The sequence below is a fragment of the Anomaloglossus baeobatrachus genome, chromosome 4, assembly GCF_048569485.1.
Source record: "Anomaloglossus baeobatrachus isolate aAnoBae1 chromosome 4, aAnoBae1.hap1, whole genome shotgun sequence".
Lineage (NCBI taxonomy): Eukaryota > Metazoa > Chordata > Amphibia > Anura > Aromobatidae > Anomaloglossus > Anomaloglossus baeobatrachus.
The window spans coordinates 330,485,384-330,773,741 of record NC_134356.1 but is presented as its reverse complement, the minus strand read 5'-3'; the positions used below and the strand labels follow the sequence as shown (position 1 = coordinate 330,773,741).

The 288,358-nt window shown below is 44.4% G+C and overlaps 1 protein-coding gene across 1 annotated transcript; it reads left to right on the top strand.

Moving 5' to 3' along the window:
- Positions 1-58,495: 58,495 nt before the first annotated feature.
- Positions 58,496-285,950, top strand: WNT2 (Wnt family member 2). The gene is made up of 5 exons (XM_075342519.1): positions 58,496-58,906; positions 124,107-124,342; positions 146,763-147,040; positions 148,980-149,244; positions 285,308-285,950. Exons 1-5 carry the CDS (start codon positions 58,824-58,826, stop codon positions 285,535-285,537), a joined length of 1,092 nt encoding a protein of 363 aa, XP_075198634.1. The 5' UTR covers positions 58,496-58,823; the 3' UTR covers positions 285,538-285,950.
- The last annotated feature ends 2,408 nt before the right edge of the window (positions 285,951-288,358 follow it).

The following is a 288,358-nucleotide window of genomic DNA, read 5'->3' as shown; positions in this document are numbered from 1 at the left end:
CGATTTGAACAGCACACGTGCGCTTCAAATCGCTGCAGAAACAGTCCGTAATGGAAAAAAAAAAGCCGATTCCATGCGCTCTGCCTGCAGCCCCTCCCATAGACGGCGCGGGACCTGCAGGCAGAGCGCACGAAAGAAGTGACATGTCACTTCTTAGAACGCGCGCTTCGGGCAGCAGCCGAAGCGCTGCGCTCTAATACGCCACGTGCGCACGGCTCCTGCACAATCTCCATAGATTATGCAGGGGACGCAGGACACATGCAGTTACGCTGCAGTGCAGATCGCAGTGTAGCTGCATGCAAATACGCAACATGCGCACATAGCCTTACATGTATTCCCCTTGCATAGTCACTGGTGTGCATACCTTCTCTCTAAACAGCCGCTATTCAAAGGCAGCGCGCTGGCCAATCAGAGGTAAGCGGCTCCTGCCTTTGATGTCAGCGCTCTGGCAGCGGAATCTTCGGCATCGGTTACGATGGTTACCCGATACACATCCTGTACCGGTGAACTACACGAACCAGGAGTCTGGTGATGGAATGGAAGGTAAGATGAGCATAATGTGTTTGTGCGTGTTTGTGCATGTGTGGAATGGCACAATAGGGGACCAGGATGGGACATTTAACAAGTTGTGGAACGAATTGTCTGAGCTTGCATTATTTTCTATGGGAAATTTTGCTTTTCTAGACAAGTAACTTGGTTTACAAGCACACTCCCAGAACGGATTGTTTTCGTAAACCAAGGTTCCACTGTATATATTAGAGGTTATCGCTTCAAAGTTTATTACCCTGATTTTCGACTTTAAAAAGTTTAGTCAAACATTTCTCATTTGTAAAAAAATTTGACTTATTCCATATTTTTTTGGCTTCATATCTGCTATTGGCACATTTTCATTTGGGTAAAATCAGCAAAAACACTTAAATGGGCTGAATTTTTTTTCCTCAAATTAGACCAGTGTTCTGTATTGGGTGACAAAATTTGATTTTATTAATAAATATAGCTGGACAACCAAAGATGACAAAACAACACCAAAGAACAAGTATAATTAAAAACAATGATGGTGGAAGAACACATGTATGTGATTTAATATATATCGGATAGAAAGTACATGCAAATATTAACATAATACTCATGAGTAGCATTGTAACTGATGAAAGAAAAAAAAAGTATAAAAACATGGGACACGGCAGACACAATAAGTGCAAAATGAAACAAAAGTGTCCTCTGTTCAAGAAATATAAAAAATGCACACCATACAAGTGTAAAGAGATCATAGCTGAGGATCTAGGTGGGATTAGATAGAGATAATAAGTAGCAGGGGCACTTTGTGGGGGATTTGAGGGGGACAGGACCCAGGAATGAAGGATCATCATGAGGTCAATCACTTCACTGTAATGCTACTAAGCAAACACTACAACTGACCTGTGATTTTAGCTCAGTCCCGCAGAGGAAGTAAGGGTAGTGGCCTGAGGGAAGGAGGACTGCTTCACACGTCTCTCCTCCTCCCTCAGCAGCGCTGACTAATTCCACTACTGGCCTCAACCTGTGTTATAACACCAGTAGGAGCAACAAAGTGATGCTTCCACCTATTGGACACAATTATCTCCTGTCAAATATGCAGATGATGCCTGAGCCCAAGCCCCCACTTCTTTACTTGCTGCTAGGAGCCAGCTAAAGTCCAAACATCCTCCTGACCTCCCCAAATATGGGACTGTCCTCCTGGATCCAGGGCGAATGTGTGATATTAATAAATACTGTATTTTTCGGTATATAAGACGCACCCTGGTTTTAGAGAAGGAAAATAGGAAAATAAAACTTTAAGCAAAAAAATGTGGTCATGACACACTGTTATGGGGAGAGGATCTGCTGCTGACACTGTTATGGGGGTAATGTCCCCAAATTCTCTACTAAGGTACCCCATCCTGGTAATGGTCCTCCTGCCTTGTATATGATCCTGCTATAAACCCCCATCCTGCTCATATACCAGCATCCTGCTCATATTCCCTCATCCTGTTCATATACCCCCATCTTATTGATATACCCCCCATCCATCCTATTGATATTTCCCCCATCCATCCTGCTCATATACTCCAATCCTGCTCATATACTCCCATCCTGCTCATATACTCCCATCCTGCTCATATACTCCCATCCTGCTCATGTACTCCCATCCTGCTCATGTACTCCCATCCTGCTCATATACTCCCATCCTGCTCATATACCCCCATCCTGCTCATATACCCCCATCCTGCTCATATACCCCCATCCTGTTCATATACCCCCATCCTGTTCATATACCCCCCATCCATCCTGCTCATATACTCCCATCCTGCTATATGCCCCCATCGTGCTCATATACCATCCTGGTATATGGCCTGTATCCTATAGCACAGAGAAAAAAAATAAACGTTTATACTCACCTTTTCCTCACTCCCTCCAGCACCGATCATATCTTCCTCTCTGCGCCGCTGATCTGTGTGTGGAGCCGTTCCCCTGCAGCACGCGATGTCTTCCTGTCTGTGCCGGTCAGCTGATCAGCACAGATCAGCTGACCGGCACAGACAGGAAGACATCGCGTGCTGCAGGGGAACGGCTCCACACACGGGGACGGGTGAGTACACTGATTCACTGCAGCCCGCGCTGATGATGACGTGCGGGGGGCAGTGAATACAGCCGCACATGATCACTCCAGGCTGTAATTGCCAGGGGTGATCATGCGGACCGGCTCTTTACTATGCGCGCGTCCCTGCTCGTCCTCCCGCCCACCTGTCAGTACCGGCTTCAGCTCTGAGAGATGGGCGGGAGGATTGGCGTGCATATGTAATGAGCGGGCCCACGTGGTCACGGCATGCGCTTCTGCTGCCTGCTCGTGCCCCCGATGACCCGCTCCACCGCAGCACCCTCGTTCCCGGCCGCAGCCCTATAGTCAGACCATAAGACGCACCCCGAATTTTCACCCAACATTTGGGGGGAAAAAGTGCGTCTTATGGTCCGAAAAATACGGTATATCACATATAAAAAAAGTTTGTTTAAAAGAACGGAGAGTCCTCAGTAGTTGATACCTTTTAATGGCTAACTGAAAAGATGGTAGTAATAGCAAGTCTCTTCATCAGGCATAGTTTTACGTATATCACATATAGTCAGCCCCACTGGTAAGTAATTGTACAAGAAGAAATAGGGATATAGAGGGGAAGAAAGACAAGAAAATGTGAATATAAGTTAAATTATAACTTTTATTTCCTCCTCATTAAAATGTCCTGATTAAATAATTTTTCGTGTCTGTTGTGTTTTATTTCACATTTATTAATTATACACTTAATCCTTACCATTTAGCTGAGTCAGTAAAAAATTTGGCTGTTATAAGGAATGAGACATTTAGCTGACATCCCCGATTAATATTTAACTCTGCTAAATACAGTTCTGCAGAACATTTTTTTCACTTTAGGAATAGAAGTAGTGTAAGGTAGGAAAGATGATATCTTATTGATGAAACTGTTGTATATATTCACTATATAACACTGAATGTGTTCATCTATCTGAAGCCGAGCTGGCGCGTATGCACTACTATGTTCACGTCAGCATAGCACTGCGCACGCGCCGGCCGCCTACTCTAGCCTCATGGTGAGGGAGAAGAAACGCGAGGAACCATCCACCCACACCACACACATCATGGTGAGTAAGGTCAGCAGCTTGTGGAGATCACATGCTGTGAAGATGGATATGCCAATACAGAGGCTGCTGACCAGTGTGCTATGGTGCAGGGCAGCGTCTATTCGAGCCGGGGTTGCTGGATGCAATGGTTTGACTTCTGCACCAGGGAGCGCTAGGTCTCCGTGGAGGCTGCACAGTGCTGTGTTTAAAAAGGCCAGCAGTGGTGGCTCAGATCAGGACGCCCATGCAGCAGGAAGTGGAGGATCTGTTGAAGCAGGTACAGCAGTGCGGGGGCCAGCCAAGGTCACTGTACTAGCCACAAGGGTGCTTGCTGCTGCTCTCTTATCTGCCAATACACACACATATGCAGCCAATTCACTGACGTCACCTGTGCCGACCATGGCATGTTGCTCATTCATTCACGATATAATATACGCATCCTTCTGTCCCAAGCTGGAATCCATCTGTTTGGCAGGTGTTTGTGCAGTGCTATGTTCACATTGTAGTTGAATTCTTCAATAAAATGGCATCGGAGACCGTGCATGTGTAGCACCCAGGGGGCAGGGGGGATCAGGCACGGGGTCCCGTACCCGAGTTACTCGTCACCGGGCCGGTGTGGTGGTCTAGGATGGCGAGGTGGCCTGCAAGGCTTCATGCCCCGAGGTGTGCACCAATAAGGAGTGAGGATGATGGGGGTTGTAGTAGGAAGATTGTCGTGATGCCATCTGTGGTACACGGCCCGGGATTAGCTGTCGCAATGGTCTACCGGGGTGGATAGTAATAGCAACAGAGATGGTGTCGCTCCCCACAGGTAGAGCGGGCCCCGGGGAGCATGATGAGTGAAGTAATGATGGCAATGGCCTTTGGAGCCTAGGTGCGAGGCAGCGGCACAGGTAATTAGAGTCCGAGTCAGTTGCTGCGGTTCCAGCTGGCTTTACTCATTCTCTGTTTGTGCCGCTCGCCCGGGTAGTACCGGTCACCCGCTGTGATGAGCCCCGTCAAACCCAAATTCAGTCCGGTGATGCTCGGTGGGCCCCTTCCTCATAGCACCTTGTCTGTTGGATCCCCATGCTTAAAACTACTTGGGGACCCCAGTCCGTCTCGAGTAGAACTCTTGTCCCTATCTGCAGGTGCTGCGGCTCCGCAATGGGGCCTGGCTGTGTCCAAGGCCCTAGATGCTATCTGGCACTGTGCTTTCGGGCTCTGTGTGGCCAGGGAAGTTTGCAACCTCCCTGTCCCGGCAGATTCTGGAAAACCAACTTGGAGAATGATCTTCCCTAGGGTCCTGCACTCTGTGTGGCGCCGGTTCCGAGGGAGCAATCAAGCTCTTCCCTTGGCACCCACATGAACTTCTCTGTCCCACCAGAGAACCGGTAAGACATGTCTGGTACTGTCCTCACCTGCCGGAGAACCCCCTGTAAACTGTTGTGTTGGCTCCTAACTCCCCCTAAGTGGCTGCTCCTACCCCGGGTTCCTGTCACTAGTTGGTGGTGCCCCCCATGTTTGAAGGTAACCTTAAGACCCTACCCTAGCCCGGTCCCCATTGGAGAGAGCAACCTGGTTGTGTGTTTTGAGTATGTAAGTGGTGAAACCGGTACCAACCTCCTTCGGATCCGGGTTAAGCACTACACCTTAAATGAGGTGCAGTACTCTGTGGTGATTGAAGCCTCGGGGTCGCCACACATGCGTATACCACCAACTCTGGCACCATTTTATTGAAGACATTGTCTCTGTGAATATCACCAGTTTGTTTCAGATGATATTCACAGACACGTTGTCTTCAATAAAATAGCTCCAAAATTGGCAGTATGCACACGTGCATACAGGTCCCATTTTAGTGAAGAATATAATTACGTCGTCAAAATAGCATATAGGGATGATGGCCGTGGTGCAAAATTTAAATAAAGAGGAGGACAACAGCCATGGGAGGGATAAAGAGACCTCACCCACAAAGTACCCCACCTCCCAGAATAATAAATCATCGAGACTCGGGCGTAGAACGGGTTCAGTAGCTAGATGGTTTATACTGTTCATGGCTTAGATATTAATACATGGCAAAATAGCACCTGCTCAAATTGGTATAGTGAGAACGCTACAGAGGCTAATTATTTCTCCCTGCTTCATTCTCTATCTCCACATATGATTGTGCATGTTTTACCAGCATTAGCTATGCAATAAAAATGGCACTTTTACACAGTTTGCTAATTCAGCTACAGCAATGACAAATATGTAGCATTTTTTATGTTTTCAGTATTTGACAATAAATTTGGTTTCCCTTGTTATTATTTATGTAAATGTATTATTCCATTCATTGAATAGGGCCAATTTTGTGTAATTTTGTGTAATTTTGTGAAAAGGGCCATTTTTGTGTACTGATTGTAGATTTGTCTTGATACCATTTAGGGGAATTTATGACTTCTTGATTGTCTCACTTCCAGAAAACCTGAATACTATGTGATGAAAATCTGCAATATTATTTTTTTAAATCAATCACCAAGCATAATAAAAAAAAATTGACAGATTTTTGTAATTTACACTTTTACTAAAAGAGCAATATTATTTTTTTTTTTTCTCTAATGGAAACAATGGGATGATTTAATTTTTATATCCAAAAAAATGTTCTGGTGTTGTAGTAGTGATTTGAGTTTGGTTCTGGTGGCAGCTATCTCCCTGACTCGCCCATACACAGGAGCGCTCACTTTGTTGCCTGCTCTTGTGTTCTCTATGAGACAGACGCTTCCAGACATCTCTGGCAGTGGCTCACCTCTTATAGAAAAAAGGATCCACAGTCCAAAATTGGACCTGCTGGGTCCTCACTCCTCTGACAATCAGACTGTTGGCCGAGCCGGTCTATCTCTGGGTTCTGCCAACTGTAGTCTGTGTACAATCACAGTAACTACTATCTGAAGGGAATGTGAACGGTTAGGCTATGTGCACATCTGAACCACTGACAAATATTGTATAGAGTAGTAATTATCCAAAACACCACTATTAAATCTACTCTTATAAAATCGTTTATTATAATATTTTAAAACAGAACAAACATATTGTTCTTCTTATAAATAGGCATAGAAACATAAACATGCAGATCAAGTGCAGGTGCAAGTGTCAGACAAACAGTGCCCTCGCCTAGGGACAGCCCCAGACAATGTAGCTGAATAAGTGAGGTAGGGGTATAAATTCGTCACTGTCAGAATGATACTGCTTGGTATGTGCTGTGACTCTCCCTCACAAGTTAGCTTACTTCACTTGGATTGAGCCTAAGTTGGCATAGTAGATGTATGTCAGACTCACCGTCCTAGCTCATCTCTTAGCGGGGGTTACCACCACCAAGTAATCGTGATTAACATATAGTACAGATATAACAAACCATAGACAACAGAGACAATAAGCGTTAGGTGTCCAGGGTTCTACTGTAACATAGATTTCCCTAATATAACAATACTGGATGGTTAGATTAGAGTCTAGGATGCCACTTAGCTTGTGGATCTCCTAGCTCTCCCGACGCGTTTCACCCCCCTAACGCAGTATAGGGGATCATCAGGGGATATATGTGCACACCATGGCTTTTACACATTTGTGAATCTATTGAGTTTTTCAGGCGGAGGACAGGTTAGGAAACACTGGCATCTTTTTTAACTTGAAATTGTATTAAGTGCTAGTCAGCAACTTTCTGGTGGCAACAGCATGAAAAGTTACACCACTTAGTGTCTTTGAAAACCTGAAGCTGTTAAAATAAGCTAAATAAAACTGAACGTCTGTGCAACAAGTGCAGATCTTCATTCTTATAGTGTGTAGGACTTTTTCAAGTGTGTTACAGAGTAGATCGGCCTTAAGTAGATGTCGTGCACAAAATCCTAGTTTTACGTTGTCAGTAAGCGGCGCAACCACTTAACGTGCCTAGGGTAGCACGAAGGCCAAATACAGCCCTGCCTCTACAGGCTGTATCTCTCTGAGCTAGGTACAGGAGACAGGCTGCAATGATCTCCAGTACACACCATGGCAAAGAGAAATGAATTCCTTCTTATAATTTTTTATTACGCAAATGGAGAAAAGCAGCCATAGTATGGATGACATTACACTGCAATATTGAGCTGTCTGAAGGTGAAGCAAGCTTTGGTGTAAGGGGAAACACTTTTTCAAAAGTTGAAGAGGTTTCCAAGTTTTGGAAAATCACTGTCACCTGACTGCTGTTTTTTTTTTTTTTTTAGTAAACTGTGCTTTACGTGCCCTACTCGGGTCCAGTGATGAGTTTCCATTTCTGTTCCTAGTGTATGTTATTATTTGCTGCGCTACAGTCACGTCGACAGTGCTGAATACTATAACTCAGATTAGCGTCTCTACACAAATTAATGGCATGAGCCGCTCGGGTGTTGGCTGCAGTGTGGTCGATGTGACATCAGTTCTGCTGAGTGCACACATTGCATTTTTTGCAGCGTTTTTTTATATTTTTGAATGCAGGTTTGACCAAAAACCTGAAGGGAATCTTGATGCCTGCAACGTCCATGAAAATCCTTAAGTGTCATGCACATGTTGAGTATTTTCTCCTTGCAGATTTGGGGGAGAAACAAAGCTGCAGCATGTCAATTCTTTCAGCGTTTTTCCTGCATATTTCATCCATTCTAAAGAATGGGAAAAATCTGCACCAAAAACGTGGCATAAACGCGCATCTTTGCAGTGCATTTTTCGTGTCCTCAGATACAGAAATGGTGCAGAAATTTCTAAATCTTAATATTGGTGCACATACCCTAAGGCTATGTGCCCACAGGACAACGTACCCGCGGATTCTGCCGTGGAAAACCTGCGGATGTATCTGGATTTTCCAGATAAATCCGCAGGTTTGCACAAGTATAGACACTCCCCATGTTATCCTATGGGACATGGGGAGTGTTGTGTCTATGGTGCGGTGTGTGCGGCTGCGGATGTCCCGGAGCCGCACGTAACTGCATGTCAATTATTCATGCGGAAATATCTGCGGAATTCCCGCTCCTCCACTATGGAGATACAGGGCGGGAATGTCGCACGTAAACAGCATGAATGTCTGCAGGTTTACTGCAGATATTTCGCTGGAATACTGCAGCAAAGTATAGCTGTTGATTCCGGGGAGCTGCTGCTGGAAACCTGCGGTAATATATGCAGGTGCGATCTCCCGTGGGCACATAGACTTAAGGTACACCAGAACCAGTGTTGGGCTCCAGGAGAGTGACTAAAGTACACTTTGTTTAAAAAGACAAGCCAGTAAAACTTCAACCAGGGAACAGAGGTTTGCAGAAACGGGAAAACCCCTTTGGTCAAGATCTTTGTATGCATGTATATCTATGTACGTAAAGCACTGTGGAATTAATAGCCCTATATAAATTCATAAATATTATCTTTCTGTGTTTTCTCTGTTTCCTCTCCCTGCTCTTCACTCCTCTGTCCTACGTCACAGACCATAATGTGTAATTTGACACCACAATGAGCTTATAAGACACCTTCAATATGTGGATGATAAATGAAGGGGCAGAGGCAGAATTGGTTGAAAAGTGGGGAAGGAAGCAGATTTGTCTGATGAGATATATTACAAAGTTTTCTGTTTTCACCTGTACTATTCATTTATGCAAAATTTGTTGAAAGTAAAGTACCCATTTATTTTACCTCTAACATTTAATTTTTTTAGTCCCCAGCATCTCCTCTCCACCTGTTGACAGTGACTGATTCATATAGGCATGGACATGTCAGTCACTGTTAGTGGGCGGGGAGAAGCCACCGTGGACCCACCTGTCTGACTTGTCTGCCAAGTGTCTTGGACCCTGGTGGCTATTAAAGTATATTTTTCTCTGAAACACCGCAACGTTTCAGAGTCAAACATGGCTAGTATAATACTGTACAGCCAGTGGCTGGTGCATGCAGCTGTCAGGTTCCCTTTAAGGGCTTAATTATCACAATTAAAGAGAACTTGTCACCTGATTTATGCTGACAAAACTACAGGCAGCATGAATCAACCTTGCTGCTTAATTGCAGCCTGGTATATTTTTCTTTACTAAAATATACTTTAAAGATCCGTCCAGGAAGCATAGTTTGATACTAGACTGGTTTGGCTCTCCCTGCTGGCTTCTCCTAGAGCTGCAGCAGGTGATTCACAGGTCTCTCACTATTGGAGAGACATGTCAATCATCATTAACAATGCTGGGAAAAGCCAGATTGGGCAGAGCCAGATTAGTATTGTCTGATGAATCTTTAAAGTATGTTTTCTCTGAAATGACAGTGTTTCAGAGACAAATAAACTTGGCCACAATTGAGCAGCCAGGCAATATGAAACAGGTGACAGGTTCCTTTTAACTTCTAAGCCAGCAAAGTTGTGACTGTAACCCTGAAATAAAACCTGTTAGGTTACGTGCCCACGATCAGTGTTTGCAGCGTTTTGGACGCAGCATGCTTCAGCTGCGTCCAAAATGCTGCCGTGTACAGTACAAGTATAGTGGATGGGATATCTAGAAATCCCAAGCCCAGTGTGTGCTTGTTTTTTCTGCAGCAAACACTGACTTGCGGTGCATCCTGCGGAGGAGACGAACGGCCCCGCAGGTCAGGACCTGCTGCTTTCAGGATGCTGTGAGTCCTGATCGTGGGCACATACCCTTACTCTTAATTTGTATGAGTGGTACAACATCTTTATAAAGAAAGATGCCTAATATTTTCTCTGAAGTTATTGTAAACTGTAGTTAAAAAAAGCACACTAGCAAATGTTTTGCCCATAACCGTATAATTCTAACTCACTAGCAATATTTTAGCTGTATACTTTTTCATCATAGCTTGATTACATGCATACAGTTCCCCCCTTCATTACCTGGGAAGAATTTAGGCTATGACCGCACTCTGCGTTCTGTTTTGACTACAAAAATGCACCCTCTGGCAGACTCTTTACAAATGTTAACACTGCGTTTGACAAAAAAAGCAGTAAAAATGCATACTTTTTTGATGGGTTTTCACTTTGTTTTCCCTGCGTTTGGGCTGCGTTTTGGACAGTGTTTTTTAAAGGAGAAATAAAATATGATAGGATAGGATAGGATTTGATGGCCAGAATACATAGAGGGATAGGAAAAAATAGCATGACTGCCCGCTGAAAGCAGACAGAGACAGCCATGCGATGAGAATGAACTCCGCTGAGCCTCTGAGGTCAGTGTGGCGACACAGGCAGTAGTGCGGGGCCCCACAGCTGTGACATCAGAGTTTCACCCGAGTTTATTGTCCTTGTGCGTCTCTGTCTCTGTGTCACGGCCTGATTTGCGGTCACAGTTGAAGGACTCACCTGAGACCACAAATTTACTGAGTGACATCCCGCTGATTGTGTGGCTCACTTCAGTCACTCGGGCGACTTGCTGCCACAGGTGGAGGACTCCAGCTGTGGCCGCGGGTAACCTCAGTGACGTTACCGCTGATAGCGCGACTCACTTCAGTTGCTGCTTGGAGCTCACAGCGAGTGGTCATGCTCTATGGCTGCTCGCTATGAGCTTCTGATGTAGCAGACCTGGAAGCGTTGTGGGACCTCGTGTGGATTATGTCGTACCTGGAAGGGTGTTTGGGGGTTAATAAAGTGGTGAAAGAGGGTGTTTTTGTCATTTATTTCAAATAAAGAATTTTTTGGGTGTATGTGTTTATTTATTTTTCACTTACAGATTAATCATGGGGGTGTCTCATAGATGACTTCTATGGGCTGATTAACCTAGGACAGCTATGGTCTTCTATTAACTTATTACCCTGACTGCCACCACACCAGGGTAATCGGGATGAGCTGGGTAAGGTCCCGGGACTGTTGCAACTAATGGATGCGGCAATTTCGGGTGGCAGCTGGGTGATGTTTGTAGGCTGGGGGGCGGCCTAAGAACGATAGGCCTCCCAAGTCTGAGATTACCAGACAGAAGCTGTGAGGCTATATCCTGTCTGGGTATCAATTGGAGGGGATCAGTACGTTGTTTTGTTGTTTTTTTAATTTATTTTACTGCACGATATAGACCCGTCCACTGGCGGCTGTGATTGGTTGCAGTGAGGCTGCTGTCATTCAGCATGGGGGCGTGTCTGACTGCAACCAATCATAGGTGCCGGTGGGCGGGGGAAGCAGTGAATATGAGATGAGCCTAATGAGCGGCCGGCACTTTCACAAGAAGGAGAAGCCACGGGAGCAGTGTGACAGCCGCGTCGGTAATCAGTAAGTATGCAGGAGGGAGAGAGAGAGACCTGCATTTTTGTTGAAAAGAATGGATGCAAAATGAAACCAAAATGCAGTGCAAACACACAGCTAAACATTTTGGTTACGTTTTGACACACCTCATTCATTTCAATGGGTGGAAAATGTTCACAAAACGCAATGAAGTGACATGCTGCTTTTATTTACACAACGATTTTGACAAATATTTGTCAAACAAAACACTGCCTAAAAAAAGCAACGTGCAGATGGAAATTCTGGTTTCTCATAGACTTTGCTGGGGAAGCAAAACGCATGCATTTTGTCATTGACACGGTGCAGTTGAAACTCAACCAAAACGCAAGAAAAACGCAACATGCGCACATAGTCTTAAAGCTCCCTTTGAAAATAGGCCCTACATTGGCTTTGTACTCGTCACGAGAGAGTCTCAAAAACTTATGGAACTAACTGAACTGAGTTCCTTAAGAACTTCTGGATGTCATTCATGTGGGCCTTGTTCACATTGATTTTATCTAACCTAGCTTGGAACATAGCTAGTACCGTATATTATTTGATGTGTTAAGAGCACTGGGATCAACTACTTCAACCACTCTTATTTTCTTACAGTAGGTTGTTTAGATCTGTATATACCAATCTGGTAATTCTACCTTTTATTTATCCCCAGTAACCTTCTCCTTATTACCACTATTTAGGAGACCGACTGTGGAAATGTTGATATATATTAATATTACCTGGAATTATAGAAATAATTACCTGGAATTTGTCTTGCTCTCCTTGGCTACCTCACATTCATTTAGTTATTTTCTAATTTGATTACTTGTTTTATATAGATTCGATTGAAATTTAAGATTTAAAATTTAAAAAAAAAAAAAACTTTATTTGGTTTTCATAGTTTTAATGTAATATACAAAAAAATGTAAAAAAAGTAAAATGCTTATTACAGGTTACATAATATTGGAATAGTCAAGAAAATTGCACTTTCCACAAATTACAGTGGCGGAAGCTCAGATTATGTAACCTTGTCAGCATATCACATTAAATACATGTGGATTAATGAGGATTGCTGGAATATATCAACCAGATGATAAAGTATAGTAGGAGCACCTGTCTCACACACTGAATTCTTGTCGGGGAATTATCAAACATATCTCCCAATGCCTCCCATCATGAAATCTATATCGCATTTCTTTGTCGCACTCCTGTTCAGTTCTCTAGCTTCAAGATACCCAAAGACTACATCAAGTCTGCATGGTATTAAACTATGGTGGACTAAATCTTCTCTCTCTCTCCTAGGATAATGAATTTTAATAAGCTTTTTTCACTTTTTATTTTAAATAAAGAATTTTCTTGCCTCTTGTTCTTTATCTCTAAGGCTATGTGTCCACGGGAGAATGTAGCTGCGGATTTTTCTGCATCAAAATCCGCAGCTTTCCCGCAAAATCCACACCTTTTCAAAGGTGCGGATTTGCCGCGGATTTACCGCGGAATTGCCGCGGATTTGATGCAGATTTTGGTGCGGATTTTTTTTTTTCTTTCTCAATTTTAAAGCCAAAATCCGGATGAAAATCCGCAACAATAATTGACATGTTGCAGATTTTTCCGGATCAAAATCCGCACGAAATCCGCTGCGGAAAAATCCGCAGCGTGGGCACAGCATTTCCAAAATGCCTTAGAAATGGCTGGGAAGTGCCTGAGCTGCAGATTTTCGGGAAATCCGCGGCTTTTCCGCGAGAAATCCGCAGCAAAATCCGCGCATTTTCCGCAGCGTGGGCACATAGCCTAACAGGTTGGTCTAAACCGAACAATAGTTTCAAATGTAATATGATAGCTGCTATATCTGGAAACTTTAGCCCTAACCACCAATGTAAGAAACACCGTAACGATTATATAACCCATTTTGGGCACTGTGGCACTGCCTGTTGTGACCTACGCTGGTGAAATAATATTGTCTGTGCTGTTAGGGGTAAATCTAGCCTCCAATATTTGTGTATATATTCTGATACCTCCTTTTAGCACTCGTGTGAACTTAGCTAGCAATGAAGTATGAGAGTCTATTTTAATTCCAATGTGTGGTTTCCAGTTTTAAATTTAGCCCATATCTCACCATACTGATTTCAAGCTCCAGAATCTCACTTGTCCATTTTCAACATATATCTTGAAAACTGTCCAAACTCCTCCAGGAGTTTGAAGATATTTCATAGATGATGTTATGGGTTAGCTACAAAAGATATCACATCATCTACAAAAACTGCAATATGGCTTCATCCTGGGGAAAACTGGTCTTTTCGAAATTAATGGGGGGAAGGGGCAAGCAAAATTAAATTATATTAGGCCAGAACTATAGAAAAGGACAAGGACTGCACATCCAAAAACCATCTGTGATCTAATTCCGCTACGCAAAAATTTATATACATGAGGTTCTTGGTTTAACATGCTGATTAGACTATGTGAAACCTTTGCCACGTCACGGTGAACCTCTGAGTGGGTCCCAAACTTATTTGGCGCCTCAACGGTGCAGCGCCGCACGCCAACCACTGCCGTAACGACAGTGCACCAGTAGGGCAGGTGACATGGTGCCTGACCAGGCCACAGCACTCCACGGGGACAAAACCACCTCAAAAATGATCATCACACAAGAAAAACACTATGTGAAAGGAGCTGGAGAACTCCCTTTCCACAAAGAAATGATTTGGGGGGTCACCAAGATTTTTATGAATACTGACATATCCAACAAGCTCTGCATTGTTGGAAATTAACAGATCTAGTAGATCGCTTGTTGGGTCTTCCATAAACTGGCCCATAAAATTATTTTGCAACAAGCTGATGAATTTTCTATCCTCGGCAGTTAAAGAAGAACCATGACCCTAGTCAATATTTTGGTATTTAAAAGCTCTCATAATCATTAGTGTACCAGCATCTGCAACCTAGACCATCTGATTATATAGCTTACCTTACAACTCATCACTAGTGATGAGCGAGTATGCTTGTTACTACTCGGTACTCGCACGAGTATCACTGTACTCGGGCTACTCGGCGGGGACCGAGTAATCTCGCGATACTCGTGCTATACTCGTGGTCTTCATGTTGGCGCTCTTTTTACAGCCATCCCTTATGCAGGGATTGGCTGGCAGACCACTGCAATGCCACAGCCCTGTTGTGGAATTGCAGTGATTGGCCAGCCCGCACAGCGTGACTGTGCCTTTAGCCCGACACTTCCCCGCTCGGCTACGGCCCCTCCCGCACTCCACTCCGCGTGTATATATATATATATGCACGCTTACACACACACGCACGTTTTTTTTTTTAATTTACAGTTTTATGGTTTCTACATGCTGCCGGGGGTCATTTCATAAAAATACTCGGGTCTCCCATAGGATAACATTGGGCTCGGTGCTCGGGCCGAGTACACGAGTATTTTGAGATGCTCGGCCCGAGCCTCGAGCTCCCGAGCATTTTAGTACTCGCTCATCACTACTCATCACCGATATTGGGGAATTTACAGATTTCACCAAAAATTATTTTTTTTAGTATTTACTTCTGTAATTCCAAACAGCAAAGAAAACACATGATTGTGCACATACAGTAGTAAATAAACTGTCAACCATACAAGCAATATATATATATATATATATATATATATACATACACATACAGTACAGACCAAACGTTTGGACACACCTTCTCATTCAAAGAGTTTTCTTTAATTTCATGACACTGAAAATTGTAGATTCACATTGAAGGCATCAAAACTATGAATTAACACATGTGGAATGAAATACTTAACAAAAAAGTGTGAAACAATTGAAAATATGTCTTATATTCTAGGTTCTTCAAAGTAGCCACCTTTTGCTTTCATTACTGCTTTGCACACTCTTGGCATTCTCTTGATGAGCTTAAAGAGGTAATCACCGGAAATGGTTTTCACTTCACAGGAGTGTCCTGTCAGGTTTAATAAGTTGGATTTCTTGCCTTATAAATGGGTTTGGGACCATCAGTTGTGTTTGTGCAGAAGTCTGGTGGATACACAGCTGATGGTCCTACTGAATAGACTGTTAGCTTTTTCTTGCCATAATCCAAATTCTAAGTAAAGAAAAATGAGTGGATATCATTACTTTAAGAAATGAAGGTCAGTCAGTCCGAAAAATTGAGAATACTTTGATGGTTTTTGCCACTGCACTTGGGGACACTTTCAAACGCTACAAAGAAACTGGCTCACATGAGGACCGCCCCAGGAAAGGAAGACCAAGAGTCACCTCTAGTGCGGAGGATACGTTTATTCCAGTCACCAGCCTCAGAAATCGCAGGTTAACAGCAGCTCAGAATAGAGATCAGGTCAATGCTGCACAGAGTTCTAGCAGCAGACACATCTCTAGAACAACTGTTAAGAGGAGACTTTGTGCAGCAGGCCTTCATGGTAAAATAGCTGCTAGGAAACCACTGCTAAGGACAGGGAAGAAGCAGAAGGGACTTGTTTGGGCTAAAGAACACAAGGAATGGACATTAGACCAGTGAAAATCTGTGCTTTGGTCTGATGAGTCCAAATTTAAGATCTTTGGATCTAACCACCGTGTCTTTGTGCGACGCAGAAAAGGTGAACGGATGGACTCTACATGCCTGGTTCCCACCGTGAAGCATGGAGGAGGAGGTGTGATGGTGTGGGGGGTGCTTTTCTGGTGACACTGTTGGGTATTTATTCAAAATTGAAGGCATAGAAAACCAGCATGGCTACCATAGCATCTTGCAGCTGCATGCTATTCCATCCGGTTTGTGTTTAGTTGGACCATCGTTTATTTTTCAACAGGACAATGGCCCCAAACACACCTCCAGGCTGTGTAAGGGCTATTTTACTAAGAAGGAGAGTGATGGGGTGCTACGCCAGATCACCTGGCCTCCACAGTCACCAGACCTGAACCCAATCGAGATGGTTTGGAGTGCGCTAGACCGCAGAGTGCAGGCAAAATGGCCAACAAGTGCTAAGCATCTCTGGGAACTCCTTCAAGACTGTTGGAAGACCATTTCCGGTGACTACCTCTTGAAGCTCATCAAGAGAATGCCAAGAGTGTGCAAAGCAGTAATCAAAGCAAAAGGTGGCTACTTTGAAGAACCTAGAATATAAGACATATTTTCAGTTGTTTCACACTTTTTTTTAAGTATTTCATTCCACATGTGTTCATTCATAGTTTTGATGCCTTCAATGTGAATCTACAATTTTCAGAGTCATGAAAATAAAGAAAACTCTTTGAAGGAGAAGGTGTGTCCAAACTTTTGGTCTGTACTGTAATATTTATACATATATATGTATATACATAAATATATAATATAGATATATATATATATATATCTAATATATAAAGCTGAATGTGTGTGTGTGTGTGTGTGTGTGTGTGTATGTATGTCCGGGGTTGGCATCTGCACCGTCGCAGCTACAGCCACAACATTTTGCACACTCACACTTCTGGACCCCGAGAGTGTCATAGGCTATGTTTTGAGGGGAAATTTTAACCTCGCGCTTTACAGTTATTCACCAAAAAACCTGCCTCCATTAAAGCGAATGGAGCTGGGAGCCACAGTGCAGCCAGAACTTCAGAAGAATGCGCAGCCACGCCCTTAAATGGAATGTTGGCGTCTCACAATGCAGCCAGGGAAAGAGGCAGACACAGATAGGGTAAGAAACAGACATAGACAGGGTAAGAGACCGACAAAGAGACAGACTGACAGGGAAAGAGACAGACAAAGATAGGTAAAGAAACAGACACAGGGAAACAGACAGGGAAAGACACAGACAGGGAAAGAGACAGACAGGGAAAGTGACAGAAATAGATAGACAGACAGGGAAAGAGATTGAGACAGACGGAGAAAGAGACAGAGACAGTCAGAGACATACAGGGAAAGAGACAGACAGACAAAAATAGAGAGAGACAGATATATACAGAGGGGGAGACATTAGAATTACATGTATATCTATTTGTTTTTTTGGTGTTTGTGTGCAGAATACATTTTTGTTAACACATTCTATTTTGTTAACAGCAGTTATTAACCTGGGCGAAGCCGGGTAGTACAGCTAGTATATATCTATATGTATATATATATATATATATATATATATATATATATATATATATATTGTGAGGTAGCGACCACCAATGTGGTAAATGGTCGCCATATGTCGCAGTGGAGAAGGTCGCTGCGATATTAAACTGAAGAGGTTGCTATGGGACTTGTAGTTCCACAAAGGCTTGTTTCTGCATATAAGGGTCAGGTTCCCTTTAATAATGCCTGTGTGCTGTGCAGGTCTGGAGAATCCACATACCCTTGCCTATGGGTGTGTCTGACACAGGTCTTAATTAGCTTGTTTGGCACATGGAGTGGGTGTGTGTTTTGGAGCAGTGTATTAGAAGCACTGCATGAGGAGCAGCCTCAGGCAGGAAAAGAGGGTGCTATTCTCAGAGAGGTTGGAGCCTCTGGAAGGAACCTGCCTAAGGAAGCGTGGGTTTCCTTCAACCTTCTGGAACTGAGTGTATGGAGGCTGAGGGAGCTCCACTCTGACACTCGTAGTGTCCAAACCTGAGCGGGCGGTCCGCTACAAAGACTGACCAGAAATCCGTGTCTCCTGGGGAGACAGCCATACCTTCACTATAGACATTTAAATGGACTTGAAGCCCACGGTATGTGAAGGTGTTTAGTTTACCTTTTCCTTTAAGCCAGGAGAGGCTTCATTGTGTTTTGGAAGGGCAGTTTATGTTGGTTACTAATAAACTGCTGCATTTTGAGAAAGACTGTGTTGCCTGTGTATGCCTAAGCTACCCTGCATCGCTGCAAGCGAGTAAAACCCCCCAGGTTGCGAGGTGCAACGTTACATATGGTGGGGAATGCGGGCAGCAATCCAGGCAGCACGTCTAGCAACTGCAGAGGTGTTGTTCCTGTGGATCAGCCGGGTCCACGAAGGGTTTTTTTTTTTTCTGCTGTCTACACACTGCAAGGAAGTGTTGCCTGTGGATCGGCGGGTCTACGAAAACAATTTTCGAAGCTGTCTGCAGTGGATCGGCGGGTCCACGAAAATCGTGTCGGCGCACTCAATCAGCTGGCGGTGGATCGGCGGGTCCACGAACAGGAACAGCGTACTCCAGCTGCTGGCGGTGAATCAGCGGGTCTGCGGGGTTCCGTGCTGCAGTGGCGAGAGACCAGTGACTGGAGGTTCCAGGCCAACCTGGAATTGCGGGGCCCTGTTTCGTGAGCAGTGATACACCACAGGCTGGAGATTCTGGTTGTACGGGCAGTACAACCTGGAAAGGTTAGTGGTTCTCTAACCCCCCCCCCCTCTTTAGACCACCGGGTATTACCCATTGGAGCGCCCCTCCTGTTTGTTTTCTTGTTTCAGCATGGAGGGTGCACATATGGACGCTATGGAGGAGCTGTACCAGTTCCTTGTGCGTGGACAGCAGGAGCCGTCAGTGCACACCGATGTGGCAGCAGTGGACCAGTTGATGAACTCCCTTCTGGGGCCAGTACGAACACAGGGTGCCCAGCGAGATAAAGGGGAACTGTGTGAACTGGGGTCTAAAGACACTGCAAGGAAGCTACAGAAACCCCAAAAGGGGGCGGAGTCCCAGAAAGGGGTGGTTAGACAAAAGTCGACAGAAGCCCGGAAAGGGGTAGTCGCCCAAAAGGGGGCGGAGTCCCGGAAAGGGGCGGTTTCCCAAACGGGGACAGAGGCCCGGAAAGGGGTGGTTACCCAAAAGGGGGCGGGGTCCCAGAAAACGGTGGTGACACAAAAAGGGGCGGAGCATCCCAAATACGAAGGTGTAGTGGCACCAATGGACAGTAGCCAAGGACAATGGTGTTCATGCTATGCGTGTCCGGTCTGCGGTACAGACTGCCCGGCTGACGAGAAGTCACGTCTGTGTTCTGTGGAAGTTGATGGCAAATGTGTGACTGGGCTGGTAGACTCGGTGAGCTTGGTGTCCCTGGTGAGGGCCACGCTCGATAACTACCCGATTCTTGGAAGGATGGAAGCCAGCTGCAGACATGAAAACATTGGAGAGTATCCACGGTCCCGAGTGGTTGTTGAGATGGATGGGTTGTTAGGACCCGTTAATGTTGGGGTAGTGCCTGACTTACCGCATCCCATTATAATAGGCCGGGACTTTAATTTTTTTGAGGACTTGTGGTCGATGGCGGAAATGGCCAGCTGCTTGTGTAAAAGCCGGAAAGGCTCAAAGGAAGCCCTATCACAGCGGGAGGCTGAAAGTGTTTCTAGTAGTATGATATTATGTAATAAGGGGAAGACCGTGCCTACTAGAGGTGACAGTACTAAGTTAGGGGTGACCAAAGAAAGAAATGGACGTGCCCCGCTTAGGCTACTTTCACACATCCGGTATTTGCTCTGCGGCACAATACGGCACTCTGCAGAAGAACCGCAACCGTTTTTTTGCCGCTGGTTGCGGTTTTTTTTCGCATGGGCTTGCGGTCGGTCCGTTTTTTGCCGCATGCGGCAGATTTAGCCGATGCCGTGGCCGGATGAAACGTTGCCTGCAACGTTTTTTGCTCCGGCAAAAAAAAACGCATCGCGCCGCATCCGGCCGCTGCGCCGCATTTTTCAATGCATGCCTATGGACGCCAGATGCGGCGCGATGCGGAAAAAACGCATCCGGCCGCCGCATGCGGTTTCTTCCACTGTGCATGCTCAGTAGCATGCCGCAACCGGAAAAAAACGGACGGGCCGCATGAAAAAACGTATGCAAAGGATGCGGTGTTTTCGCCGCATCCGTTGCATAGCTTGCACAGCCGGATTGAGCCGCAGTGCTCAAACCGGATGTGTGAAAGTAGCCTTAGGGATATGACGTTTATAGTAACAAAGGATAGTGTGACCGTTAAAAACGGGAGAGCTCCAGACAGGGGGTTCAACACTTGGTTAAGTGGGGGCTTGTTAGTGCAGGACACCAGGGGGACTGACGATGACTCCAGTAAAGACACTGACTTTACTAAAGTGATAAAATGAGTACAGTGACATACTGATGAGCAAAGAGGGGAAAACCTCCCGTCACCGAAGGCTCAAGAGGCGCAGAGGGGCGGAGCAAGCTACAACCTCTGACAATATGGTCCAGATAGAGACAGTGTCGTGTATTTCTGCCCAAAGTGTGGATTCCCTTCCAGAATCTGAGTGTGCAGAGAAGGTTGAGAAAGGCATGTTGCCGATAGCAACCGCTAATGTAGAGTCGGAGAGCAAAATCATGCCAAAGAAAGATGAGTCTGAGCTGGAACTGACACATTGTAACAACAGAAATCAGCAGGGTGAAAACGCAGAAAAGGAGCCATCCAATAAAGTACTGGTGGTGTCCCCTATGATTTCACAGTGTGAAGCTGATGGTCTGTTGAGTGTAAGCACTATAGGATATCAAATCCTGGAAAGTACTGTAAGAGATGACATCCTAGAGAGTGTTGGTGGAAGAAAAATCCACCAAGGTCATGGTGAGCAGACCGGTGAACTATCTAGTGCTAGGGTGGATAACAGTGAATACAGCCCCAAAGCTCTAAGAGGAACAGAGTACTGTGGTGAAGGGTGTGACACCCTGGTAGAAGGCGATGTTGTGAACTCCCAAGCGAGGGCAGAGGGTGACACTGCAGAGACCCAAGAGGAAGTTGAAGGGAATGCAGTGAAGTCCCAAGGCACAGCTGGTGCTGTAAAAGTGGAATGAGCCTCTGAAGAAGAGGTGAGGTCTGGACGTGAGGTCTCATCAGAAGCTGAGAGCCTGACTGACTTGGTGGGTAAGACCAAGACCGCAGACAAGAAGATTGACTCAGCTAAGAGCCTGAAACCCAAAGGCTCTGAGGCTGGGGCTGAGCCCGAGGAGGGTATAACTCAAAAGGTGAAGCCTTTGGTGGAGAATAAAGATCTATGCAAGAGACCAAAGGGACAGTTTAATGTCACTGAAGGTAAAGAAACCCATTTAGTCCTTAAGTGCATGGTAGATGTGCCAGAAGACTTGAGAGATGCCTGTGCCAGTGAGGCGGTACATGAAAACTTCAAGACGGCCGTAGGAGCCTATAAAGTGTACTTTGCCCCAGAGACTTGTCAGTTGGTGGTGTGCTCTGTAAGTGATGTCACAAAGAAGCGGGTGGCTATCCTGAGTGGCATGCACCTACAGTGTCTTCGCACGAAGTGGATCATCTCTACAAAGATGGTAGAAGACACCAGACGATTGGAGCATATGAAGCAGCTCACCGCAGCGTTTCAGGAAGTGGTGGTTGTGAAGAAACCATTAATTGGGCTTGCTATAAGAGCGCTGAGAAGAAACATTTGGCAAGCTAGGAAGGTTCCAGGTATTACAGCTGTTGAAGTAGAAGAACACTGTGGAACATTCCGAATCTATGGTAAAACTGCAGAAGCAGTGAAGACAGCTAGAAGGCTGTTGGAGTTTGTGGAAGAAGTTACACAAGTGCCCAGAGAACTTGTCAAGAAGCTGATTGGCAGAAATGGATGAGTCATGCAGGAGATGGTTGATACGTCCGGTGTGACGAGTAAGACTTGATATTTATAATGAAGGCAGAATACTCTGTGAAGTCGGTATGGTTCTCTGTGTCATTGTGGGAACAAAGGAGTGTGTTGAAAATGTACGAGTTCTCCTAGAATACTGACGGGGATACCTGGAAGAACTAAAGCAATTGAGTCTTGAAAGACAGAAGATTGCAGAGAAACTTTGTCAAGTTAGTGTGAGGTCGCGACCGCTTTCGGGCCAGGGCCCAAAGAAGTGCGGTCCACCTGGTGACTGTGTTGCTTCAGATGGCAAGGGAAGCAGGTCCTGTAGTAAAAGGAGCCAAGGTTATAGAGGACCTAATTATACATCGGGCTATAGCACAGACTCTGAAGACTCTAAGCCCTCTAAGACAATGTCCGAAGGAAAGAGTGGTGCTTGGGACATGTCTCTAGCCAAAGATGGCATTGAGAAAGTGAACAATCAGAGCAATGGACGAAGATGTCCTAGAAGAAGAGCCCAATATTGATCTGGACACAGAGAATTCATAGGATCTAGTTATGGCAGAACCTCAGAGCTGATGTACCCAAACAGTAGCCCCTCTTGTGGACTGAATAGCGTAGGGTCGAGCCGCACAGTAGTTACGATTAAGAGAGTGTCTCACTACCACACTGACCGTTTGAGACAGTCATGGAGAGATAGGTCTGACCAGGGACCGTGTCTGAGAAGTGGGTTTCCTGTGAAGGGTTTGGTGACAGACGGTATGTCGAGAACTGGAGCTCAAGGTTTTCAAAGTGGGCCCTCTCAACTGGTAGGGCAAAGTGACCCTGATGCCCCGTCTCGAGGCCCTTGTAGGGTATCGAGTGTTCAACCCTACAAGTTTGAACAGAGGGGGGGGATATGTTAGGTAGCGACCACCAATGTGGTAAATGGTCGCTATATGTCGCAGTGGAGAAGGTCGCTGCGATATTAAACTGAAGAGGTTGCTATGGGACTTGTAGTTCCACAAAGGCTTGTTTCTGCATATAAGGGTTAGGTTCCCTTTAATAATGCCTGTGTGCTGTGCAGGTCTGGAGAATCCACATACCCTTGCCTATGGGTGTGTCTGACACAGGTCTTAATTAGCTTGTTTGGCACATGGAGTGGGTGTGTGTTTTAGAGCAGTGTATTAGAAGCACTGCATGAGGAGCAGCCTCAGGCAGGAAAAGAGGGTGCTATTCTCAGAGAGGTTGGAGCCTCTGGAAGGAACCTGCCTAAGGAGGCGTGGGTTTCCTTCAACCTTCTGGAACTGAGTGTATGGAGGCTGAGGGAGCTCCACTCTGACACTCGTAGTGTCCAAACCTGAGCGGGTGGTCCGCTACAAAGACTGACCAGAAATCCGTGTCTCCTGGAGACAGCCATACCTTCACTATGGACATTTAAATGGACTTGAAGCCCACGGTATGTGAAGGTGTTTAGTTTACCTTTTCCCTTAAGCCAAGAGAGGCTTCATTGTGTTTTGGAAGGGCAGTTTATGTTGGTTACTAATAAACTGCTGCATTTTGAAAAATACTTTGTTGCCTGTGTATGCCTAAGCTACCCTGCATCGCTGCAAGCGAGTAAAACCCCCCAGGTTGCGAGGTGCAACGTTACTATATATATATATATATATATATATATATATATATATATAAAAGCAGATCCATTAAAAACGTTAACACCACATTGAGAAACTGGAGCACATGGTGATGATACACTATGGCCACCTATCCAACACACATTTAAAATAAAAGTGGCGCTCGCTCAAAATTTCTAGGGAAACTTTCTATTATTATTATCAGCAGATATAAGCAAAAGTGATGAGTGAGCACTACCATGGTTGGAAGTGCAGTACTACTAATAAGCAGTTGGATGCTCAGACAGGCTCAACTCATGTACCGAGTATAATTCAAGTCATTAGGGAAGTTGAGCATTTTTCTGGAAGATCTTCCTGAAAAATTCTCACATTCCCCTTTGAGTTCAATTATTCTCGATACACAAATCAAGCTCGTCCAACTGCCCTTTATGAGTACTGAGTTTCCAAGCATGGTTGTGCTTGCTCATCATTAATAAGCAATCAGTATGCTGATATGTTATACTCAGAATACCGTGTTTGAGTCTTGGAATTGGAAGTAATTCTGATCTTTATTCAGAAATAGCAGCGGTTATCAAAAAAGAACACATGCGCAGTGTATGTAATGTCGCATGCACATTACGATGGAACAAGCATGAAGCCACCATGTTTAGAGTCAGGTACACAGTATCTGGACCAAAAGAGAGGAAGTGTGTGGGCATTACAGACATCAACTGGAACTAAATTACATTGTGAACTTGAATGGGTTATGCCAGCATGGAAACTAGACCAATATACGACAACAAATTTTTTTTTCAGTGTTCACGTTTGTATTTCCACCAACAGCATGTCTACTTCTTTACATCCTCTCCACCTCTTAAATTTTCTTTCATACCATTCCTAATATACATGCTTGTGTTTTTCCAATTTTCCATGTTGATCCGAAGGAGCATAACACTTGGAAGATTTAAAACACAGCCATGTGTAAGTTTAACCATGTCATAACAACACTAGCTACATCAATGTGTTCCTCCAGTACCAAGTACTCAAGCTCTCCAATTTTGCTTGCTACACTACTGGAATATGTGAAAATTAACTTAAATTATCCATCCATTTTTCCACATTAACTTTCAGGAATGCTTTCCTGAAATGTGAGCAAATTTGTCTTCACTGTTTGTACACATGAATCTCCCTATCTTCAGACCAAATCCTCTCTCACAGAGTCCAGTTCTTCGCCCTCCAATATAGTCTGAATTTTCTCTATCCAATATCTACCCTTTTATTTGCTTCTTTGTCCTCCCCCTTCATCCCTAATTAAAATTCTCCACCACACCTGCTAAAATTATCTTTCTCCATCCTAGCAGTCCCCCTTCCACTCAGGTGCAATTTATCTGCAAAATACAGATTGTACCCCTATGAATAGTCAGTCCTGTGCTTAAGGAACCAACATTTTTGGCTCTACAACTTAAAGGAATTAAGACTTAAAGGGAATCTGTCAGCTGACTTCTGCTACCTCATCTGAAGTAGCATGATGTAGGGAAAGAGTTCCTGAATCTACGGCCTCGGTCCCATTTGCGCATAGCTTCCATTTCGAGATCATCGGAAGCGATCTGCTAATGACCCTCTGCTGCGAGTGTGACCCCAGGGTCATGCAACTGTGGTCCGATTTTGCGATCGGATCACAGCTGTGGAAAAGAGGGAGGGAGCACTTTCTCCCTCTCCTCTGCTGCCTTTCTCGCTGTATATAGCACTGCACTGACATCCAAGTGCAGTGTGATGTTTCACACTCTCCCATAGACAAAGACATGTATAGGTGCATGTGAGCCAAGACTCGCTGTCAAACGCAGCATACTGCAATTCTTGTCTCATGCCAATATGACGTGAGAAATCAAATCGCAGATGGTTATTGCGTCACAGTTTTGCACTGGTGTGAGTGCAATCCGATGTTTTATATGATTGTACTCGTCTGTGCAAAACGCAAGGTGAACCGAGGCCTAGTGATGTATCACTTAGATTACTGGGTTGGAGTAGTTGTGACAGAGTTTTTAGATTTAGCAATGCAGCAGCGCTCAGAAAGTTAACCCACCCTCACCAGCCTCTCTATATATAATGTCTATAATCAGTGAGGTGCTAATCAGAGGGGGTGGGGTCGTGGTCTGCTAGTGCAGCCCAGGCAATGATATAATCCCAGCTGATGGCATCCCCTCGTAGTGAAGGTGTTAAGTCTTTGGCTTTACCCAGAAAGAAACAAGATGATGAAACTTTACATTTATTCCACATACTCTCCACCAACGTCAAAATAGTTCTTACATCGGTATTCCAAGTTCTGTAAGCCTAGCAAAAATAAAGATTTCGGTTGTGCCTGAAACCATACAGCCATAGCAACAGAAATTGTGTGAAATTTGGTACCCTTGGTGTGTTTATTCAGGTCTGGAAACAGATACTAGATATGCCCTCCTTATCCAAGAACACAGACGCCATCACCTAAGTGGCTGATTTTTGCACCCTGAACTTCTTTGGATAAGGAGAACTACTGTGCCTCCACTCTTTTTGACTTCTTTTTGTTTTCAGGGTAATACAAATAAATCCAGGTCTCATCCATAGCGACCAGCCGATCCAGGAAGTTCTTATCAGTCTGCAAACGCTGACAAAAGGAGCGGAAAGTTTTCACTCGCATGCTTCTCTGATCCGTTGTCAAACATTTGGGGACCCACTTTGCAGATAGCTTCATCATGTCCAAATGTTCATCGATAATGACACGGGAAATCTCCATGATGTCTGCTATTGCTTTAGCTGAAATTCGTCAATTTTTCAGTATGGGGGTGTGCACAGCATTGACGATCTCTGGAACAACAACCACTCTCGGTCGTCCAGGACATTCCTCATCATTGGTGCTGAAGTGGCCCGTTTTGAATTTGGCAACCCACATATCCTTTGCGGACTTTCCTTACAAAAAACAAGAATTTTATCACTCCTCTGATGTCAGTTGCTGTGAATATCGCATTAGACATTTTTGTTTCCCATGTGCGTAGAACACTGTTGCCATAAATTTTGAAAACAAATATTTGACATATAAAGCTTTCATGTGATGTAACATTCATTACCATAGAAAAAAAAAAGATCAAAAAGCCAAAGACTTAGGCCACATTCACACGACCATTCTGTTTTTGCAGTCTGCAAAAAAACAGTCCTGTTTTTCCACGGATGTATCCGTGTGGCATCCGTGTGACAACTGCATCCACGCCGTTCCGCCTACGGTCCATGTATCATCCGTGTAACTTCCGTTTTTTTGAGGACCGCAAGAAAACTGAAGGAGTGTTACATACAGTCCAGGGTATCTGGCCAGATGCTGGTCTCCATATAAGGTCTATAGGTAACAGAATCCGGCGTAAAGGGGTAGGAGCAAGCGCTACATACTCTCGCCGATCACCGGCACGGCTGTAACTGCTCCCGCTGCAGCTCTTTGTTCTTCCGAAGCCAGTCGCTCATTAGGCTCAATTCATATTCACTGCTTTCCTGCTCACCGGCGTCTGTGATTGGTTGCAAAAAAAGACAGTTTGCACTCTGATAATGCTAAAGTATGGAAACCATGAATGTGTGAACATGGACCTGCATTACTGCTAAGGAAAATCTTAAGAAAAATGAGATATTTAGCATATATAAATGGCCATTTGTATATCTGCCCAGTTGCCCCTTCACGGCATATCTCGAAACTGGGTACCTACACTATGCTGAAGCCTCTCTCTAGGTTAAAAACCTCCTGTGTATGGGCAAGTAGGAACCTGCTATATAGAATGAGATTACCTGTGGCAAGTGGGGGAGGGGTGCACGGTCAGAAGGTATGACCCTCTTAATATAGACAAAAAGACTTACTGCACTCACCTAACGGAGGTGTGAACAGGTGCATAACTGAACATAAACTACAAAAAAGACAGTTTGCACTCTGATAATGCTAAAGTATGGAAACCATGAATGTGTGAACATGGACCTGCATGTCTATATTGTGATTGGTTGCAGTCAGACACGCCTCCATGCTGAGTGACAGATGTCTGACTGCAACCAATCACAGCCACCGGTGGGCAGTTCTATATCGTACAGTACAATAAATAAATAATTTAAAAAACGGCTTGCGGTCCCCCCAATTTTGATACCAGCCAAGATAAAGCCTCACAGCTGCTGGCTGGTATTCTCAGGTTGGGGAGACCCACGTTACTGGGAGCTCCCCCAGCCTAAAAAAAATATCAGCCAGCAGCCGGCCGAAATTGCCACATCCATTTGATGCTACAGTCCTGGGACTTTACCCAGCTGTTCCCAAATGCCCTGGTGTGGTTGCAAATGGGGTAATATATGGGGTTGTTACCAGCTGTGAAATGTCACCTGGCATCAAGCCCTGGGGTTAGTGATGTCACGGCGTCTATCAGATAACCGACATCGTGACCCAGTCAGTAAAAAAAAAAAATATAGACGACAAATTTTTATTTGAAAAAACACTCCCCGAAACATTCCCTCTGTCACCAATTTATTGGAAAGAAAATCCGAGTCTGGTGTAATCCAATAAGGGGGTCCTATGACGGTCCATACCATACTCACTGTCCCAGTCAATGAAGAACAGAATGTTCCCCATTGGCTGGGAGAGCAGTGCAGTGACCTGAGCTAACATCATTAGGTCAGGCCAGGTCACCACAGGGGATGACTAGCACCGACATCATTAGGTTAGATTGGTACATGTCCTGCGGTGATGAAGTGTGCTGCACTCCTGACGTCAGTACTCATCACTGACATTCATTGTCTGCCATGTTCACAAGCGAAGTATCGCGTGAGCCCGTGACGTCACCACTAGTCACAGTCTCTGGCTGCTCGTGAGACTAGATGTGAGTACGCAGAGGGCATGGAAGTCAGTGACAAGTGCTGACGTCAAGAGTGCAGCAGACTTCCTCACCGCAGGAAATGAACTTTGCTAACCTTGGTGACGCACCCCAGGGCTTTGGGGTACTCGGTCCCGCAGGCTGTATATTACTGGGAAAGTTCACTGGGTGGCCGTTGCCAGGTTCTGTGACCCTGGGGGTCGCTTAAAAGGGGAACTTGTACAAGGGAAAAATAAAATAAAGAGTTTTTCATGACACCACTTGCGGTATGCAGCTATATGGGGAAAGCTGCCACTGCAAAGTCTCTCACTGCTGGAGCTGGTGATATTGGGCAGCTTAGGTGTGATGGCTCTCCGCAAGTAGAGCTAGGCCCCAGGGGAGGATATTGGTAGTTGTAGTATATAGGTGCAGACGTGTAGGAAGAATTCAGACAACACAGTGGCTGCGGTTTAACTTGTGCTTTACTGACTGCTTTGGGGGTGCTGCCACCCGGTTTGTGCTGGTCTTTACCAATCCGGTATTCCGAAATGCTTCCGTGTGGCTTCCGTGGATTTTGCAAACTCATTGACTTGTATTGAGTCACGGTCTGTTATTACGGAACAGAATTGGACATGTTCCATAATAACGGAGCGGACATATGGCATCCAATGTGTTTTTTTGTAGGAACTGATGGACACGGAAGTGCTTCCGTGTGCCATCCGATCCTACACCAAAGACATTGAAAAGATGATCCTGTCAGTAGGTCCGCAAAAAAACAGGAACTGAACAGGACAGACGGAACGGTAATCTGAATGAGCCCTTATCAGCAGCCCCTCGTATAAGTAAAGAGTAACACAGCAGGGTATTAAAGGTAATCTGTAACCAGGTTTTTGCTACCTCATTTGAGAACAGCATAATATAGAGACACTAGAGACACGGACCCTGATTCCAGCGATATGTCACTTACTGAGCTGTTTGCTGTCATTTTGATAAAATCAATGGTTTCTCTGCTGCAGATCTAGCAGTTATACAGAGCTCATAAATATGTGGACTACCTGGCAGCAGGTCAAGTAGTCCTCTAAGGATAATCTACTGCTGATTAAACAGTGATTTTCTCATATCAAAACTACACTGAGCAGCCCAGTAAGTGACACACCGCTGGAATCAGCATCTCTTTAACCCCTTCACCCCCGGCCACTAAAACACCCTAATGACCGGGCCATTTTTTGCAATTCTGACCAGTGTCACTTTGACAGGTTATAACTCTGGAACGCTTCAACGGATCCTGGCGATTCTGAGATTGTTTTTTCGTAACATATTGTACTTCATGTCAGTGGTAAATTTAGGCCGATATTTTTTGCGTTTATTTGTGAAAATTTAGGAAATTGTCCGAAAATTTGGAAAATTTCGCAATTTTCAAACTTTGAAAATTTATGGCCATAAATCTGAGAGCTATGTCACACAAAATAGTTACTAAATAACATTTCCCACTTGTCAACTTTACACCAGCGCAATTTTCGAAAGAAATTTTTTTTTCGTTAGGAAGTTAGAAGGGGTCAAAGTTCATCAGCAATTTCTAATTTTTCCAACAAAATTTACAAAATATTTTTTTTAGGGACCACATCACATTTGAAGTGCCTTTGAGAGGCCGAGGTGACAGAAAATACCCAAAAGTGACCCCATTCTAAAAACTGCACCCCTCATACTGCTCAAAACCACATCCAAGAAGTTTATTAACCCTTTAGGTGCGTCACAGGAACCAAAGCAATGTGGAAGGAAAAAATGAAAATTTTACTTTTTAACACAAAAATGTTACTTTAGCCATAAAATTTTCATTTTTACAAGGGAGAAAAGAGAAAGTGCACCCTACAATTTATTATGCATTTTCTCCTGAGTACGCTGATACCCCATATGGGGTAAAAATCAATTGTTTGGGTGTACGGCAGGGGTCGAAAGGCAAGGAGCGCCATTTGAATTTTTGAACACAAAATTAGCTGCACTCATTAGCGGACGCCATGTCGGGTTTGAAGACCCCCTGAGGTGCCTAAACAATGGAGCTCCATCCTTGCTCAATTTTTGGCGTGACTTTTTTTTCCGTATCCCCGATGCTTTTTGTCACGCCAAAAATTGAGCAGGGATGCCGATCCGTTATGTGCATCCCTGATCAGCGCTCGGCGGGACGCACGGACAGATGCGATACAAAAAGCGTCGGGAATACGGGAAAAAAAGTCACGCCGAAAACGGACCACGGATGCAGATACGTTATCTGCATCCCTGATCAGCGCTCGGCGGGACGCACGGACGCATGAGGTGTAAGAATTGACAGGGGATAGAGGAAAAAAAGAAAAAAAAAAAAAGTTATACTCACATTACCCAGAGGATTAGCAGGAGGAACAGCTTTGCAGCAGCCAGCAGGCAGGAAGTTGGACAGCTCAGCAGAAGACCCAGGAAGAAGGACCCAGCGATGGAGGCAGATGTGATCGGCCGGTGAAGACAGGTAAGAGGACGTCGGGGGGACAGCAGAGGGGGAGGGGGAGAGCAGAGGGGGAGAGGGACAGCAGAGGGGGACAGCAGAGGGGGAGGGGGAGAGCAGAGGAGGGGGATACCGGAGGAGCTGCAGAATAGAGATCACGGGGGAGGCCGGCAGACTGGGATGTCTGGGGGCAGACCGGGATGTCGGGGGGCAGATCGGGAATGCTGGGGGCAGATCGGGAATGCTGGGGGCAGATCGGGAATGCTGGGGGCAGATCGGGAATGCTGGGGGCAGATCGGAATGTCTGGGGGCAGATCGGGATGTCTGGGGGCAGACCGGGATGTCTGGGGGGGCAGATCGGGATGTCGGAGGACAGATCGGGATGTGGGGGGGCAGATCGGGATGTCGGGGGGGCAGATCGGGATGGCGGGGGGAAGATCGCAGGGGGGCACGGGCAGGGGCCATTACGGGAGCGCGCAGGAGCAAATCACAAGAGCGTGCAGGGGCTGCAAGAGAGCAGGGGAGGAGGGATACCGGAGGAGCTGCAGAATAGAGATGGAGGGGGGCAGATCGGGATGTCGGGGGGCAGATCGGGATGTCGGGGGGGCAGATCGGGATGTCAGGGGGGCAGATCGGGATGTCAGGGGGGCAGATCGGGATGTCGGGGGGGGCAGATCGCAGGGGGGCACGCGCAGGGGCTGCAAGGTGAGCACAATACTCACCGCTCCTGCAACCTGACAGCAGCGGCAGCAGCAGCAGTGGCGTGGTACCACTAGTACCAGCCAGTGCTGCACGCTGCAGACATGTTGGGGGAGGGTCCCCAGACCAGCACAGGCCTGGGGAGGGCGGCCACCGGCAGATCAGACCGCCCCACTGCACACTGATTGGAGCGATTGCACGTCATTGCACGATCGCTCCAATCAGTGCTGCAGGGGGGGGCCACGGTGTCTGCTTGCTTCCAGCCAATGATCGGAGCTGCTGCAGCTCCGGTCCTAGCTGGATTTTACAAGATCATGCTATTTTTGGCATTTTTTTTGCCGAAAATAGCGTGATCAATGTGATTGGCGGTTCCGATTTGAACAGCCAATCACATCGATCGCCTATGGGGGGTGGCGATGCCACCCCCCCTGGGGTCAAGCAAAGGTCCCCTGCTGTAAGAAACAGCAGGGGACATCATTTGAAAGCCGTTGCTATGGCCACGGCAATCAAATGAAGTTTAGGCCGTAAAATTACGTCCCTGGTCGTTAAGTCACGTTAAAATAGGACGTAATTTTACGGCCCGCGGTCGTGAAGGGGTTAAATGACACATCATTAACTTTGTGTGTCAGCCTCTATCTCTTGCTGTCTTCATATTACATAGCAAAAACCTGCTGACAGATTCCATTTAAGCCATGCACTTGAATCCCTATATGCCCGCTGTCTTTCCTGTATTGAGCATTCCAAACACAGTATTCCAAAACAATACCAATTTGGATTTTTTTTCCCTTTAACTTGTAGACTAATTCTCAAAATTTAGCATCCTCCACCAACCACCTGACCTGCCGCACATCCAACAGGTGTGAACAGCTAGATGAAAACACAATATGACTACAAAACACATACAGATGCACTCTGAAATGGTAACAATGAAAAAGGAAACTCTGTAATTGCATTACTGCTGTAGGAATATTTGAATAAAGAGATATTTAGCTTATGTATTGGCCAATGCATGTGAGCCCAGTAACCAGCCAAGGGTATATCTCAATATACCAGGACTAGAGTTGATCGAACCCACCAAAATCCGGGACCGGTGGTTCACTGGCGGATTGAAAAAAAATCTGGATCCGCTCCAGATTCCGGTGCCCATATAAGTCTGGGGGGACCAGAATCCGGAGATTAAAAATGTTTGTGGAGGTGATAGTGGGGTAGGAGCACGCGCGGTGTACTCACCCAAGGCTGTGTCATGGCAGCAAACTCCTTCCGGGTCACGCTTTTCCCTTCCAGAACCGACAATTCAATATTTATTGTTTTGCCCGCCATTCGGTGCGTGTAATTGGTTGCAGTTAGACGCGCCCCCGCCCTAAATGGCAGCGTGTCAGCTGACTGCAACCAATCAAGGTGGCAGGACAGCCGGTGGGCGGGGAAAGCAGTGCAAGTGTCTGCGGGTCAGTATGGTGAACATGCATGTCTTTCAGAAACACATGCATGTTCCTGTCAGAAATGTGCGCGGCTGTGCCAGTGATGCAACTTTTTTTTATTATTTAAATATATTTTAAAAAAAAAACAATGTGCGGTCTCCCCTAATTTTCATTCACAGCCAAGATTAAGCCAGCCGGGGGCTGGTATTCTCAGCCCGCAGGCGCCCGGTATTGCCACATCTATTAGATGTGACAATCCCAGTGCTTTACCAGCTCTTCCCAGTGGCCTGGAGCAGTGCCAATCAGTGTAATAAGGGGTTAATAGCAGCTCACAGCTGCTACTAAACCCAAGGTTAGTAATAGCACAGGTGTCTATGAATACCTCCATCACACTTACCTGTAAATGAAAGTAAATAAATACAGACACAGAAAAAAAATCCTTTATTTGGAATAAAGTACAAAACACACCCTCCTTCACCTCTTTATTAACCCGCAACACCCTGCAGGTCCGGCGTAATCCACATGAGCTCTCACGTCACTTCAGCTCTGCTACATAACACAGCCAGCGGCCATGGAGCACGACCACTGGCTGTGCAGACAATGACTGAGCCGCGATGACTGCACGGCAGGCAGATACTGTCAGAGGCTGGGGGCACGTCTGCCTGCAACCAATAACTGACGAGAGGACGGCCGGTGGGTGAGGAAAAGACTGAAAGCTGTGTGTATATGATGCACAGTACAGAAAGTGAATGCGCGACCCGGAAGCAGTTTTCCACCATGACATCAAGTCTCGGTAAATATGAAATGCTGTTTTATTTCTGTTTTTCTTTATTTTTCAATTCTTTTCCCCAGTGCCGGATCTGGATCGTGCACCCGGAATTCCGGATCCAGGTTCGGCACCCGGGCATCTTTAAAACCGCGTGGATCCGGACTTTTACATTTCGGATCCGCTCAGCCCTAACCAGGAACCTAACTCAAATGCCTCTATCTGGGTTAAAAATCTATATGTCCCCTGATAAAAAGGGGAATGAACACAGCCTTGTTAGGGCGGAGTGCGCAATCAAAAAGAAATGCACTACAAATATATCAAAAAGACTGACCCGCACATCCAACAAATGTGAACAAATGCTAGGTGAAAACACAATATAACTATAAAACACATACAGCTGCACTCTCTAATGGTAACAATGAATAAGGAAACTCTGTTATTACATAATTGCTATAGGAATTTTTGAAAAAGAGATATTTATCTTATGTATTGGCCAATGCAATTGCCCGGTAACCAGCGACAAGGTATATGACAATATACCAAGACCCTAACTCAAATGCCTCTATCTGGGTTAAAAACCTACATGTCTAGGCATCTAGTATATAATAATAATCATTATAATAATTTTATTAATTTATATAGCGCTGTTAATTCCACAGCGCTTTACATACATTGGCAACACTGTCCCCATTGGGGCTCACAATCTAAAGTCCCTATCAGTATGTTTTTGGAGAGTGTGGGAGGAAACCGGAGTACCCGGAGGAAACCAACGCAAACACGGAGAGAACATACAAACTCCTTGCAGATGGTGTCCTTGGTGGGATTTGAACCCAGGACCCCAGCGCTGCAAGATTGCAGTGCTAACTAGAGTTGAGCGCGGTTCGTGGTTCTCCAGTTCGCGGTTCGAGTGATTTTGGGGGCTGTTCTAGATCGAACTAGAACTCGAGCTTTTTGCTAAAGATTGATAGTTCTAGTTACGTTCGAGAACGGTTCTAGCAGCAAAAAGCCAAGCTAATTACTAGCTGGCTTTCCGCTGTAATAGTGTAAGTCACTCTGTGACTCACACTATTATGAAATTTCAGAGTATAGTGTGCGGGAACAGCGCATTCAGATCACTGCTGCTGGGATAATGGCCATTTTTCATTTTTTTTCCTTGTCTTCCTTCCCTAAGCGCGCGCGTGTAGTGGGGCGGGCCAGCATGTCAGCCATTTCCAGACACACACACAGCTAAGTGGACTTTTAGCCAGAGAAGCAACGGCATGTGTGATAGGATGTCCATGTCACATGTCCCTGCAATTATAAAAACGGGTATCTGCCCGTCAGGACACCATTATCTGCCTTCTGCGTCTGGGTGTCAGTCACCGCTGGTGTAGCTCCTGTCTCCGATACTGCTGTGTACGCTCTACACACAGCGCTATACAGAATAGGGATAGAAGTTTCTTTTAACCCTTGTAAGGGCTAATAACAGCAGGCTCAGAGCCATAGATGACAGTCAGGTCCGTGGAAAGAGATTTTAACAGCTACAGATAAGAGCGTCTGTGTAGCTAAGGTCAGGGACTTCCTCGCTGCATTTCACCATTAGGAGGGATATAAAGTGAGGCTTCCTTTCCTCTACACAGACCCACAACCCTGCCACTGTACCCTTCAGCCCTTTGCACACTCAAGCTCATTGTTACTAAGCCATTATACTAGCAAACACTGAGGAAACTTAGTGGCATCCTAAAAGTGGCTGTTGGACTTCATTATTGTCCCACTGGTGCAAAGCTATTTGCAGCACCACTGCATTGCACAATCAAGCTCATTTTTACAAGCTATTATACTAGCAAACACTGAGGAAACTTAGTGGCATCCTAAAAGTGGCTGTTGGACTTCATTATTGTCCCACTGGTGCAAAGCGATTTGCGGCACCACTGCATTGCACACTCAAACTCATTGTTACTAAGCCATTCTAATAGCAAACTATGCTGCCAGTTTAAGGGCCGTAGTTGCATTGTCAGGGATAGTTATTGTTGTTTATTCTGCTGTTAATAAAGCTAGACCACCGCTGCAATCTACACCACCTCTCAATTTTTACTACCACATTTTAAGTGCACAATCTTGTCGCAATCAAAATGGACAGATGCTGGTGGAAAGGGGAAGAGGCGTGTTGGAAAAAGGAAAAAAAGGGTTTGTCTGTGGGGAAGGTGGCAAAGCTCCATTAACATCTGCTGAAGATAGACCATCTTCCAGCAAAAGTAAGATGTCTACTACTTACCGTGGACAATCTGATGTGCTCCCTTTTTTACGGACACGAACAACTGGAACAAAGGTAGATGATGGCCAAAAAAAGAAAATGCTTGAATGGATCTCAAGTGGTCCAACAAGTGCCCTCTCTGCCACCTCAACTACCGCATGCAAAAAACACTAGTCCTCTGAGTTGTCATCCCAATCACACTTGCTTTCTCCCAGCTCTGAAGTCTCCATCCGCCCTGCACAGTATGGTGGAACTGAGATGGCTGAGTCTGCAGAGCTGTTCAGTCACACTATAGCCTGGGAATCAGAGGTCTGCTCCCAAGCTACAGTGAGTACAGACCAGGAAATGGTCTGCAGTGATGCCCAGAACCTTTGTGACTCTGATTCAGGCCGTGAGGACCAAGTTTCTGAGCATAATGTTGACCCTTATTCACAAACTGTAACACCTGTTGTTATAGACAATGAGGAACATAATGATGACGATGAGACGCAGATACCAGATTGGGATGACAACTTAAATATTGGTTCACGTCAGGAAGAGGCTCGGTCTGAGGGTGAGGGGAGTGCAAACACAACGCTTGATGAGGAAGTTCTAGATCCCACCTACTGTCAACCCACAGTTAGGCACTCGAGGAGGTCAACAGATGCGGTGGAGGAGGATGCTACTGACGACGAAGTTACCTTGCGCCTTCCTGGACAGAGGAGTAGTACTGGTAGCACGTCTACAACTGCATCCTCAGCCACCACTCTGCCTCTGAGCACTAGTCGGGGGGGCTCAGCAGGTCGCATGCCCTCTAAGCCTTGCCTAGCCTGGACCTTTTTTGACATAGAAAAAGATCGCCCAAATCATGTGATATGTAAAATTTGTCGTGATTTTGTTAGTAGAGGGCAAAACCTCAGGAGTTTGACAACTTCTTCCATGAATCGTCACATGAATAAATATCATATGTCCCAGTGGGAAGCTCACCGTGCTGCAATGCGGTCTAGCGGAGCGAACCATCCACCGCCTGCCCCTTCAAGTGCATCCGTGCGCTCTTCATCTTCTAGGACTGTGGGGACAGCTGTCACACCTGGTTTTCCACGCACAACTTCCCCCACTGTAACCGCAACAGGCAGTTTGCTTGATAGGTCGTCATTTGGTTTGGAAGGGGAAACAAGTGTGTGTGTACAGCTCTCTCAGACATCGATAGCATCAACATTGGATGAAGGCAACATCATGTCTATGCCTGCACTTTCCTCACAAACCTGCATTTTTTCAGGGACACACTACTCACCACCGTCACCACCACCACCGCTCAATCATAAAGAAATGCACTACAAATATATCAAAATAACTGACAAGCACATCCAATAGGTGTGAACAGGTGGTAGCTGAAAACACAATTTAACTACAAAGCACATACAGCTGTACTCTAAAATGCTAACAATGAATAAGAGAACTCTAGTATCCAGATTGTGTTCATTCCCCTTTATAGCTGGATATGGGCGGCACGGTGAGTCAGTGGTTAGCACTAGAGATGAGCGAACTGGCCGTGGTTCGGCTCGAGTTCGGTTCGCCGAACGGAGGTCGCGTTCGAGTTCGGTTCGGCGAACCACTCGAACCGCATAGGAAACAATGGCATACAATCACAAACACATAAAAACACCTAGAAAACACCCTCAAAGGTGTCCAAAAGGTGACAAACAACTCACAACACAACACAAACACATGGGAAAGTGACAAGAACAAATTCTCATGCGAAAACAAAACAGTGTTACAAGGAAAAAAGGATGAGACACAGATATAGGCATGGCATGGCCTTCTAAAATCATGTAAAACACCGCAAGGTTACTCCACGCAGAGTCTCCCTTTTTTCCAAAAATTGGGCCACACACACACACACCTCTTCAGTGGCAGCACTTGTGCCCCAGTTGAACACTTCACAGTTAGATTTGCATCAAGCACATTCAAAAATACGCCATACTTAACCGTCCCCAGGATGACACCGGGGTAGGTAGCAAAGTCTTTGCTGAACCATGACTTGTTCATCTTGGCTCCTTTTAAAAAACACAGCAAGCAAGGGTTAATCCAGGCGGAGTCTCCTTTTTCCCAAAATTGGGCCCCACACACACCCACCCCTTCAGTGGCAGCACTTGTGCCCCAGTTGTACACTTCACAGTTAAATTTGCATCAAGCACATTCAAAAATACGCCATACTTAATCGTCCCCATGATGACACCGGGATAGGTAGCTAAGTCTTTCCTGATCCCAGCTCTGTTCATCTTGGATCATTTTTAAAAACAATGTAAGCAAGGGTTACTCCAAGCGGAGTCTCCCTTTTTTCCAAAAATTGGGCCACACACACACCCACCCCTTCAGTGGCAGCACTTGTGCCCCAGTTGTACACTTCACAGGTAGATTTGCATCAAGCACATTCAAAAATACGCCATACTTAACCGTCCCCAGGATGACCCCGAGGTAGGTAGCAAAGTATTTGCTGAACCATTTCTTGTTCATCTTGGCTCCTTTTAAAAAACACAGCAAGCAAGGGTTACTCCAAGCGGAGTCTCCCTTTTTTCCAAAAATTGGGCCACACACCCACCCCTTCAGTGGCAGCACTTGTGCCCCAGTTGTACACTTTACAGGTAGATTTGCATCAAGAACATTCCAAATCCACAAGCATTTACTCTCCCCAGGATGACACAGGGGTAGTAAATTCCTTGTGGATCCATGACTTGTTCATTTTGATGAACGTCAGTCTGTCCACATTGTCACTGGACAGACGCGTGCGCTTATCTGTCAGCACACACCCAGCAGCACTGAAGACACGTTCAGAGACAACGCTGGCAGCTGGACACGACAAAATCTCCAAGGCGTAAGTGGAGAGCTCTAGCCATTTTTCAAGATTTGAAGCCCAAAATGAGCAAGGCTCCATTTGCAAAGTCATGGCATCGATGTTCATTTGGAGATACTCCTGTATCATTCTCTCCAGCCGTTGACTATGTGTCAGACTTGTTGTCTCTGGTGGACTTGCAAAGGATGGTCTAAAAAAAATTCTGAAAAGATTCAATAAATATGCTGTTACCAGCACCAGATACGGTGCTGCTGGTACGGGTAGACTGTTGAAGATGACGAGACCGTCCCATGTTTGTCAAGTTATAACTGGGAGATTCACTCCCTGCACCACGGTTGTTTGGTGGAAAAGCCGAGCTAAGATCGAGTAACAGCTTCTGCTGATACTCCTGCATACGTGCGTCCCTTTCTATGGAAGGAATTATGTCACAAAATTTGGACTTGTACCGGGGATCTAATAGTGTGGCAAGCCAGTAGTCATCATCACTTCTAATTTTGACAATACGAGGGTCATGTTGGAGGTAGTGCAGCAAGAAGGCGCTCATGTGTTTGGCGCAGCCATGCGGACCAAGTCCATGCTGTGTTTGTGGCATAGAGGTGCTACCCGTTCTTTCTTCCTCTGACATCTCCACCCAACCTTTTTCAACTGAAATTTGACCAAGGTCTCCCTCATCCGCTGAGTCTTCCATGTCCATGGACAGTTCGTCTTCCATTTCTTCATGTTCTCCTGCACCTTCCTCAACATTTCGTCTGCTACCATGCGCCCTTGTTGATCCCTGTCCTCCATGGTTCCATGCCTGCCGCGTTGGTGATGATGAACGTCTGGACCTTGGTGATGTTGTTGTGTCTTGCGCATATGAATCCTCCTGTAGTTCCTCCCCTTCCTGTTGTCCCACCCCCTGACTCCGAATAGTGTTTAGCGTGTGCTCCAGCATGTAAATGACTGGAATTGTCATGCTGAAAATGGCATTGTCAGCGCTAAACATATTCGTCGCCATGTCGAAACTGTGAAGAAGGGTGCATAGGTCCTTGATTTGAGACCACTCCATCAGGGTGATCTGCCCCACCTCTGCATCTCGTTGGCCCAGGCTATACGACGTATTGCACCAGGGCTCGGCGGTGCTGCCACAGTCACTGTAACATGTGGAGAGTCGAATTCCAGCGTGTCGGCACATCGCATTTCAGGCGATGAACCGGCAGGCCGAAAGACTTCTGGAGCGATGCAAGTCGCTCAGCAGCGGTGGTTGAACGGCGGAAGTGAGCAGACAGTTTTCGTGCCCTGTTCAGAAGGCCATCTAGGCCGGGATAGTGTGTTAAAAATTGCTGGACAACAAGGTTCAACACGTGAGCCATACAAGGCACGTGTGTCACCTTGCCCAGGCGAAGGGCCGCACCCAGGTTTGCAGCATTGTCGCACACGGCCTTACCAGGCTGCAGGTTGAGTGGAGACAACCATTTATTAAACTCAGTCTCCAGAGCTGCCCACAACTCAGCCGCTGTGTGACTCTTATTTCCAAGACATTTCAAGCTAAAGACCGCCTGATGCCGTTGCGCTCTGCTGCCAGCATAGTAATGAGGGGTGCGTGATTCCTTCTGCGCAATGAGAACGCTGGTGGCCTGACCAGGCAGGCTTCGGGCGGAGGTGGAGATCCCAGATGAGGTGGAGGAGGCAGAAGCAGTGGCAGAACTTGGACAGACAGAGGATTGACACACAAGTCGTGGGGACGGCAAGACTTGTGCAGCAGACCCTTCACCATCTATCGCCATAGTTACCCAGTGCCCAGTCAGCGACATGTAACGTCCCTGTCCATGCTTACTGGTCCAAGTATCGGTGGTGAAATGCACCCGTTCACACACAGAGTTTCTCAAGGAAGCGGTGATGTTGTGTGCGACATGCTGTGATGTGATGTTGTGTGCGACACCTGTTTCTAGAAGCTTCTGGCAGCTTCTGGAAGTCCTGTAGAACTATATAAACCAGCCAGAGCAAGCAAGGTGCTGACCGTGCGAGGTTCTGAAGCAAAGTGTGCAGGGTTTGAAGATAAGTGTGGCATAGTTTCAACACAATTACATAGTTTAACACAAGAACATAGTTTGAATTTATCCTTATACGTTTCCCATTGTTTGTTTTTTTGTTTTTTTTCTTGTTTTTCTACTTTAACGTTTATCCCCATTTAATAGGTGCTCCATGGATAATGCTATCAGGTGTGTATCTTGTCAGATGTATGCATGCCTTGAGCAGCCGTTCGAGGATGAATATGACTGCACTCGATGCAAGCATGTTGCGTATTTGGAAGCCAAGGTAACTGATCTAAATAAGCAGCTTGCAACACTCAGGGGCATTGCAAACCTGGAGAGGAGGTTAGAGCTCACTGAGCTTTCTCTGGCTGGGGCCTGTGATATGGAGGAGGGTGGAGGTGGAGAAGATCAGGACCCAGAGGTAGGTAGTTGGGTAACAGTTAAAAGAAGAGGTAGGGGAAAAAGTGTCAGGGAGCCTAGTCCTGACCTGGCACAACCTAGTAAATATGCCTGTTTGGCTGATATTAGGAATGAAGGGCCAGAACTAGGGTCACTACAGCAGGACGTTGCTCCTAGCAACCAGGAAAACAACTGCTGTAGGAAGGAGGGAAATAGGAGTGCAGCAAAGCCCAGACAGATGTTAGTGGTTGGGGACTCTATAATTAGGCGGACAGACAGGGTCATCTGTCGCCGAGACCGTGAATGCCGAACAGTGTGTTGTCTGCTGGGTGCTCGGGTTCGGCATATTGCGGATCGGATAGACAGATTGCTGGGTGGGGCTGGGGAAAACCCAGCGGTCATGGTGCACATTGGTACTAATGACAAAGTTAGAGGCAGGTGGAAGGTCCTTAAAAATGATTACAGGGAACTAGGAGAGAAGCTGAAGTCCAGAACCTCCAAGGTGGTGTTTTCAGAAATACTATCGGTGCCACGAGCGTCACTAGAAAGGCAACGGGAGCTTAGGGAGATAAATACGTGGCTTAGAAATTGGTGCAGGAAGGAAGGGTTCGGGTTCATGGAGAACTGGGCTGACTTCTCAGTCGGCTTCAGGCTCTACGGTAGGGACGGGTTGCACCTCAATGGGGAAGGTGCAGCTGTGCTGGGGGAGAAAATGGTTAGACGGATGGAGGAGCTTTTAAACTAGGATCTGGGGGGAGGGAGGGTAGTGGAGCAAAAAAGGGGATATATAGAGCAGATAGAGACAGTGAGATGGTAGGGGTCAATGAAAGATTAGGGGGGGATGGGACATGCAAGGAACGTAGGGAGGCTAGGAGTAATAAAGGTGTTAATAGGATTAAATGTCTACTGGCAAATGCAAGAAGTCTTGCAAACAAAATTAATGAATTAGAGACTCTTATGTCAACCATGGATTATGATGTGATGGGCATTACGTAAACCTGGCTGGATGAAAGCCATGACTGGGTGACAAACATACAGGGTTATAGTACATTTAGGAGGGACAGGAAAGACAAAAAAAGGTGGTGGGGTGTGTATATTTATCAAATCTAACCTAAAACCTGTGTTGAATGATGACATTGGGGGGAACTGCAACAATGTAGAGTCAGTATGGGTAAATATACATGGGGAGGGGAATAATGGAAAAATGCTAATTGGAGTTTGCTATAAGCCTCCTAACATACCTGAACAAATAGAGGGTGAAATGCTGGAACAATTTGAAAAGGCAGCTAATAATAATAATCGGGTTCTTATTATGGGGGATTTCAACTATCCAGACATTCAGTGGGACATAGAATCTTCTGGTTGTGCTAAAAGCTGTAAATTCTTATCTACCATTGAAGACCATTTCCTCTCTCAGATGGTAGATGAACCGACGAGGGGAGATAATTTGCTAGATTTGGTCCTGTCAAATAGACCGGATACAATTTCAGATCTACAGGTCCGGGAGCACTTGGGCACCAGCGATCATAATATGGTAAGCTTCAACGTAATATTCAACAGAACATTTCAAAGGGGAAATGCTAAAACCTGGAATTTTAGGAAAGCTGATTTCAACAAATTAAGGGAAGAGCTTAAATGTGTAGATTGGGACAAAGTCATGGTAACTGGGGATACTGAACATAAATGGGGAAAGTTTAAGGATATATTGCTAGAGTCCTGTAAAAAACATATACCCTCTGGTAATAAAACGTCCCGGAATAAAAAGAAACCACTATGGATAAATAAGACTGTACAAAGTATAATAAAACAAAAACAAAGGGCGTTTAAAATCTTGAAGGCTGAGAATACAGAAATAGCATTGCAGGAGTATAAAGATATCAATAGGCAATGCAAAAAAGAAATCAAACAAGCAAAACTAGCTACTGAAACAAAAATCGCCAATGACATTAAAATAAATCCCAAAATCTTTTATAAATACATTAATGCCAAAAGGAAAACAAAGGATAGTATTGGCCCCTTAAAATATAATAACAAGTTAGTTATAGAGGACAAACAAAAGACTGAGATATTAAATAGGCATTTCTCATCTGTGTTCACCAAGGAACTGACTGTACCAGGCATCATTCAACAAGTGAAAAATCAAAGTTCACCACCCGATATAATTAATTTAACCTCATAACGACGGCCGTACGACTTAAAGCGGCGGCAAAACAGGGTACTTATTCTGTTCCGCCGCTTTAAAGCGGCGGCCCGAAAAAACCCTGTAGCGCCCCCCAGCGACCGAAAATCTCGGGGGTTTCAGCTACCGGGGGTAGCTGAGACCCCCCAGATTATGAATCAGGGTGTTTTTTTTGGACCCCGATCATGTGATCGGCGCTATACACTGTATACCGACGAACACATGAAAAAAAAAGAAATGGCCGGTAAAACTGATTTCTTTTTCATCTGACATGATCAAACATGTCAGATGAGAAAGAAATCTAAACCCCTAGTGCCCCCAAAGCCCCCGGTACCGGAGAGTCCCCCCACCACCCCTACCCCCCCTCCGGAGCACTCAAAATGGCGCCGAAGCGCACAGAAAACTGCAGCCGCCGCCGGCTCTGCATTCATTTCCCTCCGATCTGAAATGATCAAACATTTCAGATCGGAGGGAAATGTCCTCCCCCTGACCCCTCCTCCTCTGGTCACCGGAGCCCCCTCCGGGTCTCCAGGGACACCCCCCCTCCCCCCTCCGGAGCGTGGAAGATGGCGGCGCGCGGCCGCATTCATTCTGCTCTTTCTGCCGCATGTGACACGTCACATGCGACAGAAAGGTGTCCCCAGGTCCCGATAGGTCACCCCCCGTCACCCCCCCCCCCCTAGCCCCCGGTCATACGTTACCTGTCTGGTGATCCGTCCCGCGATCACGCCGCCTCCTTCTTGAATGCTGGCGGCGCATGCGCAGACAGCGGCTGTCAGCTGGATCCCTGGGACGCTGACGTCGCTGCTGCACAGGCTGCTCCACTGTGGACCGGGAGAGAGTGAGTGCAGTAATCAGCAGTCTCTCCATGTGAGGAGTGTGGTCCTCACATGGAGAGACTGCTGTTCCAGAAAATGGGGGGTACGTTCTGTGAGCGTGCCCCTCATATTCTGGAATGAGGTTACTGCAGGTCACTCTGCCCTAAGTTGGACCGGGGCAGTGTGAGTGCAGTAATTCTCAGATTACTGCACCTACACTGCTCATGGAGAGCTTGCTCTTCCAGAAAATGGGGGATACGTTTCCTGAACGTGCCCTCCATATTCTAGAAGATCCAGAGTCGGCGTGGGACCTCCAAAATGGATTACAGCGACCGGAATTTCTTTATTTTCAATAAATTGGGGAAAGAGGAATGTTTCGGGGAGTTTTTTTTCAAATACATTTTTTTTTTTCTTTATTTTTTTCTATTACTTACTGGGTTAGTGATGTCGGGTATCTGTTCAGATGCCGTGACATCACTAACCCCAGGGCTTGATGCCAGGTGACATTACAGCTGGTATCAACCCCATATATTACCCCGTCTGCCACCGCACCAGGGCGAGGGATGAGCTGGGGCGAAGCGCCAGGATTGGCGCATCTAATGGATGCGCCACTTCTGGGGCGGCTGCGGCCTGCTATTTTTAGGCTGGGAAGAGTCCAATAACCATGGCTCTTCCCACCCTGAGAATACCAGACCCCAGCTGTCCGCTTCACCTTGGCTGGTGATCTAATTTGGGGGGGACCCCACGTTTTTTGTTTTTTTTTAAAAAAAACGCCTGGGGAGCCCTCCAAATTGATCACCAGACAAGGTGAAGCTGTCAGCTGTGGTTTGCAGGCTACAGCTGTCTGCTTTACCCTAGCTGGCTATCAAAAATAGGGGGGACCCTACGTCGTTTATTTTAATTATTAATTTTTTGGGGGGCTAAATACAAGGCTAGGCACCCTTTAGTGCCACATGAAAGGCACTAAAGGGCGCCAGCTTAGAATATGCAGGGGGTGGGACGTTATATATGTTTGACATCTATCCATTCATCCATTGTAGCATTTTAGGCTATGCGCCCATAATCGGGATTTGCAGCGTTTTGGGCGCAGAGTGTGTCCATAGTGTGTCCCTGTGTCCATAGTGCTGCGTTGTGCAGTAGAAGCACAGTGGAAGGATTTTTAGAAATCCCATGCCCAATGTGCTTGCCCAATGTGCTTCTTTTCGCCACAGCATAAACTGACCTGTGGCGCAGCTTCCCGAGCCTCAGCATGTCAATTTATGCTGCGGAGATGAGTGTTCTCTGCAGGTAGCATAGAGCTCCACAGCGGCCTGAACCCAAATCGTGGGCATGGGTAGCTGCGTTCTCCCGTGGACAACACTCACATCTCTGCAGGAAGGCTGACACTGTGTACTGGACGCCGTGTCGCTGGATCATGGCCACATAGCCTAAAAGTGAGACATTTGTTGCTACAGCAACATTTTTGTGAAGTACCTGTGGATTCAAAATGCTTACTATACTCCTGAATAAAATCCAGTTTCCAAAATGGGGTCACTTGTGGGGGGTTTCAGCTGTATAGGTACCCAAGGGGCCCTGCAAATGTGACATGGTGCCCGCAATTTATTTCAACTTTTCCAGAATTCAAATGGTGCTCCTTCCATTCCAAGCCGTCCCATTTATCCAAACAGAGGTTTTTGGCCACATGTGGGGTATCCCTGTGCTCATAAGACATTGGATAACAACCTGTGGGGTCCACGTTTTGTTGTTGCCTCTTGAAAAAGTGAGAAATTTGATGCTGAAGCAACATTTTTGTGAAAAAAATGAAAATTTTCAATATGGCAACCTAAGCTTATCAAATTCTGTGAAGTATTCGTGGATTCAAACTGCTCACTATACACCTAGATAAAAGCCTTGAGGTGTCTTGTTTCCAGAATGGAGCCACTGTTTAGGCACCTCAGGGGCTCTCCAAATGCAACCTGGCGTCCGCTATTGATTCCAGCCAATTTTGCAGTCAAATGGCGCTCCTTCCCTTCCGAGCCCTGCCATGCGCCCAAACAGTTGATTTCCACCACATATAAGGTGTCGCCAAACTCAGGAGAAATTGCACAATAAATGTTATGCTGAATTTTTTCCTTTTACTCTTGTAAAAAAAAAAGCTACCTGGTTGAAATAACAATTTTGTGGTAAAATTTAATTTTTTTTTTTTCATGGCTCAACGTTATAAAATTCTGTGAAGCACCTGGGGGTTCAGGGTACTCACCAAACATCTAGATAAATTCCTTGAGGGGCCTAGTTTCCAAAATGGGGTCACTTGTGCGGGGTTTCTGCTGTTTAGGTACCTTAGGGGTACTCCAAATGTGACATGGTGCCCGCAATCTTTTTCAGCCAAATTTCCTTTCCAAAATTCAAATATTGCTCCTTTCGTTCCAAGCCCTCCCATTTGTCCAAACAAAGGTTTCAGACCACATGTGAGGTATCACCGCGCTCATAAAAAAGTGGTTAACAAACTTTGAGGTCAAATGTTTGGAATTACCTCTTGAAAAAGTGAGAAAATTGATGCTAAAGCAACATTTTTGAGAAAATTATTAAAATTTTCAATATGACAACGTAACGTTAACAAAATCTGTGAAGTACCTGTGGATCTAAAATGCTCACTATACCCCTAGATAGAAGCCTTGAGGGGTCTAGTTTCCAAAATGGTGCCACTTGTGAGGGGTTTCTTCTGTTTAGGTACCTTAGCGGACCTGTAAATGCAACATGGTGCCCGCAATCTATTTCAGCCAAATTTGCTTTCCAAAATTCAAATATTGCTCCTTCTGTTCCGAGCCCTCCCATTTATCCAAACAGAGGTTTCTGACCACATGTGGGGTATCGGCGCACTCATAAGAAAGTGGGGAACAAGTTTTGGGGTCCATTTTGTTGTGCTATTTCTTCTAAAAGTGAATAAATTTGGGTTAGAGCAACATTTTTAGGTAAAATTTAATTTTTGCTTTTTTTCATTCCACATTGCTTTTGTTCATGTGAAGCACCTGAAGGGTTAATAAACTTCTTGAATGTGGTTTTGAGTACTTTGGGGGGTGCAGTTTTTAGAATGGTGTCACTTTTGGGTATTTTCTGTCATCTAGGCCTATTGAAGTCACTTCAAATGTGATGTGGTCCCTAAAAAAATGGTTTTGTAAATTTTGATGTAAAAATGAGAAATCGCTGATAAACTTTGAACCCCTCTAACTTCCTAACAAAAAAAAATGTTGTTTCCAAAATTGTGCTGATGTAAAGTAGACAAGTGGGAAATGTTATTTATTAACTATTTTGTGTCACAGAAATCTCTGGTTTAACGATATAAAAATTCAAAAGTTGAAAATTGCTAAATTTTCAAAATTTTTGCCAATATTCAATTTTTTTCATAAATAAACGCAAAAAATATTGTCCTAAATTTGGTACTAACATGAAGTCCAATATGTGACGAAAAAACAATCTCAGAATCACCGGGATCCGTTGAAGCGTTCCAGAGTTATAACCTCATGAAGTGACACTGGTCAGAATTGCAAAATTTGGTCTGGTCATTAAGGTGAAAATTAGCTCCGTCACTAAAGGGTTAACACAAGAAGAAGTACGCCTACGTCTGAGTAAATTAAACATTGACAAATCCCCAGGGCCAGATGGCATTCATCCACGAATATTGAGGGAATTGAGCTTCGTAATTGACAGACCGCTGTATCTCATCTTTTTAGACTCGCTTGTAACAGGGTTGGTGCCTCAGGATTGGAGGATTGCTGATGTGGTACTGATATGTAAGAAAGGTAAGAGGGTAGATCCAGGCAACTACCGTCCAGTAAGCCTGACATCAGTAGTATGCAAAGTTTTTGAGGGCATTTTAAGGGATGACATGCAAAAATATGTTGCAGAAAATAATAACTGACAGCATGGATTCATGAAAGATAAGTCGTGTCTAACCAACCTGTTGGGGTTCTATGAGGGGGTAAGTGCAAACCTGGATATTGGTAATGCAGCTGATGTGATTTATTTGGACTTTGCAAAGGCATTTGATACTGCACCACATAATAGCCTTATACTAAAGCTCCAGAAGCAAGGACTGGGGGAAACTATATGCAACTGGGTAAGGAATTGGCTAAAAGATAGGAAACAAAGAGTAGTCATAAATGGAACATTCTCTAAATGGGCCATAGTCAGCAGTGGGGTGCCGGAGGGATCTGTGCTAGGACCAATTCTTTTTAATCTCTTTATTAATGACCTTATGGATGGGATTGATAGTAAAGTGTCAGTCTTTGCTGATGACACCAAACTATGTAAGATATTAAAAACTGACCTTGATAGTATAATATTACAAAAAGATCTGGATAAGATGTCAGAATGGGCAGATACTTGGCAAATGAGATTTAATGTTGATAAATGTAAAGTAATGCACCTTGGACAGAGTAATCCTATAACTGCGTATACATTAAATGGAAGTAATCTCGGGACTACAGAACAGGAGAAGGACTTGGGTATTCTCATTACAAATAAGCTGAGCAGCAGCACTCAATGTCAAGCAGCAGCTGCAAAAGCAAACAAGATTCTAGGGTGTATAAAAAGAGAGATTAGATCCCGTGATCCCAACGTATTGTTACCCCTCTATAAATCACTTGTAAGGCCACATCTGGAATATGGGATCCAGTTTTGGGCTCCACATTTTAAAAAGGACATTCAGAAGTTAGAGTCAGTTCAAAGGCAGGCAACTAGACTACTACAAGGAATGGAAGGCCTTTCATATGATGACAGGTTGAAAAAGTTAGATATGTTTAGCTTAGAAAAAAGACGTCTCAGAGAAGATCTCATTTATATGTATAAATACATGTGTGGTCAATATAAAGGACTGGTACATGACTTATTTCTTCCGAAGACAATACTAAGGTCCAGGGGGCACTCACTGCGAGTGGAAGAAAAGCGATTCCGACAGCTAAATAGGAAAGGGTTCTTTACAGTTAGAGCAGTCAGACTGTGGAATGCCCTACCACAAGAGGTAGTAATGGCAGATACTATAACAGCTTTCAAAAAAGGGCTGGATGATTTCCTCAGTACACACAACATTGTTGGTTATAAATGACTTTGTGACCAAATGTAGAACTGGTGGAGGAAGGTTGAACTAGATGGACCTAGGTCTTTTTTCAACCTTAGTAACCATGTAACTATGTAACTATACTGGTGTAGCGCGGGCACACCTTTCTTAGAGAAGTAGTGGCGACTGGGCATCTGGTACTGGGGCACAGCGACAGACATAAGGTCTCTAAAATCCTGTGTGTCCACCAGGCGGAAAGGCAGCATTTCCGTAGCCAAGAGCTTACAGAGGGATAAAGTCAACCTCTTAGCTTTGTCATGGGTCGCAGGAAATGGCCTTTTATTTGTCCACATCTGAAGGACAGAGATCTGGCTGCTGTGTGTAGACAGTGTTAAGTAGGGTGTCCCTGGAAAAATGCAGGTTTGTGAGGAAAGTGCAGGTGTAGACATGATGTTGCCTTCATCCATCGTTGGTGCTATCGATGTCTGAAAGAGCTGTACACACGCACTTGTTTCCTCTTCCAAACCAACTGACGACCTACCAAGCAAACTGCTTGTTGCGGTTACAGTGGTGGAAGTTGTGCGTGGAAAACCAGGTGTGACAGCTGTCCCCACAGTCCTAGAAGATGAAGAGCGCGTGGATGCACTGGAAGGGGCAGGCGGTGGATGGTTCTCTCCGCTAGGCCGCATTGCAGCACGGTGAGCTTCCCACTGGGACATATGATATTTATTCATGTGACGATTCATGGAAGAAGTTGTCAAACTGCTGAGGTTTTGCCCTCTACTAACAGAATCACGACAAATTTTACAGATCACATAATTTGGGCGATCCTTTGCTATGTCAAAAAAGGACCAGGCTAGGCAAGGCTTAGAGGGCATGCGACCTGCTGATCCACCCCGATTAGTGCTCAGATGCAGAGTGGTGGCTGAGGATGCAGTTGTAGACGTGCTACCAGTGCTCCGACTCTGTCCAGGAAGGCGCAAGGTAACTTCGTCGTCGGTTGCATCCTCCTCCACCGCCTCTGTTGACCTCCTCGAGTGCCTGACTGTGGGTTGACAGTAGGTGGGATCTAGAACTTCCTCATCAATTGTTGTGTTTGCACTCCCCTCACCCTCAGACCGAGCCTCTTCTTGCCCTGACCGAATATTTAAGTTGTCATCCCAATCTGGTATCTGCGTCTCATCGTCATCAGTATGTTCCTCATTGTCTATAACAACAGGTGTTACAGTTTGTGAAAAAGGGTCAACATTATGCTCAGAAACGTGGTCCTCACGGCCTGAATCAGAGTCACAAAGGTTCTGGACATCACTGCAGACCATTTCCTGGTCTGTACTCACTGTAGCTTGGGAGCAGACTTCTGATTCCCAGGCTATAGCGTGACAGAACAGCTCTGCAGACTCAGCCATCTCAGTTCCACCATACTGTGCAGGGCGGATGGAGACTTCAGAGCTGGGAGAAAACAAGTGTGATTGGGCTGACAACTCAGAGGACTGGTGTTTTTTGGATGCAGTAGTTGAGGTGGCGGAGAGGGCACTTGTTGGACCACTTGAGATCCATTCAAGCATTTTCCTTTTTTGGCCATCATCTACCTTTGTTCCAGTTGTTCGTGTCCGTAAAAAAGGGAGCACATCGGATTGTCCACGGTAAGTAGTAGACATCTTACTTTTGCTGGAAGATGGTCTATCTTCAGCAGATGTTAATGGAGCTTTGCCACCTTCCCCACGGACAAACCCTTTTTTTCCTTTTCCAATACGCCTCTTCCCCTTTCCACCAGCATCTGTCATTTTGCCACTCATTTTGATTGCGACAAGATTGTGCACTTAAAATGTGGTAGTAAAAATTGAGAGGTGGTGTAGATTTCAGCGGTGGTCTAGCTTTATTAAAATCAGAATAAAAAACAATAATTATCCCTGACAATGCAACTACGGCCCTTAAACTGGCAGCATAGTTTGCTAGTATAATGGCTTAGTAACAATGAGTTTGAGTGTCCAATGCAGTGGTGCTGCAAATAGCTTTGCACCAGTGGGACACTAATGGAAGTCCAACAGCCACTTTTAGGATGCCACTAAGTTTCCTCAGTGTTTGCTAGTATAATGGCTTAGTAACAATGAGTTTGAGTGTGCAATGCAAAGGTGCTGCACATAGATTTGCACCAGTGGGACACTAATGGAAGTCCAACAGCCACTTTTAGGATGCCACTAAGTTTCCTCAGTGTTTGCTAGTATAATGGCTTAGTAACAATGAGCTTGAGTGTGCAATGCAGTGGTGCTGCAAATAGCTTTGCACCAGTGGGACAATAATGAAGTCCAACAGCCACTTTTAGGATGCCACTAAGTTTCCTCAGTGTTTGCTAGTATAATGGCTTAGTAACAATGAGTTTGAGTGTGCAATGCAGTGGTGCTGCAAATAGCTTTGCACCAGTGGGACAATAATGAAGTCCAACAGCCACTTTTAGGATGCCACTAAGTTTCCTCAGTGTTTGCTAGTATAATGGCTTAGTAACAATGAGTTTGAGTGTGCAATGCAGAGGTGCTGCAAATAGATTTGCACTAGTGGGACAATAATGAAGTGCAACAGCCACTTTTAGGATGCCACTAAGTTTCCTCAGTGTTTGCTAGTATAATGGCTTAGTAACAATGAGCTTGAGTGTGTAATGCAGTGGTGCTGCAAATAGCTTTGCACCAGTGGGACAATAATGAAGTCCAACAGCCACTTTTAGGATGCCACTAAGTTTCCTCAGTGTTTGCTAGTATAATGGCTTAGTAACAATGAGTTTGAGTGTGCAAAGGGGAGGAGGGTACAGTGGCAGGGTTGTGGGTCTGGGTAGAGGAAAGGAAGCCTCTCTTTCTATCCCTCCTAATGGGGAAATGCAGCGAGGAAATCCCTGACCTTAGCTACACAGACGCTGTCATCTTGTGTAGCTGTTAAAATCTGTTTTCACGGACCTGACTGTCACCTCTGGCTCTGACCCTGCCGGTATTAGCCCTTACAAGGGCTGAAAGAAACTTCTATCCCTATTCTGTATAGCGCTGTGTATAGAGCGTACACAGCAGTATCGGAGACAGGAGCTATGCCAGCGGTGACTGACACCAAGACGCAGAAGGCAGATAATGGCGTGCTGGAGGAAAATGTCAGTTTTTGTAATGCAGGGACATGTGACATGGACATCCTATCACATATGCCGTTGCTTCTCTGGCTAAAAGTCCACTTAGCTGTGTGTGTGTCTGGGATTGGCTGACATGCTGGCCCGCCCCACTACACGCGCGCGCTTAGGGAAGGAAGACAAGGAAAAAAAAAAATGGCGATCGCCATCATCCAAACAGCAGTGATCTGAATGCGCTGTTCCCGCACACTATACGCTATACGCAGAGTGACTTACACTATTACAGCGGAAAGCCAGCTAGTAATTAGCTTGTCTTTTTGCTGCTAGAACCGTTCTCGAACGTATCTAGAACTATCGAGCTTTAGCAAAAAGCTCGAGTTCTAGTTCGATCTAGAACAGCCCCCAAAATCACTCGAGCCGCGAACAGGAGAACCTCGAACCGCGAACCGCGCTCAACTCTATACAGGACCATTCTTGAAGAAAACCTGTTGGAGTCTGCAAAAGACTTGAGACTGGGACGGAGATTTGTCTTCCATCAAGACAATGATCCCAAACATAAAGCAAAATCTACAATGAAATGCTTCACAAATAAACGTATCTAGGTGTTAGAATGGCCATGTCAAAGTCCAGACCTGAATCCAATTGAGATTCTATGGAAAGAGCTGAAAACTGCTGTTCACAAACGCTCTCTATCCAACCTCATCCAGCTATTTGCAAAGGAAGAATGGGCAAGAATTTCAGTCTCTCGATGTGCAAAACTGCTAGAGACATACCCCAAGTGACTTGCAGCTGTAATCGCAGCAAAAGGTGGCGCTACAAAGTATTAACATAAAAGTGGCCGAATAATATTGCACACCCCACTTTTCAGTTTTTTAATTTTAACAAAAGTTTAAAATAAGCAATAAATATTCAACTTCACAATTGTGTCCCACTTGTTGATTCTTCACCATAACATTTACATTTTTTATCTTTATGTTTGAAGCCTGAAATGTGGGAAAATGTTAAAAAATTCAAGGGGGCCGAATACTTTCGCAATGCACTGTATATTTGCCAAATGCTAGAATAGTGATAGAGAATGTTTTAAGGCATTTTTATTACTTTCTGCAAAGTCAAAAGTTTACATACAGCTCATTAGTATTTGCCCTTAAACTGTATGACTTGGGTCAACTATTTTTGATATTCTTCTCACAATAGTTGGTAGGAATTTGAGCCCGTTCCTTCGACAGAACTGGTGTAACTGAGTCATGTTCGCAGGTCGCTTTGCTCGCACCTGCTTTTTCAGCTTTGGCCATAAATGTTCAATAGGATTGAGATCAGGGCTTTTTGGCGGCCACTCCAAAACATTGACTTTGTTATCCTTAAACCACTTTGTAACCAGTTTGGTAGTATGCTTCAGGTCATTGTCCATTTGAAAGACCCATTTCTGCCTAAGCTTTAAGTTCTTGCCTGATATTTTGAGATGCTTCAAGATTACCACATAATCTTCTTTTCTCATGATGCACTAGTACCTTCTGTAGCAAAACAATCCCACAACATGATGCTGCCACCCCTGTGTTTCACAGTTGGGATGGTGTTTTTATATTTCAAAGCTTCTGCCTTTTTTTTCCAAACAGAACGATGGTGACTACGGCCAAACAGCTCAATTTTAGTTTGGTTAGACAACAGGACATGTTTACAAATATTAAGGGTTTTGTTCCTATGTGCATTTAGAAACATTAATCTGGCTTTTTAATATTTCTTTTGGAGTAATGGCTTCTTCCTGGCAGAGTGGTCTTTCAGTCCATGTTGATACAGTACTCGTTTCACTGTAGATAATGACACAATCTTACCAGCTTGTGCCAGAATCTTCACAAGGTCTTTTGCTTTTGATCTTTAGTTGATATGCACAGGTCTGATCAAAGTATATTCATTTCTGGTACAGAACCCGTCTTCTGTCTGTGCGGTATGATGGCTGGACATTCCTATCTTGTTTGTACTTCCATATAATTTATTGTACAGTTGAACGTGTCACCTTCAGGTGTCTGAAAATTGCACCCAAAGAAGGATGAATCAGACTTGTGCAAGTCCACGATTCTCTTCCTGAGGTCTTGGCTAATTTTTTTTTTACTGTCCCATGATGCTACACAAAGAAACAGTGTGTTTCAGGTGTGTATTAAAATAGATCCACAGGTGTGTCTCTAATTAACTCAGATATTGCCAGTAAACCTATCAGAAGCTTCCAAAGGCATGACATCATCATATGGTCTGTCCTAAATTGTTTAAAGGCACAGTGCTCTTACTGTATGTAAACTTTTGACTTTGCAGAAAGTAATAAAAATGCCTTAAAACATTCTCTCTCATTATTCTGGCATTTGGCAAATCTAAATAATTTTGGTAATTGTAATTGACCTAAAACGGGAAAGGTTTATTCTGATTTAATGTCAGGTAGTGAGAAAAACAAGCATATGTTTCTTTTTAGATAGTGTATATAAACTTCTCGTTTCAACTGTAAGGCAATGTGCGCACGTTGCGTACTGGCCCTGCAGAAATTTCTGCAGCGATTTGAACAGCAGATGTGCGTTTCAATTCGCTGCAGAAACAAGCCGATTTCCTGCGCTCTGCATGTAGCTCCTCCCAGCCCCTGCCATAGACAGAGCAGGGACTTCATGCAGAGCGCACGAAAGAAGTGACGTCACTTCTTAGAACGTGCGCTTCGGGCAGCAGCCGAAGCGCTGCGCTTTAATGCGCCACGTGCGCACGTCTCCTGCACAATCTCCATAGATTGTGCTGGGGACGCAGGACGCATGCAGTTACGCTGCGGTGCAGATCGCAGCGTAACTGCATGCAATTACTTAACGTGCGCACATAGCCTAGGTATCCATTTGTGCTGCCATTTCTGAAACTGGCATCCTTGCATCATCAGTCCATCAAAAATTTGGCAAATTTGCTTTGAAGCACAGAAACAGGAGTGGCCTTCCTTATCTTGAAGTTCCTTCCACTCACCCTTATTACATTAGCTTTGCTGCTTGCCTGTTCCTGCTGACCCACTTCACCCTTAATGTCTTCCCGACTACTGCTGCTTGCTCAGTTGTGCATATATGTGGCAGAGTGTACACTGAAGAAAACCTACAATCCTCCTATCCATTATCCAATCAAACAAAAAAAATAAATAGTAAAGAATTATACAGGGTAAAGGAAAATTAGGTACTTACAGGCCTTGAACTCCTCCTTTCAATTTCAGTTTTTTTAACTCCTAGTTTATTTACAAGCCTCTTAGTTTATCAAGCCCAGTGAGCAATCTTTCATTTTTATATTCTGCTCCTGAAAATAAAAACAGCTCTGTGACTAGTTGCTATGGACATAATATACAGATTTTCTTAAGGCAGTATGATAAATCCAAGAGGCATCATGGAGATATAATCTGCATTAGCGAAATGCAAGTGGTACATCAACTAAACAGGTATAAACAAGAAATTCACAAAAGCCTCTATATTATCGTAGTGATAGCAAAGGCTGTATTAGGTACACAATAAAGTGCTACTTTAAGCTTTATGAAACCAGTTTTCTTATTACTTTACTGATGTGCTATCATTAGTAACTTCAGAATTGTATGTTTATAAGTCCAATGGCAAACTGATAGTAGTCCATGTCATGGATCCCATAAAAATCTCTGGAATCATAAAAAATGTGGGATTGATTAACAAATATCTGATTCTGAATAATCCTTTAATAGAGTATGGAGAATTAGTGTTACTTACTGATTTAAGAAGTAAATAAGGAATAAGCTAGTGCTAAGTTCATGTGTACCAAATTAGTTCTCTTTAGGTATCTTTGTATATGCCTCTTTTTCTGTTCCTGTTTTATCTACACAGTACAATGTGCCTATAAAAAAGCAATATCCCCTGTTTAATAAATCCAATCATAAAGCTTTTTTTTTTACATTTTTCTTATTAGACCGCTACATTAATATTTTGAAAAGGCATAAATGTCAAATATTGGGGTAAGAAGTTAAGAACAGGAAGGTAGAGAACATAACAATGGAAAATTTATAGTCCTGTTGCACGTTATAGGAACAAATGAGTTTCTAAAATAATCCTTGTATAAGCCTACTAAGGGATCCTTCATATTTCACAATTTTGGTAAATCCCATGCTAAATCTGCTTTACAAATTTCAGTTCTTGAACCTTGTGCACATAAAAAGGCATTTTCAGACACCCTTATGACGCATCACTCTCATGGCTTTGATGAAACCTATATTACTGAATAAATACAGAAGTGTTTTACATTTTTAGGAATCTTTTAAGAGATCTAGTACATGGTTAGATGAAAAATTAAGCTATGTGTGCCTTTTATAAACAATTATGCATGTATGAATATTAGAAGTGTTATTTCAATTGGGATCATAAGGTAAAGACTTCAAACTAAACCTTGTTTACTACCTTTTGTGATTGCCCTATTTTGCATTTTCAGAAGTATACTGGAACAAAGCACTGAAGCAGGATGGAATTAGGAGATAACAAAGGCCCTAACAATCCCAGCCAGCTTCTGTGCCGCATGTACAAGCTTAACAGTAAAGAGCTTGTAAACGCTGCACAGGTTCAGCTACCACTACTAGACTGCAATGATGGCCAATAACATAGGCATTGATTAGAAAACAATAAAAATACTAACTCAATTATTAAACAGTTTGTTGAAAAGCTTTCTTTCCAATTATACCCATTTTTGAAGATGGGAATAACTTTTAAATGAGAAAAAATAATCTTAGGATCCAGTAAAGAAAGGAAACTTCTATATAACTTAAAATCTATAATCATCATTATTTCTTTAGTGCATTTACAATTGTATGCTCCGTGCATAATAGATGTCCCATTGAAGATCTGTGATAAAATTTATAATGAATCTTGAGCTTTACTTGTCAGAAAACCATATACAGCCTGGAAGTCACCAAATACATGTTTACATTATAAAGATATTTCGGCCAGTGTTTCATGTCTCAAGTTATCACATATTTCTGTAACACCTATTATCTTACTTTGTCGACCATGAAAGAAACATTCCTTTTGACCCATTTTCAAGTAAGTCATTTATTTTTCTTTGTCTTTCTTTTGCGGACTTTTGTAAGACATTACCAATAAACATGTAAACCTTTATATTTGATAGTTAAGTAGAATTTCTCATATTAAATAATGAGGGATATGGGTTTTGGGTTCCGTTTACTAATAGATCTTAGTGGTGTAGCTTTTGTATGTTTTAAAGCATTTCTTGTTAGATGACGGAATGCATCTTCTTTTTATGTGAGCTCGAGAGTACTCTGCATTAATTTGTGACCATGATGAATATCTAAGAGTGTGGCGAATGCACAGCACAAGAAAATGATCTCAAAGTCCTAGCAATGTTACCAACGATCTTGAATTTAATTAGTCGGTACTTGGCTCTGCAGTCACATTTGCAGCATAAAAGGAGTGCACTTTAATTACAATACGGTTTCACAAGTTGTTTCTCTATTTTTCTGTGACTTTGACACAAGGAGGAATGTGAAACAGTGAAAACACAGCTTAGGATACATTGTCAGCTTTCTAGACTACAGTTTAAAGGAGGGGGACACATGGATCATATTAATATAGTATTTTCATACACTCTTGTTTGACCGGATCCTGTTTGGGTTTCAGGTTGCTGAGAGGTGACTTCAGGGTTTTATTGTCAATCAAAGGTGTTCTTTGCAGCCCTCCCTCCTCTAACCTCTCTTGTCTTTTGACATCATTCCATCCATCAGTGTAATACACCCACCCATTCTGCAGGCAACGTCCATCAGCTCCAGAACGGTCCTTCCACTGCTCAGGAGAGATGAAATAAGCTTACCTCTCGTTCTCTTCCCCACTAACCATTTCATTCCGAGACGGAGCTGAAGTCATTTGAGAATGTTCCAAGTCATTTTTTTTTTAAGCGTAGTTTTTTAATTTCATATTACAGTAGTTGATCAGAGCCTGACAAAGAACTCTAGGCTTCAGATACATTACAAGACTTATTTCACATGCTTAATCCTGAAATAGTAACCTTTTGAACCCTTTTTTCTTTTTTTGTCTCTAATGGGATTTTCTGCGCTAATATTGATATGCAGTGAGGGATTTTTAATATGAGCACCTTGTTCCTGGACATCTGGTTTGTTGCTCCTGTCATCTTGCTGTTTGTGACACCTGAGGCAACTACTTCATGGTGGTAAGTCTCTAATTCTGTTTTCACCTGATTCTGTCTATAATACCGTAGTATCATTTGTAAAAAGAATATTCTTCATAGAAATCATTCTATATCATGTACTACCGTAAGAAAGTGTGATCCATTCATTTGTCCACTCTGGGAACATACTAGTTAATTTGGTTTCATAGCAGCTGGATGTCTTAATTTCTACCTTGTGACCATAAAATGTTGTAATCCTATTCATCTTTTGGTCAGGTGTGTGGGGGGATTACTTGTAATATACATTCAAGCTTTATGACATATGTTGTTTTTTTTAATTAAAGTATTTTCTATATTTTCACATACATATTACTTGTGCCTTTAAGCTTGTACTTTCCTTTGGCATGTATACAACCCGAGCAGTATGATTTATCTGGCTCAATAAGGTGAAATCTTGAATATGCAGCAGAGCTCAGCATTTTAATGATGATTTTGTCTTAAGCAGATAGTGCTATAATCATCTCCTACAGCTGCCCAGATATAGTGCCATCTAATTTTTCCAATGCTAATGAAATAAACACATCACAACTTGTCTTACCATTTTGCTGTGGCTGGTCAGCAGATGTTGTCCTAAAAAGGGTTAATAGAATTGCTCTATACACTGAAAGGGTCAAATTACTTTTTACCAGTCATACACACATTATCAAAAAATTATGAATTATTTCCAAATTTACGACCCAACATGAACTGTTACCATTTTTCCACTGCATCAACATCATTATATGCGCTCTGTTATGCATGCCTATTGAATGGTAGGATACATTTAACGATTCAATTAAGGAATAAATGTTTTCTAAATGTTATAATAGTCTAAGGCTGGCAGAAAAAAACATGTTTGCAAGTAATGGAGATGTATTGTTTTTGTGTTTTTCGATATTAATCTCCGCCACACAGATTTTCATGCCTGGTATCACTTATCAATCTACGCCAATCACTAATTAACTGATTGATGTTGAAGATTCTCTGCATACTTTATATGGACTATTTTGACTTGACAAGCTTAATAAAAACTATGAGCAGTTTAATCCTTTGGATACATAATATAACAGTAAAAGATACGTAGGACCCCACACTCAGAAATTCTTCTTTTAGGTGAACTTGGAAGGCAATGTATTTGACATTTAAGGTGCCTTTCTAAACTTTCTTAGCTAATAGGGAACATCTGGGCAGAGATGAGGTAATCTCACTTTTAAGACATGTATATAATGATAGGCTTCGACAGTGTACACGGCATACTGATTTTTATTAATTTAGTTTTTGCTTACTTTTTTTTCTTTTCTAAGTCTATCTGCAGCTTCACTGCTGTCATTGGAAATAACATTACATAATAATCCAGCCAGTGAATTGCTAGTGACCTGAAATGACTTTATAATGTTTCATGTCATACATAATCTTTGTATTAAATATTATTTATATGTGCATTATTAATTATAGCACATACTTTCATTTAGCAAATCTAATATGTTTTTAAATAATAGTTAAAGTGTACATGATAAGAATAAATAGCAAGAATGCTGACCTTATTCTTTACTATTAGCATTAAAATTGCTTAACTTGGAGCTTCACTTTCAGTATGGATATAAAATGGATAAGAATGCTTTTCACACAATTATTTCCATTATTATATTTCTTGGCAGGGGGAGTCTTATAACCTTCCGTAATCTGTTAATACTGTCAATACTTAATTATATTGTTTTTTGGGGGTTGTCAAAGAACTCACAGATAACAAAGTATTAGTATACGGTATACTTTTAGCATTTTTACATGCTTAATTTACTGGAAAACCTAAAGTACAGTAGTTTAGAATGAACTAAAATACATTTAATGCTGATTTATAAAATGCATTGCTCGTCCAGTTCACTGATCTGGTCCGTAGTATATAATTATCTTTATGTAAGAATATATTTTGTGGCTGTTAGTGGAAAATCAGGCCTTTCAGAAGTTGCTTTAATATCTGCTGACTTTTATAATAATCCAATTTTCCAAACTCCGTCAGGCTCTGTGTCTAACACACATAATCAAAATAAAATTAGTTTATTCTAAATACTTTAATCAGTTGTAAAGTTATTATCCCATATTGGTGTTAAAAGGTGCTTAAGCTGCCCATAGACGTGAAGATAACTTGGTTGAAAATCTGGCATCTGTAATGGTTAGCAATTCAATTTGCTTTATGTTTTGCGGCTTTCAAGAAATCAAACTAATTCTGTCCAATTAAAAGCAAATCTGAGAAACTGCGCCTTGGTCAAGTTTTGGTACAGAAGTTGGGAAACATTAGGAAGCAACGATTTCTGTAAATCTATCTTTTTATAAACCACTTATCACAGGTATTTGTTTCCTATGTATAAGTTCAATACATCATTTCTATTAAATGACATCATAATTGTGTGCATATTGCTAAACACAGAGCAAGAACTTCGAAGGGAGTTTTTATTCTCCAGGAGATAAAGTTTAATAGCCACGAATCATAAAGATTAAAACTTGATAATATACATAGTGTTCCAAATCGGTAAATATATAATTTTTTTTCCTAGGGCCTTTTTTATTGTGTTTGTCTTGTAACCAAGTGCCACTGTACTGTATACAGATAGTTTGGGCAGGCTGTAGATTTTGTTTCTAGGACCACATTCTATTGCTGCTGCTGAGTTTATCCTTTTACTGCTCACAGATCACTATGGAATCTACATCTACAACTACATTTAGATGCTCATATATTATACACAAAGAGCAAAAGAGCAATAACCAATTCAGATTTATTTCTAAGATATCGTTCTTCTATTAAGTTATGCTATGCAGACATGATAAAAAGTTTTTTGTAAATAAATTGAGAGACTAACTAAGGGCACCTGTCAGAACATATGTGCCCACTATTACCTGATAATTCTCATCCTGAAATTTCCAAAAGTATACTCCGTAGCATCTGTCATTTTATCATTATGTGCCTTATGCTAATGAAGTCTAACCAGTCAAGGTGTTAAGTCAAGCTATCTACTCCGTATTTCTCTTTATATGGCTTCATTGACGTCTCTAAGGACAAGATATCTGATGATGTTCCGTAACTTCAAAAGATCAATCAAACCATAAAGTATGGAAAACTTGACTTTACTCTATAGTATCTCTTCCTCCTTGACTGTGTCACGGGCGGAGGAGGGGACGCCGCGCTCTCCCACTGCTCGGGTCCGGCTGCCGCGGCTGCTGCGGCCTACTGCTGCTCGGTGGCTCGAGCGATGGGCCGGATCCCGGGGACTCTAGCGGCGCTCCTCGCCCGTGAGTGAAAAGGGGGTTTTGGCTGTGGGGATTGTTTATTGTCCGTGACGCCACCCACGGTTGTGGTGATTGAGTGTACACCACCGCTGCTCTGGCTGGGGATCCCGGGAGTGATGGTGTGGAGCAGCCAGTTGTTGTGTTGCCCCTCCGTGGGTAGGGGTTGGTGATCCCGGGGCCCAGTGATGGGGTTGGGATGGTGGGCAGGCGGGTAGGGGCCTGTGGAGGTGCAGGGGCAGCGCTGTGCCGCACGGCACGGAGGTACTCACTCAGCCAGTAAACACGACACAGTTCTCGGTAAACAAACGGCTGGTTGGACGGGTCCCTCAGACGGTTGCACTGTTGATATCCCCTGCAGGTGACGGTAACGGTCTCTTTCCTGCACCTATGTGTTGTTGTTTGGTTGCGATGGGTTCCCACCGGTAACCCGCTCCCCGGCCTGGAGATGAACCGGAGGAGCTCCACTCTTGTCCGCAGGCGCTGGCCCTGGGAAACTGGTGCCTTGGCGGTGGCGGTGTCTCCCCTCTACGGTCGGACTGTTGCCTTCAAACGGGACTTGGTTGTTGGGAGACAGTCATCCCCTTCACTGACGGATTTGGCAAATTATGGCGACTCCTAGCCTTGCCGGGATCCGAAAGGCCCCTGCCCTGGTGCTGACTAATCTTCGTATACCGCTCCGGTACCGCCGGGTCACCACCCGTCCACGGTCCTTTCGGCAACCTCCAATCAGTCTCGCCTGCAGACGGTCACCGTCGTCTGCCAACCTTGCTGTCTCAGTCCGGGGCACACACCCGGACTCACTTCAGGCTTCTTTCTGTCACTTTCTCTGTTGCTCTTCCTTTAGCTCCTCTACCACTTCCTTTCACTTTCAACTCTAACACTCGTCAGCTTGTTTACTCCTTCACCTCCCTAGCTTAACTGCCTGGTTTTCCCGCCTCCAGAGCTGTGAACTCCTCGGCGGGTGGAGCCAACCACCTTGCCAACTCCCTGGTGTGGACACCAGCCCCTGGAGGAAGGCAACAAGGATTTTCAGTTTGACTTCGGTGTACCTGCAGGGAATGTGGGGTGCGTGTGGTGTTGTGACCTGTGACCCCTGGCTTGCCCAGGGTGTCACAACTGGATATGAAGATATCGGAGTTGCAGTCAGACACGAGCGTTAAGGAGCAGGAGGACAGGCAGCATTTTAAAATTACAAACCTTTTATTTAATTTAAAAACCCTCTAATGGCCACTATGCGTTTCAACAGTTGATTGCTGTCTTCATCAGGTATAGACTGGATATACCTAGTTAACATATAGCAGAAGTATGCGAAAAACGTTTTCTTTTCAGAAAAAATGTAAGTTATTATCAAGAAATACGTTCTAATTACGGTAGAACTTTCTTCCTTAGGCTTTTCAGAAGTGACATATGGACTTCTCTAATAATAAACAATATTCTGCATCTAGATAGTTATTACATTCTCATAGATTATTTAATAGACAAGTTTTGCAGGATGGAGTCATGAACCAATTTTTTACATTTCCCCATAAATTTTCAAGAAGATTGATATTCGGACCGTTTTCTGAACATAATATTTGATTTGTCTTTCCTGAAGCAAAACTTAAATATTCCTAGCTATACGTCTGATGCAAGTGTGGCGCCTCTGAGGCTGCCATCGCCACAGAGGTACTGCACCTCAGCCAGAGATGTGGTGCCCCATCCTGGGTAAGAAAGAGGCCATCTACCGATTCACATTCCAAACACCTGCAGACACCCAATTGTTAGCTCACACATTAGATCAGGGCCGGGGCCGGTCTCATTAATGCTCGTCGACCAGTAGTCTGGTTATGGCACTTAAGCCCCGTGCACTGTCTCTGGAACTAGCCTGGGGGTGGAGCTTGGTGGGTGAGGTGTCTGAGGTGAGTGGGCGGAGTTAAGTTTAAAAGTTGACAGTTGACAGTCAGTTGAGAGCTGGGAGGAGACCGACTAGAGTTGAAGCCCCTGGGGGTCTTGCTCGACCCTGGTGATGCTGAAGAAAGAATCCCATCAACTTAGGGGAAGTGTGCCAGACTCCCCTATAGTCTTGTTCCACAAGCAACATCTCAAAGTGGAGGGATTTGGTCACACACAGGGTCCCGGTCCCTAGGCTAGGAAAAGACTTTAGGACTTTCTAGTAACACTGGAGGCCAGGGTGGCTGTACGCACCTTTGGGCCACAAGTAGCACATGAATCCACTGGAAGGGGTCACAGAGGATCAGGGAGCCAAGCAGGCAGAAGTCTCTTTAAAGGTCCGCGACCCCTGGCTCAGAGCACAGTGTGTGGAGGTGCAGGACTGGCGGGTGAGAGTCAGCGCAGTTGAGACAACCAGGAAAGGCAAATGAAGGGTGTAGAAGGGTGTACCGGTACTGGTCTCGGACTTACTTGGGATCTGCGGATACCCATCACCGGGGATCCCAAATTACCGTGGTGGACTAAGCTGGTACAGTGAGTAAAAGACTATTGTTGCAAAGCCATGGTGTTGTCTCCATTCCTCCTGCATCACAACCTGCCATCATAGATTTTTCATATTTCCAACGGTTGCCCCGGGGTCCTGCTCCACCTGTGGGGAGCAAGAACAGTTCAGCTGCCCCATCACCACCTGCCCCGGGGAACACGCAGCACAGCGGCGGCCCACAAAGCCGGAAACCACAGGTGGCATTACAAACTATTTCATTATAAATACAACTCCCATCATCATCCCCTTTATTAGAAAAGACACCGCCAGGGTCACAGAACCGGGCCCTGCCACCGCTGACATCCCCGGACTAGTCAAGGCCTGGTTCCGAGTATCACCTTTCATTGGTCCACTATAAATAAAGCAAAATTGGAAGGGAATAAATGGGGGATATAGGTAGAAATAAACCCCTTACAAGAGGCTTTCCCAGTAAAGGAACAATAGAGAGCAGGTGACTTACCAGACGGTGACAGCACGCATCATCCAGGCTGCACACCGCTGTACACAGTCACCATGTTTAAATAGTCACCGCTCTTTTGCCAGCGTGGGACGTCACGTCCACACATGCGCTCCCCGCCTCCATGTTATGCGGTGGAACGCAGCAGTGGAATGCAAGGTCCCCCAAGAAGTGACGATCACTCGCCCGCCGCCTCAGTGACGTTCCCATGCTGGGACGTCCGAGTAGAACGCACGTGCATCCACAGCGCCCGCCTCCATAACATACTGAGAGCCGAGACGCCTAAGTGGAACACAGATGCGTCCATAATACCCGCCCTATTCACAGAACAGCAGCATCGCTCTGCTAACACTTTACTACGCATGCGTGAAGTTCATATTTAAATGAACAGTGCTATCCATATGCTGTAAAAGGCCCTATTAATATGCAGTAAACATAGATAAAGAGCAGGGCAAATTTACTACCAGATGACATGTGCAGGTTTATAAAACCCAGGGAATCATTTAATCAACAATTGGATCTTTTTAGGAAGTGATAATCCCAGAGAAAAACGGAAAGGGGTAGGGGGGGTGAGGGAGGGGAGGAGGGGAAAATTTTGAGGACTCGGACTTAGCCTCCACAATTTTATTAGAGGACTGTTTAAAACACATACTGGAGAGACATGGCCTAAATAAATTTAATAGGTTACAACCAAGAGGGAACTCAGAAACTGACATGATGCAGTTGTTTGTACTAATTAGAAAAAGGAAGAACATTCTAGCAACTCCACCACCAACTATTCTGACTAGAAAGGGACTTTCCCTACCTAACTGCGGAGGTTGGCACCCTAAAAGTGCGGTGTTTGGCACCCCCACTCATGCGTTGGCTATCCCTCCTAACTACCGATAAACCTCCACCTACAGAAAGGGTGCATAGGATAAGGTCTCGTTCAGACCAAGAGGATAAACCGTCTTTAACCTAAATATCCATCTCAATTCCTTTTGAAGAATTTTTTTGTCCCAGTCACCCCCTCGTTTCAGTGCAGGGACAATATCAATTCCCTGAAAGGTCACATGACCCTCGGCCCCTCCATGAACAATGTTTACATGATTTGCCAGCGGAGTGTCATTTCTCAGTCTTATATCCCTTAAATGCTCTCCTATTCTCCTTCTGAATTCCCTCTTGGTTTTGCCTATATATTCCTGCCCGCAGGAGCATGTAGCTTTGTAAATAACCCCCTTCGTTCGGCAGTTAACAAAACATCGAATGTCAAATTCTTGACCAGTGTTACTACTCAGGAGCTTTTTCCCTACTTTTATAACACTACACGCCAAACAACCACTACAACGAAAGCACCCTTTCAGGTTACTTTTCAGCCAATCACAGCCCGTACCTCTGTTATCGACAAAGTGGCTGTGTGTCAGTCTATCATGCAGTGATCTTGCTTTCTTGAACGTGATCTGGGGTTTGTTAGGAATAAATTTGCCAATATCCGAATCCATTTTCAAAATAGGCCAATGCCTCTCCAGTATTTCTCTCATGGCCTTCGAGCCATTATTATAGGTTGTGACAAAATGTATTATTTTATCTGTACTCATTTTTGGTGGAGGGAAAAGTAGCTTCGGTCTATCAATTCTACTAATCTCCTCCCGTGCTTTCTTAATGATCTTACTGGGATATCCTCTTTCCCTAAACCTATCTTCAAGGTCATCAAACTGTAGCGCACATTTCTCTGTATTGGAGCAATTTCTCTTGATTCTGGAAAACTGGCCCTTAGGGATACCCTTCTTCAACGTTATTGGATGACCGCTTTCCCACCGTAACAGTGAGTTTGTCGCCATCTCTTTACGATGGGTGCTGGTGACAATATTTCCCTCATTAGTTTTTTCAATAAGGACATCCAAGAAGGGTAATTTAGAGCTATTCACCTCAAATGTAAAAAATAAACCAAGGTTATTCTTATTGAGTTCTTGTACTATTTGAGATAGTTCGACCTCTGAGCCCTTCCATAGGATGAAAATATCATCAATAAACCTGCACCACAGCAGAATCTTATCAGTGGGCAGGGTGGACTCATCGCCAAACACTAACGCCTCCTCCCACCAGCCCAGGAGCAAATTTGCATACGATGGTGCACAAGGGCTGCCCATCGCGGTGCCCCTGAGCTGGTGGTAAAGCTGGTTCCCAAATGTGAAGACGTTACGTGTGAGGCAAAACTCTAAGATTTTCAGTAAGAAGGCATTATGTTCACTAAATTGCCTACCTCTGCTATTCAGGAAGTGCGCCACAGCTTTTAGACCTATTTCATGTCTTATCGAGGAGTACAGAGATTCTACATCAATACTAGCCAGTATTACATCTCTGTCAATGGTGATGCCTTCGAGCTTTTTCAAAAGATCTGAGGTATCTCTAAGATACGAGTTGAGCGAAGCAACGAAGGGCTTTAAAAGTTCATCAAGATAGATACCCAGATTTTGAGTGAGGCTCCCCACCCCTGAAACTATTGGTCTCTCTTTGTTTGAGCGGGCTGGTTCCCTTATGTATCTTTGGGAGACAATAGAAGGTGGAGGTCACTGGGAATCTAGGGAGTAAAAAATCAAACTCACCCTTATCTATCAAGCCCTTTTCTTTTGCTTTCAAAAGAATATCTTTCAACTCGCGATGGAACATCTTAGTTGGATTAACGGCAAGTTTGCCATAACCATTGATATCATTCAGTATATTCAAGCATATATCCTTATAGTTGTCTACATCCATCGGGACAATGTTACCACCCTTATCCGACTTTTTTATTATTAGATCGGAAGAGTGTTCCAGAGATATCAAACTCTCCATTTCGATCTTGGTGAGATTGAAATCCCTGGAGCGAACCCCCTGATTTGAAGATTTTCCAGATCTCGGGTGACCAAATTACAGAAAATTTCTATAGATCCCACATCGCCCATTGATGGTGGCATTTTGTCACTTTTTACTTTCAAACGTGTAAATGGTCCTAGGCCATTAATATTTGGATCAGTCTCTCCAATGCTGTATAGGAGTCTTATGTCCTCAAGGATGTCTTCTGGTATACCCAACTCGGTGCTCCTTTACTGGGAAAGCCTCTTGTAAGGGGTTTATTTCTACCTATATCCCCCATTTATTCCCTTCCAATTTTGCTTTATTTATAGTGAACCAATGAAAGGTTTCATAACAGGAACCTGTATCTCCTCATTCTAACTCCCCTGATGATTATGGGACATATGAAACGCGTCGGGAGAAGGAGAATTTGGGAAAGACAGTGACCCCAATCTAAAGGGATCCCAGATCCAGAGTAAAAGGGACTGTGCAGATGCCTATAATGATGGGAAACTGTCTGTTTGAAAACTGTGGAAACTGAATGCACAATGCTCTGACGAAGTTTGGGTATTTGTGAGCATTGTCATGTTTGTTCTGAACCACTGGTGCTTGTTGGTCAGAAATGTTATATGTGATATTCAATCAACTGGTCACTTATTAATCTGCATTAGTCCCGCACAACTGTCTGAAAGGACTACTGCATAATTGTATAGACAAACTCAATAGTGGGGACATTTACCTAATTTTCCCCTGTGTGTTGTCAATTTATGATTCTGTACCGAATTTTTTGGCCTGGTGGTCAGTTTTGTACATATATTCTGTGACAGAGTGCATTGATCCCTTATTAGAAGAAGTGGGTACAAGAGCACGGCAGTCTGTGACAGATATTGGTTTTAACAGAGGTAAAGTGAACCTCTTTTTTAAGAGACTTATTAAAGGTTATGTTTTAGGTATTTTTTTTGCTGTATACGGACTTTAGAGAAAGCCTGCAAAGTCTATTTGAAGTGTACCCCCTGAGCGAAGGTCAAAAGGTGGGCATAATCATAGGACAGTTAACCGCCACAGCCCAGCGTGAAGTAAAGTCCTGGCCGGACACTGACAAAGGGACAGTAGTACAAATATTGGCCAGGTTAAAAGAAACTTTTGACACCCGGCACAAGGGAGAACGTGGGTGGTACGCCCTGTATGTGACCATCCAGCATAAAGTAAATCCAACGCATGAGGATACAACAGCTGCAGGATCTTGTCATCAGGGAACGCAAACAACCCTGTCAATGGCTTACATGGTACCCTGAGCCGTTCCAGAGCAGGATCCCAGCATCTTAGTGAATTTTTGGAAATGCTAGTGTAAATAGTTATTTAAAATATTTTTCTTTGCCATAGTGCTTTAGATTTAGGTGATTAAGTTCATGGACAACTGGGTCACTGGACTATGGGTGACCAGAACTTTGTTTGTATATAATTAGCACCTGTTGTGCTCCACACCAGAATTAAAACACCACAGAACAAAAACCCATCCAGTTAGCAGAAGACGTGGACAAGTAATTCTCTGACGCCAGCCCAGAACCTACGTAGGGGTTTTTTGGTGGTGGGTCCCCCATGGACTTATCTACACCTGGAGTAGTGTGGTGGATACGCGGTTCAGGGATCACCTGGACTCGCAAGGATGATAAGAATGTTTATTATTTTCGAGTTAAGTAATGCTCAAGTGATGTTGCCTCCCAGAAAGGGAAGATGGTTAATCTGTTTCACAAAGTATTCAAAATTTTTGCATGTCTTTCTCTTATTGTTATTTGTGTTCCAGCCCGTGGAGGTACTGGGATTCGCTGTGGGGGGAGTGTGGTGCCCCATCCTGGGTAAGAAAGAGGCCATCTACCGGTTCACATTCCAAAAACCTGCAGACACCCAATTGTTAACTCACACATTAGATCAGGGCTGGGGCAGGTCCCATTAATGCTCGTCAACCAGTAGTCTGGTTATGGCACTTAAGCCCCGTGCACTGTCTCTGGAACCAGCCTGGGGGTGGAGCTTGGTGGGTGAGGTGTCTGAGGTGAGTGGGCGGAGTTAAGTTTAAAAGTTGACAGTTGACAGAGTCAGTTGAGAGCTGGAAGGAGACCGACTAGAGTTGAAGCCCATGGGGGTCTTGCTCGACCCTGGTGATGCTGAAGAAAGAATCCCAGCAACTTAGGGGAAGTGTGCCAGACTCCCCTATAGTTTTGTTCCACAAGCAACATCTCAAAGTGGAGGGATTTGGTCGCACACAGAGTCCTGGTCCCTAGGCTAAGTAAAGACTTTAGGACTTTCTAGTAACACTGGAGGCCAGGGTGGCTGTACACACCTTTGGGCCACAAGCAGCACACAAATCCACTGGAAGTGGGTCACAGAGGATCAGGGAGCCAAGCAGGCAGAAGTCCCTTTAAAGGTCTGCAACCCCTGGCTCAGGGCACAGTGTGTGGAGGCACAGGGCTGGCGGGTGAGAGTCAGCGCAGTCGAGACGATCAGGAAAAGCAAACAAAGGGTGTACCGGTACTGGCCTCGGACTTACCCGTCATCATCCCCTTTATTAGAAAAGACACCGCCAGGGTCACGGAGGTGGGCCCCGCAACCGCTGACATCCCCGGACTAGTCAAGCCTGGTTCTGAGTATCGCCTAAGGCCCTGGGGCTGGGCGTGTCACATTGCTACCATGAAAAATGAATTTATCACCACAAAAATATTTTCTACAAATATCAAAATATAGAAAAAACAAAAAGCCAGCACCAAATGTGCACTCCAGCACTAAAAATTCCAAACTGTACTTATTATAATATTTTGAGATTTTTGGCAAAAAATTGCAATTTCTTGAGCTACCTCGCCACGTCACGGCAAATCTCATTTGAGGCAGTCCTACACTGAAATATTTTTATAAAATGTGCCATACAGCCTCACATATGAATAGTAGAACTGCTCTTAGCAGCACTCACCTGGTCTATTTCAATCCTGTACCCATGACTGAGTCATGGCTGTGGGCGGGACAGGTCCAAGCAAATGCTGCATGAAGTAAAAAGCCTGTGAACAAGGCCTGATGACTGAATGTGTACAGTCACCAACCGCCAAAATCTAGACAGATGGAATACATCCCAAATTGGGGTGCATAGCATGGTGGGGGGTCAGCCACCGACCAATTCAATGAAGAAAAAACAAAAAGCCAGCACCAAATGTGCACTCCAGCACTAAAAATTCCAAACTGTACTTATTATAATATTTTGAGATTTTTGGCAAAAAATTGCAATTTCTTGAGCTACCTCGCCACGTCACGGCAAATCTCATTTGAGGCAGTCCTACACTAAAATATTTTTATAAAATGTGCCAAATATCAAAATATGTATGGTAACCTCTCCAACCTACTGCACTTTTAAATTTCTTGTGAAAGAACTTGGACAAGAAGTTCCAAACTGCATCCAATGATTTCGAGGTGAACTATCAGATGAAAACATCCAATGCTTAACAGGGTTATCCAGCTTATTTTGCCTTTTTCTTTTCATTACACTATTGAACTACATTGGAGCAGGTAAGTAGATAGTGACAACCTACCTGCCCTACTGTCAGCCCCTCTCCCTCAGCTGAGAGCGGTTATGTGACCGCTCCTGCCATGATTTTGCTGCTTCCTGTGATGTCACGATGACAAGTGTAGGAGCTTATGCTCGCTTTGTAGATGAGCGTCACAGGAGACATCATGTAGCGCCGGAGTCCCCGCCTCCCTTCCCTGCACCCTCACACACTTCCTATAGTGCAGGGGTCTCGCTGCCTATACGCTGCATGCAGCCCCCAATGCTGCCTGCGGCGCACAGTCCCGTGGCCCCCTTGCTGAACGTTGCCTGTGCTGGGTGCCCGTGCAGTCAGCACTGTATATCAGATTACTGACTCACTGGCGCTGTGCAGACGTGAGTGCTGTATACAGCTATGATCAGCTGCCAGCCAATCAGAGGCCAGCAGCGAATTATTTCAGTAGCTGTATACAGAGCTCGGCTCTGCAGAGCGCCCGGGAATCTGTCATCTGATATAAAGCGCTGTCAGCCGCGGCCCCTGGTGCTGCTTGTGGCGAGCAGGCCCCTTGCTGATTGTGGCCTCTGCAGGGAGCTGTGCAGTCAGCGCTTTATAACAGATGACAGATTCCGGGGCGCTCTGCAGAGCCGAGCTCTGTATCCAGCTATGATCAGCTGCCGGCCAATCAGAGGCATGCAGCTGATCACTGGAGAAGATGCATAGAGAGCGCGTACCTGCACAGTGCCTGAAAATCAGTCCTCTGCTATATGTCTGCACAGCCCCCTGCAGAGGCCACGATCAGCAAGGAGGGGTTACAGCCAGGGCCGGATTATAGGCGGGGCAGGAGGGGCTCCAGCCCCGGGGCCCCCACCACAAGAGCTTCTGAGGGGGACCCCACCATCATCTGTGTGGCCGCCATTTTATTAGCGCCACAGTGTTCAGGACCGTACTATACCTTTAAAGATTTTTAATCCCAGTCGTCACTGTGCTGCAGACACGCCCACTGCATGCTGTGTGGGCTGCGTCTGCAAGGATGACGTCACCGCGCGCCTGCTGCTTCTTCGTGTTGTAGAGGAGCTTGTGGGAGGACCAGAGCAGAGGCCTCAGTGGATGCCGGTGAGTGTGACATCATCCATCATGGTGTCGGGCAGGAGGCTGCAGTGAGGAGGTAGCGGGACGGGATTCCATAGTGTCAGCGGCAGCTCTGCCGGCGGGATCAGTGTGAGTTATTGCAGGAGTGTGAACTGCTGCAGATCAGGTCGCGCTGTCAGTGCCGGGTCATCGGCTGCAGCCTCATCCCTCCCCTGCAATAACTCACACTGAGCTCCAGCACAAACACCACTACACAGATCCTGCACTGATCACATCTGAGCCTGCAGCATACATTACACTATATAGCCCATATTACATATAGAATATGTGAGGTCCTGTAGGTCGAGGTGTGATCAGTGCAGGACATTGTATATCTGTGTACATGGTATACCACATCCAGTGTACAGAGCAGTGTGATATACTGTGTACATGGTATACCACATCCAGTGTACATAGCAGTGTGATATACTGTGTACATGGTATACCACATTCAGTGTACAGAGCAGTGTGATATACTGTGTACATGGTATACCACATCCAGTGTACAGAGCAGTGTGATATACTGTGTACATGGTATACCACATCCAGTGTACAGAGCAGTGTGATATACTGTGTACATGGTATACCACATCCAGTGTACAGAGTAGTGTGATATACTGTGAACATGGTATACCACATCCAGTGTACAGAGCAGTGTGATATACTGCATACATGGTATACCACATCCAGTGTACAGAGCAGTGTGATATACTGTGTACACACATCAGATGTTATATAATAATGTGTATATTGTATAACATCTGGTGTCCTTATCACAGTAAACCCGGTACTATGTGAGGATGCCTAACACTATCTGGGTCTGTACTATGCTATATACTGGCTGTATACTACATGAGGATGCCTAATACTATCTGGCTCTGCACTGTGCTATATATGGGCTGTGTACTACGTGAGGATGTGTAACACTCTCTGGATCTGCACTGTGCTATATACTGGCTGTATACTATATGAGGGTGACTAATGCTCTCTCGCTCTGCACTGTGCTATATAGGGGCTGTATACTACATGAGGATGCCTAATACTATCTGTCTCTGCACTGTGCTATATAGGGGCTGTGTACTACGTGAAGGTGCTTAATATTATCTGCTTTGCTCTGTGCTGTATAGGGGCCGTGTACTATGTGAAGATGCCTAATGCTATCTGGCTCTGCACTGTGCTATATAGGGGCTGTGTACTACATGAGGGTGCCTAATGCTATATGGTCGGCATTGTGCTATATGGGGGCTGTATACGACATGAGGGTTCCTATTGCTATATGGGTCTGCATTGTACTATATGGTGGCTGCTTAATGTAATATGGGGGTTGCATAGTGCCATATGGGGGCTGCATAATGCAATATGGGGGCTGCATAATGCTACATGGGGGCTACATAATACTATATGGAGGACTATGGGAGCTTCATAACACTATATGGAAGAATATGGGGGCTGCATACTACTATTCCCCCAGAGTTGTATGTCCCCTCCACCCCAGAGCTGTATACCCCCTGCATGTCACCCCCCCACCTCAGAGCTGTTTGTCCCCCCACTTCAGAGCCACTGCCTCCCTCTAGAGCTGTATGCCCCCCATTGATATATACCCCTTTCCTCAGTAATATGTAGGCCCCCAGTAATGTGTATGTCCCCAGCCTCTCTTGTGATGTATATACAGCCGTGTTAGTGTGCTCTATGTGCGGCCATGTCTATTAGTGACGGCCACCAATCAGTGTGGCTCAGACACATGCCCAGGAGGAGCTGGATGGAGACAAGCAGGGGGGTGAATGAGACTGTTGCCGGCTTCCCAATATTAAAAATATATATAAAAATTTAAAAATGTGTCTGTGTGTGCATGTATGATCTGTATTTATGTATGTCAGTGTATATGACTGTGTCTAGAGTTATGTCTGTTTATATATGTTTTTGTGAATTTCTCTTTAAATATATATGTGTACGTATACCTGTATGTGTATGTATCTGTTCATGTCAATGTGTGGATGGGGCCCACTGAGACTCTTTCGCCCAGGGCCTACAAAAACCTGGAGCCGGCCCTGCATGTACCAGTCATGTATTCTCCTGTACACTGTACAGGGACGTACCTTTGGGGGGCATGCGGCATATTTGCCCCTGCACAGCAATCAGGGGGGCACCGTTGGAAAGTGTGAGGCAGCAGTATGGTGGGAGAAAATTGTAAGTGGATAGTATTGGGAAAGAAAAGTGTGAGGGGCATAGTATAGAGACTGGGTAGTGGGGGGGGGGATAAGCAGTATATAGAAGGGGCAGCATGGCGGTCAGTGTGAGGGCACAGTATGGAGGGCACAGTATGCTGAGGAGGGGGAATGTGAGATGGAGGTATAGTATAGTGACTGGATAGTGAAGGAGGTAGACAGTATAGAGAAGGAGCAGTATGGTGGCCAGTGTAACGGCACAGTATGGAGGACACAGTATGCTGAGGAGGGGGAATGTGAGACTGAGGTGCAGTATAGAGAAGGGGCAGCATGGTGGCCAGTGTAAGGGCACAGTATGGAGGACACAGTATGCTGAGGAGGGGGAATGTGAGACGGAGGTACATTATAGTGACTGGATAGTGAAGGAGATAGTCAGTATAGAGAAGGGGCAGCATGGCGGCCAGTGTAAGGGCACAGTATGGAGGGCACAGTATGCTGAGGAGAGGGAATGTGAGATGGAGGTACAGTATAGTGACTGGATAGTGAAGGAGATAGGCAATATAGAGAAGGGGCAGCATGGTGGCCAGTGTGAGGGCACAGCATGGAGGGACAGTATGCTGAGAATGTGGAATGTGAGACTGAGGTGCAGTATTTATATCTAAATGCTACAGTTCGTGCTCTACTGTTATGGCTAAAATTGTTAACGTTATTGGGCCCCCACTAGATTATCTGCCCAGGGGCTCCCACCAACCTTAATCTGGCCCTGGTTGCAGCCATAAGAGGCAGGACATAGGGCACCGAGGGAACAAGGACAGGTGAGAAGGATTTGTTGTTTTTTTTTGTGTGTAAACAATGGCAGACTAGGGGGCAATTCTACAGGATGGAGCACTGCTACAAGAAGACGAGCCCAAGAAGACAATACTACAGGAATGAGCACAAGGAAAGGGGACATTACTATAGGATGGGCACAAGGAAAGGGGACATTACTATATTATGGGATAGGGATGTGCACATTACTATAGTATAGGGACAGGGATGGGCACATTACTATAGTATGGGGACAGGGATGGGGCACAGTACTACATTATATATACAGTGGATGTGAGGTGATTGTGCTGTCACAGATGAGAGAAGCAGGATCACTGCACTGTACTACCAATGATTGGAAATACAGAGCAGTGATATCTCATCTGTGCAGCACAATCACCTCATATCCACCGCACATATAATGTAGTAATGCTCACATCTTTGCTGGAGCGATGAGAGGATAGTGCAGAGGCAGAATACTGACAGCCAATGAGTGTGCAGAGGGCGGGGCTGGACAGTGAGGCCGGGTGGTGCCAGCTCTGACTTTGAGGTTTGGCACAGGAAGATGTCATGTTTGGTTGAGCTACATGTAAAGAAAGTGTCTGCAGAGAGTAAAGTGAAATAATGTAGGGGTATTTTATATGACAATACAGCACAGATTAGCTTAAAACATTTTTTGGAGTTTATGTCGGACGACTCCTTTAATTGATATTGGGCTTCTCTGTTTAGATCACTTTTATGTTTAGAATCAATGTGTTTCTGGGCCATTTGTTTTGCTTATTCTCTATTAAACAAAAGTGTCCAAAATTTCTGTGTGCTTTGAGTTTTGAGATAATTGCATCTCCCCTAGACCTTTACCTTACATATGTATCATAAATGAGTGTAGAAAATATTTTTTTTGTTCAGGAAGTCATCTTTACCCATTGTTTATTAAAACAATACCAGACAAAAGTTCCAGTACAATCTCCTTGACCAATATTAATTCCATTTCATGTTGAACTGCACTTAAGAAGTAATAGCGGTACAGGGATTTTTTTTATTTTTACATTTTACCACTCTGTCGTGGTTATATTGGCAATCAAAGTATGTGGTACCTTAAGAGATAACCTTTGTTTAAAGCATACCCGTCATTTTAATTTTTATTCCATAAATCTATAGTAGACATGAAAATTAGAAACTTTATAATATATCTTATCAGACAAATCTGCTTATTTTTCTGACAGAAATGATCAGTCATTATCAAAATTCTCAATTCTTAGGTAAAATTTCTATTCAGTGAGGACTCCCTCATTACTGATATAGGATATTAGGAGATTAGTGTTTTCACTTGGGTCGTGTACTTATTCTCCCTGTATGATGCTGACCAATCGTAAGCAGGAAGCAACACTTAGGCTATGTGTGAACACACCTTGTGGCCGAAAAATGCACCAAAAAATGCATGGCTTCACACCGCATCTTTCAACTGAAGCTGCCCTAACTAATTGACAAATGACCTGCTAACTGTCAAAACCAAGCAACACTACTCTGGCCTCCTCCTCATGGGCCTTTCCACTGCCTTCGACACAGTGGACTATTCGCTCCTACTACAGATTCTCTCATCTCTTGGCATCACAGACTTGGCCCTATCTTGGATCTCTTCATACCTAACAGATTGCACATTCAGCATCTGCCACTCATATACCACTTCCTGATCTCAACTCCTAATGTCAGTGTTCATCAAGGTTCAGTTCTAGGATCCCTTCTCTATCTACAACTTTGGCCTGGGACAGCTCATACAGTCCCACGGCTTTTAGTATAATCTCTATGCCGACAACACACAGATATACCTCTCTTGATCTGATATCACCTCCGTACTAACCAGAATCCCACAATGTCTGTTTCTATTTCATCATTTTTCTTTGCTTGATTTCTAAAACTTAACATGAACTAAACAGAATTCATCATCTTTCTCCGATATCGTTCAACCCCTTAACCCACATAACCTATCTATCAAAGTCAATGGCTGCTCACCTCCTCAGTCCCGTAAGCTCACTGCCTCTAGGTAACCCTTAACTCTGCTCTATCTCTTCCGTTAAGCCTGCAGTAACCCTCGTCCCGTTCCACAATACCTCTGCACGACCAGCTCTACCTTCACCTACTTACCTACTGTATCCCTTGTAGACCAGTCTGTGCCTTGTATTGTTCATGATTATTGTACTTGTTTTTATTATGTATAACCCTTTTCACATGTAAAGCGCCATTGAATAAATGTTGCTCTAAATAGTAATAATATAAGGGTTTCTATTATGACACTGCTAATATCTGCTGCAACCCCGCTCCCCTCCAAACTGACTCATGCAGTAAATTAGACCTTGGGATCAATGCTGCATCCTTATACAGTTAGGTCCAGAAATATTTGGACAGTGGCACAAGTTTTGTTATTTTAGCTGTTTACAAAAACATGTTCAGAAATACAATTATATATATAATATGGGCTGAAAGTGCACACTCCCAGCTGCAATATGAGAGTTTTCACATCCAAATCGGAGAAAGGGTTTAGGAATCATAGCTCTGTAATGCATAGCCTCCTCTTTTTCAAGGGACCAAAAGTAATTGGACAAGGGACTCTAAGGGTATGTGCGCACGTTGCTTTTTACCTGCTTTTTACCTGCTTTTTTGCTGCTTTTTCTTCTGCGCTGTTTAATGCCAAAATGGATGTGTTCTTCTATTCAAGCAAAGTCTATGGGAATTTGGGTTTCTTGTTCACACTATGTTATTCAAAATGCTGCCTTTTTGTTGCAGAACTTTGGTCAAAAACTCAGCTTTTCAAAGAAGCAACATGTCAATTGTTTTTGCCATTTGGGTTTTGCACTGCAAAGCTGAGTTTTTGACCAAAGTTCTGCCACAAAAAGGCAGCATTTTGAACAACATAGTGTGAACAAGAAACCCAAATTCCCATAGACTTTTCTTGAATAGAAGAACACATCCATTTTGGCATTAAACAGCGCAGAAGAAAAAGCAGCAAAAAAGCAGGTAAAAAGCAGGTAAAAAGCAACGTGCGCACATACCCTAAGGGCTGCAATTAACTCTGAAGGCGTCTCCCTCGTTAACCTGAAATCAATGAAGTAGTTAAAAGGTCTGGGGTTGATTACAGGTGTGTGGTTTTGCATTTGGAAGCTGTTGCTGTGACCATACTACATGCGGTCTAAGGAACTCTCAATTGCGGTGAAGCAGAACATCCTGAGGCTGAAAAAAAAGAAAAAATCCATCAGAGAGATAGCAGACATGCTTGGAGTAGCAAAATCAACAGTCAGATACATTCTGAGAAAAAAGGAATTGACTGGTGAGCTTGGGAACTCAAAAAGGCCTGGGCGTCCACGGATGACAACAGTGGTGGATGATCGCCGCATACTTTCTGTGGTGAAGAAGAACCCGTTCACAACATCAACTGAAGTCCAGAACACTCTCAGTGAAGTAGGTGTATCTGTCTCTAAGTCAACAGTAAAGAGAAGACTCCATGAAAGTAAATACAAAGGGTTCACATCTAGATGCAAACCATTCATCAATTCCAAAAATAGACAGGCCAGAGTTAAATTTGCTGAAAAACACCTCATGAAGCCAGCTCAGTTCTGGAAAAGTATTCTATGGACAGATGAGACAAAGATCAACCTGTACCAGAATGATGGGAAGAAAAAAGTTTGGAGAAGAAAGGGAACGGCACATGATCCAAGGCACACCACATCCTCTGTAAAACATGGTGGAGGCAACATGATGGCATGGGCATGCATGGCTTTCAATGGCACTGGGTCACTTGTGTTTATTGATGAGATAACAGCAGACAAGAGTAGCCGGATGAATTCTGAAGTGTACAGGGATATACTTTCAGCCCAGATTCAGCCAAATGCCGCAAAGTTGATCGGACGGCGCTTCATAGTACAGATGGACAATGACCCCAAGCATACAGCCAAAGCTTCCCAGGAGTTCATGAGTGCAAAAAAGTGGAACATTCTGCAATGGCCAAGTCAATCACCAGATCTTAACCCAATTGAGCATGCTTTTCACTTGCTCAAATCCAGGCTTAAAACGGAAAGACCCACAAACAAGCAAGACCTGAAGGCTGCGGCTGTAAAGGCCTGGCAAAGCATTAAGAAGGAGGAAACCCAGCGTTTGGTGATGTCCATGGGTTCCAGACTTAAGGCAGTGATTGCCTCCAAAGGATTCGCAACAAAATATTGAAAATAAAAATATTTTGTTTGGGTTTGGTTTATTTGTCCAATTACTTTTGACCTCCTAAAATGTGGAGTGTTTGTAAAGAAATGTGTACAATTCCTACAATTTCTATCAGATATTTTTATTCAAACCTACAAATTAAACGTTACAATCTGCACTTGAATTCTGTTGTAGAGGTTTCATTTCAAATCCAATGTGGTGGCATGCAGAGCCCAACTCGCGAAAATTGTGTCACTGTCCAAATATTTCTGGACCTAACTGTATCTCATACATTTAGAAATCTGCTCTTAAATATGGTGTGGGTGTGCACTTCTCTCCTTGTTGTTGCTTATAATTGGTCAGCATCATACAGGGGGAAAAAGTACACTCCACTTGGTCTTCAAAAATGTTAACTCATTAGATGCCAAATAGTTTGCTTGCTAATATCTTCACAATGAACAGATGGAATTAAAAAGAACAACATTTTGGTCCGTTCTGCATACAGTCCCTGACAAAAGTTCTGTCGCTTATCCATGTTATGTAAATAAAAGCTTATAACCTAACTTTTAAATTCATCTATTGGTTTTATAAATTACTCTTTTGAAAGCTGAAACCCTCCCAAATTTTGTTTAGGTTATGAAAATAAAGTTGCTGCAAAGCTGAAATATTGATTATTTAATGAACACAGAAAGGTCAGATTTTGGCAAGACAAAAGTTTTGTCGCCCACAGAAAGTGATGTGAAATTCAAACAAATAATTAACTTCTAATACAAAGATATGTTGCATAACATTGGTGAATGAAGTTGTGGTGCTAATAGAGCCATATTTAATATTTTGTGTGACTTCCATTAGCTTGAAGGACTGCATCCATGCAGTTCAACAATGAGTCATACAATTTATTGATGAAGTCATCAGGAATAGCAAACAATGCAGTCTTACATGCCTCCCAGAGTTCATCTAGATTCTCTGGTTTTGTCTTCCAAGCTTCATCCTACCTCAAACATGCTCAGTGATGTTCATGTCTGGTGACTGGGCTGGCCAGTCCTTGAGCACCTTGATCTTCTTTGCCAGAAGGAACTTTGTTATAAAGACGGATGTAGGAGATGGAGCACCATCCTGCTGCAGAATTTGACCCCTTTTATGATTGGGAATGTAAGAGGTAGCTAATATATCTTGATATTTTAGGCTATTGGTATTGCCTTCCACCTTCCAAATGTTTTGCACACCCCCATACCGAATGTAACCCCAGACCATGATCTTTCCACCACCAAACTTAACTGTTTTCTGGGTATATTTTGGATCCATACGGGCTCCAGTAGGTCTCCTGCAGTATTTGCGGTGGGTATGGTGTAATTCAACTGAAGATTCATCAAAGAAATCCACCTTCAGCCACTTTTCCAGTATCCATTTGTTTAGCAGGCTGTGGGACTTGGCAAATGCCACACTTTTTTTAATTACCTTTTGTTTAGTGCTGGCTTCTTGGCACTGATTCGACCATGGAGGCCATTTTGAGACAGAATCCTACAAACTGTTCTAGTTGACACAGAGACTTGAGGTGACCAACCCTGTTGGATCTCTGCTGCAGTGGAAGAGGGGCTGGCTTTGGATTTTCTAACCAACAAACGTTCCTCCTGAGCAGTTGTCTTGCGAGGTCTGCCGGACCTGGGCTTGTCAAAACATCTCCAGTCTCTTCAAATCTTTTTCTAATTCTATGTACTTGAAGCTGAGACACATTAAAGGTGCCAACCACCTCTGCAGTGGATCTGGTCTTCAGCCTCTTGATAATCCAGGCTTTTGGTCGCAGGGTGGATTTTTTGGCATGTTGTCAAAGGTCAAGTCGCAGTTCAAGTGAAGGTCTGGGGTGCTGGGTTTCCTTTTTATACACACCTACTAATTAACTGATCATTTAGTGAGCACAGGTTAGGATGTAAACTAGGATTGGGTGCATTATATGGCAAGGCGACAAAACTTTTGTCTTGCTAAAATCTGACCTTTTTGTGTTCATTAAATGATCAATATTTCAGCTTTGCAGCAACTTTATTTTCATAACCTAAACCAAATTTGGGAGGGTTTCAGCTTTCAAGAGTAATTTATAAAGCCAATGGATGAATGTAAAGTCAGGTTTTAAGCTTTTATTTACATAACATGGATAAGCGACAGAACTTCTGTCAGGGAGTGTACAGTATTACATCCTATGTGAAGTTGAACATGAAAAATTTGGTGAAAGGTCCTGGTTTTAATACAGTTCTTTTTTAAAGTCCCCCATACTCATGTGAATAAAAACAGCCAAATCAGCCAGTACTAAAAGGTTTGAACGACAGTCTAACATGTGTGGCATCCTCCTGACAAGTATCTGACAAGTCCAATTCCGGACTGACTATCCTTTTGTTGTTGGCAAAATAAGTCACCAACAGAGGAGTCTACTGGAGGCTTTATTGTAGAGAACAAAGGAATGTTCTACAGAGGGAGGGCATATGTTTATGGAGTAGTCAGGAGAAATGCAGTAGCTGCTGGCCAAACAATCAGCCAAACCATCGTTTGGTCCAAAGGTATCTATTGTTTAAGAGTCCATTTAGTTTACCTGTAAAATTTTCCATTTATATCCTTCCCATTTTTTATTGTTGTACCACATTTTTACACCCAGCTGAATGGAAATAACCACCAATTTTATCTACATTGTTTTCATTGATAACTCTCTTGTTAAAGCACTCCAGCTGTTTTGTTTTTTTATTGCACCCCTAGAGTGATGCTTTAAATCTACTCCCCTGACCCTTTTCTCATACCCTTTTTCCTCCATCTTCACCCACTATCGTCGAAGTTACGGTTGGTGTCAGCGATTTGTGACCTGCCAGCACTCTCCAGTGTTTCATGGAGCACACCAGAGATTACAACTGAATGCATTTCTGTGAAAGTCTCATTCTGGCTCTCATAAAGATGCATTGGGAGCTTGTGACGTAACGTCTGACTTTTGGCTAGTCAGAAGTTACTGCCACAAAAAGATGCCACCACGGGACCAGAGCGGCATCGGTAAAAGGTGAAGATGCCGGAAGGTGAGTGTAATGCCAGGGGCAGGGGACTTAGGGGGGCTTTACACGTTGCAACATCGCTACTGATATATCGTCGGGGTCACGTCGTTAGTTACGCACATCCGGCGCCGGTAGCGACATTGCAACGTGTAAATCCTAGGTGCGACGATGAACGAGCACATAAGCGTACAATATCGCTGATCTGTGTAACATCGTTCATTTCCATAATGTCGGTTCGTCCGCAGGTACGATATTGTTTGTCGTTCCTGCAGCTCCACACATCGCTGTGTGTAAACCCGCAGGAGCGACAAACATCTCCTTACCTTTGTCCCGACGGCAATGCGGAAGGAAGAAGATGGGCGAGATGTTATGTCCCGCTCATCTCCGCCCCTCCGCTTCTATTGGCCGGCCGATTAGTGACATCGCAGTGACGCTAAACGCACCTCTCCCTTGAAGGAGGGATTGTTCGGCGGTCACAGCGACGTCGCCGAGCAGGTATGTGCATGTGAAGCTGCCGTAGCGATAATGTTCGCTACGGCAGCAATCACCACATATCGCATGTGCGACGGGGGCGGGTGCTATCGCGCTGGACATCGCTAGCAATTGCTAGCGATTTCGCAACGTGTAAAGCCCGCCTTACATTTAAAGAGCCAATCCAATCCAGGGTTGAAAAATAAAACACTGGAGTGGTGCTTTAAGGTCATGTTTGCTTTAAATTACCTAGACCATTAGCTTTATAATGACTGAAAGCGCTGCCTTGTGAATATAGACTAATGATTCATTTGAACTGACAGACCGTTAAAAGACCAAGATTGCCTACTGTATATCTAAGCCAATCAGTGTCCATTCAATGGTCTGATCATACAGTTCAAGCAAAATCCCATGTACACGGAACCATTGTTAATATCATCTTTCTGTGCACAGAAAATATCATTGTTATAGTAGGCACATTTCCTGTTTAGTCAAGATGATGTGCTGCCAATGTCGATAATTTTTATGTCAACGTGAATGATCCATTCACCAAATGAATGTGTTTTTTGTCAATTCCTCGGGTGATTATTGGCAAGTTTACACAAGGTGTCAGTGAACAACTGTTCTAACAGAGGAGTGAGTTACAAATATCTGTGCATTGATGGGTGCATCCTTATCATTTTGTCTGTTCAGGTGACAGTTGTACTATACTATATTTAGCTATACCTATTTTTTGTAGCTACATTTGTTTTAATGATATGGTTACTGAATTGTATTAGAGATATATTCTTAGATATCACAAAGGTTTACCAGAGAAATGTTTCAGTGTACTGAAGCATTGCATAGCGTGCTTCTACACCAGGGGTCTCAAACTTGGCTGGGTGTATGGGCCGCACAGAGGAAAAAAATAATTTGGGGGGCCGCATTCTTTGCGGGACAAAGTGACATTTTTATTGGTACCATATATATTTTTTACACACCTTTGGATGACTGATTTGCAACATTTTTCACTTGTTTATTATAACAAATGTGCACATTCTTTGGTTAAATCTAAAAAAAAAATTTGATGTTAAAAAAAAGTCATGCCTTATTTTGTTGTTTTTTTTTACATTTTATCCCTTTCTTGTAACTAATAGTATTACAATTATCACTATATAGACATTTTGGCCAACATCTTTTAGTAATGTTCCCCATCCTATAGTAATGACCACAGCCTTGTCCCTATTCTATAGTCATATCCCCATCCAATAGTATTATGCCCATCCTTGTAATGTCCCCATCTTTTAGCAATGTCCCCATCCTATAGTCATGTGCCCGCAATGTCCCCATCCTATAGTCATGTGCCCACCTTGTCCCCATCCTATAGTCATGTGCCCACCTTGTCCCCATCCTATAGTCATGTGCCCACCTTGTCCCCATCCTATAGTCATGTGCCCACCTTGTCTCCATCCTATAGCCATGTGCCCACCTTGTCCCCATGCTATAGACATGTGCCCACCTTGTCCCCATGCTATAGACATGTGCCCACCTTGTCCCCATGCTTTTGACATGTGCCCACCTTGTCCCCATGCTATAGACATGTGCCCACCTTGTCCCTATTTTATAGTCATGTGCCCACCTTGTCCCCATCCTATAGACATGTGCCCACCTTGTCCCCATCCTATAGACATGTGTCCACCTTGTCCCCATCCTATAGTCATGTGTCCACCTTGTCCCCATCCTATAGACATGTGCCCACCTTGTCCCTATTCTATAGACATGTGCCCACCTTGTCCCTATTCTATAGTCATGTGCCCACCTTGTCCCTATTCTATAGTCATGTGTCCACCTTGTCCCCATCCTATAGTCATGTGCCCACCTTGTCCCTATTCTATAGTCATGTGCCTACCTTGTCCCCATCCTATAGACATGTGCCCACCTTGTCCCTATTCTATAGCATGTGCCCACCTTGTCCCCATCCTATAGTCATGTGCCCACCTTGTCCTCATCCTATAGACATGTGCCCACCTTGTCCCCATCCTATAGACATGTGCCCACCTTGTCCCTATTCTATAGCATGTGCCCACCTTGTCCCCATCCTATAGTCATGTGCCCACCTTGTCCTCATCCTATAGACATGTGCCCACCTTGTCCCCATCCTATAGACATGTGCCCACCTTCTCCCTATCCTATAGACATGTGCCCACCTTGTCCCTATTCTATAGTCATGTGCCCACCTTGTCCCATCCTATAGTCATGTGCCCACCTTGTCCCTATTCTATAGTAATGTCCCCATCCTGTAGTAATGGGTGGTGGGGGCAGTGGCGGCGGCGGGTGAAAGGTGATAATTTACCGATCGCTCTCGGCTTCCACCCACAGATTCCTGAGTGAAGCTGAGGGGGCGGTCTCTGGCGCCAGATCCACAGTGATTGGACAGATCGGTCACAAGGCCGGTCTCTCCAATCAGAGCTGGGGGCGGGTGAAACACGTCACCCAGCTCCAGCCAATGATCGGTGCTACAGCTGCACTGATCAGGGCTGGATTTCAATGTTACAGCCATTTTCAATGGCTGAACATTACTGTGACTGTGATTGGCTGACGAACGCCACACAGCCAATCACAGCCTCCGTAGGTCCGGGGAGGAGACACCACCCCTCCTGAGGTCCCCTCCTCCCCGAATCTAAGGTATTTGCTATTTGCAAATGCAAACAGCGATCGCAGCCACCGGGGCCACAATCTCGCCATGACGTACTGGGTATGTCATGGATCCTTAAGTACCAGGGAGCCATGATGTACCCAGTACGTCATAGGTCGCTAAGGGGTTAATGCATACCTCCCAACATTTAAAGATGAGAAAGAGGGACAAAGTATGCGGCGCGTGCAGCGCGCCGCGGCAATTTTAAGCCACGCCCCCTAACCACACCCATTTTGCAATCTGTCATGCCCACAGCTAATCCTTTTCAGCACTGCTGATCACATTGTTTAAGGCTGCGTGCCCACGATCAGTGTTTGCAGCATTTTGGATGTAGCGTGTTTTTGCTGTATCTAAAACGCTGCATTGTACAGTTCAAGCACTGTGGATTCATTTCTAGAAATCCCGTGCCCACTGTGCTTGTTTTTTCTGCAGCAAACACTGACCTGCGGAGTATCTTTCCAGACTGCAGCATATCAATTGTTTGCTGCAGTTGCATGCGTCCTCCGTAGGGAGAACACAGCAGGAGACCGCAGCGCACTGAACCCTGATCGTGGGCACAGGCAGCTGCGTTCTCCTGCGGAGGAGACGTGCAGCCCCTCAGGTCAGGACCCGCTGCCTCCAGGACACAGTGAGTCCTGATCGTGGGCACAGGCATACGCACATATACGGTACATATTTGAAGACAAATTCCCCAAAATACATATAAAGAGACAAATCTATACAGTCTTCTGCACTGACATACATAGATATATACATCATACATATACACACATTGGAGGTAATAATATGGGGAAGCCGGCAGCAGCCGCACTCACCTACCCCACTTGTCTCTATCCAGCTCCTCCTCGGCATGTGACCACTTGGCATCACTTTAACAGACCTAGCCATGCACAGTGCACACTGACACCGCTGTGTATGTATCACAAGGGAGGATGGTTTTTTTATATATATATATGTATATATATATATATATTATACACACACTGTATATATACAGCACAGGAGGGGCTGGGGGCTACAGTATATACAGCACAGGAGGGGCTGGGGTTATAGTATATACAGCACAGGAGGGGCTGGGGGCATAGACAGTACTTGAGAGGCATACATATTAGGCCTGTTTCAAATGTCAGTGATTCTGGTATGTATGTGCCAGTTTTTATACGTACCAGAATCACTGACCTATGCAGACCCATTATAATCAATGGATCTGCACACGCATCAGTGATTTTTCACTGACTGTGCCTCCGTGCGGCGTACATGCGGCGGCGTATCCATGATTGCCAAACAGAAACATGTCCGTTTTTTTCTGGCATCACTGATGGCCCACGGACCACACTATGGTGTGATCTGTGAAACACGTACCAGAAAAACACGGACATTTAAAATAAAAAGCTTTTTCAACTCACCTTCTCCAGCGATGCTGAGTTCGGCAGCTGCTCTCTGCTTCTTCCTGCCTGGTTCATTATGGCATGCATATTCATTTATGCAGCCAGAGCCGGCCCGGAAGTAGCTGCAGAGGTGAGAGAGCGGTGGCTGGATGCTGAATCGCGGGACTCTTCAGCACCATGGAGAGCAGGAGCGGGGGCAGGTGAGTATATGTCCATGTGCAATCACTGAGTATGGATCACGTATCACGGATTGCACATGGACAACCACTGTGTGCCGTGAATCACGGAGTTTGAAGGGACATATGTGTGTTTAACACGTCAGTGAAGAGCATCTGTGTTTTTCACTGAGGGGCATACACGTTACTAAGGGGTATACACATTACTGGGGGAAATACACTTTACTGTGGGGCATACAAATTACTGGTAGCATAGATATTACTAAGGGGCATATAGCTCTGGTGTTGGGGCTTACACAGCTCTGGGGGCACATACAGCTCCGATGGGGGGATGGGGGCATACAAATCTGGTGTGGGAGCTGGGAGGCACACAGATCTGGTGAGGGGGGGGTGGCTGGAGGCATATAGCTCTGGTGAGGAGAGGGCTGCTGGGGCATACAGATCTGGTGAGGGGGGGCTGGGATACATATCTGGTGGGAGGGGGCTGGAGGCATACAGAGCTGGGGGGTGCTGGGGGGCATATAGATCTTGTGGGGGGGCTGGGGGGCATACAAATCTGGTGTGGGGGCTAAGGGGCATACAAATCTGGTGTGGGGGCTGGGGGGTATACAAATCTGGTGAGGGGGTGGCTGGAGGCATATAGCTCTGGTGAGGAGAGGGTTGCTGGGTATACAGATCTTGTGAGGGGGGGCTGGGATACATATCTGGTTGGAGGGGGCTGGAGGCATACAGAGCTGAGGGGTGCATAGATCTGGTGTGGGGGCTGGGGGGCATACAAATTTGGTGAGGGGACCATACAGATGTGGTGAGGGGGGTTACTGGAGATATATAGCTCTGGTGAGGAGGGGGCTGGGGCATACAGCTTTGGGTAGGTGGGGGGGTCACATATATCGTTCTTTGGTGTTCAGCTCCTCTTCCTCCAGTCTCTTCATCTGTGGACAGAGCTCAGCATGTTGCTCGGTAGCTCCGCCCCCAGATGCACATCCGTACACAAGCAGCCCAATTGAGAGCAGCGAGTGCACGCTGAGCTGCAGATTTAAAGCGCCGGCAGCCAGGAAAATGCTGCTGCCGCCCACCCATATCAGCGGCAGTACAGAGCCAGAGCAGTGAAGCAGCGCTCGGCTCTGCTCATGTGCATTAGGAGGGGGAGAAAGTCAGACGGGGAGAGAGCGGGTGGGCGGATCCATGGGACAAAAGCCTCACGATCGTGACACCGGGACACCCGCTGAAATACGGTACAGTCCCGCTGTATCCGGGACGGTTGGGAGGTATGCGTGCCCGCGCTCTTCCCTCTGCCTCCATTATGTGCAAGCACTGGCCATATGAACGCACGTCACCTATTACTGTAGGCGCAAGATTATGGGCGGCGCTGTGATTGTCATCAGCAGCGTCATCCAAGTACCCGCCCATAATCTCGTGCCCGCGGTAATAGGTAACATGCCTCATATGGTCAGCGCTTGCGCATAACAGTGGAGGTAGAGCGAAAAACGTGGGCACGAGATTATAGGTGGTGTGAGACTGTGACCGGGGTTGTCTGTGACGGCCGGTACGTCTCGCCCCGGTTGTGCTCCCTCCATGTATAGAAAGCAACTCCACTCCAGGGTTAATGCTGTTTCCCTGCAGGCTGAAAGGAGGGTTAAAAGGAAACAGGAACATGGGCGTGAGTCCCTAGTGTGAGGGAGTGAACACAACTCCCTGAGTTTCTGCCAGAGAAAGACATGTGTGCTGTTTTGGACTTTTGTTTGTGCAATAAACCGTGTGATGTGACCATTGGTGCCTGGATCCCGTGTCTTCTGCCGTGCAGCCAACCACGCTACCTCACAGAGGGTACTTGGATGACGCTGCTGATGACAATCACAGCGCCGCCCATAATCTCGTGCCTGCGCAATCACCTCAAAAGCGTTCACACTTGCGCACAGTGCTCAGTCCCGCGAGAGTGTCACTGGGCATGCGCGAGACCTCAGGAGCACACAGTTACATGAGGAAGGAATCCTCATTAGTGATGAGCGAGTATGCTTGTTACTACTCGGTACTCGCACGAGTATCACTGTACTCGGGCTACTCGGCGGGGACCGAGTAATTTCGCGATACTCGTGCTGTACTCGTGGTCTTCATCCCTGCATGTTGGCGCTCTTTTGAGAGCCAGCCCTCATGCAGGGATTGGCTGGCAGACCACTGCAATGCCACAGCCCTGTTAGTTGTGGAATTGCAGTGATTGGCCGGCCTGCACAGCGTGACCGAGCCTTTATACCGGCGGGCGCGCTGTGCTCTGCACACAGCCATCTCATATTCCCTGCTTTCCCATGATTGGTTGCAGTGAGACATGCCCCCACCCTGACAGCTGTCTCACTGCACCCAATCACAGCAGCTGGTGGGCGTGTCTATACTGTGTAGTAAAATAAATAAATAAATAATTAAAAAAACCGGCGTGCGGTCCCCCCAATTTTAATATCAGCCAGATAAAGCCATACAGCTGAAGGCTGAAGCAGCCGCTGACTGATATTGTTAGGCTGGGGGCTCCCCATAACGTGGAGCTCCCCATCCTGAGAATACCAGCCTTCAGCCGTATGGCTTTATCTGGCTGGTATTAAAATTGGGGGGGACCGCACGCCGTTTTTTTAAATTATTTAATTATTTATTTCACTGCACAGTATAGACACGCCCACCGGCTGCTGTGATTGGGTGCAGTGAGACACCTGTCACTCAGCGTGGGGGCGTGTCTCACTGCAACCAATCATAGGCGCCGAAAAGCAGGAAAGCAGGGAATACGAGATTGTTTAATCAGCGGCCAGCTTTTTCAAAAGAGGAAAAGCCGCCGGAGTTTAGCGAACAGCTGTGCAGCGCCGCGGCAGTGATCGGGGAACGGTAAGTAAGAGAGAGGGGGGAGAATGACCGACAGACTGTGAGAGGGACAGATAAGACAGAGAGAGACCGACCGACGGGAGATAGAATGAAAAAAAAAATGACCGACATCGCTAGTAAAAAGCACAAAACGTGCGTTTTGGACATCAGAGTGCCACACAATGTTTTACGTAAAATCTTTCATGTATTAATCTAAAAAAGTAACATACACCAGCTCTATCTCACTATTGGGTATGTGCCCTTGACATTTCCGCCATGAAAATTCATTTTGGTGTCATTTTGGAAGGTTTTCTGGTGAGTCCGTAAAAATGGCGTAAAACTCAGACAAAATTGTTCACAGCTGTGACTTTTGAGTGATAAATGCTTCAAGGGGTCTTCCCCATGCTGTTGCCATGTCATTTGAGCACTCTTCTGAGATTTTTGTGACATTTTTAGGGTTTCTACATGCTACCGGGGGTGATTTCATAAAAATACTCGGGTCTCCCATAGGATAACATTGGGCTCGGTGCTCGGGCCGAGTACACGAGTATCTTGGGATGCTCGGCCCGAGCCTCGAGCACCCGAGCTTTTTGGTACTCGCTCATCACTAATCCTCATGTATGTAAATGAGCAATGGGGGACTGCGTAAAGCGGCAGGAGGGGGAATAACGGACGCAAGGCAGCCCGCCCCCGTGACCATAAAAAAACATTTGCATACAAAAAGGTAAGACTTTATAAAGTATTTTTTTAGGTTTCAAAGGGGGCACAATAACAAGAACCTTTCCAGAATGCAGCCCAGGAGCTGCAGAGGGGAATCTTTTAGTTTTATTGTGAAATTTCTGCTGACAGTTTCCCTTTAACTGGTAGGGGAGCCAGGATAAAGCAGAGATGAACCTGTTGGGCAGCTAGGACCCAGCAGCTCCACAGGCAGGAGACCACTGATCGGTAAGCTAATAGAAGCATGGGCAGATGCCTACTCTGCATAGGTCATTACTGGCCAGTGCTATCTGCAGGAGAGATAAGTGCTGATTGCACGGTCTTCTCCTCAGCTTCCTGATTCCCTGTGTGTCTCCAGCAGTGAGAAGCCACAAACGGGGAATCAGAGAACAGCTGCAGAGAAGCGCAGGCTCCGGGGCTGGGGATGTCCGCTCTGCTGCAGGTAGGGGGGGGGGGCGTTGGGGGGGGTCGGCTCTGCTGCAGGGGGGGTCGGCTCTGCTGCAGGGGGGGGTCGGCTCTGCTGCAGGGGGTGATTCATACCTCAGCGGCAGTCACAGGAGTTTCAAGGTGCGCGCTCGACTCTGTAATGATTAGAAGGGAGAAACAGCGAGGCGTGGCTACAGTGGGTGGGCAGAGCACGGGATAAATAGGCTCATGGGCGGGACTCGGGATCAAAGGCTCAAAAGCGTGAGAGTCCCGCTGTATCCGGGACGGTTGGGAGGTATGGTTAATGTGCCGTCCTTCACATACACAAAAAATAAAAAAACACCATTCTTCTCACCTGTCCCGCGCTCCCTCGGCTCCTCACCTCTGCTTCTTGCTGTCTGCAGGCCCATGCCCCGGTGACTATCGCGGCCGGTGCAGGGACCGCAGCCCCTGGCAGCGATTTATGTCAGATCAGATGGTTGTTTTGCCGGCGCTGCGTGCGCACAGTCCTTGCCTCTGAGAACGCAGCGCCGGCAAAACACTCATCTAACAAAGTGCAGACAGTGGCTGCGGCCCCTGCACCGGCCGCGATAGTGACCGGGGAAACGGGCCTGGGGCCGCACAAAGCAGCCTGACGGGCCGCATGCGGCCCGCGGGCCGCATGTTTGAGACCCCTGTTCTACACCATCGCTCTCAGAGCTGTGACTGTAATTCCTCCGGACATTCGTGCATGACTGATAGTTGGCGGCTTCCGGAGAAAGAAAGGTAATTTCTCCTAGTGCTGCACTTTCAGTACTCTGGCTGGGCACCTTCGCAATGCTATTAACCTGCATATTAGGCCTGCCATCTTTTGCAAACACCCAATATGTTTAATGTTGACTAAAGTCTATGGCCCTAATTCATTCAATTTTTGGTCAATGTGAGGCTACATAACTATTTTGACATTTGGCATTTTCACGCCATTTTCAGTGTGACGGGACATGACGGCCCCGCTTATAAAAATCATGACAAGCAGTGACATTTCTTACTCCAAAAATTTACTCCAGGCCAAGCACACAGAAACTCATGTCATATTGTGCTGACTCATTAAGAAGTGTGTGTCTCTTAATAGATAAGGAACCTCGCACTCCACCCCACTCCTTCATTAAGGGTACCGTCACACTAAACAACGTACCAGCGATTCCGACCACGATATGACCTGGTCAGGATCGCTGCTACGTCGCTACAGGGTTGCTAGTGAGCTGTCAAACAGTCAGATCTCACCAGCGACCGGCCACCAGTGACTTGTGTAACGATGGTGCGCTTGGTAACCAGGGTAAATATCAGGTAACTAAGCAAAGCGCTTTGCTTGGTTACCCGATATTTACCCTGGTTACCAGCTTACACAGCTTACAGGCTACCCGCGCTGGCTCCCTGTATACGTGGCTAGGGTACACATCGGGTTACTAAGCAAAGCGCTTTGCTGAGTTACCCGATATTTACCCTGGCTACGTGTGCAGGGAGCCAGCACTGGCAACCTGTAAGCAGCGTACGCTGGTAACCAGGGTAAATATCGTATAACCAAGCAAATCTCTTTGCTCAGTTACCCGATATTTACCCTGGTTACCAGCGTATGCTGCTTACAAAGAGTCGGTGCTTGTTGGTCTCCCGCCGTCAAACGCGCCGATACGCGTTGCATAGCGGGAGACCAACGAGCAAAAAATGAACCAGAACACTGTGTAACGAACAGCGATTTCACAACAGGGGCCAGGTCGCTGCTTAAGCGGGCTTTACACGCAACGACATCGCTAACGAGATGTCGTTGGGGTCACGGAACTCGTGCCGCACATCCGGCCTCGTTAGCGACGTCGTTGTGTGTGAAACGCACGAACGATCGTTAACGATCAAAATTACTCACCTAATCGTTGATCGTTGACATGTCGTTCTAATCCCAATTATCGTTGCAGTTGCAGGACGCAGGTTGTTCGTCGTTCCTGCAGCAGCACAGATCGCTATGTGTGACACCGCAGGAACGACGAACATCACCGTACTTGTGGCCTCCCGCAATGAAGAAGGAGGTGGGCGGGATGTTCCGCCCGCTCATCTCCGCCCCTCCGCTTCTATTGGGCAGCCGCTTAGTGACGCCGCTGTGACGCCGAACAAACCTCCCCCTTAAAGGAGAGATTGTTCGGCGGCCACAGCGACGTCAGTGAAGAGGTAATTGCGTGTGACGCTGCGTTAGCAATATTGTTCGTTACGGCAGCGATCAGCCCGTGATGCGCCACCGACGTGGGTGGGTGCTATCACTCGCGACATCGCTAGCGATGTCACAGCGTGTAAAGCCTGCTTTAGTGTCACACACAGTGAGATCGCTGAAGAGGTCACTGGTATCTCACAAAACCTGTGACTCAGCAGCGATCTCGCTTTGTGAGAAGTACCCCTTAGAACCGGTGTGGAAAATTCTTGTCTTGATGAATTTAGGCCTATATCCCTGAGAAATAATAAAGAATTTGTTTCTGTATCTAGTTTTCATGTAAGAAAAAAAAAAGCAAGGTAAGCGCTTTTCTTGTTAAAGAAAACGATTCTATTGCGTATGTCCCAGTTTCAGAACTGGGTGCTAGCACAGTTAATGATATGAGCCTCACAGTCTCATTCATACACATAACCTACTCAGGTACAGTGAGCAAGCCCCCTTGCTGTGCTAGTAAAACTGTGCTAGTCAATTTGTTGAAACTAAGTGATTCACATCGCTGGCTTACCTTGAGTAGGCACTGCCTGGAGAGAATTTCAGGCAAGGAAGCAGTGTCAATCATCAGTGATGGAGGTAGACATGCAAAACTAGTAGGCGGAGTAATACACTCTCTTGGCTGCACCTAAGGCGCACTGAGGACGTTAATGACCGATTTATACAGCTGACGAGTGCCTAGAAGGTACAAGTGGAATCGCTATCCACCCGTACCTGTTAACCCCTTAAATGGCGCTGTCTAAGACTTTACTCACCAGCCAATCCCGGAAGTCACGTGACATGATCATGTGGATTTGGTGGTTGTCATGGTAGCACGAGGTCATGTTATGAGTCCTGGAAAAACCGGAGGGAAAGAAGAACAAAAACCAAAGAGAGTTGGAGGTGAAGAATAAATATTTTATTTATTATATTGCAAAAAATTCATGAGACATGAGGAGAGGTTTAAGATCAGATACATAGGGGATGGGGTAACAGTAAAAGGGTAAACTGCACACAATATGACAGAAGATAAAAAGGACCCCAATGAAAGTATTATCCTTAGTTTCATTGTTGATTGATTTCAAAATACAGATCTCATTGTTCATCCTCTCAGTCCTAATATCCCTTTATGCCCCATCAATCCTACACCCTGCGGTGGCTGTGTATCTCCACACATTTAAACATTCTTTTCCACTTCACCTTCTAAATTTCTCAGTGATCATTTTTATACTCCCCAGTGTGTGTCCTAGTGCATGGATCGGGAATTTAACCACGAAATAAGTACATGTATTAATCCATTTATAGTATGATATGACAGTTTCTGATCAGTAGACACCACCATATTCATCATTCCATATATACATTTTCATTTACTGTGACTTTACACTTGAATGGACTGCTGATTTTCCTCTTTTTTCCTACTACTTATCATAGCGGGTCGCATTGCCTGGGGGAGGGGTCCTTTTTATCTTCTGTCATATTGTGTGCAGTTTACCCTTTTACTGTTACCCCATCCCCTTTGTATCTGATCTTAAACCTCTCCTCATGTCTCATGAATTTTTTGCAATATAATAAATAAAATATTTATTCTTCACCTCCAACTCTCTTTGGTTTTTGTTCTTCTTTCCCTCTGGTTTTTCCATGTTTTCTGTAGCATATACCCACCGAGGGGTCACTATTTAGTGACCCCTCGGTGTATATTTAACTTTGATATAGCCAGCTCCTTTCTGTGTCTAATGTTATAAGTCCTGTAGCTCACATGACTAAGATCCTGTAAGAAGCAACCGAGTACAGGAGATGATCATTTTTCCCGATCTGAGCAATGCTGCTCTGATTGTGAGAAAGGAACAAGTGGTCAGATTGCTAATCCTTATAGCCGCCTAGGGGGACTAATAAAGTAAATAAAAAAAAAATAAAAAAAGTTTTGAGAAATTAAAAAACTTAAAAGTTCAAATCACCCATCTTTCATCCCATTGAAATTTAAAGGATTAAAAAAAAAAAAAAATATACACACATTTAGTATCGCCGCGTTCAGAATTGCCCGATCTATCAAAATATAAAATTAATTATTCTGATCAGTAAATGGCGTAGCCGCAAAAAAATTCCAAACGCCAAATTTAAGTTTTTTGGTCGCCGCAGATTTTGCGCAAAATGCAATAACAGGCGATCAAAACGTAGCATCAGCACAAAAATGGTACCGTTAAAAATGTGAGCCCAAGACGAAAAAAATAAGACATCACTGAGCCATAGATCCCAAAAAATGAGAATGCTATGGGTTGCGGAAAATGGCGCAAAACGTACACCACAGTTTTCGGACAAACTTCTGATTTTTTAACCCCTTAGATAAAAGTAAACTTATATGTGTTTGGTGTCTACGAACTCGCACCGACCTCTGGCATCACAACAAGACATCTGTGTTAGCATATAGGGAACATGGTGAAAAAAAATATCACAAAAACAATAGTACAATCGCACTTTTTTGCAATTTTTCCGCATTTGGAATTTATTTGCCGTTTTCCAGTACACTATATGGTGAAACTCATGGTTTCATTTAAAAGTGCCTCTCGTTCCACAAAAAACGAGCCCTCATATGACCAGAGTGACTTAAAAATAAAAAAGTTTCGTCTCTCAGAAAGAGAATGGCAAAAAAAGAATGTAAAGCGCAAAATCGGCCGATCGTGAAGGGGTTAATTAGCTTTTTTTTTTTTTTTTTTTTTTTTTTTTGCAGAATGGAGACAGCATTTAGAGCACTGAATTTTTTGAAGGCTATATCTCCTAGAAGGCTGTCCGCCTAGTTTCTACTGTCAGTTTGGACTGACCAACTGACTTTAACCTCTTAATGACTGCATTACATTTTAAAACGGGGGTAGTTAAGGGTACTTTTTACTTAGGCCCTATGTGCACTGCGTTTTTACCTGTGGTTTTTTTGCGTTTTTGCTGCAGAAATTTCTTGAGAAAATGGTTGTAACCTTTCTGCAGACATTCCCCAGCAAAACCTATGAAAAAAAAATAGCTGTGCGCACACTGCATTTTTTTCTCAAGAACATTCTTTCTGCAGAATTTCATGAGAAAAAGAATGAGCATGTCGCTTCTTTTCTGCAGGTAACTGCGTGTTTTGCCATAGATAATGGTAAAAAAATAATCGCAGGGATTAACCTGCGCAAAAAACACGGTAAAAACGCATGCGTTTTTCGGTGCGTTATTGGTGCATTTTTTTAACGCAAGTGCGCTAATCTTTCAGACTCTCAGGAAATTTCTTGAGAAAAATCGTTTTTCTAGTGCGCACAGGGCCTAATACTGTCATTTTAAAATAGCAGTAAGAAATAAGGGTATAGCGCCCCCCAGCGTAAAAAAAATTGTACAGAGTTTCAGCTACCTGGCTAGCTGAGACCCTTGAGATCAGGATCCAGGCCAGTTTTTCCGGTTCCCGGTCATGTGATCATTGTTATACACAGATTGGAGAGAAATGTGCCACATCACCTCATTGGCACATGTATTGTTGCCTGCCACAAGCATCCTCCTCCACTTGATTTCTCTCTCATCTTACATCATCATACTGTCAGATGGGAGAGAAATGGCCTCCAAAGGTGTCAACAAGTCCCACAAGGGTCACCCCAGGTCCACTAATAATAATAATAATAATAATAATATTGTCTTTATTTCTATAGTGCCAACATATTCCACAGCACTTTACAATTCAGGAGGGTCATATACAAACAAGTAACAGTTATAGAAAATGCAATAATTAGAGCAAAAAAGACAACTCTGCTTGTGAGAGCTTACAATCTACAATGACGTGAGGTGAGGGGACAAGATACAAGTGTTTATTTACAATGACAATCCAGCCATCTCAAAGAAATGGGGGATAGATAAAGGCTGCCTGAACCACTCAGCCAAAACTTTGAAATGCTTTCAGGTGCGGTGGAGTTTGACAGGGAGTTATGTTCTGAAAAGTCGTGGAGGGACTATGTGAATTGAATTCGATTAGGGAGTGTGATAGGCCACCCTAAAAGATGTGTTTTTAGGGAGCGTCTGAAGAGGAGTAAGTGGTTATTCGTCCTAGTTTCTTAGGGTAGAGCATTCCAGAGGATTGATGCAGCTCGGAAGAAGTCTTGGACAGTAGTGGGAGGTTTGGATGAGTGTGGATGTTGATAGAAAGTTCTTTGCGGAGCCTAGAGAACGGGTAGGGTGATAGATAGAAATGAGGTTAGAGATGTAGGGGGGTGCCGTAATGTGGAGAGCATTGTGGGTGAGAACAAGCAATTTGAATTGGATCCTGTGATATACGGGCAGCCAGTACAATGACTGGCACAGAGTGGAAACATTCGAGTAACGGATAGCCAGATAGGACACTTCCCCCGATACAAGAGTGCTGTCCCTTGCGGCCCTCCTTCTCTTCATTGCTGAAAATGGCATGCGCACTGTGCAGAGAGCTGGCTCTCACCCGGCACTCTGCGAGGAGTGTGCCTGCGGTGACTTCAGTGATGTTACAGCAGGTCACACTACCCCCATGTGACCAGGGGAGTGTGACCTTACCTGCAGTAACCTCACTGAGATGTCTGCAGTCACACTACTCAGCAGAGTGCCTGCACCTCCAGCATATGTGGGATGCGTTCTCTAAGCATGCCCCCTATATGCGGGAACACAGAGTCATCATGGGACCTCCTTATTGGATAACGGCGGACCTAAATTAGGGATTTTGCAGGGTAATAAATTGGTGAACGAGGGTATCTTGTTTTTATTTATTTACGAATTCTCTATTTTTATGTCTTGTAGGTTCACTTTTGTGGATGTTGTCGGACTCTGTGTAGTATGTTGGAATCCCTGGTTTGTTTTTTTCTTGGGATTTTTTTAATAATTTGGTGAAAGAGGAACGTGTTAGGGAGTGTCTTCTCAAAATATTTTTTTTCATCTCTATTTTTTTTCTGACTAGGTTACTAATGTCGGGTATGTGATAGATACCTCGACATTACTAACCGTTGGCCTTCATGCCAGCTGACATTACACAGCTGGCATCAACCCCATATATTACCCCGTTTGCCACCGCACGGGCAACGGGATGAGCTGGGATGAAGCGCCAGGATTGGCACATGTAATGGATACACCATTTTTGGGGTGGCTGCGACCTGCTATTTTTAGGCTAGGGGGTGCCCAATAACCATGGGCTTCCCCAATCTGAGAATTCCAGCCTGCAGCTTTACCTTGGCTTGGGATCCAATTTAGAGGGGACCCACGTTTTTTTTATTATTATTCTTCTTCTTCTTCTTATTATTATTATTATTATTATTATTATTATTATTATTTTTATTTATAAATAAATCATTTTAAAAAAATAATGTGGGGTGACCTATGTTTTGCATTACAAGCCAAGGAAAAGCTGCAAACTGCAGGCTGCAGTAGTCTGCTTTACCCTGGTTGGCTACCACATCATTTTTTTAAATTTTTTATTTTTTTTTTCTAAATACAAGGCTGAGCACCTTTTACTGCCACATGAAAGGCACTAAAGGGTGCCAGCTCAGAATATGTAGGGGGTGGAACATTATATACGGTATGTGTTTGACCTCTATCTATCCTAGCTTTTTAGGATGCGTGCCCACGATCAGGGTTTGAGTATTTTGGATGTAGCGTGTTTGCTGCATCCAAAATGCTGTATTGTACAGTACAAGCATAGTGGATGGGATTTTTAGAAATCCCATGCCTTCTTTTCTTCTTTTCTCCACGGTGTAAACTAACAAACAGTGCAGCTTCCTGAGCTGCAGCATGTCAATTTATGCTTTGTAGACGTGAGTGTTCTCTGGGTGGAGAACAGTGCTAAAGTGCTCTGCGGCCTGAACCCTGATGGTAAAGAAGCGAGCAGGAGAGGACCCACTGGACCACAAGGGAACCCTGGCTTACACTTTAGTGGGAGAGGCTTCACTAAGCACCCACTGCAAGGCAGATGCCAAGTGCCACTCACAGGGTGGTGAACGAGACTATGGCAGCTGACCCTGAGGGAAGGGATGGACACAGGGACAAACGGGCACAGTTTATAGTGCAGCTAGGACCACCGGGATGTCTGAGGCAGATGACACAGCCGAAGTGGATTGACACCACCACTAGTAAAGCTGGGACCACCGGGGTAGCTGAGGCAGATGGCACAGTCGAGGTGATGGACACTGTCACTCGTAAAACTGGGACCACCGGGGTAGCTGGGGCAGATAGCACGGCTGGGGTGAACAGACACAGTCACTAGTAAAGCTGAGACCACCAGGGTAGCTGAGGAAGATGGCACAGCTAGGAAGGACGGACACCAGGACACAGATGGGACAAGGAGACAGACAGGGACACTGTACACTGTAATGGGAAGCACAGAAGACAAGTAGACCTGACAACTAGATGGCTAAGCAACAAACCACTTAGTAACTAATCATGTTGATCAGACACCTCCCCTAGTGGGAGAGTGCCTTAAGTGCCCAGGGCCTTTCAGCGATAGGCTGAGAGGTATATCCAGGGAATGACATGCTGGCTGTTTAAGAAAAGGGCAGTGGTGCACAAGCACGCCCTAGAAGCACTCCCGGATGACCTAAGCGGCATGCACAGGCCTCGGGAGAGAGAAGCAGGAAACACCCACATGGAAGACCGTGGGGAATCCAAGCAGCGTGATGTGGGCCTGCCGCAGCAGTGAGTGAGTGTGCGTCCCTGCAAGGAAGAAGGCGAGTGGTGCAGGGACACCGGCGCTACATCTGTGAAGTACCTATAGGTTTAAAATGCTCATTATAACCCTGAATAAAATCCTTAAGGGTTCTAGTTTCCAAAATAATGTCACTTGTGGGGGTTTTCTGCTGTATAGTACCCTGCAAATATGATATGGTGCCAGCAATCTACTGTATTTCAGCCAAATTTGCTTTCCAAAATTCAAATGGTGCTCCTTCCGTTCCAAGCCCTCCCACTTCTCCAAATAAAGGTTTCTGACCACATGTGGGGTATCAGTGCGCACAGAAAAAAATGAGTAACACATTTTGTCATTCTATTCCTTGTAAAAATGAATAAATTGAAGTTAATGCAACATTTTTAGGTAAAATGTAAATTTATTTATTTCAACATTCCACTTTGCATTTATTGCTGTGACGCTCCTGAAGAGTTAACAAACTTCTTGGATGTGGTTTTGAGCACTTTCAGTGGTGCAATTTTTAGAATGGTGCCACTTTTTGGGTATTTTCTGACACATAGGCACCTCAAAGTCACTTCAATTGTGATGTGGTCCCTAAAAAAATGGATTTGTAAATTTTCTTGGAAACATGAGAAATCGCAGATGAACTTTGAATCTTTCTAACTTTCTAACAAAAAAAAAATTATGTTTTAAAAATGCTGATGTAAAGTAGACAAGTGGGTAATGTTATTTATTAACTATTTTATGTGACATAAACTCTCTGGTTTAAGGGAATAAAAATTCAAAGTATGGAAATTGCAAAACTTTCACCAACTTCCAATATTTTCACAGACGCAAGACAAACGCAAAAAATATAGTCCTAAATTCACCACTATCCTGAAGTTTAATAACCAAAAACAAACAACATCACATTCAATGCTAATTTTGGGAACTCTCTTTACAGCTTATTTAATTAGGATACAAAACACAACTTTGGGCCCCCCTTCACATGTACTTGTACGTGTTTCCAGTTCATGTAGCATCTGGTTCTTGGGTCTGTTCGTTTTTTTCACTTTATAACTATGGTAGTGATAAGCGAGCACTACCATACTCTGGTGCTCAGTACTTGTAACGAGCAGTTGATGCTTGGTTGGACTTGACTCGAGTATAATGAAAGTCAATAGAAAACTCAAGCATTTTTCTGGAAGATTTTCCAGAAAAATGCTCATATTCCCCATGGACTTCCATTATACTCAGTAAACAAGTCGCGCTCATCCAAGCATCAACTGCTCATTACGAGTACTAAGCACCCGAGCGTGGTGCTCACTCATCACTACTTATAACCTATCTTGATCCTGATTTCACATGGTAACACAGAGACATGTCCGTTTTTTTACAGCAGCTCGGATGTTAAGGGACAATACAAGTGTAGGAGTCTGTGAAAACAAATGCAGGAGATGGATTGCATCAGTATGCCATCTGTGTGCTGTGCAAAGTATAGGAAAAGCTTTGTAAATTAACTATTTCTTTATCAAACCTGAAAAACATGGATGGCACACTGACGAAAATACTGATAACACCAGTAGCATTTTTTATGTACGTGTTTTATACACGTGTATGAAGGGGGCCTTAAACTGTGAGACATGCCTTTCTTTTAACAACTACTGATATTACATGAAAAACTAAGGGACACAATAGTATATTCAAAGGGAACCTAGAGTCATGCTGCCTTGTTCACTGACAGCATGAACCAGACATTGGCTGCACAATTACAGGTATTTTTCATGCTTAAAAGCTGCAGCATTTTATAGTGACCATGCTTTGAAAAACCAGACAGGGACTATGTCCCAATCCATCATTGCTGTTTCTCCTGTTTTCTGGAGTAATTTGCTCTTCCTTAGTGGCTTTAATATTTCTGTCTTATTCTCTATATGTTTTGGGACACTTTTTAAGTTGTCTCTTTTTTGTCCTTTTTTATTTTTTTCTCAACAACTTTGCTTATTCAGATGTTTTAAACAGATTCATGTAATGCAACTTTAACAAAATGTCACATTTATTGGTGCGACTCACTCCAGGCCGCCTTGGAGTAAGATTTCTGGAGGAGTTTTCAAATTGGTGCTTTAGCCGGTTAAAGATAAAAATAAAGAGTATTTTTTAAATTTTATGCCAAATTCATGGACTACGTGTGCCATTTTGAAGAATTTAGCACACAAAACGTACTGGATACCACAAATCTAAAAAAGCAAAACGGGACTTCAATAAATCACAAATGATAAATTGGGCCCTATCTGTCTCTGCTGACTAGTCCACTGTAGCTGAATTCTCCATGCCCTACGACTCAGTTTAACTAACATGTCTCCACCTCTGTGTGTAGATTGGGAGTAATCTATCAGTTATGAGAAATGGGGCAGGGAGAAGACAGCTGGGAACTACATCTTTCTCTTGGGAGCACAAAACATTCTCTGGAGTTTCTCTCATTCATAAATTACTAGTTTATTTTACTTATAGCCTTCTTTATATATTTTTTTTATTATCATGTAAATGGTTACATATGGCCTTAACTTATGAGTAACATAAACATTTTATTTATGACCCATGCTAATCTTTTCAATAGAATCCACAAGGTGTATATTTTAATATTACTTATAAACAACTCCTACAGTCAAAATTTCCAAATTATTGACAATCAGGCCTGTGCCTATGATAGTGTGTTGTAGCAGGTCTGGTGAAAGGATCAACAAGACTAAAAATAATATAACAAGGAGCAGCTAAGTGCTCCTAGAACTAAAGATACAGGGGCACTTTTACTGTTGATTTTTTGTAAACTTGGGTTAGGGAGCTTATAGAATGAGGGATAGTGCAAGGGAGAAAATGGAAGAGTGACAATGTGGGGTGCTCAATATCGAGTGAGGTGACCATGGAGGACACAATATGGAAAAGGGCAAGGGCAGCATGGAGGGCTCAGTATGGAGAAGGTGCAGTATGGGTGCCACAGTATATAAAGCGGGTTGGAATAAGGGGATCACTATGGAGATTAGGACAGTATAGGTGGCTTAGTGTACAAAGAGGTTTCAGTATGGAGAATGGGTAGCATGAGGCAGACAGTGGAAGATCAGAATGGAGTGGGGGTAGTCTTTGGGGGACAATGTGAAGAGTGTGCCTTTGCCCAGTATGAAGAGGAAGCAATGTGGGTGGCATGGTTTGAAGAGGGGACTCAGTATGAAGAACAAGGAAGCATGAGGGCTCAGTATGGAGAGATAGCAGCATTGGAGGCACAGAATGGGGAGTAGGGGTAGCATGGGAGCTCACTCAGTATGGGAAGTAGGCCATCATGGGGGCTTAGTTTGGAGGCTGGGGCAGCTTAGGATAATGGCAGTGTAAAAAGGGTGCAGAATAAATAGAGGGGTCAGTATGGAAAATGGGCAGAATGAGGAGTTCAGCATGGAGAGGGAGCAGTATGGGGGGCTCAGTATGTATAGATGACCACATTGGAGCGCAGTATGAAGAGTGGGTCAACATAAGTGACTCAGTTTGCATAGAGGATTCTGTTTGGAGAATGGGTAGCATGGGGAGGACAGTGTGAAGAGGGAGTTCAAAAAGATGAATCTGTCAATTATTAGGTTCTTGGATCTAAGAATGAATTTACACTTGAAAGTCATGGTTATTAAATGATAATTGACAGGCTATATGAAGAATATCGGCAGTCATTTATTATCCTGGTTGATAGACCAACCAAGACTAAGGGGTACTTCTCACATAGCGAGATCGCTAGCAAGATCGCTGCTGAGTCACAGGTTTTGTGACGCACCAGTGACCTCATCAGCGATCTCGCTGTGTGTGACACTAACCAGCGACCTGGCTCCTGCTGTGAAATCGCTGATCGTTACACACTGCTCTGGTTCATTTTTTGCTCGTTGCTCTCCCGCTGTGAAGCACACATCGCTGAGTTTGACAGCGAGAGAGCAACAATCTGAATGTGCAGGGATCAGGGAGCCGGCTTCTGATAGCTGCGGATGCTGGTAACCAAGGTAAACATCGGGTAACTAAGCAAAGCGCTTTGCTTGGTTACCCGATATTTACCTTGGTTACTAGCGTACGCCGCTCTCAGGCTGCCAGTGCTGGCTCCCTGCTCCCTGCATGCGTAGCCAGAGTACACATTGGGTAAATAAGCAAAGCGGTTTGCTTATTAACCCGATGTGTACCCTGGCTATGAGTGCAGGGAGCCAGCGCTAAGCGGTGTGCGCTGGTAACCACAGTAAATATTGGGTAACCAAGCAAAGCATTTTGCTTAGTTACCCGATATTTACCTTAGTTACAAAGCGCAGCATCGCTTCCACGCATCGCTGATGGCTGGTCACTGGTCGCTGGTGAGATGTGCCTGATTGACAGCTCACCAGCGACCATGTAGCAACCCACCAGCAATCCTGACCAGGTCATATAGTGGTCGGAATCGCTGGTACGTTGTTTAGTGAGACGGTACCCTAACCAAACTCTCGTGCACATTGTTAACTTGATTGTTCTATGTGCATAGGATAGCATTGTTTTTAGCAGCACATGTTTACACAAGACAATCTGCTGTTGAGATCAATGATATGTAAACAAGCATGACATTCATTTCACCTAATGAACGAACATTTTCCCCATGCTACTGGTGATTGACAGCCTATTTAGTTTAGCCAATATTTGATTCTCAATTCGGCCAGCATAACTGTACACTGGAGAATAACTAAACTTTTAGGAGCTTTCTTCATACGTTTTAGACATTTTAATTTTGAGCAGATTGGTGGGGAGCCTTCTCCTTAGAACCTCAGTAATCACTGAAAATACTTTTTAAATGTGCACATATCCGTAGACAGGAGCACACACAGTGCAAAGTGAATGCAGTAGAAAGTCATAGTCTTCTGTTTCCCGAGCTGCACATTTTTTAGATGTCTTTGGTGTGGGTCTGGGTCCTGAGACATCTACTGATCACTCAAATCTGCTCAGAAATGAATGGCCCAAAACATATAAGATAGCACCCAAAAGTTAAGTTTCTCTTTGAATGTTTATTCATCTGCTTTCTTCTAATCTGTACTGTGGTTCCTTTGTGATGCACAGCTTGATGATGGTTGGTAATAACAAAAACTCTCATCCTCGCCTTACCATTAGTAAGGACATACTGAGAGTTGCAGGTTCAAACGATGCAATTCTATATGCCAGTGTCTGACCTGACATATCAATGATCACTGTGCTAAGCTTGGAGATCCTTTTATGTATTGATGGTGGTTCCAGTGCTAAATTTATGTACTAATGTGGTTCTGATTATGCATTTATGTACTTACTGTATGTTGGTTTTAGTGATGTATTCATGTACTGACGGTGGTTCGGGTGATGCATTCATGTACCGATGAGATTTCTGGTGATACATTCAGGTGCTGATGATGGTTCTGGTAATGCTTACAGGTACTGATGGTGATTCTGGTGATGCATTCATGTACTGATAATAGTTCTTGTGCTGCATTCACATACTGATGATGGTTCTAGTGATGTATACATGTCCAAATGGTAGTTCTGATCCTGTAATAATCTAGATGTAGTAATCTTTAGTTTATTAGACTTGATACTAAAGCAGTATAGGGTCAGTATGCCATCTGTTCCCCACATGGACAGCACAAATGCCTTGATTCAACACAGCAATGTTGGCAGAATTCTAGCATAAATTGCTTTAAAAAGTCATATGTGGGAAAAAACACAACGTCTGAATGAGGCCTTCATTTGAGTTATCAGTAGAAGGCATGACCACATAAACGGCCTAGAACAACATGAATGCCAAATAGGGCCCCGTTGACAATCTTTAAAGGGTTTTTCCCACTAACACAGCATAATTTAATCAATAAATCTTGAAATAAAAATAAGTTTCACAATTGGATGTGTCGCGGGCGGCGGGGCGCTGCGCTCTCTAACGCTCGGGTCCGGCGCTGCTGCTGCTGCTCGGTGGCTCGAGCGGTGGGCCGGAACCGGGGACTTGAGCGGTGCTCCTCGCCCGTGAGTGAAAAGGGGGTGGTTTGTTTGGGGATTTAGTCCGTGACGCCACCCACGGGTTGTGGTGAAGATGGGCACCACCGCTGCTGGTGACGGGGATCCCGGGAGCGATGGTAGGGAGCAGCTGGGTTGTTGTTTTCCCCCTCCGTGGGTAGGGGTTGGTGGTCCCGGGGCCCAGTGGTGTAACGGGGAGGCTGGATGGCTGGGGTGCAGGGTTGCAGGGACAGCGCGGCGCGGTGCCGGATGGCACGGGTGTACTCACTCAGCAAGAGATGCACAAAGTCTCCGGTAAACCAAACGGCTGGATGGATGGGTCCCGCAGCCGGCTGCAGTGTCTCTCCCCGGACAGGTGATGACGGCTGTCTTTCCCTGCACCTTTGTGTACTGTCTTGACTACGATGGGTCCCCAACGGTAGTCCGCTCCCCGGTGTATGGATACCGGAGGAGCCCGTTTGCCCGCAAGCGCTGGCCCTTGGATCTCTATCCTTTGGCGGTAGCTGTATACCCTCACGGTGCGGACGGTTGCCTTCTAACGGGTCTTTGGTTGTTAGGAAACCCCTGGGGTTCCTGTCACACTCGGATTTGACTGTTGACGGCGATTCCAAGCCTAGTCGGGGTCCGATGGCCCTGTGTTATGATCCGGAACCATGGAAGACCACCACAAATCATTGGCAAAAGGTGACAAGAGCATTGGCAACTAATCTGGCCGCTATCCCCTTATTAACCATCACAACTAGAAGTAGCCGAGGGGTGAAGTAACATCCTGTGCACCGTGAACCCAGCCGGAGAACTAACTATCCTAAAGGTAGGAAAGATGAATAACTCTCTGCCTCAGAAAATAGACAAGAATAGCAAGCCCCCCACATTAAAAGACTGCGGTGATATAGGAAAAACACAATATACAGATAGATGATAGGATTAGCAAAAGGTGAGGCCCCCGCTGATTAAAATAGGAAAGGACAGGAAAGGGACTGATGGTGGTCAGAGAAAAACCGTGCAAAATACCAACTTCCTGATAGTACAAAAAGGCCCTCAGATCGCACGATCTGAACTCCGTCCTATACCAGGTGCCCTTGTCATACCAATAAACAGAAAACAAGAATCATAACAAATTCAACAAGCCACAAACACATGGACTTAAAGGAGCTATACTCCACACAGAACTGCAGGGAGTTACCCAACAAACCACTGAGGGGGAAAATCCCTGCATGCAAATAAACTGAAAACAACCACAGCAAATGACAAACCCAGATAAGCAAAATAACCAGACAATAAATAAAGAGCAAGCACTTATCTGGGATAGATGTGGTGTAGAGCAGGATGAAGCAGGCTGGAGATACAAAGAACAACTGACATCCGGCAACAGCCTGCAATCAGACCAGGATTTAAATAAGCAGAGAGTTAGCAAAGGAAACACCCATTGCACAAGACACCTGGTCCAAGTCCAAACCATTCCTGGCCACCAGAGGGAGCCTCCCAGCAGCCAAAACATAACTAACATTCACAACAGTACCCCCTTCCTTGAGGAGGGGTCACCGAACCCTCACCCACGCCACCGGGTCACTCGGGATGAGCATGATGGAAGGCGCGAACCAACCTGTCCGCATAAATGTCAGAAGCCACAACCCAAGAGTTATCCTCCTGCCCATAACTCTTCCATTTCACAAGGTCCTCAAGCTGACGCCTACTGCGACGGGAATCCAGAATTTTTTCAACCTCATACTCCAGATCCCCTTGTACCAAAACAGGGTCAGGAGGCGCTGCTGCAGGAACTGCTGGCTCCACATGTTTCTTCAACAAGGACTTATGGAAGACATTGTGAATCTTAAATGACGCAGGCAGAGTCAAACGGAAAGATACAGGGTTAATAATCTCCGAAATCTTATAAGGTCCAATAACTCTGGGCTTAAATTTAGGAGATGGAACTCTCATAGCAATATTTTTAGAGGACAACCACACCATGTCCCCTACTTTAAACCGGGGACCAACAGTCCGACGCCGGTTGGCAAACTTTTCGGCAGTTTCTTTGGACTGAAACAATTTATCCACCACCTGTCCCCAAATCTGCTGCGTTCTGTTGACCACCGAATCCACTCCCGGACAGTCAGACGCCTCAAGCTGCCCTAAGAGGAACCTAGGGTGATACCCAAAATTGCAGAAAAAGGGGGACACCAATGTGGTAGAGCTAGCTCCATTGTTAAGGGCAAATTCAGCCAAAGGCAAAAACGAAACCCAGTCATCCTGATCCGCAGAAACAAACCACCATAAATAGGTCTCCAGGGTCTGATTAGCCCTTTTAGTCTGACCGTTGGTCTGAGGATGAAACGCCAAGGAGAAAGACAGCTGAACACCCAATTTGGAGCAAAAAATCCTCCAAAACCTGGATACAAACTGCACCCCTCTGTCAGAAACAATGTTTTCGGGAATACCATGCAAACGAACAACATGTTGGAAAAATAAAGGCACCAACTCTGATGAAGACGGCAACTTAGATAGGGGAACCAAGTGGACCATCTTGGAGAATCTGTCACAGATCACCCAAATCACAGTCATTTTCTGAGAGACGGGAAGCTCTGAAATAAAATCCATAGAGATGTGCGTCCAAGGTTTCTTAGGTACAGGCAAAGGCAATAATAGCCCACTAGAACGTGAACAACAGGGTTTGGACCTAGAACAAACTCCACACGACTGCACAAAACGACGGACATCTCGGGACAGGGAAGGCCACCAAAAAGAGCGTCTCACAGATCCTGAGTACCAAAAATGCCAGGATGACCTGCCAAAACAGAGCAATGAACCTCAGAGACAACTCGGTCTCTCCATTGGTCTGGGACAAACAGTTTCCCTGTAGGACATCTCTCAGGTTTATCCCCCTGAAATTCCGCCAGTGCCAACCACAGATCAGGCGAAATAGCCGAGAAAACTACACCATCATTCAGGATAGTAGACGGTTCGACAATCTCCAAAGAGTCAGCGCAGAAACTCCTGGAAAGGGCATTGGCCTTAACATTCTTGGTGCCCGGCAAAAAAGAGACCACAAAATTAAACCGGGTAAAAAACAAAGCCCACCTGGCCTGCCGAGGATTCAACCTCTTGGCCGATTCCAGATAGATGAGATTCTTGTGGTCCGTAAGCACCACAACTTGATGCTTAGCCCCTCCAACTAATGCCTCCACTCTTCAAATGCCCACTTCATAGCCAATAATTGCCGGTTCCCCACATCATAATTCCGTTCAGAAGGAACAAACGTCCGAGAGAAAAAGGCACAGGGCTTAAGTTTACCCGAAGTAGCGTCTCGTTGAGACAGAACAGCACCTGCTCCGATCTCTGAGGCATCGATCTCAACTTGAAATGGGTGAGACACATCAGGTTGCTGCAGAACTGGGGCAGAAGTGAATCGTCTTTTAAGCTCCTGGAAGGCCACAATTGCCTAAGGGGTCCAATGCTCAGCATCAGCTCCCTTCTTTGTCAAATCTGTCAGAGGTTTGACAATGGCAGAAAAATTGGCTATAAATTTACGGTAAAAATTAGCAAACCCCAAAAACCGCTGCAGGGATTTTAGAGAAGTCGGTTACACCCAGTCGTAAATAGCCTGAACCTTAACCGGGTCCATTTCGATAGCGGAGGGAGACAGGATAAAGCCCAAAAAGGAAATCCTTTGCACCCCAAAGAGGCACTTTGACCCCTTAACGTACAGTGTATTATCCTTAAGTATCTGAAAAACATCCCGTACTTGCCCAACATGAGAGTCCCAATCATCAGAAAAAATTAAGATGTCATCCAAATACACAATCAAAAATTTACCAATAAGGTCCCAAAAAATATCATTCATGAAGGCCTGGAAGACGGAGGGTGCATTAAAATGCCCCTCAAGAGTATTAAAAGCCGTCTTCCATTCATCACCCTCCTTAATACGGATGAGATTATACGCACCCTTGAGATCCAGTTTCGTAAACCATTTGGCACTCTTCACTCTAGAGAACATATCAGACATCAGAGGCAAAGGGTACTGATATTTGACTGTAATTTTATTAAGAAGACGGTAATCAATACAAGGCCTCAATGAACCATCTTTCTTAGCAACAAAGAAGAAGCCGGCACCCAAAGGAGAAAATGAGGGCCGAATGTGCCCCTTCTCCAATGATTCCCTGATGTATGACCGCATGGCATCATGTTCGGGCACAGACAAGTTGAAAATCCGCCCCTTGGGAAATTTAAAACCGGGCACCAACTCAATGGCACAGTCACAGTCCCGGTGTGGGGGCAGAGAATCAGATTCCTGGTCATTAAATACATCACAGAAATCAGACAAGAAGGCCGGAACAGCAACTGCCTGAGAAGACGTGGATGACACGGAAAGGTCCTGATGCACACCTTGACAACCCCAACTAGCTACCGACAAGGATCTCCAGTCAAGAACCGGATTATGGGTCTGCAACCATGGAAATCCCAGTACCAAGGTATCCTGTAAATTATGCAATACTAAAAATGTACAAGTTTCCTGATGCGCTGGTGCAACTCTCATAGGCACCTGGGTCCAAAATTGGGGTTTATGTTCTGCCAAAGGGGTAGCATCAATGCCCCTTAAAGGAATAGGAGTTTGCAAAGGAACCATGGGAAAACCACAATCCCTAGCAAACCCAAAATCCATCAAATTGAGCGCTGCCCCTGAGTCCACAAAGGCAAATGCAGAAAAGGAAGACAATGAGCAAATCAATGTGACAGACAAAAGAAACTTTGGTTGCAAAGAACCCACAGTAACAGAAGTAGCCAATCTCCTTTCACGTTTAGGGCAGACAGAGATGTTATGAGAAGCATCTCCACAATAGAAACAGTCTATTCTTTCGTCTGAACCCCTGCCGACTAGCATTAGAAAGGACCCTATCACACTCCATAGGCTCCAAAGGCTGTTCCACAGGCACAAAACCAGCAGGTATCTTCCTGCGCTCACGTAAACACCTATCAATCTGAATGGCCAAGGTCATAGAGGCATCAAGACCAGAAGGGACGGGAAATCCTACCATTACATCCTTCACAGAATCAGCAACACCCTTCCGAAAAAGAGCCGCAAGCGCATCATCATTCCATTTGGTAAGGACCGCCCACTTTCGAAATTTCTGACAAAACGTTTCTGCAGAATCCAAACCCTGAGTTAAGGACAACAAGAATTTTTCTGCTTGGTCCACAATATTGGGTTCGTCATATAATAAACCCAAGGCCTGAAAAAAGGAGTCCACATCACTGAGAATCGGATCATCAGACGCTAAAGAGAAGGCCCAGTCCTGAGGGTCACCACGCAGCAAGGAGATGACAATCTTAACCTGCTGTACGGGATTCCCTGAGGACTTAGGGTGCAGGTCAAAAAATAATTTACAATTATTTTTAAAGCTCAAAAATCTCGACCTATCTCCCGAAAAAAATTCAGGAACAGGAATCTTAGGCTCTGCAAGGGGAGTCTGAGCAAGATAAGACTCTATACGACGAACCTTAGCATCAAGATGAGCAACACGCTCATCTAATTCATCCATGCTAGACAAAAGAATCTTCCACAGAACCCAAAGAAGAAGAGGAAAAACACCAAAAAAAAAAAAAAAAATTTTCTCAGCAGCTTCTTTTTTTTTCCCTTCTTAAGAGTACCCTTTAAATTTGTTGGCCGGATGTACTGTTATGATCTGGAACCATGGAAGACCACCACAAATCATTGGCAAAAGGTGACAAGAGCATTGGCAACTAATCTGGCCGCCATCCCCTTACTAACCATCACAACTAGAAGTAGCCGAGGGGTGAACTAACATCCTGTGCACCGCGAACCCAGCCGGAGAACTAACTATCCTAAAGGTAGGAAAGATGAATAACTCTCTGCCTCAGAAAATAGACAAGAATAGCAAGCCCCCCACATTAAAAGACTGCGGTGATATAGGAAAAACACAATACACAGATAGATGACAGGATTAGCAAAAGGTGAGGCCCCCGCTGACTAAAATAGGAAAGGACAGGAAAGGGACTGATGGTGGCCAGAGAAAAACCGTGCAAAATACCAACTTCCTGATAGTACAAAAAGGCCCTCAGATTGCACGAGCTGAACTCCGTCCTATACCAGGTGCCCTTGTCATACCAATGAACAGAAAACAAGAATCATAACAAATTCAACAAGCCACAATCACATGGACTCAAAGGAGCTATACTCCACACAGAAATGCAGGGAGTTAACCAACAAACCACTGAGGGGGAAAATCCCTGCATGCAAATAAACTGAAAACAACCACAGCACATGACAAACCCAGATAAGCAAAAGAACCAGACAATAAATAAAGAGCAAGCACTTATCTGGGATAGATGTGGTGTAGAGCAGGATGAAGCAGGCTGGAGATACAAAGAACAACTGACATCCGGCAATAGCCTGCAATCAGACCAGGATTTAAATAAGCAGAGAGTTAGCAAAGGAAACACCCATTGCACAACACACCTGGCCCAAGTCCAAACCATTCCTGGCCACCAGAGGGAGCCTCCCAGCAGCCAAAACATAGCTAACATTCACAACAGCCCTGCCTGTGTGTGCTGGCTTCACTTCGCTCCTCAGTCGGTACCGGCGGGTCACCGCCCAACCCCGGTCCTACGGTTCCGCGTCGATCCACTACTCCTGCAGACGGCCACCACCGTCTGCCAACCTTGTTGTCAGTGTCTGGGCCACAAACTCAGACACTCTCCACTTTACTCCTCTCACTTCAACCTCCAGAACAAATCTGTCACTTTTCCCACCTCCAGGCCTGTGAACTCCTCGGTGGGTGGGGCCAACCGCTTGGCTCCGCCCCACCTGGTGTGGACATCAGATACTGGAGGGAGGCAACAAGGATTTTGTGTTTGGCTAATGTTGCTGTCTAGTGGGGGTGGGGGTGTGTGTGTGTTACCTGTGACGACCTGGCTAGTCCAGGGTGCCACAGATGTGTTTTAAAAAAATGTTCCAATGCTGAAATAATCTTATAAATGTGTCCCTGCTATGTACTATGTAATGGCCATGTCTGACCGTACAGGAACTTGGTCTGATCATACCACAGCTCCTGGGCAGGGGAGGAAGTAAACAAGTATACAAACATTACAGCATGGAATCTCAAATAATTATTTAAGGTAAAACATTTAAAAAAAAACAGGCAGGGAAATGTTTTACCTCACAAAAAGAATCAGCTATTATCCCGTGCCGTGCTGTAATGTCTTTATTCTCTTTCGAGTCCTCCCCTATCCAGGAGATATGGTATGATCAGACAATGTCTGTAGTACAGTCAGACAGTGCCATTACACAGTACATAGCAGGGACACCTATAAAACAATATCTCAGCACAGGAACATTTTTTAAATACATCCAGTTGTGAAACGTATTATTGTCCCAAGATATATTGATTAAAATTAACTTTAAAATTATTTTTGTCCATGTGAAAACCCTTTTAATAAACTAGACATAATAATCACAGGATAATATATACAGTGGTGTGAAAAAGTGTTTGTCCCTTCCTGATTTCATTTACTTTTGCATGTTTGCCACACTTAAACTTTTCAAATCACCCAAAAAATTGAAATATTAGACAAAGATGACACAAGTAAACACAAGACGCAGTTTTTAAACGAAGGTCTTTTTTAAGGGAAAAATAAATCCAAACCTACAGGGCCCTGTGTGAAAAAGTGATTTCCCCCTAAACCTAATGGTTGGGTCACTTTTAGAAATAACAACTCCAAACAAGCATTTGTAATAACTGGCAACGAATCATTTTACAACGCTCTTGAGGAATTATGACCCACTCGTTGCAGAATTATTGTAATTCAGTCATATTGGAGGGTTTCCGAGCATGAACCGTCTTTTTAAGGTCATGCTATAGCATCTCAATTTGATTAAGGTCAACATTTTGACTAGGCCACTCAAAATTAAGGCCACTCAAAATTCTTAATTTTGTTTTTCTTAACTCATTCAGAGGTGGACTTGCTGGTGTGTTTTTGATCATTGTCCTGCTGCATAACCCAAGTGTGCTTCAGCTTGAGGTCACAAACAGATGGCTGGACATTCTCCTTCAGGATATTTTGGTAGACAGCAGAATTCATGGTTCAATTTACCAAAGCAAGTCTTCCAGGTTCTGAAGCAGTTCATACCATTTTTGCCCAGCCTCTTTCTTATGGTGCAGTCATGAACACTGACCTTAGCTGAGGCAAGTCAGGCTAGCAGATTTTTGGATGTTGCTCTGGGGTCTTTTGTGATCCCATTGAGGAGTCGTCGCTGTGTTCTTGGAGTAATATTGGTCGACCGACCACTCCTGGGAAGGTTCACCACTGTTCCATGTTTTCGCCATTTGTGGATATTAGCTCTTAATGTGGTTTCCCTTTAGTTCCAAAGCTTTAGAAATGGCTTTATAACCTTTTCCAGACTGATAGATCTCAATTACTTTGTTTCCCATCTGTTCCTGAAGTTCTTTGGATTGTGGCATGATGTCTAGCTTTAGAGGATCTTTTGGTCAATTTCACTTTGTAAGACAGGTCCTATTTAAGTGATTTCTTGATTGAGAATGGGCATGGCAGTAATCAGGCCTGGGTGTGGCTAAGGAAATTGAACTCACTTCCCGAAGATGTGATAAACCACAGTTAATTTATGTTATAAGGAGGGGGACAATCTTTGTTTCACACAGGGCCCTGTAGGTTTGGATTTATTTTTCCAATAATAATAATAATAATAATAATAATGACCTTCATTTATAAAATTCATTTTCTGTTTACTTGTGTTATCTTAGTTTAATATTTAAATTTGTTTGGTGATCTGAAATATTTAAGTGTGACAAACATGCAAAAGAATAAGAAATCAGGGAAATCAGGGAGGGGGAAAACACTTTTTCACACCACTGTATGTCCTTCAGTAATATTGGATATACTGCTACTTATCTTTGTCTACTTACTACTGTATATTTTCATGTAGCAGATGTACTCTTATGCTGACAGAATTAGGAAGATCAGTACTGTACCATTTTGTAAAATACAGGACCAAATCACCATTTGTAATCTTAGGAATATTGGTCTGATAAAAGAAAAATTTCATCACAGAATTGTCCATTTCTTTTTACTGATAACTGAAATGAGACACATTTTCCCTGGACAAAAGTATGCATGCTAAGGAGATTGAAATATACATTAGAATTGACAAAAACAGTTTTTTTATAGTAAGTATTTATCCATCCCTGTACCTTGTTTGATTGTAATTAGTATCTCTGCATAGAGAGTGTCTTAGTTTTTAGAGAGTTGCATTTGATGTTGGCTGAAGAGTCTATACTGCTGTAGAATTGATAATGCAAAAAAGTTGTCAATTACAAGAAAAACAACTGATATACAATCAAAACTAGGTTAACTTTATAAATAAGTAAAAACAAAGATGTTCTTAAACATTCCAAATAGCTGAACATATGTACGAGTTGTGTTTCAACTTATTTATTTCTTTAGTAGTTGTTCTTTAACTTGATCTTCATTTTTTTTCTTATATTGGGGCCATAGTACCAGTTACTAATTTTCCATGCAGTTATGATCTCAAGTTACAATGTTTTTGACTTACAACAGTTATCCTGGAGCCAATTAATATTGTCACTTGAGAGATCAATGTATTAACATGTAGAACTATTGATTCTAACCAAACACATGTACAATTGACAGGTATTGTCAATCCATAAAGAAAAAGGATTAATGGAGCTCACCATGTCTGTAATAAGATGAAATGCACTATAATCTTTAACCCTAGAACGCATGACGTTAAAAATATACATATTAACGTATTGGGGGCCTTTTAGTCCCCCATGCATATAATGTAGAAAAACACACTTAAATAACTTTCACAAGTTTATTTCAAAATTGCTCAATAAAATATGAATAGTGGACAAAATATTAACTATAATTTTTCACAGAAAACACCAAAAAATCTTTTTTTTCCTCAAATTTCACGCAAAGACATGAAAACACACAAAAACGCATAAAAATCTATTGCAAACTAGCTGCAGCTACATTTTTATTTTAACTTTCTTTTCTATTATAGTAGTCTTCCAAACAATTCTGACATGTTATTTTTTCAGAAGTGTGTTCTTTGCAAACAGTTTCCTTACAAGTGGAACAATATCGCTCAGTTTTCCTCTCTATGTTTCTTGGACACATGAAACAACGCTTTCGTTTTCTTTCTCCTGGCTGTGGAATAATCTGAAACTGTACGCCACACCGTTTCATTGCTTCTTTAGTTTGCTTTGGCAAGCATTTCAAGTCGCTTCGCTCTATCATGTGAGGCATTACAAGTTCATGATAAAGGTCCTTCAAGAATATGTACACTCAATTATTCCATGAACCTAATATATAAAAATATATTTTATTGATTAAAAACTATACACATACAATAAAAAAGACAGACATAGACCAGACAAATGAGGGAAAGGCACAAGTAAATGTAAAGGATGGCCAAGGGAGCCAATATCTCAATACTGTTACACTAACAAATCATCAGTTCTTGTATATATAATGTTTACATACATTGCAAAGTCAGAACTAGACAAATAATGAAGTATAACAAACCCTAAAATGGGTATGATATGTACAGTTCAAGGGGATTGAGGTACAAAGTCATAACTGGCAGCATGTACATGTCAGCATTTAATATGTAGAATATTATTCTCATGATTAATATAGAGATTCACTAGACCCATGATAACAAAAATTGAATTATTAAATAGATCTCTGTGTCTAGAACCACATAGAATACATAAACATCATGTGTGAATCATGAGATAGTAGCAATAAGCACCCATTGGTGCAAACTACAAAAAATGGCATGCATCAATCATTAAAACATATATAGAGAACACTCCCTCAGATGATGTATAGCGTTATTGGAATCCAATTGTATCGCCAAATAGGTATAATCTTAAAGGATCTCTATAAGAAATCAAGGAACCGCACTAAAATAAAAGTGCAGAGCCAAAATGCCATACATAATATACTAGAAATCGGCTACCAGCAGCAATTGGACCAGTATAGTAGTATCAATACCAGAGCTCAACCATGGCCAAAAAGTTAATAGCCCACCCTCACCAAACACTCCAACGACCGTTTCGCCACCGCTTCGTCAGGGAGTGAGGTGGGGAGGCTCGTGGATGTCTTAAATACCTGTATGGCAGCTGTGTCTAATGAAAATGCAGGGGACACCATGATTATCGGGCGGCGCGGTTCGCGCATGCGCAGAGCCACAGCTCCGTGCCCGGAAGTCCGCCCACGTCCACCAAGGGCGACGCAGTCGCCGTTGATGACGCAAGCAAGACACCCACACACGGACCGCGGCCCGCGCATGCGCACCACGCCGCACAGTGTCCACCGCCGCCATGTTGGTAAAGGTATAATAGACATATCGTAACAAGACATAAATCAAGAGAAGGGAGAATGAGAGTACAATATATAAGACATTATTTATTCTCAGTATGTCTATCACACACCGATCCCCCTACTCAAATGATTGGTAATATGAGGTGACCATTAAAAGCACATAGATTATAATCGTGCATAGTAAATATTATAGATGGACTCTTGTATAGACACACATTATTAATCATGTCAAATATCAGCATTCATCCCAGATACCAGGGATAAATAATGTCCACACATGAATCCATGACCATATGTATAATGATAAATATATAAACCCAAATTTGTTGGGCATAAAACAGATCAAAACTATCAAGTCACATACATGATGCCGAAATCACTTTTTTGGTCATCTCAAAAGACCAAATATTAGTCAAAAACCCACAAGCCCCACCAACCTACAAGCAGAGAACTCTATGGAAGGTGGAATCAAAGAGGAATGAAACCTATAAAAATAAAATACAACAACGAAAAAATGGTGAAGGAGACGAGACAAAGAGAGACCAAACCTTCTCCAAAGTATGTATATGGATGGAAAGAGCAATATCATAAAAAGCTTGAGAAACCCCACTGGTCATTAAGACCCCTTGGTTTCATGCACTTCAGAAGTGTAATCCACCTACATTCCAACTGACTGAGTTTTTTGGAAAAATCTCCTCTCCTGTTACCTGGATAGATCCGATCTATCCCACTGAACCTCAATAAATGTGACTGTCCTGGGTGGAAATCCCTAAAGTGTCGAGCAAGGGGTTTAAGTTTTGCAATCGCAAAAACCTGGTCTGCTGGAACTTTCTCTGCTGCCCTTATATCTCTAATGTGTTCCTGTATACGAACACGAAGTTCTCTTGTAGTCATACCTACATATTGTAGGTTGCATGGACATTTGGCCACATAAATGACCATTGATGTTCTACAATTAATAAAATGCAAGATTTTATATTCTCGTTCGTTGTTTGAGTCTGAAAATATACTGGTCCTAGAGATATAATAGCAAGCAGTACAGCTCCCACAGGGCCAGCAACCCCATTTAGGGCCTTTAGACCCAAATAAGAAATTGGATGAGGGGGGTGCATGATGGCTATGTACCAACAAATCCCTAAGGGTTTTACCCCGTTTGGCAACAAAATAGGGTTTCTCTGTAACAAAATCAGTTAGCGATGGATCTTCTCTAAGAATAGGCCATGACTTAGTTATCGCGCTAGTGAGTTCTCGCCACCTAGATTGATAATTAGAAATGAAACGAGTAATGTCCTTCGATTCTTTGTGCTTCTTAGAATATAACAACGAATGTCTTCCAATATTTTTTGAGACTTGATAAGCGTTGTTAATGTTATCCATCCGGTAACCACATTGTGAGAATCTCTTTCTAAGCTCTTCTGCTTGGAATTCGAAGTCTTCATCCCTATCACAGATCCGTCTAGCGCGAATAAATTGTCCCTTAGGGATAGCTCGAATAACATGAGAGGGATGGGCAGATCGTGCGTGCAAAAGAGAATTTACACTAGTGTCCTTACGGAACACGGTGGTATGGAGATGACCCTCCGCGTCGGCTGTAATATGTAGGTCTAAAAAATCGATGGCTGTTTGACTGACGTGATGTGATAGCTTGATGTTCCAAGAATTCGTATTTAGATGGAAAAGAAATTGGTCCAGGAGAGATCTCGTACCCTGCCAAATAAATAGCACGTCATCAATATAACGAATCCATAATACAACCGACGCACAAAAATCATCATTTTTTTGGATGAATTCTCTTTCCCATAATCCCAGAAAGAGATTGGCGTAGCATGGGGCGCAAGCCGCCCCCATTGCCACGCCCCTCTTCTGTAGGTAAAATCTATCTTTAAACACAAAATAATTGTGTGATAAAACAAAATTCATCAACGATAAGAGAAATTCCACCATTTTAGAATCCAAATCTCGGCCACAGAGAAAGAATTCCAAAGCTGACAAACCTAAGTTGTGACTAATACATGTATATAAAGATTCTACATCACAAGTGACTAGAAACATGTCAGGGGTCATGTGTATCCCCTCCAATCTTTGGAGAACTTCCGTGGAATCACGTACATACGAAGGCAATTCCATTACGATTGGTTTGAGGAAATGATCTAACAGTCTAGAAATGGGTTCCAAAAGACCCCCATTTCCAGACACAATTGGTCTACCCGGGGGGTTGTGCAGATCTTTATGCACTTTAAGCAGAAGGTATAATGTTGGTACTGAGGGACTCTTGATCTTTAAACCCTCCCATGTTTTTTTGGGCAGAATACCATCTTCATATGCCTCATCTAATATCCTCCCCAGCTCTGTTTGAAATATCAGGGTCGGGTCCTTTTGTAATTTTTGATAACATAGGGGATCTCCCAACTGCCTAAACACTTCCTTCTCGTATAGTTCATCTGGCCACACCACGATATTACCCCCCTTATCTGCTGGCTTGAAGGTGACCCCCTTCATCTTCCTGAGTTCCCCCAGGGCTTGTCTCTGCTCCTTGGTTAGATTATCATATGGCCTATGACCAGGGATTTTGAAAATCTCTCCCACAACCATCTTTACAAAAACCTCAATAGAGGCACTCATGGAGAGAGGTGGAAAAAAATTGCTTTTTTTTTTTAAACATTCCGGGAATTTACCTGGCTGTGTCTCCAGTCTGTTTTTTTATTGTATGTGTATAGTTTTTAATCAATAAAATATATTTTTATATATTAGGTTCATGGAATAATTGAGTGTATAGTATTTGGTTGTATTCCTGAACTTGACCTTGGCAAAGGTACACCTGGGATGAATATACTCCTGATTATAGGTTTTCTTCAAGAATATGTGTCTCCTGTCCTTCCTCTGTGCATGAAATTCCGGATGAGTTTCTGTATAAATAATTAATGAATTTAGGGCTGCTGCATCAAGCATATATGAAAATAGTACTACAGGCTATCGTTTTGTTTGCCTCTAACACGAATATTCTTCCACCATCTCATCCATTTTATCTACACCTCCTGTTGTTGCATTGTAATGCAGGATGATTTCTGGTTTCAATTTTTGGTTATTGCTGTCAACACTGCAATCGTGATGCATGGTACTGAGTAAAATTACAGATTTCTCCTTCTTCGCCTTGTAAGATACCAAAGTTGCTTTGTTATTGAATCCAAAGACACTGTCATAAAGTGCTCGCTGACGATTGTGTTTGAGTGCTGCTGGAATTTCTCGTCTGTTTTGCTTTATAGGACCAACAAGTGTAATAGCTTTTGCAAGCAGAAAATTGCCTAGTTCAACATTGGTGAAATAATTGTCCATGGTGATGTTTCTACCTGAATTGAATATTGGAACACCAAGAGTTTTGACTATTTCAGACCCCAGATCCTTCTGTACTGGTGCACCAACCTCTTTGCCACAGTAGATTACGCCATTTATGCCATAATAATTTGCAGAATCACACATCCAGAAGATTTTTATTCCGTACTTGGCTGGCTTGCTGGGCATGTATTGTATGAATTTGCAGCGTCCTCTGAACGGTACAAGTTGCTCATCTACAGTAACATTAGTACTAGGTTTGTAAAGTTTTGTGCAATTTTTGATAAATATGTTCCAGATATAACTGATAGGGGCTAATTTGTCTGTTTCAAACCTCGCTGCACGAGTTCACTTATCAAACCGAATGATTCTTCTAATTTCCTCATATCTGCCCACTGACATTGTCGCCTTATAGTGTGGATCAGAAAGTGGGTCCAGAAATAATTCTCGTATTGGGACATCATACGATTTTTGACACCCTGCCAGCAGTAAAAGTCCAATATATGCATAAAGTTCCTCTTTTGAGATATTTTTCCAGGACTTATTTTTTGCAGAAGCGATACATCTTCCTTCTAGGTTTGAACATAATAGGACCTCTTCTGCAATATTGTCAGAAAAAATAAGTACAGAATACATCTTTAGGGGTAAAGTAACTGGGACTTCCCACAGCTCCTTGAGCCTGTCTTACAATATTGTGTATTGGAGTACGTCCGACTAATGTAGGATTACTATCCCAAAAAACATTCGTTTTGGATGTTCTACTTATCACTTCTTGAGGATCCACTAGATTCACTTCATCATCAGAAGAATCACTGGATGAGGATGTTTGATTAGCTGGTGGCAGATATTCTTCATCAGACAAAGATAGTTCACTTTCATCATCGCTTTGAAACATAATTGCTTCAATCTCTTGGTCAGTCAGACACTTGGAGGAAGACTGTGCCATTGCTGACTAGATGTTAGCAAACTAAAAGAAAAAACAATGAACACAATCAGAGTTGTCACTTCTTTGCTTGTGTGTGACACACTGTAAGTGTAATGTCCCCCCTTCTTCCTCTCACCCTCAGCAGCTCTTACCTTTTATACTTTTAGGTGGTGTACAATTCTCTGGATTTTTGGGGCTCACAAGCTCTAGCCTTTGCAAGCTTCTTAGAAACAGAAACTGAAAATGAATCAGATTTCCTCTCAACAGCTTATCTTATCACAGGTCCTTCAGCTATTAGCTCACAGTGTATACTGTCCTCAGTACTCTATACACAGCTCATTACTAAAAGGCCCTCAATTCGTACAGATGTAGTTTTCACCAAACAAGCATTGTTACACCATAATGCCTATGAAACAAATTATATGAACAACTGGATATTATCAACAACGACATACTTGAGGAATACCTGGAGTTTCAAAATTCTAACTAAAGTAATTTTGCAGATAATAGCCAAAATGTAAGCATGGGGGCCTAAAAGGCCCCCAATATGCATTCTAGGGTTAAAGGAGGGTTTCTGAATCCAGCTTGTTAAGCACGGTAAAAATATTGAAGAAAAAAAGGAGGCACATAATTCCAATAAATCCTATAATTTGTATTTAGAAATCCATAAAAACAGGAGGAACCACACAGCAGCTATACACCTGATGCATTTCTGGAGCCACAAACTCCCTTCAAGGTAAAGGTTAAAGTAGGGCCATCACTTGTATGCCCTTATATACAGCATTCTAGAATGCTGCATATATGTGCCAAGGCTGATCTGCATAACATAAAAAAGACCTTTCAATATACTCTCCTATGGGGCAGTATGGTCCGATGGACATCGCTGGTCTTGATCTGGCGCCATTCTCCTTCCCTGCTTTGTGTGGATGACTGTCCCACGTCATCCACACAGTGTCTTCAATTGTGCCCCTGTAAGTACGCACTTTTCTTTGTCCTGCAATGGCAGAGCAAAGTATTGAAGCTTGCTTGCATGCATGCTCTGTAACCTTTCCCCACACATGTGCATTACAGTACTTTGCTCTGCTCTCAGCAGGGCAGAGAGAAGTGTGTGTGCGCAGGAGCATAATAGAAGACACTGTGTGCATGACGTAGGACGGGCCATCCACATGAATCGGACAAGGAGTACGGCACCGGATCAAGACCAGCGACATCTATCAGACCAAACCACCCCATACGTGAGTGTATTAAAAGCTTTTGAGTATAATAAAAGGTTTTTTATATATTATGCAAATCAGCTTGAGGACATATGTACAGCATTCTAGAATAATGTATATGTAAGTGATTACTGGTGGTGGCCATACTTTATATGTTGAAAACGTAGTGACAGGTTCACTTAAATCATATGATTTTACATTTATTTTATTTATTTTCATCTGAATTTTATTGGATGAACATGCCGGCTTTTTTTCTTTAATATTGTCCAACTATTCTATTCTTTTTGATAGAAGACATGCACAATACCTGCAGTACAGGTGACCTGACAGGTTTGTGTGGATGTAATGTTATCAGTGCCGATGATGCTGATGTGAGGGGGTGGCCATCACCACCTAACACTTTAAGTTTGTGTGACTTTTCAGCACAAGATTGGTCTTCATACAAGTATGGACATTATAGAAGGACATAGGACATTATAGAAGGCATATTCCCTCATATTCCCTTATATAGTAGATGTCATTAAATGCTGTAACGTATTACTAAATCCACTTCTATTTGTAACTAGCTGGTTGTTAAAGATAGCATAATTACTGGCTGGTTGCTTGTTGTCCCAGACCCAATAATATTGCTACTTCAGTGACCAATGTGTGAACATTTAGAATCAGTGAGTCTAACTAAACTCGTACACAATCGGCAGGTATCTTACAAGCACCCTAGTCGTTATTATAGGACACATGCATGGTATGTGCCGATTGTTCACATGTCCCAATAGGTTTGTGTAGATGCGATGTAATCAGTGTCGCTCACCCCCCATTGTGTATACGTTAATCACCAGACAATACTGTGACTTACTGGCACAAAATTGGTCTTATACATATTTGAATATATTTAAGGTAGCAATTGTTTATATATTTAATACATTTTCTTTTCTTTCTATGACAGGTACATGGGGGCTGTTGGTTCCTCTTCTGCTTCATCTCGAGTAATGTGCAATAATGTACCTGGTTTGGTAACTCGTCAAAGGCAACTGTGTCAGCGGTATCCTGAAATCATGCATGTTATTGGACTAGGGGTGGGTGAATGGACATCAGAGTGTCAGCATCAGTTCCGACATCATCGCTGGAATTGCATATCACATGAACGAGATCAAAGCTTATTTGGAAAATTAATTTTACGCAGTAAGTTGGGTTTTTTTTTTTTATTTCTAGAAAACTGATGTCACTATGTGTTCAAAAATACTGTTGAATTGGCATTGTTTGGTACATTTTTCATTTATAAAAGGTATAAAGGTGAGCCTGAAAAAATACATGTAAAATACAGTTTTGCAATTGTTTCTGCTTGGGAAAAATGTATTAAATATGCACCAAATACCCATAAAAAGGGATAAATCGCACAAAAACACAATACATTGGGGGCTTTAGGGACATCAGCAATTACTTAATGTGCATTATATGGAATCGGTGGCTGATACCATCACAGAGGCATAATTGTGGAGTGGTTCACATTCTCACTCATTGTTCATTGTCTCTTTGTGTACATGTCTTCTTTTCCTTTTTTTTTCATATAGCTTAAATTAAAAAGGTTGTAACTACCACTATAGTAATCTGCAAGGTACACTGCTCGAATGTTGAGCATATCAATGTCATGTACACTGTCTAATTCTTTGAACAAGTTATTGCTTCCCTTTCTGTTATGTTTAAAAGTTTAATAAAAAAAAAAAAAAAGATGTTTAAAAAAAAAAACACAATACAAAACATAAATAAATAGAGTAGATTGCTATTGTGCATTTTTGGTGTACATACAGTACCTGCAGAAAGAAAAACAGAGGTAACATGTTCTCAGTTTAAGATCAGAATTTGCAGAAATTTAATTTTTTCTTCAAAATTAGCAGTGACTTGTGGTAAAATACCAGCGGATAGTATTTGCAAGACTTAAGAGACACATTGTAACAGAGGAGGACTACAGACCAAAGGGGAACAGCGGTATGCACAAGGACGGGAGCCACAGGTCAGGTCGGGTCCAGCGGAAGACAGAGGTCAGATCGGGTCAGGGAGAAGATGGAGGTCAGATCAGGTCAGGGAGGAAACTGAGGTCAGGATGCGACAGGACAGAACACAGGTCACTAACGAGAACGTAATGCAGTTGAGCCGGAAATATCACTGGCGAAGCATAGGAGGTGCAGCGGCCACTAGATCAGAGCGAGGCAGTAAGGAATAACCCCTCACTACCTGAAACCCTGAGAAGGAATAAGAGCAATTACTCAACAATACTGAGTCAGCCATGGGTCATGACAGGACCCCCTTCTCAAGGGGGGCCACCAGATCCCCAGGTTTCCCATGAAACCTTCTGTGTAAGGCTCAAACAAGTTGGTCAGCGTGAACCGACCATGCCGAAGCCCAAGATCAATCCTCTGGGCCATAACACCTCCAATGTAGCAAGTACTGAAGTGAGTTATAGATCCTACAAGAATCGACAATATGCTCAACCTCAAATTCGGCCTGACTATCCACCAAAATGGGAGGAGGAAGAGATGGAGAGTCCGAAACAGCCGGAATAAAGGGCTTGAGCAAAGTGGAACACATTGGGGAGCCGTAAAGACTGCGGTAATCATAAACGAAAAACCACTGGATTGACCACTTCGATGATCTCATACGGAGTGATAAACTTGGGACCTAGCTTAGCGGACGAAATGGGGTCTGAGATCTCTGGGTTGGACCCAATTTACAATAGCCTACACCTTCCCAGGATTAATTTTAAACCCGACCCCAGACAGAATGAAACTCAGGAAGGCGATATCCTGATCCAAAAATGTACATTTTTCAGGCTTGACAAACAAGAACCGTTCTCTCAACCTGCTAAATACCGAACGCACATGATCAATATGGGCGTTTTTATCAGATGAGCACTTGAGGATATCATCCAATAGATGACAACAAAGCGCCCAATATAATCAAAGAAAATATCGTTTATAAAATTCTGTCAACCCAAAGGCCATAACCAAATTTTCAAAAAGAGCCTCGGAGGTGAGGAATGCCATCTTCCACTCATCCCCCTTACGGATCCGTATGAGGTTATAAGCTCCCCTGAGATAGAGTTTGGAAAACCATTTAGCCCCAGACAATTGAATATAGAGATGAGTGGAAGGGGGTAGGTATTCCTTACCATAATTTTATTAAATTCACGGAAATCAAGGCATGGGCGCAGGCTACCATTTTTTTTCTTAACGAAGGAAAAACAGCAGTAACAGCTGAGACAGAAGGACAAATATGTCCCTTACACAAACTTTCCGTGATGTAGTTTTTCATAGAGGCACGTTCCGGACCAGAAAGATTTACAGCTGGGCTTTGAGCAATTTAGCACCCGGAATGAGATTGATGGCACAATCATAGGAATAATGTGGTGGCAAAACCTTAGCTTCTTATTCCAAAAACATGTTTCCAGAATCTTTCAGGTACTCCGAAATACCCTCCATATTAGTGGAGAAAACTTAACAGTTTTAAGACAGCCATTATAACAGTTAGGACCCCATTTTACAATGTCACGAGAACCCCAATCAATCACAGGATTGTGTACTTGTAACCAAGGAAAACCCAAACCCAGCCCCGCAGGGAGGTTATCCATAATATAGCAGTTAATACGTTCAACATGCAGAGATCTCACTCTGAGAGTGAACTCCTCAGAAACAAATTTAACAACATTCTGAGATAACGGCATCTTATCAATGGCGATAATATCAACCGGAGTCTCAAGCCTAACTGTCCCTAACTTAATTTCAGCGACCAAACCAGAGTCAACAAAGTTCATAGAAGATCCACAAACGCAGAGGATGGAACACAGCAATTCTTGAATTGTGTTCCACATTCAAAAGATGTTTACGCTAGGAGGAAAAAACGGTACCTGAAAGTCTGAGTGACCTCCACGATTATCACCCAGACTTAGGTGTTTCCCGACGGCTTGTTGGCAGGAGGGCAAGCTGGACAGTCCTTCCTCCAATGTCCCGGACATTCACAATAGAAGTACAACTTTAACTCCCACCGTTGTCTCCTCTCCTTTTCCCTGTCACTGGTAACACAACCTTCATAGGCTCCGCAAGAGGAACAACCTCGGTCCTGGCTGGGCAAAAAGCAGTCTCTTGCTGGGTCACTCCTCTTTCATGCAGTCTCCGGTCCATCCGCATGGCCTGGGCCATGGCCTCCTCCAAATAACTGGGGGAAAGATGAAAGGCCAGAATGTCCTTGAGGTGGTCAGACAAACTCCTCCTAAATTGGCACCGCAGAGCAGAGTCATTCCAATGTACCTCCGTAGACCATCGTCTAAATTCGGAGCTGTACCATTCAGCAGAGCGTTTACCCTGAGAGAGACCCATGATCGTGTCCTCCGCTACCGTGACCCGGTTTGGTTCATCATAAATAAATCCCAGAGCCTCAAAAAAATCTATGAACAGAATTGCGTTCAGGGGCTGTCGGGGGTAACGAAAAGACCCAAGTCTGAGGTCCCTCTCTAAGCAAAGAGATAATAATCCCCACCCGCTGACTCTCATCCCCAGAGGATTGGGGTCTGAGAGAAAAAAATAACTTGCAACTCTCTTTAAATGTGCAAAATATATCTTTCTTTCCAGAAAACTTGTCTGGGAGCAACACCATGGGTTCAGGATTACCCATCACTACATCCGTGTGGTCAGATGTTCTAACAACAGGTTGGGCCTGAGCACCCTGAAAGGATCTCACTGCAGAAGAAAGCTCCCCCTGGAGCTGATTATGGGAGGAAGCCAGAGTTCGATGCTCTACGGCTAAATCCTGAATCATCTGGGTGAGGTTAGCCATCTGATCTCCCAAAGTAAGTAATGGGTCCATAGAAAAATATTTTTAAGGCCAGTGATAATGTCATGCTGTACTATGGGAAACACTGAAGCAAACAGGGAGTGTTGCTTCAGGTAGTAGTTAGCAGACCAACCACTAGGGGGTGATAGGGTAGTAAACAAGCCAGCACTAATGTAACGTTGCCCCGAAGGGAACCACTGCAGCTCACATAAATGAACAGTAAGCTGGAAAGTCGCTAGAGGGCAGTAGCGTAGTCAGCAAGCCGTGTCTGCAACAGGAGGTCTCCTCAATGGTACAAGAGAAGGCAAAGCGTGGTCAGGTGATAGCCAAAAGGTCAGGAACTTGGAAGTCACTAAAACAGGCGTGGGAAGGACAGGGATGAGGACAGGAATGGGGACAGAGGTTGGGCAAAAGGCAAATGGACGGACAAACAGAGGAGAACTAGAAACCAGAGGGGAATAGAAGTAGAGACAAGGACAAGACGGAAGCCACAGGTCAGGTCAGGTCCAGCGGGAGACAGAGGTCAGATCGGGTCAGGGGGAAGACGGAGGTCAGGTCAGGTCAGGGAGGAAACGAAGGTCAGATCAGGTCAAGGAGGAAACTGAGGTCAGGATGGGACAGGATAGAACACAGGTCACTATTAGGAACGTAACGCAGCTGAGCCGGAAATATGACTAGCGAAGCACAGGAGGTGCAGTGCCAGGATATAGTGGCCAGTAGATCAGAGCAAGGCAGCAAGGATTAACCCCTCACGACCTGGAACCCTGAGAAGAAATACCAGCAATGAGTATGGGTTATGACATCTGCATTGGGAAAAGCCGGCAGTACCAGACTAGTTTGCTCTTTCCCTATGATCCCCAGCTGGATCTTCAGAGCAATATTTTCTAGGAAAATCGTGTAGCCAGGCTTTGATTAATTCTACCCTATGTGAGGTAGCATGAATCGCATGACAGATAGCCTTTAAGGTAATACCTTCTAGTATTTTCTATACTTACATACTTTGGTTAAACCTCCTTCCTATATCTTGACATAATAGCAAGCTAAGGGCCTCAGGTACTATACTATTACATCAAGGTGATTGCCTTGAGTAATACCTCTGTGGCTATGTGTTTGATAATGGGAAGAGAGCTGTAATACATAGCTGCACTACTACTGGGATTGTGCTGCTCGAATCAATTCACTTTTAACATCTAGTGTTCACTGGAGCTAAAACAGGTTATACTAAGAAGAAAAGGTAAATCCAGCAACCACAGAGAATACCACATAAAAAAATGATATATACAGTTAGGTCCAGAAATATTTGGACAGTGACACAATTTTCGCGAGTTGGGCTCTGCATGCCACCACATTGGATTTGAAATTAAACCTCTACAACAGAATTCAAGTGCAGATTGTAACGTTTAATTTGAAGGTTTGAACAAAAATATCTGATAGAAATTGTAGGAATTGTACACATTTCTTTACAAACACTCCACATTTTAGGAGGTCAAAAGTAATTGGACAAATAAACCAAACCCAAACAAAATATTTTTATTTTCAATATTTTGTTGCGAATCCTTTGGAGGCAATCACTGCCTTAAGTCTGGAACCCATGGACATCACCAAACGCTGGGTTTCCTCTTTCTTAATGCTTTGCCAGGCCTTTACAGCCGCAGCCTTCAGGTCTTGCTTGTTTGTGGGTCTTTCCGTCTTAAGTCTGGATTTGAGCAAGTGAAATGCATGCGCAATTGGGTTAAGATCTGGTGATTGACTTGGCCATTGCAGAATGTTCCACTTTTTTGCACTCATGAACTCCTGGGTAGCTTTGGCTGTATGCTTGGGGTCATTGTCCATCTGTACTATGAAGCGCCGTCCGATCAACTTTGCGGCATTTGGCTGAATCTGGGCTGAAAGTATATCCCGGTACACTTCAGAATTCATCCGGCTACTCTTGTCTGCTGTTATGTCATCAATAAAATATGTCATCAATAAACACAAGTGACCCAGTGCCATTGAAAGCCATGCATGCCCATGCCATCACGTTGCCTCCACCATGTTTTACAGAGGATGTGGTGTGCCTTGGATCATGTGCCGTTCCCTTTCTTCTCCAAACTTTTTTCTTCCCATCATTCTGGTACAGGTTGATCTTTGTCTCATCTGTCCATAGAATACTTTTCCAGAACTGAGCTGGCTTCATGAGTTGTTTTTCAGCAAATTTAACTCTGGCCTGTCTATTTTTGGAATTGATGAATGGTTTGCATCTAGATGTGAACCCTTTGTATCTACTTTCATGGAGTCTTCTCTTTACTGTTGACTTAGAGACAGATACACCTACTTCACTGAGAGTGTTCTGGACTTCAGTTGATGTTGTGAACGGGTTCTTCTTCACCAAAGAAAGTATGCGGCGATCATCCACCACTGTTGTCATCCATGGACGCCCAGGCCTTTTTGAGTTCCCAAGCTCACCAGTCAATTCCTTTTTTCTCAGAATGTACCCGACTGTTGATTTTGCTACTCCAAGCATGTCTGCTATCTCTCTGATGGATTTTTTCTTTTTTTTCAGCCTCAGGATGTTCTGCTTCACCTCAATTGAGAGTTCCTTAGACCGCATGTTGTCTGGTCACAGCAACAGCTTCCAAATGCAAAACCACACACCTGTAATCAACCCCAGACCTTTTAACTACTTCATTGATTACAGGTTAATGAGGGAGACGCCTTCAGAGTTAATTGCAGCCCTTAGAGCCCCTTGTCCAATTACTTTTGGTCCCTTGAAAAAGAGGAGGCTATGCATTACAGAGCTATGATTCCTAAACCCTTTCTCCAATTTGGATGTGAAAACTCTCATATTGCAGCTGGCAGTGTGCACTTTCAGCCCATATTATATATATAATTGTATTTCATGTTTTTGTAAACAGCTAAAATAACAAAACTTGTGTCACTGTCCAAATATTTCTGGACCTAACTGTACCTACGGTATATTCTTTTCTTTTTTTTTTTTTTTTTTTTTTAAATTATTTTTTTTCCATTATTATTTCTGATTCACAAAATAAAAATCGGTGTCATGTGTGTGATATGATGCCCATGAATAGGACTATATTTTGTGAGTCCGAAACACGTCAGCGTCATAATGGGTGTTTGTACTGTTTTTGTGTTTAATATAGTAGTTTAAATGGATTAATACATTTTGTTTTTTAAAAAAAAATAAAAATCATGCAGTATTCCTGTGGTTGCTAGTTTTTCTTTGTGCTTTTTTCTTGTTGCTAAAAAGAATAGTTGATAAACTTTAGATCGTGGGGGGTCTGACATTCAGCACCCTCTTTGATCAGCTCTTTTCAGCCCTAGAGGATGCTGAATGTTATAAGAGAACAGAGTCGAGCATCACAGATCGGTTCCATGTGTGATTATCAATATCGTAAGCCTGGACAAGCATTTTTTGACCTCTGTAATTACTGTCAAAACATATTTGAATCTTTTTGCAATATTATTTACACCCAAATTTATATATACAGTTTATATTTATTTGTTCTCAGTGGGCATGGTCCAAGCCTGATAATGTTGTTAGCTTTATTTGTTAACAGAAAGGATTTTCTAAAATTCCACTATTTCACTTAACACATCATTTTTCTTGGTATATTTGTGCTTTGTGCTTTGCTCTTATATTTACTTCATTCGATATTTATTACAGTTTTGGGTAAAAAGTCAAATTGGATAGTTGGATAGTGTTTAGATACAATGGTTTCAACATTTATGCCTGCAAAATGATTTCTATTATTTTCTCCACCCAGTTGTGTTCTGGTCTCACTTTGCATTTTCCTAAGTACTTTTAGAGTTGAGACACTCAAATCCTTGAAAAACATGTTCTTGTTCATAATAGTGTTTCTTTTCAAAGTTTCACATGTCACTAAGAGTCTACAGAAAAATCATGGGGTCCCATGCCCTACTTAGAGTCTGAAAAACGTATTTTTTTTTACTTTAATGTTTAGAGTACATTTATAATGGATCTTTATAGAAGGAGCCCTGCTACTTTGACAATATGTTTGCTCTTCAGTGGGTAACAGATTTGTGGAAAGGTGTAAATGCTGTTGATAAATCTGTCTCAGGCTAAAAATGTCAGGTCCTTTTCCAGTACTTTCATGTTTAATCTCTTTTTATTAAATTGTCAAAACAATAACAAGTGTGACCATACATACAATACATAAGAAAGCATAGACAGCAATGACAATACATCTTTGAAAATGTGAGTGACCAATCAGATAAACGCCGACAATTGGAAACAAAATCAGAAATCTCTACATACAGTAGGTCAGAGGAATGAGTCAATTGTCAATGCATGCAAAATTTGCAGAGGTAAGCAAGATAAGATGAGGAAAGAAAGAATGTAAATGAGGAGATGGAAAGAAAGAAGTGGGAAGGAAGGGGAGCATGGGGAAAAAAAAAGCGGAAAGTAGGGGGAGGGAGGGGGAGCACTCAATAGGGTGCCATCTTTGTAAAGAGATACAATTCCCATCACACAGATAAAATACCTCTCTCTCTCTCCGAACCTTTGACCACCCCTCAGGAAGACACATACAGATGGAGAGGCCTAGGAGGGAGGGCCCATGTGAAGGGGAGCGAGGTTCCTTCAGAAAGTAGGAAATAGGTATCTAAATGTAGGAGAGTCTATGAACAGAACACAAGGACTCCATAATTGTAAGAATTTGTCTGTTGAACCATTCATTTCAAGAGTCAGGTCTTCCATCTTGTGAATGCTGGTCATCTCCCCAAATCACTCCTCAAGGGTCAGGGACTGTGGTGTCCTCCAATGCCTAGGGATTACGGTATGTGCCACCATCAGAGAAAATCTTAATAATCCCTTCTTTTGAGATTTAACTGACCCCGGGAGAATAGATAAAAGAGCCACCTGTGGCATGTTAGATGTGTTGTACCCACTTACTTTGTCGTAAATAGAGAAGGCAGAGTGCCAAAATTATTTTATATCGTCCCAGCTCCACCAAATACACGGCATGGTGCCACACTCCACTCCACAGCGCCAACACCAGTCAGAGATGGAGGGGAACAACGCACAAGGGTATTGGTACTAGTGAGTTAATATCTTATAGTTTTTTTTCCTGTGCTGCACAGGCCATAGAAAATGTATATGTAAATAAAAATGCCCTACCCAACTGATAGAAGCAGACAGGAGTAAAGAATAGTCAGCAGGAAACGTTTTTCTGCTGTGGAAAAAATTCATTGGTTTTCATTATAGTCCTCAGGGAATCCTGAAAATAATTAGCCCTTTCCGCCATACAAAATGGTATTGTCTGGAAGACCTGGGAGGGACGTTGAGGGTTTTGGGACCATCATTAGACACTTAGCATGTACCATATGGAGATGGTAGTCGACACCATAGCAAGAACATAATTGTGGAAGGGTTCACACTCACATTCTTATTCTTTGTTTGTGATACTACCTTTTATTTTTTCTTCCTTTGCAAGGTTTACAGTTGCATTGACGAACAAATCAATCTCGTGTATGCTGATGTTTACTATTTGACCATGGAATTGACTGTTTAATTTTTTTGTTATGTTTAAAAATTTTAATAAAAAAGATGTTTTAAAAAAAAAAATGACCTACCCCACTCAGCCTTCAAGATTTCAGTCTCCAGCTCCTCCCTCCACCACTTCATAAATGTAATATTAGTGTTTTCAATATGTTGGATCAAGAGGGTATAGATGAGGGAGATAGCATGTGCCAGCAGCAGCTCCAATAAAAATATGCTCAAATCGAGTAGCAACAGAAGAGAAAATCCTTTCCCTGCCATCCCAGGAAAGGAAGGAATGGTTTTGGAAGTATTTGAATCAGGGGAGGGGCCTATCCCTATCAGGGTCAACCAGTTCACAATAAAGGGGTAAGCTTTTGCCCCCAATTATATGAAAAAATGTGCATCCTCACTCGAAAATCCTGCCCAAAACTCGATCGGTGTTCAAACCTGGAGGGAAGTCTGAGTTAGAGAAGAAGAGTGAAAGGGGTCCAGGGCCCCAAAAGAGAGAGTCCCTACTGACATTAGCATCCCATAACCTCAGAGGCAGTTTTTAATAGGTGATCATGGGGGGTGAATAAGCCTCTATTTTTTGGGTCAATACAAGGAAGGTTATGCCATAGGATGGCTGAGGACTCCTTCTCCATTCCCACCCATTGTTTGGAGGACCTACCGTGTTGCCAGTCCAGGAGTCTGATCACAACAGCAGCTTTGATGGGCAGTTTAAAATTAGGTAGGCCTGCCTCTCCTGAGCACTTGTGCCTGGATAGCATATTAACACCTATTCGGGGCCTACCCACTCCTCAGACAAATTTACCAGCAGCCAATTGTTATCTGGCAAAAAAGGAGGGCGGGGGAATTAACAGGATGGTCTGGAATAAGTAAAAGAAGTGAGGGAGGATGTCCATTTTGAGTACGTTAATACGACAAAACCATGAAAGATTACGCTTGTCGTATTTATTTAGGTCTTTTAACATCCTCTCTAGAAGGGAAGTATAATTGAGTGGAAATATTTTGGAGCAGTCTGTTGGTATCTTAATCCCCAAGTAATTGAGAGCAGAACTCTGCCACTTAAAGCAGAAATAGTTTGTTAAATGAGCAACCTCTTTACTGGCCAACATGATATTTAAGGCCTCCGATTTGGAGTAACTAACTTTAAGCTTACTAAGGTGGCTGAAAGTCTCGAATTTTTTTAACCAGAGAGGAAAAAGAGACAAGTGGCTGACAAACACAAGTAGGTCATCAGCATAAAGGGCAATTTTGCTTTGTCCGTTTCCTGTGGCTACTGCTAAATGCTCCATTATTAGAGCATATAAGAGGGGGGACAGCCCTGACACGTTCCGTTATGTATATCTATCGGCAAGAACAGCATCCCATTGATTTTGATTCTGGCCGAGGGACCCCTATATAATGAAGACATTTTTCCTATGAATTTGGAGCCCAGCCCTATTTGGCGAAATGATGCCAACATGAAGCTCCAGCCAACTCAGTCAAAGACCTTCTCAGCGTCAACTGAGAGAAAACACATAGGGAGCGCCTTGGCCCTCTTCTACGGCCAGTAGGAGGAACATTTTATTTGTGTTGTCCCTAGAATCCCATGCCATGGTAGGGTCTTTCTCTGGTTTTGGTATGATACTAAAAGTGCCTCAAGAGATTGGGTCATAAAGGGGAAACAGACACGGATCTGTTGATCTGGGACCCAGGGCCCTATGTTCTCTGTCAAGTTCGATCTCATTGTCAGGGGGGGACCCCCAGAATTTTGTTAAACGTACAATGAAGATGACTGAGAGAGCTCTGGAGTCGACCAACCCAGGCAGGCCTCTAATCCTGAGTGTGTTGCACCCTCTGTGCTGGTGAGAGTGGAAATTTAGGGTTTTCTTGTGTGAGAGTTTCTCTGACTCCGGGAACAGGATCCAATTGGTGTTTGTCTGGACCTGCATGTCAACCTTGTAACATCAGAGCACAATTCAGAAAGTTAGTTGTGGAAAGCATTTTCGAGTCTGGCCATGTAGGCCTCCATATCTTCTCTGTAGGAAATCGCATTAATGCGGGAGCAGAGCTCTTCCAATTCAGTCAGGACCCCCGAACCGTGAAAAACAAGAGCTGCAGGGTTTCTAGGAAAGGCTATCAGCTGTGAAAACCCCCTCGCGTGCGCGTCCTCGTCACCAGAGCCCCCAACCACAGATAGGCTGCTTGCCTGTGGTGGATCCAGTGAGAAAAGTATATATATATATATATATATATATATATATATATATATATATATATATATATATATATATATAAAGCTGAATGTGTGTGTGTATGTGTGTGTGTATGTCCGGGATTGGCATCTGCACCGTCGCAGCTACAGCCACAAAATTTTGCACACTCACACGTCTGGACCCCGAGCGCGTCATCGGCTATGTTTTGAGGGGAAATTTTAACCCCGCGCTTTACAGTTATTCACCAAAAAACCTGCTTCCATTAAAGCGAATGGAGCGGGGAGCCACAGTGCAGCCAGAACTTCACAAGAATGCACAGCCACGCCCTTATATGGAATGTCACAATGCAGCCAGGGAAAGAGACACAGACAGGGTAAGAAACAGACATAGACAGGGTAAGAGACAGACACAAAGAGACAGACTGACAGGGAAAGAGACAGACACAGACAAAGAGACAGAGACAGACACAGGGAAACAGACAGACAGGGAAAGAAAGGGAAAGAGACAGACAGGGAAAGAGAGGGAAAGAGACAGACAGGGAAAGAGACAGACAGGGAAAGTGACAGATAGATAGACAGACAGGGAAAGAGATAGATAGACAGACAGGGAAAGAGATTGAGACAGACGGAGAAAGAGACAGAGACAGTCAGAGACAGACAGGGAAAGAGACAGACAGACAAAGAGATAGAGAGAGAGACAGAGAGATATATACAGAGGGGGAGACAGACAGAGAATGGGAGAGAAACAGAGAGACAGTAGGCAGAAAACTAGCCAGGTCTTTCACCGGGAAGGAACAACCACAGGAAGGGCAGTTTCCAGTCAAGGAGACCACCTATGCCAAACATGGTATCCATCCACAGCTAGATAGCTACTAGGCATTGCTCCCACTAGCCAGTTTCATACTCCACACTGATGAGGGGCAAATACCCCAAAACAGCTGTCTGTGGATGGATACCATGTTTGGCATAGGTGGTCTCCTTGACTGGAAACTGCCCTTCCTGTGGTTGTTCCTTCCCGGTGAAAGACCTATATATATATTTATATGTATGTGACTTCTGTTTAACATATTGGCGGACACACTTGTGTCTTTACTTTATGAGAGTTTTTTTTATATTGATGTTAAACATGTGGTTACATGCATTACCACTTATATATATATATAATTTTATTTTATTTTTTTTTGGTCCGATAATAATTATATTATTTAATCATTAACACTGTTAAGGGGGTTTGGCTCTACCCTTTTTTGTGGGGGGGTTCGTTTTCTGAGACATCCTTTGTATATAATTTTTGTTTTAATCTGTTCTCAATGAAGATTTAATATTTTTATGCAGTTGCTATTTATATATATTTATATATACATATATATACATATATATACATATATATACATATATATATATATATATATATATATATATATATATATATATTGTGATGTTGCACTTTGCAACCTGGGGGTACTCACTCAGCATGCGTGCTTCAGGTAGACATGGGAGGTATTTCCTTCATCTCAGGCTGCTTTATTCAACGTGCATAAAGCCGATTGCCAATACTGCATATAACATGCCATTACAAGCAGGAGACAGGCATGTTCTCAAACACCAGGTCTCCAGGGTCAGTCCAGCGATAAAATTCCCAACATAGCCTTCTCAGACAGCAGGTTTCCACACCTCCACCCACAGACAAACCCGGCTACTTCCTCCACCACAGGAAATCCAGAGCAGGGCCATGGGTGTGTCCAGAGGTCTGACTTTTACCCCTGGGACCACACCCCGAGGTGGAGATATGGTGAACAGCCGTCCCACCCATCTCTTTAGCTGGCCATAACAAACCCGGCCCAGGTAACCCACATTAACCCTCTCAGCACAGTACCAGTGATCATATCACATATCATCCCCCTCTGCCCAAAGCCGGGGGGTTTTGGCACCTTGATACAGCGGACAAGAGCACCCGCTCTATCCGCCCCGGACTACAGCCCGTGACTTACCATCCGTCACAGTCACCAGACACCAGACACTTCCCAGCGAACTCCCTCAGACGCCCCCTGGGCGAACCCATCTCTCCAAGGCTGCCGCCCACGGTCGGTATAGGAGGGAGACTCTCCCTTAGTTGGTACTACCGTCCTGTCAGTCCCTGAGCTAACCTGACCACTAGAGGGGTCACTGTCGAGGGGCCTCCGCATGTTCTGTGCACAGATCTCTCGTGGGCTCTTCTTCCCGGGTATCTTCGTTTGTGTCTCAGATAGTGCACTCTCTTGTCAGCGTCTTTGGCTAATGATGCAGTACTCCTTTCATTCAGTCCTCTGGATTGTGTCTCACAGGACGGAGACCCTTCAGAGTCTGTGCTATAGCTGTATGAATACCCGGGTCCTCTATGACCCTGGCTCATTTTACCATCGGACTTGCTTTTGCCCTCTGAGGCAACACGTTCATTGAGCGGGCCACCTTTCTCTTCTGGGCCATAGCCCATATATGGTCGCCATCCCACACCAACTTGGCGGAGTTGATTCGCAATTCTCCGTCTTTCTAGATTCAATTGTTTTAAGTCTTCCAAGTATCCCAGGCGGTATTCTAGGAGGACTCGTATATCTTCAACACACTCCGTTGTTCCCGCAATGGCACAGGGAACCATACCGACTTCACAGGGTATCCTGGCTTCATTATGGATATCAATTCTTACTCTCGTCACATCGGTCTTATCAACCATCTCCTGCATGGCTCTTCCATGTCGTCCAATAAGCCTCATGACCATCTCTCTGGGCACTTGAATGATCTCTTCCACAAACTCCAACAACCGTCGAGCTGTCTTCACCGCTTCTGCAGTTTTCCCATAGATACGAAATGTTCCACTGTCTTTTTCTAAGTGCACAGCTGTAACACCTGGAACCTTCCTGGCTTGCCTAATATGCTTTCTTAGCGCTCTCAATGCCAGCCCAATTAATGTTGTCTTCACAACCACCACTTTTTGAAACCCTGCGGTCAGCTGCGCCAAGCGTCTGGTGTCTTCATCCTTCTTGGCAGTGATGAGCCATTTCGTACGAAGACACCGTAGGTGCATGTCACTCAGGATGGCCACTCGCTTCTTTGCGACGTCACTAAAAGAGCACACCACCAACCGATTAGTCTCTGCGGCAAAGTACACTTTACAGGCTCCTACTGCCTTCAGAAATCTCTCATGCACCTTCTCACTGGCACAGGCTTCTCTTAAGTCTTCCGGCACATCTATCAGGTACTTGAAGACTGGTCTGCTTCCTTTACTTTCAAGGACACTAGACTGTTCCTGAGGTCTCTTGCCTCCTTCCATATTCTTCACCAAAGGCTTCACCTTTTGAGTTACACACTCCTCGGGTTCAGCCCCAGCCTCAGAGCCTTTGGGTTTCAGGCTCTTAGCTGAGTCAATCTTCTCGTCTGCGGTCTTGGTCTTACCCACTGAGTCAGTCAGGCTCTCAGCTTCTGATGAGACCTCACGTCTAGACTTCACCTCTTTCTCAGAGGCTCTTTCCACTTTTACAGCACCAGCTGTGTCTTGGGACTTCACTGCATTCCCTCCAACTTCCTCTTGGGTCTCTGCAGTGTCACCCTCTGCCTTCTCTTGGGAGTTTATAGCATCGCCTTCTACCAGGGTGTCACGCCCTTTAGCACAGTACTCTGTTCTTCTTAGAACCTTGGCACCATTTTCAACATTCATCACTTCAACACTGGGTAGCTTACCGGTCTGCGCACCAGGACCTTTGTGGATTTGTACTCCACCAACACTGTCCAGGATTCCTTCTCCTATATTACTCTGTAGGATGCCATTTACGACAGCGCTTTCATCCGACAGACCACCAGCTTCATGCTTGAAAATTATAGGAGACACCGCCATTACTACTTTGGTCGGTTCCTTCCCTGCAATTTCACCCTGCTGATTTCTGTCGTGACAATGTGTCTGTTCAGTCTTTGATTCCTCTTTCTTTTGCAGGATTTCACTGTCTGACTCTACCGTAGCAGTTGCTACTGGCAACGTGTTTTCATTACTCAGGTATTTCGCTTTCTCTGCACCCTCAGGCGGCATACACTGTGCCACCTCTCGGCGCTTATTACGTCTTCGGCGTCGGGAGGAAGTTTTACCCTTCTCACCCTTCTGTACCTCACTGTACTCGTTTGTCACCTTTCTTGAGTCAGTGTCTTTACTGGAGTCATCGTCACTCCCCCTGGTGTCCTGGACTAATACGTACCCACTTAACGAGGTGTCTGCCCCCCTGTCTGGAGCTCTCCCATTTTTAACGGTCACACTATCATTTGTTACTTTAAAGGCCATGTCACTAAGTTGGGCATGTCCCCCATTATCTTTGGTCACCCCTAACTTAGGACTGTCCTTACATGGAGGTACCTCCTCCTCAGTGTACCTCAATGTCCCACCGGGAACCTGTATAACCTCATGCGGAAAAGAGGCTTCCGTAGGCGGGGGCCGACTCATTCCTGTGCAATTGGTCCCGGCCTGAAAGAACTCAAAGTCCCGTCCTATGATAATCGGATATAGCAGATCTGGAACTACACCCACATTAGGGCGTCCCAACCGTTTGGCCGTCTGAATCATCACCCTGGCCAGAGGATATGCTTTAGTGGTCCCATGCACACAACTTCCTTCTATTGTCCTACCCACCATAAAATGGAGATCGGGCATGGGTCTCACTAAGGTCAACCGGCTCCCCGGGTCTAACAGACCAGACACACTTAGCCCATTCAAGTCCACGGAGCACTTCTGTGGCCTCATACCGGATGGATAGCCTATACCGCAGGTAGGACATATGTAAGGTGAACCCCATTGCCCCTTGCTATAGTCCACCTGTTCGGATTTTGAATGCTCCACCCTCTTATGGGTCACCACCGCTTTCTGGGGCCTCTCCCCGTGTTGGGTAACCACCCCCTTCCGGGACTCCGCCCCCTTTTGGATAACCCCTTCTTTGTGGGACTCCGCCCCTTTTGGGCAACCACCTCTTTGTGGGACTCTGCCCCCTTTTGGGGTTTCTGTGGTTTCCATGCAATGTCTTTATCCCCCAGTTCACCCCGTTCCCCATTATCTTCCTGGACACCCAGTGTCCATACCGGCCCCCGAAGGGAACGCTCAAACTGGTCCATTGGTGCCACATAGCTGCGCACTGACAGCTCCTGCTGTCCCCGCACCAGGAACTGGTACAGCTCCTCCACAACATCCGCATGAATCATTCCCTCTTTTTGGCTTTCAGCCCCCACTGCTGACCCTGGACCTCCTGGCACATGCTGTTGGTGCTGCTGGCTCTGCAGCAGGTGTTTCAGGAGCCCCTCCATGCTGCAACGAAAAGAGGAGCAGGAGGGGCGCTCCAATAGGTAATACCTGGTGGTCAAAGACGGGGGGTTAGAATACCACTGACCTTTCCGGGTTGTACCGCCCGTACAACCAGGATCTCCAGCCTGTGGTGTATCACTGCTCACCCAGCAGGGCCCCGCAATTCTGGGTCGCTGGTCTCTCGCCACTGCAGCACAGAACCCTGCCGACCTGCCGATTCACCGCCAGCTGCTTGAGTGCGCCGTCCCTGTTCGTGGACCCACCGATCCACAGCAGCGAATAACCACCACGTGCTCCTGGGAACGCTGCCCGCATTCTCCACCATATGTGATGTTGCACCTTGCAACCTGGGGGGTACTCACTCAGCATGCGTGCTTCAGGTAGACACGGGAGGCATTTCCTTCATCTCAGGCTGCTTTATTCAACGTGCATAAAGCCGATTGCCAATACTGCCTATAACATGGCATTGCAAGCAGGAGACAGGCATGTTCTCAAACACCAGGTATCCAGGGTCAGTTCAGCGATAAAAGTCCCAACATAGCCTTCTCAGACAGCAGGTTTCCACACCTCCACCCACAGACAAACCCGGCTTCTTCCTCCACCACAGGAAATCCAGAGCAGGGCCATGGGTGTGTCCAGAGGTCTGACTTTTACCCCTGGGACCACACCCCGAGGTGGAGATATGGTGAACAACCGTCCCACCCATCTCTTTAGCTGGCCATAACAAACCGGCCCAGGTAACCCACATTAACCCTCTCAGCACAGTACCAGTGATCATATCACATTATATATATATATATATATATATATATACTGTATATATAAAATATACATATATAATTGTTGTTGGTGTCTATATGCAATGTGGTTTGTTTTCCCACTTTCATGGTTGTGATCAGTGGCGTAATTAGAGTTTGATGGGCCACGGTGCAAAGTTCAGACCTTGGCCCCCCTCCACATACACCGGCACTTGGGGTACGAGATAATGACACTGACACTCGGGGTACTGGATAATGATGCTAACACTTGGCTCTTACATACAGCACCCAGATTTCCCATGATCTGAAATCCCTCTATCAGCACCCAGCTTTCCTATGTTCTGATATCCATCTTGTCCTCGGCATCCAGCTTCCCCATGCTCTGCTATACATCTTTCCCTCAGCACCCAGCTTTCCCATATCAGAGCATGGGAATGCTGGGTGCTGAGAGAAGATGTATAGCAGAGCATGGGAAAGCTGGGTGCTGAGGAAAAGAGCCTTTTTCCCCTCAGCACAAAACGTTCCCATCCCCTGATTGTATCTTTGTCCCCCCTTGTATATAGTTCTTCAAATACAATAATGGCCCCCACATAGCCTTCCAAATAGTATAAAGGGGTCCCACATAAACCTTTATATATTATAATACACTTCCATAGTCCTCCATGTATTATAATGCATTTCCCATAGTTCTCCAAGTATTATAATTCACCCCATAGTACTTCATATATAATACTGCACCACATAGTCCTCCATATATTATAATGCACCCCCATAATCCTCCATGTATAAAGTAGCCCTTCAATTATTACAATGAATTTCTCATAGTTCTCCATGTATTATAATTCACCCCATAGTTCTCCATATATTATACTGCACCACATAGTCCTCCATATATTAAAATGCACCTAGCCCTCCATGCATAATAATGCAGCCATCCTCCCCAGACCTCCATCTATAATAATGCACCCAGCCTCACCAGTCCTCCATGTATAATAATGCATCCAGCCTCCCCAGGCCTCCATGTATAATATAGCAGCCAGCCTCTCCAGGCCCCCATGTATAATGTAACAGCCAGCCTCTCCAGGCCTCCATGTATAATAATGCACCCAGCCTCCCCAGGCCTCCATGTTTAATATAGCACCCAGCCTCTCCAGGCCTCCATGTATAATATAGCAGCCAGCCTCTCCAGGCCTCCATGTATAATATAGCAGCTAGCCTCCCCAGGCCTCCATGTTTAATATAGCAGCCAGCCTCTCCAGGCCTCCATGTGTAATATAGCAGCCAGCCTACCCAGACCTCAATGTTTAATATAGCAGCTAGCCTCTCCAGGCCCCATGTATAATATAGCAGCCAGCCTCCCCAGGCCTCCATGTATAATGCAGCCTCCCCAGGCCTCCATTTTTAAAGCAGCCAGCCTCTCCAGGACTCCATGTATAATATAGCAGCCAGCCTCTCCAGACCTCCATGTATAATATAGCAGCCAGCCTCCCCAGGCCTCCATGTATAATATAGCAGCCAGCCTCCCCAGGCCTTCATGTATAATGCAGCCTCCCCAGGCCTCCATTTTTAATGCAGCCAGCCTCTCCAGGACTCCATGTATAATATAGCAGTCAGCCTCTCCAGACCTCCATGTATAATATAGCAGCTAGCCTCCCCAGGCCTCCATGTATAATATAGCAGCCAGCCTCCCCATGCCTCCATGTACAATGCAGCCTCCCCAGGCCTCCATGTTATTGCAGCCTCTCCAGGCCTCCATGTATAATAATGCAGCCTCCCCAGGCTTCCATGTATAATAATGCAGCCTCCCCAGGCCTCCATGTATAATAATGCAGCCTCCCCAGGCCTCCATGTATAATAATCCAGCCTCTACAGGCCTCCATGTATAATAATGCAGCCTCCCCAGGCCTCCATGTATAATAATGCAGCCTCTCCAGGCCTCCATGTATAATGCAGCCTCTCCAGGCCTCCATGTATAATAATGCAGCCTCTCCAGGCCTTCATGTATAATAATGCAGCCTCTCCAGGCCTCCATGTATAATAATGCAGCCTTCCCATGCCTCTGGCCACCGTGTACTCACTAATTTATATTAAAAAATAAAAACAACAAGTACTCACCCTCTCTCTTCCTTCCACCGCTGTTCTGTCTTCACGTCTCCTCGTTCCACCGCTGCTGTCCTCAGCACTTTCCTCTTCCACCGCTGCTGTCTTCACCGCTTTTCTCTTCCACCACTGCTTGTCCTCACCGCTTTCCTCTTCCACCGCTGCTGTCTTCACCGCTTTCCTCTTCCACCGCTGCTCGTCCTTATTGCTTTCCTCTTCCACCGCTGCTCATCCTTCCCTCTCCTCGTTCTCCCGGTGCTCCGGTCGGTGTCCTCCCGTCCAGTGCTCTGTGCACTCATCGCAGCAGTCGCACGGGAGTGACGTCACCGTGCAGGCACAGGAGGAGAATGATGATGCATAGCACGGCACCGGCCGCGCTTTGCTTCATCATTACTGTGCGCGGTGACGGGGGAGCCGCCGCAGCCGCTGACACCAGGCAGGGGGGCCCGGTGTCGGCACCGGGTCATATAGTGGCCGCGTGGTCTGTGACAAATCAGTGCAGCTCCTCTCTCACTGAAAGGAGCTGGCTGCTGATCTGCCGGGCGGACGCCGGGCCCCTAACCTCCCAGGCCCGGTTGCAATGGCAACTGCTGCGACCACGGTAGTTACGCCCCTGGTTGTGATATAGGTGTTGACTTGAATACCAGAAAAAGTATAGTAGATGTTTCATTAAAGATGACGCTAAACTTGAACACCAAACTCCATATTTTTCAGTGTATTTTTACCAGACAACTGGAATAAATAAATTGATTAATTTCCCCCAAATCACCGCTTCTCTTATACTGTGCATGATAAATCTAGCAACTTCCAGTCACCACTAGTGGTAGCTCATTCATGAATATGTATACATCTCTCATTAAAATGAAAGGGATTCTCCAGTAAAACTAAGTTATCACCTATCCACAGGACACCGCTTTCCTGGGACCTGCATCGATCTTCAGAATGGGAAATTTTTATCCCTGAGGATTAATTTTAACACCATTGAAAAATGGCACTGCAAATTAGATGCCAGACTGCCGCTCTGTGTATTCTCTATGAAGATGACAGAAAAAGCCAAATGCAACGCTCGGCAGCCCCATAGAAAATGATTGGAGAAGGTCTCTTCACATGTATGCTGCCACTTCATTCTACACTGTGTGCAGAATTAGTAGGCAAATGAGTATTTTGATCACATGATAATTTTTATACATGTTGTCCTATTTCAAGCTGTATAGGCTTGAGAGCCAACTATCAATTAAGTAAATCAGGTGATGTGCATCTCTGTAATGAGGAGGGGTGTGGTGTAATGACATAAACTTCCTATATAAGGTGTGCCTAATTATTAGGCAAACTTCCTTTCCTTTGGCAAAATGGGTCAGAAGAGACATTTGACGGGCTCTGAAAAGTCCAAAATCGTGAGATGTCTTGCGAAGGGATGCAGCAGTCTTGAAATTGCCAAACTTTTGAAGCGTGATCACCGAACAATCAAGCGTTTCATGGCAAATAGCCAACAGGGTCACAAGAAGCGTGTTGGGCAAAAAATGCGCAAAATAACTGCCCATAAATTGATGAAAATCAAGCGTAAAGCTGCCAAGATGCCATTTGCCACCAGTTTGGCCATATTTCAGAGCTGCAACGTTACTGGAGTATCAAAAAGCACAAGGTGTGCCATAGTCAGGGACATGGCCAAGGTGAGGAAGGCTGAAAAACGACCACCTTTGAACAAGAAACATAAGATAAAACATCAAGACTGGGCCAAGAAATATCTTAAGACTGATTTTTCAAAGGTTTCCCTCACATGCATCCAACTACTCCACAGCCTGGCTGGCCAGTAAAGGTCTAAAAGATGAAAAAATAATGACATGGCCCCCTTGTTCACTTGATCTGAACCCCATAGAGAACCTGTGGCCCCTCATAAAATGTAAGATCTACAGGGAGGGAAAACAGTACACCTCTTGGAACAGAGTCTGGGAGGCTGTGGTGGCTGCTGCACGCAATGTTGATCGTATACAGATCAAGCAACTGACAGAATCTATGGATGGTAGGCTGTTCAGTGTCATCATAAAGAAAGATGGCTATATTGGTCACTAATTTTTTGGGGGTTTTGTTTTTGCATGTCAGAAATGTTTATTTCGAAATTTTGGGAAGTTATATTAGTTTACCTGGTGAAAATAAACAAGTGAGATGGGAATATATTTGTTTTTTATTAAGTTGCCTAATAATTCTGCACAGTAATAGTTACCTGCACAAACAGATATCCTCCTAAGATAGCTAAATCTAAAAACAAAAAAAACACTCAAACTTCCAAAAATATTAAGCTTTGATATTTCTGAGTCTTTTGGGTTGATTGAGACCATAGTTGTTGATCAATAATAAAACAAAATCCTCTAAAATACAACTTGCCTAATAATTCTGCACCCAGATCATAGTGGTCAGACCCCTACCGATCAAGTTATCACTTATCCTATGGACAGGTGGTCATTTGTTTTCTTCAGGCAACCACTTTAATGGAAATTGTAAAACTCTCTATGCAGTGAGATCCCCCCAGTGGTGGCTGTAGAAAAATGTGAAGGTTGTATATTTAGAAGGAGCAGGAACTCATTTGGTCCTCCATGGAACAAATCGCACAAATAGCAGTGGTGTAGTGTGCCTCTGTGGTGGGCAAACCATTATGTTTCACAGAATAGCCATTCTAATGAAGATAAAGTAACATTTTTCATCTCCGTATATGTGCAAAAGTAATATTAAAGTAAAGCAGTATTTGATATGGTAATATTACTTTTTATACCAATCACTAAAACAGAGATTCTAATTCTGCTGTTCTGCAGTCCTGTGTTACCTCTGCTCCTCTTTATACTCAGCTAGATGATAGATGAAAGAATATAATATATCACTAGAGGATCTGACTACACATTTTTATTTGGTTTTAGGCAGCCGAGAATCAGCCTTTGTATATGCCATCTCTTCTGCTGGAGTAGTGTATGCTATCACAAGGGCCTGCAGTCAAGGAGAACTCAAGTCCTGCTCTTGTGATCCAAAGAAAAAAGGTTCATCTAAGGACAGCAGAGGTAACTTCGACTGGGGTGGCTGCAGTGATAACATAGACTATGGGATAAGATTTGCTAGATCATTTGTGGATGCAAGAGAGAAGAAAGGAAAAGATGCAAGAGCCCTCATGAACCTTCACAACAACAGAGTCGGAAGAAAGGTATTTATTCATTTACCTGACATTTGAAAGTGTTAAATTTAAGACAAAAAGAGGTGTCAAGAGAAAATCTAGAATTGATCATTTTTCATCTATTTCTATAGTGCTTTTGTTTGATGTAGTAAATTTCTCTTAAAGGGAACCTGTCAGGTGCAATATGCTCCCAGAACCAAGAGCAGTTCTGGGTGCATATTAGTAATCCTTGTGCCTAGCACTCCCAGCCGATAGTAGTATAGATAAAGGGATCTTTAGAAAAAGTATTTCTAAGGATCGCATATGATATGCTAATGAGGCCAGTGACTAGTTGCAAGGGTGTTAGTCCCTTGGCATGTCAGCCCCCTTAGCATGTAAGCACGCCCCTGTGGGCGTGCTAATATGCTAATTAATGCACATCGTCAGACGAATGTCGCATTCACCTCTCTGCTGCCATCAAGTCTGACTCCTGGATTTTGGCTCAGTACGCATGATCCCGGACTTTCGGTCATGTGTACTATGAAGCCAAGCGTACACGCCCTGGCTTCAAACTCGTGTAGTTTAGATCTTTAAAGGGAACCAATCACCAGGATTTTCGTATATAAGCTAAAGCCAGTGCTATACTGACACTATCTGGCTGATTCTATACCTATCTTTAGTGGTCAGCTTGGATGTTTAGGTTTTGAAATCCAAAAAAGTAAAGTTTATAAAATTAGCTGCTTGTTGAGTGACAGTTGCAATGGAGCAGATAATATATTTATAGTTATCTCCTCCCCCTGTTAGAATTAGCATAAGTATTATACAAACGATTCACTTTGTTGCAGCACCTGTGTGAGGTCATACCCATGTGACCAGAAGGGGAGGGGCCTCAGCCAACAAAGCTGGATACTAGGTCACATGGGTATGACCTCACACAGGTGCTGCAACAAAGTGAATTGTTTGTATAATTCTTATGCTAAATCTAACAGAGGGAGGGGATAACTATGAATATATTATCTGCCTCATTGCAACTGTCACTCAAGTAGCTGCCGAAATTTTTAAACTTTACTTTTTTGGATTTCAAAACCTAAACATTCAAGCTGACCACTACAGGTATGTAGAGAATCAGCCTGATAGTGCAAGTACAGCACTGAATTTAGTTTATATACGAAAATCCTGGTGATTGGTTCCCTTTAAGTAACTATTAGGGCGGCTTTGCACGTTGCAACATCGCATGTGCGATGTCGGTGGGATCAAATTGAAAGTGACGCACATCCGGCGTCACTTTCGTCATCATTGTGTGTAAATCCTAGATGATACGATTAACGAGCGCAAAAGCGTCGTTATCGTATCATCGGTACAGGCTCCGACTTTTTCATAATTACGCTGCCGCGACAGGTATGATGCTGTTCCTCGTTCCTGCGGCAGCACACATCGCTGTGTGTGAAGCCGCAGGAGCGAGGAACATCTCCTTACCTGCCGCCGGCGGCTATACGGAAGGAAGGGGGTGGGCGGGATGTTTACATCCTGCTCATCTCCGCCCCTCCACCGCTATTGGCCGCCTGCTGTGTGACGTCACTATGACGCTGCCCGACCCGCCCCCTTAGGAAGGAGGCGGGTCGCCGGCCAGAGCGACGGTCGCATGGCAGGTGAGTGCATGTGAAGCTGGCGTAGCGATAATTTTCGCTACGCCAGCTATCACAAGATATCGTACCTGCGACGGGGGCGGGGTCTATCGCGTGAGACATCACAGCATCGGCTTGCGATGTCGCAACGTGCAAAGCCCGCCTTAGAATTCCTTGTTCAATGAGCAGTCATCTTGTATAATTATCAAGCAAGTGTGTTGTTCTAAAGTTATAGGTATAACTGTTGGTAGCAAATGTACTAAATTACAGTATGTAGTATATGTATTAGGTTTCTCACATTGATTCCAAGTATAAAGTAAATCAAGTAGTGAGACATCTCATCACAATCTGCTTACCCACCACAGGCTGTAAAGAGGTTTATGACAAAGGAGTGCAAATGCCATGGAGTGAGTGGGTCTTGTACTTTAAGGACATGCTGGCTGACCATGGGGGATTTTCGAAAATCTGGAGATTTATTGAGAAAAAAATACAATGGAGCTATACAAGTTGTTATGAATCAAGATGGTACAGGATTTACAGTGGCAAATAAAAGGTTTAACAAACCAACATCCAATGACCTTGTATACTTTGAAAATTCACCCGACTACTGTAACAGAGACAGAGATGCTGGTAAGTCCCAAAATGTATAATGGAGAATTTTTAGCCCAAGTTACATTTTATGTTTAATCTCGTTTTATTGAAAATTGAAAATTTTATACAGTAAGCATGGCTGCAAGCCATGGACAGGCCCCCATGTAGAACAAGACCAGGAAAATGTAAAGAAACATTAAAAGCTCAAGTCAAGTCTACTCATAGTCAATACAGTACACAACCTAGTGCAATAAATTAACAAATTTGTCAATTCGGCCTGAATAAAATCAAGAAACGTTAGGCTAACAATCGCCAACAAAGACAACCCAAATTATGTTTTGATAGAACTCTGCTACGTAGAATTGTTATGGAGATAAAACATTCATTTTTAAAATATGAAATAATTTTTTTTTTAAAAAATATTTAAATTGCAATAAATAATATACCTACCCAAGTTATTGGGTAACTGTTGCTTGATGCTGCTGCTTCTGTCCAGACAGCCGATGTCTACAATTTTGGTGCCGCTGCTGTTTGTTCCACAGCCTCCCACACCCTTAACATCAGAAGACATGAGTGTTTCCTTTTCTATTATCTAGTTCATTTGCCACTCTTTTGCAAACCGTTTTTAAAGAGTCACCACTGAGACTGTGCTAGTTATTGAGTGCTGTACCTACATAAATTCTCAGATACTAAACCAGAATAAATGGTGGTTTGAAGTATTTAAACAATAATAGCATAACACTGAAAATATAGCAAACGTACAGCAAACTATAAAAGTGCAAAAATGAATGTTGTGCTGTGCAAATAGAGTAGACCATAGTGTTTCTTTTAATCCATTTAGATCATGGCCAGTTTCCATTTTTGTCTCTTCAGTTTCTTCTCCATCTTTCCAGAGCCATAACTTTTTTTTATTTTTTTTGTCCACTTAGTCGTATGAGGGCTTGTTTTTTGCCAGACGAGTTGTATTTTAGAATAACACCATTCATTTTACCACCTAGTATACTAGATAATGGGATAAAAATTAAAGTTGTGAAAAAAAAATACATAATTCTGGGAATTGTTCTTTTGTGGGAATTGTTTTTACGGTGCCGACTATGTGATAAAAATTACCAGGCAATGTAATTGTGCTCATCATTATGATTACGGAGATATCAAACATGTCCAGTTTTTTATTATTTTAGTGATGATAAAAAATAAGAAGTTTAAAAAAAACATTGGTTGGGTTGGGGTTGTGTCGCGTTTTTCTGAGACCTGTAATGTTTTCAATTTTCGGTGTATGGAGTTATTTTTATTGATATCACTTTTGGATAGATAGGACATTTTGATCGCATTTTGTGGTATTGCAGTGACCAAAGTGTAATTTTGGCGTACTTTAATTTTTTCCATTTATGATGTTTAATTAGGTTAATTATACGTTTCTGAATGCAGCAATCATTTTGTATTACCTTTATTTTTAATGGGGAATGATTTGAACATTTTTTTTTTTTACATATTTTTTAAATTGTCTTTGCTTTTCACTGCATTTATTTCTCCCCTTAGGGCACTGTAACCTGCCTTCCTCTAATCACTTGTGCTATGTACAGAAATGCAATGACATTTCTCTATATAGCAAAAATCAAGGTCTCCTTTGAAGCCTGGGTGAGGTCTTTAGGAGATTATCATGGACTGACTTTCTGGGGCTTGCAGAGAAAGTCAGAGATGAGGGTTAAGAAGTGGCATGCTACAAGGCTACTGTGTACCATTTTCTTTTCCTCACACACCAATTTTCATTATGTGTGCTATGTCTCTGTAACTGAGTTCTCCATCCCTCTCTTCTATATGCTATTACCCACAAAATGGCAGCAGCATCTCTTCCTTGAACTTTTATAGTAGGTATGAGTCATTAGTGACCTCGTACCTCCCTCATGATTGACTGTGCTATAGGTCAGGGTAACTGAAAGACATTACGGGGAGACCTGACACGCTGAGCCCTAGGTCATGCGATCCTCCTCTGTTTTATGTCTGAGGCTTCCAATACTGTCTTACTGAAGCAGAGCATGATCCATTCCCTTCAGAAACTGGGCCGCAGGGTAGCATTCCAACAAGATAATAACCCCAAACACACCTCCTAGACAACCACTGCCTTGCTAAAGAAACTGAGGGTAAATGTGTTGGATTAGCCAAGCATGTCTCCAGACCTAAACCCTATTGATGGTGGGGCATCCTCAAAGGGAAGGTGGAGAAATGCAAATACTCTAATATCCACTAGCTCCACGATATCATCATTGAGGAGTGGAAGAGGATTCCAATAGCAACCTTAGAATAATTATGGCCTCACAAAATATGACATCTTGGGCACAATATGTCAATTTTTTCTTATAAGTGTACTCACTTTTTTGCCAGTGGTTAGACATTAATGGCTGTGTGTTTTGTTATTTAGAGAGCACACCAAATATACACTGTTATACAAGCTGTGCACTGACTACTTTCTGACTACTTTAGAATGTATCAAAGTGTCATATCTTCAGTGTTGTCCCATGAAAAGATATAATAAAATAATTACAAAAATGGGAGGGGTGTACTCACTTTTGTCATGCACAGTATAAAAAAGGCCCCGCCTGACGTGACTGCAGAGAATAAAATTTTAACCCTTATCAATTATGGCCCTACTGCTGCCATTGGCTCAATAAGACACAAGCACACATAAATTGTTTTGACGGACATAGGTCAAAGCCACATCTTTTATTTCAAAATCAACCATTAAACCAGTTAATGTGTTATGTAAATTATCACCATAGCTGAAACAATATGCCAATATGGTGAGCAAACTGCCTTCAACTCCACCACTTCATCTCCATTGTAATAATCAACCACCAAACAGGAGAACATGTACCCTTAGACAGACCTCCGACCTCCACCCAACCAAAAATATCAGCTCTAGAACATCTTCACAGAATCAAAGAAATTGTGGAGGCCAATTTTGCTATAATAACTCCATTGTGCCATTTGAGGCTTCAGTTACCCAAACCAAGGGAAACAAGAATCTAAAAAAATAAAAACAATTAATTAAGAATCTTTTATTTTGTTATACCCCTTGGTTTTCACACAGCTGAAAACCTAAGATTTAGGCCGGACACCTTAGTGACTTCAGAATGCTATTGTCAAACATTACTTGAAGACCACATGAAACTAAAAACAAGTCATTGGCAAAAAAATTGCATTCAATGTGGTAGAAAGCCATTTGCTTCTTAATAATACTGCCTGTATGGACTGTCTTCTTTACACTGTTCAAGGGAATACACATACTTTCACCACAACAGTCTGTCTTAAAACTATAGTTATAAAGACAACCATAATTATTGGCTTCCATTACCTACCTGGTTCTTTTCAAATCCTCTGCTTTGGGTTGATGTGTAGTAAGACGTAGGTAGAAATCGGATATATACCACGCTGATACTCAATGGTATGTTAATATAATTCCTTTATTGTTCGTACAGGTCTATGTGTTTCAGAGACATCTGTCTCCTTCCACAGGACATCAAAGGAACAATACATCAACAACTCAGAAGGAGCTTCTATATATACACATGTATGATGCAACGTTAGCAGATCCGCCCTCCACAATTCAAATCATGGCAGGATGTTCGACTGTTACAATACCGGTCATACAAACACTCACATTATACATAAAAATAACTATAAAAATAAAAAATTGTGGATGTACTAACATGATAAGAGGGCGGCTAGTCAGGGGATATAACACCCTTGGGACTAGTCCCTGCGCTCATCAGCATAAGATAAAAGATCTTTAGAAATACCTTTTCTAAAGATTTCTTTATCTATGCTACAAGATAGAGGGACGGTTAGACAGGGATTAGCAGTATGCACCCAGAACTGCTCGTGGTTCTGGGTGAATATTGCACCTGACAGGTTCCCTTTCAGTTTGACAAAACAGAAGTAGTAGTCATCACTAAGATTTTTGGGTTCTCCTCTCCAAATCATGGGAACAGCAAATGGCATAGCCACATTCCTCATGTTCAACCAGTCACAAAGACCATTTGAACAACTTGAGCATATCACATGGGAGACCTAGCATACATCAAACTCCATAAAACAGATGTATTACCTTTGCTGATGATTTTATTTTTTGATGACCAGTGTTATAAAATACTCCTTCCCAACCATACAGCCTTCTTAACCAGTCTCCACTGGTGACACTATTGTCCCTACTCATTATAGCTCGCCAACCTTCTGCCAAGTGAAAATAGAATGGAAATCAGCAATTACGTGATTTGTTCCAAAGACATGGCAGGAACTAAACCAAATGTTATATTTTAGATACTCCAACACCAACAACCACACTGGTAGGCAGGTGTAATGCTTAATATGTGGCGGACGCGTTCAGTCCAACCAATGTCTGAACGAATGACAAAAAATACAAACAACAGTGCAACAGGTGGGGGGACAAAATAACAACGGTAGGCCCTAGCTCTAGTGAGAGAGTTAGATGGACACCTCCTAATTTCACCTGTGGCTGATCCTACACTCCTAACCAGGCCCTATACAGTCTCTTCAAGTGTTGCCTAACAGAAACCTGAGACCCTAAGAAAAACCCTGTAATGGCCCTGACTAGTGTGTTGGCTGGTGGGAGACACTAGCTCCACCAACTGCACTAATACACACAGGGAAAGGAAAGACAAACAGGGGAAAACAACAAACCATAAAGTCAAAATGTAGGAATAAGCCTTCACATGTCCTTTCACCAATGGAGCCAGAGAACAAATGACTGAATCTTCAGCAAAGATTGCTGGTTAGACACCTTCTATTTAAGCCTGAAGGGCTGTGACTACAAAGCAGCTGCACCAATTACGAAGGAACTGCTGGACAAAAAAAATTGACATTAACTCCTGATGTACTAAAAGAAATGAAACCTCATTTAAATGTAGAATCCCAAATAAGGGATCCCAACCTTGAACTCGTCACTAGTCGCAAAAAATAAAGGGACGACCGTGACAGCAGGCAAAAAGATAATTATACATTAAACCAAACTCAAATTAGCAGTCTCTTAACAAACTCATCTAATGTCAACTGAAACTAGTGAAATACCCCAGTGCACAACCTTAATCCCCAAGATTTACCTCATGAACCCAATAAAACCATATGTATCAGTTAAAAAAGGAATCCTCTGGATTACATAGGTTGAAACAAGTCAAAGGTCTATCAAGTTCAATATTCCTTAACCTTTTATATATGATCTATCACTAAATTACTTATAATCCAAAATGCCATTTGCTATGAGAAACGCATCCAACTCTGTTATAGCGTCATGACCAAAAGTATTGGCACCCTTGAAATTGTTCCAGTTTGCCAAAATGTACATGAATAAGCCAAAATCCTTCTGGGAAAGTGTCTTGTGGACAGATGAGACTTTTTGGTAAAGCACATCAATCTGCTGTTTACGGAAAACGGAATGAGGCCTACAAAGAAAAGAATACAGTACCTACAATCAAATATGATGGAGGTTCAAACATGTTTTGGGATTGTTTTGCTGCCTCTGTCACTGGGTGCCTTGACTGTGTACAAGCCATCATGAAAAGTAAAGATCCCTGTGACCACAGGGAAAACTGACCTAATTGATCTCAGTGACCTCACTTCAAGTGAACCGAGTTCAATGAGACCTGCATCTCCTAGTAGAAAACCGCATTTGTTTTGATGGAGATGCATCAAAATGTATGCATCTCCATCAAAAGATATGCAGATGCAGATATGGTGCAAAAAATTTAAGCTCCAAATTCTTGCACCAATACTGCATCTCCTGGCAAAAAAACACATCAAAATGTGATGCAGTTTTGATGGTATATTTTCCCAGGAAATGCAGATGTTCTACTGAAATCTATACACCAAATTCATGCACCAAATCTGCATCTTCTGGCAAAAAAAACACACCCTATCGCGATGCAGTCTTGATGCGATATTGATGCGGGTTTTTTTGCCAGAAGATGCAGATTTGGTGCAGGAATTTAGTGTACAAATTTCAGCACTAAATCTACGGTGAAGACTATGAGCAGCAGGTTTGCGTGTGCAGATGTGAAAAAAAAGAAGAAAATCTGAGCACGCGCCAATACCGTTAATAGTCTTCTCCACAGTGTCTTCAATACAATGATACTGGAGATGGCGATATGCTCATGCATGGATTCTGGCACCATTTTAATAAAGGCATAATTACTGTGGCAATGCTCATGCGCCGTCATCAGCAGCAATGGCGGTGTGGCATGATATTTAAATAAAGAAAAGGCATGCAATACAAGACGGAGGAGGAATAAACGCCGAGGAGACAACCTACAAAGGCCCGCCCCCGATGCACACATCAAAGTTCAGTGCTTTCCTGCAACTTTGATTAAAGATATTTCAGCAGCTAAGCATCCCATCTTTCAACAAAAGGTATGACTGGATACAGCATCCTAGTGCCAGTAAGGCACTGCCTTTACTTCATATAGCGAAATCCTGGTGGTTGGTTCTTTTTAAGAGCTCAAATAAAGCAGCAATAGGGAAACAGGTAAATAGTAAACACTATTCATACATACACTATGTAACCAATAGGTCATATCGCTAAGGGTACACCAGAAAGGAGTGAGAAACTCACTCAATGTCTATCTTCACTATAAAGGCACCCCTCCACCCTCTTCCAGCTATGTTCTGTCAAAGGGACTGTATGAAAGACAATATGACGTACAGTAGAGAAAATAAGTATTTTATACACTGCTGATTTTGCAAGTTTTTCCACCTACAAAAAATGGAGAGTTCTGTAGTTTTTATTCTAGGTACACTTCAACTGTGACAGACAGAATCCAAATAAAGCATATGGCAACAGGCTGCAGTTCCCAGTCGTGTGCTTATCTTGGCTGTGTATCAAAATAAGAGGAACCCCATGAGGCTTTTCTTTATTATAATTTTAAATAATTAAAAAAAATGGTGTGTGGTCCTCCCAGTTTTGATATCCCGCCATGATAAAGCCAACAGCTGGGGGCTGTATTCTCAGGCTGGGGAGAGCCATAGTTATTGGGGCCCCCAGCCTAAAAATAGCCTGCAGCTGCCCAGAATTGTTGCTCACTGTGACTGCAGTATGTGCCAGAGCCAGAATCGTTGTGGGACCTCATGTAGATTACATCGCACCTCAGTGTTTGGGGTTAATAAAAGGGTGAAAGAAGGTGGGGGTTTTTGTATTTTATTTCAAATAAAGTATTTTTTCAGTGTTTGTGTTTATTTCTTTTCACTTACAGATTAGTAATGGAGAGGTCTCATAGACACCTGCCATTACTAATCTAGGGCTTAGTGCCAGCTGTGAGCTGTCATTAACCCCTTATTAACCCGATTGCCAGCTCACCAAGGCAATTGGGATGAGCCAGGTAAAGTCCCGGGATTGTCACATGTAATGGATGCAACAGTTCTGGGTGGCTGCCGGCTGCTAATTTTAGGCTGGGGGACCCAATAACCATGGGCCTTCCCAGCCTGAGAATACCAACCCCCAGCTGTCGGCTTGATCATGGCTGGGTATCAAAATTGGGGGGACTGCAGGCCGCTTTTATTTCAATTATTTATTTAAATAGTTTAAAAAAAGATGTATGGGGTCCCTCTTATTTTGATGCACAGCCAAGATAAGTACACAGCTGGGGGCTGCAACCTGTTGCCTTATGCTTTATCTGTGTTGGGTATCATAACATGGGGGACCCTACGTCAATGTTTTTATTTATTTATTTTTGCACCACTATACATCCACAGACAGCATGTGAGATTGAAAGCAGTCAGACATGCTGTCACACAGGGTGAGGGCATGAACTAACTGCAATAATTCAAAGACACTGTCACTGCCAGGTGGTGGGGGAAGCAGTGCATATGCATTAGGTTAATAAACGATCCCAGAAGTGGTGTTAACACTGCGTGGGAAACTAGTAAGCTTAAAATTGTCTTTCTTTTTCCTTTTATTTAATTTTTTTAATTACCCAGGTGGCCAGATCTGGATAGTTGCCTGGAGTTCTTTGAGAACTCTGGGCCCGAGATCAGTGCACGGGTACTAAGTTATCCCCTCGGATCTTGACTTTTACAGTCCATGTTCGCACATCACTACCCAGCAGCTCTACAAAGACTAGGTCTGATAGCGCCCTGGAGCAGGTCCCAATAACGGATAGGATCTATCATACAGGAATCTAAATCTGATAAAGATGGGGAAACTCACTTCTTCTAGAACCACTGAATGGTATCAGGAGTGGTGACATTTATGCTCAGTGGCTCTACAATGACTACATCTGCTAGAGCCCTGGAACGGGCCCCCTGAGGTTGTATAGGATCTATCATGCCAAAAGGACCTCTGCAGATTAACTGAGCTTTGTAGGAAATAGAAGCAAGCTGCTGCTCCTAAGGGTGGCCAAGTGAACATAGGAAGAAGGGCCAGGTTTAGAGGCAACAAACAGTGGTGGGGCATGCTGCAGCAAACAGGAGACTGTATCTGCCTCATTAACACCCCTCTCACAGTAGTCAGGTTATTTAAGGGATCCTCTATGGAGAGCTGCCTGCTTGGGGTCCTATGACTGCAGAAGCAGAGAGGCTTGCAGATACAAAGGCACCCAGGGCTTATTAAAGATGGCTGAGGTCTCCCAAATGAAGCTATCTTGTGTTTTTTTTCCACTGAACATTTGCTCAAAGTACCAACAATGGGTGGGGTTTATGAAGTGGACGGGGGTTAAATGGCACTTCTTTTAAAGTAAGCTTGTTAGGTCATGTGCCCACGGGACAATGTATCCCCGGATTTTGCCACGGAAAACCTCCGGATTTATCTGTATTTTCTAGATAAATCCACAGGTTTTAGTAAGTACAGACACTCCCCATGTTATCCTATGGGACATGCGGAGTGCTGTGTCCATGCTGCGGTATGTGCGGCTGCGGAATATGCTGCGGTTGTCTCGCAGCCGCACGTAACTGCATGTCAATTATTCCTGCGGAAATCGCTGCAGAAGTCCCGCCTCTCCACTATGGAGATAGAGGCCTGGACTTCCGCAGGTAAGTCGCACCAATGTCCACAGGTTTACAGAAGATATTTCACTGGAATCCCGCAGCAATGGATAGCTGCGGATTCCGGGGAGCTGCTGCGGGAAACCTGCAGACAAACCTGCGGATGTATCCGCGGGTACTTTGTCCTGTGGGCACATAGCCTTAGGTAGAATAAATGGAGGGCAATGGCTAAGACTAAATAGGATTAGAAAGCAGCAAGCAGGGAGCAGGCCCCTAGATAGCACCAGGGCTTGTGTGCACCGTACAGGAAGGAAGGAGAGTATCTCAGCCTCCAGCTGAAGACTCTTGTCAGCTATACCTGCTGGGAAAAAGGCAGCTCAAGTTATGCATGGGGCATATATATTGGTAAGGGTTGTAAAATCAGATATATGGGGAGGGGTTAAGGAGGTGATTGAAGACAGAGCCCAGACAAGTTGTACTATTATTAACAACAGAAGAACAGGTGGGGGGGTTAAGGAATAAGGAGAGACAAAACAAAAAATAACTCCGGCACACTGTTATTTCCCTAAATGTATAAAAGGACAACAAATAATTATTCCAATATCATAAATTGATCCACATCGCACTAGGATTGTATTACATCTAAGACAATTGGCTTTCCTGTGGGCTATTTTCCTATCACCATATGGGGACACCCTCTTAAATTCCTCCTCTATGAGAATAGAGAATTGTATGACGATTCTACCACATGTATAAGGAGCTGCACTCCATATACCTTGATTCCATGACTACTCCTACTCCATCGGTAGAATAAACATATTTTTGTTTTTTCAACGCTTCATACTGTGTCATGGTGATTCCTGCTCATCTTAGTCTGCCCGACCAGAGGAAGGCCTCTCAGCCGAAACGTTGTCACCCGGCGGACTTTCTGTCTTGTATAGCACTTTTTTCACCTCAATAAAAGAAAAGGAATCAAGAATTGACTATTTGTTGTCCTTTTATACATTTAGGGAAATAACAGTGTGCCGGAGTTATTTTTTTGTTTTGTACTCCCTTTTTCCTGAGCAGCTGTGCTAGGTGATGCTGGGTCTTTTCTTCTAAGGAGAGACACAAACATTATATTCTGCTGCATATTCTTAAGGAGGAATAGAGCCTGTAATACCACAACAGGGCAGCTGCTAGGCACCTTTAATTAAGAGCTGAGACCTGGCTATTGCAGTCAGTGGCGCCATCCCTAAATGGTATGGTGTCATCCAATCTGTTAATATTGCCATATATAACTTCAGCCAAAAGAGCATCATCGATATACCTTTGTTTCAACTATATTGGATAATGCAGTTATCCACTATTTTTAAGTGCATAGTGTATAGTCTGTGACAAATGGATACAACTACCTAGTCATACATCGTGCATATGTCACTGTAGGACACCATATTTTCTGTAATATACTTAGGATATGGCCAAATGTGGACAGAACCCTATTCATAGAGAAGGTACAGTTAAAGTTCATTGCTAAAGTTATATTGCACAATGTTATAAAAATGCAGATTACATCATCGTCCTGAAAACAAAATTGATAGCACCATGAAGTCCAGTACAAAATGAGATTGTACATTCACATTAACGGCACATTATTATGCAGCATGGCACACTGTGACGTAATGCTTGTTTCTCGGTGAATCTAATTTTAATGAACCGTGGTTATACACAAGATCATTCTTTCTGTTCAGACGATGTGACGTATTTATCGGCACTAATGGAGATAGCTGCTTCCATTGTTAGATAACACTGTGGTGACTTCACTCTCAGAGTACACATCTTTCTGTATATCAGGTCTTGAAATGTATTGATCACGATGTCAGATTTACATGGAATGAGCTGATGTAGAGAGTGCACTTAAGGAATGAAATAAGCAAAGATGCACTTAACCTGATTTTATAATGTTCCTCTCAAACTGTGCTATTTTCTCTGAATTTCAATTGTATGTCTGGTAGTAAGTGTTCACTTAAGGTCACACTGAAAGAAATGACGTCTTTCAGATGTTTAAATGAAGTGCTTCATTTTAAATTTGTGGTTTGAATATAGTATAATGTTTCTTTTTGAGCCATTTTACATTAGTGTGCGACATTTGCCATCCTGGTTATCCTTGTCTGAGATCTTTGTCAGTGATAAGCATACTGGTTAACTATGCACATCATGAGTAAAATAAGTTAACTAGTTAAAAGGACCAATTTTCACTGTTTCCAGAGGCGGATTATAATGAGGGCAATCTGGGCTACCACCTGAGGCTCCAGGGGGCCCATGCTCCAAAAAGTAAATTGCCCCATTATAATCCGTATGAAACATGTGGCTACTTTCACACATCCGGTTGGAGCAGTGCCGCTCAATCCGGCTGTGAAACCTATGCAACGGATGCGGTGAAAACACCGCATCCTTTGCATACGTTTTTACATGCGGCCCGTCCGTTTTTTTCCGGTTGCGGCACGCTACTGAGCATGCGCAGTGGAAGAAACTGCTTGCGGCGGCCGGATGCGTTTTTTTCCGCATCGCGACGCATCCGGCGTCCATAGGCATGCATTGAAAAATGCGCCGCAGCGGCTGGATGCGGCGCGATGCGGGTTTTTTTGCCAGAGCAAAAAACGTGCCAGGAAACGTTCGATCCGGCCGCGGGATCGGCTAAATATGCCGCATGCGGCAAAAACCGGACCGAACGCAAGCCCATGCGGCACAATACGGCACTAATGTAAGTCTATGCAAAAAAACCCGCAACCGGCGGCAAAAAAAACGGTTGCGGTTTTTCTGCAGAGCGCCGTATTGTGCCGCAGAGCAAAAACCGGATGTGTGAAAGTAGCCTAAAAGATACTGGGTCCGCCCGGCCTGCCGCCCGCCCTGCAGCACATCAGCAGGACGTACTAGGAACATACAGGGCGCGGGTGCGAGTGCTGTGCGGCTGAAAGAGTCCCGCCCACCTGTCGGCCATAAAGGTGCATCCTCTGTAATGGGGACGGCAGACGGCGATGTTGCAGTCAGTGTGAGCTGAAGACACCGGAGATGAAGAGGAACAATAGTTGGTGAGGGGGAAAGTATATAGGCTAGAAGGAAAAGGGAAAAGATTGTGCCCAAAACGAGGACTCACCATATAAGTAGTGCATATAACACATTTTATTACAACAGTCAAAATATACAAAAACCGTGCCAGAATCAATTTAAAAACATTAAAAAAAAAAACATTTATAGACTGTTAATGATCTGAACGCTAATATATATATATATATGTGTGTGTGTGCATGCGTATATATATATATATATATATATATATATATATATATATATATATATACATATATATATATACCGTATATATATAATGTGTGTGTGTAATATATGCATATACAGTATATATATATAGATATATATATATACATATATACAGTTAGGTCCAGAAATATTTGGACAGTAACACAATTTTCGCGAGTTGGGCTCTGCATGCCACCACATTGGATTTGAAATGAAACCTCTACAACAGAATTCAAGTGCAGATTGTAACATTTAATTTGAAGGTTTGAACAAAAATATCTGATAGAAATTGTAGGAATTGTACACATTTCTTTACAAACACTCCACATTTTAGGAGGTCAAAAGTAATTGGACAAATAAACCAAACCCAAACAAAATATTTTTATTTTCAATATTTTGTTGCGAATCCTTTGGAGGCAATCACTGCCTTAAGTCTGGAACCCATGGACATCACCAAACGCTGGGTTTCCTCCTTCTTAATGCTTTGCCAGGCCTTTACAGCCGCAGCCTTCAGGTCTTGCTTGTTTGTGGGTCTTTCCGTCTTAAGTCTAGATTTGAGCAAGTGAAATGCATGCTCAATTGGGTTAAGATCTGGTGATTGACTTGGCCATTGCAGAATGTTCCACTTTTTTGCACTCATGAACTCCTGGGTAGCTTTGGCTGTATGCTTGGGGTCATTGTCCATCTGTACTATGAAGCGCCGTCCGATCAACTTTGCGGCATTTGGCTGAATCTGGGCTGAAAGTATATCCCTGTACACTTCAGAATTCATCCGGCTACTCTTGTCTGCTGTTATGTCATCAATAAACACAAGTGACCCAGTGCCATTGAAAGCCATGCATGCCCATGCCATCACGTTGCCTCCACCATGTTTTACAGAGGATGTGGTGTGCCTTGGATCATGTGCCGTTCCCTTTCTTGTCCAAACTTTTTTCTTCCCATCATTCTGGTACAGGTTGATCTTTGTCTCATCTGTCCATAGAATACTTTTCCAGAACTGAGCTGGCTTCATGAGGTGTTTTTCAGCAAATTTAACTTTGGCCTGTCTATTTTTGGAATTGATGAATGGTTTGCATCTAGATGTGAACCCTTTGTATTTACTTTCATGGAGTCTTCTCTTTACAGTTGACTTAGAGACAGATACACCTACTTCACTGAGAGTGTTCTGGACTTCAGTTGATGTTGTGAACGGGTTCTTCTTCACCAAAGAAAGTATGCGGCAATCACCCACCACTGTTGTCATCCGTGGACGCCCAGGCCTTTTTGAGTTCCCAAGCTCATCAGTCAATTCCTTTTTTCTCAGAATGTACCCGACTGTTGATTTTGCTACTCCAAGCATGTCTGCTATCTCTCTGATGGATTTTTTCTTTTTTTTCAGCCTCAGGATGTTCAGCTTCACCTCAATTGAGAGTTCCTTAGACCGCATGTTGTCTGGTCACAGCAACAGCTTCCAAATGCAAAACCACACACCTGTAATCAACCCCAGACCTTTTAACTACTTCATTGATTACAGGTTAACGAGGGAGACACCTTCAGAGTTAATTGCAGCCCTTAGAGTCCCTTGTCCACTTACTTTTGGTCCCTTAAAAAAGAGGAGGCTATGCATTACAGAGCTATGATTCCTAAACCCTTTCTCAAATTTGGATGTGAAAACTCTCATATTGCAGCTGGGAGTGTGCACTTTCAGCCCATATTATATTTATAATTGTATTTCTGAACATGTTTTTGTAAACAGCTAAAATAACAAAACTTGTGTCACTGTCCAAATATTTCTGGACCTAACTGTATATATAATTGTCTTATTCTGTCTGTCTGTCTTGCTCCAAAATGATGTCATTACAGTGACAACTGTCGCCACACCGCGAGCGCTAAAGAGCCTGCGACCCACGGCTCAGCTAACTGAACAGCCCGAACTACGGGCCGACAGGACGACACCTGACACTTTTCCCCACACCCACATGGAGTCCCGGTGAGTGCTGCATCCCCGGGAGCCCACACCGGCAACCCACATGAGACATACCCACCGCTCGCCTCCGCCACCGCACACATTATCCCATTCGGCTCCACTCCCCCCGCACTCCGCCCTCCGCATGTATACACTGAACACACACACACACGAATAGTCACCTGTCCCCAGCCATGCAGTCCCCAGCAATGACGTCCTCAGCGCCATGGCCCCGCTTGGCTCCACCCCCCCGCACTCAGCCCCCCGCACACATTACCCCGCTCGGCTCCGCCCCCCCAGCACTCCGCTCTCCGCATTTATACACTGAACACACACACACACATACACGAATAGTCACCAGTCCCCAGCACTGACGTCCTCAGCGCCATGGCCCCGCTCGGCTCCACCCCTCTGCACTCCGCCCCCTGCACACATTAGGCTGCTTTCACACTTGAGTTGTGAGGCATCCGTCATAGTGCGTTGTGTCACGCATGTGACGGATGCGTTGCAAATAGTGTGCTAATAAAGTAACGGATTCCTGTAAAAGAACGTTTTACGTGTTTTTTTTTAATGTTTCGCCGGGAAAAGGAGATTTGCTGTCGGGAGGAGAGAGAGAGAGGTAACCGTAAATCCCCTGAGTGACTGCAGTGAGCCGCGCGATCAGCTGTGCCGTCACTCAGGTGACCCGCAGCCACAGCTGAAGTCCTCCACCTGAGAGCGGTGGCCGCGGGTAACCTGAATGAGGGCACAGCTGATCGCGTGGCTCACTTTGGTTGCTGCATGGAGCTGATAGAGAGCGGTCGTGTTCTACTGCCGCTCCTGTCAGCTTCATGTAGCAGAGCTGAAAGCGTCGTGGGACCTCTGTGGATTACGTCGAACCTGGAGGGGTATTTGGGGGTTTAATAAAGTGATGAAGGGGGGGGGGGTCTTTTATTCCAAATAAAGGATTTTTTTGGATGTATGTGTTTATTTTCTTTAACTTAGAGGTTAATCATGGAAGGTATCTCGGGGAGACGCCTGCCATGATTAACCTAGGACTTAGTGGCAGCTATGAACTGCTGCCATTACATTAACTCCTTATTACTTCGATTGCCACCGCACCAGGGCAAATTCGGGATGAGCCGGGTAGAGTCCCGGGACTGTCGCATCTAATGGATGCGGCAATTCCGGGCGGCTGCTGGCTGAAATTGTTAGGCTGGGGGGCTCCCCATAACGTGGGGCTCCCCATCTTGAGAATACCAGCCTTCAGCCATGTGGCTTTATCTTGGCTGGTATCAAAATTGGGGGGGACCACACATCATTTTTTTTAATTATTTATTTTACTGCACGATATAGACCCGCCCACCAGCGTCTGTGATTGGTTGCAGTGAGACAGCTGTCACTCAGCGTGGGGGCGGGTCTGACTGCAACCAATCATTGGCGCCTGTAGGCGGGGGAAGCAGGGAATACGAGATTGAATAATGAGCGGCCGGCATTTTCAAAGAGGAAAAGCCGCCAGAGCTCTGTGACAGCCGTGCAGCGCCGCACCCATGATTGGTGAGTATGAGAGAGGGGGGGAGAGAGAGACCAGGAATGATTTTAAGGGATTTAGATCATTCTGCTGGACATGCTGAGCATGCTCAGTAGACCGTGACAGAATTTGTCAGTGGATTCCGCCGCTTAGCGCATAGCGGTGGAATCCGCCACCATAGACAATCATTAGAACGGAATCTGTCAAGGTGCGTTATTTTAATGACCCAAAAAACTCTACATGTAGCGTTCCCGCCGCCCGATGCTGCGTTAAAATAACGACTCAGCATCGTCCAGCAGATGCAACGCATGCGTTACAGTGCGTCATCACTACAAGTCTATGGAGAATAGCGCAGTGAGTTAACGGACTGCGCTATTGTCCATAGTGAAGGTTTGCGCTGAACGCAAGTGTGAAAGCGTTCCTTACCCCGCAGGATGGGGGCACATGTCAGGATGGTGGCTGCACCACGATGGGGGCACATACCAGCATCAGCATATTTTTACTTAACTTTACACTGTTCATGGCCTTCTTTCATTACAAGCCATGGACATCATTAAACATTAGACTCATCTATTAAAACTGTTCCTTCTGTTGTTTGTCATTTTAAAACCAATAAACAATTATAAGAATACTAAATTAAACCTAACCCATCCAGTCCATTCATTACCTTATTATTCAATCTGCTAACCTACATACACATTCTAGACTACCCGATACGTTAGAATCGGGCCACCTTCTAGTAATATATAGGTTCATAGAGAAGTTAGTACCTTACAGTGTCTTAGATATAGTGCACTAGTTCCCAAATAATCGTGCCACAGATTAAATATCAAAACCACCATGTAGCTTGGATACCCAACCCCCCAAATCTATCCTAAGGGTACTTGAACTGAGCACAATAGCTCCAATGCTTCTATGTCCAAGCAAAAAAAAAAAAAATGTATGTCAAATCAAGCCAGTAGCCTGAGTGGGGTGAGGTATAGTTACCCGGGGCCCAGTGTAAGGGTCAGGATGGTGTTGAAAAAACCCGACGCGTTGCTCCATTCAGGCTGGCTTTATCAGGAGTCTCCTTATGCAGGGTTATTCAGGATGACAGCTGTTTTGTATTTGTATTTTTAAATGATTTTAAAATGTATGTTTGAATGCCACTTGTAATATGAATAAAATCTTTACATGTTTTTGCACAACATAGATCCATGTCAGGTATCGTCTATTCATTATATATAAGCATGGTGTCTTTTATGTACTTTTTTCTTTGAAAACGCTCCACTCAAATGCAATTTACATATTTAGTCATGTGACAGCTTCTCTTTCTAATTCTCTGTTTTTTTATTGAACATTGAGAGAATTAGGAAGAGCCACCCATCTGTACGTGGCTAATTGTGCAAATCATAAGTGGTCACATAACGACTAAGGCTGCTTTCACACTACGTTTTTGTAACATGCATCCTGAACGTTTTTTAACGCAAAAGCGGATCCAGTGCAAATGCGTTTTCATTTCAATGCATTTGCAATGGACTCGCGTCAACATGCGTTCACCTGCGTTTGCGTGCGTTACAGTGAGGATCCAGCGACTTGCAGTTTTTTAACTTTTTTCAAAAACGCTACTTGTAGCGTTTTTGAGATGCGTCCAAATACTGCAAATTGCTGGATCCTGACTATACTGCACGCAAACGTATGTGAACGCTGGCATGCTGATAGGATCCTGCTTGCTCTACTGAGCATGCCCAGAAACCAGCCTGGTGTGGTCAGTCTCTCTCTCCCCCTCCCTCTCTCCCCCTCCCTCTCCTCTCTCTCTCTTCCCCGCCTGAGAGCTGCGGAGGCTCGTAACCAAGGTAAACATCGGGTAACTTGCTTGTTTACCTTGGTTACGTGTGCAGGGAGCCCGGCTCCTAGCAGCTGCGGACGCTCGTAACCAAGGTAAATATCGGGTATCTAAGCAAGTTACCCGATGTTTACCTTGGTTACGTGTGCAGGAAGCCCAGTTCCTAGCAGCTGCAGATGCTCGTAACCAAGGTAAATATCGGGTATCCAAGCAAGTTACCCGATGTTTACCTTGGTTACGAGCCTCCGCAGCTGTCAGATGCTGGCTCCCAGTCTGTCACATTCAGTTCCCCTCACTCCCGATCACATGACTCCAATGCCCGCCCATAAACTTCAAGTGACAGGATCCTGCAAAATAACACTTGCGTTTGCATGCGTTTTTCTTTGTAAAAATAGGATCCGCTTTTACAGCAAAAAAACGTTCATGACGCATGTTAAAAAAACGTAGTGTGAAAGCAGCCTAACCAAACCGTGTCGGGGGGGGGATGCCAAACATAATTCTTTTCCCAGGTGCCAGGAAGCTTAGATACACGTCTGTGGTGTCCTGTTCTCTGGAGGTGCTTGCCGACCTGTTCACTAGCAGCAGGCAATGGCAGCACACTATGGGACGGGATGGTGGGGGGAATTGTAATTTTCTATAAGGTGGGGACAAGGGTCTCTTCTATCAAAGTGTTCTAGGGCATCTGATCTATGTAGTTTCAGTCCTCCATTCCCAATCCATACACTGTGTATGTATAGATTGGGAATGGAGGATTAAAACTCCATGGGTGAAACGCCACAGCAGTTTTCCACTATATTCTGTGTAGCACTTTCTATATGAAAAACTTGTGAAAATTGATAATAGTGTTGTGTACAGATTAAAATTGGACAGTTCAATACTATGCCTTAGTAGGAGTTTTTTAACCTGAAGGGTATGTTTATTAGATTAGTGGATGTTTTTTTTTTAAATTCTTTATTTATAAACAGATCACAATAAACCAAAGGCTGGCTAACGAATGCCCGATACACATAACAGTGGGTATAAGGGCGAGCCGAGTACAATTACAAGAAATACTCCAATCAGCCTACCCAAACCAGAATGTAGATCTGATAATTTTAATATATACAAAAGAGGGATTTGGACGGACCGCACAGCTCAGCACAGCACAGCAAGGACCGGGCCCCGCTGCCCTTAGGGGGGAGAGACCCCTGAAGAGAATAATAGGCAAGGAAGGAAGGGAAGAAAGAGAGTGAGAGGGAAGGGGGGAAAGGGGGTTAGAGGGAATAGTGGATGTTTTTAGGTTATAGTTTTGGCAACTATTTTTCAGAAATTATCTGTTTCAGGTGTATGATGATGGACCGTCACATGACCCATGTGTAGGGATGGGGGGGGGCCCACAGATCCTGAACAGCCCAGGGCCCTGATTACCCTTAATCCGCTACTGCGTACCTCACGATGCAAAGTATCCAATAGCTTTTGCTTTATCATTTTGGTAAAACATTGTAAAAATATATTTTTACAATCCAAAGTGAAGGAAATGCATCAGGCATCCTGGTGGCATTATATCTATTTTACACAAGTGAAGGATGTAACATTTGGGAGTTGAGTAATTACTGCACTCTATTCTGTATTATGACTTGTAGATTGGTGCTCATACACCTCCAACAGCTGCCAAATGCCTGTTCATCCAACAGCAATTCCTAACTATCCCCTCCTTGTGGGCTTGTGCATGTGGTTTTAACCACGCCAAAGCCTGTTTTCACCTTCCTGACAGGGCCAAATTTTAAAAGTCTGACCAATGTCACTATATGTGGTAATAATTCTGGAACGCTTCAAAGGATGAAGGGATTCTGATACTGTTTTTTCTTTATACATTGTACTTCATGTTAGCGGTAAACTTACGTTGAAATTTATGACGTTTATTTATGAAAAAATGATTTAGCTAAAATTCTGCAATTTTCAAACTTTTAATTTTTATGCCCTTAAACTAGAGAGTTATGTAACACAGAATAGTTAATAAATAACATTTCCCACATGTCTACTTTACATCAGCAACATTTTTTGAAACATACCGTATTTTTCGCTTTATAAGACGCACTTTTGATCCCCCAAATTTTGGGGGAAAGTAGGGGGTGCGTCTTATAAGCCGAATATAGGGGGGTATATATATATATATATATATATATATATATATATATATATATACACTGCAGGGTCCAGGGGAGGTGGGGGCAGCTCTGGAGCGCAGGTGAACGCTGTGGGCGACAGCCTTTGATCTCCTGCTCCCGCTCATATAATATGCACAGCCGCTGTCCATCTCCATGGTGCTGAAACCGCACCGCAGTGACGGGCCGGGGCAGCGGTGCATATTATATGAGCCTGCGCCCCCCTGTGATGGCACATGCCCCCCCCCCTGTGTTGGATATGGCCCCCATACTGCTGCTCATCCTAAAATAAAAAAGCTTTACTTACCTCCTCCAACGTTTCTCCCCGGTGTCCCTGCTTCCACTGTGATCAGGCACGCAGAGATCTCACTCAGCTGTGCCAATCACATGACCGGCAGCAAGAACCAGGAAGTGGAGGAAGAGAAGCACGGAGGGAGACAAGAGGGAGATCAGTGCTGGAGGAGGTAACGAAAGAGTGTTTTATTTTACTATGGGCAGCAGCATGGGGGCGATATCTAACACAGGGGGAGTTGTGCAATCCAAAGGGGGCCATAGGCAGCACAGGGGAACGTGTGCAATTCATAGGGGGCCATAGGCAGCACAGGGGAATGTGTGCAATCCATAGGGGGTCATAGGCAGCACAGGGGAACGTATGCAATCCATAGGGGGCCATAGGCAGCACAGGGGAATGTATGCAATCCATAGGGGGCCATAGGCAGGACAGGAGAACGTATGCAATCCATAGGGGGCCATAGGCAGCACATGGAAGCGTATGCAATCCATAGGGGGCCATAGGCAGCACAGGGGGACGTATGCAATCCATAGGGGGGACATAGGCAGCACAGGGGAACGTATGCAATCCATAGGGGGCCATAGGCAGCACAGGGGAATGTGTGCAATCCATAAGGGGCCATAGGCAGCACAGGGGAACGTGTGCCATCACAAGGGGGCTATATTCAATATAAGGGGGCCATATCCAGATTAAGGGGGCTTATTTTAGGATGGGGGGCTATGAGGGACATGTACCCTATATGATTTGTTAGACGGACACTGGCATTATAAGATGGACCCCATTTAAAATTAAAAAAAAATTCTCTTTTCCTTCACCAAATTTGGGGGTGCGTCTTATAATCAGGTGCGTCTTATAAAGCGAAAAATACGCTATTTTTTAGAAGAAAAAAAAAACTTAGAAGGGTTAAAAAATTATCAGCAATTTATTTTTCCAACTAAATTTACAAAATCAATTTTTTTATGGACCACATCACATTTGAAATGTCTTTTAGGGGCCTATATGACAGAAAATACCAAAAAGTTACACCATTCTAAAAACTGCACCCCTCAAAGTACTTAAAACTGCGTTCAAGAATTTTATTAACCTATTAGGTGTTTCACAGGAATTAAAGCAATGTAAAAGGAAAAATTGAAAATTTTACTTTTTTACACAAAAATATGGCTTTAACCTCAAATTTAGTATTTTCATAATGGGAAAAGGAGAAAATGGACCATATAATTTGTTGTCAAATTTCACTAATACCCCATATGTGGGGGAAATCTTCTGTTTGGTTCCACGGCAGGATTCAGAAGGGAAGGAGCACTATTCTACTTTTGGAGCACAAAATTCACTGAATTAGATATTGGACTTTTTCTTTCGCTTTTGCAGAGCCCTTGATGTGCCGAACCAGTGTAAACTACAACCCACAAGTGACCCCATTTTGGAAACTACACTCCTGCAGAAATTTATTTAGAGGTGTGCTAGGCACGTTGAACGTTTTCACAAGGTTAACAGGGGAAATTAGACCATACAAAGTAACACCATTTGACTTTTGGAATTCAAAATTGGCTGAAATAAATAGTGGACAACATGTCGCATTTGCCAAGCCCCTGACGTGCCTAAACGGTTGAAACCGCTCACAAGTGTCCACATTTTGGAAACTATACCTCTGAAGGAATTTATTTAATGGTGTGGCACCACCTCGAAACCACAAGTGGTTCACACAATTTTATAACATTGAACCTTAAAAATAAAAAACATAAATTTTCCCCACAAACATGTTGCTGTTGCCCCAAATTTTTAATTTTTACAAGAGTAACAAGAGAAAATGGATCATACAGTTTTTTTGTGCAATTTTTCCTGATTATGCCAATATTCCATACGTGGTTGAAAACTATTATTTGAGCGCTCAGCAGGGCTTGGAAGGGAAGAAGCACCATTTGTCTTTTAGAGCACAAAATTGGCTGAAATAGATAACAGACATCACGTTGCATTTGCTGAACCCCTGATGTGCCTAAACAGTGGAAACTCCCCACAAGTGGTCCCAGGAGTGAAGAGCACATTCAACTCACAGGTGCTTCACAGAATTTTTCAACAGGCCATGAAAATGAAAAAATAAATTTTTCCAACAAATGTTGCTTTTGCCCCACATTTTTAATTTTCATACGGTTAATTGAAAAAAATGGAAAGTACAATTTGTTGTGCAATTTCTCCAGCGTACACCAGTAGCCCAAATGGGGTTTAAAACTACTGTTTGGGCGCACAGCAGGGCTTAGAAGGGGTGAAAGAAGTGCCATTTGACTTTTTGAACTAAAAGTTAGCTGTCTCCATCTGCCTCATTATAGTGAATTTTCTGTCTGAGGTTCTGTCTGAATCACGTATTTCAGAGATTTTCATTTAAACCCCGGTTTAAGTTCTCAGCTTAGAGCGCAGGATAAATGTGAGCCTTGCCTTACTGAGATCTTTTGGAGGCAGAATAAACAAATGAATAGCAGGTCAAGAACTTTTTTATTTACCTTGCTGTATAAGTGATAAAATGGTTTTATTCCACGGGAAGTTGAGATTACAGCGATACCAGGTTTATATCGGATTTTTATGTTTTTCTACTGTCACACACTACAACGATGGTTTAAAAAAAGTTTTGCATCACCATATTTTGAGAGGTACAATGTTCTAATTTTTATGCCAACAGAGCAATGCCAGGGCGTGTTTTATGCAGGATGAGTTGACGTTTTTATTGGGGCCATTTTCGGCTATGTAACTTTTTTGATCGCTTTTTATTCCGATTTTGGGGATGTAGAATTATGAAAAAACAGCAATTCATAAATTGTTTTCAGTTTTTTTGCAAATCAAAAAAGTCCATGGCCCTTTTTAGTCTTTGGCCTTGGTATTTTCCTTGTCATATCTTTAAACTCGTCAAGAGTTGGATATTGACTAAAAAGCGCCACTTAATATGGTGGTTATGGTGGTCTCCTAAAAAGAGCCACTTCTTGGCTAGGTCCTTCCCGGAGGGATATCTGGCTATTTTCTGTGTCGAGACTCCTAACAGAGGCTCCATGGACTTTTTTGATTTGCATACTTCCCAGGGGGCAATTCACCTAGGATTTAACTGTGTTGAGCGCCTTTGCTGGCTGCAGGCAGTGTTTTCTCTTTCTGGTCTCCCCGAGATCAGTGATTGTTTTCTTTTCAGTTTTTTTTGTTTTATGTCATTCACTGTTTGATGAAAGTGATAACACAGCTTTATTCCTCGGGCCAGTATAATTCCATCCATACCAAATTTATGTTTTTTCCTCCTTCACGCAACAATAAAAAATAGAAAAAAAAAATTGATTTTGCACCGTAATATTCTGACAGCCATAGCTTTTTTTATTTTTCTGCTGACAGATTGGTGGCTTGGGTTTTTTTTTAGGGAAGAGATTACAGTACTTTTTGAGGGATATCATATTTATTTTTAATGTACTTTTTTCCAGTGGTTTGATGAAAAAGCCTAATTTTTTCCGTGTTTTTTATTTATTTGTATTTTTATTTATTTCTTTTACGTTTTTCAATTAAGGGGTTAACTAGTGTGACAGATTTATAGATTGGGTCATTCAAGATATTGCGTTTATTATTTTTTTTTGTTTTTATATAAATCTATGTATATATTGGTATAATATGTTTGTTGTTTTATATTTATTTGTTGTTATTTTTTAAATATTCTATCAAATTTTTATAACTTTTTTTACCTTTTTTACTTAGTCCTCCTATGGAAGATTAACTTTTATTAGTATGATTGCTGGTATAATGCATTGCCATGTACAAACATGGAATTGCATTACAGCTGTCAGTCTGACACTAACAGAATGCCTGTTTGACCATGCTCTTGGCATGGTTGAACTGGCCACCATAGCCAACAAACCCCGAAGGCAACCATCTTGACCCTCCCCATCCCTCTCTCTGCCATCCTCCTAAATGCTGTGATAGCTATTGATTGTAGCACTGGCTCCTGCACTATCACCAGGATGTACTGGTACGTCCATTTGCGAGAACATTCTGCAAAATATGATTTACTGATACGCCCAAAGTCGGGTCAGGGTTAATAGAAGGGGGAGGGTAAATGATTTCCAAACTCCTCTGGCGGTAGCTTATTTTTCCTGAAAAAAAGGATTAGATATTGAAATTCAACATAGTTACAGTACATGGTTAGATAGGTTTATAAAAGACACAAGTCCATCAAGTTCAACCTTTCTCCACCATTTAGACATTTTCTATCACTAAATTATTTCTATCTTACAGGTAAAGTTATTGTAAGAAAAGCAGCCATCCCTACTATAAATGCTGTTATAGTAATTGCCATTGCTACAGCTTGTGGTGGGGCATTTCAGAGTTTCACTACTACAACCGTAAAGCTCTAGCTCAGTGAGATTAGATGGAGAGCGTCTGTGAACAGCAATTTTTAATCCTCCAGGATTGCCCTTTATTTAGCTCCATAATCTTCCCATCAAACAAACAAACTTCCTAGCTTCCCTGTTCCTGTTGTAGAAAAGCCTCCCCACAGCGTGATGCTGCTACCATCCTGAATGGTGGTGGGGATGTTGTTTTCAGGGTGATGTACAGTATTAGTTCTCTGCCACACATAGCATTTTGCATTTAACCCCAAAAGTTCTACTTTGGCCTCATTTGACCAGAGCACATGGTAGCTTTGTCCCCTACATGTCATTTTGCAAACAGACTGTTATTGCTTTCTTCCTACGACTCCATAATGGCCAGATTTGTGGACCACTCGACTAATAGTTGTCCTGTGGACAGATTCTTCCAATTAATGAGAAAAGCTCTGGCACACTCAATGAAAAATAAGAGAATGGAGATTGTTTTGATGCTTCAAGTGTATATTTATTTGTGCAAGGATCAAAAAAAATTTTTTCATCCAACGTTTCGACCGCGTGTTTTTACGGTCTTTATCAAGGATGTAATTTATCTAAATGCAAGATGAGTAGGATGAATGCTATCTGATAATCGTTCGTCACAATGAATCATTAGGTAGATACGCTTGAGATCCTTATGCATCAGAGATTGGTAGGTAATTGATACTGTAATCCGTTTTCATAAACGGGACACCATGTAAGTCTAAACAAGGACATGCAAGGGATTCTTGTACACTTTGCTTGAAAAGACGCAATAGAAAGATTTGGTAGTTCTATAAAGGATGTTCTCCTTTTGTTGCAATGTCTTTAATCTGGTGTAAATGGGGAACACACCAGAATAATAGGTGATATAAGAGAAGTATGTCTCTCACATGCTATGCAGGGAACCTGCTTGTAGGCTACTCATGTATAAATGAAAGCACAGCCGAGCTGTGGTGAGATAGGTCTTATCTGTGGTGGTTCAGGGTAGGGGCCCTCAGGAGAATGTGCACATCACAATCTCATATTTATATTGTAAAATATTTAGAAAACCATGTATCTTTACACTCAACAAATATTTGCTACATTATATTGTGTAATGTGGCGACCAGCTACATTGTGAATGGCCCCGGTATGTGTCATAGAGGTGGTTGTCCTCCTTGAGGTAAAGCTGGAGGTTTCCCTGGGACCTGTAGTGCCTCAAGATTAATTGAGGCATTCATGGCCAGGGTTACATATAGCTAATGTTATGGGTTTGTCTGTTTTTGCAGATACCTTCACCTGTGGGTGTTTCTGATGTCTTTAACCCCTTAGGCCCTGTGCGCACGCTACAGATTTGCCGCATATTTTGCTGCGGATTTGCAGCGGATTTGCTTCAGAAAATGTGTCTAACATTGCTGCAGTCATTCCCCAGCAAATCCTAGTGGTTTTAAAAAATGCTGTGCGCACACTGCGTTTTTTTTATACCCGCAGATTTACCCACGGATTTTCCGCTGCGGAATTAATGAGCATGTCACTTCTACCTGCGATTTTTGCCATAGAGAATGGTAAAAATCCGCAGGGACCAACTTGTGGAAAATCCGCGATAAATCCGTGGCAAACTGTGGTAAAATCGCGTGCAGATTTCGTTGCGGTTTTGGTGCGTTTTTTTTTTACCGCGAGTGCGGGATTCTTTAATAGAGTCAGTTTTTTTCTTAAGAAAAAGGCACTTTCTAGTGCGCACATAGCCTTAAAGAGGAAGACAATTTTGTACTGAATGATTAGGCCATTTTTTGGAATTCTGACCAGTGTCAATTTCACAGGTTATAACTCTGGAACGCTTTCACAGACTCCGGTGATTCTGACATTCTTTTTTCATTACATTTTGTAGTTCAGGACAGTTAAATTTAGGACGATATTTTTTTATTTTATTTCTGGAAAAAAAAATCAGAAATTTGATGAAAATTTTGAAAATTTTAATTTTTTAGCCCTTAAACCAGAGAGTTATGTCACACACAATAGTTCATAAATAACATTTCCTGCATGTCTACTTTACATCAATTTCTACATTACAGCAATTTTTGAAACAAAATATTTTGGGGTTAGGAAGTTAGAAGGATTCAAAGTTCATCAGCAATTTCCCATTTTTTTTAAACAAAATATACAAAACCATTTTTTTAGCGACCACAGCACATTTGAAGTGATTTTGAGAGGCCTAGGTGACAGAAAATTCCCAAAAGTGACACCATTCTAAAAACTGCACGCCTCAAATTACTCCAAACCACATCTAACAAGCTTATTAACCCTTCCGGTGCTTCACAGTAACTAAAGTGATGTGGAATGATTAAAACAGCAAAATTATCATTTTACCTAAAAATGTTGCTCTAGCCACAATTTATTAACTTTTAGAAGAAATAACACAACAAAACGGAACCCAAAATTTGTTACCCAATTTCTTCTGAGCACGCTGATATCCCACATATGGTCAGAAACCTCTGTTTGGGCAAATGGGAGGGCTAAGAACAGAAAGAGCAATATTTGAATTTTGGAACACAAATTTGGCTGAAATAGATTGCGGGCATCATGTTGCATTTGCCGGGCCGCTAAGATACCTAAACAGCATAAACCTCCCACAAGTGACCCCATTTTGAAAAGTAGACCCCTCAAGGATTTTATCTAGGGATATAGTGAGCATTTTGAACTGACAGGTACTTCACAGACTTTGATAACATTAGACTGTCATATTGAAAATATTCATTTTTTTAGCAAAAATGTTGCTTTAGCACCAAATTTCTCACTTTTTCAAGAGCTAACACCAAAAATAGACCCCACGGTTTGTTACCCACTTTCTTATGAGCACGGTGATACCTCACATGTAGTCAGAAACCTCTGTTTGGACAAATGGGAAGGCTCGGAACAGAAGGAGCAATATTTGAATTTGGAAAGCAAATTTGGCTGCTGAAAAAGGTTGTGGGTACCATGTTGCATTAGTAGGGCCTCTAAGGTACCTAAACAGCAGAAAACCCCACAAGTGATTCCATTTGGAAAACTAGACCCCTCTAGGAATTTATCTAGATGTTTGATGAGCATATTGAACCCCTGGGTGCTTCACAGGATTTTATAACATTGAGCCTTGAAAATAAAAAATACATTTTTACCACAAAATTGTTACTTCAACCAGGTAGCTTTTTTTCCACAAGAGTAACAGGAAAAAATGCAACATACAATTTATTGTGCAATTTCTCTTGAGTTCGCCGGTACCTCATATGTGGTGGAAATCAACTGTTTGGGCGCACGGCAGGGCTCAGAAGGGAAGGAGTGCCATTTGACTGCAAAATTGTCTGGAATCATTAGCAGACGCCATGTCACGTTTGGAGAGCTCCTGAGGTGCCTACACAGTGGAGCTCCCCCACAAATGACCCCTTTCTGGAAACTAGACCCCTCAAGGATTTTATCCAGGGGTATAGTGAGCCTTTTGAATCCACAGATACGTCACAGAATTTGATAACCTTAGGTCGTCATATTTAAAATTTTCATTTTTTTCACAAAAATGTTCCTTTAGCACCCAATTTCTCACTTTTTCAAGAGGGAAGACCAAAAAGTGGACCACACAGTTTTTGTGGCCAAAAACATCTGAATGGAGACCATTGGAGATACCTGAACTTTTTCTTCCTTTTCCCCTGGGCTTCCTGATGATCCGTTGTGGGCGTGGAAAGCGTTGAGGCCATGAATATCTGCACCGACAATTAAGGGAAGTAAATATGTGTCGCAGAATGCATTTGGTAATTGATCATTATCATTATATACAATTTGCTGAATCCTGCATTTGATTTGGAGACTTCAGCATGCATTGTCCCCATTTTTATCTTCAGTCTGTTCAGATACATTATTCCAGAAGGGTTTGTGTATGAGATTTTGCACTTTGTAGCCTACTGTATTATCTAACCATTTGCATGCAGGGTGTAATGATGGAGAGAATCTGATTCTTCCTATTCCCCTTGCCCCTTGTGGGTTTTATGGTTTAGTGCACTTTCTCTTACATTGCATAGGGCTACACCAGGGCAAAGTAGGGTAAGTCGACGCAAAACGGGGGCGCCAGGCTAAGTTAGAGTGTCATACCCTCCGTTGCAAGGTAGGAGCGAGCCCTAGGGTATCACAATGGCTATTTTAGATCACAGCCCCAAACAGGGGTTTGTGTTCTGTATGTTTTGTTTCTCCTACCTCTCACTGACTATTACATATTCAGTCCTGTTTGTACTCCCTGTACTTATTTACCCTATTAGATGAGTTATTGTTCACTATGGTGTTTTTTGACTTGGGTATTTTAATTGATAATAATAAAGTCTGATTTTAAGGAATTTTTCTCAAAAATTGTTTGTTAACCTTGTTTATGCAATCCCCTATTCATTGTACTTGTTAAATTTAAAAACTTCTGATTGGACAAACGATAGGGTTTGGAATGGAAGGAGCACAGTTTGAATTTTGGAAACATTTAAATAAATTGTGGGCACCATGTCTCATTTGCTGGCCCTCTAGGGTACCTATATATAGAAACCACCACAAATGACCCCATTTTGGAAATTAGACCCCTCAAGGACTTTATTCAGTGAGCATTTTGAATCCACGGGAACTTCACTAAAATGTTACTGTTGCACCAAATATCTCACTTTTACACTATTGTCCACGATCCGACGACACTTCGTCTAGGATGCAGTGTCAGTGCTCCTGTGGAGATGCAAGTGATGTCCACAGGAGAACGTAGCTGCCTGTGCCCACCATCCGGGTTCAGGCTGCTGTGGACTTTCGCTCTATTCTCCCTGCGGAGAACACTCTTGTCTCCACAGCATAAATTGACATGCTGAGGCTCAGGAAGCTGTGCCACCAGTCTGTTTATGCTGCAGAGAAAACAAGCACAGTGGGCAGGAGCGTTCTAAAGATCCTTCCCCTCTGCTTGTACTGCACAACAAGTCCTAAATGCTACAAACCCTGATTGTGGGCACATAGCCTAACAAGCTAGGATGGATGGATGGAGACATGACAAACAGATATATAACGTCCCACCTCCTATATATTCTGAGATGGCACCTTTTAGTAACTTTCATGTGGCACTAAATGGTGCTTAGCCTTGTATTTAGCCAAAAATAAATAAATCATTAAAAAAACGACGTGGAGCCCCGCCATTATTAACAGCCAGGTAGCATAAAGCAGGTGACTGCAGCCTGCAGATCACAGCTGGCAGCTTCACCTTGGCTGGTAATCCAAAACAGAGGGCACCCCAGGCTGTTTTTTTTAATTATTTGTGAATAAATAATAAAAAAAAAATATGGGGTCCCCTCAAATTGGATTACCAGCCAAGGTGAAGCTGACAGCTGGGGTCTGGTATTCTCAAGGTGGCAAGAGCCATAGTTATTTGGCCCCTCACAGCCTAAAAATAGCAGGCCACAGCCACCCCAGAAGTGACACATCTATTAGATGTTCCAACCCTGGCGCTTTGCCCCGGCTCATCCCGTTAATCTGGTGCAGTGGAAAACGGGGTCATTTATGGGGTTGATATCAGTTGTAATGTCAGATGTCAACAAACCAATGATTAGTGATGTTCAGTGTCTATCAGATACCTGACATTACTGTTAGTAATAAAAAAAAGACAAAAAAAAGTATTTGAAAAAACACTCCCCAACACATTCTCTTTCACCAATTTATTGAAAAGAAGAAAAAAAAAATCCGGTTTGCCGTAATCCATTTTGTAGGCTCACGACGACTCTGGACCTTTCAGAATATGGGGGGCACGCTCAGAGAACGTATCCCCAATTTTCTGGAAGTGCAGACCCTCCATGTGAGTAGTGTGGCTGCAGTATACTGCACCCATTCTCCCCGGATCCACAACACGGCAGTATCACTTCTAGCAGAGAGCCGGCTGACAGCTGCTCTGCGCATGCGGCCGCCATCTTTTGAGAAGGAGGAGGGATCACTGTGGATCATTGTTGCAACAGGTACCGGGGAATACTGGTGGGGTTATAAGGGGTGACCTAGATTGACTTGGGGAGGGGTTTTCTGTCGCATGTGACATCTCACATGCGAAAGAAATCAGAAGAGGATGAATGCGGCTGGCATGCTAGACCTACGTGCCGCCATCTTAGTGTTCGAGAGGTGGAGGGGGCTCGGGGGCACTTTCCGAGAGCCGTAATTTTTTTATTTTTCCGTCAATCTTGCCATCTGAGGGCTTGTTTTTTGTGGGACAAGTTGTAGTTTTAAATGAAACCATAAGTTGTACCATATAGTGTACTGGGAAACAAAACAACAAAAATTCAAGTGTGGAAACACTGCAAAAAAAAGTGTGATTGCAAAATAGTTTTTGGGATAATATATTCACCATGTTCACTATATGGTACCAAACTTGAATAGGTTTACTTGTATCTAAGGGGTTAAAAAAAAGTTACAAGTTTGTCCAAAAAAAGTGGCTTTTGAGATTTTTCTCGATCTATTGCTCAGTGATGACTTATTTTTTGCATCTCGTGCTGACGTTTTTAACTGTACCATTTTTGCGCAGATGCTACGTTTTGATCTCCTGTTATTGCATTTTGTGCAAAATTTGCGGCGACCAAAAAACGTAATTTTGGCGTTTGGAATTTTTTGCCGCTACGCCACTTACTGATCAGATTAATTGATTTTATATTTTGATAGATCAGGCTTTTCTGAACGTGGCGATAGCAAATATGAATATATATATATTTTTTTTTTAACCCTTTAATTTTCAATGGGGCGAAAGGGGGGTGATTTGAACTTGTAGGGTTTTTTTGTTTTTTTTTTTTTTAATTTTTGAAAACTTTTTTTTAACTTTTTTTTTATTTTACTAGTCCCCCTAGGGGGCTATAGCGATCAGCAGTCTGATCCCTCTTCCATATCTCCAGATCACAGCTACATAGCTGAGATCTGCAGATATGCTTTTTTACTTTCAATGCCGGCACTATTTCGTCATATGACCCTGTGCTACCATGGCAACCACCGGAAGTCACGTGATCACGTCACGTGACCTCCGATGGGGCGGGGTAAGTCATCATAATGGCTGCGCGCATATACATCTCGCTGCCAGATTTTGGCAGCGAGATGTAAGGGATTAATATTCGCGAGTAGAAGCGATTCCACTCGTGACTACCAGGCACACGTCAGCTGTTGAAATCAGCTGACATGTGCGCAGATTGGCCGTGGGGATTAACCTCACACTATCCATGACGTACCTAATGGGTCGCTAAGGGGTTAAATTGAAATGAGTTGCTCTGCTACCTCAAAGACTGTCAAGCGTGTGAGTAACCCCATTATGCAGAGTGTGACCTGCAAGCAATGTCACCATTGGCATATCACATAATATCCCAATATAATACATGTAAGTTTGTCGGTGGGACATGAAAAAATGGGAAATAGTTCATGGTGTATGAATTCTTTTTCATAGCACTGTAAATGAGATCTTCTATGAGGTGTCTTTTTTCCAACCTAAACAAGCCCAACTTTTCTGACCTCTCGTAATTTGAGAGGCCTTTCTTCCCATATAATAATCAAGTTACTCACTCTTGAATAGATTCTGTGTATCCAATATCTCTTTTACAATATAGAACCCAAGACTGGATCCCAAAGCTAAGATGTGGCCTTACAGGTGATTTATACATGGGTAAAAGTAGTGATGAGTGAGCGTGCTCACCACTGTTTGTTAGTCGATTGAGCATCGTCGTTCTCAGGCGCAAATCAAGTACTGAGTATAATGTAAGTCAATAGGAAAAAAGCCTTTTTAAAGGTAACCTGTCAGGTGCAATATGCACCCAGAACCACGAGCAGTTCTTGGTGCATATTGCTAATCCCTGCCTAACTGTCCCTGTATACACTAGCATAGATAAAGGGATTTTTAGAAAAAGCATTTATAAAGATCTTTTATCGTATGCTAATGAGTGAGGGGACTAGTCCCCTGGGCATTAGTTCCTCTGGGGCTAGTAGGCTCCATTAGCATCGTGCTAACATGCTAATGAATGTTCAGCATCAGAGTCAGAGGATGATCTCACTCACCTCTCCGCTGCCATCGCCACCCGACACTGGATTCCGGCTTCATAGTGCGCATGGCCGAAACTCTGGGGTGATGTGCACTGAGCCGAAATCTAGTGTCGGGCGGCAATGGCAGCGGAGAGGTGAGTGAGATCATCCTCTGACACTCGCATTTATTAGCATGTTAGCACACCCACAGGGGCATACTAACATGCTAATGGAGCCGACTAGCCAGGGGAACTAATGCCCAGGGGACTAGTCCCCTTGCTCATTAGCATACGATAATAGATCAATACTTTTTCTAAAGATCTCTTTATCTATGCCAGTGTATACAAGGACAGTTAGGTATGGATTAGCAATATGCACCCAGGACTGCTCGTGTTTCTGGGTGCATATTGGACCTTACAGGTTCACTTTAAGCTCCAATGCTCAATCGAGTACCAATTAGTGGCGAGCACTCTTGCTCTTCACTAGTAATAATACTTCTGGATCACATGTTTTTTTTTCCCTCTCTTTCTTCCGAGAACCGTAACTTTTTAATTGTTCCGTCAATCTTCCCATATAAGGGCTTGTTTTTTGCGGGTCGAGTTGTAGTTTTAAATGAAACCATAAGTTTTACCATATTGTGTACTGGAAAACAGCAAAAAAATGTCAAGTGTGGGAAAACTGGAAAAAAAGTGTGATCTCACAATATTTTTTGGGATATTTTATTCACCATGTTCACTATATGGTAAAACTGATATGTCGCTGTGATGCCTGAAGTCGGTGCGAATTTGTAGACACCAAACATGTATAGATTTACTTGTATCTAAGGGGTTAAAAAAATTCACAAGTTTGTCCAAAAAAGTTGGCGCATGTTATGCGCCACTTTCTGAAACCCGTAGTGTTCTCATTTTTTTGGATCCATGGCTCAGTGATGGCTTATTTTTTGCGTCTTGAGCTGACATTTTTAACGGTACCATTTTTGCACAGATGCTACGTTTTCATCGCTTGTTATTGCATTTTGTGCAAAATTTGCAGTGACCAAAAAACATAATTTTGGCGTTTGGAATTTTTTTGCTGCTACGCCGTTTACCGATCAGAATAATTGATTTTATATTTTGATAGATCGGGCATTTCTGAACGCAGCGATACCAAATACAGTGGATCCTTGGATTAAGAGTAACTAGGTTAGAGAGCGTTTTGGAAGACAAGCAAAGCTTTTTAAAAATTTGTAATTTGGTTTAAGAGTAATGCTTTGCAATAAGAGCAAATAGTCACTTTGCATGCTTCCGGTTCCGTCCTTTCACCAGGCTATGACATACTGTTGCGGTAACTTTCTGTACATATGTACTGTATACAGTATACCATTGTAAAGTACAGTATATACTATATAGCATGTATATTAATTTGCATTTATCAATACATTATTGTACTTTCTTTCTGATAACCAGTACTGCACATTACTTGTACTATACCTCCCACACACCAACAATTCTATTGTAAGCTAAAAAGCAATTTAATCTGTTTTATATGTGTGTTACTGTACTGTACAGTGGTTTGTATTAGTCTGCTGTAATAATTTTATATGAATGCAGTACATTATTTTGTATTACTGTAATAAATTTGTATAAATACAGTAAATAGTTTTGGGTTGTGGAAAGAATTGTCTACATTTCAATTATTTCCTAAGGGGAAAATTTGCTTTGATATAAGAGTAACTTGGTTTAAAAGCACACTCCCATAACCAAATAATCTCGTAATCCACGGTTCCACTGTATGTGTATATTTTTTATTTTTTTAACCCTTTAGTTTTCAATGGGGCAAATGAGGGGTGATTTGAACTTATGTTTTTTTTTTTTTTTTTAATAATACTAGGTCCCTTGGGGGACTATAACGATCAGCAATCTGATCGCTCTTCCATTTCTCCAGATCACAGCTACACAGCTGAGATCTGCAGATAGGCTGCTTTACTCTCACTGCCGGCGCTATGTCAGCATTGAGAGAAAGTGACTCATGATAGCTACAGGCGTCATCACATGACCCTGTGCTACCATGGCAACCACCGGATTTGATCACGTGACTTCTGATGGGGTCGGGTAAGTTATCGTTATGGCTGCGTGTATATACATCTCACTGCCAGATTTTGGCAGCAAGATGTAAGGGGTTAATAGTCGTGGGTGCAACGTGATTCTACTCGCGACTATCAGGCACACATGTCAGCTGTTGAAATCAGCTGAGATGTGTGCGGATCGCCGCGGACTGCCCACAGCAGCCCACGGGGATTAACCTCATACGATCCATGACGTACCCAGTACATCATGGGTCGTAAAGGTTTTTTTTAACAAACTCTAAAATCTTGTTTGCTGTTCCAGCTGCTGCCAATTATGCCAGTACCCAATTCTGTAGCACCAAGTATGTTTTTACTTAAAGGGAACCTGTCAGGTGCAATATGTGTGGCGCCCCTGGCCTACTCAGGCGCCAATGAGTACTGCACCCATGCTGGGTGAGTGCAAACAGGAAATCCTGAAGGCTGGTGGAATAGGGTGTGTACGCACAGACACATAGCAACCAGGTCTCCCACACTCTTGAGGGAACCCCTGGGCAGACCCAGGAGGGGGCGTGCCTCCACATCCAATCAAGGGGTGCGGTAGAGAGGCTGGAAGCTAGGTTGCAGTGGCAGTCTGGAAAAGGAGCTGGAGGTAGCCAGTCTGAAGCGGAGGTGCAGGAGAGCGGACACGCTAGTCAGACCCTGCACGTGTAGTAGCCGTTGGCGGGGGAGAACAGTCACTAGAAGTTGGACAGAAAGACGCTGAGGAAGTCAGCTGATCGTGTACGGAGACTTCTGGTGGCTAGGCATGCACGGGGAACAGGTCCCTAGAGACAGACATCCATTTAGTGGTCTGCTAAACCTGCCGGTGGGGTGGACCACAAGTCCCACGTCAACCAAAACAGAGTACGAGCATCAACAGCAACGAGGGGGCCCATAAGGAGGATAGAGCCTGGAGCCATCTTCCTTGTTCCATGCTGCCTGAAAAATGGCCCGGAAAGGGGAGAAAAGGCAGTTGCAACTTCCCTGGATGAATCCCACGGTACTTTAAGTCAGGGGTTATCAGGTGTTATCCGAAACAAGAAGTGCTAGGAAGGCGAGTTAGCGGTTACCTTAGACCAGCCTGAAGGATACCTGGTTCCACCTGGTGTATCTCAGCATCGCCCGGGTTACCTCACAAAACCAGCTGAACGTGAGTAAACAAGTTGAAAGACACTTTGGACTGCGACTGAGTTATTCTGCGACCTGTTGTTCCACACACCCGAGCCCCTGGGGCCAGCCTCACTCTCGGGAGGCCACACCATCCGACTGCAGATTCCATCAGCCCCAGACACTCGTTAAACTGTAGTGGCGGTCACCTATAACCCTGACCCGAAACCGAGAGTGGCGTCACAAGTAAATAACCTGACATACCTGTTGCCAGAGAAGATTCCAACGAGTAGTCCCTGCGGTGTCCCTGGAGGTGGAGCGGTGTCCCTGGGGCGACCGCCTCTGCGGTGGGCGACTCATCTTTGGCGTCACGAACAGGATAAGGACTAGACCTGTTTGGACAGGTGACTGTGCGCCTTGGCGGTCCGAACAGAAAATTTGAACTGCCGCCATATTGGCACCAGCAAAAGCGTGCAAATTTGAAGACTGCAGCCCGAGCAGAAGAAGAGTACCGCCCACAAAGAGGTGTGGTTGTCACAGGCTCCCTGAAACGGTCTGGCCCCGTGAGAGGAGAAGATGGGGGTGGATCTGTCCCTGGACTGCGGGGACGCCCCAGTCCTGCGGGAGGAAAAGAACGAGAAACGAAACTAAGTAAAAAGGGGCTAGCAGAACCTGTTGAGCAGCGAGCGAGGCAAGATGGCATCAGCGAAAGGCGACCGCGAGAAGCTGGGATGGACTAGGCCCATGACTGCTGCTGAGCTGGAGGCAGAAGTAGGAAGAATTGCCAACAGGAGAGAGGAACGGAGCAGGCGAGAGATAGCCGCTTGGAAAAAGGAGATGATATCAGCAATAAGAAACCTGTAGATGTCGGTGCAGCGAGGCCCGCGTGGAGGTGCCGCCCACGCCCAACGGGAGGCATCGCTGGCGATAGCGACCCTGCTGCGGGATTTCTCCAGCCGGAGCCTTAGTGAATCCAAGACTGCCCCTGTTACACCGGGTATGCCAACCTCACCAGCGTTGTCACCAGAGGCCGGTGCGATGCCTGATGCGATGCCCGATGCGATGTCCGGTGCGATGCCTGATGCGATGTCCGGTGCGATGCCTGATGCGATGTCCGGTGCGATGTCTGATGCGATGTCCGGTGCGACACCCGCGGCCAGACCAGACCAGGCCGCAATGCCTCTTATCCCGGCTAGACCAGACCTGGCCGCAACGCCTCTTGTCCCGGCCAGACCAGACCAGGCCGCAATGCCTCCTGTTCCAGTTGCCCGACCAGGGGTGGTCACAGTGCCCCAGCCGCTGACTGGGGGTCCCGTCCTTGTGTTCCGTCATGAAGCAGACAAGGAAATAGCTCGGATAAGCAGAGGACTAGAGGCTCAGTTCCCAGCACCCCTGGTAGACATGTACCTGGTTCCTAAGCTGCCATCCCGACCTGAAGAGGTCCCAACACCCTCTTCGCTAGAGAGGGATCCATCATCCTGCCCGGCTGCTGGAGGCTCGTCCCCAGAGCTGCTACCAAATCGATCAGAGGAGGACACAGCACCCTTAAGGAGAAAGGGAGCCCTGGAGGTCGCGCTGCCGTTCCCCCGATGACCGGAAGAGGTCGCAGCACCCTCCGCCAGGGAGGGAGACGAGATTCAGCCACTACCGCTGTTATTCCCCAACCGACCGGAGGGGATCACAACACCCCCTGCCGAGGAGGAAAAGCTGGCAGCATATAGTCCCAGCATGTGCGTTACCTCGGTGCCGACTGATGACCTGGTGATGATGATGCAGAGACCAGCGGCAAGTGAGATCCAGACACCCCCTTGAGAATCCCTCCCCAGAGAGAGAGCAAGTAGAGGCCAGAGATTTGCAGGAAAAGCGGTCCCTGCGGCAGACCGGGTTCCAGGCCAGAGATCCCCTCCACCGTGGGGTAGTGGAGGAATTTAACTGCCGCACAGGGTATGGATTCATAGTGGAGTCCGGAGTGAAGGAGGGTATCTTTGTCTCCAGAAGTGATGTGCAGTCCTACCTACAGCGAGGACACCCATGTCGAGACCTCTATGCGGGAGATGTTGTTGAGTTCACCAGGCATATGGGTGAAAGAGGCTGGTTTGCCTTGGACGTGGTACAGTGCCCTAAGGAAACCGTGGCAAGTCCAAGCTCCAACCCCACTGTTCCTACCAGATCCTCAGAGTCATCACCACTAGAGGATACCCATGCTGCTATTTCCCAAAGTCAGAGCACGGAAAGCAAGAGCCCTGATCTTGAGAGAAGCAAGTCTGTGTGGTTAGAAAAGTAAGTTTAAAATGTTTTAAAGTTAAGCAACGTTTAAATGTTTAAGAAAATGTGCCCACAAGAACTAGTCAGGTGCCACTGCGCACTGCACCCTTTCTTGGTGAGTGCAAACAGGTAATCCTGAAGGCTGGAATAGGGTGTGTACGCACAGACACATAGCAACCAGGTCTCCCACACTTTTGAGGGGACCCCTGGGCAGACCCAAGAGGGGGCGTGCCTCCACATCCAACCAAGGGGTGTGGTAGAGAGGCTGGAAGCTAGGTTGCAGTGGCAGTCAGGAAAAGGAGCTGGAGGTAGCCAGTCTAAAGAGGAGGTGCAGGAGAGCGGACATGCTAGTCTGACCCTGCACGTGTAGTAGCCATTGGCGAGGGAGAACGGTCACCAGAAGTTGGACAGAAAGACGCTGAGGAAGTCAGCTGGTCATGTACAGAGACTCTGGTGGCTAGGCATGCACGGGGAACAGGTCCCTAGAGACAGGCATCCATTTAGTGGTCTGCTAAACCTACTGGTGGGGTGGACTACAAGTCCCACACCAACCAAAACAGAGTCTGAGCATCAGCAGCAACGAAGGGGTCCATAAGGAGGATAGAGCCTGGAGCCATCTTCCTTGGTCCACGCTGCCAACAAACGGGCCAGAAACGGGAGAAAAGGCAGTTGCGACTTTCCTGGATGAATCCCACGGTACTTTAAGTCAGGGGTTGTCCGAAACAAGAAGTGCTAGGAAGGCGAGTTAGCGGTTACCCTTAGACCAGCCTGAAGGATACCTGGTTCCACCTGGTGTATCTCAGCATCGCCCGGGTTACCTCACAAAAACCAGCTGAATGTGAGTAAACAAGTTGAAAGACACTTTGGACTGCCACTGAGTTATTCTGCGACCTATTGTTCCACACACCCGAGCCCCTGGGACCAGCCTCACTCTCGGGAGGCCACACCATCCGACTGCATATTCTATCAGCCCCAGACGCTGGTTAAACTGCAGTGGCGGTCACCTATAACCCTGAATGCAAACCGAGAGTGGCATCACGACTAAGAAGTAAATAACCTGACATACCTGTTGCCAGAGAAGATCACAAAGAGTAGTACCTGTGGTGTCCCTGGAGGTGGAGCGATGTCCCTGGGGCGACCGCCGCAGCGGTGGGAGACTCATATGCACTCAGAACCACGAGCAGTCCTGGGTGCATATTGCTAATCCCTGCCTAACCATCACTGTATCTAGTAGCATAGATAAAGAGATCTTTAGAATAGGTATTTCTAAAGATCTTTTACCGTATGCTAATGAGCGAGGGGACTAGTCCCCTGGGCATTAGTTCCCCTTGACAGTAAGCTCCATTAGCATGTTAGCATGGCCCTGTGAGCGTGCTAACATGCTAATGAATACGCAGCAATGAAGACAATGTATGCGTCCTGGCTTCAAACTGAAGTTTTGCGCATGACCCAAACTCTGGGGTCATGCGCACTGAGCTGAAATCCCCAGTCGAACGCGATGGTGGAGATGAGGTGAGTGAGATCAGCCTGTGACACTGCGTATTCAATAGCATGTTAGCACACCCACAGGGGAGTACTAACATGCTAATGTAGCCGACTAGGTAGGGAAAGTAATGGCCTGGGGACTAGACCCCTCACCCATTAGCATACGGTAAAAGATCTTTAGAAATACTTTTTCTAAAGATCTCTTTATCTATGCTAGTGTATACAGGGACGTTTAGGCAGGGATTAGCAATATGCACCCAGAACTGTTCGTGGTTCTGGGTGCATATTGCACCTGACAGGTTCCCTTTAAGTAAAAGCATACTTGGTGCTACAGAATTGAGTATTCTGGTTACAAGTAAGCTGAGTAGCAGTACTCAATGTCAAGCAGCAGCTGGAAAATCAAACAAGATTTTAGAGTTTATTAAATATCCCTTTACAACCTATGACGTACTGGGTACGTCATGGATCGTGTGAGGTTAGCATATGGTAAAAGATCTTTAGAAATACTTTTTTTAAAGATCTCTTTATCTATGCTAGTGTATACAGGGATGGTTAGGCAGGGATTAGCAATATGCACCCAGAACTGCTTGTGGTTCTGGGTGCATATTGGACCTGATGGATTCTTTTTAATGTACATGCAGCAATACGATAATTACATTTATCAACATTATACGTCATCTGTCATTTGTTTGCCCATGTAGACATCTTATCCACATTGTTCTGTAATATTATGCTATCAATCTCAGTTTTTATTATCCTACATAGTTTTGTGTCATCAGCGGAGACAATCCCATCTACAAGGCCATTAATAACGAGATTAAATTAAATTGGTCCTCACTCGAGATGAGCAGATCGATCTGTGGAGTATCAAGTTCAAGTTAAATTTCCTGAAATTTTTCGTTTCAAACATTTTAAGATTTTATTTGCGGATACGAAAAAAAAAAATAGTCTGGTACCATTTCCTACACTGCTGAAGCATCCTCATAATACCCTGCAGCTATGACTTTTTAAAGATTGTCATACCCTGTATAGTGGTGGTCAGTACCTGGGCCATCACAGATCAGCGGCTCCTAGTGGAGCTCAGTGTCATTTTTCATCTCCAGAGTCACTGGAGTATGTTTCTCTCTTTTATAGTGGCTGTCTAAGCTTTTATGGTCAGTGAGGTCTTTTCGCTCCTGTTAAGTGTAGGCTCTGATTATCAGCAGGCTCCTGACCCCTCTCTTGCCTGTAAAGTGTAATCTTTTATGGTCATTGGAGTCCCCTCTCCTCTTATGGTCAGTAGAGTTCTCTCTATCCCACATGTATGTTCTGAGCAATTACAAGCTTTCCATTATTGTGATTTCAACTGAGTCTATTTGACACAAAATTAATTATGGGAAAATTCCGTAGTCAGTGAATTTGAATGTCAAAAGATCTTCTCATCTCTAGTCCTAAGGCCCCCTTCACACGTCAGTGATTCTGGTACGTATGTGGCAGTTTTTACCATATTTTCTGGACTATAAGACGCACTTTTTCCCCCCAAATGTTGGGGGAAAGTGGGGGGTGCGTCTTATAATCTGAATGTAGGCTGTGGGGAATGAGGGTGCTGCGGGTCATGGGGGCACGAGCAGGCTGTAGCAGACTGCCGTGACCACGTGGGCCCGCTCATTTAATAAGCATGCCCATCATCCCGCCCATCATCTCTCAGTGCTGAAGCCGGCACTGACAGACGGGGGTGCGCGCATAGTAAACAGACGGGCCCGCATGATCACCCCAGGCAACTATAGCCTGGAGTGATCATGTGCGGCTGTATTCACTGCTCCCTGCGCATCATCATCAGCGCGGGGTGCAGTGAATCAGTATGTTCACCGGCCACGATCCCTGCAGCCGCGCTCGTCCTCCTGTCTTTGCTGGCTGCGGCTGTGTGTGGAGACTAGCGGTGCGTACAGCGATGACGTTATCGCTGTGCGCACGTGTCCACACGCAGCCGGCACAGACAGGAGGACATCGCGATGCTGCAGGGATCGTGGCCGGCTCCACTCTGCGGCACTGCTGCTGGCACAGACAGGAGGAGGAGCGATGCTGCAGGGAATGAGGAAAGGTGAGTATAAACGTTTATTTTTTTTGTCTGCCACAGGATGCAGGCCATATAGCAGAATGGGGATATATAGCAGGATGGGGGCATATAGCAGGATGGGGGCATATAGCAGGATGGGGGAATATAGCATGATGGGGGTATAAAGCAGGATTGGGGTATATAGCAGGATGGGGGTATATAGCAGGTTGCGGCCATACACCAGGATGGAATATATTATGAGCAAGATGCGGCCATATACCAGTATGGGGGTATATAGTAGGATACGGCCATACGCCAGGAAGTGGTATATAGAAGGATGGGAGCACATACCAGGATGGCAGTATATAGCAGGATGGGGGTATTTATCAGGAAGAGGTACATATATATACAAGGATGGGGATCATATACAAGGCAGGCGCATCATTACCAGGATGGGGTACCTTAGAGAATTTGGGGACATTACCCCCATAACAGTGTCAGCAGCAGATCCTCGCCCCATGAGTGTGTCATGACCACATTTTTTGCTTAAAATTTTATTTTCATATTTTCCTTCTCTAAATCGAGGGTGCGTCTTATGGTCCGGTGCATGTTATAGTCCGCAAAATACAGTATACATACCAGAATCATGGACATACACAGACCAATTAAATCAATGGGTCTACGCACACATCACTGATTTTTCACTGACCGTGATTTTTCACTGACCGTGATTTTTATACTCATCTTCTCCAGTGAAGCTGTCTCCGGTTGCTGCTGGCTGCTGCTTCCAAGTCGGCTAATTATGCTCACGTATATTCACTGCACAACCGACCCAGAAGCAGCAGCATCGGGGAGACTGCACAGTTGGACACAGCAGAGTCGGAGATTCAGCACCACGGACAGCAGGAGCGGTGACTTGTGAGTTTGGAGTACCTGATCTCCTCGTATCATGGATCACTGATCACGGATAGCACATGGAGAACACATGTGTGCTGTGAAATTATGGCACATGGAGGGACATATGTGTTTTTAACACGTCAGTGAAAAATATCTGTGTTTTTCACTGACGTGTGAAAGTGGCCTAATACTGACCCTAGAGATCCATTGAGCTGTTTTTATCCCATTTAGAGAATGCCCAATTTACAATGACTCTGCTCCCTGTTCTTCAATCATTTTTTTTATTTTTTTTATCATCCTTCAGTTTGATACCTAGCGGCTAGACGGATGAATGAACTGTGGGAACATCTTCCTCAAGTTTAGATAGGTCTGCCATACTCTTCTTCAATATTTTTTTATTGTATTAAGCTATTAATTTGCTGATCTTTCGCTACGCCTTGTTGCTTCTATTTGTGACACCCCACGGAGCTCAAGATAGGAGCTTCAGTCCGTACCTTGTATACCCGTCGCTGGGCCAGTGATTTGTAGAAGTCGTGGCCTGACCCGGTTCCGTGCCCCCGTGGTGCACAGTAAAGGGAGGCTAGCAAAGATTTTTCCTGGAGAGGTAGTCACTGCTTACGGTGGTGACTGGGGTCCCGGCCTCCTCCGCTGCGGACCTTTCCTCCGACCTTTCCTCCTCCAGGAGGGGAACGGATGATGTCGACTATGCCATCTGTGGTGTACGGCCAGGGATAACGCCGCTGCTGGAGGGTACCTCGCTGGGGGAGATGTTGGGTTGCAGCCAGGATGATATTGCCCCCCTCACAGGCGGAGCGGCCCCCGGGAAGGAGAATGAGGAACTGGGAATCGCCAGATCACAAGGCGACAACAAACAGAGTCAGAGTCACTGGGTTGTGAGTTTCAGATTTGGTTTAGTCACAGTTCTTTCGTTACTGCAATGACTTGTTCGCAGGCAGGGCAGAGGTCAAAGTCTGGTAGAGCAGCCTGTGAGATTTCTCCTTTTTGTGCGCCCATGTGTTGGTCCCCTCCTGGTTTCTGGAGCTCTTGGGACCCACTACTCTGCCACCCGAAGCTGCGCTGGTTCCAAGGGGGCAACGACATCCTCCCCTCTGTAACCCTCTTTTCCTCCATGCCACATGACTACTGGTCCCAGGCTCTCAACTCCTTCCCGGTTAGCCACCTCTCCCATTCCAAGTCTGCCGGGAAATAGACATGGAGCCTCCTAACTGGCATCTCTCTCAGCTTAAGGGTCCTCAGCCGTCCACTCGCCCGGTCCCAGGTAAGGAAAGGGTGTATAACCAATCTGGACCTGGTGGCTCCTCTGCTCTGCCTCCCTGAGAGAGAGCACTCTCAGGGAGCTGGTCACTGCATCCACTCTCTCTCTCTGGTCTCCAAGCGTTCTGAGGTAAACTGAAACTAAACTGTCTCTTTTGTAACTCCCTCCTGTACGTGCCCCCACCTAAGGAATGTTCCTTCTTTGTGTGTGAGGCTGTGTGAACCAGGAAACAAAATCTACCAGACTTTTAACCCCCTCCTGCTCATGGTGGACGGACATTATAAAATACATAAAATACAATACCCTGTAACATCCAGTCTCAGGGGCGCTACATATTCTTTCGACCATGATGTCCTTCTGCAGTGATTGCTCTCTTTGTTTGATGTATCCAAAATAGGCAAGTCATAGCTTTGTCATCCTTGTTTCGAGTGACATGTCTGACTTGTTCTATTCCAAAATGAAAACAGGTTTTTTTTTTAACCCATGTGCATATAGTGTCCCCTAGTCTTTGCTTCTGAATGTTCATTACAAGGCTGTTGTGTGGTACTGTATCTGATTCCTTTATAAAGTCCAGATATATCACATCATGACCAACATCCAGATTTTCACTTACCTCTTTATAGAGTTACAGCATGTGACTTAAGGGTGCTTTACATGCTGCGACATCATTAACGATATATCGTCGTGGTCACGTTGTTAGTGACGCACATCCGGCGCCGTTAGCGACATCGCAGCGCGTGACACAAAGGAGTGACGATCAACAATCGCAAAAACGTCAAAAATCGTTGACACGTCGCTCCTTATCATAATATCATTGGTGGTGCATGCCGCTGGTTGTTCGTCGTTCCTGCGGCATCACACATCGCTAACACAGTGCAATTCATACTGCCTGACTCACAGTGCAAAAAGTAATTCTGGCACACTGGAACAGATCTGCTGCAACACAACAACTGTTTAACTCAGCAGCAGTAGAACGGGTATGGGGACACCACATATACTGTACATATAGATGCAAAGAAGAGCTCTGGAGGGAGACATATGCAGTCTGCAACTGAATGAACAGAAGCAGTTAGTGAGTTAGTTAAATATTGACAAAGCCCCCTTGCCAGATGGCATTTATCCACGGATATTGAGGGAGTTGAGAAAAGTAATTGGCAGTTCACTGTATCATCTCATCTTCGTAGACTGCCTTGTAACAGGCTTTGTACCACAGGATTGGAGGACGGTGTAGATTTGATACTGATAGGCGGATTCATTTAACTACTTGATTTCAGTGGTGTGAAAATTTTTTGAGGGCATTCTAAGATATGACTTGCAAAAGTATACTACAGAGAATAATATAATAACTGACAACCATAATGGACTCATGGACGATAAGTTGTGTCTAAAGGGCGGTTTACACGCTGCAACATCGCTAGCGATAGCTAGCGATGTCGTGCGCGATTGCACCCGCCCCATTTGGTGATAGCACCCGCCCCTGCGACATTTGGTGATCACTGCCATAGCGAACATCACTCTTCATAGGAGATTCAAATAGGAGAACAACTTGCAAGTGGCCACCTTAAATACCTTTTCTCATGATTGGATACACCTGCCTATGAAGTTCAAAGCTCAATGAGGTTACAAAACCCATTTAGTGCTTTAGTAAGTCCGTACAAAGTAGTTAGGAGTGTTCAAATCAAGAAATTGATAAGGGTGGCTATACTTTTGCACCGCTCAAATTTTGTTTAAATGCGGATTGCACATTTTCTGTTAGTACAATAAACCTCGTTACAATCCAGAAATATTACTCAGTCCATCAGTTATTAGATATATGAAACTGAAATAGCTGTTGCAAAAACCCAATTTGTTATAAAGAAAAAAGGTTAACATTAGTAGGGGTGCCCAAACTTTTTCATATGACTGTATTACACTGTAATGAAACAATATGACTGTATATAAACAAGGCAGTGTTCGCAGATAAATAATATCCCAAAACACCCAATACCTGGCTGTAGAGCCTCTCCTTAAATGTAATGTGGCAGTAAGTCAATAGAGGGTGCGTTTTCAACCTTTGTTTTTGTCAGCCTCATATGTTCTGTATCAATAATAGCCAAATAAATGTGTGTGTGTGTGTGTGTGTTCCTCTCCTGGTATAACCCCCATCCTGGGTGACTCCTGGTATATATGTCCTGCTCCTGTTATGTATGTCCTTTTCTTCCTATATATATATATCCCCATCCTGGGCCTTTCCTGGTATGTATGTCGTCTTCCTGGTATATATGTCCCCCATCCTTATTTATTTGTGCCTTTCCTGATATATATATATATATATATATATATATATATGTCCCCATCCTGGTTTATTTGTCCCCATTCTGGTATATGTCCCATTCTGGGGACCTCATAGTATATATGTTCCCTTCCTGGGCCACTCCTAGTATATATGTCCCCATTTTTTGTTTATTTGTCCATTTCGTGGTATACCGTATACCTGTGTGCCTCCTGGTGTATGTATATATATATTATATATACATACCTCTCCTGGGCACATTCTGATATATTTGTCCCCATCCAGGTTTCTGTCCCCTTCCTAGTGTATATATATATTGTGAGGTAGCAGCGTTGTTTGGGCAAAAACGTGAGGCAGTGAGGCAGCAGCGTGTTCACACCAACAGTCTATTTATTGTTGCAGCATAAATAGATCCAATTTCCCACTGTCAAAGTCTCTTCCGGATCACAGCCGCTGCATATAGACAAATTCTTTGCATCAAAAAGTCTTGTTACCTTAGGACCCCGTTAACCGCAGGGATCTGTGTAAGGTTCTCCTAGGCTCACACTCTTGGCCTGTGTTCACTCCACACAGAGCCAGCCCAGCTCACACAGCATGTGTTAGCTTCACTAAGCCTGGCTCTCAACTGAGACACACCCTGCTGTGCTCTGCATGATTTAAACGAAAATGCCGGACATGAGGATTGCTACAAAACCTGGACTGGGAGGAGGGATCTGTCTCCCTGTTACCCTTTGTGCTATAGTCCCCGTAATAGCTATAGCAACCTCAGAGGGTTTCCAGACACATTCTGGGGGACACATAGCGGTCTTCAAATATTACCCCTGTCACTGCCTCACATATCCCCCCCCTCAGTTCAAACGGGCGGGGTTGAACTTTTGCCAACATACAGGGACCTCTGGACAGGGCATCCGCATTGCCCTGCAACCTACCAGCCCGGTGTTCCACAGAAAAGTGAAAGTTCTGCAAGGAGAGAAACCACCTGGTGACTCTAGCATTTCTCTCCTTAGCATTCCTCATCCAGACCAAAGGGGAGTGGTCTGTCACCAGGCGAAAGTGTCGCCCCAGCAGGTAGTAGCGGAGGGATTCCAGAGCCCATTTTATGGCCAGGCACTCCTTCTCCACTATGCTATAGTTCTTCTCTGCCGGGGTGAGTTTTCTACTCAAATAGGTGACCGGGTGCTCCTCTCCATCTACCTCCTGGGACAGAACTGCACCCAGACCCACCTCAGAGGCATCTGCCTGTACTATAAACTCCTTTTGAAAGTCAGGGTTGACAAGGACAGGCTGACCACATAGGACAACCTTTAGCACCTGAAAGGCTTCCTCTGCTTGTGTATTCCAGTGGACCATGACCGACTTCTTCCCTTTTAAAAGATCGGACAAAGGCGCCGACCTTCCAGCAAAATTGGGTATGAATCGTCGGTAATACCCCATTATACCCAGAAAGGCTCTTACCTGTTTTGTGGTAAGGGGACGAGGCCAGTTTTGAATGGCTTCGATTTTGTTTACTTGTGGCTTGATAACCCATTGGCCTATCACATACCCCAAGTAACGGGCTTCTTTGAGACCCATAGCACATTTGCTTGGATTCGCCGTCAGACCAGCAGCTCTGAGCGAATCCACTACCGCTTGTACCTGAGATAAGTGGGTGCTCCAGTCACTGCTATAGATGATGATGTCATCCAAATATGCGGAGGCATATGGTTGATGGGGTTCTAACACTATGTTCATTAATCTCTGAAACGTGGCCGGAGCCCCATGTAAACCAAATGGCAAGACGACATAGTGATAGAGCCCCCCTGGCGTGACAAAAGCGGTCTTTTCTTTTGCCGCCTCTGTCAGCGGCACCTGCCAGTAACCTTTAGTGAGATCGAGAGTCGTGAAGTACGGGGCCCATCCCAGTCTCTCTATCAGCTCGTCGACCCTGGGCATGGGATACATATCAAATTTCGAAACCTCATTTAACTTTCGGAAGTCATTACAGAATCTTAAAGAACCGTCTGGTTTCGGGATCACTACAATGGGACTGGCCCATTCGCTCGTGGATTTTTCAATAACCCCTAGTTGGAGCATCTTTTTTACCTCCTCCACAATGGCTTGCCTACTAGCTTCTGGTACCCGGTATGGCCTCAGGCGTACCCTTACTTGAGGCTCGGTGACAATATCATGGTGGATTACGGTTGTTCGGCCTGGTAGGCTTTAGAACACATCCGTATTCCGCTGCACTAACCTCCGAGACTCCCGTCTCTGCTGTTTTGAGAGAGAATCCCCTATCCTCACTCCCAATTCATCATCAGGGGACTCCTCCTTTGTTGTTGTCAAGGCACCTGAAAAGGTTAGGTCCAACGTTACGTCAGCCACCATACATTCCCTGTCTTTCCATGCCTTCAGCAGGTTTACATGGTAGATTTGCTCTGTTTTTCTTCTACCTGGCTGATACACCTTATAGTTTACTTCCCCCACTTTCTCCCGGATCTCATAGGGACCTTGCCATTTGGCTAAGAACTTACTTTCTGCAGTAGGTATCAGGACTAAGACACGATCTCCCGGTTTAAAAGACCTGATGGAGGCCTTTCTATTATACTGAGTACTTTGGGCTGCCTGAGCATCCAGCAAATGCTCTTTAACAATGGGCATTATTGCCGTGATACGATCCTGCATACCCATAACGTATTCCACTGTGCTTTTGTGAGGGGTGGGCTCCTGTTCCCAAGTTTCCTTAACTATATCCAGCAGTCCCCGTGGATGTCTGCCATACAGTAACTCAAATGGCGAGAACCCGGTGGAAGATTGTGGGACCTCGCGGATAGCGAACATTAAATAGGGCAATAACATGTCCCAATCTTTCCCCTCTTTGGAGACCACCTTTTTCAACATAGCCTTCAGAGTTTTATTAAAACGTTCCACTAGACCATCAGTCTGGGTATGGTACACTGACGTGCGTAGCTGCTTGATCTGGAGGAGTTTGCACAGTTCCTTTGTAATTTTGGACATAAAGGGAGTGCCCTGAGCGGTCAGGATTTCTTTGGGTAACCCCACGCGACAGAACATAGCAAACAACTCCCGAGCAATAAGCCTCGCCAAGGTGTGACGTAGTGGAATGGCCTCCGGATAACGTGTCGCGTAAACCATCACTACCAGGATGTGCTGGTGACCACGGGCTGATTTTACAATGGGTCCGATCAGATCCATAGCAATCCGCTCAAAAGGCACCTCTACAATGGGTAAAGGTATCAGAGGACTACGGAAACGGTGCGTTGGTGCGGTCAACTGACAAACTGGGCAGGACTCACAGAACCTCTTAATTTCTGCGCCGACCCCTGGCCAGTAAAACCGCTGAAACATGCGTTCCCGCGTTTTCTCTTCACCTAGGAGCCCACTCATTAGGTGGTTATGAGCCAATTCCAAGGTCTGACGGCAGTACGGCTGAGGGACCACCAACTGTTCCACTATTTCCCCCCGGATTGTATCAACCCGATAGAGCAACTCTCGCTTTAGAGCCATGTAGGGAGTTTCCAGCCTGGCACCAGGCCGCTGGGGTACCCCATCAATTACCTGTACATTTCCACGTCCAGGAGCCAATGTGGGGTCCCGGAGCTGCGCTGTTCCGAAATTATCTGGAGACACGTTCAACTCCGGGATTGCCTCGGGTGGCTCAACCTCTCCTGCCATTACCTCTAGGGGAAACCTGGCAGGGTTACACTCTGTCCCTATACTGGTGACCCCTACGGCAGGTATCCCTGAGTCGGGATCGTCCGGCTCAGGGCCTGGTTCAATCATACACCTCGGAGGGCTAGGTCGCCTCCCACATAATGTCCAGAACAGGGGCAAGTCTCTTCCCAAAATAACAGCATATGGAAGTCTTTTCATCACCCCCACTTCATGTTGAACCTCTCCACACGAGGTAGCAATGGTGACCCTTTCCATAGGGTATTCACGTAGGTCTCCATGAATACAAAGTACCCCTACTTTATGTCCCGTAGGGTTTTCCCCGGAGACCAAGGAGGCATGTACAAGAGTCACTACACTTCCTGAGTCCAACAAAGCCTCTGCTGTATAGCCATTAACACGTACTTTGCAGAGATGGGGCTCCTCCCCCATAGTAACAGTGCTTACGGTACAAACAGTATGGGCATACATGGATACCCGGCGAGCGTACCGGCAGTCCATGGGTTCTGATGTGAGTGGGCACTGTGCCATCACATGCCCGAGCTGATGGCACCGCCAGCACATAACAGCAGAGGTGTCCCTGTTTCGGGTGTCTGACTTTGGGGAACCGGGACTCCGGCTGACCTTAGTCTGGGGTTTACTCTCTGCCAGGGCTGAAGACGGGGCAGCACCCGAGGAGGGACGGGAGTCTTTTACCAACTGTGAAGGGGGCGTATCCCTACGGAGTGCCCGCTGTGAAGCAGAGTCCCGGACCAACTCCTGGGTAGCTGTGTAGCGTTCCACCAAATTCACTAGCTGGTCTAGGGTACCGGGGTCCCCCTGTCCCACCCACCGTTGAATGGGGGCTGGCAAAGTCCGCACAAACCGTTCAATCACCACCCGCTCAATCATCTGTCCGGGGTTCAAGGTCTCCGGCTGCAGCCATTTTTTTACAAGGTCCAGTAAGACATGGGCCTGTGAGCGTGCAGGTTTTCCCTCCTCAAAGGACCACTGATTCACTCGTTGGGCCCGGAGATAAGTGTTAACCCCCATTCGTGCAAGGATCTCACCTTTCAGTGTGCCATAGTCCTTGGCATCCTCCGTGCTGAGATCCAGGTAGGCTTTTTGGGGTTCACCTACCAAGAACGGGGCCACGACATCAGTCCAACGGTCGATAGACAATTTCTCTCGCTCAGCGGTCCTCTCAAACACGGAGAGAAAGGCTTCTGGGTCATCCTCTGCACTCATCTTCGTAAGTGCCGCCCTTACTCTGTCCTGGGCCGCAGGAAGGACTGGATGACCTGGAGTTACCGCTGGGAGCGCTTCTTGCACAGCAGAAAGCTGCTTAATCAACAAGCTGTTTGTCTCCTGTTGCTGAGCTAACGCCCGCTGGTGCTGAGCATTAGCCTGTTGCTGTTGTGCACTGGTTTGTGCAAAAACCTGCTGTAGTTGAGCAGTAGACTGGGCCAGCTGCTTTACAAGATCCTCCATAGTGGCTGCTGAGGTAAACTGTAACTTTGCAGGCTTGATCATAAACATGTGAAAACTGGGTTGTTGCCCCTAGCAACCAGGCTGCAATGCCTGTAAGCTTCGTGGACCCGCCGATCCACCGCAAACAGTCAGTAAAAATTTTTTTTTTTTTTTTTCCCGGGTAAGTACCTCTTAGGCCATTGCCCTTAGCAACCAGGCTGCCATGCCCGCATTCTCCACCATAATGTGAGGTAGCAGCGTTGTTTGGGCAAAAACGTGAGGCAGCAGCATGTTCACACCAACAGTCTATTTATTGTTGCAGCATAAATAGATCCAATTTCCCACTGTCAAAGTCTCTTCCGGATCACAGCCGGTGCATATAGACAAATTCTTTGCATCAAAAAGTCTTGTTACCTTAGGACCCCGTTAACCGCAGGGATCTGTGTAAGGTTCTCCTAGGCTCACACTCTTGGCCTGTGTTCACTCCACACAGAGCCAGCCCAGCTCACACAGCATGTGTTAGCTTCACCAAGCCTGGCTCTCAACTGAGACACACCCTGCTGTGCTCTGCATGATTTAAACGAAAATGCCGGACATGAGGATTGCTACAAAACCTGGACTGGGAGGAGGGATCTGTCTCCCTGTTACCCTTTGTGCTATAGTCCCCGTAATAGCTATAGCAACCTCAGAGGGTTTCCAGACACATTCTGGGGGACACATAGCGGTCTTCAAATATTACCCCTGTCACTGCCTCACAATATATATATATCTTTTTCAAGGTATCTGTGTTCTCATCCTGGGCCCCTCCTGGCATATTTGTGTGCTGCAAAAAGGAAATAAAAACAAAAACATTTTACTCACCCTCCCTGACTCCCACATTGCACGGTGTCCTCTCTGAGTTGTGATGCATTTCAGCTGGATGTACACCCTCCAATGTGCATCTAGCTGAAGCAAGGCAGATACTGGGGTCAGCGGGCCCTCACCATTCCTGGCTATCGTTTTGAGCTCACCAAGCACTTAAATGTCCCGGCTGGCTGCAGCCCACGTCCTTACTACCTCCACGGCTGTTACCTGCAGCAGTGTGTGATGAGGTCGCGGCAAGGGCGGACACTGGCAGCAAAGGGCCCCTGTGCAAGAATTGACCATGAGCCCCTTCCTCTGAACCCCTCCCACACCTCCCCCCGCCTGTTGGGGTCTTCCATTATTATTTTAAGTTTTAATTGTGCTCATCATCTTGCGCTGGGAAAAAAAAATAAAAAAAAATACTCATTTTCACCTGGTCAAGTGATGCCTCTCTGCTGCTCCATCTATATTTACAGCCCACAGTGATAATGTCCCACGTGACCACTTTAGCCAATCACAGGGCTCCGCAACTGTTGCCATCTACCTTGGCATGACGGCTGAGCCAAACATAGATCAGAGCAGTAGCAAAGAGGAATTGCTGGGCTTGAGGAGGATAAGTGACCCTGAATTTATTGTTTTTCCCTAGCACAAGACTAAGAGCATTAAAAAAAAAAATACAACATAAAATACAGTATATATATATACAGTGGAACCTTGGATAACAAGCATAATTCGTTCCGGGAGTGTGCTCTTAAATCAAGTTACTCTTAAATCAAAGCGAATTTTCCCATAGGAAATAACTAAAACGCAGACAATTTGTTCCACAACACAAAAATATTTACTGCATTTATACAAATTTATTACAGTAATACAAAATAATGTACTGTATTCATATACAATTATTACAGTACACTAATACAAAATACAGTACAGTAAAAAGCATATAAAACAAATTAAACTGTACTTTAGCTTACAATAAAATTGTTGGTGTGCGGGAGGTATACTATAGAGAAAAAATGATGTATAAATTTGACAATCTTTTATTCTAGTACAGTACACAAAAATACACCCCCCAAATCTATTCTCCCCAAAATAAGGGCAGAACTAAGCCAAATGTGGGTTAGGATTAGGAATACTGCACAGGGAATTACAGTACAAGCAATGTGCTGTACTGGTTAGCAGAAAGAAAGTACAATGCTATATCCACAAATGCAAATTGATAGACATGCTATATAGTATATACTTTACTGTGCAATTGTATGCTGTATACAGTACATATGTACAGAAAGTTACCTCCAGAGCGGGTCATAGCGTGGTGAAAGAACGTAACCGGCAGTGGACACGGTGAGTATTTGCTCTTATTGCAAATCATTGTTCTTAAACCAAGTTACAAATTTGTAAAAAGCTTTGCTTGTCTTAAAAAACGCTCTCAAACCAAGTTACTCTTAATCCAATGTTCCACTGTACATATAGGGGCTTATCAAAGCTAAGTAATTACCCCGGGCCCCCCTCTTCACCGGGCCCCGTACACCAGTCATGGTTGTAATGCCCTGATGGAACTACCCTATTTTTATTAGCACCAGGATGTATGAGAAGCAATGGAATGAAACTAAGAGGAAGGAGATACAGATTTCTGACAGTGAGGGCAGTCAGAAAGTATAACAGACTACCACGGGAGGTAGTGAGCTCTCCATCAATGAAATCTTCAAACGGAAGCTGGATAAACAAATAGCTGGGATGATTTAGGAAAACCTACTCTTTCATGGAGTTGAACCGAGAGCCCTTGATGTCCCTTCCAAATCTACCATTCTATGACTCTTCTGACATATTTATTGGAATTTTTTTTTTTCATTTTTTTGTTTGTTTTCTGATTTTTTTTTAAAGATTTTTTTTTTTATTTAGTCCCTAAATGGGACTAAATACAGACTTTTAACTCCCTCCAAAGGTTTTCAACGGGGTTGAGATCTTGAGACTGGCTTGGCCATTCCATATGCTTCTTACAAAGCCACTCCTTCTTTGCCCTGGCGATGTGCTTGGGATCATTATCATGCTGAAAGACCCAGCCACGTTTCATCTTCAATGCCCTTGCTGATTGAGGCAGGTTTGCAATCAAAATCTCATGATACATGGCCCCATTCATTTTTTCATGTACACGGATCAGTTGTCCTGGTCCCATTGAAGAGAATCAGCCCCAAAGCATGATGTTGCCACCCCCATTCTTCACAGTAGATATGGTGTTCTTTGGATGCAACTCAGTATTCGGTCTCCTCCAAACACGGCACGTTGTATTTCTACCAAACAGTTCTACTTTGGTTGCATCAGACCATATGACATTCTCCCAATACTCTTCTGGATAATCCAAATGCTCTCTAGCGAACTTCAGAAGGGCCTGGATATGTACTGGCTTAAGCAGGGGAACACGTCTGGCACTGCAGGATCTGAGTCCCTGGGGGTGTAAAGTGTTACTGATTGTAGGTAGTCTTTGTTACGGTGGTCCCAGCTCTATGCAGGTCATTCACTAGGTCCCCCCGTGTGGTTCTGGGATTTTTGCTGACCGTTCTTGTGATTATTTTGACCCCACGGGGTGAGATCTGCCCCAGATCGAGGGAGATTATCAGTGGTCTTGTATGTCTTCCATTTTCTTATTATTGCTCCCACAGTTGATTTCATCACACCAAGCTGCTTGCCTATTGCAGATTCAGTCTTTCCAGCCTGGTGCTGGTCTACAATTTTCTTTCTGGTGTTCTTCGACAGCTCTTTGTTCTTCATCATAGTGGAGTTTTGGAGTGTGACTGTTTGAGGTTGTGGACAGCTGTCTTGTATACTGATAACAAGTTCAAACAGGTGCCATTACTACAGGTAATGAGTGGAGGACAGAGTAAGAAGAATTTACAGGTCTGTGAGAGCCAGAAATCTTGCATGTTTTTAGATGACTAAATGTTCATTTTCCACCATATTTTGCAAAAAAAATCTTGCCAAATCAGACAAAGTAATTTTCTCGATTTGTTTTCTCATTTTGTCTCTCATAGTTGTGGTCTACCTATGATGTCAATTATAGGCCTCTCTCATCTTTTTAAGTGGGAGAACTTGCACAATTGGTGGCTGACTAAATACTTTTTTTCCCCACTGTATGTTCATATCATTTTCATTTTAGGTTGTGTTTGTTTAAAGGCCAATGTAAACATTTGCTTATAATTTGCATGTGTAACCAACTCACACTCTGGCTCATTTGTGTGGGTTTACAAATACTGATGTAAAAAACTCACCAAATACTCAATGTGTGCACGAGGCCTTACCAAATACTCAATGTGTGCATGTGGTCTTACAAATACTGAGGTAAAAAAAAAATCATCAAATACTCAGCTTGTGCACATGGCTTTAAACTTAATACTGCCCTATTTAACCATAATAGCTTTTTTTTTTACTTCTGTACATTTTATTATCAGAGAGTAGAGATGAGTGGACTCATTGCAATTCAATTCGACGGGTTCCACCAGAGTTTAGATAAAGTTCGGTTTGGGACCCGAACGTGACGTGAACCCCCAATGGACATCACTAATTGGGCAGTTTGGATCTCCGCCCACATGCAGCCAGCCATAAACTGAACATTTCCAGGGACAGGTGGGCAGAGTTTTTCCTTTTTTTTTTGTACACACTACATCCTATCATGCTGTTGTTACCCCAAGTAAGAACCGTCAAACACTGCAAGTGGCTCGCACTGGGCTGAGCAAAACCGTACCCGAGCACAGTGATGCTCGCTCAAGGAATTTGTATATGTAAAGCATGTAAAGTCATGTTTGGTCCGAACACCAAACCTTGGCTTTGCTCACCTTTACCAGAGAGTATAAACTTTCTAAATAATTCTAGTAATGTATCTTTATATTCATAGTTAAAAGGACATACATGATCCCAGTCTACAATATGAAACTCTTCCCTTAATTGGTACAAGTAAAATATATCTTTGTACCGTGTTAGCCAGTAGAGATAAAAAAAATTGTTTCAGTTAGCCATTAAAAGGTATCAACCACTGAGGACTCTGTTCTTTTAAACAATTTTTTTTATCCCTTAATTGGGTGACTTTTAGCTGTTCTCAGGGTCCAGGTTTTTGTATTTCCCCTTTAGTGATGATCTGTTGAATATCACATTGAAACTTACCATAACATGCCTGACATAACTTTTCCCTGACATAGTCTCTTGGCGGACATTTATGATACCCTCATTCACATTTAAGATATCCTAATTCACATGAGATCAGTTGGGTAAACTATTCTTGTATGTGTTCTGGGGCATTTAGAACTTCATGGCGGAAGAGAGGGTCTGACTGTTGTCAGCACTTTACTTACTTAAAATATATATTTTTACACTAGTTTACCAAAATGATAAAACAAAGGTTATCACATATTATGACGAAGTGACACAATGATGTATTGCCTATCTACAAAGAGAAAACTAATATTTATTCATCTTATAACCCAGATGGTGAAACTTACAAATGTTGACCTTTTGTTTTTATTACCAAAAATTAAAACATTTGTTTTTTTGTTTTTTTTTTTATTTTTCACAATTAGTTTTTTATGCTCTCATTGACTAAGCGAAAACAACATTTTGTTTGTCACTAATTTCATGCTCTGTTATCTGACATAATGTGAGACACATTAAGAAAAAGCATGGATCTGCTCCCCACGAAATGGATTACATTGCTATGTTTGATATCTACTGTATATGGTACTACTGACTATATGATATACATGAACACTGAATGCAATAGTTATTTGTGCACTATATGGCTCTGTGTTGAAGGGTTGAAATGAATGGGAATAACAAAGTATGGTGTAGTTAAATAAACAAATAAATCAATACATGGTAATTAGAGATGAGTGAATCCGAGGTTCGGTGTTCGTACCAAACACAGACTTTACTTAAGAATCAATGTTTGAGTGCATTTTGTACGCAAACTCCTTAAGGCCTGCGACACACATCCGTGCCGCAGGCACGTATTTGTCATTTTTTACACGTACCGGCGGCACGGAGACACGTTAAGCAATGCTACCCTATTGTAGCAGGCACACACACGTAAAACCACACGGAACGTGTGTCCGTGTGCGTTTGTACGTGTGTGCGTTTTTCAAAGCGCTGACATGTCAGTGTTTTCTCTGGCAGCACGGGTGTCACACGGCCCGCACCTGTACCACACGAGTGTAGTGTGGATGCGGTCCCATGTGACATGCGCCGGAGAAAACACACGTGTCAGTGAAAAAAAAACAAAACATTAACTCACCTTCTCCAGCCCTCCTGTCTCTGCCGCTGCTGCCTCTTGCTGCCGATCGCCGCTCATTATTCTCATTTAATTTTCACTTCAGTGCCTGGCAGCAGCAGCAGCGGGGAGACGGGAGGGCTGGAGCCGAAGATCAGTACCACGGATAGCAGCGCGGACAGCAGGAAGGACCAGGTGAGTATGTAAATTACCGGTTCTACGTGTGCTATCGCGGATAGCACACGTAAAACACACGTGGCCCGCACGTACCAGAGACACGTACTTACCTGCACGCAACACGCAGGGGAATGTGGCAGAGGCCTAAGTGAGCATCGCTGTGGTTGGGCACGCTCGGTGCTCAGCTCAGTGTGAGCCACTTGCAGTGTTTGAATGGCTCACACTGAGGGGAACAACAGCATTATCAGATGTAGTGTGCACTTCCACCCCCAAACAAAACAAATGGCAAAACCCCGCCCTGTTTCCCCTGGAAATATTCTGTTTATTGCTGGCTGTATGTGATCGAAGACCCAAACTGCCCAATTAGTGACTTCCATTGGGCTATAGGTCAAGTCCGTGTCCCAAGCCGAACTTTATCTAAATTCCGGATGAACCTGCCAATCCGAATTTCAATGGGTCCACTCATCTCTAATCATGGGAATGTAGCCTAATGGTGTCATCAGAAGATACCACACAGGGCACCAGCCCATCTGGCTGGCCCTGGTTACTATGAAAAAGTTATCGTTTTGACTTGGTCTTCAGGTTCCATAGTTGCAGCCTGACTGTGCAGCTGTTGGATGTACTACAAACAAGTCTGATACTTGGAGGCTCCTCTTGTAAATTACAGTGTGTAGAAGCGATGTACATCTTTGCATATTGTTTTTTACTGTTCATTTGCTCCCTGAATGTAATTTTGATGCTGCAAAAATGTAAGTCCATTATCAAGCTGAGTACTTTGAAGAAATGCTACAAATCTGTCAGAGCTCTCTTTGTTCTCCCTCTGCTCTAAGACTTTCTCCATCTTCTCCACTATATATGTTCTTGTAAATTGAACATCTGAGTGCAGTCTGATTTCCAAATACCCATATACTCGTAAGCATGCATGTCATCTGATTATTGGAGGCATTTGCAGCATGCTATGATTTTGTTTCTCATGCCTAATCAGCATGCATACTGCCTCACAGTATAACATTGGGCAGAGTGTTATCTGACAACACATCCGATAGCACTCGACCAAAGTGTACGCTCGCGCGAGCGAGCTTTATGATGCAATAACATTGAGGGGGAAGCAGTTGTTCACAGATTGGAAACATCTACAGAAAGAGGGCACAGAAAATAGGATGCATTCAAGGATGAAAGACCATAACAAGGAAATAAAGTTTCAGCAATTAACGTAGTATCCTGGATATGCACAGACTAACATCCAGACTACACTGCGTGCAAAATTGTTGGAAAGTGAGTGTTTTGACCGTATAATCTTTCTTATGTCCATTTTCCAACTCCAAGCTCTGTAAACTTGAATGCTTATTGGATGAAGCAAATTCGGTGATGTGTATCTGTTTAATGAGAGAAGGTGAGACCTAAGGATATCAACGCCCTTTATCAGCGTGTGTAGAATTATTATAAAGATTTAACTGACTCTGAAAAGTCTTATACAGAGATGCAGCACTGTTAGAATCACTAAGATATTGGGACGTGATCTCAGATCCATCACAAGGGTTGTAAAAATGCATTGAGGAAACAAATGCACATTAACTGCCAAAGATTTGAGAAGAATCAAACGTGAAGTGACCAGGAGCCCATTATCCTGCAGTGTTGTCATAATCCAGAACTGCATCCTCTCTAGAGGGCCCAGAAGTGCAAGATGTTCAGTGCTCAGAGACATGGCCAAGGTATGGGGATCTGAAACCAGATTACCACTGATCAAGACTAGTGATGAGTGGACTGTAAAATTACAGATCCGCGCTGGTTAAAAAGAATACATAAGCGTACTAACATACGAAGGGGGCCAACTAGCCAGGGGAAGTCACTTGTCGCTGGCCGCATTAGCATATGATAAAAGTGATAAAAGTTTGGCACCCATGCGGTCTGGATGCCACAGCAGTGTTGCTCTCCCCAAAAGGGATAATGCTGAGCCTGGAGGTAGTTGGGGAAGTCCATTGGCCAGTAAGTACCATCATCCAACACAGTTTCTCCCCCGGACAAGCAGAGGGAGATCTAAACCTGGAGTTCCAGGGAGCATCCTTAAGCTGTGACCTGGGGGAGGAGTTAGTCAGTCTGTCAGAGAAGTGTCAGTTGACAGGAGTCTGTGATTAGAGTTCAGTGAGGAAAGAACTCGAGTAGTGTGGTATGTGAGCTGGGAGCTGAGCCTGATCGCTCAGCACAGGAAAACACAGTCCACAGTGAGGCAAAGAGGAGAAGGACACCGGGGAGTGAAGCGAAGCCAGCTCACCCCGACGTCATCGCTGGAAAACCGAATACCGGAGTTCGCGGCCACTCGAGCACTCGAGTACCGGTGGTCGCATCCGGAGGACAAGAGGACTTCAGGTTTCCTAAACCCGGATGCACAGCTGTAAAGCCAGGATTTGTAGCCAGGATTGGGAGAGCGGCACCTGTGACAGTCCACGCAGCCTGCCATACGGGGGAGGTAATAGATTACCTCAGAGAACGACAGAACGGGTCTCAGCATTGCTGAAGCAGCGGGACCCTGCTTACACAGACAGAGCGCAGGGATCAGGCCTCATTACTCACCTGGCCAGTGTGAGTTCCCTGACTTTCCAGGCTACCGGATCGCCACTACCATCTGTAACAAGCTCCTTGGAGGTCACCGGTTGAGGACAAGTAAAGGAAAAGGTAAAAGAAATAATTGTCTGTCTGTTCCTTTCCACTGCCCTGTCAGCCCTGCACCTCATGAACATCCACCATAGACTTTACAAATGGTTGCCTAGGGATACCCGCTCCACCTGTGGAGAGCAAGAAACACCTCAGCTGCCATAACACCATAATAATCGATAATGTTCGCTACGGCAGCTATCACAACAGATCGCATGTGCAACGGGGGCGGGGACTATCGCGCTCGGCATCGCTACAATTGGCTAGCGATCTCGCAGTGTGTAAAGTACTGTCTTATGCTGAGATGGCTCGTCATCACATGGAAATGTAAAACCATTAAAAATGAGAAGTAACCAATACATGTTATTGTAACCCGTGTCGTTTTTAGGGCATTGCTTTCACAAATGTTTTTCTCCGGCCGCAGAATAAGATTTCCTTTTTGTTTTATTTTTTTAGCAATTGTACATTACAATGTTCAAATTTTAACAATGACTGCTTTAATTCTAGTCCATATGAAAAGGCTAAAACATTAATTCTTTGGGCTGTAGGTTTTCCAAAGTCAGTAGAGCATAGAATACTTTGCGTAGGATACATTTATACTTATATTTATACACATATGTCTATTTGTGGGAGACAGGGTGTAGGCTTTTGTGAATAATATGTACATTTTTTATAAACTGTAAAGTATTAGGTGCCAAGTCCTTCTGTTAAATCTTTTAAATAAATTCTGCTGTTTTTCTCCCACAATTTTGGACAGGATTTAGCTGTTAATTGCCTGAGTACGTCACACTGTATGGTGGTCTTGTTTCAGCAGCTAGTTCATTGTGCGAAACAGCTCATGCTACTTAGCAGTTTACACCGCTGGGGCCTCTGCACAAGACCAAATAGATTAGAAAAAAAGCAGTTATTTGTTCGGGATGCTCAATATATCGTTTAAAATACATAAAAACCTTTTGAGGATAAGGCTTGTAGTTAAGGCAGTCCAGTGGGATAATATACCCCATTTGGTAAACCACTTAAGCCACTTCATTATCTTGGAAAAAAGGTTTTATTTAGCTTTTTGTGTCAAGCCAATAAATATAGGTTAGTATCCTATAATTTACAGTATTTATTGAGTTAACGTTTTGGGGTTTTTTTAACTTTTTTTTTATCCTGCTTTATACATTTGGTTCTTCTAAAGCCAGCAGCATTGACAACCTTTGAAAACGTAATAATAAGGCAAATTATTTATCACTACAAATTTCCATGACATTTTGTGAAGAGAACCGTCAGAAATATATAATATCAATACAAATATAATATCATAAGCAATATAAACAAATACTCTGAGAATCTTATCCAGCCCTAATTAATTTGATCATTGTAGTAAATAAGTGACAAACTGATGAACAATGTTATTATTCATGGTTTTCTACAAGTGCCCTTTGATACCACAATGCCGGGAACTGCAGAATTATGTAGCCATGCCTTTTACAGATCTGATTTTATTTATTTTAAATGATCTGGTCTTTTGTTCATCATATCATGGAGAATGTGTATGACCACATAGTGATGGTAAAATATGCTCAAACCATACAATTAACTTGATGATATACCGTATTTTTCGGACTATAAGACGCACCGGACTATAAGACGCACCCTGGTTTTAGAGGAGGAAAATGGGAAAATAAAACTTTAAGCAAAAAATGTGGTCATGACACACTGTTATAGGGCGAGGATCTGCTGCTGACACTGTTATGGGGGTAATGTCCCCAAATTCTCTACTAAGGTACCCCATCCTGGTAATGATCCTCCTGCCTTGTATATGATCCTGCTATAAACCCCCATCCATCCTGTTCACATACCCCCCCCATCCAGCCTGTTCACATACCCCCCCATCCAGCCTGTTCACATGCCCCCCCCCATCCAGCCTGTTCACATGCCCCCCCCATCCAGCCTGTTCACATGCCCCCCCCATCCAGCCTGTTCACATGCCCCCCCCATCCAGCCTGTTCACATGCCCCCCCCATCCAGCCTGTTCACATGCCCCCCCCCATCCAGCCTGTTCACATGCCCCCCCCATCCAGCCTGTTCACATGCCCCCCCCATCCAGCCTGTTCACATGCCCCCCCCATCCAGCCTGTTCACATGCCCCCCCATCCAGCCTGTTCACATGCCCCCCCATCCAGCCTGTTCACATGCCCCCCCATCCAGCCTTTTCACATGCCCCCCCATCCAGCCTGTTCACATGCCCCCCCCCATCCAGCCTGTTCACATGCCCCCCCATCCAGCCTGTTCACATGCCCCCCCATCCAGCCTGTTCACATGCCCCCCCCCATCCAGCCTGTTCACATGCCCCCCCCATCCAGCCTGTTCACATGCCCCCCCATCCAGCCTGTTCACATGCCCCCCCATCCAGCCTGTTCACATGCCCCCCCATCCAGCCTGTTCACATGCCCCCCCATCCAGCCTGTTCACATGCCCCCCCATCCAGCCTGTTCACATGCCCCCCCATCCAGCCTGTTCACATGCCCCCCCATCCAGCCTGTTCACATGCCCCCCCATCCAGCCTGTTCACATGCCCCCCCATCCAGCCTGTTCACATGCCCCCCCATCCAGCCTGTTCACATGCCCCCCCATCCAGCCTGTTCACATGCCCCCCCATCCAGCCTGTTCACATACCCCCCCCATCCAGCCTGCTCATATACTCCCATCGTGCTCATATACCATCCTGGTATATGGCCTGTATCCTATAGCACAGAGAAAAAAATAAACGTTTATACTCACCTTTTCCTCACTCCCTGCAGCACCGATCATCTTCCTCTCTGGCACGCTGATCTGTGTGTGTGGAGCCGTTCCCCTGCTGCATCGCGATGTCTTCCTGTCTGTGCCGATCAGCTGACCAGCTCAGCACAGATCAGCTGACCGGCACAGATCAGCTGACCGGCACAGACAGGAAGTCATCGCGTGCAGCAGGGGGGCGGCTCCACACACGGGGACGGGTGAGTGTACTGATTCACTGCACCCCGCACTGGTAATGACGCGCGGGGGGCAGTGAATACAGCCGCACATTATCACTCCAGGCTGTAATTGCCAGGGGTGATCATGCCGGCTCTTTACTATGCGCGCGTCCCCGCTCATCCTTCCGCCCACCTGTCAGTGCCGGCTTCAGCGCTGAGAGATGGGCGGGAGGATGGGCGTGCATATGTAATGAGCGGGCCCACGTGGTCACGAGCAGGCGCTGCTGCTGCCTGCTCGTGCCCCCGATGACCCGCAGCACCCTCATTCCCAGCCGCAGCCCTATAGTCAGACCATAAGACGCACCCCCAACTTTCGTTATGCGCAAGCGCTGGAGGAATGATGCCCGGATGCTCGGTCCGCTCCTCCCATCTACTTCCTGCTGCTGTGCAGGATGGGAAGGAGGGGACGTCCGGGCATCCTTCCTCCAGCGCTTGCGCATAACGCTGGAGGCATAGGGGAAAGTGCGGTCACGAGGTTATGGGCGGCACTTACTGATGACACTCACAGCGCCGCCCATAACCTCGTGCCCGCGCAAGGCGTCACAGCGGTCGCACGTGCACACAGTGCACGGCACCGCTACAGTGGAACAGCGCTTGCGCTGGACCACGGGCACCCAGGGGCGGTGTCCTGAACTTTCAAATTCAGCGTTCGGGGGCGGCGTAAATATGATGGAGGAACAGCAACGGACCCCAGGCAGCCCGCCCCCATGGAAAATTTAAGAAATTTACATACGAAAAGGTACCAGTTTACAAAGTGTTTATTTTGGGATAAAAGGTGACACAAAAACTATAGGAAGCTTCCTAGAATGCAGCCCAGGAGCTGCAGAGGGGGGAACTTTTACCTTTATAGCTAAATTTCTGATGACAGGTTCCCTTTAAACTAAGGGAAAATAGATAGCAAAAGATTCTGGTGACAATAAGTACTGGTTTATATACCGTAAGTATTTTTTTTAATCTTAAAGGGATTTTCCTGTTTTGTCTTGTATTACTCCATGAGTTCAGATATTGAGAATCAACAAATGACCTTTTGCTCGCTCTTCCTGGGTCCATATTGCCTCTTCACCACCACTTTTCCAGTCTTTGTTCACTGGTGGCAGTGGTAACAACTAGAGATGGGCGAGCACTAAAATGCTTGGGCGCTCATTAGTCGAGTCACGCTGGTCAGACGCCCTGAAAATGGCTCAACTCGAGTAACGAGTATTAGGAAAGTCAATGATTGGGCCGTTTGGCTGTCCGCCCAGATACAGCCAGCCATAAACAGAGCATTTCCGGGGGGTGGGATCAGGGTCAGCGTCAGCACCCAGCGCACCTAGGCAAGTGCCGGGGCCCTGGACCGCCGAGGGGCCCACTCACAGACGGCAGGGTGGCGTACCGCCAATAGCGGCAGGCCACGCGGCCGCTTTGGAGCCCGTGAGTCAGAGAGGCCCGATGCCAGCGCTGCACCGCGGCCCCCCTCCCCCCGCTGAGGATCGCACTTTCAATTGTATCGGCATTACAGATGCTTATACAATTGAAAGCAATGATGATAGAGGGAGCAGAGCACTGCCTCTCTCCACATTCTCTTGCAGCGTTTGTCTGAGCTCTGCTTCTGACAGCTCAGTACAGTGGAGCGTGATGACATCATTACTCTGCGCCTATGTGCTGAGCTGTCAGACCAGCAGAACAGTGGACTCGCTGATGAGACTGGAGCAGCGGGGAGCGAGGAAAAGTGAGTATGTATTAATTACTGTGGCCAGACGGCTATGGGGTGCATTAAACGATATGGGGCTACATAATGCAGCTACATGGGAGCTGCATAATGCTGCTACATGGGATCTGAATAACACTGCTACATGGAGGCTGCATAATGCTACTACATGGGGGGCTGCATTATGCTGCTAGATGGGAGCTACATAATGCTGCTAGATGGGGCTGCATAATGCTGCTACATGGGGATGCATAATGCTGCTATGTGGGGGCTGCATAATGCTGCTGCGTGGGGGCTGCATAATGCTACTGCGTGGGGGCTACATAATGCTGCTTCGTAGAGGCTGCATAATGCTGCATGGGGGCTGCATAATGCTGCTATGTGGGGGCTGCATAATGCTGCTACGTGGGGGCTGCATAATGCTGCTACATGGGGGCTGCATAATGCTGTTACGTGGGGGCTACATAATGCTGCTACAGGGGGCTGCATAACACTATATGGAGGAATATGGGGGCTTCATAACGCTATATGGAGAAATATTTCGTGTATTATTCTATATGGAGAACTATGGGGGCTGCATAACACTATATGGAGGAATATGCGGGTGCATTATATGGAGTAATATGAGGCTGCATTAAATTATGTGGAGCAATATGGGTACATTATGTTATATGGAGGAATGTGGTGGCTGCATACTTCTATAGCCCCCAGAGCTGTATGTCCCTTCCACCCCAAATGCTGTATACCCCCACAGAGGTCTATGTCCCTTCCATCCCAGTGCTGTATACCCCCCAGAGCTCTATGTCCCTTCCACCCCAATGCTGTATACCCCTCAGAGCTCTATGTCCATTCCACCCCAATGCTGTATACCCCCAGAGCTCTATGTCCCTTCCACCCTAGTGATGTATACCCCTCAGAGCTGTACCCCCCCTCTGGAGCTGTATGCCCCCCATTGCTGTATGCCCCCCCTCCTCAGTAATGTGTATGACCTCCAGTAATGTGTATGTCACCAGCCTCTCTTGTGATTTATATACAACAGTGTCAGTGTGCTTTGTGTGCCGCCATGTCTGTTAGTGATGGGCACCAATCAGCGCAGCACAGCTACATGCCCTAGAGGAGCTGGACAGGAGACAAACGGGGGGAGGTGAGTAAGGCTGCTGTCGGATTCCTCATATTAAAAATATCTCTAATGTGTCTGCCTGTGCGTGTATGATGTGTATCTACAGTGCTGGCCAATAGTATTGGCACCCCTGCAATTCTGTCAGATAATACTCAGTTTATTCTTGAAAATGATTGCAATCACAAATTCTTTGGTATTATTATCTTTATTTAATTTGTCTTCAATGAAAAAAAAAAAAATTGTCATAAAGCCAAATTGGATATAATTCCACACCAAACATAAAAAAGGGGGTGGACAAAAGTATTGGCACTGTTTGAAAAATCATGTGATGCTTCTCTAATTTGTGTAATTAACAGCACCTGTAACTTACCTGTGGCACCTAACAGGTGTTGGCAATAACTAAATCACACTTGCAGCCACTTGACATGGATTAAAGTTGACTCAACCTCTGTCCTGTGTCCTTGTGTATACCACATTGAGCATGGAGAAAAGAAAGAAGACCAAAGAACTGTCCAAGGACTTGAGAATCCAAATTCTGAGGAAGCATGAGCAATCTCAAGGCTACAAGTCCATCTCCAAAGACCTGAAAGTTCCTGTGTCCACGGTGCGCAGTGTCATCAAGAAGTTTAAAGCCCATGGCACTGTGGCTAACCTCCCTAGATGTGGAAGGAAAAGAAAAATTGACGAGAAATTTCAACGCAAGATTGTGCGGATGGTGGATAAAGAACCTCGACTAACATCCAAACAAGTTCAAGCTGCCCTGCAGTCCGAGGGTACAACAGTGTCAACCCGTACTATCCGTCGGCATCTGAATGAAAAGGGACTGTATGGTACGATACCCAGGAAGACCCCACTTCTTACCCCAAGACATAAAAAAGCCAGGCTGGAGTTTGCCAAAACTTACCTGAGAAAGCCTAAAACGTTTTGGAAGAATGTTCTCTGGTCAGATGAGACAAAAGTAGAGCTTTTTGGGAAAAGCCATCAACATAGAGTTTACAGGAAAAAAAAAGAGGCATTCAAAGAAAAGAACATGGTCCCTACAGTCAAACATGGCGGAGGTTCACTGATGTTTTGGGGTTGCTTTGCTGCCTCTGGCACTAGACTGCTTGACCGTGTGCATGGCATTATGAAGTCTGAAGACTACCAACAAATTTTGCAGCATAATGTAGGGCCCAGTGTGAGAAGGCTGGGTCTCCCTCAGAGGTCATGGGTCTTCCAGCAGGACAATGACCCAAAACACACTTCAAAAAGCACTAGAAAATGACTTGAGAGAAGGCACTGGAGACTACTAAAGCGGCCACCAATGAGTCCAAACCTGAATCCCATAGAACACCTGTGGAGAGATCTCAAAATGGCGGTTTGGAGAAGGCACCCTTCAAATCTCAGGGACCTGGAGCAGTTTGCCAAAGAAGAATGGTCTAAAATTCCAGGAGAGCATTGTAAGACACTCATTGATGGTTACCGGAAGCGGTTGTTCGCAGTTATTTTGGCTAAAGGTTGTGCAACCAAGTATTAGGCTAAGGGTGCCAATACTTTTGTCTGGCCCATTTTTGGAGTTTTGTGTGAAATGATCAATGATTTGATTTTTGTTTCATTCCCTTTTGTGTTTTTTCATTGCAAGCAAAATAAATGAAGTTAATAATACCAAATAATTTGTGATTGCAATCATTTTCAAGAATATACTGAGTATTATCTGACAGAATTGCAGGGGTGCCAATACTTTTGGCCAGCACTGTATGTATGTCAGTGTATATGACTGTGTGTGGATTTGTCTGTTTATATGTGTTTTTATAAATTTCTCTTCTAATATGTATATGTACGTATTCCTGTATGTGTATCTGTTTATATGCGTGTCTGTTTGTGCATGAGGCCCACTGAGACGCTTTCGCTCGGAGCCCACAAAAACCTGGAGCCGGCCCTGGGAGAGATGGCATGGTTTTTTATTTTTCTTGACATACTACATCTAAAAATTACATCTAAGAGCGATTCAGACATTGGCAATGGCTCACACTGGGGTGCCGACTCCTATCATTCAAGGAGGTAAATAGTGGGACACCGAACAGGTATAGGTAGGTGCACAGTGGTAGAAATAATCCAAATAGTAAGAGACGATACCACGACACTCAGTAAATAAAATGTATTTGTTGAAAATCAATGCAGTATGATATACAGTATCTATTAAAAATTGGCCTTGATATTCTACACGACATTCAGTGAAGGGAGCTGGCTCTTTGTGTTTTTGTTTCATGAACTACACATCCGAGCATCTGCGATACTCGTGCGAGTACACAAGGACCCCGATGCTAGATCGAGTATCTATCAGTTGCGGTCATGCTCACTCATCACTAGGGACAACACATCTACAGTACTGCAGGCAATCACTTAGGCTCAGCGATTCATGCCATCTACATTAGCAGAACCGCTGAGTCCAGTGACAGTAGTTACGAGCACCTTAAACAGGGTATCACCACTGCAACCAATTAACAAAGACCAAAGTAGCAGCAGCAGTGGACCTGGGGAGGGTGAGTAAAAGCTTGGTTTGATATTTTATCAGTCTCTGCGCCCATGTAGTAATAAAAATTGAAAAAAGTACAATCCCCTTAGCACACTTGCTTTTAATATATATATATATATATATATATATATATATATATATATAATATTTTTTTGCATCCTGAACAACCCCTTTAGAGGAGACCTGTCTACTCTAATGAGATATCTGTTTCAATAATGCGTTCACGTCTACTCTGAACTCTCTGTTAGGAGTCTCAGTCGGAGAATGCTTTGTTTGTAACAGAACGTGAACCCCACATGCAGCACTATTTTTCCTGTTCATGGGGTTTGTCAGTCAGTGACAATATCCATCATGCTACTGAAGAGGAGAGGCGGGTGATGGCCGGCAACGCTTCCCCTTGCTTCATTAAATGTATATGTTCATGTGATGCTCCCGTTGGGGCATGAGGCATTTTTGATTACCTCCATCTTAACTTGCTGGGTCCTCGTTGTAGACGGGGATGGCGACACAAAGTAAACACCAGTCCGTTGTAAACAAACAGGAACCATTCTGTTGTAGATCACAGAGCTCTTAATGGAAGAGAAAAATGGAAGAGAAAAAGACCATCATTAGGCTGGAAAAAAAAGAAGAAATCCATCAGAGATAGCAGAAATGTTAGGAGTGACCAAATCAACAGTTTGGTATATTTGACAAAAAAAGAGGGTACTGGTGATCTTGGGAACTCAAAAAGGCATGGACGTCCACGGAAGACATTGGTGGATGATCGCAGAATCCTTTCCATGGTGAAGAAAAACCCCTTCATAATATCTCTCCAGGAAGTAGATGTTTCAGCAATTAAATCTACCATAGAGAGAAGACTTCATGAAAGCAAATGCAGAGAGTTCACCACTAGGTGCAAACCATTAATCAGCCTTAAAAACAGAAAGGCCAGCTTAGACTTTGCCCCAAAAAAAGATAAAACAGCCAGCCTAGTACTAGAAAAGCATTCTTTGGACAGATAAAATTAAGAACAACCTGCACAGGGATAATGGGAAGAAGTAATCGTATGGAGAAGGGATGGAACAGCTCATGATCCGAAGCACACCACATCCTCTGTAAACCATGGGTGGAGGCAGTGTGAAGGCCAGATGCATGCATGGCTTCTAAATGTCACTAATGTTTACTGATGATGTGACAGAAGTAGCCAGATAAATTCTGTAGTGTACAGTGAGATTATTTCTGCTTAGTCTCAACCAAATGCAGCACAGGGCATTGGACAGCATTTCACATTTAGATGGACAATGACCTGAAGCACATTGCGAAAGCAACTCTTTTAATGCAAAGAAGTGGAATATTCTGCAGTGGCCGTGTCAATCACCAGATCTCAGCCCCATCAAGCTGCATTCCTTGTTAATTATAACATTTTCAGCTCTCTTCTTTTATACGCAGTGTGACCTTCATGCTTTCATTATGATTTGTTCTCCTTTTTGTGCATGCCAATTTTTCTTCTATCCGCTTTCAGTTTTCAGTGTTTCCCAATTAACGGTGATAAAAGCCATATGAGAAGATGAAAAGTTGCTATGAAATATTTCCCTTTGCAGAAGTAAACTTGTAGGGCTAAACTTTTGAACGCCCAGTACAAATGAGAAATCGTTATTTTGAAAATTGACTAATATTTTCCCAGTTCCCAATAGCTGAACATTTAGTAAGGGACACTCCCAGCCCTCCAAAGCATTACTATTGCTTTACTATTGTATTTGAATGCAGTATTTCATCCAGACAGGTCTCCTTCTCATTTCCTGTGTATTCAGCAGGGTCAGTTTAAAATAATACGCTCAGTGAAAAATGTATTTTGTATTTAAATGCGTAAGAAGTGTGCTGAGCAGAATCTCCAGCTATTGCATACACTTGTGAGTATCCATGTGTGATCTCACTGAAGTATATAACGGCAGGTTATGTTTGTGTTTCACCTCGGAGGGTCTGAAGCAGCTCTGATTTATTTCATGGAATTTTTATTGATATATACCAAAAAGATTCTGCTTTGTACTTCATTTGTTACAATACTGATTGGTCTTTTTATTTCTTATATTTGAGCATAGAATAAATATTATATTCACAATATATTATCTAAGGCTAGTTTCACATGTCCAACCTTCACATTCTGGATATGGACCACATTGTCCAGACCTGCCGATTCTCCTGACCTAAACCCAACATCCTCATAGGCATATGGAAAGTGGTTGGGTTCAGATCAGGACACCCGCACTCAGCTCAGACTTCATAGTCTGTAGTTGAACCATAAATTCTGTCACTTTATCTATAAGGCAGGGTGTTTTTTTTAATGTTCAATTATGTGTAAATTAGTCTAATGGGTATGTTTATCTTTGTATGAGAGTCAGTGAGGTGGAGCTGATCTAAAACTGTGCATAGATGTCATTCTGCCGATAAATAAGTGTAAGTTAACCCCTTCTCCACACATAGTATATCAAGGGATGGGATGGTTGGGCACTGTTATAATATTACAGTCATCACACAGACTCAGAAGCTGTACCCAGGTGATCACCGATGCCATGTGCCATGATCACTGACAGCCATGCTCCCACTATAAGGCTGGGGCCACACGGGGCACTAGTGCGATGCTCGCATGACACTCAGCTCGCGCCGAGTGTCATGCTAGTATCCATGCGACTGAGGTCCGACTGTGCGAGCGGACCTCAGCTGCGGGGGGCGGGCCGGCACTGAAGAGGGGAGGGCCAGCGCTGCGGAGGGGCGGGCCGGCATGGTGGAGGGGAGGGAGGGATTTCTCTCCCTCTCTCCTGCGTAGCCAGCTATTGCAATTCTCGCTCTGCATGCGTGGTACACCGGTGTACCGCGAGTGCAGTGCGATTTTTTTCTCGCCCCTTTCACTTGAATGGGTGTGAGAGAAAAGAGTCTCGCATTACAATCGCAGCATGCTGCGATTGTTTTCTCGGTCTGATTAGGGCTGAGAAAATAAACGCTCATGTGCGCTGACACGCAGAGTAATATTGGTCCGAGTGGAATGCGATGTATTATCGCACTCCACTCACACCGATTTTCTCGCTGTGTGGCTTAGGCCTAAAGGACAGGATCACAGAAATCCCATTTTTTGAGATATGTGCAGGTTGTACAAGTAGTTATTTATGTAATATTCAATTAATCAAAAATACCCATTTAAACCCCCATTGAACATTTTCCTGCTGTACTACCTTTACTGTATTATATACTGAACTATATACTACATTTCTGGAGTACGTCAGTCAGTCCAATTATATAATGTAGCAGGGTTTTAAGAAGAATTAGCGGAGAAAAACAGAGTTCATATGCTGGAGGTAAGGAATTTGTATTGGATCAGTGGCGTATCTAGTAAAATCAGGTCATGCATGTTTTGTTTACTTCTTTTATGGGGCTAATTTGGGCCCTTTTATGTATTTTTTTTTCCCATTGTTGTAAAGCGTTGCTTTGTTAGTAGGGCGTCACTAATCATATACATTTTTTAAAGAACATATGTTTTAAAGAGATCTGCTTGGGTCCTTGAAAAACTCAGTATAGTGGTCCTGTGTCTTTTTTTTCTCAGCTTCTAGTTTGCCTGTCTAATATTATCTTCATAATTCTTCAACTTATATAGTGTCTGGTAAATTGATATAATCACCTAATTTCATTATGCATTCTGTTGAAACTGCCTCTTAAAAAAGATAAATGTTCCCTGAGAGCATACTGTATATCCATACTCCATCCACCACTGAAATAATAATGAGGCAGGTATGTGCGTTTACCCCTCCCTTTGAGGATTTCCATGGTCCATAAAACACTAAAGCTATTTTTGTCTCAAGATAGTCCGTAATTTTTCATGATAAACACCCCATCAGCTTTTCCTTGTCTAAGAGTGATTTTTTTTTTTTTACTGCTCATTTTACCTTAAAAATAAAAAGATGGTTTTCAGCTAGAACACTAACTTCTAACATGTGTTTCCACAAGTGTATGACTGTTCTTTGGGCATGCGGAATACTATATACATTTAAGGACAAGCTGTTTTGTTAGTCTGTCTTGTGTTGCAGTTGTTTGATACCATATGATGGGAATGGGTAGGGTTTCTTGGGCTGAGCTGTTTGGGTAGATGCATTGGAAATAGGCACTGGGATCAATTGTACCAGTTATGTGTGCATGACGAGCTATCACTTCAGCCACCTCTAAATAGTTTTAGCAACTGGCATTGCTATTAGAGCTAAGCAAAATTTGCTTCAATAATGTATTCAGAGAGTGACTTTTCTACTATGCAGTGTATACCACGTAGAAGACAGCATTCATTTTCACTTGTCAAACACAGGTCTAAAATTTGAACAAATTGAAAATAAAGTACCATATTTTACAGACTACATGATATATTTTCCTATAAGACGCACCCCAATTTCATAACTCCGAAATAGGAAAATATATTTCCTACAAATGAAAAAAAGTGAAGGGTGAAAATCAATAACTGGAGTAAAACGTGGCAACATATACAGCACAAACTAGCTAGGATCTGGGGGTTGAGAGGGTAGTTGAGCAAATAAGGGGATGGAGCAGATAGAGACAGTGAGACGGTAGGGGTAAGTGAAGGATTAGGGGGGCTGGGACATGCAAGGAACGTAGGGAGGATAGGAGTAAGGAATTTGTTAATAGTATTAAATGTCTACTAGCAAATGCAAGAAGTCTTGCAAACAAAATGAATGCATTGGAGACTCATGTCGACCATGGATTATGATGTGGTGGGCATTACAGAAACTTGGCTGGATGAAAGCCATGACTGGGTGACAAACGTAGAGGGTTATACTACATTCAGGAAGGATAGGAAAGACAAAAAAGGTGGTGGGGTGTGTATATTTATCAAATCTAACCTAAAACCTGTGTTGAATGATGACATTGGGGGGGAGCTGCAACAATGTAGAGTCAATATGGGTAAATGTACATGGGGAGGGGAATAATGGAAAAATTCTAATTGGAGTTTGCTATAAGCCTCCTAACATAACTGAACAGGTAGAGGGTGAAATGGTGGAACAAATTGAAAAGGCAGCTAATAATAATACTAATAATCTGGTTCTTATTATGGGGGATTTCAACTATCCAGACATTCAGTGGGACATAGAATCTTCTGGTTGTGCTAAAAGCTGTGAGTGCACTATTCAAGACCATTTCCTCTCTCAGATGGTAGATGAACCAACGAGGAGAGATAATTTGCTATATCTGGTCCTGTCAAATAGACCAGGTACAATTTCAGATCTACAGATCCGGGAGCACTTGGGCACCAGCGATCATAATATGGTAAGCTTCAAAGTAATATTCAATAGAACATTTAAAAGGGAAAAAGCTAACACCTGGAGTTTTAGGAAAGCGGATTTCAACAAATTAAGGGAAGAGCTTAAATCTGTAGATTGGGACAATGCCATGGTAACTGGGGATACCGAACATAAATGGGGTAAGTTTAAGGATATACTCTTAGAGTCCTGTAAAAACCTTATATCCCCTGGTAATGAAATGTCCAGTAATAAAAAGAAACCACTATGGATAAATAAGACTGTACAAAGTATAATAAAACAAACACAAAGGGCGTTCAAAATCTTACAGGCTGAGAATACAGAAATAGAATACAAAAGATATTATTAGGAAATGTAAAAAATCAAGTAAACAAAATTAGCTACTGAAAAAAAATCGACAAGGACATTGAAATAAATTCCAAAATCTTTTATAAATACATTAATGCCAAATGGAAAACAAAGGATAGTACCAGCCCCTTAAAATATAATAACAAGTTAGTTATAGAGGACAAACAAAAGAATGAGATATTAAACAGGCACTTCTCATCCGTGTTCACCAAGAAACTGACTGTTCCAGGGATCATTCAACAAGTGAAAAATCAAAGTTCTCCAACTGATATAATTAATGTAACACAAGAAGAAGTATGCCTGCATCTGAGTAAATTAAACATTGACAAATGCCCCGGGCCAGATGGCATTCATCCATGAATATTGAGGGAATTGAGCGCCGTAATCTTTTTAGACTTGCTTGTAACAGGGTTTGTGCCTCAGGATTAGAGGATTGCTGATGTGGTTCTGATATTTAAGAAAGGTAAGAAGGTGGATCCAGGCAACCAGTAAGCCTGACATCAGTAGTATGCAATGTTTTTGAGGGCATTTTAAGGGATGACATGCAAAAATATATTGCAGAAAATAATATAATAACTGACAGACAGCATGGATTCAAGAAAGATAAGTCGTGTCTAACCAACTTGTTAGGGTTCTATGAGGGGGTAAGTGCAAATCTGGATATTCGTAATGCAGCTGATGTTATTTATTTGGACTTTGCAAAGGCAAAGTCCACATAATAGCCTTATACTAAAGCTCCAGAAGCAAGGATTAGGGGAAACTGTATGCAACTGGATAAGGAATTGGCTAAAAGATAGGAAACAAAGAGTAGTCATAAATGGTACATTCTCTAAATGGGCTATAGTCAGCAGTGGGTTGCCACAGGGATCTGTGCTAGGACCAATTCGTTTTAATCGCTTTATCAATGACCTTGTGGATGGGAGAGATAGTAAAGTGTCAGTCTTTGCTGATGACACCAAACTATATAGGATATTTAAAAACTGACCTTGATAGTGCAATATTACAAAAAGATCTGGATAAGATGTCAGAATGGGCAGATACTTGGCAAATGAGATTTAATGTTGATAAATGTAAAGTAATGCACCTTAGGACAGAGTAATCCTATAGCTGCATATACAGTACATTAAATGGAAGTAAACTCGGGACTACAAAACAGGAGAAGTACTTGGGTATTCTCATTACAAATAGGCTGAGCAGCAGCACTCAATGTCAGGCAGCAGCTGCTAAAGCAAACAAGATTTTAGGGTGTATAAAAAGAGAAATTAGATCCCATGATCCCAATGTATTGTTACCCCTCTATAACTTACTTGAAAGGCCACATCTAGAATATGGGATTCAGTTTTGGGCTCCACATTTTAAAAAGGACATTCAGAAGTTAGAGTCAGTTCAAAGGCGGGTAACTAGACTACTTAAAGGAATGGAAGGCCTCCCATATGATGAGAGGTTGAAAAAGTTAGATATGTTTAGCTTAGAAAACAGACGTCTCAGAGGAGATCTCATTTATACACCATGTTCCAAATTATTATGCAAATTGGATTTAAGTGTCATAGCGATTCTTTTTTATTGTATTTCAATGAAACTCATAGATGGTATTGTGTCTCAGGGTTTTTTGGATCACTGAAATCAATCTCAGATACCTGTGATAATTAGTTTGGCAGGTGAGCCCAATAAAAGGAAAACTGGATGTTCCACAATATTAAGCAGGCCACAGTTTTCAAGTAACATGGGAAAGAAAAAGGATCTCTCTGCCGAAAAGCATCAAATAGTGCAATGCCTTGGACAAGGGATAAAAACATTAGATATTTCACGAAAACTTAAGCGTGATCATCATACTGTGAAGAGATTTGTAGCTGATTCAGAGCACATACGTGTTCGTGCTGATAAAGGCAGAATGAGGAAGGTTTCTGCCAGCACATTGTAACAGCGCGTCCCTCCCCCGCTTGTGCTCATGGTGTAATAGTTTGTCCCTCCTTTGTATTGCTTCTGCTAGGAGATTGTTTGTTCTTCTCAGCATGGGACTCCTCCAATCCACAACTTGGTAGACAGAACAGAGCCAGGACGTCTAAATTCCATTCATGTGTCAAATGTCCAGGGGGTTGATCCCAGGAGGGAAGAACAATGAGACCCATGTTAGTTCAGTTAGTTGGATCTCGGCTGGAGAAGGACTAGGATTTATAGCTGAGGCTGGATCCTAGAGCCTGTGTATGGACTGTCATAGATTGGAGATCAGTGGCCACTTGGGATTGTGTTTTGTTGTTCACCCTGTTGGACTCAAGGAACTCATATAAGGACCATTGTCATATTTTCTCTGGCGTTGGAATACCGGGAGGCGCCCCTGGATCTTTTGTTTTGTTTTGGACTCCTTGTAGACTATAAGGATTTATATTTATGTTTGGTGCTTTATCTTTGGGGTTCCAATAAAGCCCTTTGGATTGTTCCTTGGCCTGGCGTCACAAACTGGTTGGCAGCGGCGGCATCAGAGCAAAAAGAATGGAGGACACCGGCCCATTAACATCTGGAATCAGAACCTCAGGATACAGGAACTGGATTGTGGTCAGCCTACAAACAAAGGCCCGTGAATTAGGATTCGGCTACAAAGGACTCTCTAAGGAGCAACTAATTGAGGCGTTGGAAAACGCTTGCCTGCAAGATGACACCGAGGAACAATTTCCACAGCAAGGGGAGGAAAGACGGGAGCTGGAGGTAAATACCCAAAAAAGTCAATGGGTTGTGTGGTATGAGGAGGAGATGGCACTGCTTGGAGATGAGGTCACCATTGAATATAAGATGGATGCCATTCACAGAGCTTAAGAGAGGGCATTGCTGGAGAGGAGGTTTGCTGTGGAAGCAGCTAGAGGATCCAGACAAACTGTAACCACAGCACCCACTATGAGGGAATTCTCCAGAGTGTCCCGCAAGGACTTTAAGCCATTTAATGAAGCTGCAGGCAACATTGAGGGCTTCTTCCAGGACTTTTAGCATCAGTGCCGATTAATGGAAGTCCCAGAAAGAGAGCGAGTCAGACACCTGGTGGGCCTCTTGGAGGGTGTAGCTGCCGATGCCTATAGAGCTATGGACCCTCAGTGGAATTGTGAGTATGGGGAGATAAAACAGACCATTCTAGAACATTATGCCGTGACCCCAGATACTTATAGGACTCAGTTTCGTACGTTAGCCTGTGATGGGGAAGTGTCTTTCAAGATGTATGCCCACAGACTGAAACAAGTATGCCATCGCTGGCTGGAGGGAGAGGGGGCCTTAACTTGGGAGACCTTCCTCCAGGTCATCCTGAAAGAGCAGTTCTATGCCAGGTGCCCTGCTGAAATCAGGGAATGGGTGTGTGAGAGAAAGCCGGTAACTGTGGAACAAGGTGCCGCTCTAGCTGATGACCTTCTCACCATCAAGCCTCAATGGAAAAGGCTACTAGTCAGTGAGAAAAAAACTACCAGCTCCCCAACACCAGTGGTCCCTTGTCCTTTGGCCTCCAATGTTCACCGTCCCACTAGACTACCAACACATGGCGGACCCCGTGTGAATGTGCCTCCCATTACTCCTGCCTCCTCTTTGGGAGAACGACATGGAGAAAGAATCATAGAACGCAGATGTTATGGATGTGGGCAGCCTGGTCATCTGCAAGCTCACTGTCCAGGTGTTCGGAGGCAAAACAGCTACAGACCCCCTTTGCCTGTCCATTATCTACAGACATCCTCAACAGGAGAAGAGCTGGATTCACTCCCTGATGATTTGACAAGGGACTCTGATATGTTGACTTCCCTACCAGGACCAGGAGTCTATGGGGGTGCGAGCCACAGCCGCCCGTTCTTCTGATCTTCAGCATAAACATCTACAGGAGGTCGTGCTAGATGGCCAAAAAGTTGTTGGCTTTCGTGACACTGGGGCTTTTCTCACCATAGCAGATCCCCGAGTAATTCAACCAGAAGCAATGCAAAAGGGACCAGGAATTGCCATTAAATTGTCTGGAGGTACTCAAAGATACATTCCAAGAGCGAGTGTGACACTGGTTTATGGCTTTGGGGCAAAACAATGCATGATTGGTGTGATGATCGGCCTTCCTGCAGACATTCTTCTAGGGAATGATGTGGGGAATCTTCAATGCCACTTTGTCGGTGGGATAACCAGAAGTCAAGCCAAGAGAGCTGCAGATGTGGACGTGTTCAACCCATCAATGGAAATGAGACCACCCGAACTGCCGTCACAGCCGGTGAGTTATTCTTCTTGTGGGTCTCATATGAATGTCACCTGGGATAAAATTCAATTTAGACAAGAGGTAGAGACTGACCCCACCCTGGCTAGCTTTAGAGCTTGGGCTGAAGTAGGGCAGTTAGGAGAAAATGGGGAAAAATTTATCAGTGAAAATGGACTTCTATATCGGGTTACCAATGCTGGCTCCCAAGATAAACCTTGGACTTATAGCAAACAGCTGATTGTTCCTCAGAAATACAGAATTTCCCTATTACACCTTGCTCATGACATACCTACTGCCGGTCATCAAGGGAAAACCCGCACTGAGAGACGATTGACTCAAATTTTCTATTGGCCTGGAATTTCTCAAGCAGTGGCGCATTTCTGCCGAACTTGCGACATATGTCAGCGTAGAGGGCGACCCGGAGATCACCCAAAGGCACCCTTGCAACCACTCCCTATAATAGAAGAACCCTTTCAAAGAGTAGCTGTCGATATCATTGGACCTCTGGCTAAACCAAGTAAATCTGGAAAGCTGTATATTCTCACTGTTGTGGACTACGCCACCCGATATCCAGAAGCTGTGACCTTGTCAAGTACTTCTGCAGCCAAGGTGGCCGAGGCCCTTGTTACCATTTTCACCCGAGTAGGATTCCCAAGTGAAATCTTATCGGACCAAGGCTCCCAGTTCATGTCAGAGTTGGTGCAGTGTCTGTGGCGCACCTGTGGAGTACGAGCAATTCGAACTACAGCATACCATTCTCAAACCAATGGACTTTGTGAACGGTTTAATCAAACACTGAAAAATATGCTAAGGGCCGTCACTGCCTGGGATTTCGACTGGAAGAAGTACCTACCCCATCTCCTGTTCGCCTATCGGGAAGTTCCCCAGGAGTCCACTGGGCTTTCCCCCTTTGAACTACTCTATGGAAGAAAGGTCAGAGGACCCTTAACTCTGCTAAAGGAATATTCAGAGGGGCAAGTTGAAGATACAGGAACCCTGTTGTTCCATATGTCCTCAAGCTTTGGGACACCCTGGCTCAACTTGCTAGTTTGGCTCAGGATCATGTGCGGATGGCTCAGACCAGACAGAAGACATGGTATGACCGCAAAGCACACTATCGAGAATTTGTAGAGGGACAACAAGTCTTAATGATTGTTCCCCATTGGCAAAATAAATTCCAGACAACATGGGAGGGTCCCTTCCAGGTTCTCAGAAAACTAAACGTCACCAATTACCTTCTTGCTCTAGATGATCAGGGTCTAAGACAAAGGACTGTCCATGTGAATATGATTAAGGAGTACCATGACCGGACATTACCTATGATAGCAAGCTGTCGGCTGGCTTCAGAAGATAGTCAGGAGGACGAGGACCCATTACCTGATCTTGTTGAAGCAGCCAGAGCCCCATCCAGTGTGGAACAGGTTCCTCTGAGAGATCACTTAGATTCCTTACAGAAAAAACAAATGCTGGGAGTGCTCCATCAGAGACAGGCTGCTTTCGCGTCCCGACCAGGTCGAACCACAGTAACCCAACATCATGTGGACACTCAGGGCATTTGTTCCATACAGCAGGCTCCCAACCGGGTACCAGAATCAGTTAGAAACACCATGCAGCATGAGCTGGAGGAGATGTTACAGCTTGGGGTGATTCAGGCCTCCCATAGTCCTTTAGCCTCTCCTGTTGTGTTAGTACCCAAGAAAGATGGGAGTACTCGATTTTGTGTGGACTCCAGACAACTAAATGACCATACCATCAGTGATGCTTACCCAATGCCCCGCATTGATGAACTTCTAGACCGGCTAGCTGAGGCACGATACGTCACCACCCCAGATCTCAGTAAGGGATACTGGCAAATTCCCCTGACGGAGGAAGGTAGAGAGAAGTCGGCTTTTATAACCCCCTTTGGTCTGTATGAATTTCTAAACATGAATGAATGAAAACGCCCCTGCAACCTTTCAGAGAATGGTGGACCAGATCCTCCAGGGATGTGAAGACTTCGCTTGTGTCTACCTGGATGAGATCGCCATCTTCAGACGCACATGGGAGGAACATCTGAATCAAGTAGCTGTTGTTCTTGACCGGATTCTCGCAGCAGGCCTAACTATTCGACCTGATAAATGCCAATTGGGGATGGGTGAAGTCCAATACCTAGGGCATCGAGTAGGAGGAGGGAAGTTACGTCCTGAACCTGCCAAAATCCAGGCTATTAGAGACTGGCCTGTACCCCAAAACAAGAAACAAGTTATGGCTTTTTTGGGCACTACTAGTTATTACTGAAAATGTGTTTCTGATTTCAGCTCTGTGGCCAAGCCCCTTACAGACCTCACGAAGAAAACGATGCCCCGGCTGGTGATCTGGACTCCAGCCTGTGATGGCGCTCTTTGTTCATATATTCATGGCAGTAATGCAGGTTCCATTTTTCACATTTCATTCTTACATATAGCTATTGAATTTTTCATGTCAGTATTCACACAGCAGTTTCTGCTATTACATGTATTCCCCTTACATAGTCACTGGTGTGCATACCTTATCTCCCCATAGTGATGTTTTTTTAGGTTTTTGCACCCAGTTCAGACATAGAATGGAGTTCCAAACGTTATTTCTTATTTGTGATGACGCTTTTAACCGGCTGAAGGATGTTTTGGTCTGCGACCCTGTTCTGGCTGCTCCAGACTATAAGAGGAAATTCATTGTGCAGACGGATGCCTCTTCTTATGGACTAAGAGCTGTACTCAGCCACGTGAATGCGGCCGGGGAGGAGCACCCCATTGCCTGCCTCAGCAGGAAACTGCTGGACCGAGAAGTGGCCTATGCAACTGTTGAGAAGGAATGCCTGGCTGTAGTATGGGCCCTTAGGAAACTAAGGCCGTATCTGTATGGACGAGAATTCACTGTGGTTACGGATCACAATCCCCTCATATGGCTGAACAGAGTCTCTGGGGACAATGGACGCTTACTACGATGGAGACTGGCTCTTCAACCCTATATCTTTACAATACAATATAGAAGGGGCAGCCAACATCAAAATGCAGATGGATTGTCCAGGCAAGAGGAGCCCTGAGTCAGGGTCGGCATGTTTACATGTACTTGACAAGCGACCTGTTGAGGTCACTAGTCCGTACACAAATTGAGGGGGGAAGGGGTTGTAACAGCGTGTCCCTCCCCCACTTGTGCTCATGGTGTAATAGTCTGTCCCTCCTTTGTACTGCTTCTGCTGGGAGATTGTTTGTTCTTCTCAGCATGGGACTCCTCCAATCCACAACTTGATAGACAGAACAGAGCCAGGACGTCTAAAGTCCATTCATGTATCAAATGTCCAGGGGGTTGATCCCAGGAGAGAAGAACAATGAGACCCATGTTAGTTCAGTTAGTTGGATCTCGGCTGGAGAAGGACTAGGATTTATAGCTGAGGCTGGATCCTAGAGCCTGTGTATGGACTGTCACAGATTGGAGATCAGTGGCCACGTGGGATTGTGTTTTGTTGTTCACCCTGTTGGAATCAAGGAACTCATATAAGGATCATTGCCATATTTTCCCTGGCGTTGGAATACCGGGAGGCGCCCCTGGATCTTTTGTTTTGGACTCCTTGCAGAATTTAAGGATTTATATTTATGTTTGGTGCTTTATCTTTGTGGTTCCAATAAAGCCCTTTGGATTGTTCCTTGGCCTGGCGTCCCTTACTGCTCTGTCGCATACTCCGTCACACACATACGTGTTCGTGCTGATAAAGGCAGAATGAGGAAGGTTTCTGCTAGGCAAGTCCATCGGATTAAGAGAGCAGCTGCTAAAAAGCCATTACAAACCAGCAAACAGATATTTGAAGCTGCTGGTGCCTCTGTAGTCCCTCGAACCTCAAGGTGTAGGATCCTTCAAAGGCTTGCTGTGGTGCATAAACCTACTATTCAGCCACCCTTAACCAGTGCTAACAAGCAGACACGGTTGCAGTGGGCCCAGACATACATGAAAGCTAATTTTCAAACAGTCTTGTTTACTAATGAGTGTCAAGCAACCCTGGATGGTCCAGATGGATGGAGTAGTGAATGGTTGGTGGATGCCCACCATGTCCCAACAAGGCTACGACGTCAGCAAGGAGGTGTAGGAGTCATGTTTTAGGCCAGAATCATGGGGAGACATCTGGTAGGCCCCTTTAGGGTTCCTGAAGGCATGAAAATGACCTCTGCAACGTATATAGAGTTTCTGACTGACAACTTTCTTCCATGATACAAAAAGCAGAAATGTGCCTTCAGGAGCAAAATTGTCTTCATGCATTACAATGTACCATCTCATGCTGCAAAGAATACCTCTGTGTCATTGGCTGCTATGGGCATAAAAGGAGATTAACTCATGGTGTGGCCACCATCTTCCCCTGACCTCAACCCTATAGAGAACCTTTGGAGTATCATCAAGCAAAAGATCTATAAAGGTGGGAGACACTTCACGTCAAAACAGCAGCTCTAGGAGGCTATTCTGATATCATGCAAATAAATTCAAGCAGAAACTCTCCAAATAATCACAAGTTCAATGGATGCAAGAATTGTGAAGGTGATATCAAAGAATGGTTCCTATGTTACATGTAACTTGGCCTGTTAGGATGTTATGGATTTAAATAGCTTTTTATTTCAGTGAATGTGACCTCCTAATGCTGCAAATTCTACAAATGAACATTTTTAGTTCTTTAAAACATATAAGATGTTTAGAAACTCTACTGTGCCTAATAATTTGAAACAGTGCATTTTGACTTTTTTTAATTTTGAAGATTATACTGTTATCATTTGGAGGTTTCTACAATAAAATTCGATGTATACTTTAACGGGTGATGACTTTTTATTAGACCGATTGTCATTTGCAGCGACCATTTAGGAAAATCAGAAAAAAATATAATTTGCATAATAATTTGTAACATGGTGTATGTATAAATACATGTGTGGTCAACATAAAGGACTGGCACATGACATAAGGCTGCTTTACACACAACGATATTGCTAGCGATCTCGTTAGCGATGTGACATACCCAGATCGTTGTTCCAATTTGTCGAGATTACTCATAGGTCGTTTTGTAGTGGTCACACGTACACATCTCACAAACGACACTACATCGTTCAGCGATATATTGTTTGACCAAGGCGGTCGTGTGGATGTTGTTCGTCGTTGGCAGGGTGTCAAAACGTAGCAATATGTCTGCTGCGTTCCAAACGCTGAACAATATTTTGAAACTGAACGACGTGTCAACGATCAACGATTTTCACCGTATTTGCGATCGTTCGGAGTCGCACGTAGGTGTCACACGCAACAACGTCGCTAACGATGACGGAAGTGCGTCACGAAAACCCTGAACCCAACGACATATCAGATAAATCATAGCGTGTAAAGCGGCCTTTATTCCTTCCAAAGACAATGCTAAGGACCAAGGGGCATACACTGTGAGTGGAAGAAAAGCGATTCTGGCAGCTAAATTGGAAAGGGGTCCTACAGTTAGAGCAGTCAGGCTGTGGAATGCCCTACCACAAGAGGTAGTAATGGCAGATACTATAACGGCTTTTAAAAAATGGCTGGATGATTTCCTCAGTACACATAACATTATTGGTTATAAATGACTTAGTGACAAAATATAGAACTGGTGGAGGAAGGTTTAACTAGATGGACCTAGGTCTTTTTTTCAACCTAAGTAACTATGTAACTATGTAACATACTGTAGTTTGCAAATCTTCAGCACCAGTTAGTTTACACCAGGGGTCCCCAACCTGTGGCTCGGTAGCCACATGTGACTTGCAGGTCCTCAATGTGTTGCTCGTGGGTGTCTGTCAGCAGCCCTGTACAGAGGGGTAGATCTGGATGAGCATATGCTGGATTTGATGTAGGATGATACTGACAGTCACTAAGGGTGCTTGAAGCTGGATGCGATAGTGTGGTAGGAGAGATTGATGTGAGAATACCAAGAGTAGGTAAGGTGGGAACCCCTGGATCTAGGTATACTGTCTTAATGTGATTTCTATAATGACAACTCTGAATGCCATTATACCAGTCATGGGGACTCTGGGTGTCACTACTGTGGAGAGGAGGAAGAACAGGAGCTAGATGTCACTGGTAGGGGGTGGGGCTGGAAGTCTCTCAATGTGGCTTGTGACCTTCTATCAGAGCTGAATGTGGCTTTCATAGTAAGAAAGGTTGGGGACACTGATCTACACTGTGGATTTTCCCTTTATCGTGTGAATGAAATTTTGGGAAATTTCGTTCATAATACTGTAGCATATTATTCTAAAACAAATTCACAGCTGAAGAGCGATTGCATATAGGACTTATGGAAACATGCTCAGAAGATGTTAAGACCCCCAAGGAAAAGAACACAACACTTGCAGCAACTTACATGCAACAGATAAAAAATTGTGATGAGTAGACTCGCAGATAACCGGGATCGGCTGATCCCGGTGATCCGGTTTCTAAAATCCGGTTCTGGGCCGGATTCCAGTACCCATATAAGTCTATGGGGATTACAATCCGGCAATTAAAGATGGTTGTAGAAAGGATAGGCAGATGGGAGCAAGAACACTGTAATTACAGAGACACCGGTATGGCTGTACGCTGCTGCCAGGCTGCGCAATCACTTCCGGTGCAGCGCATAAGGCTCATTTCACATGCACTGCTTTCCCTACCCACCAGTGCCTGTGATTGGTTGCAGTCAGAAGTGCCCCGACCGCGAGTGACAGTGTGTCAGCTGATTGCAACCAATCACAGGCGCCAGGAAGGCCGGTGGGCGAGAAAGCATTGCAAGTGTCTGTGGGTCAGTATCGCGGTTTAAAAATAAATAGAACAATTGGCGTTGGGATCCCGTGTATTATGATACCCAGCACTGATAAAGCCAACAAGTACAGGCTGCAGCCCCCCCAGCCTTGCGCTTAATTTGGCTGTGCATTTTTTTTTAATTATTTTTATTATTATTATTCATAATAATAATAATACATTTAAATAAATATTTTTAAGAGACGGTGCGGTCATCCCCCCCCCCATTTTGATACCCAGCCATGATAAAGCCCAACAGCTGGGGGCTGGTATTCTCAGCCTGGGGAGTCCCATGGTTATTGGAAACATTGACAAGGGGGAACTGGCTGGCAGCAGTGACGTCACTCAGTTCACCGGAGTTCATACCCGGGCTGACCGCTGGTGACTTGAAGCACTCTGGCTTAAAGTGCGGGGCCATGCCCTGTATCCATCCATCCCTTTAACAGTGACCGTGCCAGCCGGGGTGGGGAAGTGCGGTCACAGGTGGAGGACTTCACGTGCCTCATTCATTCTATAGAGCTCACAGAGGGCAATCATGTTCCATGATCGCACGCTGTGAGGTTCTGATGTAGCAAAGCTCAATCGTCATAGGATGTCTTGTGGTTTACGTGGGACCTGCAGGAGTGTTGTGGGGGTTAATACAGTGGTTAAAGAGGGTGTTTTTTGTCTTTTATTCCAAATAAAGGATTTTATCGGTGTTTGTGTATTTACTTTCACTCACAGATTAGTGATGAGGGGTGAAAGAGACGCCTGCCATTACTAATCTAGAGCTTAGGGACAGCTGTTGGCTGTTATTAACCTCTTATATTACCGTGATTACCACCTCACCAGGGCAATCGGAAAGAGCCTGGTAAAGCGCCGGGCTTGTCGCATCTAACAGATATGACAATTCCGGGGACGCTGTAGGCTACTATTCTTAACCTGGGTGGGTCCCAATAACCATGGGACTCCCCAGGCTGAGAATCCTAGCCCTCAGCTGTTGGGCTTTATCATGGCTGGGTATCAAAGTTGGGGGGAACTGCACGCTGTTTTTTAAAATTATTTATTTAAATATTTTTTTCTTAAAAAAAGCCACCGGTGCCTGTCATTTTAATAGACAGCCAAGATATGCACTGACGGCTGCAGCCATATGCTTTATCTGTGCTGGGTATCATAATATGGAGGGTCCTATGCCAATTATTTTATTTATTTGTTTATTTTTGTACCGCAATACTGACCCGCAGTCAGTCCCTGTGATTGGTTGCAGTCAGACGTTGTCACACAGGCTGGGAGAGCGTCTGACTGCAATCAAAGACGCCAGGTCGGCCGGTGGGCAAGGAAAGCAGTGCATATGGATGAGCAATGATGAGCAGTCCAAGAAGTGAAAGAGAGGCCGCGGGAGAAGCATTTAACCATGCAGAGCAGTGTACAGCCGCGCTGGAGCCTTCATAAGTAAGAAGTGCTTGCTTCATTCTTATTTTCTTTATTTTTCCCTTTTTTAATTTCTCAGTGCCAGATCAATATCTGGAATCCCGATTCCGGCAGCCGGGCACCCTTTAAACTACTCGGATCCGGACTTTTACAGTTCAGGTCCGCTCATCACTAATAGAAAACTAAAAGACATGTAGTTTGAGTCTCAAAGTAAAATAATTTTTGGCCAAACCAATTAGAATTTTCTCAACACAAGATTTTTTTTTACAATATTGTAACAATTATAAAAGAGTGTAAACACCTCTAATATGAACAATTTTGGGCTATTTTATTTACTCAAAATGTTAAATATATGTGTAAAGTCAAAAGTTTCTCTCATTTTACCTGGTCTCCTCCTCTGAATATTCCAGGTTTTTTTTTTGTTAAATCTACCATGTTTTCAGAGATGATGCCTTTTTATTTAATGGTAATTTTTATGTGCCTTACCAAGGGGGTGCAACTCCCTAAATATATAGAGCAGCCTGAAGACACATCACCAAAAAATTCTGTGAGCTTTACCAACTTGGTAAGGACAATATATATTTGCCTTAATAAAATGAACCATATATCTGAATTGCTGATTAAAAAAAAGAGAATACTCTGGGGAATACTGTGTAAAGATGTGTCGTTGCTTACCAATAGTCAATAACCAGCAAAGCAAAAGGTACTAAACGATTGTGGTCACAATTAAAATATAACTTTTAATATCCAAGTTAAAATTCCTATATACCACACAACATAAATGGTTGTAAAACCAACCAAAAGATGGAGCTAATGTTAGGCTCCTGTTATTACCCAGTTTAGGACACTGTAAATCCGGTAGTAATAACCCCACCGAAATAACAATAGTTGAGACAAGAAAGAGAACTGTCTCATATATCATGTATACAATTAGTAATCCACAGCAAAATGTACATTCGGTAGGAGTCACCCCACCGAAATAACAATAATTGAGACCAGAGTGTAGAACTGTCTCATAAATAGTGTATACAGTTTATAATCCACAGCAAAAAATAACCATAACATAGGTTTTACTGTGAAAAAATGAAGCAAAAAATAGTTGTCCAGTAACAGGGGGGGGCGCCAATCAGCCTCCCAATACCCCTTAGCTGGCAACAATCTGACCTGATACTTTCTTAGACCTCCCGACGCGTTTCTTAATTTATCTTAATCCTCGGGACTGTGGTCAAGAAATTACAGCTGCAAAAATAAACAGTATGATCAGACTAAACAATGCAAGGGTCTACTAAAGAATTCACAAAATATTTTCAATAAGATCTCGTTCCTACCTTCATTTAGAAAACGGACATCCAGCATACTGTGTCCGGGCTGGCATAAAGCACTGGGCTTTCAAAGTTGCCGCCCTTAAATATCCTGTGGGCGGACTGCCTCAGTTATCATAATGGCCGCCCCCATACTGGAATGGCGATACCCCCCTACCAGAACTAGCCAACCATAGGTAGAGGGTCAAAAGGTGTGCCGCCCACCAGAGCGTCTATCCACAATAAGTGGGGGACGTCATCCAAACCCCACCCTTAGAAACCAAAAAGCGCCATACACGGGGAACCGTCACCAAGTGACGCCCCCGCACGTGACCATCATGTGACTCGTTCATGTGACGTCATGCCGGCGCTACCCATCTTGCCATTACCTATTTTGCCACGTGACCGGAACCGCGCATATTCACCCGACGCGCATCCGGGCACGTGATGCAGAACCCAGGTTAAAGACGTGATTTAGACGCCGCCCATGTCCGCATCACATGAACCGCTGTCACAATGCAAATAGGACGCCCATAGCTACAATAGAACTGGAGCCATGGGTATAAATCACGCCCACCTATGCATTGTATGGGCTGAAAGAACGCCCATAGATATATGCCATATAGGAATCACTAAAATGAATGGGTGTTTATAATGAGGCATGACATGTAAAAATGAAATTGTTGGCAGCTTTTTGATAATCTTGTTATAAATTGGTGTAAATCATAAAACCAAAACGGGGGGGAGGGAGGGGGGCTTGGGGAACTCAATTTAATGATTTTAAGAAATTGAAAATACAATGTACTGAAGTTGTCCTAAATAGTAAAATCTAATTTAAAGGACACACAAATTGGATTAGGGCAGGCACCCACAAAGGTACAGACAACACGGACACGAGACAAGTGGCAATAATGATACCCGTACCATAACCATGCTGGGGTTTATTAAGGGGGGGGGAAAGGATTTTTAACATTTTTTTTTTCAAAAGGACGGGATGTTCTCACGAGGGCCTCCTGTAGTAATCCCTACTCCGCCCTACCTATCCCCTACCTACCAACAGAGTGTAACAACACCTTAAAGTACCGGGTGCCCCCGCTCCACGGTGGCTATCCCTAAAGTCCCTAAAGGGCCCTAGGCTCTACAGGAAGCACCCAAAAGTAAGTGTCTCATTAAGGCCCAGCGGTGTCTGGGTCCTCAATGTGTAAATCCATTTACACTCCCGTTGAAGGATCAACCGATCCCAATCCCCACCTCGAGCCGGATAATTAATGAGATCAATCCCCATGAAGGTCAAACCTGAGATGTCACCATTATGCATTATTTCCATGTGTTTCGCCAGGGGAGTATCCCTCTTGTTGGCTATATCTCTGAGGTGTTCCCCCACACGTCTCCTGAACTCCCTCCTCGTCTTGCCTGCATATTCAAGTCCACAGCCACATCTTGCTTTATAGATTATGCCCTTAGAGCGACAGTTTATAAAATCTTTGATGTCAAAAGAATGTCCCGTAGCTGAGCTTGAGAAGGTCCTTCCAGTCTCAATGTGCGGGCATGCAACGCACCCTTTACATCTAAAACACCCTCTAAGCTCAGCACGTAGCCAGGTACTCTCTTTCAGGCGAATGAAGTGGCTGTGGACTACCCTATCACCGATAGAGCGGCCCCTCCTATAAGTACACTTTGGATGGCTTCCTACCACATCACCAATGTCCACGTCCATTCTCAGGATTGGCCAATGCCGTTTCAAGATCTTGCGTATCTCCGTGGACCCATTGGTGAAAGTAGAGATAAACCGAAATTTGCCCTCCATTGTCTCATTCTTTTTATGCGAGGGGACTAGTAAGCTAGATATTTCTCTGGATTGTGCTGTTTGAAAGGCTTTCGAGAGGAAGAGTCTGGATATCCCCTCTCTCTAAACCGATTGCGTAGATCTTCCGCTTGTCGGGAGAAGTTCAAGGGGGTAGAACAGTTCCGTCGTGCTCGCAGATACTGTCCCTTGGGGATGCCTGCCCTAAGAGGTAGAGGGTGATTACTCTCACAGCGTAGGAGTGCATTGGAGGAAGTGGGTTTTCGAAATGTGTTGGTCGTTAGGGTTCCATCAATGTTTTTTGTAACCAGAATGTCCAAAAAGGAGAGCTCTCTCTCGTCACATTGTGCTGTAAAGCCCAAACCGAGAGGATTGTGATTGATTTTGGAGACAAATTGTAAAAACGTCTCCTTGGTACCCCGCCATAGTACGAACACGTCGTCTATGTAACGGGTCCACAGCACAATCCTATCCAAATCATAAGGGGACTCCTCCCCAAAAATAAGGTTCTCTTCCCACCAAACCAGGAGCAAATTGGCATAAGATGGTGCACATGGACAACCCATGGCCGTGCCCCTGAGTTGGTGGAAGAAGAACCCGTCAAAAAGAAAAAAAAATTTCATGAGACAAAAAGAGAGCAGTCTAACTAACCACGCATTGTGTCTAGCGAAGTGACAGCCACGCCCCTTCAAAAAATATTCCACCGCTCTCAATCCATCCTCGTGCATGATCGAGGAATACAAAGCTTCTACATCAACCGAGCACAGGATGGTATCGTCATCTAGCACTACATCTTCGATCTTCCTCAAAAAATCAGTGGAATCCAGGGTGAATGAATTCAGAGCACCCACAAAAGGTTTGAGGATATGATCCAGATAAGTGCCAATGTTCTGACAAAGGCCTCCCACCCCAGACACAATTGGTCTGCCTTTAAGGGGTGCGAGGCCTTTGTGAACCTTGGGGAGACAATAAAAAGTGGCCAAAGTAGGATGCGGGGGAAACAAGAAATCATATTCATTTTTATCTATGAGTTTAGCTTCTAAACCCTCTGATAGAAGTACTTTAAGTTCTGCTTTGAATTCATTGAGAGAATTATTTCTCAATTTCCTATAATTACTATTGTTTCCAAGAATAGTCAAACACATATTCCTATAGTCCTCCACATCCTGTACCACTATATTGCCCCCTTTGTCGTAACTTTTTATAATGATCGAGCGGTCTCGTTCCAGGGTCTGCAAGGCCATCACTTCTGATCTAGTCAAATTAAACATTTTGCGTTTTTTCCGGCGAGCCAAAATTTCAAAGTCTTTTGAGACTTGCTCAACAAAAACATCTATCGTAGACTGATCAAACAAATTAGGAGGCATACGGTTGCTTTTGTTCTTAAGAGAAGTAAACGGACCTTCGCCACAAAGGTTTGGGTCTGGGTCCGACAAATGGTAAAGCAAGCGTATGTCTCCCAAAAGGGCCTCAGGTACACCCAGTTCTTTACTTGTGCGCTTTTCCTCTTTGACAAAATGTTTATGCCACTTCAGCTTCCTGGCAAATAAATGCAGATCTTTAATACCATCAAATAATTGGAAGTCTGAAGTGGGAACAAAGGAAAGACCTTTGCTCAGCACGCACATCTCCTCGGTGGTCAAAGCACGTGAAGATAAATTCAGGACCTGTGGTTGTCTGTCTGATTGGACGGGCGTGATTGACTCCTCAGGTAATATCCCTGGTCTAAAAAACGCACTCCTGAATTGTCGTTGTGGAACCCCCTACCCCTTCCTCTCCCTCCCCTACCACGCTGCCTTCCTCTAGAGTTCTTATTCCGTTTTTCACTGTCTGAGGCCTCAGTATCTGTCGAAGAGAAATCTGTCTCAAGGTTAGCAGGAGTATTCCTGGAGGTGGAAAAAAGATATGCCCTCCTATCTTTAAACTCCTACAAATCTCGGACAAAATATCTATGCTTACGTTCTTTCAAGTGATACTGAAACCTCTCCAATTGGCCCTGCAAAGATGCTTCTTTAGAGGTGAAATCCGGTTCACTAGAAAACTTTTTTGTGATTTCAATTTGTTCTTTCAATTGTGTTGAAAGAACAGATAATGTGGACCTCTCTTCCTCAACAGTAACTTCATAAACTGTACGGAGCTATTGGTGGCCTCTCTCTCCCATTTATCCAACAGGGTAGAGTTCTTATATCTGAGGCCTGGAAGAAGGGAGATTCTAAGATGGCGAGGGACAATGTCAGATTTTATATAATTTTCTAGGCTTTGAACCTCCCACCAAGAAGTGATCTGATTTTTATAAACTCTAGTAAGCTCTTTAAAGGCAGCAATGTAGGTAGGAGTATATTTGGGTTGTGTGAAATTTTTCTCAGAAAAAATATCCTTGGCCTCTTGTGCCCAGTTACCCGTGTCGAGGCCAGTTGTGAGGAAACCTGCCATTCCAATGAATATAATTCAATGTAAAGATGTGTCGTTGCTTACCAATAGTCAATAACCAGCAAAGCAAAAGGTACTAAACGATTGTGGTCACAATTAAAATATAACTTTTAATATCCAAGTTAAAATTCCTATATACCACACAACATAAATGGTTGTAAAACCAACCAAAAGATGGAGCTAATGTTAGGCTCCTGTTATTACCCAGTTTAGGACACTGTAAATCCGGTAGTAATAACCCCACCGAAATAACAATAGCTGAGACAAGAAAGAGAACTGTCTCATATATCATGTATACAATTAGTAATCCACAGCAAAATGTACATTCGGTAGGAGTCACCCCACCGAAATAACAATAATTGAGACCAGAGTGTAGAACTGTCTCATAAATAGTGTATACAGTTTATAATCCACAGCAAAAAATAACCATAACATAGGTTTTACTGTGAAAAAATGAAGCAAAAAATAGTTGTCCAGTAACAGGGGAGCGCCAATCAGCCTCACAATACCCCTTAGCTGGCAACAATCTGACCTGATACTTTCTTAGACCTCCCGACGCGTTTCTTAATTTATCTTAATCCTCAGGGGACTGTGGTCAAGAAATTACAGCTGCAAAAATAAACAGTATGATCAGACTAAACAATGCAAGGGTCTACTAAAGAATTCACAAAGTATTTTCAATAAGATTTCGGTCCTACCTTCATTTAGAAAACTGACATCCAGCATACTGTGTCCGGGCTGGCATAAAGCACTGGGCTTTCAAAGTTGCCGCCCTTAAATATCCTGTGGGCGGACTGCCCCAGTTATCATAATGGCCGCCCCCATACTGGAATGGCGACACCCCCCTACCAGAACTAGCCAACCATAGGCAGAGGGTCAAAAGGTGTGCCGCCCACCAGAGCGTCTATCCACAATAAGTGGTGGACGTCATCCAAACAGGCTCCGGTTCTATTGTAGCTATGGGCGTCCTATTTGCATTGTGACAGCGGTTCATGTGATGCGGACATGGGCGGCGTCTAAATGACGTCTTTAACCTGGGTTCTGCATCACGTGCCCGGATGCGCGTCGGGTGAATACGTGCGGTTCCGGTCACGTGGCAAAATAGGTAATGGTAAGATGGGTGGCGCCGGCATGACGTCACATGAACGAGTCACATGATCGTAACGTGCGGGGGCGTCACTTGGTGACGGTTCCCCGTGTATGGCGCTTTTTGGTTTCTAAGGGTGGGGTTTGGATGACGTCCACCACTTATTGTGGATAGACGCTCTGGTGGGCGCAGGGCCGGCATCAGCACGCAGCATACCCGGGCAAATGCCGGGGCCCTGGAGAGCTGGGGGGGCCCACTCGGCCTCGTCAGTTCTGCTGCCCCCGGGCCGAGTTCCGGGGACCGCAGTCCTTGTCACTGGAAACTGTGGCTGCCGGCCCTTTGTGTGGGCCCCATCTGCACCGTGACCTGATCAGTATGTGGGACATCACTCCCTCCCTGTCCCCTGTCCCCCCGTGCGTGTGTGGCCCCCGGAGCCGCGTGTGTGGGGCCCGCAGAGCAAGGTGTGTGTCTGTCTGTATGTATGTATGTATGTATATATGCAGCAGAGCAGTATGCGTGTCTGTATGTATGTATGTATATGTATATATGCAGCAGAGCAGTATGCGTGTCTGTATGTATGTATGTATATATGCAGCAGAGCAGTATGCGTGTCTATATGTATGTATGTATATATGCAGCAGAGCAGTATGCGTGTCTGTCTGTATGTATGTATATATGCAGCAGAGCAGTATGCGTGTCTGCATGTATGTATGTATATATGCAGCAGAGCAGTATGCGTGTCTGTATGTATGTATGTATATATGCAGCAGGGCAGTATGCGTGTCTGTATGTATGTATGTATATATGCAGCAGAGCAGTATGCGTGTCTGTATGTATGTATGTATATATGCAGCAGAGCAGTATGCGTGTCTATGTATGTATGTATATATGCAGCAGAGCAGTATGCGTGTCTGTATGTATGTATATATGCAGCAGAGAAGTATGCGTGTCTGTCTGTATGTATGTATATATGCAGCAAAGCAGTATGCATGTCTGTATGTATGTATATATGCAGCAGAGCAGTATGCGTGTCTGTCTGTATGTATGCATGTATGTATGCAGCAGAGCAGTATGCGTGTCTGTTTGTCTGTATGTATGTATGCAGCAGAGCAGTATGTGTGTGTCTGTATGTATGCATGCAGCAGAGCAGTATATGTGTGTCTGTATGTATGTATGCAGCAGAGCAGTATATGTGTGTCTGTATGTATGTATGCAGCAGAGCAGTGTGTCTGTATGTATGTATGCAGCAGAGCAGTGTGTCTGTATGTATGTATGCATGCAGCAGAGCAGTGTGTATATATGTATGCATGCAGCAGAGCAGTGTGTCTGTATGTATGTATGCATGCAGCAAAGCAGTATGTGTGTGTCTGTCTATATGTATGTATGTAGCAGAGCAGTGTGTGTGTGTCTGTCTATATGTATGTATGCATGCAGAGCAGTATGTGTGTGTCTGTATGTATGTATGTAGCAGAGCAGTATGTGTGTGTCTGTCTATATGTATGTATGTAGCAGAGCAGTATGTGTGTGTCTGTCTATATGTATGTATGCAGCATAGCAGTGTGTCTCTGTATGTATGCATGTATGATGTGTATCTATGTATGTCAGTGTATATGACTGTATAGATTTGTCTGTTTATATGTATTTTTGTGAGTTTGTCTTTAAATATGTATATGTACGTGTATGTGTCTGTGTGTGTGTGTGTGCGTGTGTGTGTGTGTGTGTGTGTGTGACTGTGTGTTTATGGGGCCCACTGGGACTCTTCCGGCCGGGGCCCACAAAAACCTGGAGCCGGCCCTGGGTGGGCGGCACACCTTTTGACCCTCTGCCTATGGTTGGCTAGTTCTGGTAAGGGGGTGTCGCCATTCCAGTATGGGGGCGGCCATTATGATAACTGGGGCAGTCCGCCCACAGGATATTTAAGAGCGGCAACTTTGAAAGCCCAGTGCTTTATGCCAGCCCGGACACAGTATGCTGGATGTCCGTTTTCTAAATGAAGGTAGGAACGAGATCTTATTGAAAATACTTTGTGAATTCTTCAGTAGACCCTTGCATTGTTTAGTCTGATCATACTGTTTATTTTTGTAGCTGTAATTTCTTGACCACAGTCCCCTGAGGATTAAGATGAATTAAGAAACGCGTCGGGAGGTCTAAGAAAGTATCAGGTCAGATTGTTGCCAGCTAAGGGGTATTGGGAGGCTGATTGGCGCCCCCCCCTGTTACTGGACAACTATTTTTTGCTTCATTTTTTCACAGTAAAACCTATGTTATGGTTATTTTTTGCTGTGGATTATAAACTGTATACACTATTTATGAGACAGTTCCACACTCTGGTCTCAATTATTGTTATTTCGGTGGGGTGACTCCTACCGAATGTACATTTTGCTGTGGATTACTAATTGTATACATGATATATGAGACAGTTCTCTTTCTTGTCTCAACTATTGTTATTTCGGTGGGGTTATTACTACCGGATTTACAGTGTCCTAAACTGGGTAATAACAGGAGCCTAACATTAGCTCCATCTTTTGGTTGGTTTTACAACCATTTATGTTGTGTGGTATCTGGGGAATACTGGTAATAAAAACCGAGCAACAATTGGCCACTTTTGACATGGTGATAGGTTCTCTTTAGAGTAGAAATCCTGACAAATGTTTCACCTAATCCTTTCAAAATGTCTGCAAGGCCTCATTGAGAAGTCCATTTTTCACATACGTGTTCTGTCTGTTGTCCTCATGGATAGAACATGTACACATTATAGTCCACAGTGCAGTTCACATGCTCACGTAGACTTGCTTGTTTTTTATCTTATCACAATTGAAAATCTCCCATAGACTGAAATCACTGATGAACCATGAACACTGAACAACACTGATGAAAATTGTATCAAAAATATCGATAACAGTTCGTGTTTTGCGTACATGAAAAAAAAAATCATGGATGTCTGAATTAGGTCTTAAAGGGGTTGTCTGATACATGTAATAAAATAGCAAAATAATTAATATGCAATTAAATATGAAACATTTTTCTAAATACTTTTATTTAGCAAAAAGGAAAAGGTAATCTTCATCTACACTGTGTGTAGAATTATTAAGCAAATGAGTATTTTGATCACATGATACTTTTTATAAATATCGTACTCCAAACTGTATAGGCTTGAGAGACAACTAACAATTAAGTAAATCAGGTGATGTGCATCTATGTAATGAGGAGGGGTGTGGTGTAATGACATCAACATCCTATATAAGGTGTGCTTAATTATTAGGCAAACTTCCTTTCCTTTGGCAAAATGGGTCAGAAGAAAGATTTGACAGGCTCTGAAAAGTCCAAAATTGTGAGATGTCTTGGAGAGGAATGCAGCAGTCTTGAAATTGCCAATCTTTTGAGGCGTGATTACCGAACAATTAAGCGTTTCATGGCAAATAGCCAACAGGGTCGCAACAAGCATGTTGGGCAAAAAAGAAGTAAAATAACTGCCCATGAATTGAGGAAAATCAAGCGTGAAGCTGCAAAGATGCCGTTTGCCACCAGTTTGGCCATATTTCAGAGCTGCAACGTTACTGGAGTATCAAAAAGCACAAGTTGTGCCATACTCAGGGACATGGCCAAGGTAAGGAAGGCTGAAAAACGACCACCTTTGAACAAGAAAAATAAGATAAAATGTCAAGACTGAGCCAAGAAATATCTTAAGACTGACTTTTCAAAGGTTTTATGGACTGATGAAATGAGAGTGACTCTTGATGGTCCAGATGGATGGGCCAGAGGCTAGATCAGTAAAGGGCAGAGAGCTTCACTCCGACTCAGACGCCAGTAAGGTGGAGGTGGGGTACTGGTATGGGCTGGTATCATCAAAGATGAACTTGTGGGACCTTTTCGGGTTGAAGATGGAGTGAAGCTCAACTCCCAGACCTACTGCAAGTTTCTGGAAGACAACTTCTTCAAGCAGTAATACAGGAAGAAGTCGGTATCGTTCAAGAAAAACATGATTTTCATGCAGGACAATGCTCCATCACATGCATCCAACTATTCCACAGCGTGGCTGGCCAGTAAAGGTCTAAAAGATGAAAAAATAATGGTCCCCTTGATCACCTGATCTGAACCCCATAGAGAACCTGTGGTCCCTCATAAAATGTGAGATTTACAGGGAGGGAAAACAGTACACCTCTCAGAACAGTGTCTGGGAGGCTGTGGTGGCTGCTGCATGCAATGTTGATCGTAAACAGATCAAGCAACTGACAGACTCTACGGATGGTAGGCTGTTGAGTGTCATCATAAAGAAAGGTGGCTATATTGGTCACTAATTTTTGGGTTTTGTTTTTGCATGTCAGAAATGTTTATTTCTAAATTTTGTGCAGTTATATTGATTTACCTGGTGAAAATAAACAAGTGAGATGGGATTATATTAGGTTTTTATTAAGTTGCCTAACAATTCTACACAGTAATAGTTACTTGCACAAACAGATATCCTCCTAAGATAGCCAAATCTAAAAAAAAACAACACTCCAACTTCCAAAAATATTAAGCTTTGATATTTATGAGTCTGTGGGTTGATTGAGAACATAGTAGTTGATCAATAATAAAAAATATCCTCTAAAATACAACTTGCCTAATAATTTTGCACACAGTGCATTGCTCTCTGTCAGGATTTTAAAGATGGCTACTGCCTTAAACTGTGCATTTCAAGAGACGCAATCAATTTCAGTCAGCTAAAGAAAGATGTTTTTTTTTCTCCTTTGGTCCGGCTCCACTCAGTGTCCTGTCAAGAGGACTAAACAGAGGAATGTACGTTCTTGATGCCTGACAGGACGCTGCGCTGACCTGACATCTTTCTTGAGCAGATGTTCTTTATGAAGCCTGTCCTACTGTGAGTCCTCTTAAATCTAGGACGGGTTGCGATTAATGGCATTTGCCAAATGTAAAATCCTGATAGAGTGCACCAGATAAAGCATATATTTTTTATAAAGAAGGGTATTTAGAAACATTTTTAACATTTAAATACATGTCATTCATTGTATTTATTAACTTTATTACATTTCTTAAACAACCACTTTGTCATTTAAAATTAAAATATATACCTATCGCAGTCTTTCCTGATTTCCAGCATTAAGGGTGCTTTACACGCTGCGACATCGATACCGATATATCGTCGGGGTCACGTCGTTAGTGACGCACATCCGGCGCCGGTAGTGACATTGCAGCGTGACACCAAGGGGCAGCGATCAACAATCGCAAAATCGCTCAAAAACGGTGATCGTTGACACGTAGCTCCTTTCCTTAATATCACTGCTGCCACAGGTACGATGTTGTTCGCCGCTCCTGTGGCACCACACATTGCTATGTGTGACACCGCAGGAACGACGAACATCTCCTTACCTGTGTCCACCGGCAATGAGGAAGGAAGGAGGTGAGCGGCATGTTCCGGCCGCTCATCTCCGCTCCTCCGCTTCTATTGGCCGGCCGCTTAGTGATGTCGCTATGACGCCGAACGCACCTCTCCCTTGAAGGAGGGATTGTTCGGCGGTCACAGCGACGTCGCTGATAAGGTGTGTGTGACGCTCCAAATGTTGCACCAACGACAGGGCCGGGTGCTATCGCGCACGACATCGCTAGCAATCGCGATGTCGCAGCGTGTAAAGCACCCTTTACTCTGGTCTTCTTTTTAGCCATGTGACTTCAACTACGACTAGCCAGATCACACAGGGTGCGGCTCCATAGGATTACGTTATAAGAGCGACTTTTGGTGCACACATAATCCCTGAGAAATCCTCCTAGTTGGAGTTGAAGTCACGTGACTAATAAGAAGATCGTAGTAATGCTGGAAACTGGGGAAGATGGCAATTTGTAAAGGTTTAGGGGGATAATATTTTTATATGGAGTGCGGTGTTTAGGTCACACCATTTCTATCGTGCTGCATCATTTACTGAAAATTTAGATACTGTTTAATATTCTTTAAAAAAAATACATTGGCAAATGTAAATGAACTACTATTAATAATCACAAAGACAGTTTCACATGTATCTTTACTGCAGATTTAGATGCCATTTTTTCTTCAAAAATGATGGATCCAGCGACAAGGAGAATTTCAAAACTGGTTTTTCACATCTATGTTTTTTGTTGCAGTTTTTGAAGCCAACACCAAAAATAGATCATAAATAGGGAAGTCAGTATAAAAAAACAGTCACCATTATTTAGGCTACTTTTGTCTTTGAGGCTCTGATTCATCAAGAGTGGCATTTTTGTCTCTACTTTTGATTAGGGGGTGTAGTGGAGTCAGATGCTCCTGATTCATAAAGAAATGCACGCCTCTTCGTAAATCAGGGGTGCCTAACGAGCCTATGTGTCCCATGACAGAAATCTTACACCAGTCTCACCACAACTCCTCATTGTCACATCCCCATCGCGCCCCATCACACCCAGGCTCCGCCTCATCACACAAGGCTCCGCCCCATCACACCCGGGCTCCGCCCCACCACACCCGAGCTCCGCTCATTTTGGTTAAGCTGAGAAAAAGTTTCAACATTTTTGCACAACTCTAACATGCGTCAAAATTGTCCATCTTTTTAAAAGTAATTCTAGTAAATTGCTTTGATGAATCAGCGCCTAAATGTGGAAATCCAGCTTTTGAACTCACTCTCAGCTTTCGCTGAAAAAAATTGCATCAAAAACTGCATGGATGTCTTAAGCTACATGTGCCAGAAATCTGGTTTAATTTGCACCAAAAAACAGTCTATTATGCTTTCCACTATGGGCTTTGATATATTCTAGATACATTTTAGACAATCTTGACAATGCTTGGAGTATGAAAAAGTGAGTGTAGGAAAAGATGACATATTCATACAGATTTACTGCTTCACACGCCCATCGTAACTCCCGTGAAGTGATTAGTTGCAGACCTCGCCCCCACCCCCATGTGATAGCGTCTGTGATTGGTTGGAATCACACATGCTGCCTGCGTCTCTATAGTGATGAATAAAAAATAATTAAAAAATTGGCATATGGTCCCCCATAGTGTAATTCCCAATGCAGATAAAGCAGCTGCAGCCCCCAGCTGTTTGCTTATCTTATTTGTGTATTAAAATAAGTGAGACCCTATGTGGCTTTTTTTAATTTGTTTAAATCATTAGTAGTGTATTGGTATTGTGGATACTATGATTTTGCCACAGTATGGCATTATTGGGCGAACCTATGGCAAATTTTTCATGATATTGTAAGGTGGTGGTTAGTTTGTCATATTCCCTCTGAAAAAATCAATAGCCCAATAATGTTGTTTTATGTGTTATATCTGCTATATTGTCTGCAGTACTACCACTGGCCAAAAGAGGTCACTGTTTTCTTTTTGGTAAGTTTAGATTCCCCTGAGAGGTGTAGCAGTCTGTTTATGGAAATTATAGTGTTAACACTTAAGGCCCCGTCACACTAAGCAACATCGCTAGCAACATCGCTGGTAACGAACAACTTTTGTGACGTTGCTAGCGATGTTGCTGTGTGTGACATCCAGCAACAACCTGGCCCCTGCTGTGAGGTCGTTGGTTGTTGCTGAATGTCCTGGGCCATTTTTTAGTTGTTGCTGTCCTGCTGTGAAGCACAGATCGCTGTGTGTGACAGCGAGACAGCAACAACTAATGTGCAGTGAGCAGGGAGCCAGCTTCTGCTGAGGCTGGTAACTAATGTAAACATCGGGTAACCAAGAAGCCCTGTCCTTGGTTACCCGATATTTACCTTTGATACCAGCCTCCTCCGCTCTCACTGCCTGTGCTGCCGGCTCCTGCTCTGTGCACATGTAGCTGCAGCACACATCAGGTAATTAACCCGATGTGTGCTGTAACTAGGAGAGCAAGGAGCCAGCACTAAGCAGTGTGCGCTGCTCCCTGCTCTGTGCACATTTAGCTGCAGCACACATCAGGCAATTAACCTGATGTGTGCTGTAACTAGGAGAGCAAGGAGCCAGCGCTCAGTGTGCGCTGCTCCCTGCTCTGTGCACATTTAGCTGCAGCACACATCGGGTTAATTAACCTGATGTGTGCTGTAACTAGGAGACTGGGGGCTGGACACTGGTTGCTGGTGAGCTCACCAGCAACTCGTGTAGCCACGCTCCAGCGATCCCTGCCAGGTCAGGTTGCTGGTGGGATCGCTGGAGCGTCGCAGTGTGACAGCTCACCAGCAACCTCCTAGCAACTTACCAGCGATCCCTATCGTTGTTGGGATCGCTGGTAAGTTGCTTAGTGTGACTGGACCTTTAGTCAGATAGGAGATTGCATGGAGTTACATGGCACAAAATGTGAGGTAGTTCCTGAGTTCCTGTTAGGAGTTCAGTATGGAGTTTGGGAAGAACATTTGTTGGAGAGTACAAGGAAGCAAGAAGTGATAGAGTCATTAGTGGCAACAGAAATTTATCATGGAAGCAAGTGGCTGCACCTTGTATCAGAGCAGTCTTCAACAGGAGTGACTCCGGTGTTGGCCGGCTGTGAAAGGGGAACTTAAAGGAGAAATGTCCATGAAGGTCAAGGTCCAGGGTTTGATGTGTCAAAGTCCATAAAGAGGCTTGGGGATAAAGTCCATTATGGGGTACAGTCCATGAGAGAGTTTGGGGCAAAGTTCATGACTGGCTGTGTAAAGTTCACAAGGGGGTGTTATAGCAAAATGGAGGGGGGGAAACAAAACTTCAGTCATTTGCAGCAAACAATAAAGAAAGAGAGTCCCAGGTGGTGAATAAGAGAAGGAAACACTGGGCACTATCCACACTCAGTGGTTAATGGCAGACCGTATAAATCATTAGAACGGTAAACCCGTCAATATACATCAAGTCCATCCATTTGGTTAAGTACTGGCAGTAGAGAAAAGAAAAAAATCCGTGGTGCTCATTTCACAGAAAAAACACTTGCTGAACAGGAAAATGGTAGAACGAAAGGCACTCACTAGAATGAATGTGTAAAAAAACCTTTTATTCCATCAACTGGTTAGAAGTGAAGGCACGGGGGAGGGGGGTACACAGAGCACTTCGGACGACGGCCATTTCGCGTCTTTGTTCAACGCTTCTACAGGTCCACACCACCAATGGGCGGACCTCAGGCACAGCTCTTTTTTCAATAGCCGTAGCTTTTTGAGGGCTGGCAAGATTTCTGCACCTTTTTGCATCTCCAATGCCTACAATGGGTTAAGTTCTCTTTTGGAGGTGTACCACCATTATTGAACCTATGCACAATCTTCGACAACGCCATGGTCTTCTTCATTGTTCCACACGCCTTCCCAATAAAACTTGGCCGGCCCATAATTGTAAGTGAGGAATTGATGCCAGATGCACCGACACGCTACATGGAGAAAAGCTGGTCCTTGCTTGGTGTCTGGACTTATGTCGTGTGGGCTGGGAACCCAAACAGGCCGCATGCTTCCACTGACATCGGCTGGCCAGGACCTGATGATAACTTGTACTCACAAGAAAACCAACAGTTAATGTAAAAAAAACTTTTCACTCAACAATTTATTCTCTGCAACAACTTTACACTTCAAATAGCAGGCACATATCGTCCAACATGTTACAGTTCTACAAGGCATATTCAAACACAATCTTAGTTGCCACTGGGTTCCTTCAGATCTTACAGGTCCTGTAAGTTCCAGAACATTCCAGCTCAACATTACAGTACAATTCGCGATGGTCACTTTTACTTGCAGCAGCTCCACATCTTGTTTCCTTACAGAATTGAGAATCAGGGGTCACACCTCTTTGAACAGAGTAAAGCCTTGCTCTTTCAGACACTCAGGGATGATACACTCGGATAAGCGGACTTCAGTCACTCGCCAAGTAGGATAAACCTGTTACCTTGACGGCTAATGGATCTGGCCACTACAGACCTGTCCTCCAGCCCTTATTGTCTGGGGCTGTTCCATTCGAGGGTCAGTGTCTCATTTCAACGCCGTTCGCACTTCGTGTTTCTATCAACTCTCCAGGTTTGCGCTATTTTGTCTCCAGTCCCCCGTCTTCCCATTGCTGCCACAAGCCATCCACTGTATACAACTTCACGTGCTAAAGATTCTGTCTATAACTGTAGCTCCTTACATTTTCACGCCTAAACTCAACTGAACTCTTCTAGAATTAATCTTTTCGCACCCTATCAATTAACCCCGCCCACTGGAGGCTAGTCCCAACACTTAACTGTTGCTTACCCTATAGTCTGGTAACTTCCTATACAAGTGTTATGCCTTATTCACATCACACATTATCAATACTACATATCAAAAAATATTGAAAATCCATCTCATCGGCACCTGACCTCACCGTCCCACAGACTCGGATGTTTGCCCTGCCCTGACCGCGAAGCAAACAATGAAAGATATAATCCAGCTGGTGCAACAATGGTGTTTCTTTATTTGTGCAAAGACAGACAGTGCACAAACTAACGTTTACGCGTTTCTGGTTTAATCTGTTTGTATAAGTGCTACTGTTCACGTTGATTATACCAGATGAGGTGGGGTATATACCGAAACAGGTGGCTCATGTCTAACATTATGACTAAGGGCGTTGATCCAGAAACGCGTAAACGTTAGTTTGTGCACTGTCTGTCTTTGCACAAATAAAGAAACACCATTGTTGCACCTAGCTGGATTATATCTTTCATTGACTACATATCAAGGGTAGGTTACACTATACATTAGACATGAACACATTACAATATAATGTCACATAACATATTATATTATATACAAAAGACATTATTCACATTACACTACACAACGCATTTGGTGTCTTAAGGGGCAAGAATGTGACAGTCCACCACACTTACACCATTATTGGCTGTAATGCAAGAAACAGAGTAGCAAAATATAGCAAGGATTCTTAAAGGGTATATCCAGGGAATTGAAAAAAAAAAAGTAACTACCTGCCTGTTGTGCCTGGTGCCATTCTTCGCTGGCACAGAGTAGTCATAGACGGCTCCTGCCAGCAGTTTAACTGCTTCTGCTGATGTAATTGCAACAGAGCAATGGCGTCTTTTCTATTCTGCTCTGTTGGCAGGGCAGGATTACTGACATCATGCTGATTGCAGTTAGGCAGTAGGAAGAAGACTGTCAATGCCCTATCAACAGAGCAAAATGGAAAGGAAGATGCCACACTGTAGACAAAGCATTTCAGAATGTTGACATGCACAACAGGATGGGCAACATATATACCAGAATGGGGGGCATAATACCAGGATGGGAAATATATATGCCAAGATGGGAGACATTACTATATCCCGAGGCAACTCATATGTTCTTATAGGATTTATAATGCTCCAAGGGCCCATACATCTGACCAATATGTGGGTGGGGCCAAGGTCCAAATTTTGCATCGAGGCCCATTGGATTCTATTTACACTACTGTCTAGTGCTTTCTTTGCCTCATCACAGGTCATCAATCTTGCACGCTTTGAATTGTGTTGTGCTATTGCACAACACAAATATTTTCTGCACAAGTTATAGGGTTTATTGCACCCACCTGGACACCTCTGCCTCTAGCTCCTTCCTCCTTCTATCATCATAGAATTTCATCAGTAGCAACTGCCATTTCCTATGCCCAATGTAGGCTCTTAACTTGAGGTGAATAGATTTTTAGTTACTGCACACTTGTATCTGGCTGTTGGTATGGCAGTATCCCTGCATTCTCAGTTTTGACAGTCTAATAGTGGACCAGTGATGGGACAAAGATGGCAATGGACAGTGTTGTAATCAGAGTCCAATGGGCCCCAGTGCAAAAATTGGACCTGGGCCCCCCACATGTTGGTCAAATGTATGGTCCCATGTAGCATTCTAAATCCTATAAAGACATATGAATTGCTCCAGGATGTAGTAGTGTCCCCATCTTGGTACATATGTTTTCTATCCTGGTATATATGTCCCCCATCCTGGTATATATGTTGCCTTATACAGCAAGCAAGCTTCACTTAAAAGGAAAAATCTATCAAACAGTAAGTGATTATCAGCAGGGGTAGAAACAATGAAAACATAACTGTTAATGAGAAAATAAAACAAAGGAATTGATACTAAACTGGGTGTATGGAATGTCCTCAACCTGTATGGTTGTGCACGGTTAAGTATAATGCACAAGCCCAGGGGTGCCAAAATTCACCCAAAGTGCAAAAATGTGCTGTAAACAGTAAAGCGGGCTTTACACGCTACGATAACGTTAATGAATTATCGTCGGGGTCACGGTGTTTGTGACGCACATCTGGCGTCATTAACGATATCGCAGTGTCAATCTGTGTGACACTGTGTGACAGTTTTGAGCGACCTTAAACGTTCGCAAAAGTGGTCAAAATCGTTTGCCGCGGAGATGTCGTCCTGAAACAAAAAATCGTTTTCTGCTTATTAGCGATGTTGTTCGTCGTTCCTGCGGCACCACACATGGCTGTGCGTGACACCGCAGGAGCGACGAACATCTCCTTACCTGCCTCCACCGGCAATGCGAAGGAAGGAGGTGGGCGGGATGTTACGTCCCGCTCATCTCCGGCCCTCCGCTTCTATTGGACGCCTGCCGTGTGACGTCGCTGTGATGCCGCACGAACCACCCCCCCTTAGAAAGGAGGCAGATCGACGGCCAGAGCGACATCGCAGGGCAGGTAAGTGCGTGTGACGGGGCTAAGTGAGGTTGTGCGGCACGGGCAGCGATTTGCCCGTGTCGCACAACCAACGGGGGCGGGTACGATCGCTTGCAATCTCGCTAGCGAGATTGCAGCATGTAAAGCCCGCTTTACTGTCCAGGTGGGTGCAATAAACCCCCTAAACTTGTGCAGAAAAATATTTGATATTGCGTAATACAATTCAAAGTGTGCAAAGTTGAATGCATATAGTCCAGCAAACCATGTAGAGATTTATTACATTGTGCATAATAAGGATCCTTAGCCTACAGCATCACATATGATGGAACAATATCACGATGTCTTGCACTATCGTCCATCAATGTCCTGCTGGTCATGGATTCATCCCAAAATATATGGCATATATATGGGAGGGTTTATGCCAAAACCACACAGTAGCCTAAAATTCACTACTCCATGACACCTTCTCATTTTTATATTTTTGTTAAGTGTATGTTCCCCATCCTGGTATATAAGTTCCTATCCTGGACCCCTTCCTGGTATATGTCTCCCATCCCAGTATATATGGTCCTAACCTGGTATATATGTCACCGTACTTGGCCCCTTCCTAGTATATATGCCCCATCCTGATGTATATGTCTCCCGTTCTACTGCTGTGTTTTAACGCATAAAAAATAAAGCATTCCACTCGCCTTCCTTCCACTCCCCTGGTGTGCCACATCCTCTTCTGATGCTTGCAACTGACTTCTGCGTACACGCGCTGGGCAGCACATGACATCACTGCCATGTGCCCACAGTCACAGGTGCACCAACGTCAACTGCTGGCTTCTGATTGGCCAGCAGCTTGTATAGCTGTGCAAGGAACTGGAGGGTTCCGAGGATGCACATGCAGCTGACATATGCTCTGGTGTTGGCGGCTATCCTGCAGCATGTGCCCGGTCGTGATCTTGATCGTTACGCCCTTGACACTGGAGATTGAGGATATAAGTGGACCACTAGGCACCCGCTGTTTGACTTAAAAATGAAACAAAAGGGAATGTGAACATTAGATTCGTTTAGTTTCAGATACATCTGCAAATATTCCATTCAAATCACTGATTCTTTACCTGCTATGTTATAATTTGGGTGCACCATTTTTATATATATTTTTGCCCAATGTATGTATTGATTATTACATTGTAATAATGCTAATTCCTGAATAAGGCAAGCGTCAGCCTATTGAAAACTCAAAATCCAATTTATGTTCAGTGGACAGAAAAACGTTGTCTGCAGTTCTGGCTTCTTATTTAATTAGCAAATACCTTTAGACTCAGGTAATACTGAATCATAGTTCCAAAGTTTGAAAATCTTTCACTTTTTCTCACATTTTAAAAACTTTACAATGTTACTTATTCTAATGGCACACAATTTATTAACTCAGCAGAATCCCCAGATAGGTCTAAAATGTCACCTTTCCAAACACCTTTCATAAACTGCCGTAATATTTTTCACATTGAAAGCTCTTAACACTTGTGCAACTTTTCCAATATAAATCATTTTGCAATATTCATCAGGTGTTGAATCTAAAGCAAATGTAATGATGTGAATGAAGAACGTTTTACGGACACAGACCTCATCCCCAATGCTCAGACTTGCCAACATTTTCATATCCTTCATTTGCTCGCAGACTTTAAGATGAAATCTTCCATCATTTTACCTTTTTAGAACGATGAGTCATTTTATGACCAAGTCTGTTTGTAGTAATTGATGTCTAGCAGATTGCTTCACCACAGAACGTCCTTCCCTGGGGAAAGGTAGGAGGGAGGGCAGCCATACCAGTTTTGTATGGAGCACTGAAAAGCGCACAACATAAAAGTGTCAACAATTACCTATTAGACATCTGCAAGGATATCCTTCAACATGCAGCAATGTAATACAACCTGTAGGTGCTTTATAAGTGCTAAGTCCACAGGCCTTAAACAGTATTATGTGTCCACGTGACAGCAGCTTCAGGGGACATCATACTTGTAGGTTTTCTAAGCACATGCTTCTGTAGATAAGAAAGACCGTTATTCACTGTAACGGCTAGTTTGCCTGCAATAGCCATAATTTTGACTGCCAGTCTACGCTTCTTGGCAAGGCTATAAATGTACAGCACAAGCAACATACATGCATATTAATATTTATCGTTTAGAATTTTATAGGTATTTATCATGACTTTTTCCACAATTTACATGTGCATTACAAATGGTGCATTATAAGGAATGCAGAAAAAGGGGGGATAAACAGTGCAGGGGCACTTGACACATTCTCTTGCCTTTCAGCAGTGTAGTAATATAGTATAGTAGTATCTTAGTGGCATTGCTCCCAATTATTTATCAAGGGGGAACCAGTACAAAGCAGAGAAAAATCATACAACATATTTCTTTATGCTTATTCTGCCGCAATGGCGAGGCCATACATGCAGTATTTCTATATTGTCATACAATATTCAGACACAGCGGTTCTCCTATGTTAATTGATATTTGCTTAGGACTTTTAAGAAAAGTTTAGTGAAGGTAACCACCTGTGTGATACATATCTCCCCTCCATAACATGTTCAGAAGTCATCTTACATACCGACCCCTCTGCCCAAAGCTGGGGAGTTTGGCACCTTCCACCATTAAACTGTGTATCCTTGACAGAGCATCTGCAATATCATCTAGTTTTCCTGGCCTATGCTCTACATCTGGGGTGGGGAACCTTTTTACTGCCGGGGGCCATCTGGAAATTTCTACGAACCATCGGGGGCCGCACAAAATTATCAATGTGAAAATTACCCCGCTACATTTGGTCAAGCAATTAATTAACTCACCCCTATTGTGGTGGCCAGAGATGCTTCTGTTTGGCGCAGCGGTTAATTTTAGGTGATATTGATCATGTTGCTTCTCACAGCTGCTTTTCCAGGATTGTCTCTGTCTGGAGCAGTCAACTCTTTGTGATTAATAAGATTGGTAAATCATATACATCACAACTGACACTGGGACTGCTGTGTATATATATATATACATCACAGGAGGGGCTGGGGGCATATACATCACATAGGAGACGCTGGAACTACTGTATATACATCACATAGGAGACGCTGGGACAGCTGTATATATATTAAAGGAGATGCCCCAGGCCCTCCTGTGATGTATATGCCACCAGCCCCTCCTGTGATGTATATGCCCCCAGTGTCTCCTGTGATGTGTATGCTCCAGCCCCACCTGTAATATATACATTACAGAAGACAATGGGGCATATACATCACAGGAGGGGCTGGGGGCATATACATCACAGGATATATGCCCCCAGCCCCTCCTGTGATGTATATTTCCCCAGTGTCTCCTGTGATGTGTATGCTCCAGCCCCACCTGTAATATATACATTACAGGAGACAATGGGGTATATACATCACAGGTGGGGCTGGGAGCATATACATCACAGGTGGGGCTGGGAGAATATATACGTCACAAAAAAGGCTGAGGACATATACATCACTGGGAGGCATAGATATGGCTTTGGAGCGCAGACAGCACGGGGGGGCACGGACAGCACTAAGGGGGGCACGGACAGCATTGGGGGGGGCATGGACAGCACTGGGGGGGCATGGACAGCAATAGGGGGGCACGGACAGCAATAGGGGGGCACGGGGGAAACTGACAACACATGCAGAGCCCAGACATTGCAACGGGGGCGAAGACAGCATGGGGGAGCATGGACATCACTGGGGGCACAGCACTGGGGGGTGGGGGGGGGGAAGTCACACAGCTCTGGGGGAGTGGGGGGCACACAGCTCTGGGGGAGTGGGGGGCACACAGCTCTGGGGTAGTGGGGGTCACACAGCTCTGGGGGAGTGGGGGCACACAGACCTAGTGGAGGGGGGCACACAGACCTTGTGGAGGGGGGGCACACAGACCTTGTGGAGGGGGGGGCACACAGACCTAGTGGAGAGGGGAGACACACAGACCTAGGGGAGGGGGGGGCACACAGCCCTGGGGGCCACACAAACCTGGGGGACACACAACCCTGGGGGACACACAACCCTGGGGGACACACAACCCTGGGGAAGAAGCACACAACCCTGGGGAAGAAGCACACAACCCTGGTGGAGCGGACACAGAGGGAGCAGGCACACGGCAGCTGGGAAATGAGCACATAGCAGCACAGTGGGAACGGGCACACAGCACAGTGGGAGCGCACACGGGGGAGCGGGTGCGGAGGAGCTGGCACAAAGGAGCGTGCACGGGGGAACTGTAACGGAGAAGCGGGCAAGGGTGAGCGCGCACGGAGAAGCGGGCACGGGGGAGCGAGCACGTGTTAACTGGCACACAGCACGGGGGAGCGCGCACAGAAGAGCTGGCACGCAGCAGGGGGGGCGCACTTACTAGTTGAAGCCGTCAAACTGCTGCTGGGCTTCTGTGGGACGGGGCGAAAGTGTTAACCCCGCCCACAAAATAAGTCCTCCTGGGCACACATGCACTGACCAGCGTTCAGTAGTGAACGCTGAATGCGCGTCCTCGTAGCGCGCATGGGGATTTAAAGGGCCGGCAACCGGCAATACGCGGCTGCTGGCAGAGTCCCGGGGGCCGTACAAAAGGTCTTCGCGGGCCGTATGCGGCCCGCGGGCCGGAGGTTCCCCACCCCTGCTCTACATGGAAGATAATGCAGTGAAGTGCCAGGAACCAACTGATCACTTGGGCATTATTCCCTTTTTTCCCCTCATCCATCTCATCTATCTCATCTATCTCAGCAGGGCATGGTCTGACGCTAACCTAAATTTCCAGATTAGCAGGTAGTGTCTTAAAGTGTTCAACACCCATATTTTGGCTAAACACTCCTCCACCATGGAGTTATTCTTCTCAGAGAATGACAGTTTCCTACTCAGGTACATTGCATTATTGGGCGTTCTTCACAGTTCACTTCCTGGGACAAGACGACACCTAACTCGACCTCTGACGCATCCTTTTGGACCATAAATTCTTTACTGAAGTCTGCTGCAACCAACACAGGCTGTTTACACATGGATTGCTTCAGTTGGAAGGCTGTCTCCACTTCTAGAGAACACTTGGCCATAGTCGACTTCGTACCCTTAAGCACTTTCTCGACCTATGATGTACCCATACGTCATGGTTGGGAAGCGGTTCCTAAATTATGACATCATGACAATCACGCGGGGAACAGGAGCTATGCCTGTGTGATCGCAGCAGGAGTCCGGCTTATATGACAGCTGAGCCCTGACCATCACAGCCAGGTACAGTCCCCATGCCATTCCTGGCTGTTTAACCACTGAAATTACACAATCGATGATGGGCTCACTTTCCCGTCTGATTGGTGCCCCCTCAACGTCATCGCGAGAGCCCAATCATTGCCATCATGACCACCTTCGGGTCACCTATCTATGGCACCTATCTATGGTCTTATAGCTGCTATGCTCCTCTGGGAAATATTCAATTAGGTAGCACTAGCGTTTGTCTCCTTCATCCTTGAAGAGACAATTTGAATATTTTCCAGAGGTGCATTGCAGCTATAAGACTCCTCACCACTGACAGCCAGATTGGTTTGTCAGTCTTCGCAAAGAGAAAAGATTTCCCCTTAGAAAAAAAAATAAATAAAGCCAATTCTTCAACTGTTGTTGACTTGTTTATTCTGCCTCCTAAAGATTGCAGTAAGGTACGACTCACATGTTTTATGCACTCTACGCTAAGTGCATATACCAGGGATTACGTGTTAATCTATGAAAAATGTGAGTCAGACAAAATGCCCAACTGAAAATTCACTGTAATGAGGCAGAGGGAGTCACTTAACTCCTGTCTGGCCTGTGATCCGACAGTGTCCATCTTTTTAAGCATTTTTTAGGTGTGCACAAAAGCACAGCCAGCAACAGTTCTGTAAACCTTTGTAAACAAAAATACCACTGAACAGAGACCAAATTGAGTCCAGAGTAACTCTGCTGCCTCATTTGTAAATGGATGCATTGTGGGTTTCACCTGAATGACTTATTTTGGCGATGTAGATGGAAACCCAGATGTAAGTGCTTAGTATGGAGCACAGGATAAATATGAACTGATCCAAAATGTTCTGTACCGGGGGGCGGAGCTAGACATGGCTGAGTGAAGACGTGATTCCTGGAGCTCCTCCATATAATCCCCCATAAAGCCGGCTTTCCTATGCAAAATGGGCAAATCCACCACTAAGAAGGCTAAGCCCAGCACCCCAAGTCGGCCCCCTGCACCCCAGAACAACATTGGGGCATATTTCACCCGCTCCAAGGAGCATGAGACAACTGCGCAGCCGGGGCACAAATCGCGGCCTGCAGGGCCTGATCCGGTCCCTGCCCCTGTCCTGATGCCTGGGAATGTGACAATGCTGGAGACCCGGGATAGATGTGAGGCAGCAGAGACTCCCCGTGATCTGAGTGAGCCGGCCGAGAGACCCACAGCGGCGGTGTGCACATTCAAGGGCTCAGCGACGGGAGGAGCGGTAAATCTGCTGGCGCCATTCCAAGATGGCGCCCGCTCCCCTGAGACGCGGTCTGGAAGCCTAGCACTGGAGGGCGAGACACCCGTGGCCGCGATCTTGCCTCCCCTGCACCCCAAGGCGTCGCCGATGAGACCGGTTAGCCCCCACAACTTACCTGCAGCCAGAGCCAGTGGATCCTGGAGAGTTGCAGCGTGCGAGATTGATCTTTACAAGTGCCCGGGCCCAGGTGATGACTCACCGCTGCAGCCCCGGGCATTGAAGAATCAGACGCCGAGCAGTGCGGCCGAAGCTCGGGTACTGCCAGCCCCTTATGTGAGGGCGACTGATGATGGTGGGGACGACGCAGCAGGCACCCCTGCAGGACTGCTAGACCAAACGTTGCAGGTACAGGGGGGGAAAGGGGACCTGCTAAAAAGGGGCCCACATCAGGGGCGGTGGTAGCAGCATAAACCACACTCCCCTACCAAAGACCACACGGACCTCAGAGGGACCGGCGGACAGAGGAGGACCGCAAGAGTCTATGGAGGTGGCCGCTGAGTTCTGGGGGATACCTCAGAGGGAGCTGCCCCCCACTTCTCCAGACAGTTGGTGCACGGGATCCTCCTGGGCTGAGAGCCAGACGGGCGCAGACGGGGTTCTGGATGGGGGCACATTGATACCCGTACACAAAGGGCCCATGAAGCTGGGGGCTCCCCCACACCATCTTGTAGCCAGACCACCGCTATGGGAGGACATGAACAACCCCCAAAATACGCAGAAAATGATCTTTGGCCCAGTTATACAGGACTCTTTTTATGCATACCCCAATATACCTCATGCTGCCGCCTCAGCGAGCGAGGATCGCCCGGCATCCCTGGCAGATCTGCGGGCACTGTTACAAGCAATTCCTACTAAGAACGACATTGCAGCACTGGCCAAGCAGGTGGTGGCGGAATGTAAACAAGAATTTATCCAATTGCGGTCTGATCTCTCCTCACTTACCCATAGGGTTGATACCCTTACCGACCAGCAATCAAATTCCCAAGTCTCTATTCAATCCATCCAAGAGACAGTACAGAACCAGTCCAAACAATTATTTGCCCTTCAACAACACGTAGATGATCAAGAAAATAGAAATAGAAGAAACAATCTACGTGTTAGGGGCCTTCCTGAATCGATTGCGCCCCCAGACATCTCAGCCGTCCTCCGTTCCATTTTCAATAATCTATTAAGGAAGCCACCAGGAACCCCTCTAGAGCTGGACAGAGCCCATAGGGCTCTACGTCCCCCGGACCCAGAGGACCCTCGCCCAAGGGACGTTGTGTGCAGGGTCCACTTCTTTGCTGCAAAGGAGGCCATTTTACAAGCTGCCAGGAAGAAGCCGAACCTATCATACAACGGCTCTGCCATTCGCATCATGCCAGATCTTTCAAGGCACACCCTAGCCCAACGTGCTACCCTAAAGCCTCTTCTGGATGTCCTAAAAGAAAAGGGACTACCGTTCCGGTGGGGATTTCCGTTCTCCCTATCGGTTCAGAAAGACTCCCGATGGTGGGTCCTACGCTCCCCAGAGGATATTCCGACGTTCACCAAGAACTTGGGCCTACCTGCCATTTCTATCACGGCCTGGCCACTTACGCTGCTCCAGCCCTGGGTCCCGAGAGAAAGGAACACCTATACTAGGCCAGACCCACCTTCTGGGTACAACAAGGGACTACCTCCACGAGGTGAACGGGGCCGGGGGGCGGGCCGCCCTCGTTACCTGACATAGAGAGGCTCAGAGGCCGCGTGCGCCCCTTTGGCCTATCTTATCTACGAATATTCAAAGCTAAATGACTTTTACTTGTGTTTTAAAGTTTACTCAATGCCCGTATCATATCAGCATCTAATTCTTTTGCCGGTGTTTATGGTTATCTTTAAGGTTCTTCATATATCCAGAGCTCTGCTTGGTCATGCCTGACATCCTTTTTCCCCAAATAGGCCGGGATCCTCTGTCCTGCCTAGTTAGGGCGGATATGTTCCCTAGGAACGTTTGTTCGGATTTAGTTTACTGTGCAAGGTCTTTTTACCTGATGTTCTTTCTGTTTTCTTTCCCGCTACACTCTACCCATCTTAAACCTCTTTCTCCCCTTTACTTGGGCGGCCGGGCTGATCGTGTTCGATTCCCTTTCTCATATATTTCTAATGTATCACTCTCTTATAGATGGCGGACCTGACTATTGCTTCTTTCAATGCCAGGGGCCTTAATGTCCCGGAGAAGAGATCACAGATATTGTACCACCTTCACAAACGGAAGGTAAGCATGGTGTGTTTTCAGGAGACTCATTTCAAACAAGGGCATGTCCCCACTCTTAAAAATAAGTATTATCAGACATGGGTATCCTCAGACAACCCGGATTCCCGTTCCAAGGGTGTGGCGATAGCTATCCATAAATCCCTCCCACATCAAATCCTAAAGTGCACGACAGATAGTTTTGGAAGATACATTATCCTCTCACTGAGGGTGGGGGACCAAATACTTACAATCATTAACGCATACGCCCCAAATCAAAAGCAGGACAGCTTTGTTACACGACTGGTGGACGCTGCGATCCCCCTGATACAAGGTACAGTAATTTTATGCGGCGATCTCAATGTCACCCTTGACCCCACTTTGGATAACTCCAGGGGGAAATCTAACATTGCCTACACCACCATTAAACGGATCAAAAAAGCCCTATTGCGCATTCAACTATTTGACACATGGAGATTGAAACATCCGTCCGACAGAGACTATAGTTACTATTCCCATACCCAAGACTCATATAGCCGCATAGATTACATATTATTACAGCACAACGCTCTCCCCTGGATCCAACACACTGAGATGGATAGCATATTGTGGTCGGACCATGCGCCGGTCTATTGTTCGATTGAGATCCCCTCTCTCCCAGCCCCCAGGGGGTCGTGGCGGTTGAATGAGTCGCTGCTGCTGGATGAGCTCTGTGTTACTGATGTTCAGACCTCTATCACAAGGTTCATAGAAGACCACTCCGTAGATGACACAGCTCCCACTTATAAGTGGGAAGCATTGAAATGTGTCCTGCGAGGTATTTTTATCAAACATGGGTCCCGAATTAAAAAAGAACGGGCCCAAGATATAGTAAAAGCTCTTCAAAAGGTTTCTGAACTGGAGCTCATTCACAAGCAAGCCTTATCGGCCGCAAACTTACAGGCTCTTTTGCAGGCCAGGATAGAGGTTAAAAAACTACTGGACTCCTCATATAAGCGCCTAATGCAGGTAGGAAAGGGGAGATTCTATGAGTTTGGGGACAAGCCAGGCAGGTTGTTGGCTAATGCATTGAGAGAAAGGAGAGCCCACACCCTCATACCCTGTATTAAGAACTCACGCGACGAATTAATCTATGCCACCCCTGACATATCTAATACTTTCCATGATTTTTATTCCAAGCTATATAATTTACCTGTCGAGCCCCCTGCGTCGAGTGACGGATGCCCCGCAATACCCTCACCTTTTCGGCGTCTCAGTAGCTCCATAATTGAAGACCTGGAAAGTCCATTTTTAGTGAATGATCTGCTAGCAGTGATCCGCGACACACCGGGTAATAAGAGTCCTGGACCCGACGGATTCCCTGCCAAATTTTATAAGGCCTTTGCGGAGCGGTTGGCACCTTTAATGCTTCTTTCCTTCAACTCAATCTCGGACTCTGCCCCTTTCCCGCCCCATTCAACCACTGCCTATATTTCCCTTATCCGTAAAGAGGGAAAGGACCCCATGGCATGTGGTAGTTTCAGACCGATATCACTCCTTAATGTCGATTTAAAATTCTACGCCAAACTACTGGCAAATAGATTGAGCCCTCTGCTCCCTGGCCTAATTCATCTAGATCAGGTCGGATTTGTCCCGGGTAGGGAGGCAAGGGACAATACCATAAAGACCCTAGATCTAATCCAACACGCGCACAATAAAAAACTCCCTCTTATGTTGCTGTCCCTGGATGCCGAGAGGGCGTTCGACAGAGTCTCATGGCAGTCACTTTCACAGACACTGGAGCATATAGGCCTGGGACCCGTTTTCTCTTCCAAGATTATGGCCTTATATCATTCCCCGACTGCATATCTTAAGATTAATGGCACTCTGTCGAGACCCTTCCCCATCCGGAACGGGACCCGGCAAGGTTGTCCCTTGTCACCGTTGCTTTATGTTCTAGTAATGGAACATCTGTTATCGGCCATCAGGAATAACCCGGATATACAGGGTGTTCGGATCGCCAACCGGGAGCATAAATGTGCCGCGTTTGCCGATGATCTCCTTATTTATCTATGTAACCCTCTCACATCCCTCCCGTCTCTACTACTGGAGCTAAACCGCTTCAGCAAATGGTCCAACTTTAAAATCAATTTCGATAAATCAGAGGCTCTAAATATCTCTCTACCCCTAACGACGGTAAATGCTCTTAAACCAAATTTTCCCTTTCGATGGCCGCCCCACGGCAGTATTGGATACCTGGGTACAAAGATCCCTGCTGACCCAGCCAGGCTTTTCCAATTAAATTATCAAACTTTCCTGTCAAGGCTCGAGGGAGATTTGGCCTCATGGCAAAAAGGCACTCTATCGTGGTTTGGCAGGATTAGCGCTATCAGGATGACGGCCTTGCCACGACTGTTGTACTTAATACAGACGGTTCCGGTCTACATCCCGGCAGCATACTGGGCCAAGGTACAACGCCTACTCAATCAATTTGTCTGGTCCAAAAAGCGAGCTCGCTTGAGATTCAGCGTCTTAACTAGGACCAAGAACGCAGGCGGGGCGGGTCTGCCCGATTGTAGGCGGTACTACATGGCAGCCGCGTACGCCAGGGTTCTGGACCTTCTGCATTGTTCTGGATCCAAGCTCTGGGTTGATCTGGCGCAGGATTTGTGCCCTTTGTCAATTCCGACCCTGCCGTGGACTTGGCCTCTCCTCACCAAACATAAAATTGAGATGTCCTATAGCACCAAACAAACATTGAAAACAATACATTCTATGTCATCACGCAACCTCATGATCCAGCCTAGAGGACCCCTTATGCCACTAACTGACAATCCAGAGTTCCTGCCGGGAGCATCGTCCAACAATTTTCTGGGCAGCACGAAACTAAACCCCCTAAGATTAAAACAGGTGGCCCCGGGGGGTTCCCTCCTTCCGCTCCGGGAGATTGTAGAGGATCGTAACTTCAAACTGCGGTTCCATTTTGAATATGCCCAACTCAAACACTTTATAACCTCCCCAGACACTGGCAGGGCCCATTGCCTGCCCCAAACACCTTTTGAAAATCTTTGTAGTGGGTCTTCTGATTCGCGCCATGCAATCTCAAGAGTGTACAAGTTTATGACAGACACGGCAGAGACGTCCCGCCCTCACTTTTGTGCGGCATGGGAAACAGAGCTCAATCAGACGTTCCCTAGGAAACAATGGGAGCGTTGTTACCGCCTGACCCATAGGTCAGTGGTGGCCACCAGGATGCAAGAAACCAGTTATAAAATTCTTTCTAGGTGGTACAGGGTCCCAGCATCTCTTCATGCATGGTATCCTGAAGTTCCCGACACATGCTGGCGCTGTGGAGCGCAGGGGGGCACCATGTCACACATCTGGTGGTACTGCCCGAGTCTGTCCGTCTTTTGGAACAAAGTATTGGTGGCCATCCATGAGGTTACCGGGATTGTGGTTCCCAGCCGCCCAGAAGCTGTTTTGCTGTACATCTTTAACATACCCGAAAAGGTCTATAAAAAATCTATTCTAGGTCACCTCCTCCAGGCTGCCAAGACAGTGATCCCACGACGTTGGAAGGATCCTACCCCCCCTACGCTAGATGAGTGGGTAATGGAGGTGAATGTAATTCACCGGATGGAAATGGTGATGGCCCAGTCACGTGGGCAGACGGTAGGGATAGCCGCCAAATGGTTTCAGTGGGAATCATTCCTGTCAGGTAAAAAATTTCTGGAACTAATCTAATCTCCGGAGGACAAGTACCCTGGCCCCCCTTATTCTTCAGATATATACTACCCTTTTGATGTATTATGGACCAACAGACACAGTATCAGCTCCGGTCGCCGTGCCCAACTTCCCTCCCTTCCACTTCCTCCTCTGACCCGCTCTTTTCTCTCTACTCTTTACGACTGCCTCTTTTCTTAAGCTTTCTTCTTTGTTTCACTATCTTCAAGGGTTTAAAAATGATTATCCATATATCTTTGTAATCATCCATATTCCATTATGAAGCTCTTGATAGTTTTTTTTTATTGATTCAGATTATGGATGAACGCTATTTGATGCAGCATGGTTTTGTGTCCTTCTCATGTATGTTTTATGTTTCTTTTTGAAAAATTTAATAAAACTTTAAATTGGAAAAAAAAAAAAAAAAAAATGTTCTGTACCCAAATTATCACCATTAGCATTCAACTCAACTCACAAAAATCTAGTCCCCACTCAGGACAGTCTTCTGTTAACAGAAATATAGGGGGCTTTCACGTTACTGGCAGCCCAAAGCCTCTGAAAAAGCGCTACTGCTCCTCTCAAAAAGAAATCCAGCAAAATCTGCAGTTCCAAATCCAAATACCCCCCTCCCTTCTGAACACCACGCTATGCCTAAACTGCTGTTAACGTTCACATGTTTGGCATGTCTGTCTCCGGAAGTGCAAGATGGGCACAATGAACAGGCACTACCATGTATTGTACTGGGTACTATAAGGGCTTGTTTGTAATTTTTAATTCTGCAACATTCACTGTGTTTGATTCTATGGGTGTGTGGCGTCCTGGCCTAGCCAGGTCGTCACAGATAACACTCAAACACCCCCACCCCCCATTAGACAGGGACACCAGCCAAACAAAAACCCTTGTTGCCTCCCTCCAGTGTCTGATGTCCACACCAGGTGGGGCGGAGCCAAGCGGTTGGCCCCACCCACCGAGGAGTTCACAGGCCTGGAGCCGGGAAAAGTGACAGTTTACTATTGGAGTTTGAGGAGTGAGGAGTAAACACTTGGGTGTCTGGGTTTGTGGCCCAGGCACTAACAGCAAGGTTGGCAGAAGGTGGTGCAACGCGGAAAGATAGGACCGGGGTCGGGCGACGGCCCGCCGGTACCAACCGGGGAGCAAAGTGAAGCCAGCACACACAGGCAGGGCCATCGGACCCCGACCAGGCTTGGAGCCGCCGACAATAGTCAGATCCGAATGTGACTGGAACCCCAGGGGTTCCACAACAGCAGAAGTCCCGATTGAAGGCAACCGCCCACACCGTGAGGGTATACAGCTACCGCCTAAGGCTAGAGACCCAAGGGCCAGCACATGCGGGCAAACGGGCTCCTCCGGTACCCATACACCGGGGAGCGGACTACCGTTGGGAATCCATAGTAGTCAGAAGGAGAACATCAAGGTGCAGGGAAAGACAGTCGCCATCACCTCTCCAGGGAGAGACACTGCAGCTGGCTGCGGGACCCGTCCATCCAGCCGTTTGGTTTACCGAGGACTTTGTACCTTTCTTGCTGAGTGAGTACATCCGTGCCATCCGCCACCGCGCCGTGCTGTCCCTGCAACCCTGCACCTCACCGACCCTGCCTCCCCGTCACATCATCGGGCCCCGGGACCACCGACTCCTACCCACGGAGGGGGGAAACAACATCTCAGCTGCTCCCTACCATCGCTCCCGGGATCCCCGTCACCAGCAGCGGTGGTGCCTATCTTCACCACGACCCGTGGGTGGCGGCACGGACTAAATCCCCCAAACCAACCACCCCTTTCACTCACGGGCGAGGAGCGCCGCTCGAGTCCCCGGATCCGGCCCACCGCTCGAGCCACCAAGCAGCCGTCGCAGCAGCGCCGGACCCAAACGTTAGCGAGAGCGCAGCAGCGGCGGCGTCCTCCCCACCCGCGACAGTTGTTTTCCAGAAACAAAATCATCACTACACCCGTAGATGAATTCCTAAAGAGGTGTAATCTCCAAGATGTAGTTACTTGAGTGTGTTTCTGCTTCTCTGGTACTTAGGGGCTCTGTAAATGGAGTACGAAAGCTATTCTATGAAAATCTGTGCTCCAAAAGTCAAATGATGCTTCTTCCCTTCCCTTCTGTGTGTCCATACAGTACTGTACAGTTACATGTGTATTTCCATTTTCAGGAGAAAATGTGACCTTTCTTTTTTTTTTTTACCTACAGTGCTGGACAAAAGTATTGGCACCCCTGCAATTCTGTCAGATAATACTGTTTCTTCTTGAAAATGATTGCAATCACAAAATCTTTGGTATTATTATCTTCATTTATTTTGCTTGCAATGAAAAAACACAAAAGAGAATGAAACAAAAATCAAATCATTGATCATTTCACACAAAACTCCAAAAATGGGCCAGACAAAAGTATTGGCACCCTTAGCCTAATACTTGGTTGCACAACCTTTAGCCAAAATAACTGCGAACAACCGCTTCCGGTAACCATCAATGAGTTTCTTACAATGCTCTGCTGGAATTTTAGACCATTTTTCTATGGCAAACTTCTCCAGGTCCCTGAGATTTGAAGGGTGCCTTCTCCAAACTGCCATTTTGAGATCTCTCCACAGGTGTTCTATGGGATTCAGGTCTGGACTCATTGCTGGCCACTTTAGTAGTCTCCAGTGCTTTCTCTCAAACCATTTTCTAGTGCTTTTTGAAGTGTGTTTTGGGTCATTGCCCTGCTGGAAGACCCATGACCTCTGAGGAAGACCCAGCTTTCTCACACTGGGCCCTACATTATGCTGCAAAATTTGTTGGTAGTCTTCAGACTTCATAATGCCACACGGTCAAGTAATCCAGTGCCAGAGGCAGCAAAGCAACCCCAAAACATCAGGGAACCTCTGCCATGTTTGACTGTAGGGACCGTGTTCTTTTCTTTGAATGCTTCTTTTTTCCCTGTAAACTCTGTTGATGGCTTTTCCCAAAAAGCTCTACTTTTGTCTCATCTGACCAGAGAACATTCTTCCAAAACGTTTTAGGCTTTCTCAGGTAAGTTTTGGCAAACTCCAGCCTGGCTTTTTTATGTCTCGGTGTAAGAAGTGGGGTCTTCCTGGGTATCGTACCATACAGTCCCTTTTCATTCAGACGCTGACGGATAGTACAGGTTGACACTGCTGTACCCTCGGACTGCAGGGCAGTTTGAACTTGTTTGGATGTTAGTCGAGGTTCTTTATCCACCATCCCCACAATCTTGCGTTGAAATCTCTCGTCAATTTTTCTTTTCCTTCCACATCTAGGGAGGTTAGCCACAGTGCCATGGGCTTTAAAGTTCTTGATGACACTGCGCACCGTAGACACAGGAACTTTCAGGTCTTTGGAGATGGACTTGTAGCCTTGAGATTGCTCATGCTTCCTCACAATTTGGATTCTCAAGTCCTCAGACAGTTCTTTGGTCTTCTTTCTTTTCTCCATGCTCAATGTGGTACACACAAGGACAGAGGTTGAGTCAACTTTAATCCCTGTCAACTGGCTGCAAGTGTGATTTAGTTATTGCCAACACCTGTTAGGTGCCACAGGTAAGTTACAGGTGCTGTTAATTACACAAATTAGAGAAGCATTACATGATTTTTCAAACAGTGCCAATACTTTTGTCCACCCCCTTTTTTATGTTTGGTGTGAAACTCCCCCACCAGTAGTTTTCCACTAAATATAGAGAATCCCTGTACTCAGGAAAAATTGCACAAGTTGTATAGTCCATTTTCTATTGTTACCATTGTAAAAATGAAAAAATTGTGGTTAAAGCAATATTTTTGTGGCAAAAATGTATTTTTTCATTTTTATAGTGCAATTCGGTGAAGCATGTGCGGGTTCAAGGCGCTCACAACTAGAGCTGGGCGGACTTGCAAAAAAACGGGAACGGCGGGACCCTGCTCTCTTTTAAAAAAAATCTGGATCCAGTCAGGAATCCACCCCCATATAAGTCTCTAGGGAGCAGAATCCGGAGATTAAAGATGGTGGTAGAAGGGATAGAGGAATGGGAGTGCGTGCGGTGGACTTGCCAAAACTCTGAGATGGCTGTACGCTGCTCCCAGGCCTCGCATTCACTGCCTGGGCTGCTGATTACAGTCAGACGCACAGTCACTATGGGGAGATAAGGTATGCACACCAGTGACTATGGAAGGGGAATACATGGAATAGCAGAAACTGCTGTGTGAATACTGACATGAAAAATTCAATAGCTATTTGTAAGAATGAAATGTGAAAAATGGAACCTGCATTACTGCCATGAATATATGAATAAAGAGAAATTTAGCTACTGAATTGATCAATGCAGAAGAGCCCCAACACTACGCCAAAGTATTTCTCTACGTTGGGGTCCCTAGCTTGTGTGTGTCCTCTCATGCAGTTAAAAAACTTACCGTGTATGGGACGCTGAGACCCAGGCTATATATGCGTATAATGTGGATTGGCAATAGGTGTGTATGGGGAGGGTTCACAAACGAAAAACTACTAACATTAAGGAATAACGTTTGGAACTCCATTCTATGTCTGAACTGGGTGCAAAAAACCTAAAAAACATCACTATGGGGAGATAAGGTATGCACACCAGTGACTATGGAAGGGGAATACATGGAATAGCAGAAACTGCTGTGTGAATACTGACATGAAAAATTCAATAGCTATTTGTAAGAATGAAATGTGAAAAATGGAACCTGCATTACTGCCATGAATATATGAATAAAGAGACGCACAGTCAGACATGCCCCCACCCTAAGTGGCAGCATGTCAGCTGACTGCATCCAATCACAGGCGCCAGTAAAGTTGGTGTGCGGGGAAAGCAGTGTAACTAAAGGAGACCATATACACTAGCATCTACAGTCAGCCTAGAGCAGTGATGGCGAACCTATGGCACGCGTGCCACACTGGGCACGCAGAGCCCTTTGTGTTGGCACGCGCGCTGTTGCCACACTGAGCCACGTTGAACTGCCGATATGATCGCACCGGCAGATCAACGTGGTGTTTAACAGAGGAGACATCTCTCCTCCCTCTGACACTCCTCCTCTCCTGGGCCGCAGGCTTGTTGCCTAGGAGACGGAGGAGCGTCACTCAGTAGGCGGCGCCGGTGTCTTGTGGTCGCGCGGGGGAGCTGCTGCTAGAAGGTGAGTTTTTGGGGTTTTTTTAAGCTGTGTGCGGCTGTGCCAAGGTGGGGGGGACAGTGCCAGCACGGGGGAAACATAGAGAGCACGGGGAATGGAGAGCACGGGGTATATAAACAGAGCACGGGGCATGGAGAGCACGGGGTATATAAACAGGGCATGGAGAGCACGGGCATGAAGAGCACGGGGCATGGAGAGCACGGGGTATATAAACAGAGCACGGGGCATGGAGAGCACGGGGCATGGAGAGCACGGGACATGGAGAGCACGGGGCATGGAGAGCACGGGGCATGGAGAGCACGGGGTATATAAACAGAGCACGGGGCATGGAGAGCACGGGGCATGGAGAGCATGGGGCATATAAACAGAGCACGGGGCATGGAGAGCACGGGGCATGGAGAGCACGGTGCATGGAGAGCACGGGGGAAACATGGGAGCACAAGGCATATAAACAGAGCACGGGGCATACAGAGCACGGGGCATACAGACAGAGCACGGGGCTTATAAACAGGGCACGGGGCATACAGAGCGCAGGGCAAACATGGAGAGCACGGGGCATATAAACAGAGCACGGGGCATACAGAGCACGGGGCAAACAGACAGAGCACGGGGCAAACAGACAGAGCACGGGGCATACAAAACACGGGGCATACAGACAGAGCACGGGGCAAACAGACAGAACACAGGGCAAACAGACAGAGCACAGGGCAAACAGACAGAGCACAAGGCATACAGAGCACGGGGCAAACAGACAGAGCACGGGGCAAACAGACAGAGCACGGGGCAAACAGACAGAGCACGGGGCAAACAGACAGAGCACGGGGCAAACAGACAGCACGGGGCAGACAGAGCACGGGGCAAACATGGAGAGCACGGGGCAAACATGGAGAGCACGGGGCAAACATGGAGAGCACGGGGCAAACATGGAGAGCACGGGGCAAACATGGGAGCACGGGGCAAACATGGAGAGCACGGGGCAAACATGGAGAGTACGGAGCAAACAGCATGGAGCAAACATGGAGAGCACGGGGCAAACATGGAGAGTACGGAGCAAACAGCACGGAGCAAACATGGAGAGCACGGGGCAAACATGGAGAGCACGGGGCAAACATGGATAGTACGGAGCAAACATGGAGAGCACGGGGCAAACATGGCTGCAAGGATGGGGGAAACGTGCAAAGATGGAGAGAAACGTGCAAAGATGGGGGAAACATGGCTGCAAGGATGGGGGAAACATGACTGCAGGGATGGGGGGGAACCAAGACTGCAGGGATGGGGGGAAACAAGACTGCAAGGATGGGGGGAAACAAGACTGCAAGGATGGGGGTAAACATGACTGCAAGGATGGGGGAAACATGCAAGGATGGGGTACATTTAGCAGGAAGGGGAACATGCCAGGAAGGGGTACATTTACTAGTATGGGGGATACATTTACCAGAATGGGGGGAAACATGAAAGGATGGGGGAAAACATGCCAGGATAGGGGGAACATGAACATGCCAGGATGAGGAACATTTAGCAGGAACGGTGACATTTATCAGGATGGGGTACATTTACCAGGAAAGGGGACATTTACCAGTATAAGGGAACATGCCTGGATGAGGTACATTTACCAGGATGGGGTCATTTGACAGCATGGGGGAACATGCCAGGATGGGATACATTTACAATGATGGGGTACATTTACAATGATGGGGTACATTTACCAGGATGGGGTACATTTACCAGGAATGGGGTACATTTACCAGGAATGGGGCCATGATGTGGACAAATATACCAGAATGTAGGAAATATATATCAGGATGGGGGACATGTTTACCAGGAAGTGGCCAGGAAGGGGGACATAACTACACAATGAAGGGGGAGGGGAGCAACTCGTACGTCTTTATGGGATTTCAAGATGTTCAGACTTTGAAATGTAGATGTGGATTATAGGGTGACATCTGATTGCGTTCCATGCTAAAATCTCTGTATAATCTGCTGCAATTTTTTCCAGAATGATCAATCCAACTGCTGTGTCTGGAAAGGGCAGGGGCTCAGCTTCAATGTGTGGTAAGCAGGCATGAGCGTGATGCCCCCTGCTGAGGAGAAGACTGCAAAGGTAAGATTACAATCATTTACATAATAGGATTGGTTGGCACTTCGGGAAAAAAAAATGGATTTAGGGCTACAGTTTGGGCACTCGGCCTGTAAAAGGTTCGCCATGACTGGCCTAGAGTGTATGGCCTCATTCCAGGTTAGTGGTCATGGTGACGTTTCCTCTCGTCCACCATAATCATGTAAGGTGGGGCTTCGCCCCCCTATGCACCCCGCCTATCTGGGGTCTCACCCCCAGATCCCCGCTTCTATTATAAACAGCTCCTTGCCGACATGGAGTTAGAAAAAGAATGTTTATTCTGTCTGGAAACATCGGATGGCATTTTGAACACGCCCCTAGTATACCCAGTACTGAGGTATAAATATAAATAAATAAAACAATTGGTGCATGGTCCCCCCCAATTTTGATAACCAGCCATGATGAAGCCAGCTGGGGGCTGGCATTCTCAGGCTGGAGAGACCCAGCCTAAAAAATATCAGCCTCCACCCGCCCGAAATTGCCGCATCCATTAGATGCAACAATCTTGACGCTTTAGCGGCTCTTTCTGATTGCCCTGATATGGTGGCAATCGGGGTAATAACAGGGGTTAATAACAGCCCACAGCTACTACTAAACCCCAGATTAGTGATGGCACAGGCGTCTATGAGACACCCGCATCACAATGTGTAAGTGAAAGTAAATAGTTAAAAGAAAAAAAGTTTTGGTACCATGTTACCCAATTGAAAAATGATTGATTGCTATCAGTGAGAGAAAACAAATTAGAATTTTGTAGTTGTGATACCTTTTAATGGCTAACTAAAATAAAACAAAAAGATGCTACAAAGCAAGCTATCGAGACTTCTCAGGTCTCTTCATCAGGCATGGTATGACAAAATATCTGAAGAAACACTGGCAGCACACTGCTTCCGGGTCGCACATTCACTTCCTGTGCTGTGATCGCATACATACGGCTTTCCCTGACCACTAACCATCTTGTCGTTTGTGATTGGTTGCAGTCAGATGCTCCCCCATCCTCTGTAACAGCCTGTGTAACTGTGCCCCCATAATGGAGACTGGTTAAGTATGAACCGCTTGCTTCATTCTGGTTTTCTTTATTTTTCCTTTTTTTTTTTTTTTTAAATTTCTTGAGTGCTGGATCCGGATCAAACACACAGAATCCCGGGCCTGGGTCTGGCACTTGGGCATCTTTGAAACTGCGCGGATACGGACTTTTACAGTCCGGGTTCGCCCAGCCCTACTCACCACATATCTGCATAAATTTCTTCTAGGGTGTGGTTTCCAAAATGGGGTCACTTGTAGGGAGTTTCCACTGTTTAGGTACATCAGCGACTCTGTAAACGTGACATGGCATCTGCTAATGATTTCAGCCAAGATGATTGCCTAGAAAATGAAGGTAGTCTCTCGTTGTAAGCTGTAGTGGATAGTGAGATATGGAGCCTGAAAGTCAAACGTTCAAAACATTGTTACCCTTTTACTCATCAGTGTATAATGCACACCTTATGGACCTCTATATAATATAAAGTACACCCCATAGTCCTTCATATAGTGTAATGCATCCATAGTCCTCCATATAGTGTAATGCACACCCCATAGTCTTCTATTAAGTATATTACACACTCCATAGTCCTTCATATTGTATAATGCACACCCCATTGTCCTCCATATAGTATAATCACACCCCATAGTTCTCCATATAATTTAATGTACTACTCATAGTCCTCCATATAGTATATTGAACAACATAGTCCTCCATATACTATAATGCACCCCATAATGCATACTGTAAAATTTACACCTCATAATCCTTTATATAATAAAATGAACCCCCCATAGTCCTCCATATAAAATAATGCACCTCTATAGTCTTCCATATATTATAATGCACGCCCATAGTCCTTCATATAATACAATGCACCCCCTTTGTCTTCTATATTGTACAATACACCCCATAGTCTTCCATATCGTATAATACACACCCCACAGTCCTCTGTATAATCTAATGCACCCAAAAATCCTCCTTGTAGTATAATGTACACCCCATAGTCCTCCATATCGTATAATACACATCGCTTAGTCCCCCATATAGTATAATACACACCCCATAGTCCTCCATGTAATATAATGAATACCCCATATTCCTCCTTAGAGTGCGCTCATACGAGTGTGAAAATCAGACGAGTGCAATGCAACAAAATCTCGCATTGCACTCTGACCAATGTTAGTCAATGAGGGAGAGCAGTTAGTCAGCTTTTCACGCATCCAGATTCTGGATGTGAGAAAAGTAGCAGCATGCTGCGTTTTCATCCGTAAATTGGCCGAGAATCGCTATGCAAGTCAAAGGGTGCAAGGAAAAAATGGACGCCACACGGACCATCCTAGTGACATCCGTTTTTCTAAATACAATCCTATTATGTAGCACAGAATATTGTAAATGCTCCTGTACATGACTGTAAATGAGTAACAGCTGCTGAGGAAAAAATCCGATTGCACACTGACAGCACACTGCAAGCACACGGATGACAAGTGAGAAAAAAATCGTCCTACTCTCGCAAACGAGAATGGGACTGTTTTTTCATACATTCGTGTGAGTCCAGCCATATAGTAAAATGCATGTGCAGCTGTATGCATTTTTGCAGTTATAATGTGTTTTCAGATGGTACATATTCACACCTGTTGTATGTGCGGGTCAGTCTTTTTGATACATTTGTAGTACATTTCTTTCTGACTAAGCACCATGCCCTGTAACCAGGCTGTGTCCACTCTCTTAATAGCTGCATCTTTTCTGCCCAGACTTGTAGGTTTTTAACCCAGATAGGGGTATTTGAAGTTAGGGTCATTTGAAGTTAGGGTCCTGGTGTATATATATATAAGAGATCACCTTGTCGTAGTTAAAGGGCTCACATGCAGTGGGCAATACATAAGCTAAGTATCTTTTTTTTAAATATTCCTATAGCAGTAATGTTATACCAGAGTTCCGTTATTCAATGTTAGAATTTAAGTGTATGTATTTTTGTAGTTAAATCTGATCAAGAGCATGGCCAAAAGGATTCAGGCAGTGTTGAAAGTCAAAGGTGGATTTACAAAATACTAACAAAATAATAAAAATTTAAATTTAGATTTTTAGGAGCAAACCAGTAACAATGCAGTGACATGACAAAAATCTGCATAACTAATCATATGCTAAATAGTTGCAAGTCAAATTTATGTTGAGATAGCCTAGATGATTAGGGAAGGTGAGGATAATTGCTTATGTTTTTTAATGTGTGTGGCATGATGAAGCCATATATACTAGGATTTGGAGGGACATGTATACCAGGATGAGTTAAATTTACCAGGATTGTGATATATATACTAGGATGGGGACAAATATACCAGGATCTGGACAAATATACTAGGATGGGCCAAGAATATGGACATATACCAGGATGGGGACAAATATATCAGGATCGGCACAGGGTGGGGACATAAACTAGGATGGGGACAAATATGCCAGGATGGGGCCAAGATATGGACATATATACCAGGATGGGGTCAAATACGGAGTGGACATAAACTAGGATGGTGACAAATATACCAGGATGGGGACAAATATTCTAGGATGGGGACATATATACCAGGATAGGGACAAATATTCCAGTATGGGCACATACATACGAGGATAGGGACAAATACCAGGATGAGCCCAGGATAGGGACAAATAAACCAGGATGGGAACAAATCTACCATTATTGGGACACATATACCAGTATGGGGACAAATATACCAAGATAGCCCCAGGATGTGGACATATACCAAGATGGAATAAAAATCGAAAAAAATCCAGCACCAGCATCAATAAAATGAAAAAGTTTATTACAAAAATTAAAAGCCCATTACACATACAGGTTTAGGGCATAATGGGAACATGGAAATGTCAACGCGTTTCAAGCAAAAAAAAAGCTTCCATTCTTTTCTTGCTTGAAATGCATTGACATTTGCATGTTCCCAAACTTTGCACCATGATCCATCGGACTCTAGCTAAGCCATGGGGTAACAGTTTCCCTTTAGAAATAAATCATAGTAATAAAAATGGCTAGCCAGCTATCTACTTTGTCTGGGGGTCATGGCAAGCTGCACAATGCATTATAGCACATGAGACAATGTTTTATAGTGCAATGTATTATGGCATGATGTTTAATGGCACATAATGTTATGGTGCCATGTATTATGGCACCGTGTGTAATGGCACATGGCACAATGTATTATGGCTTGATGTGCAATGGCATGATTTATTATGGCACAGTGTTTTATGGCATGATGTAGTATGGGTTGATGTATAAAGGTACATAAAATGACCTACTATGCCACAATGTATTATGGCATGATATATAATGGTACATGGCCCAATGTATTGTGGAACGTCTTTTTCAGGGCAATCTCTAACTAATACATGCTTGCCTGGATATAAGAACACCTGTTGATTGTTTAACTTTTTTTTTCTTTTAAAGGGAGCACCATTCAGACTTTTGTATTATGGTACCTTGTATAATGGCACAATGCATTATGGCATGATGTATAATGGCACATGTGGAACTTCTTTTTCAGGCCAGTGTCTTTCTTGGACAATGTTTGGCCTCTAACTAATACATGCATGTCTGGATTTAAGAACACCTGTTGATTATTTAACTTTTTTTTTTTCTTTTAAGGGAGGCCCCATTCAGACTTTTGCAATGGAACCCCATGATTTCTATATACGCCCCTACCTCCGTAATGCACCCCCATAGTCTTCCATATTGTAAAATGCACACCACATAGTCCTGTATATAAAATAATACATCCCCATAGTCCTCCATATTGTATAATGCACGCTCCATAGTCCTCCATATTGTATAATGTATACCCCATAGACCTTCATATTGTATAATACACACCCCAGAGTCCTCCATATAATATAATGCATACCCCATAGTCATTAATATATTATTAGGGCCACCAGTGTACTAATTGATTTAAAAAAATAAATACCTTCCAATGTCCCCCCGTTGCTCCGATCTATGTGATGTGAGATCCGAAAGTAATGCACATCGCGGCCCAGCAGGCGCGTAGTAGTGATGTCATCACCCGTGTTGTGCTGATGAGACAGTAAGGTAGAATGATGAAGGAGGGAGTGTCAGTGGAGCGCTCCCATTTTCATCATTGCTTTCAACTGTATCGGCATCCAGGATCCTGATACAGTTAAACTTTCGGGGGCGGTAATGGTACCGCTATTGGCACAGTCATTGGGAGCAGTCAGATCAGTGGCCCAATAACAGCCGTGTGGTCTGCTGCCACTGCCATCAGGTAAACTTAATGTAGGTTGCCGTACAGATGGCAAATAATAAAAAAACTGCCTGTAGAGACCCCATGCTACTTGTTTCATTTGTTATTTTTATTATCGAGTCCTAACCAAACAAACATTTTCTACCAAAATAAGAATAAAGTTCTAAGATGAGCTTTGCTAACATTTGCTGACTTCTTTGTCTGGTATTGGTTTGTAGTATAATACGTTCCTTACGTTACATAACAAATGGAGCAGTTAATCAGTTTTATATGTTCTCTTTTGAAATGCTATGTAAATCTGACAAATAAATGTTCTTTTATCACCTTCAAGTAGAAATGAGATTAAGTATTGTGTTGGCCATAATCAGAACTGAGAGAAGCACATGTTCTAGATTTACTGATGATGGATGAATGATACTTGGTTGATAACTACAAAGACCAAGGTATCAAGTATCGGCATCTTCTCAGGCAAATGTTAGTTTCAGAAAGGCTTACTAGAAAATATGCAACCAATTATAGTTATAGTTGATTTCTGCATTGTTATATGTGTCAAACCTTGCCAGAAATATTGAGTATTGGTAAGGGGAAGAAAGCTTTACTCTGTAGAAGTAACTTGACAGGAGCACATTGTGCATGCTTCATATCACTGAGCTATCGTAAAGGCTAAATCACTTGATATTGATACTATCCTGCCCTTGTCACAATTAAATTGACGTCATAGAAAAATAGAACAGGTACCCAGGCAGCACTGTACAAACGTTTTAGGCAGATATGGAAAAATTGCAGCAAAGTAAGAATATTTTCAAAGATTGAAATGTTAATAGTTAATTTTTATCAAGCAGAGGGAATTTGTCAGCAGGATTTCACACTACACTACATTTATGTGTGCATGTAGCTCTTTCAAAGACAAGCCAAACAATACCTTTAGATGGCCAGTCCTTCTTCCATTACTGAGAAATCAGTGTTTGAATTTATATGCAAATGAAGCAGATGGACTATTGTAGATCTGAAGCACCTGTCACTCCAACTCTATTTCCTACCCAGCACCTCCTCCTCCTGATTCACTGACGGCACCTTTGTTGCTGGATGGGAAATAGAGTTGGATTGACAGAGGCTTCAGATCTACAATACTCCATCAGCAGGGCCATAACCATCATATTGGGTGTGACTGGGCCTGGCCCCAGTTTCAGCTGCATGTGCATCCTCGGACGCACATTCAGCTGACATGTATTGTGGTGTACAGACCCTCCAGGTTCCTAAACTGCAATACAAGCTGCCAGCCAATGAGATGCCGGCAGCTGGCATCGACGAGGCAGTCACAGACTGCACATGGCAGAGACTTCATACACTGCCAGTGGCTGGAACTCTAGTCTGCTGCTGGCCTCTCCACCGACTATGGAGAATGCTGCATGTCGTGGGAGCTGGAAAATGTAAGAGAATTATTTATTTTACAAATGTGTTGGAAAAGAGCTGCAGAAAGGTGGACATTATAATAGGAAGGAGCCCAGAATGGGAGACATTTCCTACAGTTTACAACACAGAAAGGGGACATTATAACAGGAAGGGGTCCAGGATGGCGGACACTTCTTACAAGCTTGAGCCCAGGATGGGGACATTTCTTAAAGGATACAAGCCAGAATGGGGACATTATTACAGGAAGGGGGACTTTTTTACAGGATGGGGACCAGCACAAAGTCCATCATACCAGGATGGGCCCATGATGGGGAATATGACTAAAAGGAGGACATTATTACATGGAGGGCGAATACGTCTTCATAGGATCTAGAACATTTCAAAAGAAAATATATCTGACCAACAAGCAGGTGGGGGCCCATTGGATTCTAGTTAAGCCACTTTCCATCAGCCTCATTTGCATATCAATTCAAATGCTAATTTTTCAGTAATGGAGAGAGAAAAAAACAGATGGCCAAGTAAAGGTTATTCTGGACTGGTCTTTGACACAACTACATATACATAATAATTTAGGGTGTGAAATCCTGCTAAAAGATTCTCTTTAACAAAATGCAAAGCAAGAGAGATCTAAATCAAATCAATATTTGGTGTGACCTTGCCTTCAAAACAGCATCAAAGCATTTCTTCTAGGTACACACACATACTCATGGATATAATTTTTGAAGGAACTCTGACGATTGTTTCTTCCAAACATTTTAAAGAACTGACCACAGATCTTCTGTGATTGTAGGCTTGATGATATTGGGATCATCTCTCTGCGGGCCATATCATCACTTCCAGAACTCCTTTTTTCTTTAGACTGAATATAGTTTTTAATGACATTGGCTATATGCTTGGGTCCTTGTTCTGCTGCAGAATGAATTGCAGCCAGTCACATACCATCCTAATGGTGCTGAATTATGGGCTTCTTCTAGTTGGGCGAGACCTGTCAATTAACTAGTGTAGTGCTAAGATAAGCTATCTGATGGCTGCTGGACTAGTCAGATCTCTCCATATAGTTTCCAGCCCGCTCTTCAAACTATGGCACCAATTCACCACGACCTGCATTTTTCTTGACAGTTTTAATGAGGAGGCAAGATAGAGTGTGATTAATTTAGAAGCACATGCTTCATAATGAATCAGGTGTGACGCAAAGTGGAGTGCGTTTCCATTCAGATCATAACCAAATTTATTCCAGTCAGCGACTGGAGTAAGATGTATGGCATAAGGAATGCCACGCCTTGTCATGAATATGAAGAGTGGGATGCAACTATACCTCAACTCTGCCCTCTTTATCAGAGCTTGTCAAAAATGGCGTGAAAATGGCAAAAGTCACAAAGTCTCTATGCAACTTCAAGCTGCGCAAAATAATTTGTAACTTTTCAAGACAGTTTTTTGGCATAAAAGCTTTGAGAAATTTTGGGCATATATTTATTCTGAAAAGCTTTTCAGAGTAACACCTGACATACTGATAGGAATTTAGATTGTGAACGGGGACAGTAATTAGCATGTCTGTAAAGTGTCATTTTATTATTTTACTTATACAGTACAGCACCATTAACTCCACTGTAGATCGCATTTAAGGGAATCGGAAGAAATAGCTGTTAAATGAGTTTGTGGCCGACTTGCATCTAATGTGTATGGCCATCTATGTGGGCACTGTGTGGGCGATGCATTGAAAAAAAAATATTGTGTAATAAATTGCTTCTCAACTAAAAGCTGCTTTACACGTAGCCCCCGTCGCTGCCCGTGGTGCACAATATCGCTAGGACGCGTCACACTACTTACCTTACAAACGACGTTGCTGTGACCGCCGAACAACCTCTTCTTTAAGGGGGCGGTTCATTCGGCGTCACAGAGACGTCACCATGCAGGACACCAATAGCAACGGAGGGGCGGAGAGGAGGTGCTGGATCGTCACTCCCATCTCGTTGTCGGAGGACGCAGGTACAGTTTTGTTCGTCGTTCCTGGGGTGTCACATGTAGTGATGTGTGCTGCCTCAGGAACGACGAACAACCTGCGTCCTGAACGAGCAATGATATTATGGAAATGAACGACGTGTCAACAATCAACTATATGGTGAGTATTTTTGATCGTTAACAGTCGCTTGTACGTGTCACACGCAACAATGTCACTAACAAGGCTGGATGTGCGTCACGAATTCCGTGACCCCAACGATATCTCGTTAGCGATGTCATTGCGTGTAAACCGGCCTTTAGTCTGTCAAAAAGTTATATGTAAAAAATTAAATTAAAAAAAAAAAAAAAAATCAACATTGGCTTTTGTGCCAAGGTGAAAAAAAAATGGACCAACATGTCTGTTATTATTTTCTTGCTTTTAAAATGTGGAAAATTGACTGCAACAATCCATGTTAAAATGTTTTTTTTTGTGTGAAAAAAATCGATCCAGTTTCTTATATTAACAGAACCATTTTGAAATATTGATTACATTTGGATTTTTGAGAATAAATGTGAGAGAACATAGAATAGGAATTCACTTAAAAAGATCACATTTTTCTCACCATAAACCATTGGTCCTAGCGGGGAGAATATGGTATGCCAAGTAGTGTTGACCCTCAAATGGCAAAACAATATAAGTTGCAAATTTATATATTATGTTCTTTCCTCTACAGCAGGGATGTCAAACTGAAATACACAGAAGGACAAAATTAAAAAAAGTTGGACAAAGTCGTGGGCCAATCTATTTGCAGGCCCAATGTAGTCCTCCATACAGAAAAATGGACCCCCACATAATCCTCCATACAGAATAATGGGCTCCACATACTCCTTTATATAGTATTATGGGCACAACAATGAATAAATGAATAAGTAAATACTCTCCTTTCCTCTTTTCCCCACTGCTTCGGTCTCACCAGCAAGTGCTCTGAAGCTCTTCACTGCTCAGCACAATGGGCGTAAACTAGTAACACCATGGCGCCTATTCTGCTGAGACGTCAGACGCAGAATGATGGGGAAGGGAGCGGACGACTTCCCTCTTCCTTCTTTGCTTTCAACTGTATCGGCATCTAGGATGATGATGATGGCAAGTTTATCTTGCTGAAACGAGTTGTGATAACAAGAGCTTTATTTGTTTTAATCTAATTGTCACAAATAAAGCATAATTATTCACAAAGAAAACCTGAGATAATAGATCTATTAGCGCTCAAAGGACCGGTTTTATCTATCTATCTACATACTTGATTTTTACCATGGCAGTGTGGATAAATTATCCTTTTTTTTCCCTAGTTATTATGCTACAGCATATTATGCCATGTTTTGACCTGGAACCATTTAGTGATATAAGAGAATTGATGTTGCAGCCATATTACTGATGTATAAAACCAGTTAGCTTTTGGTGGAAATGTCTCATTTAGGCTAGATGACTTTGGCCACATAAAGGTTCGCTTGTTGCTGCAGCTACATTGCATCGTAATTCTAGTGAATGGGGTCGCATTGTGATGGTGAGAGTACTGCAACAAGCCAATTGCAAAATATCCAAGTAGATTATTGCTACTTGATTGTTGTCATAGTTTCAGGGGCACTTTGCACACTACGACATCGCAGGTGCGATGTCGGTGGGGTCATGTCGAAAGTGACGCACTTCTGGCGTTGCTCTCGACATCGTAGTGTGTAAATCCTAGATGATACAATTAACTAGCGCAAAAGCGTCGTAATCGTATCATCGGTGTATTGTCGGGGAATTCCATAATTACGCTGCTGCGACGGTACGATGTTGTTCCTCGCTCCTGCGGCAGCACACATCGCTGTGTGTGAAGCCGTAGGAGCGAGGAACATCACCTTACCTGCTTCCCGCAGCTCATGCCGGTTATGCTGAAGGAAGGAGGTGGACGGGATGTTTACGTTCCGCTCATCTCCGCCCCTCCGCTGCTATTGGCCGCCTGCCGTGTGACGTCGCAGTGACGACGCTGGACCCGCCCCCTTAATAAGGAGGCAGTTCGCTGGCCAGAGCGACGTCGCAGGGCAGGTGAGTGCATGTGAAGCTGCCGTAGCGATAATGTTCGCTACGGCAGTTATCACTAGATATGGCAGCTGCGACGGGGCGGGGACTATCGCGCTCGGTATCGCAAGCATGGTCTTGCGATGTCGTAGTGTGCAAAGTGCCCCTCAGTGTTGCAATCCAATTCACTTATGCTGCGTGGTCATGGAGCAACATCAGGTGGCGAGTGTCACGTTGCCGTGTAGGCCTGGCCTAAGAAAACACTGCCTTCTTTATATAAAATGCATGGTATAAATTATTTCTACTATAGGAATGTCTGCACATGTTCACTAGCCGCTTTATAATTTCTCTTCACAATATAGGTTCATTTGGAACAGCCGGCAGAGTGTGTAACCAGTCATCTCGTGGCATGGACAGCTGCGAGGTTATGTGTTGTGGAAGAGGATATGACACAGCCCGCATTACCAAAATGGTAAAGTGCGAATGTAAGTTTCATTGGTGCTGCGCAGTACGATGCAAAGACTGTCTAGAAACTGTGGACGTGCACACATGTAAAGCAGCCAAAGATGCTGGGTGGAACGAGAAAACATAAGGTGACGTCCTCCAATTTTACTGACGACATTGTGCAGCGGAAAACTAAACCTTCATCACTAGCAGTGTGGATTAAAAGGGTGTTTTATGCTTTATTAAATTATAATAAGTTATCTTGTAAATGAAATATTGTGGTGCCAGTCTTCATGGAGATATATTTGTGTGGTGAAGATATTTGTATAATTTACAGCAGATCTATGGGTGTTTGTATGCTTTGTTATCCATTTTGTAGGTGTTGAAGCACAGCATACGGTATTGTGCAATATGCATTATGGCCTCACAGTTTAGATTGCAGAAAGGTCATACAAGTGTTCACTTAGATTCATCGCCTATAGTGAAATGACATATGGACATTCACCATTACTGCAAACAGAAGACAGCCAAGCTCTGCGATCTCTGTTCCAACACATCTGACGTGTGTAATTCTATTAAAATAAAAAAAACACAGTTTTCTTCCTTTTCTCCTGTGTCAGTGTGCAGCTGCATAATGGGGAGTTGTACCACTTTATAATATACCGTACTTTGTCTCAACTCCTTATTGTTTTCAAACGTGCAAGCAATACGTTTATCGGACAAATGTTGCCGAGAGGAGATGAGCGGGGATAGGAAAACATTATTGCACACAGGTAAAGGCAATTTCTGACTATTACAAGAATGTCATAATGAAATACTGAAACCAAGGATGACAAGTCTGTACAGCACTATCATACTCAGAAAAGTGCGAATCTCCAGAAAACAAGAATTAAAACTTTGACTTTGCAGTTCTGAGCACTATAATGTAGTAAACAGTGATAATACAGTAATTCATAGTGCCGATCACTGAAGTCTAGTAGGGTTTCACCTATTTCTGAGTGTATGATACCAGCTGTACAGTCTTTATTCAGAGTCTGTATGGATTCCTCCCTATCAAATCACAGTGGGTGCCAAATGGGATTTTTAGGAACTGATCAACAGACTAATGATCTTGAAAACCCCACAAAACTAATGTTATTAAAGTAATTTATCGGCAGGTTTTTGTCATGTAAGCTGAGTATGTATGGCTAAAGCCCTTGCTCAGCAACCTGCTGCAGTTTCAATACAATTATTGTTTTATCAGCAAGACTATGGGTCGACTGTAAGGCTATGTGCCCACGCTGCGGATTTACCACGGATTTTGCTGTGGATTTGCCGAAAATCTGCAGCAGCGGCACTTCCAAGCCATTTCAATGGCATTTTGGAAATGCTGTGTCCATGCTGCGGATTTTTCCGCTGCGGATTTGCCGCGGATTTTGATCCGGAAAAATCTGCAGCATGTCAATTGTTTGTTGCGGATTTTGGTGCGGATTTGGGTATAGAATGGGGAAAAAAAAAAAAATCCGCATCAAAATCCGCGGCAAATCAGCACCCGCGGATTTTCAGGCAGAAAAGTCCGCAGGTACATTCTACCGTGGACACATAGCCTTAGGCAGTCCGGAAATCATTGTAACCACACATTACCACCAAGACTGACAGCTTGCTATCAATGTAGTGTACTTTGGAAGCTGCCAATCAGGGCTGTGGATGGGATTGTACACAGCTCAGCATCCATAGCAAGAAAACAGGAATTTTTATCAAAACTGCACCAAGAAGCTCAGCAAGTGATACATTTCTGGAATCAGGCAATCTGTCCCTATATCATGCTACTTTAAAATTCCATAGCAAAAACCTGATGCCAGATTCTCTTTAAAGAACCTCTCCAGATTTTTTTGTTTTATTGCACCGCTGGAGTGGTGCTTTATAATACTAAGGTCAGGACACGTGCATTTACTCTCCTTCCAGACAGCTTCATCGTGCATTACACATCGAATGTTACAACTCCGTGTAAGTCTATTGGAGCCTCGTTCTAGCTCTCAGAGGTACACTGAGCAATTGTCACGTAACGTCTGACTTCTGGCCAGGCCAGTCAGACCTTACAGTCACAAGATGGTGCTATTGGACTGGAGCAGCACCAATAAAGTGTGAAAATGCCAGAGGGAGAGATTTAAGCCTGCTTTACACACTGCAATTAATTGTGCGATCGCATTTGCGATTGCACCAGTCTCCATCGTTTGTGCGGCACGGACAATTTGTTGCCCGTGTCGCACAAGGTTGTAACCCAGTCACACGTACTTGCTTTCCAAACGATCTCGCTGTGGGCGGCGAACATCCACTTCCAGAAGGGGGAGGGACGTTTGGCGTCACAGCGACGTCACACAGCGGCCGGCCAATAGAAGCGGAGGGGCGGAGAAAGCAGGATGTAAACATCCCGCCCACCTCCTTCCTTCCGCATTACAGGCGGCTGCAGGTAAACTGCAGTTCATCGTTCCCGGGGTATCACACGGAGCTATGTGTGGTACCACGGGAACAATGAACAATTGGACGTTCGATATTATGAAAATGAGCGACGTGTCAGCGAGCAACGATAAGGTGAGTATTTTTGCTCGTTAACAGTCGCTCGTAGCTGTCACACGCTACGATATGTCATATGATGCCGGATGTGCGTAACTTACGACGTGACCCCGACGACATATCGTATGATATATCGTAGCGTGTAAAGCCCGCTTAAGACTAGGGGCAGGGGACTTAGATGTAAAGTGCCACTCCAGCAGTGAAGAAAAGGCAAACAATGCTGGAGTGACGCCTTAACCACAAGTCACTGCATGCATAATTATTCACCTTCTTGAAGTTCATATTCAGTTAAGCTAACATCAGCAATTCAATGAATGTGAACCAATGGCAAAATCTGGATCAGTGTAAGAAAAAGTTGAACTAAGTCCATTGTGAGTCAGTGCTAAATATCTGGACATATAAAGACAGTATGTTTG

Excerpts from the sequence above, each read along its gene's own strand:
- WNT2 (XM_075342519.1), top strand. The coding sequence starts at position 58,824 with ATGAGCACCTTGTTCCTGGACATCTGGTTTGTTGCTCCTGTCATCTTG. Across the intron at positions 58,907-124,106 it reads GAGGCAACTACTTCATGGTG|GTACATGGGGGCTGTTGGTT; the intron begins GTAAGTCTCTAA and ends TTTCTATGACAG. Across the intron at positions 149,245-285,307 it reads TAACAGAGACAGAGATGCTG|GTTCATTTGGAACAGCCGGC; the intron begins GTAAGTCCCAAA and ends TTCACAATATAG.